Source organism: Saccopteryx leptura, chromosome 2, assembly GCF_036850995.1.
Source record: "Saccopteryx leptura isolate mSacLep1 chromosome 2, mSacLep1_pri_phased_curated, whole genome shotgun sequence".
Taxonomy (NCBI): Eukaryota; Metazoa; Chordata; class Mammalia; order Chiroptera; family Emballonuridae; genus Saccopteryx; species Saccopteryx leptura.
In genome coordinates, this window is record NC_089504.1 from 22,196,793 (window position 1) to 22,440,585 (window position 243,793).

A 243,793-nucleotide genomic window follows, 5' to 3' on the forward strand; every position below is an offset into this window, starting at 1 on the left:
CTCACTGGTTTTATTTCCTAAGTCAAATCCTTGACTTAATTTACTGAAGAGTATGAGGCTGTTGTTTAGGGATATTAACTATAACATGTAACTGATATTTAACAGACAGCATTAATAGCAATACAGTTAACTAAAGAAACAAATATTATTGATTAATTTTCTATAAATTATACAAACCTTTTGCAACTTATATAAAATTAATTGGACCTTATAATAATTTACTTTTGGTTAGAATTCTTAATTTTAAAACTTTTAACCTTTATTGGCAATTAAGTTGACTATATTTTTACCTAGCTTCCCTTTTCCCAAAGTCTGATTAAAAAGAGTTGTGAGTTTCATCATACATTCACCATACATAGTCCAACCAGCTTCTGGTTAGTGGTTGGAGTAAGGCACATCGTTGTTCTCCCTTAGCAGCAGTGGGAGTGGTCAGGATCACAGTGTGTGGACCTGTCCACATAAGAGTCAGTCCTTGGGTGATGTAGTTGATCTGGTAATGCTAGAAGCTACTCTTGGATAGTCTTGAACAGTTTGCTGAGTAACCTGCAAATACTGCAATTAGTTAGGGAAAGGGTGGTTATGTTTATTTTACTATTTGATTTATGTAATTTGCTTGCCCTAAACCTTTTGTTGCCTATGGGCACAATGTAACTTCAAATTAGCTTCTAATTAATATTTGGTGTCTTTCCTACCAGCTTTGAGACTGTGGACACAAATTTAGATCCAACACTAGAATGGGCAAGCTAAACCTGGAAAGAATTCTATAAAGCAATTTCCTAACACTTGTCAATCATTTTATTAAAGTCTATTTCTAAATGTTTACTTAGGAAAATTTGTTTTCTCCCTGTTTCTTTCTGTAATTTCCTTGTTTCACCTAGTATTCACTTGGACACAAACTAAGTATTCAGATATTAGGCCTTTTGTAATAGATTCTAAGTTTGGCTTTTCTAATTATCCCTTTCCTGTTGGCAAAATCTTTTTCTAATTGCTTTCTAATAAACCTTTGGCAACAAGGGTGCCACTGGTTCTGGGTGGCATTTACTTATTTGAATTACTATGTTCTGAATTTGAGGCAGACTGGAAAAATATAAAGTTAACAATAAAATTCAAATAGCTAATGTTAACAAATATTATAAAAAGTGTCCTAATAAAATAAAATGAATAAATCCAGACCTGGGCGGTTGGCTCAGTGGTAGAGCGTCGGCCTGGCGTGCACAAGTCCCGGGTTCGATTCCCAGCCAGGGCACACAGGAGAAGTGCCCATCTGCTTCTCCACCCCTCCCCCTCTCCTTCCTCTCTGTCTCTCTCTTCCCCTCCCACAGCGAGGCTCCAATGGAGCAAATATGGCCCGGGCGCTGGGGATGGCTCCTTGGCCTCTGCCCCAGGCGCTAGAGTGCCTCTGGTCGCAAAAGAGCGACGCCCAGTAGGGGCAGAGCATCACTTCCTGATGGGCAGAGTGTCCCCCCATGGTGGACGTGCCGGGTGGATCCCGGTCGGGAGCATGCAGGAGTCTGTCTGACTGTTTCTCCCCATTTCCAGCTTCAGAAAAATACAAAAAAAAAAAAATGAATAAATCCTACTAGATCATTAAACAAAAACAAAATTCTAACCAATATAACAGGATTCAAAATAAAATTCTTACAGTCACAAATGTTCTTAACATGTTAATGTAACTTTACTAAGTCTATGTTGACACTATTGCTGCTTTATATTATTTACAAATGTAACCCAATCTTTACTTCAGTCTGAGAAATGTCCCAAAGAGCAGGAGTTACACATATTCAGGAAATGTCCACAAGGCATTGGAGTTGTGGTCACATTCTATACTTTACAGCTAGAGTCCAAGTCCTAATGACCACTGCTTCTAGTTGAAATTAAAAGCAGGTCCCAGCCTAAAATAGACATGGGGCATTGAGACAAGAGGAATAAAAGAGACACAATACATTAAATAAAGCAACAGAAAATAAGATTATCAATACCCACAACAGAGATATTTGAGTAATAAATAAAACTCAAATATTAAGTCAAGGAATAGTAAATAACCCTTGTGTATACAAGAAATGAGATCAGTTTACCTGCTACTTGGAAGAAATTCCCTAAGCTCCTCCATGGTGATGTGAGATGAGGCCAATGCCTTGGGCCCTGTTTAGCCTTCAGTGGCAAGTCACAGCATGCTGGGCAAGGTCTGGTCACAGGAAGCTGAAAAGGGCTGGAAGAGACTGAATCCTCCCTCTGTGGAGCAAGGGGGCAGCTTACTTTCTCATGTCCCTTTTTTCCACAGCAAAAGCATGTCTCCCAGTGGGGCCAAGAAGCCTGGGAGGCTTCAGCTCAATAACCTTTCTTTACACTCTTGAAGCAAGGCCCTATTGGAATCCTATGAAACCCCTTTGGGACATTGGAGCCTTTAAGGGTATATGCCAAAGGCTGCTATTTTTTCTGATCTCTTTTGGGCTCTATTTGCCTTTTTTGTCTCCTTCTTTGGTCAATATAGACCTTAAAAGCCATGCTCAGAAGATCTTGCTGAGAGGTTTGAGGGTCTCTATTTGTTTATACAAACTCTTGGAAAAAGACAAAAGCAGCATTATTAGTTGTATTAAATCAAGAAAAATGCCGGGGTCCAGCCCCGGGGGGGATCCAGGGGTCCCACAGGAGGAGACGGCGTCGGCGAAATCGAGTGAGAGAGCCTAATTCTTTTCTTTCTCTTTATTCTCTAGTTAGCATTTACTGCCAGGCATCTCTCTCAAATGCTAGTACAGCTCCTTTTTTATACACACACACCAAGTTACAATTACATGGTATTAATCATTGCTTCTGTTTCACTATGTTTACATGTTTCTAGATAACAGTTAATTTATCTATAAACTACAAATCAGGTGGCAAATCATTCAAAGTACAATTAAAAAATAACTTGAATAGCGATAACAACATTGGTAAAAGCTTTTAAAGGATTAGTACTAACTAATAATTCAACTTTACTGTTGTTGTGAGTCAAGGGGCGGAGAGAGATTAACAGACGAAATCATTAAGGACTAGCAAAGGAGCACCGCTTGCTCAGGCAAATGGCCTTGAGTTTCTGCAGTGTCCTAACTTTTCTCACAAGACTTCAAAAGGCTTGCTTATTAAGAAATTGTCATAACATCAAGAGTAACTTTTGCTTAAAGATATATAGAGTGCACCTGCAAGATAGCTAGTAGCAACATAATATCAGAAGGCATTAATTGCTATTGCTTCTATGGATTCTTCCATATTCCTCTTTATTATCTGAACAAAAAACCTTGGGAAAGTATATAAATCTCATGAGAATGTCTCACTGAGAAAGCCCAGCAACTGCCTTCAGTCATAAAACAATTCTCTTAGCAAAACATTCTTTTCTTGCTGACTGCATTCCCATCCCAAGCCATGCAACGGGCCATTCCATTACACTTTACCTAAGATTCTAATGTCTAGTTAAACTTTATTTATTTACTATATTCACACACTAGTAAATTCTAACTATATTCTTCTTAGAGTGTTCCACTATTTGCAGATCAAATAAGTAAGAAGAAAGGAAAGTTTCTCTACTCTATCACATGAAAAGGCTAGGGAGGAAAAATGATGAATTAAGTGAAGGCCGAAAGGTGGTTTGCGCACAGCCACTGCCTTCTACCCATTCACAAGTCACAATCTTTTCTTTCTAACATGATTAAGAAGAAATTCTCCTACAAACTTAACCCTTTACGAGGGATATCATAGCCAGCCTCTTATGTTTACGAGCCCAGATCAAGGGGCTTACAGGCTTTTCTGTGGAACTTACACCTTCTGTCTCATTTCCAAAGAAATTACTACAAATCCACAGGGAAAGCACGGTACTATTATTCCTGTGCCATAAATAATAGCACACACCCAGAAAAAGGGGGAATATAAGGCCAGATTAATTCAAAAGATTAAAGGGGGAAGTATCGTTGTGCCTTTCCTTGCGGTGACTTTGTCAACCCGCAGCTGTTGGTCTTTACTGCGGTGATTCTATCTTCTTTTGCTGTGACTTTGTCAACCAGCAGTTGTGGATCTTCTCCTGCTGTGACCTAGTTAGCCAACATTAGTGGATCGGCTCCCGACAGAAAAACAGGTTTTTGGTGCCTCCTTTAGGATTCCAGATTCTCTTCACTGCTGAATAATTCAGTCCATTAGCATTTAGAAGAAATTTTTAACAAAAGCATGATACAAATTGATTTGCAGGATTCCAGGATATGGCATTACTTAGCTTTGAAAAATATTGTTTCAAAATTATAATAAACTAAACATTACATAAAAAGACATTATTAACAACTACTAATATTTAAACTAAGATTCTAATATTATAGGACTATAAAACAGTTAATAAAAGAATTAACAAAAGGTTTTTGAAATAACATACATTTTAACATGGAAAATACTTTTTACACAATAAAGGATTCTTGGTACAAACTACCCAGCTCACAAAGATGTATTAACTTTCTTTTGACCCACAGTAATTTGCACTATTACATCAACATGAGGGGCAGGATGGATGCCTGAGGGGAAAGCAGACTCCAAGAACTGGAACCCTGCCTCTTTTACTAGTTTGTTGGGTTTTTTCTGCAGTTTGTCCTCTAGCCAAGTTCCTTAGCAAGATAATGGAACTTCTCCCAAACAAGACTTGAATCAATTTGCCACCTATAAACTAACTGCCTTGCTTTGAGCAGCTAAATACAATTTTCACATAATTACTTTCCCAATAGTGACTTGCTTTAGCCTATATGAGGATTCCAATTTTTCCTACAATTCCCTGAACATTCTTTTTACAATATTTACCATTATGGCTAATGCAGCTGGTCTCCCTTATGAACTCTATGCCTTCTACGTAACTGAGAAGTTTATAAAGGACCCAATACCCTCTCAGCCCGCGGGAGATTGTTAGAACCTTTTCCCTCATTTTTACACCAAGGAAGGCAACAAGCCACTATCCCCAACCCACAGAGGGCTTATTTTTTTATTCTATTCCCTATAATCATATTACTCATGCTTTTATTACTCCTTCTGGAGCTCATTGAATTTAAGAAACTGCCAATTAACTAGCAAGGTCTACCCTATGGTTTATTAATTTCTAAATCCTTTTTTTTTTTCTCTCCTTTAAAATTTTTCTAAAGCAAAGTTCTAAATTTAATACTATTCCTACCCTGTATTTTCCAGAAGGGCAAAACCATTTTGGTCAGTAGGCGGACATTTGAAACTAGTTTCCATTCTATAATTTTTTAGTTACTTCACCCTTACTTTATTGCCTTTCCCAGTCAACCTGCACACAGCAAGCAGGCTGAATCCTAGCCTAACCATGCACCTGGAGCTGGCGGGGCTTGTCTTTTGGTACTCGGTTTGCTGTTTACTGTATGCCTTCCCCTCAGGTGCAAAACCACCTTAGAGACCAGAGAATGACGGGGAGGGGTGGGGGCATGCCTATATTTCCCTCTCCTCGGCCACGCCCCCACCCACTCGCTCCTCCCTCGGTTTTTCTTTTACTCAAACTGCTTATTTGAGTCATTCAGCTCTAGAGTCTAAAGAAACACGTTCAATTTGTGGGCTCTGCTTTTCTTTCATTTAAATTGCTTGCTTGCCAGCCCTTTCTGTATTGAGCAAGCTTGCAGCCAGTTACTATATTACAGACTGCTTTTACTATCTGGAGTTTAAAAGTTCTAGCCGATGTTACCTATTACAAAACTAAGACTTGTTCCAGGAAAAATCTAAGAATTAGTGCACTAATGAAGCAAAAAAGATTAGACAGGTAATTAGCACCCGGAATAAGAGGGTGTTTCACTATAGAGATATTGATTATTATACAAGACAAGTTGAATAAGCCAACATAAGACAATAATTTCCTCAGGGGAGAAACCTAACAGGGCGCCCCAAAGCTAGTATTTGAGAACAAAGAGAATAATAGTTTGCCACTTAAGATGGATTTTTAGTCAGAAGCTTCCAATCTTGACACAAAAGACTCAAACAAACACATTTAGACACTAAACAAAGACGTATATATACAAATCAAGAAGTTTAAATGAGCATGCTTTACTTATCCTAATTTTTCTGGCAAACAAAGACAAGGTTCAATAGACAAGGGAGGAGTTCCCCTCACTGCAGAGCAAACCCTCCAGATGCTGTAAAGTGCTGTGCCTCACTGACGAAGAAAGGGCTCCCCCTCGTGGCCTCTCAGGTGCATACAGGCAGCACTAGAGCTTCCTTTATACCAGGGTTTTCTAAACAGACACTTTAAAAACAAAGGCTGCGATCTCAACAGTACAAAGAAGTTTCCGGAAGTTCGAGGTGAGATTAATCAATCCAAGTTAGTTCGGCTTCCATGATTCAGTGTGATGTGAGACTGCCTAATCCTGGACCGATCCAATCCCCATTAATGTCCTCCCAAATAAAAAACAACTGTCCACACTAAATGGCATTCTACCAAGAGCCTCATCTAGATACCTCCTAAAGTCCTGGGCAGGATGAAGTCTACACTAGTACCTCTCATAGAGAAACAGATATCCCTGAGACCCTCAAGCAGGACTCAATCCCACCAGTCGTCCTTCCAGAGAATAACCAGAAATCCCTCTCCTAGCAAAATCCAGGCAGGACCCAAGAAACTCCTCACTGATGTCTTGGTCTTGGAGAGCCTGCGCGAATATACAACCACTTCGGATCTGTTTTGCGGCAGTCCCAAAACAAAAAGACTATAGACTAGTTACAAACAGCAAAGCAGTTTTGAAAGCCCTACCTACTCCACAGAGGTTCCACATCCCTAAAGTCACAATTCAGCAAAGTCCCCATAACCACTCTACCTACATTCTAGTCCAACACAGAAAAGCGAAAGCAAGAGTTCATAGGAAAGCTAGTGTAAAGCCAGTGACCAAGGTCAGGGCCGCTATCACAGCAGCCTCCTGGCCCATGCAGGTTCGCATTGGATTCAGACAGTCAGTAAAGAAACAATGGAGCCAAAAACTGATAGGCCATTTTCTTTAATTCTAGCTTGCACCCGGCGGGCAAGTAAAAACACACACTGGGCTCCAAAACCCACTCACATTCAGTGCTCACAAAGCTACTGACGTATCCGACTTTCCTAGAATCAAAGGTATCTAGCTCACCAGCCTTATTCACCTCTGTTCCCCATCTCCTTCCTTCTCCCTGTACAAACTCTGCACCAACTCTCTTCTCACTCAGCACTCTGCCATCTTGGCTGTTTCTCCTGGCCTATTCCACATGGCCTTCTTCTGCTGTCTGCTCTGCTCTATCCTCTAATGATAATTTCAGGAACCAAGAGCGCAAGCTCCCGCTCCATCCCCATTTTATAGTGTAGAAATCCAAACCCTTAATCTAATATACAAAATAGGGAAGTCTCTAATACAAAGTCACTTCTCTTACGCATGATTGGATTGTACCGCCCCACATCAAAAAGGGTGGGAAAGGCTTAGTCCTAAAACTAAACCCCAGGCTACAACAATCCCCAACACACATTAATATCACCTGGGCAACGGCCTCCACGTGGGCAGCGTTATCTTTTACAAAGTGAGCATAATATATTTTATCTGCCCAACAGCCAGAAAATTCGGTAAAGCAAAAAGAGTTGCTTTACCTACCTCCTTGAGTTCTCTGTCGAATTATCCAAATTGTCGAATTTGGGAACTGAGAGGCGTCTAACCGAAGAACTGTCCAGACACCACAGAAAGACTGGGAGCCCTGAAAAGTCTCAGGTGGCGCGCCTCTCTTTGCGATTCAAGGGAGGCCAAGCAGCCTTCCGGAGAGACCAGCTGATTTGGGGTGTCTCTATCCGGTGATGCGAAACACTGTATCGAAGATGAGCCCCCATATGTTATAAAGTACTGCACCCCAGATTCTGAAAGGCACTGTACCTCACTATATTGAGTTCACATAGAGACACACAGTCCAGATAAATTTTGAAGAGTTTTATTAAAGGAGGAGATTTATTAAATATGCTGGCTACATATAACTTACACAGGGGCAGTCACAAATCCAGTACAAGCCCCAAAAATAGTTCAGGGGCTGCTTATACACCCTTGATTAAACACAAGCGGAGGAGAGCATGACATCCCTGCATGAGCAGACATTTGTTTAGGGGATACACAGAAACATTAAGACTTTTAAGGTTACACAATCAAAGATGTTTACAAATATTTCAGGGTTCATCTTCCCTCACTAGCCTAGAGGTATTTTACTCTGAAGATTCCAGGAAGGGAGAGGAACTACAGTCAATGCAAGGTGCTTGTAAATTCTGCCTCCTATTGAAAGAGAAGAAGTTTCGTGGTTAATCTTTATTTTAGATTTAAAACTAAATGACCCATTGTTCTTGCTAGACAGAAACATCTACATTCTTCTCTCTCCCCTCCCTAAGGAAGGATGAGACAGGAAAGCCTAATAGGAATGCCTGAACTTTTCTCCCAGAATGTCAATATTAATTTTCAGCTTTTTGGTACCTTACAACAGAAACATGATCTTATGGCTACTGTCCTCTCTTGCCCTGGTTCTGATAGGATATCCCTTGTGCATTATCCCCCATAAACACACACCCTCAGCTTGTGCAGGTTGAGAGAAATCACTCTGAAGATTCATGAATCACATGCTTTTGCTATAGACCAGACCTAAATTTCTCTGGCAGTGCAAATCCCTCAGAAACTTAGACTGCCAATGTATTTGCCTCTCTAAGACATGTGTTCACTTTAGAGAGAAGAGAGAGCCAGAGAGAAGGGGGGAGGAGCAGAAAGCATCAACTCCCATATGTGCCTTGACCAGGTCTGCCCATGGTTTCAAACCAGCAACTTCAGAATTTAATTTGACACTTTATCCACTGTGCCACCACAGACCAGGCTGTATTTGCCTCTTAACTTCTGAGTGCATGTAATCTGTTGTTGTGAGTCGGGGGCGAAGAGCGAGAGATCATCAGACAAAATCATCAAGGACTAGCAAAGGACCACCACTCACTCAGACAAATGGCCCCAAGTTCACACTGTGTCCTATTTTTATTCACAAGACTTCAAAAAGCTTGTTTATTGAGAAATTGGCATAACATCAAGCGTAACTTTTACTTAAAGATAAATGGAGTACACCTGCATGATAGCTTAATAACAACATAATATCAAAAGGCATTAATTGCTATTGCTTCTATGGTTTTTACAACATTCCTCTCTTTATCTCAAGGGAGAACCTTAGAAGGTACAGAAATCTTATGAGAATGTTTTACTGAGAAAAAGCCCAGCAACTGCCTTCAGTCACATAGACTTGTTTCAGTGACCCGCCTTCAAGTCACAAAACAATTTTCTTGGCAAAACATTCTTTTCTTGTTGGCTGTGATCCCAACCAATGCCATGCAATGGGTTATTCCACTACAGTAATCAGACAACAAAATTTAAACTAGACATAAAGTTGGGGCAGAAACTGGTATTTTCTAAATAGACCATTATGTGTGTTGGGCAAATAAGTTTCTCAAGTGTGTTTTTTAGGTTTGTTTGCTTATATTTTCCATTGGCCTGGGCAGCACCATGTGAAGACACTGTGTGAAAGGCTGTGGGACTTGCCCTCGGAGCAGCAGATTGCAAATTGCGGATTACCTTCCTGCTTGGGAGGGACCATTGTATTGCTAATGTTTGCTGGAAAAGGGATATTTTCCCCAGCCTGAGTTTTGCAGGTAAAGAAGAAGGAGTGCAGATGTGGAACCTGAGCTGAGGGGATTTGGGAGCTCTGCTGAGGCTGGTGGGGACCTTCGATTCCAGAAGGAACCAGAGAAGATTTTCTGGGTTGTGGAAATGGAGAACGCATCAAGGCTTTGGAAGCTCTGAAAGAGAGGGAAGCAATCTTCCATGCCTTTTTGATCTTTATTGAGAAGAAGACTTAAATAAATGGAATATGCCACCATTTTTTGGCTTCACTTTTTTTTACCGTCTGCTCGAATCCAGTGAAAACCTGCATGGCCATGACGGCTGTGGCCATAGGCCACACAATGCCTACCTACCCCATCTCCTTTTCTTAACTTCATTGGGGCCATAGAAAACAATAGTTAGGGTGGATGGGCACTTAATCCCTTCTTCACCAGCATCATGCTACCTTTAATGGCAGCACCGTTATCTCCTAGAAAACTAAACTTCACTTCAGAGCCACTACTTACAGCCGCTTCACTGTAGAGTAAAGGAATTGTGACCCTCACTTAACTTGGAGCTGGGCTGCAGCAGAGGGGCGTCCCTTAGCAAAGGCATGCTACCTTCTCTCTCTACTTGCAGCCTGACTGGCTGTACCTGAGTACCACCCTCTCATAAGTTTGCTGAAAGCTGCAAGCAGTCCTGGACACAATACCAATATTCCAACACCCAGAACCTTTATTCTGCTTCTCCTAGCTCTACAGCCTGTGTCTGAACATGGTCTTTCTGCAGGCACAGCAGACAACCATTTGACCAAATGTTTTCCCAGCATGCACTGAGACTTACCAGTTTTCCAGACTGAATCCTCGATGCCCAACACCACCTTCATCCAGTACATCAGCCACGTCTTTCAGGTTCCCTCAGTCACCTCAGCTAGTAAGTCCCCACCATATCCCTTACTCATTTAAACAGGCTTGGAAAAGAAACACCATGTTATAATCCAGATCATAAAGATCTAGAGCCATTAATGGGCTTCTCAAATGTAATTCAAGCTTTAAGAAGATCAAAGCCTGGAGATATTTGCTGCTACCTTTTCTAAATGTATTAAGACTATAAAGCTCAATGCAAGTTGGGGCTGAATGATTCTTCATATTCTGTAAAGATGCCCTGTTAATGTAATATTGTCTTTCTGGTCCAGTTGGCTTTGAGTGTGCTCAATGACATTGACACATCAGGACTTTTAAAATATTTTTTTTCCCTAGGTATGTAACATTTGCCCTTACAGCCATAAACAGTAATTGCTTTTACTTGGAAAGAACACCCTTCCCAGTGCCTGATTACCCCAAAATAAATGAATACATTTTCTACAAAGTGGAGAACATGAGGACTCTCTGGCCATCTCCATGTTACCTGATCGCACTATGTCAATGTCCCTGATACACTGAGTTCCTAACAGAGTTCATTATCAGTATCACAAAGGTGAATTCTTTCCAAGAAGTTAAAGGAAATGTGCTAGATCTATATTAGCAAGGTAAGAGCTCAAAAACGAATTGTTGAAGGATAGATATGTGTAGTGTGATGCCACATATATGAATTATGTACCCAGAACAATGTGATGTGTTATCTACGGATCCCTGTCTGTGTGATGGCGCCATGCTTCTCCAGAGAAGCACACACTCACCTGTGGGTCTGGGGGACCTGCGGGCTCTGATTCAGCAGGTCTGGGTGGGACTTGCGATGCTCCTCTCTACCAAGCTCCCGGTAATGCCAGGCTGTGCTACCTTGGAAGAGAGTGACACAGGGAATGGGACACTGTTTTTTTTACTTTCTTCAGTGCATCAATGTCTGGGATTATTTTACTTCACTTGCGTGCTGGAACCTGTCACATGTGCATCTGGACTCTCATAAAGCAGTTCTCACCAATGAGTGTTTGCTAAAATAGGTGTTGCTATGGGCACATGCTGGTTGTTATCTCCTATTCCACCAACTTGCTCATACCAACTCAGACCAGTGATCATTTCTTCTAAAAGACACAGGGAGAAAAACACTAAATTTTTCAGTCTATATTTTAATTTCATAGAATATCTAATAAAATTAGATATGAAATGAAAGATATGGTGGAGTCAGCCCAAGCTACTGCTTCTAGGTCTCTTTGCTCAGGGACTGGAGGTCAAGCTCACAGCCATGCCCCATTGGCTTTTCCCAACATGGCTTATAAATGTTAGGGGTTTCTATCACCGTATTCTCACCTCCCTGTCCATCAACACATTTTGAGGACCTGGAAAATAATTCAGATGGTTGAATAAAGGGAAATAAGCCTTTTGCAAAAAGCACCACAGGAGAATATCCGCAATGCAGCTAGTATGACCGGATCACTCACTAGAGCACACACGCCACACTTCCTTCCAAGAGAGAACTCTGCCGTGTATCAGAAATGCAGTGAGGAAGCTCCGTTCCTGGCATCCAGCTGGACAGGAGAAATGGGTCCTGTGTTAGTTTCCAGTTCGTGCTGGAACAAACAAGCAACTTGGTGGGTTAAACAGCACAGGTTCATTACACTACAGTTTAGAGGTCAGAAGTCTGACAGGTGGATCAATGGACCAAAATAAAATGAGCTCATGTCTGTCAATTTTTTAAGAAAATCCTTCATGTCTTTTCTTAGGGTTTAAAAATGGTCTCCTTGGTAGTCTTATTCTGTGGTTTTGGTTGTTAATTCTTATATACTTTCACCAGTTTGTTTGTTTGCCGTACAGGGTAAAATTTTAATATTTAGAATTATCACCTGGACTCAGGTTAGATGATCCCAGCTTTGTCAGCAACATCCAAAACATCACGGTGGAAGCCTTTCAAACATACCCTCTCTTTGCTCCATCAGACCTTGTCAGGACCTTGGCCATGTGAACGTCACTTAGCTTCTTCACACCTCGTTTGATCTAGTGGCTTTGACATCCACACTGAACACAAGCCTACTGTCTCTGTCTTCTTCGTGGCTCACTTGGTGGTAGTCAGGGAGAACTTGATGATGGCACAGAGCTCTAGCTTGGTTCCCCTGGGGGTGCTCTTCCCAGAATATTTAGGCCTCCTTCAGATTGCGGTATCATTCACCATAGAAGATGGGTAACATGCAAATAACTTTTATAAGTGGCTGAGGACCCCTTTCAGTATTGCTTTCTTTGTTTTCAAACCATTGCTTTGGCTTCGGCTTTGGGAGGGGTAGGGACTCCTTCTTCAGTTTAGGCGCCATTTTTCTGTAAAGCGTGGTCCCCAACCCCCGAGCTGCAGACCAATACCGGTCCATGGGCATTTGGTACCACTCTGCAGAGAAACAGTAAATAACACATTATTTCCGTTTTATTTATATTTAAGTCTGAATAATGTTTTATTTTTTAAAAATGACCAGATTCTCTCTATTACATCGTCTAAGACTAACTCTTGACGTTTGTCTCGCTCACATGATACATTTATCCACCGCACCCTAAAGGCCGGTCCATGAAAATATTTTCTGACATTAAACCAGTCCGTGGCCCAAAAAAGGTTGGGGACCATTGCTGTAACGGATGCTTTTGTGTATATTGTTATTATTGTTTAATTGATTTCAGAGAAAGAAGAAAGGAGAAAGAAACAGAGAGAAAGAGAGAGAGATACACTGACTTGTGTTCAACTCTCTTATGCATTCATTTTATGAGCCCTGACAAGGGAGCAAATCTGCAAACTTGGACCACTGAGATGACACTGAAACCAACTGAGACACTGGCCAGGGTGTATTTGTTTTCTAACCATTACTTATTATCATGAGACTTTGCTGACATAGAGAAATGTTACTTATTTTTGTAAGTTGATGTCTCTAGCAACCTCGAGAACATTTCTTTTTTTTAATTAATATGAAACTAAAATATGTTTGTAAAATTTGTGTTATTTGATTTTGCTCACTTTTATTGTTTAAAATGGCACTGCCCATGTGAATGATATTGCCAGGTGATACTGATAATTACCTTCCTGCTTGGGAAGGGGCTTTGTTATGCTAATGTGTACTTGAGGAGGAGTTTTTGCTCCGAAAAGTTTTAAGAAGAAAAAAGAAGGAGGCGACTGGAGGTCATATTGTATTTGCCAAACATATGTCAAAGGATCTCTTCTTTCTATCTCTCTCTTTGTTCCCCTCTCCTTGTAACTTTATCCAGAATCTCCTGGGATACTTAAATATTGAAGCCACATTCTCTATACCGGAAGTTGGTATGGATCTATGGCCCATAATCCATCCAGACCCTCCTGCTTTTGTATTGCCCATTAGTAAAGACATGTGCAAACTTAGGATCACTATTTTTAATACCAATGAAAGCAATTACCAAAAATTTTATTGTAAAAAAAAGCCTGTTTCTCTTACTATTGGGTTTGCATTTTTTTAAATTACGCTAAATTTTTAATTTACAACTTCTTTAAATATGTGGAAATGGGTTTTCTCTATTATTATATTAGACCCTGTGTAGTATCTTCAATTTGCATCCTGGCCTGGAAGACCTAAAGTATTTTCCATCTGGCCCTTTGGAGACGAGGTTTGCCGGCCCCACCTCTGTGTACAGCCTTACCCCTGACTGCTGTCTACTATCGTCATTTGTGCTGCATTTCCCCCAAAGACACAAGTTTGTCCGATTGAACCCTTCAGAGTGCCTTCAATAAAATGGACATTAAATTACCTAATTGTGGGATGAAGGAGGAATGTTTAAGTCAGGGGTCCCCAAACTACGGCCCGCGGGCCACATGCGGTCCCCTGAGTCCATTTATCCGGCCCCATTGCACTTCCGTAAGGGGTACCTCTTTCATTGATGGTCAGTGAGAGGAACATAGTTCCCATTGAAATACTGTTTAGTTTGTTCATTTAAATTTACTTGTTCTTTATTCTAAATATTGTATTTGCTCCCATTTTGTTTTTTTACTTTAAAATAAGATTTGTGCAGTGTGCACAGGGATTTGTTCATAGTTTTTTTTATAGTCTGGCCCTCCAATAGTCTGAGGGACAGTGAACTGGCCCCCTGTGTAAAAAGTTTGGAGACCCCTGGTTTAAGTTGTCCTCTCATTGATCCCCTTGGTGACTCAAAGCCAAATGGTGGGAATGTAGGTAAATGTCAAGTAAACTTCCAGAGTAAATGTCAAACCAGGTCACTCTGAGGTCATCTGGGGTTTCAAGAACAATAAGGAAGACTCCAAATCTCCCTTCCTGGCTCAGGGGACTCTGTCCACTGAGTATCTGGCCCCAGGACAGACTTTAGTTGAGACTGTCTGTTCCTGGAAGCAGACCCATCAAAATAGCAGTGGTTGTTCTTCACTGTTAGCTTTTCAGATTCAATGTTCTGTCGCTGAAAGAACCTTTATGGCGGCTGTTTGGTTACTAGATCAGTAAATAGACCATAGCTGGCTGACCCCTTGGTGAAGAATGACAGAGGACTAAGGCCAACTTGTTGAGGAGAGTCCGGCCCAGAAGAAAGAACTGGTCAGCAGCACTGACAGCGATGACCCAGCCCCACCAGTCCCACACCCGCCCTCACTTCCCTTATTCCTGTTACACTGAATCTTTATGTGCACGGCTTCCATCAGACACCCTGAGCACTCCTATGTCTGGACCCTTTGTGTGAAATACTCAACCCCAGATACCTGCATGGCCCAGCCTCTCACATTCTGGTCCCCATGTGTCACCTCACACAGAGGACTCCTCTGAGCCCCAAGCATTAAGTAGAGCTCTTCCCCACATCCCTGACTGTCCTCCCATATTATTACTTTACTGCCTGCACCCACTTGCCAGAAGGTAAGTGCTGTGAAGTCACGGAGACGATTTGGTCACTGCCGAGGCCAAGACCTGAAACAGGGCTCCTCCCCCATGGACTCTTCACCTTGTTGGCTTAACCAGTGGGCTCCCTGGACTGGCTCAGGAAAGCCTTGTGACTTGCTTTGACCAGTAACAAGTTATTAGTAGGTCCCCCTGTGGCATGCACCAGGATTTTTCAAAGCTCCCCAGCTGATTCCAAAGTGCAGCCAAAGTAGAGAAACAATAATGTAAGGGTGGGGGGGGAGGTGGTGGTTTTGCCTCAATCTGTAAAGTCGAATGAAACTATGGGAGCCTCGGAGAAGGGCTGTCCATAGCTGCCTCAGACAAGGCTCTGCAGATGTGGCAGAGAGGTGATGATCACAGATGGTTCTGGGTACTCAGAGGGGTTGTGGAGAAAGCTTAGGACCCCTCACAGGTGACCTGTCCACCACCCCTGGTTCAGGCTTGTCTCCCCAGCAGTTGGGTCACAACTGGAGCCTGGAACTGTGCTCTTCGGGCATCCCTGGGAGGCCTGACACCTCCGGTGACCGAACTTGCACATAGTAACCGCTTCCTCCTGGGTGCTGTAAGAAACAACCAGGTGTCCTGAGACCTGGACTAATGTGGGCACTAAGAGACCAAGGCTCCTACTGGGAGGCCTTGTTCAGAGAGCCTGGGACTCATGCTGCTTCCCCAGATTCTCTCTCTGTCGCCAGAGACTTAGGTCAGCAAGGGGCATGAAGGAAATGGCAGCCTAAGGAGGTTATTAAAACACGGAAGTGTGAGGCTACCAGCGGCCTCTATAAGGGATGCTTTTGAACCTGGTGTCCCAGGACATCCACTGGAGTTGCAGAGCTTAGAGTTAGGGCCACAGGTCCCTGTGTTGGCAGAACCTGCAGCCACAATCTGGCTTTTTTGAGGGAGCTCCCCAATGTGTTCAGGAATCACAATCCTTTGCTCATCAGAGCTCAGGGCCCATCCAGATCCATCCTGAATCTGCACCTCACAGCCAGGACCTGGTGGTCAGCCAGTTCCAGCTGGTTGTGAGTGGATTCCTTTGGAGTCTTCACTCATACCCCCTCCCCTGACTCCATCGCCTTTAGGAACTCAGGAAGCAGCATGTAACATAATAGTTCCGACCTCGTTCAACCTCCTCTCCAGGCCTGTGGGTCAGTGCAGGGGTGGGGAGGTCATTAGTTCTGTCTTCCAAATATAGACATTTCCCTGATTAACATCAGAAATGAAGAATCATGCTCATAAAGATCATTGGGTGCTTGTGCAAATACTTACCACAAAGTTGTTGCCTATTGTTAATAACAGCTTCATTGAGGTATAACTGACAATCCACTGCACATACTCAAAGTATAAAACAGGGGTAGTCAACCTTTTTATACCTACTGCCCACTTTTGTATCTCTGTTAGTGGTAAAATTTTCTAACCGCCCAGCCGTTCCACAGTAATGGTGATTTATAAAGTAAGGAAGTAACTTTACTTTATAAAATTTATATAGCAAAGTTACAGCAATTTAAAGCATATAATAATAATTACTTGCCAAGTACTTTATGTCGGATTTTCTCTAAGTTTGGCAGAATATATCTTTATAAAACACTTACTATAGTTAAATCTATCTTTTTATTTCTACTTTGGTTGCTCCGCTATTTGCTCATCATGAAAGCTGGAACGCCCCCTAGTGGGCGGTAGGGACCAGGTTGACTACCACTGGTATAAAACATGATCACTTTTTGCAAGAATATACTGTGAAACCATCAGCACAGTCACCATAGTGAGTTTCCCCGTCGTCCTCTGTAGTTTCCTCTGTGCCTTTAGGGTCCTCCCCTTCCACTGGGCCACCCAAAGCCACAGGAAAACACTGATCCACTTTTTGTGTCTACAGGTTGTATTTTCAAGGGATTTATGTAATTGTAATCATCAGCTTGCACCTTGTTGGGTTGTTGTTCTCTGCAGAGGCCATGAGTAGGAACATAGAACAGTGACAGAGTTCAGTGCTCTGAGGCAAAGCCACCATGACTTTACTGACAAAAGTACTGAAGTCAGTACTATGCTAAACATAGCACAATAGAGATCGAATTATCAATACTGATTAATCAATAGGTGGGACATCTCCCTAGCCCTTTTTATTTGCTCTAAAAAAGTTCCTTTTCCTGACTTCTTCATTCTCTTCTCTGCTTCCTGACTTCCTCATTCTTGTCCCTGTTTCTATTTATGTGCATCAGTCAATTCCCATACGGACCTGGGGTCGGGACTGTCTCGTTAAACCTGTATAGGAGATTGTGAGGTGGTCTCCCCTAGGTTCTATGGAACACTCCCTGTGGTCTCTGAGTAGTCATTGTCTTCAAGACAAGTGGTGCCCCGTGTTAGGAATGGGAACTGTAAAGCCAGTATCCAAGGCCACCTTCACAGCAGCCTGGCCCATGCAGGTTCGCTTTGGATTCGGACAGTCGGTAAAAAAACAACGGAGCCAAAAACTGGTGGGCCTTCATCTTTAATCCTAGCTTGCACCCAGCAGGCAAGTAAAAACACACACTGGGCTCCAAAACCCACTCACATTCAGTGCTCACAAAGCTACTGACGTATCCGAGTTTCCTAGAATCAAAGGTTTCTAGCTCACCACAATTATTCACCTCTGTTCCCCATCTCCTTCCTTCTCCCTGCACAAACTCTGCACAAACTGGCTTTTCACTCAACACTCGGCCATCTTGGCTGCTTCTCCTGGCCTCCTCCACGTGGCCTTTCTCTGCTCTCCTCTCTGCTCTCTCCTCTAATGATAATCTCAGGAACCAAGAGTGCAAGCTCCCATTCTGCCCCCATTTTAAAGTGTAGAAATCAAAACCTTTAATATAGTATATAAAATAAGGAAGTCTCTAATACAAAGTCACTTATCTGAAACATGATGGGATTGTACCACCCCACATCAAAAAGGGTGGGAAAGGCTTAGTCCTAAAACCAAGCCCCAGGCTACAAGGATCCTGCCTGCCCACAGACCACCCCCAACACACATTAATATCACCTGGGCAACAGGCTTCCAAGCGGACGACGCCATCTTTAACAAAGTGAGCATAATATATTTTATCTGCCCAACAGGAACCAAATGACAGTTCATCTATTTTCACTCAGCCTAATTTAGTTGGTATGCGTTCATGTTATGTTTGTGAATTGTGTGCTCTTTTTTAATGTTGAATGATGTTCTCTTGTATGGACATACCGGCAATTATTTACCCATTTTTTTTAATTTGTTGTGTTTAAATAAATTCTAGTATCCCCCTGAATACATCCTCCCCTCCCCTGTGTTCCCCAGTACAACCCTTTTGTCACCTGCCCTGTAGTGCCCTCCTCCTTCCCTCCAGGATTTGCTTTTCTGCTCTCATCCCATCCTATCATCACATCATCCCCTTTCCCACTGTCTGCTTTCCCTCGATCCTTTGATCCTGCCTCTTCTCTATTTCATTCCTCAGTTCATATTGTTTGTCGGATTCCTCAAATGAGTGAGGTCATATGATATTTTTCTGTTTCTGCCTGGCTTATTTCACTTAACATAATAATATCCAGGTCCATCCATGTTCTCACAAAAGGTAAGATTTCCTTCTTTTTCATGGCCCCATAGTATTCCATTGTATATATGTATCACAGCTTTTTAATCCATTCATCCAATAACAGACACTTGGGCTGTTTCCAGGTCTTTGCTATTGTGAACAATGCTGCCATAAACATGGGGGTGCATTTCTTCTTTTGAATCATTGATATGATGTTCTTGGGATATATTCCTTAAAGTGGGATAGCTGGGTCAAAAGGCAGTTCCATTTTTAATATTTTGAGGAATCTCCATACTGTTTTCCACAGTGGCTGCACCAGTCTGCATTCCCACCAGCAGTGCAGGAGGGTTCCCTTTTTCTCCACATCCTCGCCAGCACTTATTCTGTGTTGTTTTGTTGATGAGCGCCATTCTGACTGGTGTTAGGTGGTATCTCATTGTGGTTTTAATTTGCATTTCTCTAATGATTAGTGATGTTGAGCATTTTTTCATCTACCTAATGGCCATCTGTATGTCCTCTTTGGAGAAGTGTCTATTCATTTTTTTCCCCCATTTTTTGATTGGATTGTTTATCTTCCTTGTGTTGAGTTTTACAAGTTCTTTATAAATTTTGGTTATTAACCCCTTATCAGATGTATTGTCAAATATGTTCTCCCATTGTGTGGTTTGCCTTTTCATTTTGTTCATATTGTTTTTAGCTGTGAAAAAGCCTTTTAGTTTGATATAGTCCGATCTGTTTATCCTGTTCTTTATTTTCCTTGCTGGTGGAGATAAATCAGCAAATATATTGCTGCAAGAGATGTCGGAGAGCTTATTCCCTATGTTTTCCTGTAGGATGCTTATGGTTTCACAACATACATTTAAGTCTTTTATCCATTTTGAGTTTATTTTTGTGAGTGGTGTAAGTTGGTGGTCTAGTTTTATTTTTTAGCAGGTAGCTGTTCAATTTTCCCAACACCATTTGTTAAAGAGACAGTCTTTACTCCACTGTATGTTATTACCACCCTTGTCAAATATCAATTGTCCATAAAGGCAGAGATCCCCAACCCTGTGCCATGGACTGGTACTGGTCCATGGGCCATTTGGTACCAGTCTACAGAGAAAGAAAGAATACATAATTTACATTATTTTTGTTTTATTTATATTTAAGTCTGAACAATGTTTTATTTTTTAAAAAAGACCAGATTTCCTCTGTTAAATCTGTCTAAGACTCACTCTTGATGCTTGTCTCGTATGTTCGACAATTATATTTTAAAATACCACAGTTTTTACGCCAGTCACATAATTTTATTTTGTGCATTTATTCGTCCCACCCTAAAGGCCGGTCTGTGAAAATATTTTCCCACATTAAACTGGTCCATGGCCCAAAAAAGGTTGGGGAACCACTGCATAAAGGTACAGGTTTATTTCTCGGTTCTCTGTTCTGTTCCATTGATCTGTATGCCTGTTCTTATGCCAGTACCAAGCTGTTTTGAGTACAATGGCCTTGTAGTATAACTTCACATCAGGAAGTGTAACACCACCCACTTTATTCTTATTTTTCAAGATTACTGAAGCTATTCATGTTCTTTTTTGGTTCCATATGAATTTTTCTATTATTTGTTCTATATCTTTGAAGTATGTCATTGGAATTTTAATAGGAATTGCATTGAATTTATAAATTGCTTTGGGTAATATGGACATTTTAATAATGTTTATTCTTCCAAACCATGAACACAATATATGCTTCCACTTGTTTGTATCTTCCTTCATTTCTTTTTTTTCCACAGAGACACAGAGAGTCAGAGAGAGGGATAGATAGGGACAGATAGACGGGAATGGAGAGAGATGAGAGGCATCAATCATCAGTTTTTCATTGTGACACCTTAGTTGTTCATTCATTGCTCTCTCATATGTGCCTTGACTACAGGCCTTCAGCAGACTGAGTAACCCCTTGCTCAAGCCAGTGACCTTGGTGAGCTTTTGCTCAAACCAGATAAGCCCACGCTCAAGCTGGCAACATCAGGATCTCAAACCTGGGTCTTTTGATTCCCAGTCCAACGCTCTATCCACTGCACCACCGCCAGGTCAGGCCTCCTTGATTTCCTTTCTCAATGTTATAATGTTCTTGTTTTTTAATAACTTTTTATTAATTTTAATGGGGTAACATCAATAAATCAGGGTACATATGTTCAAAGAAAACATGTCCAGGTTATCTTGTCATTCAATTATGTTGCATACCCATCACCCAAAGTCAGATTGTCCTCTGTCATCTTCTATCTAGTTTTCTTTGTGCCCCTCCCACTCCCCCTTCCCCTCTCCTTCCCTCTACCCCTCCCCCACCCAGTAACCACCACACTCTTGTCCATGTCTCTTAGACTTATTTTTATGTCCCACCTATGTATGGAATCATGCAGTTCTTGTTTTTTTCAGATTTACTTATTTCACTCCGTATAATGTTATCATGATACAAACATTTTGTTGTAAATGATCCGATGTCATCATTTCTTATGGCTGAGTAGTATTCCATAGTGTATATGTGCCACATCTTCTTTATCCAGTCTTCTATTGAAGGGCTTTTTGGTTGTTTCCATGTCTTGGCCACTGTGAACAATGTTGCAATGAACATGGGGCTACATGTGTCTTTACGTATCAATCTTTCTGAGTTTTGGGGGTATATACCCAGTTAGAGGGATTGCTGGGTCATAAGGTAGTTCTATTTTCAATTTTTTAAGGAACCACCATACTTTCTTCCATAATGATTGTAATACTTTACATTCCCACTAACAGTGAATGAGGTTCCTTTTTCTCCACAGTCTCTCCAATATTTGCTATTACCTGTCTTGTTGATGATAGCTAATCTAACAGATGTGAGGTGGTATTTCATTGTAGTTTTGATTTGCATTTCTCTAATAACTAAAGAAGATGAGCATCTTTTCATTTATCTGTTTGCCATTTGTATTTCTTCCTGGGAGAAGTGTCTGTTCATGACACAAAAAAAATTGTTTGTTTGTTTGTTGTTGAGTTTTATGAGTTCTTTTTATATTTTGGATATTAGGCCCTTATCTGAGCTGTTATTTGAAAATATCATTTCCCATTTAGTTGGCTGTTTATTTTGTTGTCAGTTTCTCTTGCTGGGCAAAAACTTCTTAGTCTGATGTAGTCCCATTCATTAATCTTTGCCTTCACTTCTCTTGCCTTTGGAGTCAAATTCATAAAATGCTCTTCAAAACCAAGATCCATGAGTTTAGTACCAATGTCTTTTTCTATATACTTTATTGTTTCAGGTCTTATATTTAGGTCTTTGATCCATTTTGAATTAATTTTAGTACAAGGGGACAAACTGTAGCCAAGTTTCATTTTTTTGCATGTAGCTTTCCAGTTTTCCCAGCACCATTTGTTGAAGAGGCTTTCTTTACTCCATTGTGTGTTGTTGGCCCCTTTATCAAAAATTATTTGACCATATCTATGTGGTTTTATTTCTGGACTTTCTATTCTGTTCCAGTGGTCTGAGTGTCTATTATTCTGCCAATACCATGCTGTTTTTTTTGTTTTTGTTTTTCATTTTTCTGAAGCTGGAAACAGGGAGAGACAATCAGACAGACTCCCGCATGAGCCTGACCGGGATCCACCCGGCACGCCCACCAGGGGCAACGCTCTGCCCACCAGGGGGCGATGCTCTGCCCATCCTGGGCATCGCCATGTTGCGACCAGAGCCACTCTAGCACCTGAGGCAGAGGCCACAGAGCCATCCCCAGCGCCCGGGCCATCTTTGCTCGAATGGAGCCTTGGCTGCGGGAGGGGAAGAGAGAGACAGAGAGGAAAGCGCGGCGGAGGGGTGGAGAAGCAAATGGGCGCTTCTCCTGTGTGCCCTGGCCGGGAATCGAACCCGGGTCCTCCGCACGCTAGGCCAACGCTCTACCGCTGAGCCAACCGGCCAGGGCCTAATACCATGCTGTTTTGATTGTCGTGGCTCTATAATAAAGTGTGTCTGTAAAGTCATGGTGCACTTTTGACTGATCACAGGAAAGCAACAAAAGACAATAGAAATGTGAAATCTGCACCAAATAAAAAAAAACTCTCCAAGTTTCATACCTATTCAGTGCAGTTCGATGTGGGCTCATGCACAGATTTTTTTAGGGCTCCATAGGCAGTTATTCCGTATAGCCTCTCCAGACTCATCATTGACTGATAGCCTACCAGAACAGGGTTTCTCCACCAAACTGCTGGTTTCCTTCAACTGCTTATGCCACCGAGTCAAGTTATTCCTATGTGGTGGCGCTTCGTTTAAACGTGCCAATATTCACATTGCACTTTGGTCAAGGATTCGAATTTAGTGAGACACAGAAACAGATAACACTGAACTTTCCTCTGTACCGTCCATATCTCGACTGGCATGGCCGTGGGCTGCTCTACTGTATACACAGTGTTATATCATCATCTGCACATGCGCAAATGCTGCCACATCATCCTACAGAAACTGGAAGGGTTTTCCTTTTATTTGGTGCAAATTTCACATTTCTATTGTCTTTTGTTGCTTTCCTATGACCGGGCAAAAGTGCACCATGACTTTACAGACACACTGTATAGTTTGAAGTCAGGTATTGTAATGCCCCAGCTTCATTCTTTCTCCATAGGACTGCTTTGGCTATTTGGAATTTTTTATAGTTCCATATAAATCTGATGATTTTTTGTTCCATTTCTTTAAAACATGTCATTGGAATTTTGATAGAAATTGCATTAAATTTGTATATTGCTTTGGGTAAAATGGCCATTTTGATTATATTTATTCTTCCTTTCCAAGAACAAGAAATATTTTTCCATCTCAGTGTTCTGTTTGCTTCTTGAATTTGAGACTTTAGTTCTTTCCACAGGCTTGGGAAGTTCTCGTCTATTATTTGTTTGAATATGTTCTCCATTCCATTTTCTCTCTCTTCTCCCTCTGATATACCTATGATTCTTATGTTAGTCTTTTTGATGGAGTCAGACAATTCTGTAGGGCTTTCTCATTTTTTTAACTTTTGAGTCTCTCTCTTCTTCTCTCTGTTGTGCCTCCAGTTGCTTGTCTTCCATGTCACTAATCCTACCTTCTATCTGGCCTGTTCTATTAGCTAAGCTTGTTACCTCGTTTTTCAGTTCATGAATTGAGATTTTCATCTCAGTTTGATTTGTTTTTATAGTTTCAATTTCCTTGGTAATATAATTTTTGTGTTCGTTGAATTGTTTTCTGAGCTCCCTAAATTGCCTTTCTGTGTCTTCTTGTATATCTCTGAGTATTTTTAGGATTTTAATTTTAAATTCTCTGTCATTTAGCTCCAAGGTTTTCAATATATTAAATTTTTTCTCCATAGATTTTTTCTCATCTATCTGTGCTACATCTCTGTCTTTTGTATCCATGATATTCATTTTCCTTTTCCTTAATGGCATCTGAAGGTGGTTTTGTTGATAGCATTAATGAGAATTAATAAAGAATAAAAAGTAAAAAAAAAAGAAAAATATGGGAAAAAAAGAAAATTTATTATTTCCCTTTTTTCTTCTTCTTCTCCTCTCCCCTCCCCCTTAAGAAAATATCCTGATAAACTGTGAATTATATTGTGCTAAATGGAACAAAAACTACCTATAAGAGAATGCCTGAGTTGTGGAGAAGTGATAAAGGGGCAAAAAAGGAGGTAGGGACCCACAAAATGAAAAAAAGGAAAGAATTTGTGTCAAGAATAAAATGATTTGCTTGTAAGTGATGGTCAACTAAGAGATAAAATGAGAGGGATAAACGGGAAACAGAAAAAAGGGAAAAAATTACTATTGTATTAAGTGGAGCAAAAACTAGATAGAATGGAGAGCTGGGGTTGGGGGGATGCTAATGAGTTAAAAAGTGAATTAAAAGCACCCAAATTGCCACAAAGAAAAAATTTGAGTCCCAAATAAAATAATTTGTTCGTGATTGAGGATTAAATGAGAGAAAAAGTAAAGGAGAAAAGAAGAAACTAATAAAGAGGGAGAAAAAAAAGAAAAAGCAGAAAAATGAAGAAAAAAAAGAGAGAGAGTTAAGGGTTTGGGAGTGTAAAAAGAAGAAGAAAAGAAAGAAAATTGGAAATGTAACAACTATGGGTAGTGTAGTTCAAGAACAGGAATGAATAAGATGAGCAGAGAATAAAAAAACCGAAGTGGAAGAAAAAATAATAATAAAAAAACAAAAAGATGAAAGAAACAAAAAAATGGAAAAAGTTGTAAAGTCTGTGGATTTTTTTTTATTTTGAGAGATTATCTTCTTCCTTTTTCTGTCCTCTCCCTCTTCCAGGTCAGTGACTCTGTACCCCAGGTCTCTGCCTCTGTTGCATGCTTAGGTAGAGATTTGCAGTTGATAAGTCTCTATGGCGATGTCATATATTAGGCTTCAGTCTCATTAGTAGACGAGGCTTGTTAGCATTTGCAGGCTCCGACAATGAGAGGGTCTGTTTTCTCGGAGCCTCTCTCCTTGTCTTTATCATGTTGAGATATATTCCCTGTACTCCCACTTTGCTGAGAGTTTTGATCATAAATGGGTTCTGGATTTTATCGAATACTTTTTCTAGGTGACGTCACGGAAATGGCGCTGTGAGCAGCGCGTCTGACAGATCTCCCCAAAATCTCAACAAATTTATCAACTAGAAACAGAAAAATTTATCCTCGGAGCATCCCGGAGTTCCACACACACACTGAAAGCGAAAGGACTGTGGCCGAGGAGGGAATACGCCTGGGGTGAGTCAACCCACACGTGCAGCTGCCCGCGCCGCATCCCGGGGAGTGCCGGCAACCACCGGCGTGCTCTGAGAAGCCGCGCGCCCGAGCCCCTTGCCAGCGTGCTCTGTGCTCTGAGAAGCCGCGCGCGCGCGCCCCAATCCACGTCCCAGGGACTGCCGGCAACCACCGGCGTGCTCTGAGAAGCTGCGCGCCCGCACCCCGAGCCATGTCCCGGGGAGTGCCGGCAACCACCGGCGTGCTCTGAGAAGCTGCGCACGTGCCCGGGGCCGCGTCCCGGGGAGTGCTGGCAACCACCGGCGTGCTCTGTGCTCTGAGAAGTCGCGCGCGCGCCCCAATCCACGTCCCATGGACTGCCAGCAACCACCGGCGTGCTCTGAGAAGCCGCGCGCCCGCGCCCCGAGCCACGTCCCGGGGAGTGCCGGCAACCACGGGCGTGCTCTGAGAAGCCGCGCACGTGCCCCGAGCCGCGTCCCGGGGAGTGCCGACCACCACTGGCGTGCTCTGAGAGGCCACGCGCCCGCGCCCCGAGCCGCGTCCCGGGGAGTGCCGGCAACCACCGGCTTGCTCTGAGAAGCCGCGCGCCCGCGCCCCAAGCCGCGTCCCGGGGAGTGCCGGCCACCACTGGCGTGCTCTGAGAAGCCGTGCGCGCGCGCGCCCCGTGACGCAGTCCGGGAGGGGCGCCAAACCTGTCTTTACTAGTCAGGAGAGTCTCTCCGTGGACGGGGCACCTCACCCAGCCATTCGAGCTAACAATCAAGCGTTGGGGGAGGGGCGGCGCAGGCAGCCTGAAATACTCTGGAGCACAGCTGCAGATCCAATCACTGAAATTAGCTTAACCCACAAAATCTACGCACCCATGGGGCTCTAATTGATAAGATCTCTCCCAGTTCAGCGATCCAAGACAAGAGGCATAATATTTTTCAGTGCCTTTCGCTAAAGGGGCGGGGGCAACTTCTGATTGACAGAGCCTCCATATTCAGGGATATACCTAACAAGAGAGACTTGGAAGATATTAAGATCTATATAGCAAGCAGCGAATAGTGCATCTTCTTTCCAGCCAAAACAGGCTACAAAGTGTGGAAAGCCTGGGTTGAGTGGTCCAACTGAATGGTAGGCGCTGAACAGTCACCTTGACAACAATTGACTCCCAGCCCCACCTGATTACGCTGGAGGCTCTGACTGCCAGAGCCTTACCCAGAGCCTTGCCCTGAGTGAGGATAGAGTGGGGATTTCCCAGCTCTTTGAGCCTCTTACTCCCAAGACAGAAGCAGTGGCAGCCTCATAGCTGGATCACCAGGCTGCTAATTCAGGAAGGGGAGACTAGGGGAGAGACTCCAGGAAAGCAAACTCTCTCTCATTGTTGGACTCTACAAACGCCAACAAGCCTTGACTACCAGTGAGACTAAAGCCAATTATATGACATTGCCATAGAATCCCATCAACTGCAAATCCCTACCTAAGCGTGACACAGGGGCAGAACCTGGGGTACAGAGTCACCGACCAGGAAGAGGGAGAGAAAAGAAAAAGGAAGAAGTTAACCTCTCAAAATCAAGAAAAATCCACAGACTTTATAACTTGTTCCACTAATTCTTTGTTGTTGTTGTTTCTCTCTTCTTTCTTATTGCCTTTATTTGTATTTCCTCCACCTTGGTCCTTTTATTCTCTGCCCATCTTATGCTACCCTTTTCTTGAACTACACTACCCATGAGTGTTACATTTTATTTCTTTTCTTCATCCTTACTCTCCCTTAGGGTTACACTCCAAAACCCTTAACTCTCACTCTCTTCCCTTTTGTTTTCTTTTTGTTTTTTTTCCCTTTCCTTTTTTTCTTCCTTTGTTTCTCTCTTTTTCTTATTTTTTCCTTTCTATTCGTTCCTTCTTTTCTCCTTTTACTTTTCCTCTCATTTAATCCTCAATTACAAACAAATTGTTTAATTTGGGACTCAAGTTTTTTTTGTTTTTGTTGTTTGTTCTTTTTTTTTTTTTTCTTTTCTGCTTTTGTTCTTGGTTTTCCTTTATTTGTTTGTTTTTGTGGCATTTTGGGTACTTTTTACATTGCTTTTTAACTCACTAGCATTCCTCCCAACCCAAAGTCTCCATTGTATTTAGTCTTCACTCCACTTAATACAACAGATTTTTACTTATTATTTTTATTTTTTCTTCTTTAAATATTATTTTTTCTCTCCTTTTTTCTGTATCCCTCTTATCCCTCTCATTATATCTCTTAGTCGACCATCACTTACAAGCAAATCATTTTATGCTTGTCTAAGATATCCTCTTTTTTTTTTTTTTTTTTTTTTTTTGCATTTAGTAGGTCCCTACTCCCTTTTTTGCCCCTTGAACTCTTCACCCCAAATCAGGCCCTCTGTTATAGGCAGTTTTTGTTCCATTTAGCATAATATAATTCACAGGTCATCACGATATTTACCTAAAGAGGTGAGAGGAGGGAAGGAGAAGAAAGAAAAAAGGGGGAAATAATAAATCATTACTTTTTTTGAGTGTGGAGTGTTTTTTTTCTTTGTTTTTTCTTCTTTTTCTTTTTTTTTCCCCCTTTTTATTCTTTATTAATTTTAATTAAGAATATCAACAAGACCACCTTCAGATGCCAATAAGAAAAAGGAAATTGAACATTATGGATACAAAAGATAGAGAGGTAACACAAATAGATGTGGAAAAATCTATGGAGAAAAGATTTAGCATACTGGAAGCCTTGGAGCCAAATGACAGAGAATTTAAAATAGAAATCTTAAAAATACTCAAAGATATACAAGAAAACACAGAAAGGCAATTTAGGGAAATCAGAAAACAACTCAACGATCACAAAGAATATATTACCAAGGAAATTGAAACTATAAAAACAAATCAAACAGAAATGAAAAACTCAATTCATGAACTGAAAAACGAGATAACAAGCTTAGCTAATAGAACAGCCCAGATAGAAGATAGGATTAGTGAAATAGAAGACAAGCAACTTGAGGCACAACAGAGAGAAGAAGAAAGAGACTCAAAAATAATAAAAAACGAGAAAGCCCTACAGGAATTGTCTGACTCCATCAGAAAGAATAACATAAGAATAATAGGTATATCAGAGGGAGAAGAGAAAGAAAATGGAATGGAGAATATACTCAAACAAATAATAGATGAGAACTTCCCAAGCCTGTGGAAAGAACTAAAGCCTCAAATTCAAGAAGCAAACAGAACACCGAGTTTTCTTAACCCCAACAAACCCACTCCAAGGCACATCATAATGAAGATGACACAAACCAATGACAAAGAAAAAATTCTCAAGGCAGCCAGGGAAAAGAAGAATACAACATATAAAGGAAGACCTATTAGATTATCATCAGACTTCTCAGCAGAAACTCTACAAGCTAGAAGAGAGTGGACCCCAATATTCAAAGCCCTGAAAGAGAGAAACTTTCAGCCAAGAATACTATACCCATCAAAGCTATCCTTCAAGTACGAAGGAGATATAAAAACATTCACAAATACAGAAAAGATGAGAGAATTTATCATCAGAAAGCCCCCACTCCAGGAAATACTAAAGGGGGTTTTCCAACCAGATTCAAAGAACAAAAGAAAACATAACCCCAAGTAACAGCTCCACCAAGAAAACAATAAAACCAAACTTAAACTGTGACAACAAAAGAAAAAAAAGGGGAGAAAGGATGAAGATTAACAGTAGCAAAGGACGATGAAGCGCAGAAATACTCATAAGAAAGGGTACTACAATGAATATGGTAGGTACCCTTTTCATTACGTAATGGTAACCACCCTAGAAAAAACCACCACAAAAACACTTGACTTAAAAAAGGTAGCAACAGAGGAAAGAAGTATGGAATACAAACAAACAAAAACAAACAATAGAAAAACAAAAGAGAAGAATCAAACAAGATACAAAACTAACAGAAAGCAATTTATAAAATGGCAATAGGGAACCCACAAGTGTCAATAATTACACTAAATGTAAATGGATTAAACTTACCAATAAAAAGACACAGAGTAGCAGAATGGATTAAAAAAGAAAATCCAACTGTATGCTGCCTGCAAGAAACTCATCTAAGCAACAAGGATAAAAACAAATTCAAAGTGAAAGGCTGGAAAACAATACTCCAAGCAAACAACACCCAAAAAAAAGCAGGTGTAGCAATACTCATATCTGATAATGCTGACTACAAGACAGAAAAAGTACTCAGAGACAAAAATGGTCATTTCATAATGATTAAGGGGAAGTTGAATCAAGAAGACATAACAATCCTTAATATATATGCACCTAACCAAGGAGCACCAAAATATATAAGACAGCTACTTATTGACCTTAAAACAAAAACTGACAAAAATACAATCATACTTGGAGACCTCAATACACCGCTGACGGCTCTAGATCAGTCCTCCAAACAGAGAATCAATAAAGATATAGTGGCCTTAAACGAAATACTACAACACCTGGATATGATAGACATCTACAGGACACTTCATCCCAAAGCGACAGAATATACATTTTTCTCTAGTGTACATGGAACATTCTCAAGAATTGACCATATGTTGGGCCACAAAGACAATATCAGCAAATTTAGAAAAATTGAAATTGTACCAAGCATATTCTCTGATCATAAAGCCTTGAAACTAGAATTCAACTGTAAAAAAGAGGGGGGAAAACCCACAAAATTATGGAAACTAAACAACATACTTCTAAAAAATGAATGGGTCAAAGAAGAAATAAGCGCAGAGATCAAAAGATATATACAGACAAATGAAAATGAAAATACGACATATCAGAATCTCTGGGATGCAGCAAAAGCAGTAATAAGAGGAAAGTTCATATCACTTCAGGCCTATATGAACAAACAAGAGAGAGCCGAAGTAAACCACTTAACTTCACACCTTAAGGAGCTAGAAAAAGAAGAACAAAGACAACCCAAAACCAGCCGAAGAAAGGAGATAATAAAAATCAGAGCAGAAATAAACGAAATAGAGAACAGAAAAACTATAGAAAAAATCAATAAAACAAGGAGCTGGTTCTTTGAAAAGATCAACAAAATTGACAAACCCTTGGCAAGACTCACCAAGGAAAAAAGACACAGGACTCAAATAAATAAAATCCAAAATGAAAGAGGAGAAATCACCACAGACATCATAGATATACAAAGAATTATTGTAGAATACTATGAAAAACTATATGCCACCAAATACAACAATCTAGAAGAAATGGATAAATTCCTAGAACAATACAACCTTCCTAAACTGAGTCATGAAGAAGCAGAAAACCTAAACAGACCAATCAGCAGGGAGGAAATTGAAAAAACTATTAAAAACCTCCCCAAAAATAAAAGTCCAGGCCCAGACGGTTATACTAGTGAATTCTATCAAACATTCAAAGAAGACTTGGTTCCTATTCTACTCAAAGTCTTCCAAAAAATTGAAGAAGAAGCAATACTTCCAAACACATTTTATGAGGCCAACATAACCCTCATACCAAAACCAGGCAAGGATGGCACAAAGAAAGAAAACTACAGACCAATATCTCTAATGAATACAGATGCTAAAATACTAAACAAAATACTGGCAAATCGAATACAACAACATATTAAAAAAATAATACATCATGATCAAGTGGGATTCATCCCAGAATCTCAAGGATGGTTCAACATACGTAAAACGGTTAACGTAATACACCATATCAACAAAACAAAGAACAAAAACCACATGATCTTATCAATAGACGCAGAAAAGGCTTTTAATAAAATACAACACAATTTTATGTTTAAGACTCTCAACAAAATGGGTATAGAAGGAAAATATCTCAACATGATAAAGGCCATATATGATAAACCATCAGCCAACATCATATTAAATGGCATAAAACTGAGGACTTTCCACCTTAAATCAGGAACAAGACAGGGTTGTCCACTCTCTCCACTCTTATTTAACGTGGTGCTAGAAGTTCTGGCCAGAGCAATCAGACAAGACAAAGAAATAAAAGGCATCCACATCGGAAAAGAAGAAGTAAAGGTATCACTTTTTGCTGATGATATGATCCTATACATCGAAAACCCAAAGGACTCCACAAAAAGATTACTCGAAACAATAAACCAATACAGTAAAGTCGCAGGATACAAAATCAACATACAAAAGTCCATAGCCTTTCTATATGCCAACAATGAAATATTAGAAAACGAACTCAAAAAAATAATCCCCTTCACGATTGCAAAAAATAAAATAAAATACCTAGGAATAAACATAACAAAGAATGTAAAGGACCTATATAACGAAAACTACAAGGCATTGCTAAGAGAAGTAGAAAAAGACACAATGAGATGGAAAAATATTCCTTGTTCTTGGATAGGAAGAATAAATATAATTAAAATGGCCATATTACCCAAAGTAATATATAAATTTAATGCAATTCCCATCAAAATTCCTATGACATTTTTTAAAGAAATGGAACAAAAAATCATAAGATTTATATGGAACTATAAAAAACCCCGAATAGCTAAAGCAATCCTAAGGAAAAAGAATGAAGCTGGGGGCATTACAATACCTGACTTTAAACTATATTATAGGGCCACAATAATCAAAACTGTATGGTATTGGCAGAAAAATAGACACTCAGACCAATGGAACAGAATAGAAAGCCCAGAAATAAAACCACATATATATGGTCAAATAATCTTTGATAAGGGGGCCAACAACACAAAATGGAGAAAAGAAAGCCTCTTCAACAAATGGTGTTGGGAAAACTGGAAAGCCACATGCAAAAGAATGAAACTCGACTACAGCCTGTCCCCGTGTACTAAAATTAATTCAAAATGGATCAAAGACCTAAATATAAGATCTGAAACAATAAAGTACATAGAAGAAGACATAGGTACTAAACTCATGGACCTGGGTTTTAAAGAACATTTTATGAACTTGACTCCAATGGCAAGAGAAGTGAAGGCAAAGATAAATGAATGGGACTACATCAGAATAAAAAGTTTTTGCTCAGCAAGAGAAACTGATATCAAAATAAACAGACAGCCAACTAAATGGGAACTGATATTTTCAAACAATAGCTCAGATAAGGGCCTAATATCCAAAATTTACAAAGAACTCATAAAACTCAACAACAAACAAACAAAAAATCCAATAAAAAAATGGGAAGAGGACATGAACAGACACTTCTCCCAGGAAGAAATACAAATGGCCAACAGATATATGAAAAGATGCTCATCTTCATTAGTTATTAGAGAAATGCAAATCAAAACTACAATGAGATACCACCTCACCCCTGTTAGATTAGCTATTATCAACAAGACAGGCAATAGCAAATGTTGGAGAGGCTGTGGAGAAAAAGGAACCCTCATACACTGTTGGTGGGAATGTAAAGTAGTACAACCACTATGGAGGAAAGTATGGTGGTTCCTCAAAAAACTGCAAATAGAACTACCTTATGACCCAGCAATCCCTCTACTGGGTATATACCCCAAAACCTCAGAATCATTGATACGTAAAGACACATGTAGCCCCATGTTCATTGCAGCACTGTTCACAGTGGCCAAGACATGGAAACAACCAAAAAGCCCTTCAATAGAAGACTGGATAAAGAAGATGTGGCACATATACACTATGGAATACTACTCAGCCATAAGAAATGATGACATCAGATCATTTACAGCAAAATGGTGGGATCTTGATAACATTATACGGAGTGAAATAAGTAAATCAGAAAAAAACAAGAACTACATGATTCCATACATTGGTGGAACATAAAAACGAGACTAAGAGACATGGACAAGAGAGTGGTGGTTACCAGGGGTGGGGGGAGGGAGGATGCAGGAGGGAGGGAGGGAGAGAGTTAGGGGGAGGGGGAGGGGCACAGAGAAAACTAGACAGAGGATGACGGAGGACAATCTGACTCTGGGTGAGGGGTATGCAACATAATTTAATGACAAAATAACCTAGACATGTTTTCTTTGAATATATGTACCCTGAATTATTAATGTCATCCCATTAACATCAATAAAAATTTATTAAAAAAAAAAAAAGAATACTTTTTCTGCATCTATTGATATTATCATGTCGTTTTTCTACTTCCTTTTTTTATGTGATGAATCACATTGATTGATTGGCAAATATTGTACCAGCCTTGCCTCCTCAGAATAAATCCCACTTAATCATGATGTATAATTTTTTCATGTATTGCTGGATCCAGTTTGCTAATATTTTTTTGAGAATGTTAGCTTCTAAATTCATCAGGGATATTGCCCTATAATATTCTTCTATATGTTGTCTTTGCCTGGTTTTGGAATCAGAATTATGCTCACCTCATAAAAGTAGCTTGGAAGTTTTCCCTCCTCTTTAATTTTTTTTTTAATTATAATTTTATTTTTTTAATGGGGCGACATCAATAAATCAGGTTACATATATTCAAAGATCAACAAGTCCAGGTTATCTTGTCGTTCAATTATGTTGCATACCCATCACCCAAAGTCAGATTGTCCTCTGTCACCTTCTATCTAGTTTTCTTTGTGCCCCTCCCCCTCCCCCTTTCCCTCTCCCTTTCCTCCCTCCCCCCGTAACCACCACACTCTTATCAATGTTTCTTAGTTTCACTTTTATGACCCACCTACGTATGGAATAATGCAGTTCCTGGTTTTTTCTGATTTACTTATTTCACTTCGTATAATTTTATCAAGATCCCACCATTTTGCTGTAAATGATCCTATGTCATCATTTTTTATGCCTGAGTAGTATTCCATAGTGTATATGTGCCACTTCTTCTTTATCCAGTCGTCTATTGATGGGCTTTTTGGTTGTTTCCATGTCCTGGCCACTGTGAACAATGCTGCAATGAACATGGGGCTGCATGTGTCTTTACGTATCAATGTTTCTGAGTTTTGGGGGTATATACCCAGTAGAGGGATTGCTGGGTCATAAGGTAGTTCTATTTTCAGTTTTTTGAGGAACCACCATACTTTCTTCCATAATGGTTGTACTACTTTACATTCCCACCAACAGTGTATGAGGGTTCCTTTTTCTCCACAGCCTCTCCAACATTTGCTATTACCTGTCTTGTTAATAATAGCTAATCTAACAGGTGTGAGGTGATATCTCATAACAAAATAAACAGAAAGCCAACTAAATGGGAAATGATATTTTCAAACAACAGCTCAGATAAGGGCCTAATATCCAAAATATACAAAGAACTCATAAAACTCAACAACAAACAAACAAACAATCCAATAAAAAAATGGGAAGAGGACATGAACAGACACTTCTCCCAGGAGGAAGTACAAATGGCCAACAGATATATGAAAAGATGCTCATCTTCTTTAGTTATTAGAGAAATGCAAATCTTTAATTTCTTGAAATAGCTTGAGAAGGATAGGAGTTACTTCTTCCTTGAATGTTTGGTAGAATTGGCCTGTGAAGCCATCTGGCCCAGGGCTTTTGTTTTGTTGGGAGTTTTTTAATAACTGTTTTGATCTCATTTGTTGTAATCAATCTATTTAGTTTTTCTGATTCTTCCAGATTGATTTTTGAAAGATTATCTATTTCAAAGAATTTGTCCATTTCACCTAGGTTGTCTAATGTTTTGGCATACAGTTCTTCATTGTATTTTCTTACAATCCTTTGTATTTCTGCTGTTTGTTGTTACTTTTCCACCCTCATTTCTAATTTTATTTATTTGAGTCCTTTCTCTTTCTTTCTTGGTGTGTCTGGCTAAGGGTTCATCGATCTTGTTTACCTTTCCAAACAACCAGCTCTTGGATTTATTGATCCTCTGTATTGTTTCTTTAGTCTCTATGTCATTTATTTCCACTCAGATTTTTATTATTTCCTTCCTTCTACTTCCTCTGGGCTTTCTTTTTCTAGTTCTGTTACTTGCAGGGTTAAGTTATTTATTTGAGCTTTTTTTACCTTCTTGAGGTATGCTTGTAATGCTATAAACTTCCCTCTCAGGACTGCTTTCACTGTGTCCCATAAATTTTGAGTTGTTGTATGCTCATTTTTATTTGTTTCAAGGAATTTTTTTATTTTTTTCCTTGATCTCATTGTTAACTCATTTGTTATTTAATAACATGCTATTTAGTTTCCAAATGTTTGAGTGTTTTTCAGTTTTTCTATTGTAGTTTATTTCTAGTTTCATGCCATTGTGGTCAGAGATATTTGATATAATTTCAATTCTCTTAAATTTGTTAAGGCTCATTTTATGCCATATTATCTGGTCTATTCTAGATAATGTATGGTGATCACTTGAAAAGAATGTATATTCTGCTGCTTTAGGGTGAAAGGTTCTGAAGATGTCTATTAAATCCAGTTGATGTACTGTGTCCTTTAAGTCTGCTGTTTCTTTGTTAATATTCTTTCTTGAGGATGTATCCAGTGATGTTGGTGGGGTATTGAAATCCCATACTATTATAGTATTGCTGTTGATCTCGCCCTTTATGTCCATCAAAGTTTGCTTTTTATATTTAGGTGCTCCTATATTAGGTGCATAGATATTTATAATGGTTATATCTTCTGGTTCGATTGCTCCATTTATCATTATGTAGTGACCTTCTTTATCCCTTACTGTAGTCTTTGTTTTAAAGTCTATTTTGTCTGATATAAATATTGCTACCCCAGATTTTTTTTTCATTTCCATTTGCATGAAATTTTTTTTTCATCTTTTTACTTTCAGTCTATGTGTATCTTTTGTTGTGATGTGGATCTCCTCTAGACAGCATATGTATGGGTCTTGTTTTCTTATCCATTCAGCTACCCTATGTCTTTTAATTGGAGCATTTAATTCATTTATATTGAATATTTAAGGTTACTATTGATATGTAGTTGTTTATTGCCATTTTTTTTTAATCTACTTTCCTCTTTTACTAGATTTTTCTTTCCCACTCTGTCTACAGTAGGCCCCTTAAAATTTCTTGCAGCATTGGATTGGTTGTGATGAATTCATTGAGGGTTTTTTTTTGTTTGGTTGGTTGGTTGATTTTTTGTTTGTTTGTTTGTTTGTTTTTGTCTGGGAAGCTTTTATTTCTCCTTCAATTTAAACAATAGTCTTGCTGGATAAAGCAGTCTTGGTTGTAGGTTCTTGTTCTGCATTACTTTGAATATTTCTTGTCATTCCCTTCCGGCATCAAGTGTTTCTGTTGAAAAGTCAGATGTTATCCTTATGTGGGCTCCTATGTAGGTGATTGACTGTTTTTCTATTACAGGTTTTAGTATTCTTTCTTTACCTCTTAGCTTTGGTATTTCGATTATGATTTGTCTTGGTGTGGGCCTTTTGGGGTTTTTTTTAATGGGGTTCTCTCTGCTTCTTGAACCTGTGCTACTCTTTCCTGCATCAATTTAGGGAAATTTTCAGCTATAATTTCTTCAAACAGGTTCTCTATTCCTGTTCTTTCTTTTCTCCTTCAGGAACCCTTATGATGCGGATATTGTTTCTCTTCACATTGTCACAGTGCTCTCTTAGAGTTTCCTCAGACTTTTCTATCCTCTTTTCTTTTTCCTCTTCTGCTTCCATGCTTTTGCATATTTTGTCCTCTAAGTCGCTGATTCAATCCTCATCTTCGTCAAGCCTGCTTTTAATTCCTTCTAGTGTAATCTTCATTTCTGATATTGTGTTTGTCATTTCTGTCTGGTTCTTCTTTATGAATTCAGTGTCTTTTTTGATGCTTACAATTTCTTTATTGAAGTGTTCATTAAGTCCACCCATTGTAGCTTTGAGATCCTTAAGTATCCTAACAATCATTATTTTATACTCTACATCTGGTAATTTTTTACTTCCATTTCATCCAGTTCTTTTTCTGGGAATTTGTCTTGTTGGGTCATATGACTTATATTTCTCTGTATTCCTCTTGTTTCTGTGTGTGGCTTCAATGCTTGTTCCAGTTGTGGTCTCCTTACCTAGAAGAGCTGCTTTGAAGTCTTGATTTTTTTGTTTTCAGTTTACTTAACTAAGTGGTAGGCTTGTTTACTGATCTCTGCATGGGGGCTTATTTGAAACTGTATCCAGGAATGCTGTGTGTGTGACTTCTGAGAATCTAACGGCGGGTTCTGCCAGCTGCTCTCTGGGGAAGAACAATATCTCAGCTTCTGTAGGGGGAGCTGTATTTCAGATTCCCCTGGAGACCTCAGTTACTGTCCTTCCATCCCACTTTCTGCTTTCAGCTGTGTCTTTCATGCTGATTAGAGCTAGAGAGCTTTCTGGACATGGGCCACCCAGAACCACTTTAGGCTTGAGCTTTGTGGAAGGATCAACCCCTCCACAAGCTATGGCCGCTTCCACACTGAATGAGTCAGCTTCTCAGGTCATCCCAGGCATTCCTCTGCCTGTTACTGTCTGTCACACTCTCCCCACTTTCCTTGTGTAAGACAAGCCAGTCCTCTCAACCCTCCTTGCCTTCTGGGCCCAAGGCAAGTAGCTGTAAGCGATATTTTTTTATCTGAACCTTTAAGGCACCTCCACTGGTTCCCACACACAGAACTTTGCTCTTCTCCCCTCTCAAAGCTTTCCATCTGTCTCCTCCAGTCCCTGGATTTCTAGGCTGGGTCTCCAGTTCTGAGATATAGGGCCCCTGTCTCCCAAGGTCTATCTCCTTGTAATGAGAGCCCTTCTGGGCTCTCAGCCTCAGCTTCCCCTCGCTCATGGAAGCAGGGGAGACTCCCACACCCTCTGCACTCCCTACCAGGATTGGTGTGGATTCTTCTTTGCTCCTGAGTTTTTGAGACCTGTTCTTTTAGTCCAAAGTTGGTTTTTCATGATGATTGTTCCTAAATTAATTTGTAATCCAGTTTGCTGGTGTAGCTGGAAGTCTGTGCATCTACCTACTCTGCTGCCATCTTCTCTCTCACTCTATTTACCCATTTCTATTCATGGGCATTTTGCCTGATCTAACTTCTTGGCTATAAAAAATAAAGTTCTTGGCCCTGGCCCATTGGCTCAGCAGTCGAGAGTCAGCCTGCATGTGGATATCCTAGTTTTGATTCTGAGTCATGCACACAGAAGTGACCACCTACCTCTCCACCACTCCCACCCTCTCTTCTCTATCTCTAACTCTCTCTATTACCCTCCTGCAGCCATGGCTATTTTGTTAGAAGTTGGCCAGAACACTGAGGGTGGCTCCCTGACCTCATATCAGGCACTGAAATAGCTCAGTTGCTGAGCAACCACTAAACAGACCCAGATGGGCAGATCATTGCCCCATAGGGGGTTTTCAGGTTGGATCCTTGTCAAGGCAAGTGCAGGAGTCTGTCTCTTTGCATTCCCTCTTCTTATGAACTTCATGTACAAGTCTCTGTACAGACATCTGTACACATTTCTTCTCCGTTGTACCTAGGAGTGGATTTTCTGGGTCATACAGTCAGTCTATGTTTAATTTTTAAAGAAACTGACAATCTTTTCAAGAATTAACTAGCATTGTACACTTCCACCAGCAGTGTATGAGAGTTCCAGTTACCACATTCCTCACTGATGCTTGGCAGCTAGAGCATAAAAATTATAATGTGGTATACAAAACCCAACAACCTTCCCAAAAGTTTTTGAAAATCCAAGTATGAAATATTAAGTGCCCATATGTAAAGAGTAAATTGAAATGTTTGGGCATCAAAAGCTTCATACATCTCTTCTTCAGCACCAGAATCAAACATGGTTGCTTTGTGGACAATTAGCCTGTGATGTTTTTCTTACAACTTGAGAGACGCACAGCACATTCACTGATGATTATAAATTTCTACCATTTTTAGTTGGAATGTAATGACAGTTTTTCACACAGGCTGTAAAAATAAAAAGGTATATTCTATTCATTCAATGTGAACATCAGTTTTCCCCAAAGAACTGCAAAAATACCTAATAAGAGATACAAATACTCTATGAAGGTTTGCGTATTGAAAACTGTAGACTGGGGAAATATTCTGTGGCTTATGCCTTCATTTCTGGTTTTCTCTTGGTGCTCACAGCAGAAGAGCCCAGGAGCAGAGAGTTACAATGTGGTGATGTGATTTGGGTGCACAGTTAGGAGCCTGGTGGGATGAGAACAACGCAGTGTGGCAGCTGCTGTAGTTGACTCTCTGCTCAATATCACAGGCCAGTTCATTTTGCAAACCTGGTTGCTCAGAGGCTGCCATCTGCTCTGGGGGCATCAACTGGACCAAATGAAGTACACGGCCTTAGCTACCATTTGTCAGACTCAGTCCTTCCATGTCAGGGTCAGGACAACCCAGAGCCTGGCCAGAATGCCTAAAGTGATACAGGTCTCAAAATACCAGTGAGTGGTATCAGTTGAACATGAATTAGGAATGATCACACAAGAGACTGGGATGGCTTGTGAAAACAGGCCACAGACAGAATTCCCAAAGTCCTAGGTTCACTGCCTTGTGCCAGCTCCTCCCATGATTCTGGCCTCTTTGTTTATTGAGAGGAGCAAAGGGAAACATTTGCATGAACCAGAAATAAGCTACAGCTTGTCGCAAGCCCCAGCTTGGCTCACAGTATTTTAAACCACAATGTTTCTCTCCACAAGAATCCCCTTCCCACATGACCTGCACATCTCCACAAACTGCCCAACATTCAAGACCTCCTCCTGACATACCTTCCCAGGAATGGTTTGCTCATCTCATTTGCCCAATTGTTCCTGACATTAGTCTGAGGTTCTACACACACCGTTCCATTGAATCGCTATGGCAATCCACAGACAGGTACAATTATCTTCATTGCGAGGACACTAAGGGTCCAAGAGATTAATTTTATCATCATAGGCTCAAAATGAAAGATAGTTTTGCAGGAACCAAAGAAGAACAAAAATGCCGAGACAACTTGATGAAGGAAGTAGGATTATAATTAGCCGGCAGAAAAATGTGACCTTCTAAAGAGGCATGTCAAACACATGCCCCACGAAGGTAGATTTCTTACATCTTATATATACCCTTTACAGAACACGAGTAAACATGCCAGGGGCTCGTGATCCCTTTGTCTAGAGGTATACGTCAATCACACGACTCCAGGATGGGAAGAGGTTTAGGTGAGGTAAGAGAAAAAGTGTTAGACAGCCCATAAAGGCCTTAAAAACATTTAAGAAGAGAGAAAGGGGTTTTCAGATAATCTCTGTGAGCTCCCTTCTCCCTGCGTCCCTCATTGCTTCTCTTCCTCCTTAGTGAATAAGGGGAGGGAGTCTGATTTCTCCTTCCTTCTTTCTTTCAAACTTTCTAGTATGAAAACCTCTCCATTAGCAAAATAATAACCCTTCCCAAGCAGAAATACAATCTGTAACTTCACTGACCATTTTTAGATGGTGTTGCCTAGCCCTCATTGTAAATCACACACAAATATAAAAATCATATTTTACAAACTTATTTGGCCAACATTCTACCCCTATTGCTTGCTTTGCTATCTATACCACCGGCATTCCAGTGCAGGGAATGAAGGACATTACAGTAACAGTACAAGTCATACAATTTCAAAAATTATAAAGGTGTCCCTTACAAAATCTCAGAACGCTTGGCCTAAAACATAAAATGTTCTTGAAGCTTCTTGGTTCAGGGGCTGGAGGATATCTTTCCTTAACAGGAATGAAGCCAATGTCTACCTGACCCTAAAGCCTGTGTCCCTAAGCCCTTCCTACAAGATGTCACCTCATAAGCATCACCCCATTTTCTGACCCACAATGGTCTGGAATTGTTTCCACCAAGTGGGATTACTCCATGTGCTTGTAGAATGAAGATTTTATTGAGTATATACAGCATTTCCCCACCTGCATTAAAAGTCACTTAAAGAAATGAATGACATTCTCTTAGGAGGTCTAGTAGCAAGGCATATGTATATAGCGATTAAACATTTGTTCATTCATTGCTGTTGAATTCAGACAACAAGGAAAAGAAGTTAAAATGTACTCATTACCAGACACTATACTTTCAAGACATTATTTTATGCAATCCTATTCTAATCTACTCTATTTGAGTGTTTGTGATAGGGACTATCATCTTTGGTAGAGACAGTTTCTTTCTTTCTGAGGGTAATTAAAATGGAGTAATTCACCATTGGTAGAGTGGAAGGAGAAAAAGGATGCCCTGTGAACTAAAGACTAGACCCATACTGAACATAAAGACAGAGGTGCAGGAGAGCTGAGCCACCATCAGGAAACAACTCACTCGAGTGACAGTAGATTGTTGGTCTGTTAAACACAAATGTTCACATGAAACAACATCTGACAACGTGACTTCGAGATCATTAAAACCATATTACTGTGCAAAATTTAATAAAAAAAAGATTTTTAAAAAATTAAAAGTAAAAAAAATTTTAAAACACAAACAACCACATTGTTGTGCAATCCAAACACATGTTTTTTTGTTGGCTGAAATGAGTGGCTGCTGCTTCTCTATCAAGTGCGGCTTTATATTCATGCTTATCTCCACTCCCTACAAGAAAGTTTTACGGATAATAGACATCCCTTTATCTCTGACAGCACCCACTTTAGAGCTTCTTTAGTTTATCCCCAAATCCTGAAATAATGCTTCCTAACATGCTCTGACTGAGACACCATGTTTCCCATGGTGACCGTACTTTTTAGCTGCAATAATTAGCTAAGTATTCTCAACAACAGGAATGGATCTGGTGGGCTTTGTTTGAAGAGAATTAAGATTATTAGGACTAGACCGCAGTCTGCTCCATACTTGTGTCTCCCTAAATTCTGGGATGCAACAAGCTTAATCACAAATTCAAGGTCTGTTTCAATGTTTGCATCCGGTAGGAACAAGGACACAGGGTGCCTTCCAGGATTTGGGGCTGAGCATTGGGGAGGACAGAAATGCCTTTATTCTAGTTAAAGGGAGCAACTGGCTTATTGGAGAAAGATAAATTTCTCTTATGAGACATTTCATTTGTTTCTTTAGCTAGAAAATAAAATTCTAATAACATGAGAGAGAGAAACAGAGAGAGAGAGAGAGAGAGAGAGAGAGAGAGTCCCAACCAAAGCCTAGTACATATGCTTGTACAATAGAATGAAGTTTGTATTGAGTATGTACACCATTTGTCCATTTGCATTGAAAGTTGCTTGAAGAAAGTTACTTCTCCATGTCATTTAGGGCAGTGGTCCCCAACCTTTTTTGGGGCCACAGACAGGTTTAATGTCCAAAAATATTTTCATGGACTGGCCTTGAGGGTGGGACGGATAAATGTATTACGTAACCGAGACAAGCGTCAAGAGTGAGTCTTAGGAGGAGAGACAAGATGGCGCTGGAGTAGGCGGACATACCAATATCTACCTCCCAGAACCAAAGTGGATTACAAACTAAGTTTATGAACTATCATCTGGAAAAACCAACTGGACTAAACTAAGAGGACTCTTCAACCAAGGAACACTGAAGAAGCCATACAGAGACTGATAGGAAAAGCAGAAACGGGGAAATGTGGAGAGGGCTGCCCAGCTCCCCGGAGCGAACGGCAGCAGGGAGAGACTCGCGTGGCGGGAAGTGAGTTTAGCAGAGGGGGAAGGGTCCTGAGCCCCAGGAACAAAGCCCCAGCCTGTAGCCCCAGAGCCCAGAAGAGGCGTAAGGACAGTATTTAGCTGGAACAAGTCAGGATACTGTTTTTGAGAAAGAGTCTGATTTCTCAGACCCAGGATCCTTCTGAAAGGGACCACGCAGAACATCTCTCTCATAACCACCCACCCGGAGCTCCTGGGGACGGGGGAAGAGAGGAGAGGACCAGAGTAACAGGAAGAGAGTGTAATCTAGGAGGCACAGGGAGAAGCATTTTGGGAGATAGCCACCCTAACCCCTGGGACGAGTCACCCCCCAAAGCTGAAGTGAATATTTCCCCTGGAAACAGCAATACCAGCAAAAGGAAGCAGGAGAGCAGCCAAACAAGCTCCCCCGCAGCATGCAGAGCAGAGTCGCATAGAAGGAGGGAGCTTTTGGGTCTACAGTAGTGAGTCTTAGGGCCTGAGCTGCAACGCCCCCACCCACATGGCTGAGGGCACGCCGGAGGGCGGGCGGCAGCGGGAGACAAAAGCGCAGTTCTGCTGGCAGGGGCAGAAGCCAGCTGGCCACCACTGGGCTCAGGTGTGAGCTCAATCTTGCCTGGCTGTGGAGAAGGGGGCGTGCAAAAGCAGTCAAGCTCAGCTGCTGGCAGCCTGTAATCCAGCCTGCAGGGGAAAAGGCCAGGAACCCCGGAAAGGGTGGAGACCAGCCCCTGAGCAAGGGCAGAGGAGCACAGCCTTGCCCCGCTCGTGCAACCCAGCCTTGTGGTCTGACTTGGTAGCCGGCTCCTCCTGTGGGGGTGGAGCCAAAAGCCCAGTAGAGGCGGAGTTCTGCTACTGAGCTGAGCTTGGGAACGCAGTACTGCCCAGCGGTAGAGCCAAGGCTAGCAGCCGTTCCTCCAGTGGGCTCCTCCTGCAAGGGGAGGGCGAAAGCCCGGAAACAGGTGGAGACCCGCAGCTGAGCAAAGGTGCTCTTCAGTGCCCTCAGGACCGAGCATAACGTCACACACAGGGGCGGGGCAAAGGCCAAGGCCACCAACGCTTGTGCACCCGAGCACGTGATCACAGCCACTCCTGTGAAGAGAAAATGTGAAGGCAGAGAAATACAACACAAATAAACCAAGAGAAATCCCCAGAAAAGGACCTAAGTGAATCAGATATAACCAAATTACCAGATGCAGAGTTTAAAATAACGATTATTAGGATGCTCAAAGATATCAGAACAACCATAGATGGCCATTATGAAAACCTAAATAAAGAGATAACAAATATAAAAAAGGACATTGAAATAATAAAAAAGAATCAGTCAGAAATGACAAATACAATATCTGAAATAAAAAATACAGGCCCTGGCCGGTTGGCTCAGCGGTAGAGCATTGGCCTGGCGTGCAGGGGACCTGGGTTCAATTCCCGGCCAGGGCACATAGGAGAGGCGCCCATTTGCTTCTCCACCCCACCCCCCTCCTTCCTCTCTGTCTCTCTCTTCCCCTCCTGCAGCCAAGGCTCCATTGGAGCAAAGATGGCTCGGGCGCTGGGGATGGCTCCTTGGCCTCTGCCCCAGGCACTAGAGTGGCTCTGGTTGTGGCAGAGCGACACCCCAGAGGGGCAGAGCATGGCCCCCTGGTGGGCAGAGCATTGGCCCTGGTGGGCGTGCCGGGTGGATCCCGGTCGGGCGCATGCGGGAGTCTGTCTGACTGTCTCTCCCTGTTTCCAGCTTCAGAAAAAAAAAATACAATGGAAGGAATTAAAAGCAGGATGGATGAAGCAGAGAATCGAATCAGTGAGTTAGAGGACACAATAAATAAAGGCACGGAAGCATAGCAGAAAAAAGAAAAGAGACTCAAAAAGTCTGAGGAAACTCTAAGAGAGCTCTGTGACAACATGAAGAGAAATAACATTCGCATCATAGGGGTTCCTGAAGAAGAAGAGAAAGAACAAGGGATAGAGACTTTGTTCAAACATATTATAGTGGAAAACTTCCCCCAATTAAGGCAGAAAAACATTACACATGTTCAGGAAGCACAGAGAACTCCATTAAGGAGAAACTCAAAGAAACCAACACCAAGACACGTCATAATTAAAATACCAAAGCTAAATGATAAAGAGAAAATATTAAAAGCTGCTAGAGAAAAAAAGACTATCACTTACAAAGGAGCCCCCATAAGGATGACTTCTGACTTCTCAACAGAAACACTTGAGGCCAGAAGGGAATGGTAAGAAATTTTCAAAGTAATGCAGAACAAGAACCTACAACCAAGACTACTTTATCCAGCAAGGCTATCATTTAAAATTGAAGGAGAAATAAAAAGCTTTACAGACAAAAAAAACTCAAGGAATTCACTGCAACCAAACTAAGGCTGCAAGAAATGCTAAGGGACCTGTTGTAAACAGATCAAAGGAAAAAAAGAATATAGCAAAAGAGGACTACAGTTTCAAAGAAAAAAAATGACAATAAACAATTACATATCAGTAATAACCTTAAATGTTAATGGATTAAATGATCCGATCAAGAGACATAGGGTAGCTGCATGGATAAGAAAACAGGACCCATACATATGCTGTCTACAAGAGACACACCTTAAATCAAAAGATGCACACAGACTGAAGATAAAAGGATGGAAAAAAATATTTCACGTGAATGGAAATGAAAAAAAAGCTGGGGTAGCAATACTTATATCAGACAAAATGGACTTTAAAACAAAGACCACAGTTAGAGATAAACAAGGTCACTACATAATGATAAAGGGAGCAATCCAAAAGGAAGATATAACCATTATAAATATCTACGCACCTAATATAGGAGCACCTAAATATATAAAGCAGACTTTGATGGACTTAAAGGGCGAGATCAACAGCAATACTATAATAGTAGGGGATTTCAATACCCCATTAACATCATTAGATAGATCCTCAAGAAAGAAAATCAACAAAGAAACAGCAGACTTAAAGGACATATTAGATCAACTCAATTTAATAGATATCTTCAGAACCTTTCACCCTAAAACAGCAGAATATACATTCTTTTCAAGTGCTCATGGTAAATTCTCTAGAATAGACCACATGTTAGGGCACAAAAGCAGTCTCAACAAATTTAAGAAGATTGAAATCATATCGAGCACTTTCTCTGATCACAATGGCATTAAACTAGAAATCAACCACAATAGAAAAATTGAAAAACATTCAAACACTTGAAAACTAAATAGCACGTTATTAAATAACGAATGGGTTAACATTGAGATCAAAGAAGAAATTAAAAAATTCCTAGAAACAAACGATAATGAGCATACCTCAACTCAAAATTTATGGGACACAGCAAAAGCAGTCCTGAGAGGGAAGTTTATAGCATTACAGGCATACCTCAAGAAGCTAGAAAAAGCTCAAATAAGCAACTTAACCCTGCATCTAAAAGAACTAGAAAAAGAACAGCAAGTAAAGCCCAGAGCTAGTAGAAGGAAGGAAATAATAAAGATCAGAGCAGAAATAAATGACACAAGCCCTGGCTGGTTGGCTCAGTGGTATAGCGTCAGCCTGGTGTGCGGGGGACTCGGGTTCAATTCCCGGCCAGGGCACACGGGAGAAGCGCCCATTTGCTTCTCCGCCCTCCCCTCCTTCCTCTCTGTCTCTCTCTTCCCCTCCCACAGCCAAGGCTCCATTGGAGCGGGGATGGCCTGGGCACTGGGGATGGCTCCTTGGCCTCTGCCCCAGGCGCTAGAGTGGCTCTGGTCATGGCAGAGTGAAGCCCCGGAGGGGCAGAGCATTGCCCCCTGGTGGGCAGAGCGTCGCCCCTGGTGGGCGTGCCGGGTGGATCCCGGTCGGGCGCATGCGGGAGTCTGTCTGACTGTCTCTCCCCATTTCCAGTTTCAGAAATAAATAAAAAATAAATAAAAAAAGAAATAAATGACACAGAGGCTAAAGAAACAATACAGAGGATCAATGAAACCAGGAGCTGGTTCTTTGAAAAGGTAAACAAGATTGACGAACCTTTAACGAGACTCACCAAGAAAAAAAGAGAGAGGACTCAAATAAATAAAATTAGAAATGAGAGTGGAGAAATAACAACTGACACAACAGAAATACAAAATATTGTAAGAAAATACTATGAAGAACTGTACGCCAAAAAACTAGACAACCTAGATGAAATAGACAAATTCCTTGAATCATATAATCTTCCAAAAATCAATCTGGAAGAATCAGAAAACCTAAACAGACCAATTACAACAAATGAGATTCAAACAGCTATCAAAAAACTCCCAACAAAGAAAAGTCCTGAGCCTGATGGCTTCACAAGTGAATTCTACCAAATATTCAAAGAAGAACTAACTCCTATCCTTCTCAAGCTATTTCAAAAAATTCAAGAGGAAGGAAGACTTCCAAACTCCTTTTATGAGGTGAGCATAATTCTGATTCCAAAACCAGGAAAAGACAACACAAAAAAAGAAAATTATAGGCCAATATCCCTGATGAACTTAGATGCAAAAATCCTCAACAAAATATTAGCAAACCGGATCCAGCAATATATGAAAAAAATCATACACCATGATCAAGTGGGATTTATTCTGGGGAGGTAAGGCTGGTACAATATTCGCAAATCAATCAATGTGATTCATCACATAAACAAAAGAAAGGAGAAAAACCACATGATAATTTCAATAGATGGAGAAAAAGCATTTGATAAAACCCAGCACCCATTCATGATCAAAACTCTCAGCAAAGTGGGAATACAGGGAACATACCTTAACATGATAAAGGCCATCTAAGACAAACCCACAGCCGACATCATACTCAGTGGGCAAAATTAAAAGCAACCCCCTTAAGATCAGGAACAAGGCAGGGGTGCCCCCTTTCACCACTCTTATTCAACATAGTTCTGGAAGTCCTAGCCACAGCAATCAGACAAGAAAAAGAAATAAAAGGCATCCAAATTGGAAAAGAAGAAGTAAAACTATCATTATTTGCAGATGATATGATATTGTATATAGAAAACCCTAAAGTCTCAGTCAAAAAACTACTAGACCTGATAAATGAATTCGGCAAGGTAGCAGGATATAAAATCAATTCTCAGAAATCAGAGGCATTTTTATACACTAATAATGAACTGTCAGAAAGAGAAATCAAGGAATCAATCCCCTTTACCATTGCAACCAAAAAAATAAAGTACCTAGGAATAAATCTAACCAAGGAGATTAAAGACTTGTACTCGGAAAATTATAAAACATTGATAAAAGAAATCAGGGAAGATACGAATAAGTGGAGGCATATACCGTGCTCATGGTTAGGAAGAATAAACATCATTAAAATGTCTATATTACCCAAAGCAATTTATAAATTCAATGCAATACCGATTAAAATACCAATGACTTACTTCAAAGATTTAGAACACATATTTCAAAAATTTATATGGAACCAAAAGAGAACACGAATAGCCTCAGCAATCTTGAAAAGGAAGAGTAAAGCGGGAGGTATCACACTTCCGGATATCAAGTTATATTATAAGGTCATTGTACTCAAAACAGCATGGTGCTGGCATAAGAATAGGCACATAGATCAATGGAACAGAACAGAGAACCCAGAAATAAACCCACAGCTCTATGGACAACTGATATTTGACAAAGGAGGTAAGAGCATACAATGGAGTAAAGACAGCCTCTTCAACAAATTGTGTTGGGAAAACTGGACAGCTACCTGCAAAAAAATGAAACTAGACCACCAACTTACACCACTCACAAAAGTAAACTCAAAATAGATAAAAGACTTGAATGTAAGCCGTGAAACCATAAGCATCTTAGAAGAAAACATAGGCAGTAAGCTCTCTGACATCTCTCGCAGCAATATATTTGCTGATTTGTCTCCACAGGCAAGTGAAATAAAAGACAGGATAAACAAATGGGACTTTATCAAACTAAAAAGTTTCTGCACAGCTAAAGACAATAAGAACAGAATAAAAAGACAAACTACACAATGGGAGAATATATTTGACATTGCGTCTGATAAGGGGTTAATAACCAAAATTTATGAAGAACTTGTAAAACTTAATACCAGGAAGACAAACAATCCAATCAAAAAATGGGCAAAAGAAATGAATAGACACTTCTCAAAAGAGGACACACAGATGGCCAATAGGCATATGAAAAAATGTTCAACATCACTAGTGATTAGAGAAATGCAAATTAAAACCACAATGAGATATCACCTCACACCAGTCAGAATGGCGCTCATCAATAAAACAACACAGAATAAGTGCTGGCGAGGATGTGGAGAAAAGGGAACCCTCCTGCACTGCTGGTGGGAATGCAGACTGGTGCAGCCACTGTGGAAAACAGTATGGAGATTCCTCAAGAAATTAAAAATTGAACTGCCTTTTGATCCAGCTATACCACTGTTAGGAATATACCCCAAGAACACCATAGCACTGTTTGAAAAGAAGAAATGCACCCCCATGTTTATGGCAACATTGTTCACAATAGCAAAGATCTGGAAACAGCCCAAGTGTCCATCAGAGGACGAGTGGATTAAAAAGCTTTGGTATATATATACTGTGGAATACTACTCAGCCATAAGAAATGATGACATAGGATCTTTTACAACAACATGGATGGGCCTTGATAACATTATACTGAGCGAAAGAAGTAAATCAGAAAAAACTAAGAACTATATGATTCCATACATAGGTGGGACATAAAGATGAGATTCAGAAACATGGACAACAGTGTTGTGGTTACAGGGTGGGGGGAGGAGAGGGAGGGGGTTGGGGGAGGGGAGGGGCACAAAGAGCATGGCTTTTCAGCATTTGCCATATTCCCCCTTTAATCTATAGACAGACAGCAAATATTTACTTATGGTGTTTCCACTATAAAGACTGCTGTCTTAGGGACAAATGCTGATGAACTATTTCAGCAGTTCCTCCTTCTTCAAAGACTTATATGTCAACATAGAGCTCCATGTTTCATAGGACATACTCAAGCTCACTCCATGCTCCCTGGAGCTTTAACACAAGGAAATGCCCTTTTTTTTTTTTTTCTTTTTTCCTATTTTCTTTCTTTTTTTTTTTTTTTTTCTTTTTTTTTTTTTTTTGGTTGTATTTTTTCTTTTATTTATTTATTTTTTGTATTTTTCTGAGGATGGAAATGGGGAGGCAGTCAGGCAGACTCCCACGTGCCTACCAGGGGGGGATGCTATGCCCATCTGGGGTGTAGCTCTGTTACAACCAGAGCCATTCTAGCGACTGGGGCAGAGGCTATGGGGCCATCCTTAGTGCCCGGGGTGGCTTTGCTCCAATGGAGCCTTGGCTGCGGGAGGGGAAGTGAGAGACGGAGAGGAGGGAGGGGAGGGAGAGGAGGAGGGGTGGAGAGGTAGATGGGTGCTTCTCCTGTGTGCTCTGGCCAGGAATCGAATCCGGGAATCCTGCACACCAGGCCAATGACTCCTACGGGTCTACCATATCATGCTTTTTACTTAAAAAAAATTTTTTTTTACATTTCTTTTGAAGGCTGATGAACAGGAGACACCAAACCTTTTTCGCCTGCAAACTACTACCTTCTTTATTAGATCCAGCTAATTACACTGTTTTGTCTTTTTCCAAATAGCTCCAGATATATGGAAAAGATTTATATAGGTGGATGGGGATCCTCAAACCCCGCAGCGAGATCTTCTGAGCATGGCTTTTAAGATACCTAGAGGCAGAAAAAGCCCAATAGAGATCAGGGGAACTACCAGCTTTTAGGATACACCCTTAAAGGCTCCAACGCCCCAAAGGGGTCTCATAGGATGCCATCTGGGTCCTGCTTCAATAGTGGAAAGGAAGGTCATTGAGCTAAAGCCTGCCAGGCTTACATGCCTCTGCTGTGAGGAAAAAGGGACACTGGAAGGTAGGCTTTCCCCTCGCTCCTCTAAGGGAGGGTTCAGTCTCTTCCAGCCCTGCTCCAGCCACCTATGACCTAACCTTGCCCAGAAAGCTGGGGTTTGCCACTGAAGGCTGAAGGTGCCCAGGGCCGTCGGCCCCATCTATGACACTGTGGACGAGCCTAGGGTATTTCTTCCAAAAAGCAGGTAAACTGATCTCATTTGCACAAGGGCCACTTAACTATGTTTTGCCTGAATAGTCAGGTTTTTTATTCTTCCCTCAAAGATCTCTGTTGTGGGTTTTGATAGTCCTATTTTCTGCTGCTTTGTTTAGTAAATAGTGTTTCCTTTATCCCTCCTACCTCAATGCCCCACTCATATTTCAGGCTGGGACCTACTCCTAATGTAGAGCTCTCCTTCCCCCTTTTGCCAACTTGTATTATGAATTTACCTTTGCCACCCAGCTTAGTGTATCCCAAGGTTCTCTTTACCATGCCACAGTCACAGAGCTCCAGGGAAAAGCAACCTGGTCTCAACTCTCCAGGCAGAGGAGAACAGAAGCTCCATATCCATGCATGCTGCAAATGGCTTTTCCAGTCTACCTGAATCATTACCAGCTAGAAGCAGCTGTCATTGGGACTTGGACAGGAGCTGCAAAGTCCAGCACCATGCGGACTTTTCCTGTGTGGACTTTTCCTGTGTGGACTTTTTCTGGACTCCTGCTCCCTGTGACAGCTCCTAACAGACTGAACTGTGGTTGGGTTGCATTTCTCAGGGATTTGGCATGGTGATGGGGCCAACTTGGACTTGGTGAACATGTTAAGGACACTACTCTTTTATGGATTCTTGCTGTATTGGCCAAGAGTTTGCTTAAAGGCTTTTAATCACTTTAAAAAAAATAGAAGACTGGATAAAGAAGATGGGGCACATATACACCATGGTATACTATTCAGCTAGAAGAAATGATAACATCGGATCACTTACAGCAGAATGGTGGAATCTTGATAACATTATGCGGAGTGAAATAAGCGAATCAGAAAAAAACAAGAACTGCATGATTCCATACATTGGTGGGACATAAAAGCGAGACTAAGAGACATGAACAGGAGTGTGGTGGTTACGGGGGGTGGGGGAAGGAAAGGAGGGAGAGGGGGAAGGGGAGGGGGAGGGGTACAAAAAAAAACTGGATAGAGGGTGACGGAGGACGATCTCTCTTTTGGTGATGGGTATGCAGCAGAACTGAATGACAAGATAACCTGGAAATGTTTTCTTTGAATATATGTACCCTGATTTATTGATGTCACCCCATTAAAATAAAAATTTATTTATAAAAAAAAAGAATGAATCTTAGACGAATTTAACAGTGAGTCTTAGACGAATTTAACAGACGATGTTTTAAAAATAAAACATCGTTCAGACTTACATATAAATAAAATGGAAATAATGTAAGTTATTTATTCTTTCTCTGCAGACTGGTACCAAATGGCCCACAGACCGGTATCAGTCCGTGGCCCGGAAGTTGGGGACCACTGTGTTAGGGGGTCTATGGCATTTAGCAAATTATATGTACGTAGTAATTAAACATTTGTTCATTCATTGTGGTGGACCTCAGAACAGAAGGAATAGAATTAAAAGTACTCATTAATAGACATCATACTTGCAAGACATTATTTTATGCGACCCTATTCTAATGTACTCTATTTGAATGTTTGTAATAAGTACTGTCATCTTCAGTAGAGACTGTTTCTCTGTTTCTGAGGGTGATTAAAAGGGAGTGACTCACCTATTTCTACACGCCATGTGAGTGTGGTCCATGGAGGGTCCACATGACATTTCCCAGATCTCCATTCCTGCTCTTATCACTCGTTTCAGGATTCACACTTATATAGGTTCCAAACAACAGCCTTTCATTGCATGTTCCATTTTTATTTATTTTGGTGTGTGTGTTTTGAGTAATGTGAGGTCACCAAGTAGATCTAAATGAGATGATATTGACAGGAACAATTCTGTCCTCACATCAATGCATATAGACATTCATGGAGTGGGAGGAGAAAAGGGTGCCCTGTGGACTACAGACGGGACCCAGACTGAATATAAAGACAGAGGCGCTGGGGAGCGGAGCCACCATCAGGGAGACTCACCCCAGTGACTGCAGCCGAGTTGGTGTTGTCCCTCCCAAGATGAAGCTGCTGCTGCTGTGTCTGGGGCTGACCCTGGTCTGCGCCCAGGAGGGAGGACACCATGAAGTTGTGACAAGCAACTTCGATATGTCAAAGGTAGAGTCGGGGGAGCATAGGGAGTCTGACTTTGGGGGTGGCTGTGGGGACACTGAAGCAAGGCGGCCCTGCTGGACAGGAAGAGGTTTTGACATGTTAGAAAAAGGAGTGGGTTTTGAGATGGAATAAGAGCAATAGTTCTATGTAGAAAGACGACAGCACTTGGGGACCTTCATTTTCACTTGAAGGACAATGGAAAGAGCCTTACATATGGTGTCAATTGACCTGAGTTCTCATGCCGTCTTCACATCAGCACTCAGAGTCTGGCCCATCGGGCAGGGTTCACGGAGACGAGTGTCCATGAGTTGCTCCGTCTTCTCTTCTCTCCCAGCCATTTTACTGATTTATTGCAGTTCTCAGTAGAGTGGTATACTGTCATGCTGGCCTCAGATGTGAAGAAAAAGATAGAAGAAAATGGTAACCTGAGGATCTAAGTGGAATCCATGCAAAAACTGGCCAACTCTTCCCTATTTTTAAAATATCATACAGAGTAAGTAGCCTTTTATATTTGAGAAAAAAGAACAAAAGATTGCATATGCTCTTGTAGCTTACACATACACATGCGCGCACACACACATGCACACACACCATAACATATGCACACACTACAGGCACAAACACATACATACATGTGTGCACTTACATGGGGACCTGTATCCAAATCTCAGTCACTCATCCAGCACTCTTCCATGGCTCCACGACCTGAATCTTTTCTAGACTCAGAGAGAAGAACTGGTGAGAGGAATAAATTTAACTGGGACTACAGGAGGTGAGGGTGAGTTAACTGGAACCAGACACTCGGGTTACAGGTGGAATGGGAGGAAGCCAGCTCCATCATATCTCTTGGGCTTCAGATTATTCTGTTTTACAGGAAAATGGAGAATGTATTGAATTCACTATCACTGGTCACCCAATGAAAAGGAACATTGTATATAGTACTATCCGTAAGTATACATAAAAATAAGTCTTTGTAAATTTTACTTTAAATGGCAAGTAATTTACTAAATCCCAATAGGTTCTTGATCTATTTTTTTTTAAAGTTAAAAGAGGGGAGACTATGAGACAGACTGCCTAGTGCCCTGACCGGAACCCACCCAACAATTCTCGTTTAGGACCCACGCTTGAACCAAGCAAGCTATTCTTAGTGTCTGAGGCTGATGTGCTTGGACCAACTGAACTATCCTAAGTTTCCAGGGCCAACACTCAAATCAGTCAAGCCACTGGTTGCAAGGGAGGAAGAGAGTGAGTAGGGGGAGAGGAAGAGGAACTGATAATCACTTTATAGGTGTGCCTTGACCAGAAATCAAACACAGGATGTCTGCACGCTGGGCTGACACTCTTAACAACTGAGCCAGCTGGCGAGGCCCTTGAGCTATTTAAGATCAATGCTATTTAAGTAGTATACATCAGGTTATGTAATAGTCAATATCCTCAAGCTGGAAGAACCTTGTGTGCTAAAGCCAATACCTGGCACATAAAGTCATTAAAATAAGGTGGCTGTTTGGTCATATGTAACACCTGCAACAAAAGTAAAAGGGCACACAAAAAAAGTATGTTTTCCAAATAGCTTCTGAATCCCTGCTCACTCTCTGAAGGATTCTGGTGGCAACTGCCACACTGCATTGCATGGATTAGGGCTGATGTATAATGTCAGTGGGGACAATGGAGAGCGCAGAGACACACGGATGGCAGAGATGGCTGAGGGCAGCAGGTGAGCCTCACAGAGAAAAATAGAAGGTAAATTGCAGCTGTGGCTGGATCTTCAACCACCAGTCATCAATGTGCTACTAGTTGTAAATTATCCCTTTGCAGGCACCTGATGAAGCTTAGGGAGATGTAAAGGGGAATATTAGATATCACTGGATTCTGCTCTGTGAAACAGAATGAGTAAAAAGTTTAACTTACTTCCCAGGAACCAAAGAATTCTTAGCTGTGTCCTATTTCCTCCACTGATGATGGATACAATCTATTTCACATAGTTGAAGCAGTCTATAGTGAATATATTATTTTATTAAGACTAGAATTTTGGCCCTGGCCGGTTGGCTCAGCGGTGGAGCGTCGGCCTGGCGTGCGGGGGACCCGGGTTCGGTTCCCGGCCAGGGCACATAGGAGAGGCGCCTATTTGCTTCTCCATCTCCCCCCCCTCCTTCCTCTCTGTCTCTCTCTTCCCCTCCCGCAGCCAAGGCTCCATTGGAGCAAAGATTGCCCGGGCGCTGGGGATGGCTCCTTGGCCTCTGCTCCAGGCGCTAGAGTGGCTCTGGTCGTGGCAGAGCGACACCCCGGAGGGGCAGAGCATCGCCCCCTGGTGGGCAGAGCGTCGCCCCTGGTGGGCGTGCCGGGTGGATCCCAGTCGGGCGCATGCAGGAGTCTGTCTGACTGTCTCTCCCCGTTTCCAGCTTCAGAAAGGTACGGGAAAAAAAAATAAAAAATAAAAGACTCGAATTTTAAGAATGATAATGTAACCCAATTCATAAAGCTGTTCACTAGAGTATCTTCTTGCTGGCACTCACCTTGGAGGGGACTGAAAACAAAATGCTCCTCCCTTTCTTACCCTGGGACATCTGTCCTCCTCTGAAGAGAGGTGCTCACCTTGGGGAATCCCATGGTCTCAGTGATGGGAAGACAATCTCTCTTCATGCCCCAGTATCCTAAAAATGTCAAATTTAAAACCAGGTATACTTCATCTCTAACTTCTCGTTAAGCACCAATCACTGACATCCATTTCCCATCCACTTGTCCCCATGCCACCAAGAGCCTCAACGACCAACACACAAGTCTCTGCAGTTACTATCACTATTTCTGCAGGACAAAACCTAGATTTGAGTCCAAGTATCAAACAAAGATTTGAGCAAGTTCGCCTACAACAGAGAATTTTTCAGGAAAACATACTGGACATGACCAATGGTGGTAAGTTTAGATCTCTCTAATTTTCACTCCCCAAATTTCTGTGATACTGAATGGAGGAGCCATTTATGAGAAGAAACACCTCCAATCAGTCCCGTCTGCCCTAAGCTGGAAAATCCTTTGGTTTCTTGCTGGGAAGTAAATGGGTGGGAGAGTGACTGTGCTCTGTTCTGCCTCTGCAGATCGCTGCTTCCACCTCCGAGGGAGTGATGATGCCCAGGGCTCCGGGTGGGTGATGTCTGGTGGAGAGGGGGTGGCCCAGGGATCACTGCTTTCCAAAACCAATAAAGGGTTTTGTCCAGAGAGAGCAATAAAAAGAATTTAATAAGAACGATTGCAGGGTGAGTTTGAAATTTGGAGTAGTGTTTCCTGGGTTCAGAATAAACACGTTCTGTGAATTTTACAGCAATTGACCGAAGAAATTAAAAGGAAAACAGTGATGTATACCATACATAGTCACTGAATGGATATCCTCCTGGTGAAATGGTCTCAGCTACTGATAATGTCCTCAATATTTTTAAGACAGAAAATATGATATAGGAAAAGAGTACTAGGGTATGAGTATGAAACTCAAAGACATGTCCGTGTTTACCCATTGTCCAAGTCCCAAAGCTGTGGTCTAACCCTCCAGTTTGTGGCAATAATGTCTTCCTTTGATCTCTGCACATCCTTGACTTCTGACCTAGAAATAGACTCGCCCACCTTCCAGTTGTCCTCATCTGCTTCTTACCTCAGATTTACTGTGGGGCTCTATTCGGATGAAATATGGGGAAGTCTTAGCAAATATGGCTTTATACAATCAGCATTTAATAAAAGATAGGCTATGGTTATTGATATTCTTTCTCAATTTATCAAAAATTTATCAAAACTTTTAATGTGGACAATGGCAGACAGCAGCCTAAGTCTTTCATTGATTCCTCTCTGTTATCATAGACTGAGTTTAGGGAGGGTATAATAGATCAGTCAGAGAAAAAAGAAATCATTGACTCAATGCACTCCTTCCCCATATTTCATCTAATAACAAGTTCGAGTGCAGGCTGATGTTTATTTCTTCATGTTTTCTATGTGTAATAGAAATTCCCTTTGTCTCAATGGAACCAGGAAGTACTTGATGAGTGTCTTTGTTCCTCTGTCATCTGCTTATTTAGTGCTGTGTGAATCCTTCCTCACCTGGGAGCCAGGATCTTCATTCTATGGTCTCATGTCATCTTGTGACAAGGTGTGTGAGCCAGTTTCCATCACTATCGTCCATGAAAGCTTTATCCCTGCATCTTCAGGATGTTCCCTAATCATCTAGAAAGACTCATCAACTCGCTAAGAATCAAAGGTTTTCTTTAAATGTCCAACTCTCTTTACCAGACCTCGGAGAACACTGGCATGAGTAAGACGTTCCTCTATCTGTCAATAAATGATTAGTCTTGCACTCATGTGATCATCTCTATGTATCTGAGTGACAAGGGGCTGACACAGTGAATGCGGGGCTTCCATGTCCCTGTTCCCAAAGGTCCCCTTTTTCCTCAGAGTCTTCCCTGAGTTTCAGATTCTCCCTCCCTTGCAGTAATTCTCTGTCCCAGTGAGTGCTGCTTGCCCTTTAAACTGCCTATTTCTTAGTGACCATATAATGCAAACTTTGAGACTTTCCCCACACTTTGTACTCTCCATGGATTCTCTCTCTCAATGCGGAGTGTGAGTCAGATGCTGCTGAGGCTCAGACCAGTCACCATGTGTCAGGACCTGTCTCCACAGCCCAGCTTCTCTCCATCACCCATCTCTGACAGTTGGCAACCCTCAGGCTTTCAGAATACCTCCTTCAACCATCGGGTTATCTGCTGTGAGCACATTCAGTGAGAGCCCACGAAATGGGAGCACTAGTAATTTTAGTGATCTGTACTTGGTGTTTTCAGGAGACAACAAAAAGGCTGAAGACTGTTTACCTCTTATTTTAAGATCCTGCGGGTGATCCTTACCAGTTGGCTCAGTGGTAGAGAGTCGGCCCAGTGTGTGGACGTCCCAGGTTCCGTTCCTGGTCTGGGCACACAGGAGAAGCATCCATCTGTTTCTCCCCCCTCACCCCACTTCTGGTCCCACAGCCATGGATTGAGTGGTTCCAGCACAGTTGGCCCTGGATGATTAGGATGGCTCCTTGGCCACACCTCAGGCTCTAAATTATTGGCTTGGTTGCCAAGCAACAGAGCAGCTGCCTAGATTGGCAGAGCATTACCTCGTTGGGGACTTGCCGGGTGGATCTTGGTTGGGGTGCATGCTAGATTCTGTGTCTGCCTCCCCACCTCTCACTTAAAAAAAAGGGGGGTGGCCCTGGCTGGTTCGCTCAGCGGTAGAGCGTCGGCCTGGCGTGCGGGGACCGGGATACGATTCCCAGCCAGGGCACATAGAAGAAGCGCCCATTGCTTCTCCACCCCTCCCCCTCTCCTTCCTCTCTGTCTCTCTCTTCCCCTCCCGCAGCCGAGGCTCCATTGGAGCAAAGATGGCCCCGGCGCTGGGGATGGCTCCTTGGCCTCTGCCCCAGGCGCTAGAGTGGCTCTGGTCGCAGCAGAGCGACGCACCGGAGGGGCAGATCATCGCCCCCTGGTGGGCAGAGCGTCGCCCCTGGTGGGCGTGCCGGGTGGATCCTGGTCGGGCGCATGCGGGAGTCTGTCTGACTGTCTCTCCCCGTTTCCAGCTTCAGAAAAATACAAAAAAAAAAGGGGGGGTGGACTTATGGGCTTTGGAGAAAAGGAAGCTAGAAATCTTCCTCCAATTATGACCCTTTCTTTAATCAGATGATTAAAAAGTTATAATGTCAGTGTCCTGGCCTATGGTTCAGTGATTAAGCATCACCCTGGCACACCAAGGTCACCGGTTGAATCCCTGGTCAGGGCAGTAGGAGAAGCGTTGAATAAGTACACAAGTAATTGGAGCAACTAAGTCAAACAAAGAGTTGATTCTCTCTCTCTCTCTCTTTCTCTCTCAAGGTCTCTCTGTCTTTCAACATCAATTAAAAAAAACAGTGTCAAAGTCATATTTGTGTTGGAACAGAACTCTATGGGGAAGGATTTGTCATGTACAAGGAATGACTCACTCATCATGAGCATAAGGCTAATGACAGAAGGCTTTCTGGGGATCTGATGCTCTCCATGTTACTCGGCCTCTATTTCAGCAGAATAAATGAGGTTCAGGCTTATTTCTCCTGACTAATGCACTTGGCCTGGCTTGCTGACAAGTCTCAAAAGGCTATGTAAAAATGAAAACCAGTCACCCCTGGACCTGTCATTTTAAATGTTGTCATTTAAGGGACAGAATAGCTAATGCCCACAGGACACGGCCTAGCAGGTCCTTGGGAATGTTAAGAACATAACAAACAATAACAATCATTGCAAGGAAGATCACTCCGATGATGGGAGATGAGTGGGTGTCACATGTCAGGAAACTGCAGCCCCCGGGAGGCACTGATAGCCCCTTGGCTACTGCCCGGTCAGGATGGCAGCTTAAGCTTTCTTGAAACCTAACCCTCAATTCCAAAAATTTCAGCAAATGAGGCAAGAAATGGTAGGTACATTCAAAAGCAAAGGATGAAGACATCAGTCGATCAGAAACTGAACAAAGTTGTCATTTTCAAAAGAAAAGGAAAAAGGAAAGCAGTCCTGTCCGCTGGGTTCTGAGGACAGATCTGGGTCACCCATGCAGGGTGGGTCACAGCGCTCAGGCGGGGAAGCCGACTGAAGATGCAAAGCTCTGAGAAGCAGGGGCTGAGCCAGAGTGACTTGGTGACAGATCCTCTCCTTCTGCTGGGGTCACAGAGAGAAGCTGACTGCCTGTGGCTACAAGGAGGCACCACTACCCATTTGAGAATGAAATACATGCAGTCCCTGCCCTCCTGGAACGGCCTGAGCCCCATGGCTAGGCTTCAGTGTTATCTCCAGCCGGCCAGACGGGCCAGGTGGCCAGTTCTTTTGTTGGACACAAACGTTCACATGAAACAACATCAGACAACATCTCTTCGAGATTGTTATTACCATATTATTATTAAAACTTAATAAAAGAAAAAAAAACTTAATAAAAGAAATTTTTTTTTTAAATTAAAAGTTAAAAATGAAATTTCAAAAAACTGTATTATTGTGCAATCCAAATAGATATCTCTTTCTTGGCTAAAATGAGTGACTGCTGCTTCTTTATCAGTACAGCTTTACAGCCATGCTTATCTCCACTCCCTGTAGGTAAGATACGGATCCATTCAAGATTGACATCCCCTGATCTCTGATAGCACTCACTTACGGCTTCCTTCGTTTGTCCCCAAGTCCTAAAAGTCAGTAAGTTCTTCATAACACACTATGACTGGGACACCATGTTCCCCATGGTGAGCATACTCCCTAGCTGAAAAAATTACCCAGTCTTTCAACCACCAAATGGACCTGGTAGTCTTTCTTTGAAGAGTGTTAACATTTTTAGGACTAGACACCAGCCTGCTCCATGTATGTGCCCCCTTGAAATTCTGGGATGCAGCCAGCTTAATCACAAATACAGGGCCTGTTTTAATGTTTGTATCTGGTAGGGACAAGGACACAGGATGCCTCAAGCATTAGGGATGATAGAATTGCCTTACTCCAGTTAGGTGGAGGAACTGGCTCTTTGGGGAACAATAACTATCATCAGGTGGACATTTCTGTAGTTTTTCTAGCTAGAAAAAGAAATTATAACAAGGAGAGAGAGTCCCAACCAGAGCCCAGTACATTTGCTTATAGAATGAAGTTTTTATTGAGTACATACAGCATTTCTCCACCTACATTGAAAGTTGCTTGAAGAAATGGATGACATCTCCTACTTCTCCATTTCTATTAGGTGATCTATGGTATGTAGCAAATTATATGTACATAGTGATTAAACATTTGTTCATTCATTGTGGTTGAATTCAGAATACAAGAAATAGAAAATAATAAGTACTTATTACCAGACACCATACTTTCCAGACATTATTTTATGCAATCTTATTCTAATCCACTCTATTTGAATGTTTGTGATAGGTACTGTAGCTATAGTAGAGATGGTTTCTTTGTTTCTGAGGGAAATTAAAATGGAGAGATTCAACTATTTCGACACGCCATGTGAGTGGTGGTTCATGGAGGGTCCACACATGCCATTTCCCAGATCTGTTCCATTCCTGCTGCTCATCACTGGTTTCAGATTTCACAGTTCAATCTGGTTCCAAAAGACAGTCATCCATTGCATGCACTGTTATTTTGTTGTTGTTTTTTAGAGTGTGTGTTTTGAGTAATGTCAAGTCACTGAGATCTAAAAGAGATGAGATTGGCAGGAACAATTCTGACCTCACACCAGTAAATACAGACATTCATGGAGTGGGAGGAGAAAAGGGTGCCCTGGGGACTAAAGACGGGACCCAGACTGAATATAAAGACAGAGGCGCTGGGGAGCGGAGCCACCATCAGAGAGACTCACCCCAGTGACTACAGCTGGGTCGGTGTTGTCCCTCCCAAGATGAAGCTGCTGCTGCTGTGTCTGGGGTTGACCCTGGTCTGTGCCCAGGAGGGAGGACACCATGAAGTTGTGACAAGCAATTTTGATATGTCAAAGGTAGAGTCGGGGGAGAATAGGGAGTCTGACTTAGGGAATGGCTGTGGGGATACTGAAGCAAGGTGGCCTCATGGCACAGGAAGAGGTTTTGACATGTTAGAGAAAGTGGTGATTTTTTACATTGGACTAAGAGCAATTGTCCTCTGTGGAAAGAAGACAGCATTTGGGGACCTCTATTTTCAGTGGAAGGACAGTGAAAAGAACCTCACACGTGGTGTCGATTGACCTGACTTCTCATGCTGTCTTCGCATCAGCACTCAGAGTCCGGCCCATCGGGCAGAGTTCAGGGAGACGAGTGTCCATGAGTTGCTCCGTCTTCTCTTCTCCCCCAGCCATTTTACTGATTTATTGCAGGTCTTAGGGGAGTGGTATACTGTCATGCTGGCCTCAGATGATAAGGAAAGGATAGACGAAAATGGTAAGGAGAGGATATATGTGGAGAACATTCAAGAACTTTCCAACTCTTCTTTGCGTTTTACTTTTCATATCAAGTAAGTACAGCCTTTTCTTTTGGGGGAGAAAAAATTAAACACTGCATATGCTCTTGTAGCTCTACACACACACACACACACCACAACATAAACACACACCACACCACAGGCACAAATACACACAAGCATGTGTGCACTTACATTGTAGGCCCGTTTCCAAAATCTGTTACTCATCCGGCACTCTCCCATGGCTCAATGACCTGAATCTCTTCTAGACTCAGAGAGAAGAACTGGTGAGAGGATTGAATTTAAATGGGACTACAGGAGGTGAGGGCGAGTTAACTGGAACCAGACTGTAGGGATAGAGGTGGAATGTGAGGGCCCCAGCTCCATTATGATCTCTTGGACATCTACTCATTCTGCTTTACAGGGAAAATGGAGACTGTACTGAATTTGCTATGATCCTTCACCCAACAGAAAATAAAGATGTATATACTGCTATCGGTAAGTATACACAAAAATAAATCTTTGTAAATTCTACCTCACAAGGCAAGAAATTTGCTAAATTCTTGTAGGATCTTAATTCATTTTTATTAAGTTAAGAGAGGGCATACTGTGAGATAGAGTCCCACTAGTGACCTGATCAGAATCTAGTCGGAACACTATTTGGGACCGAAGCTTGAATTAACCCAGCTATCCTCAGTACATAACGCTGACATGCTCAGAACAATAGAAGTATCCTCAGCTTCCGGGGCTAACGCTCAGACCAATCAAGGCACTGGTTGCAAGAGGGGAAGAGTGAGAGTAGGGGGAGAGGGAGAGGAAAAGCAGGTAATGGTCGATTCATATGTGTGCCTTGACTAGAGATCAAGCCCAAGATGTCCACATGCGAGGCTGATGCTTTATCCATTGAGTCAGCTGGTGTGGGCCTTGATATATTTATGATCAATGCTATTTAAGTAATATACATTAGGTCGTGTAACAGTCAATATCCTCAAGCTAGAAGAACCTTGTGTGTAAATGCCAATACCTGGCACATAAAGTCATTAGAATAAGATGGCTGTTTGGTCATATATAACAGGTGTAACAAAAGTAAAAAGGCACAAAAAAAAAGTACATTTTACAGTTAGCTTCTGATTCCCTGGTAACTCTCTGATGCTTTTTTGTGGCCACTGCCACACTGCATTGCATAGATTAGTGCTGGGTGTATAATATCAGTGGGGCTTATGGACAGGACAGAGACACACAGATGGCAGAGATGGCCACGGGTGGTAGGTGAGCCTTATGAAGGATAATAGAAGGTAAGTTGCAGCTGTGGCTGAATTTTCTATCACTAGTCATCAATGTGCCACTGGTTGTCAATTCTACACTTTGCAGGCACCTGATGAAGCCTAAAAAGATGCAAATGAGGACATTAGATATCCCTAGAGTCTGTTCCGTGAAAGAGATGGATAAAGACTTTCACTTGCTTCCTGTGACCAGATAGTTCTGAGCTGTGCCCTGTTTCCTCCACAGATAATGGATACAATCTATTTAATATAGTTGAAGCAGTTTATAGTGAATACCTTATCACTTACATCTCGAATTTCAAGAATGATAAAGAAACCCAATTCATAGAGCTGTACGGTAGAGTATCTTCATGCTGACATCCACCTTGCAGTGGGTTGGATACAAAATGCTCCTCCCATTCTTACCTTGGGACATCTGTCCTCCCCTGAAGAGAGGTGCTTACCTGGGGGCATCATTCAGGCTTGGTGATGGGAAGGTCTCTCTTCATGCCCCAATGATATCCTAAACTGTCAAAATCAAGACCAGATATAACTTATTCCTAACTTCTGCCTAAGTACCAATCACTGCCATCCATTGGCCATCTCCCGGTTCCCATGCCACCAAGAGCATCAATGACCAACACACAAGACACAGAAGTTACTGTCACTCTTTTATACAGCACGAGAACCAGATCTGAGTCCAAATCTCAAGAAACGGTTTGAGGAACTTTGCCTACAACAGGGAATCCCTAAGGAAAACATACTGGATGTGACCAATGTCGGTAAGTTTAGCTCTCTGGTTTTCTCTCCCCAAATTTCCATAAAATTGAATGGAGACATTTAAGAGAAGAAACTCCTCCAATCAGTCCCCTCTTCCCTAACCTGAAAAATCCATTGGTTTCTTGCTGGGGAGTAAATGGGTTGGAGAGTGACTGTGCTCTGTTCTGCCTCTGCAGATCGCTGTCTCTACAACCGAGGGAGCAATGGTGCCCCGGCCTCCAGGTGGGTGATGTCTGATGGAGAGGGGGTGTCCCAGGGACCACTGCTTTACAAAACCAATAGAGAGTGATGTCCAGAGATTGTAATAGAAATAATTTGGTCAGGATGCTTACAGGGTGAATGTAAAATTTGGAGTAGGCGTTTCTGTGTTCAGGACACACATGTTCTATGAATTTCAGAGCAAGTGAGCTAAACAATTGAAAAGGAAATAATGTTGTGTATGGTACGAAGTCACTGTGTGGATATCCTCTTAGTGAAAAGGCCTCAGTAATTAATAATGTCCTCAAAATTGTTAAGATTGAAAATGTAAAATAGGAAATGAGTACTAGGTTGAGAGTATGAAACTCAAATACATAGCAGTGTTTTATCCATAATCCAAGCCTCAAGGCTGTGGTCTCACCCTCCAATTTGTGGCAATAATGTCTTCCTTTGATCTCTGCACATCCTGCACTTCTGATCTGGAAATAGACTGACTCACCTTCCAGTTGTCCTCCACCAGGAGAATCGGTTCTGAATTTCCTCATCTGCTTCCCACCTCAGACTTACTGTGGGGCTCTATTCAGATGATATATGGGGAAGTCTTAGCAACTATGGCTTTGTACAGTCAGCATTTAATAAAAGGTACTTATGGTTATTGCCATTCTTCCTCAATTTATTAAAAATTCCTCAAAACTTTTAATGTGGATGATGGCAGATACTAGTATCGGGTCCTTCATTGATTTCTCTTTTCATAGACTGAGTTTAGGGAAAAGTATGATGACATTAGTCATAGAAAAGAGAAATTATTGAATCAATGTCCTCCTTCCCAGTATTCTGTCTAGTAACAAGTTAGAGTGCAGGTTGATGTTTATTTCTTCACATTTTCTATGTGTAATAGAAATTCTCTTTGTCTCAGTGGAACCCAAGAAGTACTTAATGAGTGTCTTTGTTCTCTCTGTCATCTACTTATTTAGAGTTGTGTGAATCCTTCCTCACCTGGGAGCCAGGATCTTCATTCTATGGTCTCATGTCATTTTGTGACAAGGTGTGTGAGCCAGTTTTCATCACTATCATCCATGAAGGCTTTATCCCTGCATCTTAAGGATTTTATGAAACTGTCAAGAAAGACTCATCAACTTGCCAAGAATAAAAAGTTTTCTACCAATTTCTGACCCTCTTTGCTGGATCCAGGAGAACTCTGCCATGAATAAAATGTTCCTCTATCTGTCAATAAATGATTATTAGTCTTGTATTCATTCGATTGTCTCTGTGTATGTGCGTGACAAGGGGCTGACACTAGCTACTGCCGGTCCTTCTTGGCCCTGTACACAAATGGTGCTCTTGCTTCTCAGAGTCTTCCCTGAGCTTCAGATTCTCCCTCCCCTACAGTAATTCTCTGTCCCTGTGAGTGCTTCTATTTCACTAAGAAATAGAATCACTATTTCTTAGTGATTCTATTCTGCAAAGTATGACACTTGCCCTACAGTTTGTCCCTCCAGGGATTCTCTTTCACATTGGGCAGTGACACTCATGGGTACTTCACAAAGACACTCATTAAGGATAGATGTTGCTGAGGCTGAGTCCAGCCCGCCATGTGTCAGGACCTGTCTTCACACCCCAGCTTCTCTCCATCACCCATCTCTGCCAGTCGGCATCTCATGCTTTCAGAATACCTCCTTCAGCCACTGTGGTTATCTGCTGTGCACCATTTCCCTGAGAGGCCATGAAATGTGAGCACTAGCGGTCCTTAGCGGTCTGTACTGGGTGCCATCAAGAAGCATCAGGGATGTTGAAAGTTCTTACCTCTTATTTTGGGAGCCTGTGGGCTTTGGAGAAAGTAAAGTTAGGGGTCAACCTCCAACCCTAATCCTTTCCTCATATCAGATGATTAAGAACAATGTCAGTGCCCTGGCCGGTGGTTCAGTAGTGGTTAATCTTCATCCTAGTCCACTGAGGTCAAATGTTTGATTTCCGGTCAGGGCAGATAGGAGAAGCAACTAATATATACACAAGTAAATGGAACAACTAAATCAAACAATGAGTTGATGCTTCTTTCTCTCTCTCTCAAGCTCTCTCTTCTCAAAATCACTCAAAATAAACAAACAAACACAAAGAATATCAGTGTCAAAATCACACTTCGGTGTTGGAACAGAACTACATGGGGTGGGGTTTGTCATGTACAAAAAACAGCACAGTCATCATGAGCATAAAGTTAATGACAGAAGTCTTTCTACGTATCTGATGCTCCCATCTTACTCTGCCTCCAAGTCAGAAGAATAAGTTAGCTTCAGGCTTATTTCTCCTGACTTATACACTTGGCCTGGTTTGTGGACAAGTGGCAAAAGGCCATGTAGAAAGCAAACCAGTCATGCTGGAATTGTCATTTTATATACTGCCATTAAAGAAACAGACAAAATATTCTAAATGCAATACATACTAGCAAAATTGAATACAACAACACATTAAAAAAATAATACCTCACAATCAAGCGGGATTTGTTCCAGGAGGAGCACAAGGATAGTTCAACATATGTAAATAGATCAACGTAATATACCACATCAACAAAACAAGGAACAAAAATTATATGATCTTGTCAATAGAGTCTGAAAAGGTATTCAATAAGATACAATACCCTTTTATGTTTAAAACACTCAATAAAATCTGAATAGAAGGAAAATACCTCTACATAATAAAGGCCATATATGACAAACCATCAGCTAATATCATAAAGTGGTGAAAAAAATGAAGAATTTTCCTTAAAACCAGGAGAAAGACATGGCTACCCATCTCTCTATTCTAATTCAACATAATTCTGGAATTTCAGCAAGAGCAAACAGATAAGAGAAAGAAATAAAGGCAGCCACATCAGGAAAGACATAAAGGTATCACTTTTTTTCAGATGACATGATCCTGTATATAGAAAATGCAAAAGACTCCAACAAAAAACTACTAGAAACAATAAACCAACACAGTGAAGTTGCAGGATACAAAATCAATATACAAAAGTCTATTGCTTTCCTATATGCCAACAATGAAACTTCAGAAAATTACCTAAAAAAAATTCCTTTTACATTTGTAATAAAAAAATAAAATACCTAGGAGTAAAGTTAAGAAAGGACATGAAGGACCTATATACTAAAAATTACAAAATATTATTGAAGGAAATTGAAAAAGACACAATGAAATGAAAAAATATTTCATGTTTATGAATTGGAAGAATCAACATAGTTAAAAAGAACATATTATCCAAAGCAATAAACAAATTTAATGCAATCTTCATCAAAATCCCATTGCCATTCTTTAAAGAAATAGAACAAAAAAAATCATCAGGTTTGTATGAAACAATAAAAAATCCCCAAATAGCCAAAGCAATCCTGAGAAAAAGAATGAAGCTGAAGATATCACCCTACCTGACTTCAAATTATACTAGAGAGCCACAATAATGAAAACAGCATGGTATTGGCAGAAACACAGACATATAAACCAAATGAACAGAATCAAGATCCCAGAAAAAAAAACACATATACATGGAAAATCATCCTTGAGAAAGGAGCCAAAAATACACAGTGAAGAAAAGAAAGCTTCTTTAATAAATGGGACTGCGAAAAGGGAAAGCCACATGCAAAAGAATGAAACTTGGCTACAATTTGTTCCCATGCACAAAAATTAATTCAAAATGGATGAAAGACCTAAATATAAGATCTGAACCAATAAATTACATAGAAGAAAACATAGGCATTATACTCACGGACCATGGCTGTGGAGAACAATTTATGAATTTGACCCCAAAGGCAAGGGAAGAAAAGGCAAAAATAAATGAGTGGGACTATATCAAAGTAAAAAGCTTCTGTACAGCAAAAGAAACTGACAACAAAACAAATAGGTGGCCAACTAAATGGGAGATGATATTTGGAAACAACAGCTCGGAGAAGGGGTTAATATACAAAATACATAAAGAACTCACTAAGCTCAACAACAAAAAAGCAAACAATCCAATTAAAAAATGGGGAGAGGACCCGAACAGACACTTCCTCCAAGACAACATACAAATAGCCAACAGATATAGGAAAAGATACTCATCTTCACTTCCTATTTGAGAAATTCCAGTCAAAACTTCAGTGAGATACCACCTCATACCTCTTAGATTGGCTATTATCAACAAGACAGGTAATAACAAGTGTTGGAGAGGCTGTGGAGAAAAAGGAACCTCATTCACTGCTGGTAAGAATGCAAATTAGTACAACAATTATGGAAGAAAGTATGGTGGTTACTCAAAAACTAAGAATAAAAATGCCATATGACCCAGCAATCCCTTAAGTAGGTATCAACCCCCAAACACTTGAAAATATAGGTACATAAAGACAAATGCACCCCCATGTTCATCGCAGCATTATTCACAGTGGCCAGGACATGAAAACAATGACAGTGTCTTTCGATAGAAGACTGAATAAAGACAATATGGTACATATATACAATGAAGCACTACCCAGCCAAAAGAAACCATGACATAGTAGCATTTATGACAACATGGATGGGCCTTGAAAACATTATACTGGGTGAAATAAGTAAATCAGAAAAAGCTAAGAACTTTACGATTTCAGACAGAGGTGGGATATAAAACTGAGACTCACATACATAGACAAAAGTGATGTGGTTATCTGAGGGACGGGGGACACACGAGACAGGGTGGGAGAAACTGTAAACAGTGACAAATATATGGTGACTGAAAATGATTTGACTTTGGGTCATAGGTATACAACATAATCAACAATTCAAATCCTATACAAATATTCACCTAAAATCAATGTGCCTTTATTAATAAATGTCACCCTGTTAATATTAATTTTCTAAAAAAAACCCGATAAGCTAATAGCCACAGGGCTTGGCCTCCAGGGTTTCCCAGGGAATGTTTAGAGCAGTGGTTCTCAACCTTTCTAATGCCATGACCCCGCAATACAGTTCCCCAAACCAAAAAATAATTTTGGTGGCTACTTCATAACTGTAATTTTGCAACAGTTATGATTCAGAATGTAAATACCTGATAGGCATTATGTATTCTCATTGCTACAAATCAAACGTAATTTAAACATAGTGATTAAGCACAAAAACAATATATTTAATTATATATTGAGAAATATTTATTACTAATGGACCTCCTTACCTAGTGTATTGGGGCTTCCATTCCGTAAATAGCTGCTTAACTAATGGATCTGTTTTTTCCAGATTAGTGGCAAGTTTTCTATATAGAACAGTGTGAACTACGTCATAGGATACACTGCAGTTTCTGCACAGCATGGTATCTTTCAGGGCTCTTTCACTCTATAAAGCAGCGGTTTCTGCGGTGGAATCCACATCTCATTTACTTCAATGAGAGACCCGTGGATTCCGCAGAAGAGAGATCCCCTGTACGGCAGAAATGCAGTTCCGACACATTTCTTCCTCTCCTTTTCAAGTCAATGGGAGGCTGCAGCAGATTCCGCTCAAATATAGAGCATGTTGCTTAATTTTTTCTACGCTAGAACTTTTCCTAGAGCAGAAAAATTCCAAAGGTGGAATCCGCCACCCCCAATAGACTTCTATAGGAGGCAGATCTTTTACACTGCAGAATCCGCACAGCAGATTCCTCAGTGTGAGGCCTCTTTCAGTCTTTGGGGGGGGGGGGGGGGGAATTCCACCTTTGGAATTTTTCTGCTCTAGGAAAAGTTCTATTTTTGTTGTTGTTGTTGTTGTTCTAGAAAAAGTTCTAGCATGGAAAAAATTAAGCAACATGCTCTATATTTGAGCGGAATCTGCTGCGGCCTCCCATTGACTTGAATAGGAGAGGAAGAAATGTGTCGGAAACTGTCATTTCTCCGCCTCTTATTGAAATCAAAGGGAGGCTGCGGCAGATTGTGTGGTGACCCTGGAGCTCTCTTCCACAAAATCCGCTGCACTCCCAATGAAATCAATAGGAGGCGGATTCAATGCCAGAAACCGCTGATTTCAGCAGTTTCCTCATTCAGAATATGGGAAAATAGTGGGAGATATGGAAGATAATTATACATTGGGGAACAGTGTGAACTACATCTTATAGTGGTCTCTTATAGTATAAGACCAATGTAGTTCACACTGTAAATGTACAGTGCTTTGTGTAAGTGTAAGCTGCTTTGTATACTGTGTCATGATTACACACAAAGCACCTTACAGTTACACAGTATTGTGTGTATGGTGTGTGTACTATTTTTACATTATTAACCTTTTTCACACCAGCAGGCTGTTTCGCAGGCTCTCTTGGCTCTCCGCCTCTTGCCTCTCTGCCTCCTAGGCTTCTGTCCTCTGGCGCTTGCTGCACCCGCCCACTGATGATGTCAGCAAGCGCCGGACACACGTAATGCGCTGCTATGGACGAGCAGCTGCGCTGCTATGGACTGTGGAGCGTGTGTCCCCCCCACGCTTCCCCCGCCCCTTAGGCCCCGGACAGATGATGCAATCACGTCTGTGAATGACCGCAGGCATTCAGTTTGGAAGGCACATCCATAACAGCGTGCGTTCAAGCTGAATAGCGCTGCTGCAGATGGTAGAGCGGCTTCTCAGCTGGGGTCACGACCCACAGGTTGAGAACCGCTGGTTTAGAGCATTACAAACAACAATCAATGCACAGGGAGCCACTTGGGTGACAGGCGATGGCTGAGGTGCCACAGCCCTGGGCTTAGGAAACTACAGCCCAGGGGAGGCACAGGCAGACTCTCTGCTGCTCCTGGGTCAGGATGGCAGCTCGAACTCCCTGTGAAACATATCACTCAATTCCAAACATTTCCAGCAAACAGGCATAAAATGCTAAGAACACTCAAAAGCAATGAGTAAAGACATCAGTTAGTTGTTCAGAAACAGAGCAAAGCAGTCATTTAAAAAAAAAAAAGGAAAAAGAAAAGCAGTCCTGTCTGCTGGGTTCTGAGGACAGATCTGGGTCACCCATGCAGGGTGGGTCACAGCGTTCAGGCAGGGAGTCCGACTGAAGATGCAAAGCTCTGAGAAGCAGGGTCTGAACCAGAAAGATATGAGACTGCTCTTGTACCTCCCCTGGGGTCACAGAAAGAAGTTGTGTGTGGCCTGAAAGGAGGCACCACTACCCATTTGAGAACAAAACACATGCAGTCCCTGCCCTCCTGGCACGACCTGACCCCCATGGCTAGGCTTCAGTGTTATCTCCAGCCGGGCTGAGGGCACAGGTAAGCAGTTGTTCTGTGAGACACAGACAATCTCATTAAATATCAGAGAAGGTCACTCTGAGATCATTAAACCAGATTTAGTACAATCCAAAAACATGTCTCTTTCTCAGCTAAAATGAGTGACTGCTGCTTCTTTATCAAGTACAGCTTTACAGTCAAGCTTATCTCCACTCTGTATATGGAAGATTTATGGATGAGGTCAATGATAGACTTCCCTGATCACTAAGAGCATGCAACCTAGACCTTTTTTAGATTGTCCACAAGGCCAATCTAAACCAGTAGGTTCTTCCTAACATGCTCTGACTGAGACACCATGGTTCCCCATGGTGAGCATACTTCCTACCCAGGCTTTTTAACCACAGGAATGGACACGGTGGTCTTTGTTTGAAGATTTCACATTTTTAGGATTAGGCTCCAGCTTACTCCATGCATGTGTCCCCTGAAGTTCTGAGAAGCAGCAAGCTTAATCACATATGCAGGGTCTCTTTCAATATTTGCATCCGGTAGGGGCAAGGACACAGGATGCCTCCAAGGATTTTGGCCTAAGCAGTAGAAAGGGTAGAACTGCCTTTATTCTAGTCAGGTGGAGGAACTGGCTCATTGGGGAAAGATAAATATCTTCAGTTGGATATTTCATTTGTTTCTCTAGGTAGAAAAAGAAATTATAATAATACGAGACAGAGGGAGGGAGAGAGAGAGAGAGAGAGAGAGAGAGAGAGAGAGAGAGGGAGGGAGGGAGAGAGACCTAACCATACTCTAGTGTGGTTTAGTCAAGATTGAATTAATTTTACTCTCGTATGAAAATTCTAAAGAGAGTGCTCCAGGTTGGCTGGCAACTCTATTCCACAGAGTCATTCAGGAACCCAGTTCTTTCTCTCTGGTTTCTCCTCCCATCCTACAGCTTTATCCTCATATGTGTGGCCGAAGATGGATTTCAAGACATAAAGGATCAGAGAATGTTGTGCAAAAAGATCTTATGGTCACTGTCCTTCTGGCCCTGGTTCTGGTAGGATATCCCTTGTCTTTTATCTCCCATAAACACACACCCTCAGCTTGTGCAGGTTCAGAGAAATCACATTGAAGATTCAAGAGTTACATGCTTTTGCTATAGACCAGACCTAAATATCTCTGGCAGTGCAAATCCCTCAGAAACTTAGACTGCTGATGTGTTTGCATCTTAATTTCTCTGAGTGCAGGTAACCAGGCAATAAAATTCAGACTAGACATAGAGTTAAGGTCAGAAACAGGTATTTTCTAAATTGACTTTTATGCCCTACCTACCCCATCTCCTTTTCTTAACTTAATTGGGGCCATAGGAAACAGTAGTTAGGGTGGATTGGCACTTAATCCCTTCTTCACCAGCATCATGCTACCTTTCATGGCAGCACTGTTATCTCCTAGGAGACTAGACTCCATTTCACAGCCACTACTTACAGCCACTTCACTGTAGGTTAAAGGAATTGTGACCCTCACTCAACTTGGAGTTGGGCTGCAGCAGAGGAGCATCCCTTAGCAAAGGTGTGCTACCTTCTCTCTCTACTTGCAGCCTGACTGGCTGTACCCGAGTACCACCCTCTCATAAGCTTGCTGAAAGCTGCAAGCAGTCTGGACACAATACCAATATTCCAACACCCTGAACCTTTATTCTGCTTCTCCTAGCTCTACAGCCTGTGTCTGAACATGGTCTTTCTCCAGGCACAGCAGACAACCATTTGACCAAATGTTTTCCCAGCACGCACTGAGACTTACCAGCTTTCCAGGCTGTGACAGCTGAATCCTCCATGCCCAACACCACCTTCCTCCAGTACACTGGCCACGTATTTCAAGTTCCCTCAGTTACCTCAGTTAGTAAGTCCCCACGGTATCCCTTACTCTTTTAAACATGTCTTGGAAAAGAAACACTATGTTATAGCCAGACATTGCACTTGTACATGAAGATCTAAATCCATTAACGAGCCTCTGAAATGTGGAGTAATTCAAGCCTTAAAAAGATCACAGCCTGGAGATGTTTGCGGCTAGTTTTTCTAAATATATTAAGACTATAAAGCTCAATGCAAGTTGGCGCTGAATGACCCTTTATATCAAGGGTCCCCAAACTTTTTACACAGGGGGCCAGTTCACTGTCCCTCAGACCGTTAGAGGGCCGGACTATAAAAAAAACTATGAACAAATCCCTATGCACACTGCATATATCTTATTTTAAAGTAAAAAAGACAAAATGGGAACAGATACAATATTTAAAATAAAGAACAAGTAAATTTAAATCAACAAACTGACCAGTATTTCAATGGGAACTATGGGCCTGCTTTTGGCTAATGAGATGGTCAACGTGCTCCTCTCACTGACCACCAATGAAAGAGGTGCCCCTTCAGGAAGTGCGACGGGGGCCAGATAAATGGCCTCAGGGGGCCGCATGCGGCCCGCGGGCCATAGTTTGGGGACCCCTGCTTTATATTCTGTACAGATGCCCTGTTAATGTAAAACTGTCCTTCTGGTCTAATTTGCTTTGAATGTGCTCAATGACACTGACACATCAGGACTTTAAAAATACTGTTTCTCCTTGGTACCTAACATTAGTCTTAAAGCCATAAACAGTAATTGCTTTTCTTTGGGAAGAACAACTTTCCCAGTGACCTTAGTGCCCCCAAGAAATATATAAATGGGTGCATTTTCTAAAAGGTGGAGAGCGTGAGGACTCTCTGGCCATCCCCATGTACCTGATTGCGCTATGTCAATGTCACTGATAGACTGAGTTCCTAAGAGTTCACTTTCTCCAGTGAGTTAAAGGAAATGTCCTAGATCTATATAGTAGCAAGGTTACAGCTCAAAAACCAATTGTTGAAGGATAGATATGTGTAGTCTGGTGCCACTCATATGAATTGTGTGTGACACCCAGAACAATGCGATATGTTATCTCCGGACCCCTGTCTGTGTGATGGCGCCATGCTTCTCCGGAGGAGCACACACTCACCTGCGGGTCTGGGGGGCCTGCGGGCTCTGATGCAGCAGGTCTGGGTGGGACCTGAGATTCTCCTCTCTAATAAGCTCCTGGCTATGCCAAGGCTGTGCTACTTTGGGACAGGGTGACACAGGGAAAGGGACACTGTCCTTCTTACCTTCTTCAGTGCATCAATGTCTTGAATTTTGCTTCACCTGCATGCTGGAAACTGTCGGTTGTACCTCTTGACTCCCATTAAGGGGTTCTCACTCATGAGTAGTTGCTAAAATAGGTGTTTCATTGGGGACGTGCTGGTTGTTACCTCCTCTTCCACCGCCTTGCTTAGTGATCATTTCATCTAAAAGACACACAGTGAGAAAGACACTGAATTTTCAAATCTATATTTTAATTTTTTAGAATGCCCATTAAAATTGGAAATAAATGAAAGTTATGGTGGAATCAGCCCAAGCTATTGCTTCTAGATCTTTTTGCTCAGAGACTGGAGGGTCAAGCTCACAGCCATGTTCTATTGGGGATTTCCCACCATGGCATTTAAAAGTTACGTTGTCTTTTTATTGGTTCCATATCACCTTCCTATCACCTCACTGTCCATCAACATATTCTTGGGGTGGTAACACAAACTGAGTTGGTAAAGAAAGGGAAATAAGCCTGTTTCAAAGCACAACCACAGAGTAATATCCCCAATGTAACTAGTGTGAATTAGGATTACTCACAAGTTCACATATGTCACACTTCCTCCCAAGAGAGAGCTCTGCCGTGTATCAGAAACGCAGTGAGGATGTTCTGTTCCTGGCATCCAGCCAGATAGGAGAAATGGGTCCTGTGTTAGTTTCCCATTCATGCTGGAACAAACAAGCAATTTGGTGGGTTAAACAGTACAGTTTTATTACACTACAATTTGAAGGCCCAAAGTATTTCTTTTTAGAATTTTAACATTCTCTTCTTGATAGTCCTCTTGTGTACTCTAGTCTTGGTTGTTAATTCCCATATACTTTCACCAGTTATTTTGTTTGTTTGTTTGTTCATTTTACAGTGTAAAATTTTAATATTTAGAGTTATACTGATGGACTCAATTTAGAATCTCAGTAGACCACAATTTTGTTGGCAACATCCAAAGCATCATAGTCAGGAGCCAGTCAAACATATGCCTTCTTCTCTCCAACAGTTTTGATCAAGGTGTTGACCTTGACCATGTCAATGACACAGACTTTCTTCACAGCCTGTTTGATCTGGTGCTTGTTGGCCTTGACATTGCAATGAACACAGTGCATCTCTGTCTCTGTTTTCTTCATGGCTCACTCGGTGGTCATCAGGATGGCATAGGAGTCAAGCTTGTTTCCCTTGGGGCGCTCTTCCTAGGATATTTAGGCTGCCTTTGGAGCTGCAGAGTCTTTGGCCATAGATTTTGTGTGATGTGTGGATCTTGTGTGTGTGTGTGTGTGGTTGAGGACACCTTTCAGCACTGCTTTCTTTGTAGGGGCTTCCTTCATTTGGGTGCCATCTTCATGAAAAGGCTGGGTTTTGTTTGTTTGTTCGGTTGGTTGGTTGCTTGGTTGGTTGGTTAAATTTTTAAAAATTTATTTAAGCAAGAGAAGAAGAGAGAGAGAAAAGTGATTGTTGTCCATTATGAAAGCATTTATTGCTTGATTATTCTATGTGCCCTGACTGAGAATCAAACCTTGGCTTATCAGATCAATGCTCTAACCAACTGAGCTAACTGGCTGGGCATGTTAGTTTTCTTAACCATTATTTATTATCATAAGTTTTGCCTGGTATGGAGAAATGTTATTGATTTTTGTAAGTTGATGTTTCTAGCAAGCTTAAGGAAATTTTTTTATATTATAGTTATAATGGAATTAGTTCCATTGTTCTGCGGATTTGTTGGTTTTAGAGGTATACGGTCATATTATTGCAAGTAATGTCGAAGTATTTCTTTTAATACTTATGTTTCTCTCTCTCTCTCTCTCTCTCTCTCTCTCTCTCTCTCTCTTTCTCCTCTCCTTGTAATTTTAGCCAAAATCTCCTGGGATGCTTAAATATTGAAGCCATGTTCTCTATACCAGAAGTTGGTATAGATCTATGGCCCATAGGCCAAATCCATCCAGCCCCCTGCCAGTTTTTGTATTGCCCATGAGCCAAGACATATGCAATCAATGCAATCTTAGGATCACCATTTTCAATCCCAATGAAGCAAATTTCCAAATATTTTATTATAAGAAAGAATCTTTTTTCTCTTATTTATTGAACTGTATTTTAAAAATATATATTATACTAAATATTCAGTTTTTAATTTCTTTACAAAATATGGAAATGGGTTTTCTCTATTATTATATTAGACCCTATGTATTATCTTCAATGTTGCGTCCTGGCCTGGAAGACCTAAACTATTTCCCATCTGGCCCTTTGGAGAAGAGGTTTGCCGGCCCCGCCTCTGTACACAGCCTTCCCCCTGACTGCTGTTTACAGTCGTCATTTGTGCTGCATTTCCCCCAAAGACACAAGTTTGTCCGATTGGACCCTTCAGAGTGCCCTCAATAAAATGGACATGAAATTACCTAATTGTGGGATTAAGGAGGAATGTTTACATTGTCCTCTCATTGTTCCCCTTGGTGACTCAAAGTCGAATGGTGGGAATGTAGGTAAATGTCAAGTAAACTTCCAAGGTAAATGTCAAACCAGGTCACTCTGAGGTCATCTGGGGTTTCAAGAACAATAATGAAGACTCTAAATCTCCCTTCCTGGCTCAGGGGACTCTGTCCACTGAGTCTCTGGCCCCAGGACAGACTTTAGTTGAGACTGTCTGTTCCTGGAAGCAGACCCATCAAAATAGCAGTGGTTGTTCTTCAGAGTTAGCTTTTCAGATTCAATGTTCTGTCGCTGAAAGAACCTTTATAGCGGCTGTTTGGTTACTAGATTAGTAAATAGACCATAGTTGGCTGACCCCTTGGTGAGGAACGACAGAGGACTGGGTGCCAGCTTGTTGAGGAGAGCCCGGCCCGGAAGGGAGAGCTGGTCAGCAGCACTGACAGCGATGACCCAGCCTCACCAGTCCCACACCCGCCCTCACTTTCCTTGTTCCTGTTACACTGAATCTTTTTTTTTTTTTTTTTTTTTTTTTTTTTTTCATTTTTCTGAAGCTGGAAACAGGGAGAGACAGTCAGACAGACTCCCACATGCGCCCGACCGGGATCCACCCGGCACGCCCACCAGGGGCGACGCTCTGCCCACCAGGGGGCGATGCTCTGCCCATCCTGGGCGTCGCCATGTTGCGACCAGAGCCACTCTAGCGCCTGGGGCAGAGGCCACAGAGCCATCCCCAGCGCCCGGGCCATCTTTGCTCCAATGGAGCCTCGGCTGCGGGAGGGGAAGAGAGAGACAGAGAGGGAAAGCGCGGCAGAGGGGTGGAGAAGCAAATGGGCGCTTCTCCTGTGTGCCCTGGCCGGGAATCGAACCCGGGTCCTCCGCATGCTAGGCCGATGCTCTACCGCTGAGCCAACCGGCCAGGGCCTGTTACACTGAATCTTTATGCGCACAGCTTCCCTCAGACACCCTGAGCACTCCTATGTCTAGACCCTTTGTGTGAAATACTCGACCCCAGATACCTGCATGGCCCAGCCTCTCACATTCTGGTCCCTGTGTGTCACCTCACACAGAGGACTCCTCTGAGCCCCAAGTGTTAAGTAGGGCTCTTCCCCACATCCCTGACTGCCCTCCCATATTATTACTTTACTGCCTGCACCCACTTGCCAGAAGGTAAGTGCTAGGAAGTCACGGAGATGATTTAGTCACTGTCGTGGCCAAGACCTGAAACAGGGTTCTCCCCACACAGGCTCTCTACCTTGTTGACTTAACCAGTGGCCTCTTTGGACCTGCACTGGAAAACCTCATGACTTTCTTTGACCAGTGACAAGTTATTAGAAAGTCCCCATGTCACGTGCATCAAGTTTTTTCAAAGTTCTTCTGGTGATTCCAAAGTGCAGCCAAAGTTGAAAGACATTAATGTAAGAAGGGAAGGAGTTGGATTTGCCACATGTCTGTAAAGTCGAGTCTCTAGCACTGGAGCCACAGATGGGGGTGCCCGGAGCTGCCCCAGACAAGGCTCTGCATGGTAGGGGGTGGCTGGGAAGGTTACCCCTCCACCTGGGTGCTCAGAGGCACTCCAGAGAATGGCTTTGGCTAAATATAGGCCACACTTTATTACTGTATTTCCCACTTAAGTAATTATATACAATTCCTGTTTGTCCTGTTAATGCTTGAACAATCTCAACCTTCTTTAAATTTTTCTTGTCTAATTGCATTGTCCCACTCATTTTGTTTTTACTTCTTTTTCATCTCTTTGCCTTTCATTAAGTCACTTTAAAGACATGCAACTGTGCTTTTTTACCTCCTTAAATTTTCTGTGTTTATTGTATTTTATCCGTTCCTTAGACTGACCAATCTCATCACATTTTCTTCCTCTTTTTCCTTCTTGTTAAATTAGAAGTTCAACAGTCTTGAGTTCTAGCTGTTATTTCCTGTTCTCAAACAAAATCTGTTTCTCCCTTCTGCACTTGCTGTCATATAACTGGGACAGTCTAAGAAGAGGTACAAGGAACTGTTTTAAAAAGATATTAACAGTTTCACCTTTACATACACTGAACTACATTAAAGTGGACTTCCAAGGAAAGCAATAATCCTCTTATTTTTTATGTAACTCCAGTATATCACATCCAGTAGAAAGTCATATTGAACACCAAGAACGTAATGTTAAAATCTATAGAATAAATGCACAGACTTAGAGAAACTTGTTGTGATCAGGAAGGACAGGGACAAATAGAACAAAGAACAAACATACTGATCGAGTTCTTTATCCAAATGATTCTCAGATATTTCCTGCATTAGAAATATTATCTCCATCTTCAAAATACTTCAACCTTCTCAGGCCACTATCTAGATATATCTAACATTAGTTTTAAGCTTAGGATTCTAACAATGTCCTTAGTGCTTCAAGGCATAGCTTACAAATACATCCGTAGCTAAAGTATAGTATTTGGAGACTGTATTAAGAAAATAGCACAATTAACTATGTGGTCTGTAAGGCATTTCTTATATGTAAGAAATGACTGCTAGAACTCCTAGTAAACATGGTCTAGTGGGCAAATGATTGCTGGTGCTCCCTCCTGAAACCCCACTAGAATGAATTTTAGAGGTTTCTGGGGGAAAAAAGAGGGAGGTAGCAGCAGAATCCATTGAAAACAAAAAAAAAGAATGAAAGAAGCCTTGGCCAGGTAGCTCAGTTAGCACGTCACCCTGATATGCCAAGGTTGTGAGTTTGATCTCCAGTCAGGACACATACAAGAGTCAACTATGAATGTATAAATAAGTAGAACAACAAGTTTCTCTCTCCCTCCCTCCCTCCCTCCCTCTCTCTCTAAAATCAAGGAAGGGAAGGGAGGGAGGGAGGATGAAAGAGGAAGTAATAGCTTAAGAGGACAAACACACATTTGGGAGGTGGCAGGCAGCTCTACAAGGGCTGAGTTAGCAAACCAGAGAAAGCTGGAGGAGCAGCACCTGCTGCAGGAGGGAAAGGCGAGCAGAGCTCAGACCCTCAGTGCAGCGCGTGTGCGTGGGGACGGCGCCAGCCCAGGAGAGAGGGAGGCAAAAGGAACAGCTGGAATGATGGGACAGAAGGGCTCTTTCACATATCTCTGCAGAAAGCCTAGAGACAGTCCAAATTGGTCCCAGGGTGGGAAAGGTAGAGGTAGTGAAAAGTAGTAAATTTCAAGATATATTTTGAGAGAGAGCCAACATGATTTCTTTTATTTTCTTTTTTTTTTTTTCTACTTTTCTGAAGCTGGAAACAGGGAGGCAGTCAGACAGACTCCCGCATGCGCCCAACTGGGATCCACCCGGCATGCCCACCAGAGGGCGATGCCTTGCCCATCTGGGGAGTTGCTCTGTTGCGACCAGAGCCATTCTAGTGCCTGAGGCAGAGGCCATAGAGCCATCCTCAGCGCCTAGGCCATCTTTGCTCCAATGGAGCCTTGGCTGCCGGAAGGGAAGAGAAAGATAGAGAGGAAGGAGAGGGGGAGGGGTGGAGAAGCAGATGGGCGCTTCTCCTGTGTGCCCTGGCCAGGAATCGAACCCGGGACTCCTGCACGCCAGGCCGATGCTCTACTACTGAGCCAACCGGCCAGGGCCCAACATGATTTCTTTTTTTTTTTTTTTTTTTTCCATTTTTCTGAAGCTGGAAACAGGGAGAGACAGTCAGACTCCCGCATGCACCCGACCGGGATCCACCCGGCACGCCCACCAGGGGCGAAGCTCTGCCCACCAGGGGGCGATGCTCTGCCCATCCTGGGCGTCGCCATGTTGCGACCAGAGCCACTCTAGCGCCTGAGGCAGAGGCCACAGAGCCATCCCCAGCGCCCAGGCCATCTTTGCTCCAATGGAGCCTTGGCTGCGGGAGGGGAAGAGAGAGACAGAGAGGAAAGTGCGGTGGAGGGGTGGAGAAGCAAATGGGCGCTTCTCCTGTGTGCCCTGGCCGGGAATCGAACCCGGGTCCTCCGCACGCTAGGCTGACGCTCTACCGCTGAGCCAACCAACATGATTTCTTGATGGAAGGAATATGTAGTATGAGAAAGAAGAGGCAAAGAAGGACATCTTAGGGTTCTGACCCAATTGCTTCTTGGCCTTTTGGTTAAGATCAAGTAAGGTTTCTGAGCCAAGCAACAAGAAAAGCAGAGTTGGCATTAGTTGAAAGGAAAACTACAGGACTTACAGGTTTAGGGGTAAAGAGCAGGAGCTCAGACTCGGACATATTAAGTCTGAGAAGCCTGTTAGACATCCAAGTGGCAAGGGTGAGCCATTATCTCTGACACCCTGGTCAAGAAAAAAATAGGCCCTCTACCCTAGAGAGGGACATTATCTCTATGCCTCCATGCTGCTTGCCAAGCAAACATTTGTAAAGATATAGTCCAGGACATAAGCTGCCACAAGATGTGGAGAAATGCTGTCAAAGACTGCCTCCCACAAGACAATACTCATCCTTCAGTTCTAGATATTCTTTGTTTCTAAAAACATTTCCTATGAATATGCCATTTAGTCAGCCACTATGATTGACATTGCTAAGAGCTAAGACCAGATCTACTTACTCAATTTGTACTCTAAGAAGCAGAGTTGGACCACCCTGCAGTATTGACCTTAGCTCTGTCCTCCTCCCCAGAGTTCCAGCTGAACAAATCCTATAAATCTTAAGTATCTACACCTTAAAAAGCCAAGTGGATTTCTCCTTAAATTTCCATATTAACTCAAAGCATTAATCCAAGTGGAGCAGGATATATTTGCAATTGCACAGCCTTAAATTGGCCCATCAGGGTAAGCCAAGGGTGATTCTTTCACTCATAACTGAAGACAAAGATGGTGTTTCTGTAAGCACTTCTAGGTCTCTTATGACTACCTTTTAAGGCGTAAGCCGTGTTGTAGGCAAGAGGTAAGCCAAGGTGTAGCTTCCCCATAAGCACTACAAACTCAAAGGAGAACAATGTTCTTGAAAGAGGGTACAATTTCAGGAGACCCCCGAAGCGGGATCTACATCACTCAGAAAGCACGGGTTGACAGTGGCTTCAGCATGGCCTCCCAGCTGCTGGTAAGCCTTTGAGTTCCCAGTCTGTCCATTTGGAGGGTCTGCCTGAGGACAGTCAGTCTGGTTTGTCCCCAACGCTAGCTGGGTCACAGCTATCTGTCTCACAGAATGGATGTTTAAGGATGTCTGAATCAACAGTCAGTTTAACACTTTGCAGGAGTTTGGGAGAGATGTACTGTGAATTGTTCCCCTGCAGGAAGGCTCCGGGATGGTTCTGACTGACAGACGGGTTGTGAGTGTCCCTCCTCCCTGACACCCACTTGCTGCTGCGTTGCTCTTCCTTCACTTCCACAAAATCTCATGTCCATTTCAGTAGAACTTTTATTTTTATCTGATCATCCCTACTCACAGACAGACCTTTCATCCAGAAGAACCAGGTGAAAGAGAGACAAAGGCATTTTTAGAAAACTTAAGAATTAGGTTGGGATCCCCTCTTTCAGGGTCGTCGGCATAAGCCAATCGGTAAGCTGAGGACAGTGAGGAGCTCTGACAGCCTCAGAGGGGGTCAAACAGCTGACAGAGTCCATCTGCTAGGGACGGGAAGTGGAACCGCTTGCGATGCGGCATCTGTCACTGTGGGATGGAAGGGTCAACTTTTGGGAGGCATCATAAGTCTGGCCTGTAACTGCAGCGCTACATTAAAAATATTCGGTTCAGTCAGCAACTTGCTTTCAGTTGGTCTGGGAGCCAGCCTCCGCCATGGGCATCTAATTGAATGAGACAGGCAGTTCAATCGGCAAACCGGTTGGTTTCAAAAGCCTGAGTGCCATCTCTGATCTGGTCGTCTGTGTCTCCCAAGTAGAGGAACGGTGAGGCCGTTGGAGACAGCCCACGAGTGTGAGTTCTGCCTTATAGAGTAGGACTACCGCAACCATTTCCAGCTCTGCAGAGCTGACTTTGAGCCTAAACAGTTACATCAGCCCAGCAGGCACTGCCAGGTCTCAAGTTACCGTGCCAAGCCTGGGCAGGCTCTGTAGAGGGTACTGTTGAATCAGTGGCTTTGCTTCAGGTTTTTTGGGGTGATGTGGGATAAATAAAGTTTCCATGGAGGAATCACAGCTACTTTTCTCACAAAAGCCAAGATGCCAGTGAGGTCAGGACAGCTGTGTTCTTGAATGGATGATGTTAGTCTTGAAGTCCAAGTTGACCTACCCCAAAATGGGAATTTGAAAAGCAGAAAATCCAGATATATAACCAAGTGGGAAATTTCACATAAAATAAGGTAGCATATGCAGTCAGTGGAGAAAGGATAGACTTGTAATAAGTTGTGTTATCATAAGTAATTAGAAAAAATAGAGGAACTGGAAGAAGACCTGAGCAAATTCCTTTCCATTTTGGCAGTGAGGAAAACTTCCTTAATTATTTTAGAATACACCAATAAAAAACATTGGTAAAACTGGCTACACAAAACCCAGAAAACTTTGGCATGGCAAAAAATACTATGCAAAATAAATCAAGGGACAAGTGGTCAAGCAAGAAAAAATTTTAGTAACATATTACAAAGTTTTGGTGTCGCTAATATTATAGAGCTTTAAAAATTTGAGAAGAAAATAATCAATGACATAATAGGAAATATATAAACAGATCACAAAAGAATACACGCAAATGGCCCTTAACTATGAAGAGGTGAGGTAATTACCTCACTCAGAAGAGGAATGCAAATTAAAATTATACTGAGATACAAATTCTTACCCATCCCATGCGCAAAACTTCCAAGTCTAACAAGCTGCTCTGTTGGTGATGCTATAAGTAAACAGTCTCAAAAGCTGCTGGTGGTCTTCAGCACCGCCTATTACAAACCTCAATTGAAACACTTTATATAAGGCTCCGGGAACTGATAGAAAGGATTTGAGAATTTTCCTTTCCCATCTTCTTTAAATCACTGAAGGTGCTATGTCCAATAAGCCTTTTCAATTGTTTTTCTTGAATTTTAGTTTTCTAAAACTGTAATCACTTTTCTCTAATTAAAACCATTGCCTGGTTTATGATGTTTTCCACTGTGACCTGCCTCAGTCCGTCAAGATAGTCACACACTATACTGGATTTTATTTGTAATAACAAATGATGTGAAAACAATAAAAGGTTGCTGAGGAACACAAAAAGGAGTGGATTGAGCATATAAACATGACCGTCCATGTGTTAGGGGTCTAATATAATACTGTGCCTTTGACTTTCTACATGTTTGGGTTTGTTAAAGATGAAGTACAGAATATGACAAAGACATCCCCCAATCCATAAAATATGGGGTGCTTAAAACCCTAAACCAGAATATTTGTCTTCTTTTTTTTTTTTTTGTATTTTTCTGAAGTTGGAAACGGGGAGGCAGTCAGACAGACTCCCGCATGCACCCGACCGGGATCCACCTGGCATGCCCACCAGGGGGTGATGCTCTGCCCATCTGAGGCATCGCTCTGTTGCAACCAGAGCCATTCTAGTGCCTGAGGCAGAGGCCACAGAGCCATCCCCAGCACCTGGGCCAACTTTGCTCCAATGGAGCCTTGGCTGCTGGAGGGGAAGAGAGAGACAGAGAGGAAGGAGAGGGGGAGGGGTGGAGAAGCAGATGGGCGCTTCTCCTGTGTGCCCTGGCCAGGAATCGAACCCGGGACTCCTGCACACCAGGCCGATGCTCTACCACTGAGCCAACTGGCCAGGGCCCAGAATATTTGTCAATGAGAGTATTTCTCAAGCAGCTCCACAGGTCACTTTATAATTGCAGAATGGCTTTTTAACCACTCATCCACTGATGGACACTTGGGTGTTTCCAGATCTTCGCTATTATGACAATGCTGCCATAAACATGGGGGTGCATTTCTTTTTTTGAATCAGTGTTGGGCAGATAAAATGTATTATGCTCACTTTGTTAAAGATTACGCTGCCCACGAGGAGGCCGTCGCCCAGGTGATATTAATGTGTGTTGGGGTGGGCTAAAGGCAGGCAGAATCCTTGTAGCCTGGGGCTTGGTTTTGGGATTAAGCCTTTCCTACCCTTTTTTGATGTGGGGTGGTACAATCCAATCATGCCTCAGAAAGTGACTTTGTATTAGAGACTTCCCTATTTTGTATATTGGATTAAGGGTTTGGATTTCTACACTATAAAATGGGGATGGAGCGGGAGCTTGCGCTCTTAGTTCCTGAGATTATCATTAGAGGAGAGAGCAGAGCAGAGAGCAGAAAGAGGCCATGTGGCCAGGAGAAGCAGCCAAGATGGCGGAGTGCTGAGATGCCAGTTAGTGCAGTTTGTATCTGGGATAAGGAAGGAGATGGGGAACTGAGGAGAACAAGGCTGGTGAGCTAGAAACCTTTGATTCTAGGAAACTCGGATAAGTCAGTGGCTTTGTGAGCACTGAATGTGAGTGGGTTTTGGAGCCCAGTGTGTATTTTTACTTGCCCGCCTGGTGCAAGTTAGAATTAGAGACTATGGCCCACCAGTTTTTGGCTCCGTTGTTTCTTTACCGACTGTCCGAATCCAATGCGAACCTGCATGAGCCGGGCTGCTGTGATAGTGGCGGTGGCCACTGGCTTTACAATCAGCGATATGGTGTTCTTGGGATATATTCGTAAAAGTGGGATGGCTGGATCAAAAGGCAGTTCCATTTTTAATTTTTTGAGGAATCTCCATACTGTTTTATGAGACCATGAAAAAGAAGAAAATATTACCTTTTGCAACAACATGGATGGACCTGAAAACTATTATGTTAAGTGAAATAAGCCAGGCAGAGAAAGAAAAATATCATATGACCTCACTCATTTGAGGAATCCAAGGAACTGAGGAACAAAATTAGACCTGAAAGGAAGAGGGGAGGGCACTATGGGGAGGGGGAGCAAGGGATGTATGTTGAGGGGAATATGGGGGGGGGTGCATTCAGGGAGACACTAGAATCTATTTAAACACAATAAATTAAACTTAAAAAAATAATTGCAGAATGGAAAATATACTTTACAATAGCGACATCTGGTGGTCACTCTGGTAATCACATAAATAAATTAAGCCTCACCAATAGTGGGGACCGTCTGAGATTCTGTGACTCCTTGGGCCATGCAAAAAAACACGGTACATTGCATTATCTACAACAAATTCTTGCCAAAAATGTTTAACTTGAAAGTAATCAAGACTTTGGCCCTATCTCCAGTTGACAGAAAATTCAAGGGATGTAGAACAGGTTAAATAGCACCAGGAGAACAAAAATGAAACATTAAAATAATACTTAAAAACTGGCCTAGTCTCGTCAAAAAGTCAATGTCATTGTATGTCAATTGTAATTGAGAAAATTTTTAAGTCAATATCATGGGGCGGGGGCAGCGGGGGAGGGACATGGAATCAATGATTTAACAAAAAAGTGGGAGGATTGTTCCCAAGGTACTCTGCTGATAACTAATCTGTAACTTGAAGTTTCTCATCAAGGTTCACTATGGCTAATAGGGTTGAATTTTTTTGGTAGACAAGGTGGAAAATTTCATTTGACAAAATCCCAGAAAGTTATGAGCCATTGCCAACAAGTTGTGAAGTGAAAAAGAAAAGAAACTTTTCTAAACTAGCCATTAAAAAATTATTGTCACATCAGAAGGTAGTCAGAGTTTACAAAGAACCTGAAGAGAGAAAATGTATTCCAGAGATGTGCTAGGAAGTTAATTAATAGAAATACTTTATGTCTCTAAATTTTGTGATGTTTGAGGTATATTTTAGCTTTGTGGAATTTGTAATTTGCTGACTTACTTGCTCATTTTTAGTAAGTACTCGCTTTGGTGTCTGATTTCGTTGGGGTCATTTTGAATTTTGTTAAGAAGGTCCGCAAAATTCTATAAGTGTCAGGCCCCACAAAACTGTGATCTAAGTTAGGTTAGACAAGTTGCTCTCTCTGAGCCTAGAGAGTGTGGGGGGGGGGGGAGTGGCCCTAGCAAAGGCGGGAAGAGGAACAGAGGCTAAACTGCGAAAGGTCTTGATACTCAGGGACTTGGGGGCTTTTCTGCTTTAGAAAACAGGAAGCCAAGAAGAGTTTAGGCCAGGATGTAATGGGATCAGAACTTCTATGAGCGCTGCAGGGAGGATCTGGAGTCAGGGAGATGACTGGTGGCAACTTACGGCAACAGTCCAGGTGACGAAGGATGAGGTCCGATTCTCAATAACTGAGGGACCAGCGGTGAGCTCACCCAAACTTTAGGAGAGACTGTGGCAGGAAGAGTTGCTTAAAACCCGCCGATCAGAATGTTCCTCTCTAAAATATTTAGGTTCATATTGGATTTTCCATCCCTTTTAGAAATCTCTGCAGAAACTATTTATTACATGATGCTACAACTTAATCAGATTGCTAACATTGTTTTCCAATCGGGCGTTTACGCACAGGGATTTACTTCATTTCACTTATAAGCGATATAATAAAGGTGTCATGACTCAAGCATCAGACCATCCTTTGGCATAACATCTAGCAAAAACATTTTTTTAATCACAGTATAGCTTGTAATTTCAATAAATCACAATATGCAAATTTCACACAATGGGCTAACTCCGTGTTTTATAAAATAAAAAATTATTTAGCATTGTGGATTTGAAATGCTATCTGTTTTGAGATTTCCCCAAATTGCTACTATTTGTGAAAGAAAGATGAGACATATAGTGTTTTTCTCAGAGAGAAGCTGCCCTCTTTTCCCTCCTGTTTATCAAATAGCCATGCACTGGCAGAAACAGTCCAGGTAGTGCAAATTATATAATAAAATGACTGCTTCAAGAGGACTATCCATTGTACTACAGTGTTGTGCCTTCATTAACATGTCTCTGCCCTTTATTTACCAAATGGCAGAAGCCTTAAGGTCTTGGTTTGGTATGACCAAACAAGAAAGACAAGGAACGCTTGCATAGAAACATTGAATTTGAGCAGCTTTGCAGTTGATACTCAGATCATGTTTTTTAATTTAAAAAAAAACACCTTTATATTATACTAATTAACCTGTCAAAGTATAAATAGAGAAATTGTTCTTTTCAAATATTTGATCAAAAAATAAATACTTATATGTAATGGAATTCATGGTATATAATACAACACATTGCGAGATGTTAAATTGTATGCCATTTTAACTACGTAGACATCTCAACCAATTGAAATGCAGAGAAAATTTTATATGGTCTTGTAGCAGGGGGGGGGTGCTCAAAGGTTAATAGACACGTATATTTCTACTTTAAGTATAATATAAACTCCTCATAAATAAAGGGGATTCTCATGGGACATTGTCCAAGCTGAAAACAGGCAAGGCTTGTGTGACACTCCTAGGTGATCAGGTTGAGCCCTCCGGTCCTGGATCTCAACTGCATGTGAGGGACAGGGGTGGCCACAGGCCAAGAAGATTAAGATCAAAACTTCATGCAAGGAAGATGAGAACCAGAACTAAATCTCTCTCCCTCTCCTATCTGTACAGAGCATCTTCACTGACAGTGAACCATTTTATTTATAAAACACACCTCTCTATGCCAGGAGTTACTTTAAATCACAAACATGGTCTTCGTAAAAATGTCCACTTTCATCAACATTCTGATGTTCATTGTGAAGACAGGTCTTGTCTCTTCCCCTAGGGTTAAGGCCACTGCAGACATCAGGGAAGTTTCTTTTTCTCTTTCCCCCACTTCTTCACTCTTAGGTTCCTAAGGGAAGCTTCTGGCCTATTAGCAATTGGAGTACGGAGAGGGAGAAGAAACAGAGAGTAAGATCTGGCTGATTCTCTCTCATTAGGCGGCCTGGTGCTCTCTAGACTTGGCAGATGTTTAAAGCTGACCCTTTCTTGTGTGTGTTCCCCTGAGAGGTGACTGGCTTCTTCTGATCTGCAGCCCCACTCCCACCCAGCATCTCCCTGTAATGTGTCCCAGAATCTCCTCTGAGAGGCCATCCTCTTGGGGAAAATTCTTGTTAATCCTGGTCAACATTTTTGGCAAACATTTCTGAGAACTCTGGCTGTTGTTCACAGTTATGGGGAGGTATCTCTAGGCTTTTAAAATACCCTACCTGGCCCTGACCAGTTGGCTCAGTGTTAAAGTGTCAGCCCGGAGTGTGGATGTCCCAGGTTTGATTCCTAGTTAGGGCACACAGGAGAAGCACTTATCTGCTCCTCCACCCCTCCACCTCTTGCTTCTCTCTCTCTTCCCCTCCTGCAGCCATGGCTCGATTGAAGCAAGTTTGCCCTGGGTGCTGAGGATGGCTCTATGGCCTCTGCCTCAGGCACTAGGAAGAGCTTGGTTGCTGAGCAATGGAGCAATGCCCCAGATGGGAAGAACATCACCTGCTAGTGGGCTTGCTGGTGGATTCTAGTGGGGGCATATGCAGGAGTCTGTCTCTCTGACTCCCCTCCTCTCACATAAAAAATATACCTACCTGATAAGAGTACCTTTGTTTACCTGGGATCTTGGTTCATACCAGATAGTATAACAATGTGAGTTACGACATAAGTTTTGGGCCATGCAGTATCAGCTCAGCCTTAGAGGGGCTGGAGACTAAAAGTCAGCCACAGGGGTTGTCAACCATGTAACATTAATGTCTATGTGATGGAGCTCCAATAAAAACTCAATGACAAGGCTCAAGTGAACTTCTCTGGTCGGCAATTCTCCATGCCTATGGTCACACATTCTAGCCAGGAGAGGAGCACAATCCATGAGGCCACTAGGAGAGCACAACTGTGGGTTTCATTTCTGGAACTTTCCTGGACTCTGCCCTATGCCTCTCTTCCCTTGGCTGATTTTAATCTGTATCTTTTTGCTGTAAAAAGCATCACTGAGAGTTGAACAGTTTTCTGTGTGAGTGCTTTGCGTGAATTTTCAAACCTGAGGGTCGTATTGGGAACCCCCCTAACTTGCCACCGGTGTCAACAGAGAGAGTGGTCTTGTAGACAGTCTCCCTAACATGCAAGTGCCTTACACAAGTAGGTGTCCCATAAACGTCACTGAATTAAGGATGAAGGAATTTGTATGTACCAACAGAAGAAGCATGTCAGTTACCTAAGGGTAGTGTTTTCTCAAATGCAGTATGATCAAAATTTGTGTTCCCATGTTTTGCATGACAAAATTAGACCTTTTAATCCTGTGGGTTTTCTTTCCAAATATACTTGGACTTTTTCTGGTCACAACTTAAACATATTTCAATTACCACACTACTTCAAAGACTAAACACCCAGCAGGTGTCTGCCTGAAGATTGGAAATAATAGCAATGTCACAAAGCTCTTTACTGAGTCTAGGCAGGGATTGAGGCTGGTGTGACCATTGCCCATGCTACCTTTCTGCAGACGTACTCTAACGTGGACACCAAGAGGGCAGCTGGCCACAGGAGACACACCCTCCAAACACCGTTGGCAAAAGCTTCCCAGTTAGAAGTGATTGACTCTCAGGGACACAGCGTACACCCTAAACTGCTATCCATGGACAACATGAGGTCTCCCCTCAGATGAGCTTATTTATTTATACCCCAGAGAAGGACCAAGCCTATGGAGATAACACTGAGGGCTCTCTTCCTGCTCTCCCTCCTTTGGAGACCCAGGAAGCGTTTTCTCTGTCTTCTTTGGAAACTTTGAGCTCAGGGACAGAAACATCCCATTAACAGGTTACTTTCCCTGATCATTTCAGAGCTGCTATTTCCTCCCACACTGCTTTCAAGAGTGAATAGCTTGAGATAGCTGCCATAGAATCATTATCAGAGAACAGAAGGTTTGTTCTGATAGTACGATCATGAGGGCCAGCAGAGTATGGGAACTTCACAGTCCTAATTCCTATCAACTTCTGGATGGTCTGTTATCTTGCTTGTCTTGCAGGAGGCAAATCTGACCTCAGAAATAAACCAAAGAAATATTGGCTACATTATCCAGACCAGGGGTCCCCAAACTTTTTTCACAGGGGGCCAGTTCACTGTCCTTCAGACCATTGGAGGGCCGGACTATAAAAAAACTATGAACAAATCCCTATGCACACTGCACATATCTTATTGTATTTTAAAGAAAAAAAACAAAACGGGAACAAATACAATATTTAAAATAAAGAACAAGTAAATTTAAATCAACAAACTGACTAGTATTTCAATGGGAACTATGCTCCTCTCACTGACCACCAATGAAAGAGGTGCCCCTTCCGGAAGTGCGGCGGGGGCCAGATAAATGGCTTCAGGGGGCCGCATGCGGCCTGCGGGCCGTAGTTTGGGGACCCCTGATCCAGACCCTTTTAACTTGTAGACCCCCAACAGAGTGGTATAGTTTTCATTAGATATCCTCGGGTGATGCAAAATTTTGCTTCAGATAGCCACAGTCTCTTTGCCAAAATTCCTACTTCCATCCCAGAAATTTAAAGTCAACTTCCATTTGTACACTTCCTGGTGGGTCAACTCCGCATTAGTGGAATCTGGTATTAGGTGCTGTCACCTAGCCTTCACTGGCTTGAGCCTCTTTTCTGAAGTCTGTAGAAGTCCAAAGTTTTTTCAGCACTTACCGCACAGTGCCATGGGGTCTATTCTCACGTTCACTCAGTTTCCATGCCCTAGCCTCCTTGTGTGCTGTCTTTCTTTGAGATGTCACAATTCTTAAGAAATATCCTTTAACTACCCACTACATAAAACACCCCATCTAAACCTACCATCTCTTTCCATCCCTTCTTCTCCAGTATCTCCAGATAAATGACTTTACTGCAACAGAGTTCTTACTCTTGAATCCCATTCTCCACTATTCTATCAAGATATTTTCTTTGTCTAAATAATTAAAGTATTTTTCTTCATTTCATAAAGAGCTATTTGGGCATGATTGGGTTCAATCCACTAAGGATCATCCCAGCCAGACAACTCATTCTTGGGAGTCGACAGTTTTATATTGGGCTCCCTGGAGACAGGCCCTAAAATAGAGACTTGCGTGTGGAAGGCTTATCAGGGAGTGTTTTGGGAAGCCCCACTACAAGAACATCAGAAAAGCATGACAGGGCAGTAGGAGCCGCTGACCCACAATGGGACTATAATTGTCACTTTCGGTCTGGAGCTGTGGTGCTCTGGACAGCTCTGAGAGGCAGCTCTGCAGATGTCCCAAATTGAAGGAAGGAACTGGATATTTACACCCTTTTGTTGGCAAGCTGTTAGCTGGGAGATGCTCCTGGGAAATGGCATAGAAACAAGCAAGGCGGTTCTGTGCCAAGTACAATGGCCAGCAAAGGGCACAGCTGTGAGCCAGCAGTGCCTGACATTCCCAGGAGCTGAGGAGTAGATACACTGGCCACGAAGAAGGGATCTGAGCAAATACTACAATATCCACTGCGGCCCACCTCTCACATCTCTCTGATTCGTCTGGGAATGACTTTCCCATAATTCTGGTTGACCTGGCTTACTGTGAAACTTACAAGAGAAGGGTGAATGGGACAAACCCCACTACCACAGCTAAATTGAGGCCATAAATGATACTCATTGTCCCCTCCTCCAACTTTCATTATACATAAGCACACCTCGTTTTGTTGTGGTTTGCTTTATTGTACTTCATAGATGTGCTTTTTACAAATACAAGGGAAGGCTTCCCACCAGCAAAGAGACTATGAGTCACTTTATTGTGATCCCCGCTCTACTGAGGTGGTCTGGAACTGAATCCGCAATTCTCCCAAGATGTGCCTGCTTCCCCCTCTCCACCTCTCCTGGTATAAGTGGCTTCCCTGGTGAGGTGACCCAGACCCTCACTCTTAAGGTGTCAATTCTAAATCGTCCATGTCTTTTTCAGGCTTGTCTGTTTACCATTAAAACTGGGCGTGGGAACACCAAAGAAGCACTCCATGGATCTTCTGAGCACCAGGAGCATTCTTCCCTGCCCCACTGAGTAGCAGCAGCCCTACTTATCCCGGTGTTTCCTTTTTTCCTGCTGTTCTCTTGACACATGGGGCCAGGAGGGCCTGAGCAACAGCCACAGTTTAGAGTTCACCGGAATTCTTACTGTGGTCCCTGATGGAAGTGGCCCCTTCCAGACCTGCACAGCTCAAGCTGCAGGGATGGGGAGCTCTAATCGCCCAGAGAGTCAGTGGAAATGAGCTTCATGTATTGTACCTACTGGGGCCAGGGAATAATGGTTACTAATTTAGGGTGTCCTGGATGATGGTATCCCAACCCTACAATGTATTAACTCTAAATGGAGATCTTGGTTGGTCTTATAAAAGCTGTTCTACTGCTCTACCAGGCTCGTGGCTCCTGGGGGATGAAGTATGTAATAGAACTTGTGGATTCCATTTACATGTGTCAATCATCACAGCTCCATTGCTGTAAAGGAAGACACTTAGCTTTGATCCCTTGCTGATATCAAACACTCTATAAGGTCTCAGACAGTGGTGCTGGCCCCATATTAGAAAAGATAAACCTGTGTAGAAAACAGGTATTTGTCCTGGTCGAGATGATAACTGCCCCTTCTAGTGTGCAAGGGAACCAATGCAATCAAGTTGCAGCCAAGTGACTGGTTAGTTTCTTTAGGGGATGATGCTGTATCAGAGGTTCAGTGTTGGTCTCTTCGGCTGACAAATTAGACTTTAAACAAAAGCAAGATCAACTTTTGGATCAATGTATACCAGTGTTTCCCAACCTTTTTTGTGCCATGCCCCACCTTAACCTTTCTAAAATTTTTATGTCCCCCCCTATGTAACATACATAAGTTTTGGGGGTTTTTTGTATTTTTCTGAAGCTGGAAACGGGGAGAGACAGTCAGACAGACTCCCGCATGCGCCCGACCGGGATCCACCCAGCACGCCCACCAGGGGCCACGCTCTGCCCACCAGGGGGAGATGCTCTGCCCCTCCGGGGCGTCGCTCTGCCGCGACCAGAGCCACTCTAGCGCCTGGGGCAGAGGCCAAGGAGCCATCCCCAGCGCCCAGGCCATCTTTGCTTCAATGGAGCCTTGGCTGCAGGAGGGGAAGAGAGAGACAGAGAGGAAGGAGGGGGGGTGGAGAAGCAAATGGGCGCTTCCCCTATGTGCCCTGGCCAGGAATCGAACCCGGGTCCCCTGCACACCAGGCCGACGCTCTACCGCTGAGCCAACTGGCCAGGGCCACATACATAATTTTTAACATTAAAAAATTGATTTGTTCACTTAATAAACATAAGTGATAGGTTCTAGGAAGAAATCACTATGAAATTGTTAACAAAACACAGTAAGTAAAATTTCAAAACATATAATGAAAAACAGAAATTTAAATTCCAAATAATTTTAATACAGATTTTTCTATATTAATTTATTATTTTAATTTAGTGTGATCCTTGCGCTTGATGCTTGCTGCACAGAGATTTTGTATTAGGTTCCAATTTGGTTAGCTTTAGTCTCAAGTCTCCACGTTGTGTTATATCCAGCCGATTTCTTTTTTTTACCAGTAAATCATTTACAGCACTAAATCCACATTCAGCTAAAAATGAAGATGGAAACAGTAGCAATAGTTTTCTTGCACATTTGGTTGAATTTGGGTATTCGATTTCTATTTCCTCACAAAGCCATGCCATCGCTCCTTTGATATTAAATAAAGCTTTAACTGACTCATCATTTTGCAATTCTGCAAGTTCTTCTTGATACTGCATATTTGATATATCAGACAAATCCACTAACATTGGCTGCATCATCCATGTTGGGAAATCAATTTGTTTTAAATCAGAAAATCTTTCTTTTAAATCAGCTGATAGAATATTCAAATGATTGACAATAATAAGTAAAGCGGTAAAAGTTACTTCACATTTTTGGAGCCAATGAAACTGTTTAAAGTTTTTGTTGTTAATATGTTTCTGACATAACTCAATATTGGTAATGAAACCAAATATCTTTGCTTTTGCATCGACAAGAGTTTTATTTGTTCCTTGAAGTTGCTTATTTAATATATTTAGTTTTTCAAAGATATCGGCTAAATAACTCACAAATGCTTTACCATCTATTGTTAACAGATACTTCATTTCAGGTTTGTCGCTTAAAAAATCACTAAGAGTATCAAACAGTTCCATAAATCTTTTCAAACAGTTTTCTTTAGATAGCCATCTGACTTCAGTATGAAGTAAAAGTCTCACATGGTCTTCATTTTGTTCTTCACAAAATAGCTTGAAAAGACGCTCACATTTGGCACTAGCTTTAATAGCATTAACACACTTTATTACTGTATGTAATACTTCATTCAGAACAGGCGAGATGTTTTTAGCTACCAAGTTTTCCCTATGAATAACACAATGCACAAGAATCATTTCTGGATTCACATCTTTCATCAGTTTTAAGCAGCCATTTTTCTTGCCCATCATATTGGGAGCACCATCAGCAGCACAAGATGTTATATTTTTCATTGGTATATCATTGACATCTAAGTAGTTTTTTAGCTTATTGCATATATCTTTGGAGGTAGTGGTGCTTTCTAATCTTTTACAGAACAACATTTCTTCAGCAAAATGTCCTTTATCAATATATCTTACGTAAGTTATCAATACTGCCTCACTGTCTCTCAAAGTTGATTCATCCATTTGCAAGGAGAATTTTCTTGTTTTCAGCTTTTCAATAAGTTGTTTTTCAATATCCTCACTCATTTCGTCTATTCTTCTGCTAACAGAATTGTCACTGAGTGGCATAGCTTTTACATCTTTGTCATCTTTTTCAAGAACCATTTTAAGAAATGCTGATATTGACGGTTTTATTAAATTCTCTCCTATAGTGTGATTTTCTCCAGTTTTAGCGATGAATAAAGAAATTTGATAACTAGCCTCAAGAACACGATTATTAGTTGAAGTATGAGCAGTAAATAGAGACTTTAATGTTGTTCTTTATTCAAAATTTTTCTTTAAAGTTTTAAAGTAACTCAAATCTGAATTAATATCAGCACTATGTTTCGCCTTAAAATGTGCCTCAAGACGACCTCGTTTCATTGATTCGTTGGTCAAGCACTGCTGGCATAAAAGACAAAAAGGAATCCGCTCGTCGTGAACAGCGGGTATCAACCCAAATTTTAAATATTCCTCCGAATATTGACGAGTTTTTTTCTTGCTTGCACCACTCATTTTACTATGGGCTATAATAAAAATAAGATTAATTAAAAACTAATATTAAAATATGTGTTAAAATATATTCAATGTGACATAGAGTAAACGTATACTAAAAATTCATATTTATTTAAATATATATAACACATTTACTACACTACCACCGCAAATCAAAAGGTATCTATATTTTTTCCACTTGACAAAATTTTCTGGAAAGTTATGCTTCTAAAATTAAAATTGTCACACATGCACTATTATAGCCCCAATAATATTTATAAAATATTATTGCTTTCTAGCCCCGATGCAAGAAGTACTTAATAAAGAGTTTAATATTGATAAAAATAAAATCAAATACTTACCAATTATATCTATACAATATATATATGTATATTTATTAAATCAACGAGCTTTTACAACAGTTTTGACTGACACTTATTTCAAATTAACACCAACTGAATGATGTGAAACACTACAGAAGTTGCGATGGGCCAATTAGGTGAGAATAACTGCGTTGTTTAGTGAGTTTTTAAAACGTCCGGGGTTCCCCGCGGCAGATGGCACGCTCCGTGGTGAACCCAGGACGAAGTTTACTTGACGACGCCAATCACCCTGTTGATATTTTGGTCTCGTCAAACGAAATTATACTTAATAATTATTTACCGCAATTATTTAAGAATTGCATTTTTTGTTAAATTTGGCACCGATATCTAGCATTGCATTTAAATGGCCCGGGGCGAAAGAGTTAAAGTCGTGTCAAGTCCATTTTCAAATTGCCCTCCTTAACTATCGAATTGCCCCCCTGTGGGGCGTGGGCCCCACGTTGGGAAACACCAATGTATACCTTCCATCCCTGGTTATTCTACTAATGCACTTACTGTATCAACACTCAGGTACCTGATGACAGAGGCCTTAGCCTGCAGGACTCTTAAACCCTTGACAATGACTTGTACTCCCCTTCTAAACCCAGATTTAACATTTCTGTCACCACTACACACACACACACACACACACACACACACACACACCATTATTATTCTCTCCCTAGCCTCAAGAAGGATAAGCAGGTGCCTTATCTGGCCCACAGTCCTGATCCTCATAGAAATGATTGTGCCTCTCTCTTATCCTTGACAATGGGACTCTCCCTCTCTTTCCCCCTCTTTCTCTTCTGAGCCAAGACTTCATGCTTGATATGAAAGAATTGTTGACCCTAATTGGGGTCACTAGCAAAATCCTGAACTGGGGGCTCTCTAACATCTGATCCCTTCTTTCAACACAGAAATGGTGCTCCAATGTCTCAGACCTCAGAGGTGTCAGATGGTGAGAGATTGAGCCCTACCCTTTTATTCCTAAAGAAAAACCGAGGCCTCAGATAAGTAAGGTTGAGGTCCAAAGATACCAAGGTGGTGTTAAGGGTGGGGTTCTGGAAAAAGAGAGACTGTGAACTAATAGGGGATTGAGAGGTAATTCCCACATGGAGGGAAATGAATCACTCGAAACAAACTTCTTCCATGTTGGAAGAGAATGAGTGATTATTTGTCCTCTGGGCTCAAATCCACAAAAATTCTAGGCATGGGCATGCTGGTCTCTTACAGGACAGAGGGAGGGAGTCAAGAATCTCTAATTTCAGAAATCAGAACAGTTATCATTTTCTTGGTGAAAAGTGGTAAGTTTGAGAAAACGTATGTCATATAATATTTTCCCTAGACATGTTTAATGAAAAAGTACTTATCTTTGAGTAATTTAAAAGCTTAAAATTGCTATAAAACAAGATGTTCTCCCCGAGGATGCCTTCGGGACCATCTTACCTTTTTCCCTGTGACCTTCTCCAGTCCGAAGAGAAGCCAGCTCCTCTTCTTTTACTATAGGATCTGAATCCATCAGAGCCCTCTCAACGCCAATTCTTCAACCAGTTTTCTTCCAAAGGCTCTTTTCCTTGCTGTCTAAAATCCTTCCCAATCACCACACTTGAAGGCCAAGGATGCCATGTAGCACAATGACACAAAGCATCCTTGAATCATAGTCTGTGTGAATGGTGCCCCCTGGAGTTAAACAGTGCACTCAAAAGGATGAATGAACAATGATGAATGGGGAAAAGGGGCATTTCCTCTGCTCACTAGGTGGCGCTCAGGCAGTTTTCAACTGTGTGATGTGGTAAGGGCTCAGACTGACTACAGCAATGTGGGCAACTCACTACTATTTTCTTAGCTAGGTAAACCTTTATTATAAGGGTCCTGAATTATAGATTCAAAAAGCCTTGGGTTTGCATATCCTCAACTTAAAACATCTCCAGTGGAAGGAGTATAGTTCCCACCTAAAGGGCTTGGTTATCTGTTCATGCAGTCATTCAAGAAGCATCTATTGAGCACCTACTACGTATCAGGTACTATGCTCCATGTTGAGGATTCCGGTGAGGATACAAGATTAAGGGGAAAAAATTACAGTCTCTACATTCATAAGCCTTTCAGGCATTGATTTAAAATTCACGCAAACACCATTAAATTGTAACAGTGGAAAGAACTGCAAACAAGAGGTACATGCTGCTATGCGAACATCTAGTAGACCAAGACAGGAAGTTCGGGGAAGGCTTACTTCCCTGAGAACGGGATGGTTGAGTTAACATGTGAAGAAAGAATAGGTGCTGATTAGTGCCGGGGTCCAGCCCCGGGGGGGATCCAGGGGTCCCACAGGAGGAGACGGCGTCGGCGAAATCGAGTGAGAGAGCCGAATTCTTTTCTTTCTCTTTATTCACTAGTTAGCATTTACTGCCAGGCATCTCTCTCAAATGCTAGTACAGCTCCTTTTTTATACACACACACCAAGTTACAGTTACATGGTATTAATCATTGCTTCTGTTTCACTATGTTTACATGTTTCCAGATAACAGTTAATTTATATCTATAAACTACAAATCAGGTGGCAAATCATTCAAAGTACAATTAAAAAATAACTTGAATAGCGATAACATCAGTAAAAGCTTTTAAAGGATTAGTACTAACTAATAACTCAACATTACTGTTGTTGGGAGTCAAGGGGCAGAGAGAGATTAACAGACAAAATCATTAAGGATTAGCAAAGGACCACCGCTTGCTCAGGCAAATGGCCTTGAGTTTATGCAGTGTCCTAATTTTTCTCACAAGACTTCAAAAGGCTTGCTTATTAAGAAATTGTCATAACATCAAGAGTAACTTTTGCTTAAAGATATATAGAGTGCACCTGCAAGATAGCTTAGTAGCAACATAATATCAGAAGGCATTAATTGCTATTGCTTCTATGGATCCCCCCATATTTCTCTTTATTATCTGAACGAAAAACCCTGGAAAGTATATAAATCTCATGAGAATGTCTCACTGAGAAAGCCCAGCAACTGCCTTTAGTCATAAAACAAGTCTCTTAGCAAAACATTCTTTTCTTGCCGACTGCATTCCCATCCCAGGCCACGCAATGGGCCATTCCATAACACCTTACCTAAGATTCTATTGTCTAGTCAAATTTTATTTATTTACTATATTCACACACTAGTTAAGTTCTAACTATATTCTTCTTAGAGTGTACCACTATCTGCAGATCAAATAAGCAAGAAGAAAGGAAAGTTTCTCTACTCTATCACCTGAAAAGGCTAGGGAGGAAAAATGATGAATTAAGTGAAGGCCGAAAGGTGCTCTGCACAGCCACTGCCTTCTACCCATTCACAAGTCACAATCTATTCTTTCTAACATGATTAGTAAGAAGAAATTCTCCTACAAATTTAACCCTTTACAAGGGATATCATAGCCAGCCTCTTATATCTATGAGCCCAGTTCAAGGGGCTTACAGGCTTTTCTGTGGAACTTACACCTTCTGTCTCATTTCCAAAGAAATTACTACAAATCTACAGGGAAAGCACGGTACTATTATCCCTGTGCCACAAATAATAGCACACACCCAGAAAAAGGGGGGATATAAGGCCAGATTAATTCAAAAAGTCAAAGGGGGAAGTATCGTTGTGCCTTTCCTTTGCGGTGACTTTGTCAACCCGCAGCCATTGGTCTTCACTGCGGTGACTTTGTCAACCAGCAGCCGTTGGTCTTCTCTGCTGTGACTTTGTCAATCAGCAGTTTTTGATCTTCTTCTGCTGTGACCTTGTCAGCCAGCAATTGTGGGTCTTCTCCTGCTGTGACCTTGTCAGCCAGCAGTCGTTGATCGGCTCCCAACAGATTAGAGAAAATGGAAATGGAATGTCATAAGGACAGATAAAAGCATGTTCTGAGGCTTTGTGGGGCATTGGAGGAGGTGAAAGAGGAAGACCAGTGTGGCTGGACCAGTGTGGAGCAAGGGGGGATATCAGATGAGGTTAGAGAGGTAGGAAGGGCTAGACCTGGTAAGCCTTACAGGCTGTAATGGGAATGTTGGTCTTTATTCCAAGAATAACTGAAAGTCATTGAAGGGTTATAAGCAGAGAAATGACATGAATATATCTGTGCTGTAAAAGAGCCACTTTGGCTGCAATGTGGCTAATGTATTGGAGGGACCTTAAAGATGTAGGAAACAAGTTAGGAGATTATTGTAGTAGAGCAGGAGAGAGAGGCTGGCGGCTTGTGCTGAGGTGGGTTTGGGAAGCTCTGGCTATTAGAAATTCCTTCCTTATATCAAAGCAAAACTGGTCCCAGCTCTTTCTTCTGGTACCACAAAGAACAAGTCAACTTCACATCAGCGTGGCAGTCCTCAAAGCAGATTAAGGAATACGTTGTGCCACAACCTCTTCCGCTCTACCCCTTCTTGCCTTCATCACTCAATCTTCCTTAATTCTTGTTTAAAAAACACAATTGTTGGACCCTGGCCAGCTTGTTCAGGGGATAGAACATCTGCCCGGCATGCCAAGGTCACCAGTTTGATCCCTGGTCAGGGCACACAGGAAAGCAACCAGTGAGTGCACAACTAAACGGAATATTTTAAGACACTGAAAGAACAGTCAGATAAAAACCAAAAATATCTGTTGGTAATCTTTAAGAAATATTGGACTATGACCAGATGTGCACAACACGTTAAAATGACAAATTTCAAAAATCAGAGAAATTGTCAATTTTAGGAAAGTGATGTACTTCATATTTCTCTCTATCTTACCTCACTTGTGTATTAGTATTTTTTAACATTGACTAGGAAGTGCCAAATGGCTTTGGAAAACGCTTTGAAATTCTGGCTCTTTTAACTAATCATTCACTTGTGTATTCACAAATACTTCTTGAATATCTGCTACAGGCCACATAGACTGTTAAGTGCTTAAGAATCAAAATAGGCCCTGGCCGGTTGGCTCAGCGGTAGAGCATCGGCCTGGCGTGTGGGGGACCCAGGTTCGATTCCCGGCCAGGGCACATAGGAGAAGTGCCCATTTGCTTCTCCATCCCCTCCCCCCCTCCTTCCTCTCTGTCTCTCTCTTCCCCTCCCGCAGCCAAGGCTCCATTGGCTCTGCCCCAGGCGCTAGAACAGCTCTGGTCGCGGCAGAGCGACGCCCCGGAGGGGCAGAGCATCGCCCCCTGGTGGGCAGAGCGTCGCCCCTGGTGGGCGTGCCGGGTGGATCCCAGTCAGGCGCATGCGGGAGTCTGTCTGACTGTCTCTCCCCGTTTCCAGCTTCAGAAAAAATACAAAAAAAAAAAAAGAATCAAAATAGCCAGGCTTCCTACCTTCAAGGAAGTTTCTAGTGAGGGATATCATTAGTGATATAATAATTTCACAAATGTGGCCATAATTATAAGCTGAATCACATGCTATAATTATTTAGGGGATTTCTTCCAGAGCAGGTTCTAATATTTTAGTGACAGGCAAAAATGTAAATGATTCTTCTAATACATATTTTAATGAAATTTAGAAAATTAAAAAAAACTCTTCTTGGCCCTGGACGGTTGGCTCAGCGGTAGAGCGTCGGCCTGGCGTGCGGGAAAACCTGGTTCGAATCCCGGCCAGGGCACATAGGAGAAGCGCCCATTTGCTTCTCCACCCCCACCCCCTCCTTCCTCTCTGTCTCTCTCTTCCCCTCCCGCAGCCAAGGCTCCATTGGAGCAAAGATGGCCCGGGCACTGGGGATGGCTCCTTGGCCTCTGCCCCAGGCGCTAGAGTGGCTCTGGTCGCGGCAGAGCGACGCTCCGGAGGGGCAGAGCATCACCCCCTGGTGGGCAAAGCGTTGCCCCTGGTGGGCATGCCGGGTGGATCCCAGTCGGGCGCATGCGGGAGTCTGTCTGACTGTCTCTCCCCGTTTCCAGCTTCAGAAAAATACCAAAAAAAAAACAAAAAAAAACCTTAAAATCTTTCAGTGACTTAAAAGTTTGCTAATAGTCTTATAGTAAAATTATGCCTTTAATAAGAACACAGAGTTTGTAAAATTATATTACATAAATCATTAAAACATCATAAAAAACCTTTAGTAAAAGTGGAGTTGAAGAATCTGCTTTGGCCAGACCTGTGGGGGCGCAGTGGATAAAGTGTCAACTTGGAACGCTGAGGTTGCCGGTTCAAGACCCCTGGCTTGACCGGTCAAGGCACATACGAGAGGCAACTGTGAATTGGTGCTTCCCATTCTTCCTTCTCCCTGCCTTTCTCTTCCTCTCTGTCTCTTCTCTCTAAATCAATAAAATAAAATCTAAAAAAAGAAAAGAATCTGCTTTCAGTCCATTTTTAAAGTCTATTGAAATATAAATCATATTCCATAAAACTCATCCTTGTAAAGTGTACAGTTCAGTGGGTTTTAGCATATGCCAAGGCTGTGCAACCATCATCACAGTCTAATTCAGAACATCTTCATCACCCAAAAAGAAACCCCATATCCTCCAGCAGTCATTCCTCATCGCCCCCTCCCTCAAGTCCCTGGCAACAAATCTATCGATGTGCCTAATCTAGACATTGTGTATAAATGGAATCAGAGACTATAGCGCCTTTTGTATCTGACTTCTTTCTTTCACTTGGAATGTGCCCAAGGTTCACCCATGTTGTAGCAAAGATCAACACTTCATTCCTTTTTGTTGTGGAATAATTTTCCATTGTATGGATAGACCACATTTTGTTCATCCACTCACCAGTTGACGGACATTTGGGTTGTTTCCAATTTTTGGCATGATGAATAACATTGCTATGAACATTAATGTTCAAGTTTTTGTGTGGACATTTATTTTCAGTTGCAGGGGGGTGGGGGGGTGTACATACCTAGGGGTAGAATTGCTGGATCATATAGTGACTTTGTATTCAAACTTTTGAGGAACTGCCAGAATGTCTACCAAGGTGGCAGCATCATTCTACAGTCCACCAGCTGTGCACAAGCCATCGCTTGTTTCAGTTTTCTTTTCTTTTTTTTCTTTTTTTTTTTTTTTTTTTTTGTATTTTTCTGAAGCTGGAAATGGGGAGAGACAGTCAGACAGACTCTCGCATGTGCCCGACCGGGATCCACCCGGCACGCCCACCAGGGGGCGATGCTGTGCCCACCAGGGGGCGATGCTCTGCCCCTCCGGGGCGTCGCTCTGTTGCGACCAGAGCCACTCTAGCGCCTGGGGCAGAGGCCAAGGAGCCATCCCCAGCGCCCGGACCATCTTTGCTCCAATGGAGCCTCGGCTGCGGGAGGGGAAGAGAGAGACAGAGAGGAAGGAGAGGGGGAGGGGTGGAGAAGCAGATGGGCGCTTCTCCTGTGTGCCCTGGCCGGGAATCGAACCCGGGACTTCGGCACGCCAGGCCGACGCTCTACCACTGAGCCAACCGGCCAGGGCCTCATCTTTCTTTTTGATGACAGCCATCCTCATGGGTGTGAAGTGGTATCTTATTGTGGTTTTAACTTGCATCCCCTGAATTTGTTGATCATCTTTTCATGCGCTGATTGGTCGTTTGTGTTATGTTCTCTGGACAAATGCCTATATATACCCTTTGCCCAGTTTTAAACTGGGTCAATGATTGTTTCGTTATTGAGTAAGAGTTCTTTATCTAGTCTACATACACGTCCCTTAATAGATATACAATAGATATTCATTCTGTGGGCTTTCTTTTCATTTTATTGATGGTGTCCTTTGCAGCCCAAAAGTTTCTAATGTGGAGTAAGTCCAACTGGCCAATAAATTTTGAGCAGAAGTTGTGAATGTTACTTTCCGGGCCAAGCATTTACTCGTTAGTATGACAGTCTTTGAGCTTCCTTCCTTTTCTCTCTCTCTCTCTCTCTCTCTCTCTCTCTCTTTCTCTCTCTCTCTCTCTTCCTTCTCTTCTTTTCTTTCTTTCGAATTAAAATGCTTATTAGCCACAGAAAAAAAACTGATTCCTTAAAATCAATTCTCATTAAGTTCCCTGTAAAACAATAAGCTTACAGAAAATTTCTTTTTCTTGAACAGAAAATCACTACGCTTTTGGTCCAGGATATAGTGTTGCTTTTTACTCCTTCTACAGATGACAGATGGATGTGCCCACATCTGTGAACGAGTGTGCTTGCCCAGCCATGCAACATAAACTCTGAAGCAGTGAGGAGAAAACTCGAACCAATACTGGAACAGGGACAGCTTTGAGGTGCTGCAAACCTTCCCTGTAGAACCACCCCCTTCCCCCAGTGGCTGCGGAGGGAGATTATTCCTCTACAGGACCCGGACCAGATGGTGGAGCCCGCCGCCAGGTGGCCACTGCTACACTGGGAAAGCGTCCTGATAGAGCTACTGCAGGGGGTCGGGAGTCTGACCAGCATGGTGGAAACTGCAGGGGACCAAAGCAGATGGCTGGGAAGAGGGCGGGGAAGGCGGCTGGAGAAACTGGTCCGGGCTTCAACCCCAGAACCACTGGCAGGATCTTCTCCAACGAGAGCTCTCTGTGAAAGGTGACCAGAAATATTTGAGTTGGTGACGGGCCCCTGAGCGGTTGCTGGGAGCAGAGCCCCTCTGCCAACCCACGAAAGATAATGTAGCCTGAGAGATTTGAGGGTTATTTATTACCACAGTATAACCAAGCCTATCATGACTGATAACACGTCTTTGATAACTTCAACAGTCGTCAGCATATTAGCAATAAGAACTAAAACACGATAAAATATATATCAGTTTAAACTAAATGAGTTTACATCTCAGCTCTATAAGTACTTTATATTTTACCCCATATTCAGTCAAGAACTTAAAATATTGATTTCATGATATAGGAAGATACCCTTGCAACAGTAAATTTTTTAAAAGTTAAATTGCAGGACGAAGTGCTAGAATGTTAACAGTGGTTATGTCTCCCTGTTGGGATCTATTTTTATTTTTTCTTCAGAACGTATCTGTAGTTTTACAATTTTATGCTCAGAAAATAATATTATTTTTATTTAAAACATTTCTACATAAGAAACAACACGTGCATTTGTTTATTGTTAGAGAAAAGTCTAGCATGTAAGATACTTGCCATTCTATACACTTTTATGTAGCCATCTAACAATGTTTATAGAAAATCATTACAAGAATTGTCGCCCCATAATCAACAGAATATATCTTGTACACACTTCTTAAATTATTTTATTTCATTTTTCAATTACAGTTGATATTCAGTATTATTGTATATTAGTTTCAGGTGTACAGCACAGTGGTTGGACAATTATATAATTTATGAAGTGATCGCCCTGATGATTCTAGTACCCACCTGGCACCACCCACAGTTATGACAGTGTTACTGACTGTATTTCCTGGGCTGTACTTTATATCCCCATGACTATAACTACTAATTTACTGTACCGTATTTTCTAAGTGACTAGCCAAAAGAGCACAATTTTACATGCCCTAAGTATTAGTGCAATAGACCACATTAATTTCATGTTTTAAAATTTAATTTCTAGATTCAGGTGGTAGGTATTATAATCACAAACACAGGTTTATTCAAATGAGCCACAAACTGTCATTCTACAAGAGCCTGGGCACTTCAAGATATAATATGTTTTTTCTCTTACGATGGTGGGAGGATATATGCATCACTTTCTCTCAAAATATTACCGAATGCAGAAGGAATATGAATAAGTATACCTAAGAATAACTCTATTGAACTAAAGGCAAACAGGACAGATGCCACTAGTGAAGCAGAATCATCAAGAGTCATCTGGAAAATGCTAGGCAGGTTGAAGTCGCAGTCCATGGAACAGAGGAGTCTCAAAGCCAAGTAGAAGAGGAGATGGCACTGCTCAGCTTCCTTAAAGGGAAGTGACGTGAAATAAACTCTAACCCAGATATATGATGATTCAATCTAAGTCTTCAAAACATTAACTTGAGCCTAACTGGGCAGTGGCACAGTGGATAGAGCATTGGACTGGGACGTGGAGGACCTAGGTCTAAAACTCCAAGGTTGCTGACTTGAGCGTAGGCTCATCTGGCTTGAGTACGGGCTCACCAGCTTGAGTGAGGGCTCATCAGCTTGAGTGTGGGCTCACCAGCTTGAGTGTGGGCTCACCAGCTTGAGCGTGGGGTCACTGGCTTGAGTGTGGAATCATAGACATGACCCCAAGGTTGCTGGCTTGAGCAAGAAGTCACTCGCTCTGCTGTAGGCCCCACCCCATCCCCACCCCCATCAAGGCACATATGAGAAAGCAATCGATAAACAACTAAGGTACCACAACGAAGAATTGATACTTCTCATCTCTCTCCCTTCCTGTCTGTTCCTGTCTGTCCCTCTCTGTCTCTCTGATTCTGACACACACACACACACACACACACACACACACACACACACACACACACACAAAACAAAACATTAACTTGATTTCCGGAAGGGAAAGCAGATGTATCTTTTCCCTCGGCCCTCGGTGGTTTTGCAGATTTGGTAATATCTACATGTGGGAAGTGGCCTTGACTTTCTTTTCTCCCTCTGGACTAGGTTTAGCCTTTTCCACAGGGTCTTTGTTTTCCTAACGCTTTCATTCCCTGCAATGAGAAAGTGATTACGTGTCTAACTTGATTTAGCTCATTGCAGAGGTGTTTCCTGGCCTGTATCAGCCACATCTCTCTGAGATCTAGTTTTTCTGTTTCATAAAGCAAAACTTGACTGAGTGAAATGACGGTGCAGGTAAGTACACACTGACTCAGGGTGGTCGCAAGAATATCACCCTTTCCCCCCAGCCTTTCTGAATCACACAGTGTGGTTTTTAAGTACAGTACTTAGGAACAGAAACTTTTTTTTGAGGAACAGAAACTTTATTTGCATTTCTCAGTTTTTACAAAATATTGTGGAGACTTTCACTTTGAGGCAGCCGATCATATGTTGGGTAAGGGGGTAGCTCAGATCCTCACTCCCTAAATGAAGGAACAGGTCTCCACCAGCCCCTGAAAAGTGGGGTCTCTCCACCTGGAGAATCCCTGAGGTGGAGCTCCTGAATAGAGGCAGCGCTGGAATTTGTTTTTGAGGACAGAGGGAGAAGCACGGATTTGCACGTGTAAAGAGTTGCTGTATTCTGGCGAAGGAGAGCTGAGGAGGGCTGGCTAGGTGGGATTAATGTCGCCCCAATGGCTCCTTTGCCAAAAATGTTTCCTGGTATATTAGGAGCTGCCAGAAGACGATGAGACCAGAAATATGGAAATGCGAGCAGTAGGTCCTAGCTCTCGATCCAGCCTCAGTGGCTGCAAAGCTTTCAATAAATCAGGGTTTGGAGGAATAGCGGGATTCTGTGTTCACCTTTGTAGATTTGATTTTGTAGATTAGATTTGCTGACAGTTTGTCCAAAGAGCAGTGCTGGTGAGACTAAGAGACTCGTCCTTGTAGGGTCCAATGCTGGACATGGCCCTTCCCCCTCTCCAGCAGCATGGTCCTATCATCATGGATCCTGACCACTGGTCATGAGCACTGTAACGGAGGTTTTACTAAGAACAATGGAATTGAGTCATCAGATATGAATCAAGGAGGGACAACACAGAATGGCATGTACCCTTCTCCCAACCCCCTGCTCACCTGCTTGCCTGCACACAATTAAAGGGTTTCACTTGAGTAACTACAAAGAACTTAGCTACTTAAACCGCAACACCCCCCCCCCCAGTGGGGCATGGGGCTTTCACTGACTAGCTATCACTGGTGCTGCCCCTGTATATAAGTAATAAAGGCTATATTCACTCCACCTGGTTCTTCTTGTGGTTTCTTTGGGGTCTTGCAGCACCAGATCCATTTTCTGGGTCTGGGTCTCCTGCGTTACAATCCCAAAGATAATTGCGAGTTAAACCTAAACCCACAGTCACGTGCTACTCTGCTGAAAACCCATGCTAAGATGTCGGCGGGTTTGGTTTTGTGTTACCAGTCACCACGGCTGCATGGGAGGAAAAGTGGTTTGATGGAAGGTCAGAGTCATAGAATTAGAAGATGTGCTTTTACTAACTGTGGATTTGGGGGCTCCGGCTCTTTAGGAAGCTGGTCTGAATAATGACTGACATTTAACTTTTCTATCTCTGCAAGGATAAACCCATGGGTTTCCCCAAAAATTGTAATGTAATATGATATTTATTCACTATTTAACAAATGTTGATTGCCCTCCTTCTAAGTGCCAGACAATGTGTTGGGCTCTGGGGCTCTGATGTCAACCAAAATATGGTCCCAGCCCTCATTGCCTTTACAGTCTAAAATTGCCAAAAGACACAAATCAAGTTTATCACCAAAACAAATGTGAAAATTGCAACTGTGAGAAGAAGAGGAGTTATGAGGTGCTAAGGAACCCTATAATGGGGATGAGGTGGGATCATTGACTTGGTCAAAAAAGTCAGGGGATATTTTCCTAAGGAAGTGGCACATAAACTGAGACTCAAAGGATAAGTACATGTCAACTAGGCTAAAACAGAGCGTTAGCAGGTTGTAGATAGAAGGAATAGCATGTGCAAAAGCCTGTGGTAGGAGAAGCAAAGAACGTTTGAGAAATAGAAAGCCAATGTGGTTGGAGTTGAAACAACTAGGGAGGACATGATACAAGGTGAAGGGGGAAAGGTAGGCAATTACCAGACCGTGCAAGGCTGGCAGACCATGGTAAGAGGGTAAGCTAAAGCTGGTTTCAGTATCAGAGAGGAATGAAAAATGGATACAGATAAAATATTGGTAACTGATTGTGTGGGCCAAGCAAGAAATAAAGGATACTTTGAACTAGGGTGTTGCTATGAAAATGGAATGAAAAGTAATGAATGTCAGAGATATTTAAGAGGTTAAATAAACATGATTTGGTAAGGAATTGTATAAAGAAGGCAAGAAAGAGAGTTATCAAGGATACCTTCCCAGCTTCTACATCTGGATGTATGTAGTGTTATTCACAATGACAGAGAGCACGACATTGTAATGGGTAAGGGAAAGGGAGACGATGAGTTTGGTCTTGCATATGTTAAAAAGACATCAGGTAGGTAGTTGATATGTGGGTCTGGTGCTCAGAGAAAGATCTGGAATGGAGATACAACTTAATGAGTCAACTATCTATAAATGATGGTTGAAACTACATGTGTGGCTGACGTTGTTTACATATGAGACTGAGAAGAAAGCTTATGATTGAGTCATAGGGACTCTAACTTTAAAAACTGGTTAGAGTTTGACGAGCCTCCAAAGATAAGAGGAGTGTTCAGAGAGAAAGGAGACAAGCCAGTAGGTGTGGTGCTACCAAAGCAAGAAAATAAACTTGGGATGGTTTAGGAAAGAGATCAAGACTCTCAAAGTTTTCTCAGTCAAGTAGGATGAGGACTGAGAAGGTCCATTGAATTTAATGACATGAAATTACTGATAACCTCAGAAAAATCCATTCTAGTGACATGATAGAGTTAGAGATAGAATAGAAAATAGTAGGAGAGTTTGAAAGTTTGAAGGGAATGGCAAAGTTCTAAACTTGTAATTTTGGAGAATTGGTGAGTGTTGGCTGGAGAAACATCATAGAACTGCTGGGTAGTTTCGAGGGCTCATTTGAAATTGGAGCTTCTAAATTAATAGTTAAAATCTGTCCTATTGCAAGACTTCCCCCAACAGTCCTCAGCTATTTGAATGCCAGCCGATAATTGGGTTCTTCCAAGGTTGACATGCATTGAAAAGATAGAAGAACCATAGTGTTTGATCTTTTGAAAAGGATGTTGTTAAAATGATGTAGCATAAATTCAAATTTAGATAATAGAGGGAGAGAAGAAAGGAAAAGCTACTGGTTTGGAAAATCATATATTAGTATAAGAGTACATGGGTCCTGATAAGATCAAAGAGTCATCGAAGTGGAAGTACTTAAACAAGAAACGTGAAAGGAGAGGAGGCTGTGGGCAGTGGGTGAGGTATTTGAATTAATGACTGTGGAAGTGGCACTGTATAGTTGATCAGATACGGGATCCAAGGGCGTCTGTGACTGAACAAAGGTGGAAGTCACTAAAGCTGAATGGCCTTGGGTTTAATGCCATCATTTGCAATTGGTAGACAACCCAAATCCCCAAATCAACTTTAAAAGAGAATGCAGAAGCTTCTGTTACTGAAAGGTAGAGGGACAGATTAGGTTCAGGCACGGCTCTTGTGATGTCATCAGGACCTGGGCTCTCCCCATCTTTCAGCTCTGCTGTTTTCTGTATGGGTTCTGATCTCAGGTAAGATCCTCTCTAGTGGTAGCAAAACAGCTGCCAGCAACCCCAGGCTTTCATTCTCACCAGTCCAAGACAAATAAGAAAAGAGTAAGCCTAACACAGCCTAAGTCCTGGGCCTTATTCTGATTGATTCAAATTTGGGTCACATTCTCATCTTGGAACCAGTCACTGTGATCACAGGCATACATTGTTGGGATTGGCCAGACCTGAGACTCATATCCACTTGGAGGATGGTTCATAAAAAAAAATGAGGTGTTGTTCCCAGAAGAATCCATGTATGCTGGCCAGCAAGAACAATAGATGTTCTTCTTCTATTGCAGTGTCGAGCAGGTTGTTCATGAGGTTACTCAAGCTGGTAACAGAGCTTGGGGTGGAAAGGAATCCCACAAAGCCAGTCTTCGATGCAAGAGGAGGTGTGGCCTGAAGTCAGTGACTTCCTATAAAACAGAACTTGGAAAGTGCCTTTTTTTTCAGAGAAGAAAGAATGTGCATGAGAGAGAGACAGGAAGGGAGAGAGAGGGTGAGAAGCACCAACTCATAGTTGCTTTCAGTTTAGTTGTACACTGATTGCTTCTCATATGTACCTTGACAGGGGCAAGCCAGTGTCCCCTTGCTCAAGCCAGTGACCTTGGGCTTTTCATGCCAGTGACCTTTCAGCTCAAGCTGGCGAAGCTTTGGGATCATGTGGATGATTCCCCCCACTCCAGCCAGTGACCTCGTGCTGATGAGCATGCACTCAGAGCCAGGGACCAACCACAACCTCAGGGCTTTGAACCAGCACCCTCAAGGTTCCGGGTCAATGCTTTATCCACCACGCCACCATCAGTCAGACCTTTTGGTAACTCTTCAGACTAAAAGATCTTTGAAAGCAAAGGAGTTTGTATCCCTGGTACCTCCTGGTAGTCCTGATAGTCAAAATATTCCTGTGGATGGATGGGTGGGTGGATGGACAGATGGATGTATAAATGGGTAGCAGATGATAGATGATGGAAGAATGAATGAATGAAGCAAGTATATTTGAATATATCTTAGGAACAGGCTCACAGTATTTGATGGAAAATATTCACAAACATATGCCTTTTTAAAAACGTATCTCTTCTGTTCAGTTACATAAAAAATGTAGCATTGTGAAAACAGCATACTCTCGGAAGTCACACAAACCTAGATTTGAATCTTGGCTCTGTGTAAATGTGAACCTTGTGCAAATTATTTAGCTACCCTAAGTCTCAGTTTCCTCATCTATAAAATTGGGCAATGTTAGAGTGCGACCTCAAGGAGGAAGGCCCAATGAAACACTCACCCAAGAGTATCTATATGTAACGTTCATTATTTTGATAAATGTATTATAAATAGGGCCTAGTTCTCAGCCTGATAGAATAAAAATAAAACCTTCATTTCATCAGCACAGAGGCTCACATTTAACCAAACCAGACAGGCAAATAGATAAATCAGAATGCCAGCTTAATAATTTACCATGATAAATTATTTGGAGTGTCTAAGTAACTGTCACATTCTCTCCCTGCATGCAACTATATTTGGGAAGTAAAATTGTAACTTGAAAATTGTTCAGGCAATGTTACTTGGGCTGCTTCCTGAGTTTAGTGATGGGCCAGCCATTGGAAACCCTCAGAGGAACAGGTCACTGACAAGGTTTGTCTCTGTCTGCTAGGATAAATCTGTACATATTTGCTTTCTTCCAGAATATATTTATATTTCACAAGGCATCTTATCCTTCTCACTTGCAATGTCTTGAGGAAAGGTTCACCCCAACCCCTAAAATATTAACAATAAAAAGAACAATATCTTCATCAGTGCCACCTGCATGTCAGTGGCGGGGGTCCCTCTGGCCTGAAAGATCTGAGTCAGATGGCTTAACCACCCCAGTCCATAGCCTGTGAAAGTCCTAAACCCATCTAAGATTTCAGCAAATCCTTGTGTTCTTCTGGTCTCCGCTTCCATCTGTTTCCTTTCAATCCAGACCTCACTGGTTTCCACCAAAATGAAAAACAAAAAATCCCACTCACACTAACCTTTATGGGCAGACTTTTCTAAAGAACTGAGGAGGCAGAGAGAGGTCTCAGGAAGGACTCACACACACCACACACACACACACACACACACACACACACACCATTGCAAGCTGTTTAAAACCTGTGCAAGACATCCCTGTTCTTCCAAGGTCTCCTGACCACACTGACACCAGGGTTTCCTCCCTAGCCCTGCCCACCACAGTCCTCCTCCCACGCCTCTTTCCCTGTCTCCCTTCCTTCTCCCTCCTCTGCTCTCTCTCCCGCCCCTGCCTCTCCAGCAATCAGGCAATTTCCTCTCTTTGACACAGAACAGAGGTTCCACCCGCCTCTCTGGAGCCTTCTCCACAGCTGAGATCCAGGCCAGGGAATTTCACCTTCTAATTGATCAAAGGTATTTTCCAAACAAAGACTGCTCCTTTCTCAATGGACTTTTGGGGCCAACTGCTTAAAAAAAATAAAAGTATTTCCTAACTGATTGTGAAGTGCCTGGGATGTACATTCAATAAACCAACTTCCATCCACTCCTGTTGTTCCTCTCCATTTATGCAACACATTGTTGAACAATAATAATTTCCAAATGACTGAGGTGTTTCTGCTCCTCTCCACATTCCTGTGCTGGCTGAGAAGACACCCTCGAATAAAATTCCCCATAGCTATAGGCTTTTAAGGACTGGTACCAAATACTGGCTCCCTAACTGACTAGCTATGTGATCTTGTGCAAATTACTTAACCTCACTGGCCTCAGTTTCTCTACCCATAAAATGGGAGGATGGACTCCCCTAAAGAATTCTCAGGAGGATTAAATTAATTTACTCCTGTAAAGTGCTTAGTACATACTAAAGGCTCAGTAAATGTTAGCTGGGTTTTTTTGTTTGTTTGTTTTTGTATTTTTCTGAAGCTGGAAACAGGGAGAGATAGACAGACTCCCGCATGCGCCCGACCAGGATCCACCCGGCACGCCCACCAGGGGGCGATGCTCTGCCCACCAGGGGGCGATGCTCTGCCCCTCCAGGGCGTCATTCTGTTGCAACCAGAGCCACTCTAGCATCTGGGGCAGAGGCCAAGGAGCCATCCCCAGCACCCGGGCCATCTTTGCTCCAATGGAGCCTCGCTGCGGGAGGGGAAGAGAGAGACAGAGAGGAAGGAGAGGGGGAGGGGTGGAGAAGCAGATAGGTGCCTCTCCTGTGTGCCCTGGCCAGGAATCGAACCCGGGACTTCTGCACGCCAGGCCGACACTCTACCACTGAGCCAACCGGCCAGGGCCTGTTAGCTGTTTCTTTTAAAATTTTTTGTTTCTTTCTCCTTAAATATATGACTTTATCAATGAAAAAGATAAAAAGAGTTTAACATTTGCATTTTAATAAAGCCAGCCTTGAGCTAGAGACTAAAGCAGCAGGGTCAGGTTCAACTTGGCTGGCAGGCTATATACCCTGCCAGTACCCGAAGGCACAAAGGATGACCAGGTACTAACTAACTCAGTTGTGGCCCGCATTCAGAGATGGAGGGGGTGGTAGGGACAGTATGAAAATACAATCCAAACCAGGGTAGCTTAAACTGGAAGAGATACCCACTGCCCTGGGTCTAATTCATTTCTGGGTCAGAGGATTCAGGTCCCAAGCCTGCAGGGCCCCGGGGCTGGCTAGCATCATGATAACTTATCATATATCTCATGTGAATCTCTCAAAGTCCTCTCAAATTTCCCTGGTGTCACAAGAGAATGGGAAGAACTGAGATACCATAATCCCCCTCAAAAAAGATCAACGCTGCCTTTCTAGTGTCTGCAGCCCAGTCTCCTTAGGTAAATGGCCAGCACGGGCTGCCTGGTTCACACTGCTGCTCTCATCCATACCTGACTGCAGAGTACAGTCTTCCCCCGGCACCGGCACCGGCACCGACCCAGCCCCTGGAGCCTCTGCCCCTCGCAGCAACAGGCTGGTTGGGCTGCTTTGCTGCAGCCTCTGGAACAACACGGTTAGGAATGGAGTGGGAGAGCCAGGCACGGGCTGAGTGAAACCAGTTCCTCCCAAGGTGAGCCCAGGTGAGAGGAAGAGGAAGAGGGAAGGAAGGACACTGGAAGGGACTGCCAGCCCAGCTCCACAGGGCACATCCTGAAGCAGGGGAGTAAGCGGGTCTTTCTCTTGGCAGAAGGCAGAGTTGTCGGAGCCTGGGCACAGCGGGGCTCAGCAGTGACAAGGAGGGGAAGAGAAGATTATAGTTTTTCTACCTAAAAACTACTTAAAGGACACATTTCTACAGAAAATCGTTCCGAGTTTAGTCTCTACAGCCAGAAGTACATTATCCTTCGGGCTTTATAAACTCTCCCTGCAGACTTGAGTTTCCCTTGCGTGACTTTGGGCTCCTGCTCATTTCTGCCGCCCTGGCTGTGTTGGGGCTGAGCCGACAGGGAGAGAAGCTGTGTGTTTGGAAGCTCCATCCCTGGGCATGACCAAATTTGCCCCTGCACCACCAGTCACCGTGGTTCTCTTTGCAGAAGTGTGTACTTAAAGGAAGAAGCAAGGCGGCTTGGGGATTCTCGGCCCCTGCAGTGACAAGCCCCAGGGGAAGATGCCCGGCGTGCTGCGGTAAGTCCGGGCACGCCCGCCCCGGCCGTGGGGAAGTCGGTAGGTGGTCAGGCGGCCGCGCTCACTGGAGCAGCGTGACGCGGCCGCCACAGGTGCGGACGCTGGGGGGCAAGACTCGCTGTGCTCTCCCCTGTGCCTGGCTGCGCTGGGAGGCCGCCAGCCCGCTCCTCCAGCGGGGCGGGGGCGAGGGCGGAGCGCCGCCTTTTCTGGCTGGGGAGGAGTGGCCGCGGCCAGGAGGTCACTTGGCCACCGGGCTGGCGGCAGTCACACACGCGCCCCGCGCCCGCCCAGCTAGGCTCTTTCTTCCCTCTCCTGCGCTCACCAAGCGGCTCGGCTAACTCTCGTGCTCTGCAGCAGGGGCCTCCCAGCGAGCCCCTCCATCCACCATCAGAGAGCCCACATGGGCCCCGAGGCCACCTGCTGCCCTTGCAGGGGCCTCCAGGTGAGGACCTGGATTGAGCCCGTGGTGGCCTCCACCCAGATCGCCGGCTCCCTCTATGATGCGGGGCTGCTCCTGGTGCTGAAGGAATCCTTCGGGGCCAGAGCCTCCTCCAACCACAGCACCACCCCGTCGCCCCGCGGGGCTCTAGAGGATGAACAGCAGAAGGCCATCTCCAATTTCTACATCATCTACAACGTGGTGACGGGCCTGACGCCCCTGCTGCCTGCCTACGGGCTGGGCTGGCTCAGTGACCGCTACCACCGCAAGATCGCCATTTGTGTGGCCCTGCTAGGCATCCTGTTCTGCCGCCTCGGGCTGCTGTTCAAGGTGCTGTGGGACTGGCCCGTGGAGGTGATGTACTGGGCCGTGGGGCTGAACGGGCTCTGCGGAGGCCTCTCGTTGTACTGGTCCGGAGTCGTTTCCCTGGGATCCCTGGGCTCCTCCGAGGGCCGCCGCTCGGTGCGCCTCATCGTTATTGACCTGATCCTGGGCTTGGCGGGATTCTGTGGGAGCATGGTCTCCGGGCATCTCTTCCAGCAGATGTCTGCGCAGTCCTGGCAGGGCCTGGTGCTGACGGCCTGCAGCGTCAGCTGTGCCTCTTTTGCCCTTCTCTACAGCCTCTTGGTCCTGAAGGTCCCTGAGCCGGTGGCCAAGCCCAGAAAGGCACTCCCCACCGTGGACACGGTGTCTGGCACGGTGGGCACATATCGCGCACTGGATCCTGATCAGCCAGACAGGCAGAGTGTGGTGGGGCACCCTCTGTCTCCTAGGAAAGCAAAGCCTCAAAAAACCATGATCGCCCTTCTCTTTATGGGTGCCATCCTCTATGACCTGGCAGTGGTGGGCACAGTGGACGTGATGCCCCTTTTTGTGCTGAGGGCACCTCTCAGTTGGAACCAAGTGCAGGTGGGCTATGGTATGGCCGCAGGGTACACCATCTTCATCACCAGCTTCCTGGGCGTCCTGGTCTTCTCCCGCTGCTTCCGGGACACCACCATGATCATGATTGGGATGGTCTCCTTTGGCTCGGGAGCCCTCCTAATGACTTTTGTGAAACAGACGTACATGTTCTACATTGGTGAGTCTGACATTCTTGGGGAAGCAGGACAAAGACCCCGCTGGCCACCTGAGTCATGGGGCTGACACTAGGAGGGCTATGGTCTCGGTGTCCCCACTCAGCACCAGGGATTATACCTGCCACTTAGGGGGCTCAAGGGAGATAGGGTTACGTGCACTTGAGTTTATCTGTGTTGCGTGTGCATTGTGTTATCTGTATTGCCCACTGAAATGTTACTGGAGTGGAGTGGTGTCCACAGCTCTAGAAGGTCATGGGAGGTATAGTCAGTGGTGCCTGGAGTTGATAGAAGAGGCTTCAGGATGGCATTAGATGGAAGAGACAAGGTTGAGTTTCTTCTCCCCAATTTTAAAGGGATAAAACATTAACTAATTCAACTGAGAAGATAAAAATCATTTCGAGCCAAGCAGGGGCTTTCTAAAAATGAATTTAAAAATTTCTCCATAAATGCTTTCTACAATCAGTGTAATAAATTCTCTCAGGGAAGCAGGATGAAGTTTCCATGTGAGGACACAGTTCAGACAACCACACGCAGAAATTTCCGGACCAATGCTCCAATAGGCTGTCTAATGATAAAAATGGTCTGTATCTGTTTTGTCCAGTGTGGTAGCTGCAAGCCACATGTGGCTATTGAGCACTTGAAATGTGGCTGGTGCAAGTAAAAAACTGAATTTAAAATTTTATTTCATTTAAATTAATTTAAATAGCCACACATGCCAGTGGCTAATATATTAGGAAGAACAACTTCCAGAGCAAGCCACATAGGAGTTATAGAGAGAGAGGGAATTCTAAGTGAGGCTCTTGCTTTCTTCTAATTTACTCCTTGGCCAAGGCTGGGCTATAGTGAGGAGTGCCCTTGTGTGATTTCTTTCCAGCTCGAGCCATCATGATGTTCGCTCTCATCCCCGTCACAACCATTCGATCAGCAATGTCCAAACTCATAAAGGATTCTTCATATGGTGAGTAAAACGAATCTGAGATTCTCTGCCTGGACTGCTTCCGGTGCTTGAGGCAGTGGGGTTGGCCTTGCAAAAGGCACGCAGAGTTCCAGCAGCAATATCCTCTAGTCTAGGAACACACTGGGGTCCACCCAGGGCAGAGGGAGTGAAAACGGAAGGGTGGGACAGACTCGGAAAGTCAGTCACGGATAAGCTACAGTCAAAGAAAGACACCACCATCCCCAGGCCACAGGTAGCTCCACTGGACAGAGGCAGGCGTCCTGGTAGAATGAGCCAGGAAGACTGAGAGGGAGTCCTGGGAAGGGGGAGGGGTCTCCTAAGAGCTCCCCACAGACTCAGCTACCTGGGAACAGGGAGAGAGAGCAGATCTTCTTGGTAACCTCTGTTCCTTCCACAGGAAAGGTGTTTGTCACTCTGCAGCTGTCCCTGACGCTGACGTGGGTGGTGACGTCCACGCTGTATAATGAGCTCTATCAGCTCACCATGGAAAAGTTTGTCGGCACCTGCTTTGCTCTCTCCTCCTTTCTCTCCTTCCTGGCCATCGTCCCGATTGGGTAAGACAGGAGCAGTGTTTGCCGTGTCGGCTGGGGCCCTGGGGCTTAGGTCAAGGGCTGTTGGACCGTCTGCTCCAGCCCATCATCATAAAGCATTATGTATTTTCAATGGACCCTTCTCGGTAGGTTCTCTCGCAAAGAAAAAGTCTGGCTATTTCCCCAAATTATTTGGGAATTCCCCAAAGTCATAACTAATGAACAGAAGGCCCCAACCAGCTGGCTCCCCTCCTGACAGCTTTGTAATACAATTTATTTAGAGGAGCCTCAGATACTTCCCAGGAATCAGAAGCTGGGGTTAGAAAACCTCTTGAACCCCTGAGACCTCTTTGGTTTATCTCCCTTTAGGGGAGCGTCATTCCTCCCCGTTTTTGTTTTTTTTTTCTTTTGTTTGTTTTTTTTTCCTGTATTTTTCTGAAGCCGGAAACGGGGAGAGACAGACAGACAGACTCCCGCATGCGCCCGACCGGGATCCACCTGGCATGCCCACCAGGGGGTGACGCTCTGCCCACCAGGGGGCGATGCTCTGCCCCTCCGGGGCGTCGCTCTGTTGCGACCAGAGCCACTCTAGCACCTGGGGCAGAGGCCGAGGAGCCATCCCCAGCGCCCAGGCCATCTTTGCTCCAGTGGAGCCTCAGCTGCGAGAGGGGAAGAGAGAGACAGAGAGGAAGGAGGGGGAGGGGTGGAGAAGCAAATGGGCGCTTCTCCTATGTGCCCTGGCCGGGAATCGAACCCGGGTCCCCCGCACACCAGGCCGACGCTCTACTGCTGAGCCAACCGACCAGAGCCCCTCCCCGTTTTTGAGTACTTATTCTCCACCGTGCCCTCCGAGGACTTGCCATCAGGCAGCCTTTGTGCTCAGTGTCTCCAAAATCTCACAGCCACTGAACTGTGTGAGGTCCCCGGAAGATTTGGCCAACTCCCTTGACATCTTTTGGGGAACTGTCTCATTCGTGAAACAAGAGTGCTCAAGTCTGGGAGCTAAGAGGCAGGAGAAAGCTGTAGAGCAAAGAAGGAGTACTGCATGCCCTTGGCCATGGTGCCAGCCGGAGTCACCCCCAGGCCGGACTCTGCAGAACAGTCTGGTCTCTGACCAAGCCGTGTCTATGATTTTAAACTTTCTGGTAGTCACACTTAAAAATGAGAAAAGTAACAAGTGATATTTATTTTAATATCATATTTGATTGAACTCATTACATCCAAAGTATCATTTTCACATGCCATCAACTTACAAAATTAATCAATGAGATTTTCTTTTTTCTGAGTCTTTGAAATCTGGCCTGGGTTTCATGCTGACAGCACCTCTCAATTTAGACTAGTCACATTTCAAGTGTCCGCTAGCCAGTGTGACTTGTGGCTATATAGTAGGCATCATTGCTTAGATTGGTTAGGTCCTTTCCCCCCTCCCCCTAAAGTAAGGTTCTCTCAGGCTTGTATCAATCCCACCAGAGGAGAAGGGAATGCAATATGGTCACAATCGGGCTCAAGGGGTTTGATACAGAGTTGCGTTTTAAAGGGACCTGTCTACGAGCGCATGTCTGCCATGTCTGTATCATGTCTGTCGTGGCAGTAGCATGGGCAGCAGAACAGAGAATGGCTGAAGGCAGATGGAAAAGGTAGGAAGTGGATGGTGGTAAGGCCCGTTATTGACTTCTCACGTCACGTCACAATAGACGTCCCTGCCTGCACAGAAAGTTGGGCTTTCGGAGACAGGGGCCATTGATCATTCAGGCTTTCTACTTTATTTCGTAGTTGAACATCATAAGATAGGAAGCTCCAACAGCTCAGAGAATTTGTACAAAGAGCAAGCACTAGTGTCCTCTTGGCCCAGTCCTCACTTTCTCAAGGGGTAGGACCTGTCCTCAAATTGCCCAGCCCTTAGGTATTTCCACATGCTCCTGTTTTCACATGAGCCTTGGGGAATATGTTGGACTTAGCCAGACCTAGCATGCACTTTGAACTTCTCGGGAGCCCCAGCTCTTTGTCCAAGTGAGTAATAGATTGGTAACTATGCCACTTGGAAGTTATACAGTGCTATTTGATTGACAGTTGGTTGAAATATTCTCTTTAACCTAAACAAATAAACACAAAACAAAACAAGTCTGACTAATGGGTGTCATAGCTAAAGCCAGAAACAGACAAATGAAAGCAATAAGAAAATACAATAATTGGTTCCTTTCTAGTTTCATTGCTTCGTGTGTATGCTAAGGCGGACGCTTTGCCTTCATAAAGAGACTTTAGGGTGCACAAAGCAGGTCTGCTGCCCTGGACATTTCACCTCAATGCACCTGTAACATGCACTTGGACACAGTCATGCATTCTGTTCACAGAATCTGGATTAGGCCATGCACGATCTTTACAATCTTACCTCATAGAAGCAAGTCTTGAACCAATCAAGTATGTGATCAAGTGCTTATGTGAATAAGGTGCCTCAGTGTTAACTAATTTTCCCCTCTTTTATAGACATTTAGCAGTAGAAGAGACCCCTGTGTGAACAAAACCTCCCTTACTTGCTGTACAATGGAATCACCCGGAGAGAGTGGAAATTGACTTGTGTCTGGATCCCAGCCTCAGACACTCTGACTCAGTTGATCTGGAGTTTAGCCTGGACACAGGAATTTTTAAAAGCTCTCCGGGTTATTCAAATGTGCAACCAAGATTCAGAACCTCTAGTATGAATGGGGGGTTTTCATTACCTTTCTTTCCCACAAAGGGAAACCTTCTTAATAGCTAAAAGGGGCTCATTAAGTGAGATCAACAGGAAAGACCAGGAGAACTCTCTGACTACAGAAAGAAAAGCTACATTCCAAGGACATCTGAACCCAGGAAGACACGTCAGAGCAGGGGAGCAGAGGAACCCGTGGAGGCCAGGAGGCTGGGAGGAGAGGTCCCTGGGCTATAGCTGCCAACAGCCTGTTTGCAAGAAGGGACTTTGGCCCTGGCTGTTCCTGGTACCAAAGTGAGCCAGTTTCCCATTACTGCAGGACCTGCCCTCTCCTGCCTGCTCTTCTTTGTATGCAATAGGGAGATGCTGAGGAAATGAATGCCTGGTCCTGCCCATTTGCATCCCACTCCCCAACCCACACACATGCGCTCCCTACTGCCCCTGCTTCACAGAGAAAACAGAAGCCACCAGGGGAGAACGCCCCATCCTCCCCAAAGTAAATCTACAAACCTACATTCATGTGCGCCCATCCGAGTCCTCTCCTCCTCTACCCTCTTAAATGATAATAATAGCAAACACTTAAGTGCCCTTAATATGGCCAGGCACTACTTTAAATAATTTATATTTTTTAATTAATTCAATCTTATCAAACAGTCCTCTTATGCAATTACATTACCCCCATTTTGCAGATGAGGAAACCAACTCTAAGGCACTGTGTAACTTGCCAGAGGTTACTCAACTAGTAAGTGGCAGAGACAGGATTTGAACTCAGGGAAGTCTCTCTTATCTGCTAGGTGACGTTGCTTTTTTGGAAAAGTCACCAGGTGTCTGGGTGCTCTCCTATCTCCTCAGAGAGCTCACTGTGCTAGTCAGGTGCTCGCTCTCTCCTGAATTCCTTTTACCAGGACTGACACAGAATCCACCCCTCCCTCCTCGCTCCTTCCCCTCCCTCTTTTCCCTGTCCCCTCGTCCTCCTTCCCCTCCACCTCCTCCTCACGGTCAAGTTCTCCCAAGGCTGGTCTGTGCATGCTGTCTCGTGTCCTCCCTTCCCATTCACTTTGCAACCCTCTACAGACGGATGTCCCCAGCTCAACTCCCTGGAGTTGCTCTAAGACTAAGACGTGACTTCTTTCTTTCATTGTGTAGTCTACGTAATCGCCGTCATTCTATTTTACTTTATGTTTTAATTTATTGGGGTACAGGTTTCGGGTCTGCACACTGCACTGTGAGCCCATCACCCCAAGCAACATCTCTTTCCTCTCCATTCATTCCTCTGTCCACCTCCACCCCCCACCCCCTTTCTCTCCGGCTGTCACCACACTGTTGTCTCTGTCTGTGTGTAATATATGTTATATATATATATTTTTTTTTTTGCTTAATTCCTTCACCTTCTATCATCCAGTCCCCAAAACCCCCTTCCTTCTGACAGCTCAGTCTGTCCCCTGTGTCCATGCCTCTGTTTCTATTTTGTTCACCAGTCTAATTTGTTCATTAGATTCCACAACAGAAATGACTTCTTCAAAGCTGAATCCAGTGGACCCACTGCAATCCTCACCCCACATGGTTTCTCAGTGGCCCCCAACACTGTCGATCACTCTTTCCTCAGGTGGCACTTGTCACTGTCACTCGCCTTTCTCAACCCCTCACTCTGGTTGTTGTTCCACTCTATGATTGCTTCTCTACAAACCTCCAAATGGAAGAATTTGGGGGGCTCTGTTCTGGGTTGTCCTCACTTCATAATCTCTAAATCATCTAAGGAATGTTCAAATTTTCTAATTATCATTTAGATGTCTCAAATTGGGTTCTTGGCACCCTCCTGAATCTGTCCTCCCTCCAGTTTTTCCCATCTCATTACAGGCACCGCCAGCCACCCAGGGTAGAAATCAGGGTCACTGACATCATCCCTCTTCTTCCTCCTCCACCTGCAATCCTTCGGGCCTCATTGATTCTTCCTCCAAAACATGCCTCCAATTCATCCTTTTCTTTTTATGTTCCTGCGGCTGCTCATAGGCTAAGGCAGGGGTCCCCAAACTATGGCCCGCGGGCCACATGCAACCCCCTGAGGCCATTTATCCGGCCCCCACTGCACTTCCAGAAGGGGCACCTCTTTCATTGGTGGTGAGAGGAGCATAGTTCCCATTGAAATACTGGTCAGTCTGTTGATTTAAATTTACTTGTTCTTTATTTTAAATATTGTATTTGTTCCCGTTTTGTTTTTTTACTTTAAAATAAGGTATGTACAGTGTGCATAGGGATTTGTTCATAGTTATTTTTATAGTCCGGCCCTCCAACGGTCTGAGAGACAGTGAACTGGCCCCCTGTGTAAAAAGTTTGGGAACCCCTAGGCTAAGGCATTTGGATGACTGAGTGGGGCCCTGTGCCATTCTCCCCACATCCACTCTGGTGGGGAGCTGTTCCAAGCTCCCATCTCTCCTCCACCAGGCGGCCAGAGCTGTTTCCTGGAAGCGTAAATCAGAGAATGCCATCTCTTGCTCAAAGCTCTGCAATGCTCTTAAAACCCAATCGTCTCGCCATGGGCCACAAGCTCCTGCATGATCTGGCCTTGCCAACCTCTCGAGGCTCCTATTCCTGCCACTAACTACCCTCCCAACCCTACGCTTCAGCCCTGATAGCTCCCCCCACCCCCGCTCTTTCCCCTTCCTCACCCACACATTTCTTACCCCAACTAGTTGTGGCCTTACACACCATTTTCTCAAAGAGGATTTGAAAAAAATCCCCTTCTCAATCTGAAGTAGATCCCGAAGCCTCCTCCGCTTCTTCCTAGCATGACAGTTGGTGATTATCTAGTGGCTGTTTCACATGCTTGCTCACTGGACTGCAGGCTCCCTGTGGGGACCATGACTGGCTCACCATGTAGCCTCTGCGTCCAGTAGTGAGTCTGGCATACAAGAAGTCCTCAAGCACATTTGTTTAGTGAATGAATGATCTGTCAAAGGGTGTGGCACCTCCTACCAGCACCGCTGACCATCAGCATCCCGGTGCTACCTGTGAGCTGGCCTGGAAGCCAGGGCTGAAGCCAGGGGCTGGCCATCACTGTGTGGCTGTGCTACAGTGTTCCACGAGGGGGTCAGCTGCAGTCACGGCAGCATCCTGGAGTTCACGTGCTCCTGGGCAGGCTGCCTCCAAGTCCGGGCTCTCCTCTTGCCAGTTTCATAATACAGTAAGTTTAAAGTCCCTCCTTGTAGAGCCCTGTGGTTCGTGGAAGGTAGGAAATCATAGTGATCGGAAGTTTCCACGAAGCCTTCTTCCCTTAGAGGTTTGGATTTAAGCTCATACATAACCCCATCCAGCAGTTCCAAGCATTCAATCTGTGTCATTCAGGAAGAGCTTAGAACCCAAGGGACCTAGAACTCAACCAGATCAGAAAATCGAGGACCCTAGAGGCTGAAGGACACACCAAAAGTCACACAGATCCAAGATCGCAACTTAGAGCTATCCATTCCTACTCATTCGTTTATCTACAAATATTTTTAATCAATGTAATAATATATGGACAAGGTAAAGGGGCAGAAGATGAGGCAGCTAATTCTACTTGGGCTGAGTGACCCCCTGATCTTGAGATACATGTGGCCATTCATCCTCTGGCAGCAGCAAGATGGGAAGAGCTTCCGGGAAAAGGAAAATAAAGATGCAAAGGGCTTCAGGTGTTACAGGATTGGAACAGCCTGGAGTGAGAGAAGTTCCCGCGGGCCGTCTCTCTCCACCTGGTACAGCACGCTGCTGCTCTCACAGATGCAGCCTCGCAGTCTGTCAGGGACGAAGAGGTGGCTAGGGCCCACCTTGCCATCCGTGGGAAGGAAAAAGTGTATCTTTACCCCAGTCCGGCTGTTCTCTTGTAATTCTCTCTTGTGAATTCTTACAGCATCGTGGCCTATAAACAAGCCTCACTGAAACAGGCAGACGTCACAGAGAAATGAAGGTCTGACCTGCAGGAGCTGAACGCACCAGCAACGGCAGGGCCCCTCTGCAGACAAAGGAAGGGACCAGGAACCGGTGACCAAAGCAACCCACTGCCGAGAAACCCGAGTTCCAGCCAGAGTCAGCCTAGGGATGACCTGCTCTGACTCAGGGGTTCCTGGCGGGTGGGAAAAGCAATTTCCTGGTGATGGAAGAACTTTCTCAGCTTTCGGCCGCTCCCGAGAGGCAGAGGTTAGGATCTGCGGGCAGCAGAGTGCGAACTTTAATGGTTATATGCAAACTGCACGCATAGCCATATCAGATGCTACAAGGAGCTTCAGACAGCAGCCCCTTTTCTTCCAGAAATTGTCTTCTGGGCTCCAAGGTATGGCCATCTAGTCACCTGGGTGATGCCAGGAGCCCCGGGTGAGAACTCAAACCAAGGCACGTATTTTCAACGGTCCGGGGGGAATATGGAACCGATGTTTTGTAAGAACTACTAACAGTGAACATCAGTCGATACTTCAAAAATTAAAACGAAACCTCGGATAAAAGTTAGCTTTCTTCCTCAGGCCTTGTTAGCCATGAACACTCAGGAGAGATTTAGAGCCCAGGCTCTTGGCTTCCAGGGAGGTGTTGTGTTTTTTTTTTGTTTTTTGTTTTCGCTGTTATTGTTTTTAAGAAGCAAATATCAAGACTTTTTCTTTGATGGAATATTAAATTGAATACTTTCAGTCAACAATACTTTGCAAAGTGAGTGGTGTGAAGGGAAAGGGGGAGAGAATATACTCACAGAGCTATTTTATTTCGAGGTACTTTTTATTGCCTATTTTACTTACACATATAAAAGCAGACTCGCCTCCTCGTAAAATCAACATTCACAGCATACGTATGTGATTCACCACTGCCCAAGTCAGACTCCCTCTAGAACACAGACATAGTGTTCTTATGCTGGGCTAACACAAAGCTGGAGAATACATTTGAAGCTTAGAGCGTTTGGGCTCAGAGGCTTTGGTACCTCTGATCCCTTGCAGGGAAGGAACAAACCTCCTGGCACATCTACTGAGGTCCCGGTGCCACGGGAGGTGCTGAGATACAGTGGGAATAGGACTGCTCCTGCCCTCCCAGCGTGCACTGTCTCGTGAGTGGAGCAGACCACAAGCAGACAGGGAGGGGTCCTATAATCAATGCTAACATCAGGGCGCATCCGAGCCAGATTTAGGAGAGCAGGGAGGGCCTCTCAGAAGTTGCATATGATACGACTGGAAGGAGTTACCAAGGCCAGAAATTGGGAGATAGTCCAGGCAGACAGAACAACATTCTGCAAGGTCTGAAGGAGAAAATATTGCAAGATAAAGAGACTCAATATGAGTGGAGCAAAGAGAGGGGGAGGAAGAGGTAGCAAGGAGGATCGACTTGAGAGATGAGACTGGGGTGGTAACGAGGAATGACATAAAACCGAGCCTTTAAAAAAAGTTTCTCGCCTGACCTGTGGTGGCGCAGTGGATAAAGCGTCAACCTGGAAATACTGAGGTTGCCGGTTCAAAACCCTGGGCTTGCCTGGTCAAGGCACATATGGGAGTTGATGCTTCCTGCTCCTCCCCCCCCCCTTCTCTATAATAAATAAAATCTTAAAAAAAAAAAGTTTCTCTCTAGAGCAGGGGTCTCAAACTCAACTCAGCATGTGGGCCGCAGAGCAAGATCACAGCCGTTCAGCGGGCCGCACTAGGTCTACAAAAGGCAACTGTTACGCAACACTTTTCTTACTGCAGTTGAAAACAAAAAAAAATCAGTACAACAAGCACAATCGTACATGCAGTTTACTCAGTGTCACAAAACGACCAGAAACTGTAGTTCGCATCACAACTGCTGTTAACTAAGCTAATATCTAGCTAGGATGCTAGAGAAATGAAAAATACAAGTAGGCCCCTAGGCTTACTTAATTTTATCCAAAATATTTTGAACTTCGTGGATTAGTCTGCGGGCCGCACAAAATAGTCGGCGGGCCGCGAGTTTGAGACCCCTGCTAGAGGAATGGGGAGAGCTTTCGAAAGTTTCAAGTAGGAACACGGAATGCTTCCCTTGTGTCTTAGAAAGAGCACTCTGGCATCCCTGAGGATGAGCTGGTGGAGGCGGGAGCGAGCGGGATTTGCAGAGAGGGGACAGGCAGGGAGACCCTTGCAGAAACCCAGGCGACGGAGGAGGGTGGACTGACATCGGGTAAGAAGCTAGGAGGGTGGAGAGGAGTAGATGGACTTGGAGAGAGACTTGGAAGCTAGAGGTCAGCAGGGGGCGGTGAGGGATGGACTGTGGAGGGTGAGGTCAATGGAGGCTAGAATGACTCAGATTTGGGGTTCAGACAACTAGGAAGAAGGCAGAGCCCTCACTGAGACAGGCGACATAAACCCGGAGGGGAGATGGGAAGGTGTGTTCAGGGGCACGCTCCTATCTAAACTCTCACCAATAGGCTCGTTCCTCTTGCCTCCCTGCCTCCCACCCCAGCCCCTGAATGAGTCCCCCAACCAGAATGAATCTAATCATTTGCCTCTTCATTCCTGCTCCTGAAAAGCTTGCTCTGAACATCAAGAAAAATTTCCCCATTGCCCACATTGATCCTGCCATACATTGTGGGTTTTAACCTGCGTTGAGTTCTCAAAGCCCCAGCAGTGGCCCCTCTCCAGCCCCACCTACCACTAAGGTAGCAGTTTCAAACCTTCTCTCCTCTCCCCAGGGCACCATGTCTTCTAACAGATGTTCTAACCCAGGCATGGGTTCTCACAGTGTGTTTCCTGGGCCAGCAGCATCTGCAATTCCTGGGAACCTGTTAGGAATGCACATTCTTGGGCCCCCAAATCAAACTCTATGCGTGGGGCCCAACAACTGGTGTTTTCCCAAGTCCTCATGCTTAGGAACTACTGCTCTAATCTGCGGACCTGACGTTTTCTCCTTAAAATCTTTCCCTGAGCCTGACCAGGTGGTGGCGCAGTGGATAGGGCGTTGGACTGGGATGCGGAGGACGCAGGTTCAAGACCTCGAGATCGCCAGCTTGAGCGCAGGCTCATCTGGTTTGAGCAAAGCTCACCAGCTTGAACCCAGGGTTGCTGGCTTGTGCACGGGGTTACTCGGTCTGCTGAAGGCCCGCGGTCAAGGTACATATGAGAAAGCAATCAATGAACAACTAAGATGTCGCAATGTGCAACGGAAAAACTAATGATTGATGCTTCTCATCTTTCCGTTCCTGTCTGTTCCTGTCTATCCCTCTCTCTGACTCTCAATCTGTCTCTGGGGAAAAAAAAAAAAAAACTTTCCCTGAGTCTCCCCACTCCTCTTCCTGCACCCTGAATTCTGGAGGCCCCAAATGCTGTGACCTTGGTTCTCTTCCCAAATATGTAATCTAGTTTAATCCTGACTCCAGAACTCTCCAACAATCCAGTCAATCCCTCCCCACAACATAAATCCAAACCAAATTCTTCTCTCACCCTATCACCTAAACTTGCTCCATCTTTTATCTATTTCTCCTGATTGATTCCATAGTTCACCTCCGAGTCATCTCTGAACCTTCCCTTTCCCACAGAGATCTCTTCCATTCAGCCGCCTTTCTATCGCTTCCTGCTGCTTCCGCAATCTGCCATCTGTTCCCATCAAACACTCCAGCATGCTACCTCCATCGTCTTTACAAGAAACCAGTTCAAAATGGTAATTCCCGCTTCTTAATTCTCAATGGCAAAGCACCCAGGAAGGAGGGGAATATCCTTCATATTTAAGTTGGACATAGTTAAACAAGTAATAGGAAGAGGCCCTGGCCGGTTGGCTCAGTGGTAGAGCGTCGGCCTGGCGTACAAGGGGTCCCGGGTTCGATTCCCGGCCAGGGCACACAGGAGAAGCACCCATCTGCTTCTCCACCCCTCCCCCTCTCCTTCCTCTCTGTCTCTCTCTTCCCCTCCCGCAGCGAGGCTCCATTGGAGCAAAGATGGCCCGGGCGCTGGGGATGGCTCCTTGGTCTCTGCCCCAGGCGCTAGAATGGCTCTGGTCGGGACAGAGCGACACCCCGGAGGGGCAGAGCATCGCCCCCTGGTGGGCAGAGCGTCACCCCCTGGTGGGCGTACCAGGTGGATCCCGGTCAGGCGCATGCGGGAGTCTGTCTGTCTATCCCCGTTTCCAGCTTCAGAAAAATAAAAAAAAATAAAAAAAAGTAATAGGAAGAGTATCTCCATAAGGGCTATTATATAATGGGTGCCCAGCAGAGACTTAGGTGCTTTGTATACCTGATGGCTCGTTCAACCAGCAACCCATCAGGAAGGCATGTCTTCATTCAAAAACCACAACCTTAAGTTCAGAGAGAGGTGACTTGCCTAAATCCACATAGTAAGTGGGAAAGCCAAAAGTGATCCCAAATCTGTCTCATATCCCACCTTGTGGCCTCCTTTTGTATGGCTACCATTATATTAACGAAGTCTTCCATCTCATATTAAGATGTCGACCATCAGTAAGCCAAGTTTACACCAGTTTAAGTCCATTTCCAGTACACTGTCATCATTAAGTAAGCTCAATCGAGCATTTTGGTCTCTAATTTGCAACACGGTAACACTCTGATGAACCACAGGCATTTCTTCTTTCCTTACAGATTTGTAAGTAACATCTAGGTCAGGAGTCGGGAACCTATGGCTCACGAGCCAGTTGTGGCTCTTTTGATGGCTGCATCTGGCTCGCACACAAATCTTTAATTAAAAAAATTATGTTAAAAATATAAAACATTCTCATGTATTACAATCCATTCATTTCCTACCGCTTATGTTCATGGTTGCAGTTGGCTGGAGCCAATCACAGCTGTCCTCCGGGACAACACCAAATTTTTATTGGATAATGCGTAAGGTACACGAGTCGTTGTATGGCTCTCACAGAATTACATTTTAAAATATGTGGCGTTCAGGCCCTGGCCGGTTGGCTCAGCGGTAGAGCGTCGGCCTGGCATGCGGGGGACCCAGGTTCGATTCCCGCCAGGGCACATAGGAGAAGCGCCCATTTGCTTCTCCACCCCCCCCTTCCTCTCTGTCTCTCTCTTCCTCTCCCACAGTCAAGGCTCCATTGGAGCAAAAGATGGCCCTGGTGCTGGGGATGGCTCCTTGGCCTCTGCCCCAGGCGCTAGAGTGGCTCTGGTCGCGGCAGAGCGACGCCTGGGAGGGGCAGAGCGTCACCCCTGGTGGGCGTGCCGGGTGGATCCCGGTCGGGCGCATGCGGGAGTCTGTCTGACTGTCTCTCCCCGTTTCCAGCTTCAGAAAAATACAAAAAATAATAAATAAATAAATAAATAATAAAATATGTGGCGTTCATGGCTCTCTCAGCCAAAAAGGTTCCCAACTCCTGATCTAGGTAGTCAAAAAGATCAGGAAATGACTGGATCTGTCCCAGAATATGATGTGGTGCTTTGCTATGGGAAGGAGTAGGAAGTAATCCTTTATGTGATGCCCAGAACTGGATGCCAGCCTGCACCCCCATCATGGTTGTGCATATGGTTAACTACCGACTCTAGTCATTTCTTCATCTCCCAAAACTGGCATCAACGTGCAGGTGTAGGAGACGGTAAATTGAAGGTCAGTCTATAAAGAAGCAAAAAAGAATCAAAACTGTTGAGTGATGCTTTCTTTCTGTCAGTCTGTATGTCCGAATTCTTGCAGGCAAACTTCAGAGAAGAATAAAAAGAAAGAGGCATGCATGTTTTTGCTCTTAAAGAGAGGTACAAATGAGAACACGACTTAAGGTAAAGAAAGCATCTTTTATAAGTTTATTGGTCCATTACTTTAAGTTAACTGAGGTAAAGAAACCTTGAAAATTTACAAGCTAACAGTTTATCGAGCAATACAAATTTTTATTTACCTCAAAATGTAATCCTAATCTCATAGTAAACAATGGACAGAACTTTTTATACACAGATAAATGAAAAGAAAGTGGACAAAAACCTCGTGCCAGCATAAAAAATGCAACAAATGCTCTATTTTTTTCTTTTCTTTTTACAATCTCTGGGTTCCATAACAAGGAAAACACGGTGACATTCTTTTTTAAATTTGGTAGCTTCAGGAAACAAAGACCTTGATCTGTAGATAAAGCACTTTCTCATCTACACACATTCTTGAACACATTTTTTTTCACAGCTTCTGATTTGGCTTAACGGCAGCATGGCGAGGAGAGGACACATTTACACGAAGAATGTTACCAACACCTCAGGAAGGTGTTCTCTTTATCCTTTAAAAATTTTCAATGTAAAGAATAGTTTCTAAAGATAAGAAATACAGTCCATAATTTGGACATGACCTACACAGAAGTTTTTTTTGGTTTTGTTTTTTTAAATCTTTTTTTTAACAGTTAAAATACAAGTTAGAAAGTCTGCTGGCAGTTAATTTCATGGGACTATCATCAGATGCACATCATTTCTCAATGGCGCCCCCAGCTCACAGACATTAGGGAGCAGGCACACAGAGGGCAGAGGACAGGACACCCGGTGGCCAGGACCCGGGCCTCAGAGGTGGCCAGGAGAATGGTGCGGACTGCTCAGAGCTGCTGGTTTGTTGTTTGAGGAAGGCCCATCTGACACAGGCATCGTTTTAATGCACTGGGTCACATTTTGGTTTGCATCTACTTTTACCCCTCCATTTCCACGCCGAGGAAAAAGCCAGCCCCCTTTCTTCTTCCCAGCAAGTGACGGGAGGGCTGGTCTGAGACTGTGAACCAGCCTCTCCAACGGGGGCGCTGACAGGTGTTGCCTGCTCTCCCCTGGCCTCCAGGGAGCCAGGACCACGTGGTGAGAGGGTAGCACGTGCAATACGCAAGCACTGGTCTTAACAGAAAAGGCTCTGCTAAAAATGGACTTAATTATGTGAGTCAACACAATATGTTTTATGTTTTTGGCATTCCGACCTGTGGAGAATTTCTTTCTGCAACATGCTGCTCTGAGCCACAGTATCTCTTAATAAGCTGTTGTGCAGAATCAGGGTAACCCTTTAACTATTGTCCTAATCTATAGAGTTCTTTGTATCTATGTGATGTGTCGATGCTGAGACCATATATCCTCTACAATCACAAGTGTACCAAAAAGTACAAAATTATAATCTTTCACACTTTAAAACAAAAAAGGTTTTTGCGGTCCTGTGTTACCTTACATTATCAAAAATATCATTTGGCAATAGCCATTTTGCTTTTTCCTCCTAAAAGGCAGCCCGAACTATGAACCTCACATTCTTGCCTATTTCTTTAAGAGAGCTGAGGACTGGCTACGTTAGACCTCTAGTATTTAAGCTGATTACATTTCTAGAAAACTCTTTTTACCCAGAGTCTAAAAAACACTAGTTGCAGAATAAGGCATTTTAATAGGTGTTGACAAATTCTCAAAAAGTAGAGTTAGGCTTTTAATAGTCTGTGGCATTTTTAAAAGTCTGGATTTGTTGATTTTTAAGTGCCAAGTACACAGAATGTTTATGGATGAGACAAACAGCTTACTGGTTTGTTAAAAGTTATTTTCTCAATGCACTTATTTACAGGCTATCTACTGCAGTAAAAACCACCTGGATGACATGTTTCTGCCACACAGATGGGGATAGACAGCCATACCCAGAAAGCATTTCAAACACATATGCTTAAGAAAGAACAGTTAAATCCCCTGTAACCAAGTCCCTCCCCACATGTTCTACCACAGTCAGCCCTGCCCCTACTCTGCCCCGTGCACCCATCGGGAGCCCAGGCAGCCTTCAGACAAAGCGCTAACCACCTACTGGGTTAGTTGATAAAAACCTGGGTTCCCGGTTTATTCACAGAATTAAAAAAAAAAACAACCCTGGCCGGTTGGTTCAGCGGTAGAGCGTCGGCCTAGCGTGCGGAGGACCCGGGTTCGATTCCCGGCCAGGGCACACAGGAGAAGCGCCCATTTGCTTCTCCACCCCTCCGCCGCGCTTTCCTCTCTGTCTCTCTCTTCCCCTCCCGCAGCCAAGGCTCCATTGGAGCAAAGATGGCCCGGGCGCTGGGGATGGCTCTGTGGCCTCTGCCTCAGGCGCTAGAGTGGCTCTGGTCGCAACATGGCGACGCCCAGGATGGGCAGATTATCGCCCCCTGGTGGGCAGAGCGTAGCCCCTGGTGGGCGTGCCGGGTGGATCCCGGTCGGGCGCATGCGGGAGTCTGTCTGACTGTCTCTCCCCGTTTCCAGCTTCAGAAAAATGAAAAAAAAACAAACAAAAAAAACAAAACAACAACAACACAAGGATGAGGACAACTCCAACACACCCAGCTCAATTTGTCTGGCCCAGGGGATGACATTGTCCTCAAATTTACTGATAACTTCCATTGGCCATCTGAACAGAGTACATAAGCAGGGACAGGGCATGTCCAATCTGCTGCCATCCTGAGGACTCTTGAAAGTAAGAGGCAAACCCACATTCCCACATAATTTTGTAAATGGGGATGACCTAAGCAGTGTTATCCCGACATTATAATTAGATTACCCAGTTTCCATAAGCCTTTAAGGTGGGCGGGGTCCGGGACTGTGTGCCCTGCCCTGACCACAAGCAGCCTCATTTTCTGAATGGAAGCACCCTTTCGGGCAGTCAGAGTGGAGCCCAGCTCTGACATCCCAAGACCCAAACAGATGAGGTCAACACGGACCTTGCTGTCCCTCCCTCTCACCAGTCAGGATGGAGTATGGAGAATGACTATGCTGACGTCCCGTGAACGGTGTCAGAACAGAGCCAGGTGCCCGTGATTTCAATGCTGTCCCTGGTGGGGCCGAGTTGCACGCACTGGGTGTTTTGGGGACGGACACCATCCGGAGAGAAACTCCACTTGCGGACTGCCACTGCGCCATTGTGCCCCCCTCTGTGTCCATCACAGAGGGCAGCCTCACAGGACACGAGTAGCAGTGTGCACTTGGTTTCCTCACGGGGGCAGCGACTGAGAAAACATTCCATTTGACCACATGCACAATACACTCAGGTGTGGTGGACATTTGGCAGGAAAGCAAACGTGTTACACTGCTCACGATCCCCAGCGTGGTGCTGGGCTGTGTTATTTCAGCTAAAGAAAGGTGTCTGATGAGGTCAAGGAGCAGCACAGTGAAATATGAGCCAATCACCTCCATAACCTGAGCATGTATCTGAGCTCACCAGGAATCATTATTAAGTCTTATCAAAGGAGAAATCCCGACCCTACACCGGGCTGCTGGGCTGTCCCTTCCCCGCTGGGAGCAGTGGGTCCTTGCAGAGTAGCCTGGAGTCTTCTCGTAGACCCACCACCTGGTAACAGCAGCTGTCCACATCGGCCACCAGTCACAACTGCTCCCTTCAACATCACTTGCTCTCTTAAAATCTGCTCGGCTCCTAGGAAATCTCTCTTTGGATTTAGCCTGGATTTTTAACTTGGGTGAATGAGCCCTTTCACTTCCCAGGCCCAGGGACAGTTGACAGGGATGACTTTCCCTTCCACTGCCACGCGCTCAAGCCTCCAAACCTGTCCGCGTCTGCCTGCCCAGGGGAAGGCACGTCTCCAAGCCAAAGTCTCCCAGAAAATAAACACAAGACAGGAGTCGGTGACCTCAGCACCATGACTTTGTGGGGCCAGGAAGGAGGGGGTGACGAAGCCTCTGTGAGGCAGTCTTTGGCACAGAAATCTCCGGGTTATGCGTCTCCTGGGGAATCAATCGCCTTTGTGCTGATGGAGACGAAGAGGCTAATGCTTGGGGCTGCTGCCTCTCCGGGGCCGGGGGAGCTGTGGGAAGGCCTGGAGAACCTCCTGCACTGCCTGTTGTGCCTCTCCTTCCGGCCCAGCCTCCTTACCTTCGCAGATGCCAGCTTAGACCATTTCTCCAAGGACATCTGTAACAAACACTGGTTTCCCAGCTCTGCTATCAATGGTGAGCCGGGGGGCCATCTGCCCTGTTCCAGCCCTCTCTGGTGTCTCAGAGCGCCGGACCACCACATGGGGCCCAAACAGGGAAGGGCACAAAAATCCCCAAATGCCTAAATCCTTTCAAAGTTAGTATTCCACCTGCAGTAATATACAGGGATGATGACTACGGCCCCCACTCCTCCAAATGTCCCAGCGATGAACCTAATGACTTTCCTAAGGGAGGGCTGCCTCCTTTCTTATCTAACCCTTTGCATGGGAATGTCCCGGGCTTCGGCAACTAGCAGCAGACTGGAGTCCAGTCTTCTTGTAACTCCTGCCATAGTTCTTTCCAAGTATTCTTTACCCTAGGCGACATTTTTAAAGCACACATTCCACAGGCAAGGTTCCACACATTGCCAAACATGAGGGTTTGCTGCTGGGTCAGTCTAGTGTCTCCTACCAAATACCAACAGAGGGCCATGAACCCACTCTGACTCTACCGGCAGGTGGTCAGGGAGAACTCAGGCACCCATCACCACCCAAGGTGGTGGTTTAGAGGTAGAATGAAACACTGGGTCACCCCTCGGGATAGATGGACTATTTGTATTCATCTACTTCAGGGGTCTCAAACTCGCAGCCCGCGGGCCGCAGACTAATCCACGAAGTTCAAAATATTTTGGATAAAATTAAGTAAGCCTAGGGGCCTACTTGTATTTTTCATTTCTCTAGCATCCTAGCTAGATATTAGCTTAGTTAACAGCAGTTGTGATGCGAACTACAGTTTCTGGTCGTTTTGTGACACTGAAGTGTTGTGTAACAGTTGCCTTTTGTAGACCTAGTGTGGCCCGCCGAACGGCTGTGATCTTGCTCTGCGGCCCACATGCTGAGTTGAGTTTGAGACCCCTGATCTACTTCAATAACTCACTTCTAATAGTACCAAACTGAAAATTCACATCAAAGGATTTTAGAATAGCACAAATGGGGTCTAGCAGTGCAGTCAAGTACTCATTGATGTAAAAACCATCATTTAAACTGCAACCTTTTCAAACATGATGAAAGAGAACCAAAGTGTCCCGTGTCGTCCAACTGCTGCCGCAAGGGCATCGCTGCTGTGGCTGACGCGAGGTCAATGGCCACTGGGGGTGGAATGAAGTGATGTCAGCACGCTGCACGCTGGCCGGCATGTGCAGGTAAACTCCCACCTGCAGCACTGTCTCAGCACAGCGTTTCATTAAAAAAAAAAAATACTGCTGCTTATTTAAGGCTCAGATTTCTAATTTTCCAGGGGTGAGCCACAGACGAAAGAACACAAACGGGACAACTGTAGCCTCACTTCAGGAGAAGAAAACGATGTATTGGAAAATAGATCTTTTCTTTTCTTTTTTTTTTTGGTCTGCTTAGTTTACATTGATTTGAAAAGTAAACCTGGTAATAGTTTGAAATAAAGACTTTAGATGCAGCCAGCAGTCCCTAGGAAGTTGGCTGTAAATTGCCCATCCAGAGACTGATTTTCCTTCCTGATCAGGAAATATTAAGGGTTAAAGCACTTCATGTCACACTGAGTTTATGAAATCTCGATTGTGTCACAACAACATACCAACCTCTCACCAAAACACTGCCCAAACATTCATCCAGCGGACATAATGGGAAACGTGAAACTAGGACTTTTCGGTGAGGTAAAGGTAATTGCGCAAAGCAGACGTGGGAGGCGGGGCTTGGTATCTGCCCAATGATCTCAACACGGGGTGCTCCTCTGACTTCAAGACAATAGATACTCCCAAACAGGCCTAATTTCTACTCTGATGACATTTAACAAGCAAAAGAAAAACATGGAAGAACATCACAAAAAAATGCACCTTTTTTTCATTCTATACAAAAACAGTTTCCAATCTACTGCATTCTAGTGTCAGAAACAAGTTCAGAGAACACAGAACACTGTCCCCTCAGCTTCCCGAGGCATCGCATAAGGACAGGGACACTGGCCTGATCATTCTAGCACGGATGCATTTAGAGACTGATTTAAATGGTCCTATATGGACCAGAAACCGTAAGACAGCTGTCACTCATCACAAGCAGGCAGCAGGCCACACTCACGGCTACAGGCCACTGTCCATTAAGGACCTCCCACAGAGGTGCCAACCCTCCTCTTAGGCTGAGAATGTCAGTGCCCACAGGGATGGGTTCCAGGGCTGCCACATAGCCATGGAAAGCAAGAGTGGCCTTCTATTCGTGCCTTCCTCGTGTCCTTGAAAAGCAGGACCTGGGTTCTCTTCCACAACAGGCAACTCCGCAGTCCCAAAATGGGGACGGCAATGAGATGTCAGCACGTCAGCTGAGGATGTCTTGTCCCTCACTTTCAAATCTTTGTAGTGTTCCTTTTCATAGGTTCCTTCACGGCATGGAGGTATGCTTCTTTTGCTGAGAGATGATTATACCCTTGAGGACTCCAACAGGGAATAAATACTAATTGAAAACAACTGTCAGACAAAGGAAGGTGGGGAGGGAGGGAAATACACAAGGAGAGATGTTTCTGTGGTTTTCCCAGGGCCGCCCCCCTGGCACAGCAGGGACATTCCACGTGGGCTCCCAGCCCTGTGTAGGTAGAAGAGTCTCTGTTCCCAGAAGGAACTTACTTGGCCTCTTGTTTCTCCTGCAGTAGTGGAATAATTGACTCCCACGCCATGAGGCACTGAAAACAACACACAGTATCAGCATCAAGTTTCAGATTTCACGTCAGCTTCTTAATTCTGCTCTATTCCTGTCCATCCTGCTGGGTCACCTTTGTCTAATGATGCCCCATATGCACTATCCATGACAAGAAACAGGGGAGGAACAGGTGTTTGTGTTGAATACAGTCACCCCCATTTCTACAAAAGACCACGGTGTCTGTACAAGGTCAAAATGCACTATTGATACTAAATGCTCACATCTGAAGCAACAATGGATTCACTAAAGAAATTCTCTCCTTTCCAAAAGCAGACGAGAGACCAGGCTGCAAACCCGGGATGGGGCCCCCGGTTCCCAGCCGTGATGGGGCAGCGCCCCAGGTATGGACGGTGCTGGCACAAAGCTGTACGTCCCATCGGGATGAGGCAGCCACCTGACTCCGAGTGGCGGGAACCCGCTCTTCCTCACCAACCTCACCTTTGCTGTAGAGGCTACTCCTGGGTCCCCCAAAAGGGAAAATGGCAGGAGGGATCTCTATATTTAAGTGTTTCATTATGGCCAAACCCTGTTATGTACTTGACACTCACTCTCAGTAGTCCTCACATCACAACTCTGTGAAGTAGTTATTTATTACAAACACACACATGTGCACATTTTATAGATGGGGAAAATGAGACCCAGAGAGGTTAAGTAAACTTGCCCAAGACACACAGCTAGTAAGTGGCAGAGCTCATGATTCCAAAACCAATGTTCTCTTCACGCTGCCACGCCCTTGCACCCCAGGTCCTCGGGAAGGGCTGAGGGCCTGGACCACTCTGACCCGCTCCTGTAAGAGTGCACTGCTTAGTAGAACGACTCTCCCTTTGAGAAGAGGGAAGGGCGGGGGAATTACACAGGCCTTTCTTAGAAGCAGCTGGGGTGGGGGTGGGGGGCAAGCAGGGCTTTGCGCCGTGTCATCTGAGGATGTTCTGAGGAGGTGGGAGGGGAGAGGCATCCTCAGGTCTAGCCGGAACAGGAGTTGAGAAATTGCTCCCTGCGTCTCTTTCTTGGTGTCTCTGAGGTTGGGGAAGAAGCTAGACTCGGCCCTGCCCTACATAAGGAAGCCTGGGGAGATCCAAGGAGCTTGTTTCAGCCAGAGGCCCAGGGCAGGGGCCAAGGCACCCTGGGTCCTGCCCTCTCTAGGCCACCGCCTCGGACCTGGAAGGGTCCTTCTACCTCAGTAATGGGGAACCAAGACCACACCAGCCTTCCTTCTGACCCTCAAACGCTCAAGTTTTTCCCTATATCAGGACCCTTGTGTGTGTCACTCCCTTGGCCTGGAATACTTACTCCCCAAGTCTTTGTCTCTGACAATCAGATCACACGGCATTTCCTCAGTCTGGCCTTTCCTGCCTGCTCCATGTGCCCTCCCAGCCCTAATGTGCAATATGCCCCCTAGTCCTTTCCCCCAGTTTCCTGTTCTTTGCCAGTATTAGAAAGTCTATTTAAAAACAACAGTGTTTTGATAAGAGGTCTCTACAGGCTTCACCAGATGACCCAAGCGGTCCATGGCACCATGAAAATGAAGAACCCCTACAGAAAGAACTACAACAGGTGGTTACTTTAAGCTGTAACCCCAAAGCCTCCATTAATGTAACCCCAAAACCACATGAACGGAGCCCCCAAACCTCCATTCACTGAGGCATCCCTATGCCGAAGGCCTGATTGATTCTGGGAAGCAGCTAGCCACCAGGAGCAAAGGGCACGGGGGATAAGACTTCTGCTTCTATCAGCAGTGACTGCAACTGAAACCCTGTGGGCACCATGGGGGGTGTGGAGTGGGGGTCCTGCTCCCAAAAACAGCATCGCATCTAGCACAGCAGGGCAAAGACAGGCAGGGGTTTCTAAGAACAAACATAAGATAAGGGGAGGAGCTGGAACTGGCAGGGTCCTTGCCCTGGACTTCTGACAGGCTCTCCTGCGAGGCTCTGGCTATTGGACATGCTTTTTCAAGGAAAGGGCTGTGGTCCTGCCAGTGTGCGCCTCACCTTCTCGTAATACTGGATGTTCTTGTCTGCCATTCCCACAAGCAGCTGCCGGAAGTCCTGCCTCTTGTTGTTCTGCCACCTCTCCATGTCGGCTTTCAGGTCGGCATTGAAACACTCCATCCGATCCTGACATTTCTCAACGTCCGCCGGCACCTGGCAGGGGGGACGCAGGAGTGGGTGCTCTGCACGTGTAACTGGTTTCTCATGCCACAGACTACTCCGCTCGCACGTTCTGTGAGGGGCCAAATTACTACATTACAATGCCAGAAACGGGTCTAAGGAATTCAAAAAGGAACCATTCTGACCCAAATTTTCAAACCCATCCAAACACAACAGAAACTCATAGGGGAAACCCCCCTCCCACCTCCTTTCTTACAAACAGGAAGAAAAAACATTGCATCCACAGTCGTATCCTTGGTTCCTTTTTAAATGTAAAACTGTGTGCAGATTTTGCAAATATTCAGCAGTATTTGGTACTGCCCTGCTAGTCTCCTGGGTCCAATAATTAAGCTAGAAAAGGTTTTCCATATCACATGAACTATTCCATTACTCCTGATGTTTGATAATATCTGTCCTCATCAATCAGAGAATTGCAATAATAAGACTACTGGCCAGCTCCCTCCTCTGAACCCCACATTACAGACAATCCACTTGTCCACGCTCCCCGACACAGCAGGTTGTCAGAAATGAAAAGTTAGTTAGGCATTCCTGGGAAAATAAGAGAAAAATTCTTTATGCGTCTCAAAAGAACCTGAAATGCAAAGAAGAAAAACAGAGCAGGCTATTTCAAGTTTTTCTTAAAGTTTTTCAGAATGGAACTATGTCCCCTGAATTTCACAACTTTCATTTTGCTTTGGTGAGTCTCGCCCATCCTACACCTCTAGAGAGAGAACATCCAATACCGTGAGAAGGTGAGAGGAAAGTGTGACCCTCGCTGCCCAAGCACAAGGCTGGCTTCCTCCCCTAATTCAAGACCTCCGCTGGGCCCTGATGGTGGCCAGGGGTCAACATGCCCAAAGCCGGATCAATGCCCACCTGCCAAATGCTTCCCAACAACAAACGGGGTGTTGTGCATTTTGTGTGCTGGGTCCTGTGAACCCCAGTGTCTCCAAGCTGTGGGTCACCTTCAGGGTCAATCTCTATCAACCAGGGAAGTTTAACATCCAGAACTTCTGAGCAAGGAGCCACCCCAGAAACACCAGTCCTGGTGAGGACAAGCCTGAGGGAGCTGGACACCTTCAGGGCTTCTCCAGGTGCCGCGGGCACTGGCCACCTGCCACCCAGACCGTCTGCAGACCCAGAAGCAGGAGAGGGAAGCAGCGGGGTGAGGGGCTCACGTGACGGACTGGAGAGAAAGGGGTGGTGAGGCACCCTAGGCAACCTGGAAGGAAAGAACTTTCCTTTTCGAAGGAGGAAAAAGACCCTTCTTCAAAGCACTTATGCTCTGGAATAAAAAACACTACCACCTGACTTTTCCTTCTGACGCGGTGAGGGCAGTCACTCCTGCCTTTCCCTACTGATTGACCCATCACTGCTGGCCACCTCGGGGGAACCGGAATAAAACAAGAGTGCCCGGCTTTGCTGCTCCAAGCCGTTCCCCCACGGACGTTGGTGGACGGCACCCTGGAGCCAGGGCCTCTGGCAGGCCTCGCCTCCCCGCAGGCACAGGCCAGCCCCCACTGCTCTCCTGGGCACCGCCAGTTTCAGGAGCATCTGGGTGACAATGCCTGGGAGCAGCTCACCGTGTGCTTAACTAACAAAGCTGCTTGGGCAAAGAGGAAGAGCGAGGCTCTGAAAAGCACCTGGGGCACAGGGAGCAGGGGAGGCGAGGCTCTGGGACTAAGGTGTTCTTAGGGAGGAAGGGGAGCTTGTCATGGGGACAGGAGCTCTGGCTGACCCGCGAAAATAAAGAGTCCCAACTGCAGCTCGGACGTTACTACCGCCTGAGCCTGGCGCTGGGAAGTGCTTCTAGCTCATCGTTTTCACAACACTCCACACTAGGCTCTGGGAAACATGAAAGGGCTTAGGGCTCTATGCGCAGACTGGTCTCAGTCGCCTCCAGTCTCCTTGGGAAGGAAAGGATGTGCCTGGACAGAGAGGTGAGAGCTGTCGCCTCCCTCTGAGCCCTGCGGTGGGCACCCTCCACGGCGGAATGGAGAGCGAGTCCAACCGGATGAGGCATCAGGGGTCCTTGAAGAAAGACCACTGGGGCGGCTCTGCAAAGATGACAGGGCACGTGTGATGATGGTGGACGGGCACTCTACAGTGACAGAGGTGAGAAGCGCCTGATCCGCCTCAGGAAGAGCTCACAGGCCACAGTGCCCGCGAAGGCATAGAGAGAGACAACTCCAGCTGGCAAGACTGAGGAAGTGGGGCTAAAGATGAGAAGCCAGGGCTCTTCCGGAAGGCCAGGTGTTCCGAGGCCCATTCACCACGTGCTCCTCTTAGGAAAAGGGAAAAGCCTCGTGCTTCCTCCGACAATAGAGACACTTGTGGAGGCAGATTTCCAGAGTCTGAAAACACACCTACCACTTACTAGACCTGACTTCAGGCCTCTATGCCTCGGCCACCTCGCCAGGCTGTTGTGAGGTTAAATGAGATAGTGTGCAGAAAACACTTGATGCCTGGCATGCCTTAAACACTCAACAAACATTTGCTAGTCTCGGTCAGTAGCAATATTATAAATCGAGGTTCATAAAAGAACGTGTCATTTGCGTAGTTCCTCAGGTCAGAATATTTTATTGAGCTTTATTCCACATCTTCTAAAAGAGGTTACGTTTTGCTTTCCAAATATAAACTATTATAACAGAAGCAAATATATTCTTTCCAACCTTATGCCACTCTTCACCCTTGCTGCCCCACCCAAGGTTTCACCAGAGAGTAAAGATGAGTCAACATCAAACTACACCGTCTCGAGACTGCCCACGGCACCCTGGAAACAGGGCAGTGGCTGCAACACCAGGAGGGAGGGGACAATGAAACCAACCTGGCGGACACAGAACTGACAGATTTGGCAACCAATCACACGTGAGCTGTAAGCTATAGAAAGTCTGAGAAGAGCCCGAAGTGCCTAGTCTAGGTGACTAGGGTAGCAATAGTCCCACTGCAGGGCTCAGGACACAGGACAGGTCTACAGACCCGATAAAGACAAAGGAGGTAGCTGCAGCCATGAGAAGGGTGAGATCTTCCCTCCACAAGAAGGGCTACAACAACTCAACAACAATAAAACAATACAATTTTAAAGTGAGAAGAGGATTTGAATAGACATTTCTCCAAAAAATATACAAATGGCTAATAAGCACATGAAAAAATGCTCCACATCACTAATCATCATGAACATGCAAACCAAAACCACTATGAGATACCACCTCACACCCATTAGGATGGGCATTATTTTTTGGAAAAAAACAAACAGAAAATAAGAAGTATTAGCAAGGATGTAGAGCTATTGGGACCCTTGTGCACCGTTATTGGGAATGTAAAATGATCCAACCATTGTGGATAAAAGTATAATAGTTCCTCAAAAAATAAAAATGTAATTACAGTATGATCCAACAGTTTCACTTATGGGAATATACCCAAAAGAACTGAAAACAAGGTCTCAAAGATATATGGGTACACTCATGCTCATAGCAGCACTCTTCACAGTAGCCAAAAGGTAGAAGCAACTCAAGCGTCCTTCCACAGATGAATGGATAAGCAAAAGTGGTAATACACACAATGAATATTATTCAGCCTCTGGAAGGATGGACATTTTGACACATGCCACAACATGGATGAACCTTAAGGACATTATATTAAGTGAAGTAAGCCAGTCACAGAGAGAGAGCTACGGTAAGATCCTACTTATATGAGGTACCTAGAGCCGTCAAACTCATTGACACACAAAGCAGAATGGTGGCTGCCAGGGGCGGAGGAGGAGGAAATGCAGAGCTGTTGTTACTGGGTTAAGAGCTTCAGTTCTGCCACAGAGAGTTCTAGAGGTCCTTCTGCATGACAACGTGAACATACGACAGTGTGAACATGACTGAACTGGACACTGAAACATGGCTAAGACAATAAGTCTTATGTGTATTTTGCCACGATTAAGTTTTATACTATATGAGGGACTAAAAGCGGAGGCTGAGGAAGGGAGGGTCAATGGGTAAAACCCATGGAGAGGCCTATATTTATGGGTTCAATAAAGGAAGCAGCCAGGGCCACTGAGAAAGATGGGCACAGAAGGAGGAAGAGCGTCGGGGGGCGGAGCCATAGAAACAGGGAGGGAGGGGCTGGAAGAGGGAAGAGGGGGAGGTGTAAAAAGAAGAGCGTAAGAGGAATCAGGTGAGCTGTCTGCAATGACCAGCTGCTAAAGCTGCCCGACTTGTGAAGAGCAGGGCTGGTGTATCAGATGCCCTAGATCATGTTGTTCTTGCTCTCTTTATTTTTCTTCCCCCTCTCTTTCTCTTTTTAAAGATTTTAGTTATTGATTTTATAGAGGGGAGGGAACGAGAAGTTTCAACTCATAGTTGCTTCACTTTAGTTGCTCAGTGATTGCTTGTCATATGTGCCTTGACTGGGTAAGCCTGGAGCTTCGAAGTGGTGACCTCAACACTCTATCCACTGCACCATACAGGCCAGGCTCGCTCTTGTTTCTTTTTGGAGGACATCTTTGTGATAATCAGTTCACTGACTAGAAACATCCAGCATTCCTCTTTACAGCAACGTTTCAATGTTTTGAACGAGGCATTGTTAAGAGTCATGCCATCTTGTGTCTGCAGGATGTTCAGATGGCAACATCCAATGCTAAAGGTTGGGAGTTGCTTATCACAAGCCACCAAGAAAAAAAAAATCCCCAGATTAGACCTCAAGAGACAAAAAAACTCCTAAATAGAGAACAAGACTGCATTTTTCTCATCAGTTCCCCTCTCTCTCATGAGAACATCTGCTACAGGATACGGGTTGTTGAAGAGATGGGAGAAGGGTCATATGAGATTAAACTAAGCATTGTTGTGTGTGTTGAGAAGCAGGGTGGTAATGTAAATTCACTCAACATTCATTTAAAAATGTATTATTGAGCTCTTTCCACGTACCAGACGTTTCTAGGCCCTAATATAAATTGCTAACCAAGTCTTCTCCTTGGAGCTAGGGTGAAGATGTAATATCTGCTCCCATGATGACAGTAGGTTAAAAAAGTCCCCAAAGATTATACAAGGCAGACATGATCCCAAACATGGGCAGAGGGCAGACATGATCCCAAACATGGGCAGAGGGGTTCACGGCAGCTGTGGGCCGGGTGCCAAGGCCAGTGACGGAAGCAATTCCGGGCACTCGTCTTCTCGGCCATGTGCAGCTGGGTGGGAAGTGGCGCAGAGCTTCCTCACGGGGGCTGTGTGAGTGACAGCGGGGCCGTCCCCTGGCCCTCTGGGAAGCCAGAGACCCAGGCGGCTCAGCCTCAGCCTCGGGCCACTGGTCTGTTTACCCCAGTGTGTCCTACAGACATTGTCATTTTCTGTGTAGCTGTGAGATGCCCAAAAGTTGAGAAAATGCTGAGATAGGGTAGTATTGAGAAAACGCTATAGAATTTGGCAAAGAAGAAGTCATTGGTGCCCTGTAAAAAATGCTTTTTTTTTTTAAGATAGGAAAAGAGACAAACTGCAGAGAATGGTGGGTGAGGAGAGAGAGGAAGGGGCCCAGGTGAGACAAACGTAGGTCCACCGAGGACAGGGGAGCCAGGACCTCACCTGCGTGGCGGCTGGAAGGCGCTAGCAGAGACTGAAGGCTTGTGAGAGGCCCGGACTGCCCCCAGTCTCCCCTGCGGTCACCTGCACCTGCGTCCACCAGCCCGAGAGCTCCTCCTCAGGGAGCAAAGGCTGCTGGGAGTCCGAGGAGCAGGAATAAAGGGCTCTAATTGGGAAGCTGAGGGCCGATCCCAGCCCCACCATGTGTTAGCTGTGGCACATAAGGCATATATCTGGTCCCCTGAGTCCTGGCTCTTCACCCATGAGATGAGAACCACCACCCTGAGAAGGGCTGATGTAGGAACGGAATAAGATAAGGGCGGTGAGAGTCCTGCCTTCTTCGGCTGCTGTGATCTCTGCCTCATCAGCCTGGCTTTCGAACCCAGGCTGAGGTCAGGGCTGCTGTGCAGAGAGCGGGGGGACCTCAGGCATTCTCCCCTCACTGGGCAGAAGTGCCTGGAAACAATGGACATCCGAACGACAGAATTAACCTGAGAAAGCTGAGTACGCAACCCAAGGCCCAGGCTCCATGTGCCTGAGAATAACCCACCTCAGAGCCTGCCAGTTTCCTCAACTTGAAAACAAAGCAACCTTTACGGTCTGTGAGAACGTTTTCCCCCAGCTCTGGAGCCACAGGGCTCACGCCTTTGCCTACGACATCCACTCCAGTGTGACACGCGCAGAGAAGGTCATGGACACTCACAAGGCCATTTCCTTCCTTCTGGGTTATGGAGAAGTGATCAGATTTTGCTATTACTCTGTGGCTTCACAAAAATCAACTTTCCCTCATTCTTCAGAGCAACTTTTCAAGATTTCACCTCAAAATGAGGTAAGCCCCCATCCCTCCTCAGGTCTCCTGTTGACGTGCCCAGACCCAGGCCCTCCCTGTGGAAACGCCCTGGCCTCCCCTCCTTCCCTCGGCCTCATGATGGACCTGGAGACAACCTGCTCCCGCTACAAGCTACTAGCAGGAGAACTCACTGAGCCCTTGGGTTAAACCAGCCCTGACCCACCGGTTCCTTGGCTTTATCTCAACAACTCTGTCTAAAACGGACAAAAATTTTTTTTTTAAATCATAACTGACAACTCACTCAAACTCAGAAAACACATTTAGCATTCATACTGGTGACAACCGGAACTAGAATGGGAAGCAGAGGCTCCACCCATGGAGCATGCTGACTGCGTCCAACACTATGCTGATCTTTACATCCTCATGACAATCATGTGCCTGAAGCCCACAAAGAATAATGAGCAAACCGGTCCGAGCTGGGGGGCAGGGCTGGGATTTGAAGCCAGGGCCCTCTGATTCTAAATCCTGTGCTCCTTCTACCAAACCACAGTCGACTTGGACAGGCTGTCAACAGAGCCCTGCTCTGCTCACCCAAGGAGCTGCTACCCCAGATCCCAAACTGGTGGTTCAATTTCTGCTGCCCCCATGGTTCCAACCTCCATCGTGCCAGCCCCTGCTCTATGGTTAAATATCATGATTGCTAAACAGGTAGCAAAATTAACTCCGGCAAGGCTCAGGGTCACCAGAAAGAAGGAAGATGAAGACTGCCTGTCCACGGTGTGCTAAGAGAATGTAGCTGTGTTTGGAACCTACTAGACAGAAACCTTCTTTTCCTCTTATAAGAGCTCCCATGGCCAAGAGAATAAGTCATACGGGTCAGTGATGTTCCAGGGAAGGGAGAACAGCAGCAGCAGGGAGATTTCAACACCCACAGGGAGGAGAAGTCACCCAGGCCAGCAAGAAGGGGAGAGCACGAGGCCAGAGCCCCCGAGCTCGGTTAGCCGGAACTCGGTAGCCAGAAACAGCTGTGCCCTCTGTTCCATCTGCCCCACGGCGGGTGTGAACCTCAGGCAGCCAGCAAGCCAGGGCAGTCACAATTTAATTTGTCCTATTATTCATACCCTTCAGATCCTGTCTTTAGAAAAAAACTGTCCCATGTAGGGCTGAACATATATTAAAGACAAAATCAGCCTCTGAGAAAACTTGTATTCAGGGCTGAGCATGTACAAATACTGACCGAACTATTTAAGTGACAGCTTTTAAATGCAGGGTCCTCAGCTCCCGAACAAGGTCAGGGGCAGAACTCGCCATCTCATTCCCTCCCTAGCCAGGAAACACTTTTTTCCGTATTGATATTTGAAAGCTACATGTGAGAATGAAAATTTAAAAATATATAAACACAGTATTCTACGTCATCCCTTGAAAAGAGTTTGAGACAGCACCACGCTCCAGAACATCCCAGGGACAACCAGCCAGTCCGTGGGACAGGCAGCTGAGAGACAGAAGGCAGCCATGCACAGAGCGGGGTGGCTATCATCCCCTCCCTCGAGACACACGGTATGACAGCCTGTGGACAAAAAGAGGGGCGCCTAGCCCTCTGGCCAAGTTCCAGCTGCACACACTGGGCCAGTGACGAGGGTCCCCACCTTTATCATCTGACTCTGTAAAACGTATGCGCCTTCACTGTCTTGTGTGGACACTGAGTGGCACAGGACACAATGCGACAAGTGTATTGTACGCTGCTGTGGTGAGCACACTGGAGACAGACCTTCAGCATCAACAAAACCAGGCCGCTCACGGGCTGCTTGGTGCCTTGTTGTCTCACCCACAAAGTGGGGAAAGAATGGTGCTTTCCCTCTGGGCCTCAGACAGCCGCTCGGAGGCCGGTGGAGCAATGAACACAGAACGGCACTACACAGAGGCAAGGTGTGCCCTTGCTGAGGTTTGGCCAGTTCCCTCTAGGTATATTTCAACACGGCAGCAGTGATGAGAACACAGGCAGAGGAGGGGACCCAAACACACAGTTCTGGTGTCCAACTATCTCCCTGGGATTTGGGCCCCTGCTATTATATTATATTAACCTTCCTAATAACATTCCCACCCCACCCCTTTTTGAAAACAAATACACCTTCCAATTACACACAAAATGGAGTGCAGTAACATCACGGTAGCTGGCACGGTTCTAAAGCCAGACTGCAGACTGTAATCTGGGCTCTGGCACCTGCTACCTGGGCGACCCTGGGCCTCGGTTTGCTCATCTCCCAGGGGGAATAAAGATGGTACCTGGCGGGCACGATCGCTGTGTGGAATAAATGTGATAACCTAAATATAAAGCACTAAGCACACTGTGAGCACCTGCATCTTGGCTGTTATTACTCTTGTTTTTAATCCTGGCTGGCTGGAGGAAGAGAGAGGCAACAAACACGAGTGACTGATACACAGACGCATTTTTACAGTTGTGATTCTCTCGCAAGACCCAGAGCTCTGGGGCTGGAAGGCATCATAAGCTGGACCAGTGCTTCTCAAGCTGTGTGGGAAAGGACCGTGTTCTGCTGGCTTTCTTTCCCCCCAACCCAACCAAGCTGCCAGCCTACTGGGCACAGCTGGCACGCAGCTTTCTCCACACAGGTGACACACTCGTCCTTGGCGTGCGTAGGTGCCTCCTCTCAGCTTCTCGGCTTTTCCTGTCATGGATCGGGAACAGTGTGGACCAGTCCACAAACCACACTTGAGACCCCCGATCTAGACCGTTCTTCCCCTTTCTTCTCAATCCCATTTCACAGAGAGGAACTGCCTGTGAGAGCTGGAAGCAGAGCTGGAAGTCTTGAAAAAAGGGAAGGAGGGAGGAAAAAAGAGAAGAGAAAAAGAAAAAAGCAATCCCAGGAAACTCAACCCCCAGTGCACCTCAGAAACTCCCAGAAATAAGATGTACATCAGAAACTCCCAGAAATAAGATGTAAAGGGAGCAAAAGGAGGGAACAGCATCGATGCAGCCCAGCCAGCACGGAGCACCTTTGTCCTCTGTGTCCAGGGACGAGGTGCCCAGGGCTCCGCAGGGTGCTGACAGGTAACAGCCTGCGGCCGGAGCAGCCCGCCCGCCCCAGGGGCTTGCCTGACCTTGGGGCGGTCTTCCTTTCTCAGAGCCACAGCTTCCAGTTTGGCTTCGTACTCGGCCTGCACCTGGTCCCGCTTCTTCAGGACGCTCTGTGGGGGACAGAGAAGGGGCACAGGACACCGAGTTCACAAGGGGCCTCCGAGCCCCAGGCACTTGTTCCTCTGCCCTGTTCCTCCCCAAATCATGGCACCCACGCCCAGCCATGTGCTCCTAGGATGGTCTGGCTTGGTGTGACATGTGATGGGCTCTGGAGGAGGCACCTTTTTGTTGTTGTTGTGGGAAAGAATACACTTGTTTATTAATTCATACAAACATTTTCCAACTCGAGAAGAGAAGGCAAAGCCAGTACAAAAGGCCTTCTAAGGCAGTGGTAGTCAACCTGGTCCCTACTGCCCACTAGGGGGCATTCCAGCTTTCATGGTGGGCAGTAGGGGAGCAACCAAAGTATAAATAAAAAGATTTAACTATAGTAAGTTGTTTTATAAAGATTTATTCTGGGAAACTTAGCGAAAATCCGACATCAAGTACTTGGTAAGTAATTATTATTATATGCTTTAACTTGCTGTAACTCTGCTTTATAAATTTTATAAAGTAAAGTTACTTCCCTACTTTATAAATCACCATTACTGTGGAACCGGTGGGCGGTTAGAAAATTTTACTACTAACAGAGATACAAAAGTGGGAGGTAGGTATAAAAAGGTTGACTACCCCTGTTCTAAGACATGAGCTCGGGTGAAAACGGTATTTAAGACTTACCCCCCAAACCAATTCTAGGAGGAAACAATAACAATTTATGGAAACATTTCTATCATATTTGAACAAAATACAGTTTTATCTGTAATTTTCAAACTGATTTTCCACTTGAAGGAGAACCACTCTCAGAAACATCTTTCTAGTGTGGTAATCTAGCTAACTCTGAGGATGACAATTCCAGGGAAGGGCAAAGTGGGGTGAGCAGCGCCCATCTGTTGCCATGGTGATGAGAGGACTCTGGGCTTTCCCCTAGCAGAGAGAACACCGCTGTGCGGAACTGTGGGACTTGGCAGGTGACAGTGAAGGGCGGTCTCTGAACTGTGAAGGGAAAAGTCCAAGTCAAGTGAGCTGATCTCTGATGGACTGATCTGCTCATTAATCCATTAGCCACTTATCTGTTCTCCACTCTAGGTCAGGTATACAACAAGCAAAGAGACATAGTACCTACCTGGGGGGGTTGGCCAGGGGAGAGGCACAGACACAGCATGAGGCTGCAGGCGCTGTGCTGTGTGCAAGTCCAGACTCCCTGCCACCAGGCAGCGAGCCTGCCTGAGCGAGCAGTACATGGGCCCTAGACAGCCAGCTCGAACAGAGGCTGCAGGCGCTGAACTGTGAGCAAGTCCGGACTCCCTGCAACCAGGCAGCGAGCCTGCCTGAGCGAGCAGTACACGGGCCCTAGACTGCCAGCTCGAACAGAGGCTGCAGGCGCTGAGCTGTGAGCAAGTCCGGACTCCCTGCCACCAGGCAGCGAGCCTGCCTGAGCGAGCAGTACACGGGCCCTAGACAGCCAGCTCGAACAGGTACTGTGACCGACCAGGCGTCCAGGATGCAAAACGTAGGGAGACACTCATCCCTGGGCTTGGGCAAGTACAAGAGCGGCACCTGAGCGTGTGTGTCTCCCTAAGTCACCCAGTCCTGGCTTTGCTGCTAAGACGCCACCAGGTAGAATGGAAAAGCATGTGGTTGGCATTCTAGAAAAGCATCTGTTTCATCCAAGGCTTTCTTTTTTCTTCTTTGTGTGCAATTACATATGGCAAACCAACAGTGGTAAGAATTTTGTTTCCCGCCTGACCAGGCGGTGGTGCAGTGGATAGAGTGTCGAACTGGGATGCGGAGGACCCAGGTTCGAGACCCCGAGGTCACCAGCTTGAGCACAGGATCATCTGGTTTGAGCCAAGCTCACCAGCTTGGTCTCAAGGTTGCTGGCTCGAGCAAGGGGTTACTTGGTCTGCTGAAGGCCCGCGGTCAAGGCACATATGAGAAAGCAATCAATGACCTAAGGTGTCGCAACAAAAAACTAATGATTGATGCTTCTCATCTCTCTCTGTTCCTGTCTGTCCCTCTCTCTGACTCTCTCTCTGTCTCTGTAAAAAAAAAAAAAAATTATTTCCCCCTAAGTCAGAAGTCACACATTGCTATAGCAGTGACTAATCCTGCACTTTCCCCACAGGGACCTTCTGGCAGAGCGTGAAGACAGGTGGGAAGGAGCTATTTCCTGGCTGACCAGTGGGCATCTTGTGTCCCTGACAACGTGCTGAAAGGTGATAAGTGACTGAATAGCTGAGAGTGCTCTGGGGACAACCTTCTAATGGAATGTGTCAACACTTGGGACAGGAAGTCTTCCCCTGAGGTAAATAAATTACCATGAGAAGAGCATGAGGTAAAACCGGCAATCGCTTATTTTTCCTTGTTTTTCACTCATCCATCTCCTTCGTGCTGGGAAGTTCCCTCCCCAGTCATCAGCCGTGGAGTAGGCTGGCCTCCGGGGCTGGTCAGTGGGACTTTCTGCGGTGATGCAAGCACGCTACAATCTATTATGAGCAGCCCCGGGAGCAGCCCCACATGCTGACTGAGCTCTTAAAATACGGCTTGGGGGCTTGAGAAACTAGATATAAATTTTTACTTAATTTTATCGAATTTGAATTTAAACTTAAATAGTCACCTATAGCTAGCAGCTGCTGTATTGGACAGCACAAATCTAGAGAGCAAAACAAATGAACACAGAAAAAATCAGGGGTCCTTTCTGGACTTCGTGGAGCCCAGAAAATATTCTAAACCTACTAGCCTGGTACCAGCAGTAATATAAATTCATAATTGTAGTGCAGAGAAATAAACACACAATGCCATCCTTGCAGACGCCCTGTGGCGCCCCAAGGGGCAACGAGACAGCAGGTCGGGGCCACTGGGACGCTTCTCAATGCCTCAATGCCATGTGCTGCCTTCGGAGCGCGCCTCACGCCTTATGGGAAAGCACACGTACCCACACAAGGGCGGGAACAGGGATGAGTGTCTCTCAGTGTGGCAAGAACCACTGAGGCTCCCAAGGTCCCGGTGCATCTCCTCTCTCACCCCACAGCAGGCGAGGGGCCCAAGATCCAGCCATACTCCGTCCCCCAATTAGTGTGGGCCTCTCCTGCCCCGTCTCCTCACCACTCTTACGTCCACCCCTCCTGCCCCGTCTCCTCACCACTCTTACGTCCACCCCTCCTGCCCCGTCTCCTCACCGCTCTTACGTTCACCTCTCCTGCCCCGTCTCCTCACCGCTCTTACGTTCACCCCTCCTGCCCCGTCTCCTCACCGCTCTTACGTCCACCCCTCCTGCCCCGTCTCCTCACCACTCTTACGTCCACCCCTCCTGCCCCGTCTCCTCACCACTCTTACGTCCACCCCTCCTGCCCCGTCTCCTCACCGCTCTTACGTCCACCCCTCCTGCCCCGTCTCCTCACCACTCTTACGTCCACCCCTCCTGCCCCGTCTCCTCACCGCTCTTACGTTCACCTCTCCTGCCCCGTCTCCTCACCGCTCTTACGTTCACCCCTCCTGCCCCGTCTCCTCACCGCTCTTACGTCCACCCCTCCTGCCCCGTCTCCTCACCACTCTTACGTCCACCCCTCCTGCCCCGTCTCCTCACCGCTCTTACGTTCACCCCTCCTGCCCCGTCTCCTCACCGCTCTTATGTTCACCCCTCCTGCCCCGTCTCCTCACCGCTCTTACGTTCACCCCTCCTGCCCCGTCTCCTCACCCCTCCTGCCCCGTCTCCTCACCGCTCTTACGTTCACCTCTCCTGCCCCGTCTCCTCACCACTCTTACGTTCACCTCTCCTGCCCCGTCTCCTCACCACTCTTACGTCCACCCCTCCTGCCCCGTCTCCTCACCACTCTTACGTCCACCCCTCCTGCCCCGTCTCCTCACCACTCTTATGTTCACCCCTCCTGCCCCGTCTCCTCACCACTCTTACGTTCACCCCTCCTGCCCCGTCTCCTCACCCCTCCTGCCCCGTCTCCTCACCCCTCCTGCCCCGTCTCCTCACCGCTCTTACGTTCACCCCTCCTGCCCCGTCTCCTCACCCCTCCTGCCCCGTCTCCTCACCCCTCCTGCCCCGTCTCCTCACCACTCTTACGTTCACCCCGTCTGCCCCGTCTCCTCACCACTCTTACGTCTACCCCTCCTGCCCCGTCTCCTCACCACTCTTACGTTCACCCCTCCTGCCCCGTCTCCTCACCGCTCTTACGTTCACCTCTCCTGCCCCGTCTCCTCATCACTCTTACGTTCACCCCTCCTGCTCCGTCTCCTCACCGCTCTTACGTTCACCTCTCCTGCAGGGACAATTCTGCCATCTCACACTGGCAGCCAGGAGGCGGAGTCCTGCTAACATCCCCGCATCCCTGGACAGCAGGAGAAACTCAAAACAACCCCATAGAAGTGAAAGGTATTACTGTCCAGGGGAAAGACCTGGATGAGGCCACGCCGCTGGCTAATACCGGTGGTGACTCATCCAGCTTTCCCAGCGCGGCCTGTGGTTTCCCAGTCTGACTGCAATCCAACCACAAGAAAGGCTGAGAAACAAGTTTTGAATCAAGATATCTATTTGAGGCCCTGGCTATTTGGCTCAGTGGATCGAGTGTCAGCCCAGTGTGCAGATGTCCCTGGTTCAATCCCCAGTCAGGGTACACATGAGAAGCAACTGTCTGCTACTCTCCCCCCTTCCACTTCCCCTTCTCTCTTCTCCTCCCGCAGCCAGTGGCTTGATTGGGTCAAGCATCGGCCCTGGGTGCTGAGGATAGCTGAGTTGGTCCCAGCATCAGTCTTAGATGGGGTTGCCAGGCAGATGCTGGCCGGGGCACATGCGGGAGTCTATCTCCCCTTCTCTCACTTAAGAAGATATCTGTTTGAGACTACCATCCTTGCTAGAGTACCTCTGCACATTGTCATGAGAGCTTGAAAGGACAGGCCTGCCCCCGCCCCAAATAACACAGGCTCTATTGATAAAATTGGTCAACCAGCCTGTGGCTGATGGGACCTCAACCTACAATGTGGTGAAAGGACCAACAGACCAGAGTGGCATCGACAGAGGACCCCATCACTGAGTGACAGCAAAAGGTATTCAGCACCTGAGCTTCTCAGGAACGTCACAGGGATCTCTGATCCCAGTGAATACCAGAAATCGGAAAGGTGGAGTGCGTGGAGGGACTTTCCTGTTAAACTCGGGTGTCCGTTTCTCTCTCACCCCAATGTCTCCTCATTCACCTGCCCAGGTGCTGGGGATGCAGCAGAGAACAAAACCCTTGCCTTCACAGAACTGACATTCTAGTGGAGGGCAGGCAATACGCAAGCCGTATATGTTAATACGGAGAACGTGAGGAAGTGCCAGGTGTGGGGTGGGAGCAAAACAGGAAAGGGGGACAGATAGTGCCGAGGGTGTGCAAGACGGCAGAACTGTTCATAGGGTGAGGGGGGGGGGTGTCAGCGACAAGGTGACTTTTAATTCGGGACATAGAATAAATCTCTCTTGAATCCTGTATTTGTTTAACATGGAGCATTTTGTCATGATTTCAAAGTGGTCCTAGTAATTACAAAACTTCACTGCCTTCTTTTCAAATATATACAGGGAAATGACTCAGTTTCTTTAACAAGTAAATAGCAAGGAAAAATAAATAGGGAGGGATTTTTAAAATATTTTTAAGAAGCATATCAACCAACGTATTAATTTTATTTTTATTCCAATTTTGAAAAATGTATTAAAAACAGCATCTGAGATAGTTGAGGAAATCGAACACTAGCTGGGTATTTGAGAATAAGAAAAAGTAGTTCTTTAGATGTGATGATAATACGGTTCTCTTTATTAGAAGAATGCTTGTATTTTAGAGATATTTACTAAATGTGTTTGTATGAAACAACATGGTATCTGGGGTTTGCTTTAAAACAACCCATGGGGTGGGGTTTGGGAGTAGGTGGGAACAGAGCTAGGACAAGATGGACCACGAGGGGCAACTGGTGGAGCTAGCTGACAGTACACAGGAGATCGTTAGTCACACTTACACCCTACTTTTGAACATGTTTGAATTTTTCTATAATAAAAGTTAAACAATAGAAATATAATACCTGTTATCGAAAATGTCTATATCACAAACTAATAACAGCCATTAAACTACAAATGACAGGGCCTGACCAGGCGGTGGCGCAGTGGACAGAGCGTCGGACTGGGATGTGGAAGGACCCAGGTTCGAGACCCCGAGGTCACCAGCTTGAGCATGCGCTTATCTGGCTTGAGCAAAAAGCTCACCAGCTTGGACAAAAGGTCACTGGCTTGAGCAAGGTTGCTCGGTCTGCTGAAGGCCCACGGTCAAGGCATATATGAGAAAGCAATCAATGAACAACTAAGGTGTAGCAATGAAAAACTGATGATTGATGCTTCTCATCTCTCTCCGTTCTTGTCTGTCTGTCCCTATCTATCCCTCTCTCTGACTCTCTGTCCCTGTAAAAAAACAAACAGACAGAAAAACTACAATGACAGAGTGTCTGGGAGCTGGATCACAGACACCTGCTGTAGTCTGGCTTTCAACATCTGCGCTGGACTCTTCCCAGGAAAGTGCCACAGTGGTTATAGTATCAACAAGAAAGCCCGAAGTTTCCCTCTCCACCCGCAGAGCTCACGCTCACGTCTTCCTCTGGTGAAGCTGGGGGCTCACAAACTTGGAGGGGGAGGAAAATGCTGTCCAAAAGCAGCCCCAATGCAAAAGGTCAGCGGCTACCAAAAAGCCTGCTCAGGTCCAGAAGGTTTTCAAGTTTCAAATCTTTTTATAAGAGGGACATTCGGATGCAGGGTTGAGAAAGTTTTATGAGAGCAGCAGGAACAACTTGGCCATACATAGAGAACTGAGAACAGAATGGTTCATTCTCCAGTCAGGGGCTGACAGCTGAAAAGACCCAAGAGGTGTTCGTGCAGAATTAGTGCGTAGTAATAAAGAAAAAGAGGCTCAAATGCAAATAGAAACCAAATATCAAACACACAGAGACCCGCGGCCTGTGCCTGGGCAGCCCACTAGGAGAGCATTTTCCCACAGGCAGGAAAACGAGTCTGCCTTAGACTTGGTGACATAATTTCTGATTAAGTGGTTACATTCAGGTTGCACCTTTGAACACACTCCTTTTATACTTTCATTCTATTGAAAAGAGGATCACCTGTAAGTTAAAGGTTCTAGGGCCTGACCTGTGGTGGCGCAGTGGATAAAGCATCGACCTGGAAATGCTGAGGTCACCGGTTCGAAACCCTGGGCTTGCCTGGTCAAGGCACATATGGGAGTTGATGCTTCCAGCTCCTCCCCCCTTCTCTCTCTCTGTCTCTCTCTCCTCTCTCTCCCTCTCTGTCTCTCTCTCCTCTCTAAAAATGAATAAATAAAATTTAAAAAAAAAAAGGTTCTAGGGAAGTACTGGTAATACTGAAACCACACATTTCCCCCTAATTTTAAAAGATATTTGTTATAAAAAATTTAGAAAATAAAGAAAAATGCAAAATAGGGGAAAAGGCATCCGACATCTCATCTCATCTCGCAGGGACCACATCAGTCTTCACTTCAGGCTCCTCTTTTGAATGACTTCTTTGATGTGCCCCAATTGTTTTCTCTTCCTGGCGCTTGTCATTCAGATGCTGAATATTATGGTCTAGTCCTTTCATTTTCATATTTTTTCTCTCCAATCCTCCATCTGTCTTTTCATTTCCCTTTATATGTGGTTTCCTTAAAATTTTCTTCTAACTCTTCTATCGATTTCTTTTATTCATTTCTATCATGGTCTTCATTTCCATGAACTCTTTGTTCTCTGGCTTAAAAAAAAAAATCTTGTTTTATGGCTATGTTATAGCTTCCCTTTTTGAAGATATTATTTTGTTCCTGGAAATTTTCTTCTTTGTCAATGATGTTTCACTTGACATATTTCCCTTCTTTTTTTAAAATTCTATTTATTGATTTAGAGAGAAAGACAGAAAGAGAAACATAGATTTGTTGTTCGATTTATTTATGCATTCATTTCTTTTTTTTTTTTTTTTTAATTTTTATTTATTTATTTTCTACAGAGACAGAGAGTGAGCCAGAGAGAGGGATAGACAGGAAGAGACAGACAGGAATGAAGAGAGATGAGAAGCATCAATCATTAGTTTTTCATTGCGTGTTGCAACACCTTAGTTGTTCATTGATTGCTCTCTCACATGTGCCTCGACTGCGGGCCTTCAGCAGACCGAGCAACCCCTTGCTGGAGCCAGCGACCTTGGGTTCAAGCTGATGGGCTTTTCCTCAAACCAGATGAGCCCGCACTCAAGCTGGCGACCTCGAGGTCTTGAACCCGGGTTTTTTGCATCCCAGTCCGACGCTTCATCCACTGCGCCACCGCCTGGTCAGGCCATGCATTCATTTCTTGTACGTGCCCTGACCAAGGACTGAACCTCTAGCTTTGGCACATTGGGATGATGCTCCTCTAACCAATTGAGCTACCCTACCAGGCCAGGGCTTGCTTTTTCATCTTTGTTTTTATTTGATATGCATATTAGAATCTTCTCTTAAATAATTGGTGACTCTTGTCTGTCCACTAATCAGAGGGAAACACTGAGAAACCGACTGAAACTCTGCACACCGAGGGCTGTTGACAATGCTCTACAGGGCCTCTGCTGAGTCATGTTGTTGAGGGTCCCCCTCCCCTCCAGTGTCAGCATCTCCTAGTCTGTCCTCCTGGTCTATTCAGAGTTTCCAAAAAAGGCTCTTCTAACTCTTGTAGGGAAGATATAAGGCCAAGAACCAAAGAGAGGAAGATGACTGAGTCTCAACATTTAGTCACCTTTCACTTCACGTCCCAATTTTAGGATTTTTGCCTCCACCCTCAACTGTGCCTGGTGCCAAGAGTACACCTTAGTTCTGACAGTGCAGAGACGGGACTGCAGCTTCTGTGTGAGAAGCAAGAAAAAAATCAGAAGCTCTTACTGCTCCTTGGGCTCCTACTATCGTATTTCCCCATGTATGAGACGTGCCTTAATTTTGGGGCCTGAAATTTGAAGGAAAAAAAAAGTATTACATAAAGTTATTTGACTCAAGTTTTATTCATCATAAAATTCATACAACTCCTCATCACTGTCAAAACTCCTATCCATTAGCTTGTCCTCATCTGTATCTGATGACAAATCACTGTCTTCAACAAGCATGAAAAAGCAAGTAAAAAATCTACAACCACTGTAAAAGACACTCCAGTTTATAGACCCCAAATTTTTTGGAAAAGAATGTGTCTTATACATGAGGAAATACGGTAATTCTTCTCTCCAGCCCCGCCCCTCCCTTCATCCCAGAGGTCCTTGATGCTCCCCAGCCTTGACCTTCCTGAAAAGTTGCACAGTGAAACCAGGTGGCTTTTACCCAGAGGGAGCTCCTAAGACGGCTTTTTTGTGGGTCACCTCAGTCCCTTATCACCTCTACATCTGCTTTCTGGTTCCCAACTGCAGTGCAATTGCTTCCCCTTCTATCACTCTGTCCTTACAGGTTTATGTCTTTTAAAAAATCATTCCAGTGTCTTTCGGGTTCAATTTCATGAAGAAAAGGAAGTATAAAAATGTGTTCAATCTGCCATCACTGGCAGAGTTTTAATTTTCACACTTTCTAAATTTGAAAAACATTCTGAGGATGATCATGTACACTCCTACATCCCACTTCATATTTTCAAGAAATTAGGGCTTCAACCTGTCATCGCTTTAGGAAGGAGGATTTTTCTTCCCCGACTTAATTGTAGGAAATCTCCTTTTTAGTTTCTGAAAGGCACCACAACTGGCAAACCTAATGCAGCAATTTTAACCTTTTTCATTTCATGGCACACATAAATCACTAAAATTCTACAGCACACCAAAAGAGTATTTCTTGCCTGACAAAAAGTAATTAGGTATAATTTTGATTCATTCACCCTGGATGGCTATTACTGTATTAGCTGTTGTCACTTTTTTATTTGGCAATCAATGGAAAAGAGATCAGTGTCCCTGACTAAATACTCAAGTATTGCATGTTTTTTGTTTGTTAAGATTTTATTTATTGATTTTTAGAGTAAGAGAGAGAGAGAGAGAAACAGACACAGAAGAGAAGCAGGAAGCATCAACTCATAGCAGCTGCTTCCTGTATGTGCCATGACCGGGCAATCGCAGGGTTTTGAACAGGTAACCCAAGTATTACGCTTTATCCACTGCACCACGTTTTAAATTTTCTTGGGGCACACCAGTTGAAAATATCTGACCTAAAACATAAACTAGTTACTTAACTCACTAGCTCCACCATGTGGCCCTTTAGAGGAATAGTGGACAGGCTGAAGAAACCATCTCACATTGTATTCTGGCATTTGAGTATTTCTAATGCAGACAAATTTATGCATCGACATATGAGACCTCTAATCACAAACACCAATGAATTTCATATTATTAAATCCAATGGTTGCTATTTTTCATGTTCCTTCTCCTAAATACACTTCTCTTGGCTTCACTGAGGTAATCCTCTCCTACTACACTGACCATTCCTTCCCAGCCTCCTCTTCTATTTGTTCCCCCTCCTATTAGGTGTTAGACCACTAAATATTGTCATGCGTCAGGGCAGGGCGCAGGCCTAGACTGTCAATCTCATCACAAGACGATCTCCCCAATCTCACAGATTGAAATACCACCTATACGCAAAGGACTCCCACTCGGACCTAAACTCATGCGCAGCTGTCACGGCATCGTTACTTTAATGGCTATTAGGTGTTTTTTAACTCAACATGGTCAAAACAACTCACTTCCCAACTGCCCGGTCTATTTCTCCCAGCCTTCGCCATCCCCCGGAACAGCAGCACAGACCACCCAGCTGCTGAAGCCTAACCCAGGAGTCGTTCTCAACCCTGCCTTCCTTACTTCACATTAACACAGCAGCGTGGCCCCTCATCCAAAACACACCCCCGATCCTCCCACTCCTCCATCACCATTTAGTCCAAGCCCCAACACGTTGGCCTCTGCCATCTGGCTACCTGTGACAGTGTCCTCACTGGTCTCCCCACCTCCGCTCTCCCTTTCTACAACCCAGTCTCCATCCTGCAGCACCAGCTGTCTTTTTAAAGTAAGAACTGTAGCCTGACCAGGTGGTGGCGCAGTGGATAGAGCATCGGACTGGGATGCAGAAAACCCAGGTTCGAGACCCCAAGGTCGCCAGCTTGAGTGCGGGCTCATCTGTCTTGAGCAAAAAAGCTCACCAGCTTGGACCCAAGGTCGCTGGCTCAAGCAAGGGGTTACTCGGTCTGCTGAAGGCCCGCGGTCAAGGCACATGTGAGAAAGCAATCAATGAACAACTAAAGTGTTGCAATGAAAAACTGATGATTGATGCTTCTCATCTCTCTCCGTTCCTGCCTGTCTGTCCCTGTCTATCCCTCTCTCTGACTCTCTCTCTGTCCCTGTAAATAAATAAATAAATAAAATAAATAAATAGAATTAAAGTAAGAACTGTATCCTGTCATTCCCCTGCAGAAAACCAGGGAGCTTCCCTTTTATTCCCAAGGATAAATCCTGACTCTTCTCAACCATGGCCTTTAAGCTACCACTGGACGGCCTGGCCCCTACCTGCCTCTTTGACCTCTCCTCCTCCCACTTCCTCCCTCGCTCACTGGGCTCCACTCACACTGGCCTTTCTGACCTGCAAACACCAAGCTCAGTTCTAATTCAGGACCTTTGCAATGGCTGTTCCTTCTGCTTAAGTGCTCAATCCTGTGTGGCATTCAAGTCTCCAACTGAAGCCACTTCCCCTGTGTGGCTTTGCCCTGCCATCCACTCTTTTCTTATCTCACCCTAGTCCAGGGGTCGGGAACCTTTTTGGCTGAGAGAGCCATGAACGCCACATATTTTAAAATGTAATTCCATGAGAGCCATACAACAACCCGTGTACCTTACGCATTATCCAATAAAAATTTGGTGTTGTCCCGGAGGACAGCTGTGATTGGCTCCAGCCATCCGCAACCATGAACATGAGTGGTAGGAAATGAATGGATTGTAATACATGAGAATGTTTTATATTTTTAACATTATTATTATTTTTTTATTAAAGATTTGTCTGCGAGCCAGATGCAGCCATCAAAAAAGATCCACATCTGGCTCGCAAGCCATAATTTCCCAACCCCTGCCCTAGTCGGTCACCAACACCTCTGAGATAAGCCTGCTCTTTGATTTGTTTATAAACCTGTCTCTTAAAAATAACAAGACACATGACATGCTAGTTATACCGACTGGGGCAAAAGTAGGTTTACAGTTGTTTGTATGGAAAATAATACAATAATTAATAAATAATAATACAAAAATAAACTGTTTTGTGCTCTCATAACTGTAAACCTACTTTTACCCCACCCTGTATGTCTATAAATATTTCAAATTCACCACACTGTCAAATTCAACTAAGTATCTGCTGACCACCTCCTAGGAATGAGACAGTGTGGGAAATAAGACGGCCTTGCCCTAACCTTCATAAGGAAAACGTCTCCAGTTCTTGGCCTGGTCAGAATGACACCAGTACTTAATAGGCATTGCCAGAAATTTGGTAAAACTCCACGATACTCTCCCAGACCATCACTAACCTCATTACTTTTTACACACCATGTATAGAATGCAAAATTCCGTATTGGCTCACCTGCACATGTCTACAGGGTATTTAACTTGAGCCCTGGGTGTGAGGGTAACTTTGGTACCCCTCCTTCTCGGGCACTGTTCACCCTTGTTTCACACTGTCCTTGGAACACACATCCTCAACCATCTGTCTAGTTCAAGATGTCCTCAGCGTCCGCTGAACACTGCGCACCTGTTCCACAGGGCTGACAACAGCCCTCCTTTCCCTGTGCACTCTCTCTGCCTCCAGAGGGAACAGAAGGTGCCCACCCGTAACTGCCCCTCAAGACAGACAACAGAGACTCAGCCTTGAAAAGCTGGAACTGACCTGGTCTCCTCCTCAGTCCACGTAAAGACAGATTCAACTAACTGCTGGTTAGAACTGTGGCCACGGGACAGGGACAAGGTTTACCCAGGGGCTCTGTTTCTTCACCTATAAAATAAGTTAGTGGAGACGATCCCAAAGGCCTTTTCAACCCCAGAGAAGACCCTGCCATCAGTCCAGTTAGGAGAGGGCGTCAATGGTCTCCAGCAAGTTTTCTCCAGGGGGGCTCCACCGGCACTCAACTGCTCCAGATTCCTAAGGCACAGGCCCAACTTCCATTCATGGGGACAGACACTCACTCTGGGTCCCTCCAGGCCATCACAAAAGGGACAGTCTAAGGAAACACCACCACAGCAATCCCTCTCTACCAAACAAAGCCAGGGCCCCCTCAGTTCTGGAGACCATTCGAGTCGGTGAGAACAGCTTTCACAACCAGGACTCCACCAGCCCTCCGCTCGAACCTTAGTCCTCATGCTGAGTGACAAAGCCTGTCCCGTTCACACCTGAAAAGTCAGACGTTATTTAGGAAGTAAAATTATATGACTCTCTTAGAAGGATAAAACAGATTAAGAATTCTTAAAAAGCAGCAATGTTAAAAGGCAGGGGAGCCACTTAAGTCACCGACCACCCTGCAGTGTCCTCAGTCCTGGCCACACGGACCCTGACAACCCCACACGCGGTCCTGGCTTTGTCATCGCGGCCTCCTGTCTCGCCCAGACCTCTCTGCAGGTGTTTTCCTGTTGAAAAGCTGGGGAGCAGGAGGCCTCGTTTCCTTCTGACTGGACTTAGCTCAGCTCACCACGGGGCAGAGCTAGGGCTCCACGGCCTGGCAGCCAGCACTTCCTCCACCATGCCCGCCTCCGGACAACACCGACCAGCAACTTTCAGCCTTTTCAGCTCATGGCACATAAACAAATTACTAAAATTCTGTGGCACACCAAAAAATATATTTTCTGCTGGTTTGATAAAAAAAAATAGGTGTAATTTTGATTCATTCACACCACACCAGACAGCTATTGTTGTGTTGGCTGTTGTCATTTTTTAAACTTGACAATCTAAGGGAAAAGACATCAGTGCCGCTGACTAACCAGCCAGGTATTGCATGTTTAAAAATCCTGGCGGCACACCGGTGGAAAATCGCTGCTATGTACAGTCCCATTCTCCCAGCGTTAGTAAGCTAATGTTCTTCATGCTCAGTGAACAAGAAACTTACATGTGCCTGAACACTAGGTAAGAAAGAGGGCAGACAAACAAGTGTTTCTTTGATGTATAACTCCAATTATTCACACAAGCTCATGTCTCACTGTGTAACAGTATTTTAATAAAGATACTAGATAAATCCTTGCTAAATGATCATTTAAAATCCTGCTTCAGCCCTGGCCGGTTGGCTCAGTGGTAGAGCGTCGGCCTGGTGTGCGGGAGTCCTGGGTTCGATTCCCGGCCAGGGCACACAGGAGAAGCGCCCATCTGCTTCTCCACCCCTCCCCCTCTCCTTCCTCTCTGTCTCTCTCTTCCCCTCCTGCAGCCGAGGCTCCATTGGAGCAGCGTTTGCCCGGGCGCTGAGGATGGCTCTGTGGCCTCTGCCTCAGGCGCTAGAATGGCTTTGATTGCAGCAGAGTGATGCCCCAAGATGGGCAGAGCATTGCCCCCTGGTGGGCCTGCCAGGTGGATCACGGTCGGGCACATGAAGGAGTCTGTCTGACTGCCTCCCCGTTTCCAACTTCAGAGAAATACAAAAAAAAAAAAATCTTTTTAAATATCCTGCTTCAAGCACAAATATATATTAAGCACTAACATACTTGCCACCTGTAAGAACAAAGCAATGTGCACGGTAATATCCCAGGACCACGTATGCCTCAGATGCTCAGTCCGGCAAGGTAAAGGCAGCATTTTGTGTGTGTGTGTATTTGTCTGAAGTGAGAAGCAGGGAGGCAGAGACAGATCCTCACACACGCCCGAGAGCCACCCGGCATGCCCACCAGGGAGCGATGCTCTGCTCATCTGGGCCATCACTCCACTGCAACAGGAGCCATTCTAGAGCCTGAGGCGGAGGCCATGGAGCCATCCTCAGTGCCCGGGCCAACTTTGCTCCAGTGGAGCCTTGGCTGCAGGAAGGGAAGAGAGAGAGACAGAGAGAAGGGAGCGGGGGAAGTGTGGAGAAGCAGATGGGCGCTTCTCCTGTGTGCCCTGGCCGGGAATCAAACCCACGACTTCCACAAGCTGGGCCGATGCTCTACTGCTGAGCAGTCTCCTCTATTACATTGTATTTGCGTATTTAATCCTGTGTCTGAAACAAGTATAGAGAGGCATCCCGGGGTGGGGGGAGGGGCTGGGCAAAATGGGTGAGGAGGGCCCAAAAGGAGAGACCAGTTTTGATGCAGGGTGTGTCTATATAAGAGACAAGTTCAAGGATACCCCAGGAATTGTAAAAATTTATTTTTGTTTACAAAAACAGATACTATTAACTTTATAAGTAAAGCAAAATATTCTGGCTCATTTTAAACAAGTCAGGATGACTTTTTATTGAGTTAGAAGTCACAATGTTACACTTGTTTGAGGTATACATGATGATTTGATGATTTGTATACATTGTGCAACGATCCCCACAGTAAGAGTAGTTAGCAGCCATCCCATGACTTACTTGTCTTGTAATTGGAAGTTTGTGCTTTTGGACCCTCCTCACCCATTTTGCCCAGCCCCTACCCCCACCCGGGGATGCCTCTCTATACTTGTTTCAGACACAGGGTTAAATACGCAATGTGTGGTTCTCAATTTTAAAAAATACAATGTAAGAGAGGAGACCGCAATACAAAGTTGGAGTCAGAAGTCTCGATTTTCAGCTTCAGTTCCAATCATTACCAACAAAGCTGTCTCAGCTTAATGATCTCATGTGTGAGTTTTATCCTTATTATCACCATCATTACCGTTATCTCCACCTTACAGATGAGGAAATGTATACCATCTTCTCTGACCAGCGTGAGAGCCAGACCTGATCCTGTCTCTGAAAGTGTTTTCTTAGCAGCTTTATACCTGAGACAGTGATTCATTCTACCAGGAGTGGGCCCATTTTCCACTGTTCACACTTCACTATGTGTCAAGAGCCTTAACACTTCATACCCGATGGAATAAGAGTGATGAGTGTACAAGAGCCCATCATGTGATTCTCTTTGCTTTTGTATATGCCTGTAATTAGCCATAATAAAGTTTTTATAACTAGTTGATTCATTGTGGGTTTCTTTTTTTACTCCCCTTTCACAGAGCCATGGTTTGTCTCGTTTTCCATTTTTACGATCCAAGCTGAGTGACAGGTTTCTCTCCAGAGATGCGTCAATCCCTACCAACACAAGTCGCCTTCGGAAAGGAGAGGGGGCTATACGAAGGCAGGGGTGGTCAACACTGAGCCATGTATCTTCTTCTGTTGGCCAGGAAGACAGACCCTTTTCTCTACCTGGTGTCACCATCATAAAAGTCCCCTGTGGCTACGCTCTCCAACCAGTCTAAGCACAAGCTGGGGCGGTTTCTCGTGTGGGCATCAAAGCATTCGATCCTGTGTTTGATCCTTATCACTTGTTCTAAAATATTGCAGTGATATGCTTTGGGGCTGGTTCTCTGCTCATTCCTTTTCCTGGGCAATTAAAATGTCCTTTTAATCTGAAGACTCAGGCACCCTTCAGCTTTGGGAGATTTTCTTGTATTATTTCTTTCATAGTTTCCCTCCTGCAGTTTTCGCTGTTATCTCGACCAGAAGCCCTCATTGGTCAGATATGCTGAACTTCTGAGACTAGTCCTCTATACGTCTCTTACCATTCTTCCACATTCTCAGTATTTTTGCATTTTTGTTCTACTTTCTAACTTATGTTTATTTTACTTTCCACGGTTTCGTCATCCTCCTTTTCCAACTCTACCTTCAATTTCTTTTCAGCAATCACAGTTTAACTTCCAAGAGTTCCAATTATCCGATTTTTCTTTATCCACAGCATCCTGTTCTTGTTTAGTAGACTTCATGCCCCCTTGAACTCTCAGTGAGCGCTAATAAGAACTTCTTCCAAACTATTTGTTTTCACTTAATTCAGATACGTGTTTCACTATGCGTTCTATCTATAAATATGCCCATGACGTCAGTCCACATGCCCGATCCTGCCCAGCCAGGATAAAGGACACCTGCAGCACGTGCAAATATGGAAGAATCCCATTGCTTTTTTGACAACAACTACAACACAAAGCACCTGAGCGCACAGGAAGTGAGCCCGCTTACCTTCATGGAGTCGGAGTATAAGATATATTCCCTGAGCACGGGCAGGAAGTCTTCCGTCATGTCATCGGTCAGCTCTTCCAAGGCTGTGGAGCAGTTGCCGATGCAAGCTGACACGCCCTCCAGGGGCTCGGCCAGCTCCCCCTCCAACGCGCTCCACGTGGAGTACACAGGCCCATATTCCCTCAGCTCCACGAGGTACTCTGGAGGGCGAAGGGAAAGCAGTGAGCTCGGCTGGGCAGCAAACAGCGGGACTGCGGCTCCATGGCCACGGCAGCCAAGAGCTCGCCACATGCAGATGCGTGTCCTCGGCCACGCACTCAGCTGCGCAGGTTCTCCCACTCTGAACACTGTTTTTCTGCTTATAACAACTTTTAAAAATATCTCTAAAAGGCAATGTTACAGTTAACATCATAACATCAATCAACCACTCTACCCCATAGTGAGAAGGCCACGTCTCTGGATAGTGGGGACCATGTGCTTTCTGGGGAAAGTTACAGGACCTTCGGAAATAACCACTCTCCCGCCTGCACAGTGAAGCAGACAATGGCACCACAGTGGGATTTTAGGGAACGTTTGACACAGGAGATATGGTCTCACCCGGGCAGACTCGTGCTCTCCCACAGGTCACCTGACACCCGGTCCTGTGTGTGACAGTGTCTAAAGCTATCTCCAAAAGCTGCAGCCCCGCGTGACGCCATCGTGAGCAAAGGAGAATCAAAGTACAGGAAACAAGAACTATTTCCCCTCACAGAGAAAACCTGGCTCATCGCTGTCACCATGATTATTGCCATGACAGTAAAACGTTGTAGCCATTTTTCCCAGTAACCAATGGGTGGCAACTACTAGAGAACCCTTTTCAACGTGTCTCACGTCACATGCCAGCAGTCGTTACCGTGGTCCAGGTCTGTCTGGCTCGTGTGTGTGAGAAGGCAAGGGCCCCAACATTCTGGCACACAGAAAGCGAGTGTTCATGAGAGGGCGGGGAGGAAGGGGCAGCAACCTCCGAGCAGAGGAAAGAAAGGCCACCTGACTCCCAGGCCAGGAAGAGGGGAGTGATGAGATACAGCCGGGGAGGGGCAGGGGATCCGTCCCAAGTCTGAAGGCTCATTAGGATCATAACTTTGGCAAATGCAGGTCACCATGACGTCCTTTTGAACCATCCTTCTGCCAGAAAGGATACCTAAGCTTGTTTAAATTATCATTCCTCTAAATGAAGGGAAGTTGAGTCGGTGTCGCCACTTTTAAAGCCAAAATTAAGAGAGGGAAAAGGGGAAGCGTAGGTGCTCAGACACGGTGTTTGCCCTGGAGCAAGCAGACACAAGGCTGAAAGGCAGGGCCAGGAGCGAGCATGAGATTACACTCCGGTCCCAATTACCTCCTCCCCTCTCGCATTTATCAGTTTTATAAGCAAACTGTGTCCTAGTTCTGTCGCTCCAGCACTGATTCTACTTAGCACACATGAATGCCATTTCTGCAAATTGTGGCCCCTGGGCATGTTCAAATTCTCAACAAAGAGCTCACCTATTTCTTCTTTGATGATCCGCTGGGCTATCCGATCTATGGTTCCCAGTTTGAGAGCAAACGTGTCTAAGTATTCACCTATGGCTGCAAACTCAAGAGGCCGACTCCTCAGCTTGTAGCCTCCGGTGACATGCTTGACCGACTCACCCACTCTGGTTAGCAACGCCATTCCTTGCTTCTTGTAGGCATTCAGGTCCTAAAGATGACACGTGAACAACAACAACAAAAATCCTCAAAAGGCTCACTCACATGGCCAGGACTCAGTACCAATCCCTTCAGGCAGCTGCTCTTTGGAAACGGAGGGCTCAGGACTAAGGAGCTGAGTCGGAGGACCTGACCGCACACACAAAGGGTCCTCTCCTGCTATCCCCACCCCTGAGCTCGCAGCCCACCTTTCTATTCGGTTCACTCACCTGGGCATGCTTGCCTTTAAACAATGCTGTCTTTCCAACATAATTTTTAAAAACTTTTTACCAAAAGCACAAAGTCACTTTCTCTCCTGCAAAATATCCTAAGTTGTCTTTAGAACCAAAATTCAAGAGCTGAAATTCATTCCATTCATTTATTTATACCTCAACCAAAGCCAAGTACGAAAAGTAGAGAGGAAAGGGTGGGAAGCCAGAAGCAGGGGCAGACACGCCCGCGCTAGAAAACTCAGGGCCAGGGTAGATGCCGTCAACAACGAAACATTTTACCCTGGACTTCCTGGTCAAGGCACAAATGCAAAACACATTTAGCTTCATAATCCACTGTATCTAAGTCATGTATCTAAGGCATGTTAGCCTGCCAGGTAAAACGAGCTTCTTCCTATAGTAAACTCCAGGAGGAACTGATAATATCTTCAGGTTGTTCTATGTCCCTGACTTTAACAATGCCTTTACAAATGGTGTCACGGAAGATGTAATTATCTGTTCCTTATATCCTCCCTCAATACAAACAGAATGTCAACTCCTAGTCCTAGAAGGGCATGTCTACAGGGAGATAAAGGGACATGACACAGGCCATTGCTTTCTGGTGACCCAGTCCGATGCAGCGATAGGGCAGAGAACAGGGAATCACGGTTAACACATCCAACCCCGCATCGGACACAGTCATAGGCCCAGATGTCCATACGTGCCTGAAGAGCAGCCTCCTCCTGCTCCTTCTTCCTGCGGTCGGGCCTTCGGGTCTGCTCTGATTCCACCCTTCCCCTCCACCGCACCCCACTCAAGGCCACCCTGCCCTACCAACCCTCCCCTGCCTGTCTGTATCTTCAGCACCTAAACTGTACCCAAGGCTCGCCCACCTTAGAAACAGAGGGAGTCCCTCCACCCCCTCCTCTACCTCTCTCCTTTTCAAAGTCAGGCTGCCTGAGAGAATGGCTGGAAGACTCCATCTCCCCTTATACCTTCGTATGTTCTATGAAAATACCTTCATAGGCACCAGGCTTTCACAAGACTGTAAGTGAAGCCTTGGAATTCTCAGAATTGTTTCCATAGACAATACTTTTTGGAGCTGGGCTAGATCCAAAAGGGCTCGCTGGACTGCACGAGCTCCACTTCGAGTGGAGCTTTGAAAGGGTACGCCCAGCTATCCAAGTTCATTCATGTGTTGCCCGCAGTTACTTCAGAGGACCTATCTGACTGCTGCACCCATTTGGCCAAAGATAAAAACACCGATTTGAACACAGTTGATACTGAGTGTCCCTGACTCTCCCAGCATTTCCGGCTGCGTCTTCAAGACATTGCTGGTTTGTGTAAGATCATATCAGCTCAGGGAGAAGAGTGCTTCTGTATTCACTGTGGCAGAACATGTAAGTGAATAAGAACAAGACCAAGTTATTTGTGGTGTGTGAAAAGATGGAGGGCTGGGGGGAGGAGGGGATGGGGAGAAAGATGGGGAGATTGGGAGGAAGAGGTGGGGAGGAAGAGATGGGGAGGAAGAGGTGGGGAGATTGGGAGGAAGAGAAGGGGAGGAAGAGATGGGGAGGAAGAGGTGGGGAGGAAGAGATGGGGAGACTAGGAGGAAGAGGTGGGAGGAAGAGATGAGGAGAAAGAGATGGGGAGATTGGGAAGAAGAGGTGGGGAGATTGGGAGGAAGAGGTGGGGTGGAAGAGGGGGGGAGATTGGGAGGAAGAGATGGGAAGATTGGGAGGAAGAGGTGGGGAGGAAAAGGAGGGGAGATTGGGAGGAAGAGATGGGGAGATTGGGAGGAAGAGGTGGGGAGATTGGGAGGAAGAGATGGGGAGATTGGGAGGAAGAGATGGGGAGATTGGGAGGAAGAGATGGGGAGATTGGGAGGAAGAGGTGGGGAGGAAGAGGTGGGGAGATTGGGAGGAAGAGATTGGGAGGAAGAGGTGGGGAGATTAGGAGAAAGAGATGGGGAGATTGGGAGGAAGAGGTGGGGAGATTAGGAGAAAGAGATGGGGAGATTGGGAGGAAGAGGTGGGGAGATTAGGAGAAAGAGATGGGGAGATTGGGAGGAAGAGGTGGGGAGGAAGAGATGGGGAGATTGGGAGGAAGAGGTGGGGAGATTGGGAGGAAGAGGTGGGGAGGAAGAGATGGGGAGTTCTTTAATGGGGATAGTGTCTCAGTTTTGCAAGATGCAGAAGTTCTGGTGATTAATTGTACAAAAATGTGAATACACTTAACAGTAATGAACTATATACTTTCAAGTGGCTAAGACTGTATATTTTATGTTATGTATATTTTACCATAATGAAAAAGAAAAAAAAGGAGAAAAGATGGGTCATTTAGTGCATTTGGATCAGCAAGTAACACTGAATTAAGGCTAGACTTTGTTCTGTTTAAACAAGCCAACTCCCCTTACTCAAACAAATTTGGGTTTTAAGATATTGAAGGACTATCTGTAATCATTCTATACTGTTTGGCCCACAAATAAATTACCCACAGACACCCCTTCCTATTTAGTCTTCACACAGATTCCAAATCATCAGAGGTCCAAGTTTTCCCCCCTTTTTGTCTCTCTGTATAATTAAAATGACTAAGTCCTGGCCGGTTGGCTCAGTGGTAGAACATCAGCCCAAAGTGTGCATGTCCTAGGTTTGATTCCCAGTCAGGGCACACACAGGAAAAGCGATCATCTGCTTCTCTACCTCTCCCTCTCTCCTTTTTCTGTCTCTCTCTCCTGCTCCCACAGCCATGGCTTGATTGGTTCAAGCAAGTTGGCCCCAAGTGCTGAGAATGGCTCTGTGAAACCTCCACCTCAGGCACTAAAAGTAGATCAGTGGCCAAAGCAACAGCCCAAGATGGGCAGAGCATCTCCCTTAAGGGGCTTGCAGGGTAGATCATGGTCAAAGGGCATATGCAAAAGTCTGTCTCTCTGTCTCCCCTCCTCTCACGTGAGAAGTTAAAACAACTAAGCTTGAGGGCTGCCTGGCCAGTGCACCTATAATTTGGGTAAATGAGTGAGTTGCACTTTTGGAGAACAGGATGAATCTTACTTTGTATATAAGCTTAAAAAACTATACCTGAGGATCAGTTCACCAGGAAATACTTCAAAAATAACACAAGTTCAACCAGTGGGGGAAAGGGCCTCCGGGAAAAAGCTGAATGGGAATGTCATCAATGAAACTCAATGCCAACTGAGGTTTAAAAAAATAAAAAGAAACTGCAAACACTAAAGGACTTTGCCATGTGATTTCCACTATCTGGAGAATGGCACCCTCTCTAAAGACGCTAATGTCAACTGATGTTATCTGCAAATATTTCTCAATTTTGCCATTTTGAAAAGAAAAACTGGAAAAGTACCTGGGCCTCGGTACTCTCGCCAACATGAAAAAATTACCTGTGTCCTCAGTATGGGAAGGTGATATGTGAAACTAAGCAGGACGGAAGCTGGCAGGAGGTGGCATTGCTGCAGACAATTAGAGGGGAGTGCGGCAGGTTCTGGCCAGTTCTGCCGACACGGAAGTGCAGAGGGACGCTGGTGAATCATCCAGGTGAGTTTGAACACACAGAACCTGGCAACTGGGTAGATCCCAGTACTGCTCTGGAAAGGGTTTGGAAAATGCCCACCTAGAAACGCTTGGTCAAGCAGGCTGTTACAGAGAAAAGGCATGGCCTCAGGGGCCACAAAGACCCAATTTCAAATCCTAGTGATGCTGCTTGCACATGTACAAACTTCCTGAACTTCAGTTGCCTCACCTGTACAATGGGACTATGAGTAAACACGTACAGGGTTCTTGTGAAGAATGTCCTTACCACACACTCAATAAACTTCTCCCCTTGGCATGCCCCTGTTGGTCGGAATGGCCTCACCCAGTAATATGCCGGGAGCTTTTAAAGAAACACTTATCTCTGCTTTGGGCAAGTGAAAATATTCTAACTCCCTCTGCTGCAGCAAGGGGGTGTTCTCCTAATTCCAACACAGTAACCATGCTAATGCAGGCGAGCCCTGAAAAACCACAGCCGTTGCGTGACACCCACTATAGGGGTCCACTCACGACGGTGGCTTGAGAGACGCAAACTGCTTTTAAGGAAGAGCCCAGAGAACACTGATGTGGGAGGAAGAATGTGAGAAGTTCTGCCCTTACCTTAGCAGTAAGGAAAACGTTCAAGTGCTCATTGAAAGAGAGCACAGGGTGATCTGTGATCCTTTTCAGGAATTTATCCAAAGCTTTTCTTCTGGTCTCCACAAACTCTTCCGAAAAACGATCCACAACGCCTTTCACCACAAACTTCTCAGGAAGCGGCTATGAAGATGGGAAGAAAAAGATTCAGGGCAATTGATAAAATGGTGCAATGAAATGAAGAACCACCAGGCTAGCAAACCATTCTATGACCCATGAGCCCAAGAACAATTTCTCCATCAGTCTCATCTTTACACAGCTGGACATGAATATAAACAGTTCTGAAAAAGAGAGACAGAATAAATCAAAGCTACCCTGTCAATTTTATAATGCAAGATCTAAAACACCAGTGCATAGTTCCTGCAATACAGAGAACAGCTGGTTGGGGTTCACCCAGTAAATCCAAGTTAGTTATCTCTACGTAAGGGGTACACAGATCACGTAATGGGGAAGTTAGGACAGGATAAAATAGTCTAAGAAGAAAAGGCAGACAACATCAACCACATAAAAATGTATTTAGGCCCTGGCCAGTGACTCAGTGGTAGAGCGTTGGCCTGGCGTGCAGAAGTCCCAGGTTCGATTCCCTGCCAGGGCACACAGGAGAAGCGCCCATCTGCTTCTCCACCCCTCCCCCTCTCCTTCCTCTCTGTCTCTCTCTTCCCCTCCCGCAGCGAGGCTCCATTGGAGCAAAGATGGCCTGGGCGCTGGGGATGGCTCCTTGGCCTCTGCCCCAGGCGCTAGAGTGGCTCTGGTTGCGACAGAGCGATGCCCCGGAGGGGCAGAGCATCGCCCCCTGGTGGGCAGAGCATTGCCCCTGGTGGGCGTGCCGGGTGGATCCCGGTCGGGCGCATGCGGGAGTCTGTCTGACTGTCTCTTCCCATTTCCAGCTCCAGAAAAATACAAAAAAAAAAAATGTATTTAAATATAATAAGATTCTACTCCCAGTTCAAGGGGTAAAAGAACTGGGTGGGTGGAGAAATAAGTACATTGGGCAAACCCATGTTACCTTAAAAAATACCTTTCCTCCACCTTTTTGGTTTGTTTAGGTTTATATTCAAAAGTTCTTATAAATGTAACTTCCTTTACTTCCCTTACACAAACAAATTTCTCTATCGTATTTACTTTGAGCTGGTATTGTGGGCAATTCCAAACCACCTGGCTACTTAAGACCTCTGAGCTTTAACCTATTTCTGCAGTAGCTTGATTGAATGCTTGATTAAAAGGCCTTCTTCATTACTGCCACCACAGGGAAAGAGAATATTTGCTAATGCACAGATCTGAAATGTACTAGTTATGAAATATTAAAAGAGCATTTACATTAAAATGTAGGCAAATGATCTGATCAATGTATCTCCAAACAAGATGTACAAATGGCCCAGTAAGCACATGAAAAGATGCTCAGCATCATTAGTCATTAGGGAAATGCAAATCAAAACCACAATAAGATAGCTCTTCACACCCACTAGGATGGCCATAATTCTGAAAAGAAAGAAGGAAAGAAAAAAACAAGTGTTTTCAAGGGTGCAAAAAATATTACAACAAGCATTTAAGGCCACAACCTCTTCAAACTCCATAATATGGCCATAAAGATATTTTTTCTTTTAAGTTATAAAGCCTTGAGAACAAAAAAAAAAATCTACAAGCAACAACAATAGAAATAAGATACAGGCCCTGGCCAATTGTCTCAGTGGTAAAGCGCTGGCCTGGCATGTGGATATCCTGGGTTCAATTCCCAGTCAGGGCAAACAGGAGAAGTGCCCATCTGCTTCTCCACCCCGCCCCCTCTCGCTTCAAGCTCTCTCTTTCTCTTTCTTCCCCTCCTGCAGCCATTGCTTGATTGGAGCAAGTTGGCCCCGGGAGCTGAGGATGGCTCCATGGCCTCTGCTTCACGAACTAAGAAGAGCTCGGTTTCTGAGCAATGGAGCAGCACCCCAGATGGGCAGAGCATCGCCCCCTAGTGGGCTTGCCAGGTGGATCCTTCTCCAAGTGCCTGTGGGAGTCTGTCTCTGCCTCCTCTCCTCTCACTGAATTTAAAAAAAAAAAAAAAAGAAGTAAGATACAGCAACAAGGACTTGGCCAACCCAGAAAAGTGGAACACTAAGTCACTTGGAGTGGGAAAGCCAAGAAGCAACCAGATTGATAACCTGAAACCTTTGAAAGATGTAAGAATGGGCAACACCAGCACCCCTGGAAATGAAGCACCTGGCGTGTGTGAATATCTGACAGCCTCAACTTGAAACAGCTTTGGAAAGTCAGAATGCTTTAGTTCTCGAGAGTAAAGGGCTGGTGGCTCACCTCCCGGGATCATTTTTCACCTCTGCCTAACTTTTTGACTTTGGCCAAGTTCTATAATCTCTTGGTAGCTCAAGTTTTTTCATCTGTAAAAAATAGAGAGCAACAGTATCAACCTCGCAAGGAGTAAATTAGATAGGAGGTTGATGGCACTACAAACGGTTCTTGCCACGGAGTAGACACTGGCTAGAAGTATGCGTGTGTTTGGTTGTATGGGTGGCAGCAACTTCAGGGACCTGCTAATCTTCAGGGACAGCCACTGTTCAGCTGCATCTTGAGATGGTGGGAGTGCTCAGGGAAGAGGCGAAGAATTAAAGGATTTTTTTTTAACAGAGACGGAATTCTGGAGGACACAGTGGAAAGGTTTGGTGATAAAGGAAGAGAGTGGAGTAGTCAGGAATGAAATGACAGTGCCCCATGGGGATAACGAGTCCACGGCAGACGCCCAGTAGCGCCTGCAATGGGGCAGAGCATCAGAAATGCCTGAATGGGTCAGAGGCAGGGACCATTGTCCTTCAAGATCATTCCTTTCTTCTGATCTAGTCTTCTCTCATTCCCTTAGACAGCCATCCTGCTGAACCCTGCTCTCGCCTGCCAACCCTTCCTGCTAAGCCGGTGACCATCTCTCTGCAGGAGGAACCCGGTGTGCGGGCAGCACCTGGAAACTCCCTAACCATTTTGCTGCTTCTGCAGAAACCCATCTCCTGGGCACGCCCTCACCTCCACTCCTCAGGTCCCTGTGCACAACATACCCTCCCCAAAGCTAACTATTCCCTGTGTCTGAGGCAATTGTCATCATCAACTAATTACACTTCTCTTCAGTATCTTCGACATTCCGCCTCATCTCGCTCTACTCCACGCCTAGAAAAACAAGGCTAGTTCTCTTTCTTCCTGAAAAAAATAAATAAATCCAACAATCCCTTAACCTTACCTTCTCTCTCCTCCCCTTCTTGTCTCATTCAACCTTTCTGAAAAATCTTTATCCTTACTTCCACTCTTTCCCAGCCTTCTCCACCCAAACAAAGCCACGTTTGGTACTGCCTCCACTGCTGCACTTCTTTGCTGTGCCCCCACCCAGAGTGGGCACTGTTCTTTAAAGATGAGCAGTGGCTTTCAAATTACCACCTCCAGTAGATATTTTTTTGTCCTCGCCTTCTGAGTCCTGTTGAGTACACTCTCATTTGCTTATGCTGAACAGGACTTGGGAGGAAGGCCTCATAAGCAAGTAAGTGGTGAGGTATGCCTCATTTAACATAACAGATAACCTCCTGAAATAGCTATCCATTCTTCAGGCTTAGTACACGGACCTTTATGTGTAATGAATTAGGGAAGCTTGCTATATAAAGGAACCCTGGGGTGAATTCCCTTCTTGTAATAAGCATTATTATTCCCCGATGTATATGATTGATTTCTTCCTATTTCAGGCTTCTTTAGAGGGGCACACCTACTCTCAGCCTCACCTCTATAATTACCTTCCTGGTTGTTTACGCATAGGAATCTGGGTTACTGGTGAAATCAAGGGCATCTATACTCCGTAACTGAGACAATTAATGTAAGTGAAGAGCTCAACATCGCTCCCAGCACATGGTGGATGTCGAGTGAATGCTAGCTATTTATTTGTAATCACTGAGAACAGAAAGAAAAAGGAAAAAAGAAAGAAACAAGGAGAGTGAATAAAAGGGTGGAACTTCCCTATATCTTTTAAGCCAAAATGTTTTTAAAAAGTGTCTGGGATGCCGCTTCACACCACTAGGATGGTTATAAAAGAAAAAGAAAAGGAGAATAACCAGTGTTGGCAAGTCTGGGGAGAAACTGGAATCCTTGGACATTACTGGTGAGAATGTTAAATGGTGCAGCCACTGTGAAAAAGTTTGGTGGGTCTTCAAAAAAAATTAAACAAGAATTACCATATGATCCAGCAATTCCATTCCTTGAAATATCGCCAAGATAACTGAAAGCCAGTGTTCAAACAAAAACTTGTACAATACATGTTCAAGCAGCATTATTTATAATAGTTGGGCTGGAGGAAAGGAGGAATAGCGATTGCTTAATGGGTATGGGGTTTTTAGGGAGTGATGAAAATGTTCTGAAATCATATAGTAGTGCCGATTACAATACACTGTGGAGACGACCCAGGTGGCGTCCCTTCCCTCCCCTCCCTCTGCCTCCCCACCCCAATGCTGGAACAAAACAAAACATGTAAATGTATTCACAGCCACTGACTTACACTTTTAAATGGTGACTTTTACCTCAGTATTTTTTTAAAAGATATGATGAAGGAAGATGTCAGAGAGGAGAAAAGATGCTATGCTGCTGGCTTTGAAGTTGGAAGCAGGGGCCATAAGCCAAGAAATGTAGGCGGCCTGTGGGAACTGATAAAGCCAAGGAACAAATTCTCCCCTAGAGCCTCCAGAAGAAGTGCAGCCCTACCTGCACCTTGACGTGAACCCACTGAGACTGATTTGAACTTTAGATTCCAGAACTATAAGATAATAAATTTCTGTTGCTTAAGTCACTTTTTTCCATGTTGCTTTTTAAATAAAAGTCATTTGGCCATCTGCTTTTTCCATCCCTCCCCCTTCTCTATCTATCTCTCTTCCCTTCCCACAGCCATGGCTTGGTTGGAACAAGTTGGCCCCAGGCACTGAGGATGGCTCCATGGCCTTGCTTCAGGCACTAAAATAGCTCAGTTGCCAAGCAACAGAGCAACGGCCCCAGATGGGCAGAGCATCGCCTTGTAGGGGGCTTGCTGGGTGGATCCTGGTTGGGGCGCATGTGGGAGAGTCTGTCTCTCTTCCTCCCAGCTTCTCACTTAAGAAAAATTTTAAAAAATAAGGTACTTGGCGTGAGGGAGTGGGTAGGACACAGATGAAACAACACTGGCCATTAACTGATAAATGTTGAGAGTGGGTGATGAATCCATGAGGGTTCACAGCACTGAATCTCTCTACTTTGGTATTAACTAACATTTTCCATAATGAAAAAGTGTTTCTTTTAACTATATATTTATGTGTTGGGACCTACAAATACCCTGTTTGCAAAGCATTACAATAACCCATTAAATATTTCAAGGCTTAATCTTAAAATATTTACATTTTTATAGCACTTGATCCTTTGGTAATGCACTTTCACATGTATTTCACACTTGTTTATAAGAAAGTACTTTACAATCTGTGAAACAGAAGCAAAGGTCCTGAAGATTGTCACTGAAAAACTCCCACTTCTGGGTGGGAAATCTGGATCAAGACTTTTTTCCCTGACCTGTGGTGGGATAGTGGATGAAGCATTAACCTGGAACGCTGAGGTCACTGGTTCAAAACCTTGGGTTTGCCTGGTCAAGGCACACATGAGAAGCAACTATGAGTTGATGCTTCCTGCTCCCTCCACTTACAAAATTTCTTTCTTTTTTAGAAATTAAATTTAATGGGGCAACATGGATCACAGGTTTCAGGTGAACATCTCCATAGCATCTGAGCTGTTGACTGCATTGTGTACCCATTACCCAAAGTCAAATCATTTTCCATCACCGTATATCTATCTCTCTTCACTCCCCTCCCTCTGGTAACCACTTCACTTTATCTATGTCCATGAGTCTCGGTTTTATGTCACACCTATGTAGGATATATATTTGTCCCTCCTTATCCCCCACTCCCCATAACCACTTCACTATTATCTGGACAAAAATTTCAACTGCTCAACCTTGAAACGTTCAACTTCCTTTTGTTAGCATTTAAATCAGTTCTATGAAATTCAACTGATATTTAGTGTACTCCTCTACACGACAGAAAACTATTTTTTCTATTCTTATCAAACTAAAAGAATATTGATCCCAAGCAAAAATAACAAATAAATAAAGATGAAAAGCCTTGTTCCCATAAAGAACAATCACCAAGCCTGGTTTAATTCAAAGTACTCAAAGTTCAACCAAAGTTCAGCCAATGTCTCACAACTTATTAACTTATCTACAGAGTAAGCTAAAGGCATGTCTATTTAACAGTACAGAAAAGGGGAGCCAACCAGAAAATGAAGTTAGAGATTTTCCTGGTCATTTCATAGTGAGAAAAACAGTTGTTGCATTACAAATTTCTTCTAATTCACTCCTGAGTTTCCACTGCCCCAAACAAAACTGGGTGCATAATATATACACATACACCCTTCCAGCAAAGCTTCCTTTGTAAGAACTGAAGCAAGCATTAAACTTCCAACTGAAATTAGACACAACAGAGTTTAGTAAATGTATGTGCTTCATCTCCAAAATCTCTGTGCCCACAGAACGATCACATCTACCTGATGGGTAACTGTGGTGCCCCAGCAAATGAAGCCGTGTAAAATCAACTTCCAAGCCAAAAACTAAAATAAAATAAATTAAAAAAAAAAAGACACGTCACAATGAAGACTCTCTGGTGGCCCCTACTATTGGATAATAAAGACACACAAAGTGAGCTGCAATGACGAACACACACAGCCAGCATTTTAAGGTGGCGTTTAAGAACATACGATCATTTCGTTCTGCTTTTAAAATTGCAGGGGAATGTTGCAATATAAAAAGAGAAACATCTGTTGCAGCACCAAAATATATACTGGGAACAAGACAGAGTTTGTTAAAGAGACAAAGCAGAAAAGATTGAGTTGAGGGAAAGTCAATCGGTATCAACCATCTTGTGATCCTACTCAGGCAAAGGAAAGGTAGGGTTAAGAAGGAACGGGTTGGGTTTCTCCGGTCGAGTCCCAGAAGCTGCCCAGTTCAGAGCCATGGAGGCCAGAAACAAGGGCAGGCCTCAGGACAGCCAACAGGGAAAGGAAAAGGGAAGAGCCTCGGTGCCTCCCAGACAGTCCGCCTGCTGTTCTCCGACACCTTCACATGACTCCACGGGAGCCCAGGCCAGTGGGAACCTCATCTCCCTGCTACCGACATAAGCAACAGGATCCGAAAGCTCGGGAATTCTCACACATTTTTTATCATAATTGACAAGTTAGAAAAACAAAAACCAGAAACTCACCACCATTCCCTCTAATTTTCCAACTGATTCAAAAGGTTCTAAAGTTCACCTTGAAAAAATAAAATGTGCAAAGAGCTAGAAAAACTCTGAAAACAAGGTATAGTGGATGATGGGGGACCCGTAAACCAGATGTTGAAATGTTCTGTAAAATCACAGTAATTCAGATAGTGTAGGCGGGGTACCAGACTAGAGAGATCAATGAACCTAAAGGCTCAGAAACAGCCCAAGAATACACAAGTCTAATGAATGATAGTGAAGCACAAAGTATGACAAAGTATGACAAAGGTGACTGGGTATGTAACTCACCATGTGAGAAAAGTAAGGTCCTCCCATCTCAAATCAAAATAAATTCTACATTTACATATTAAAATAAACACAAAAGTAATAGAAGAAAATACGGAAATATATTTTTAAACATCCTAGGTTACAAAAAGGTTTCACAGACAGAAACTGTAAAGATTAACTTGGCTGAGAGGGAAGGGATGTTATTTTTTAAGGAGTCAAGCCTAAGGCAGATGGCCTGACCAGGCGGTGGTGCAGTGGATAGAGCGTCGGACTGGGACACGGAGGACCCAGGTTCGAGACCCCGAGGTCGCCAGCTTGAGGGCGGGCTCATCTGGTTTGAGCAAAGCTCACCAGCTTGGACCCAAGGTCGCTGGCTCCAGCAGGGGTTACTCGGTCTGCTGAAGGCCCACGGTCAAGGCACATATGAGAAATCAATCAATGAACAACTAAGGTGTCACAATGAAAAACTGATTTTTCTCTGTTCCTGTCTGTCTGTCCCTATCTATCCCTCTCTCTGACTCTCTCTCTGTCTCTGTTATAAAAATTAAAAAAAGTCTGAGAAGTCTAAGGCAGATGACAACTGAAGAAAAAATAGATATTCCAGCTGGGTTCATTTCCTTTGTAGATATGGAGTTTCCACAACCAATAAGGAAAAAATAGAAAAATAAAGAGGCATTCATAAAAAAAAAAAAAACGCCAGTGTCAAAAAACTCATAGATATTTGGCCTCACTAGTTAAATAAATAAAAAGTTACTGCACAAAAATAAACTCAAAATGTGTAAGACCTGGCCATGGCCTATTGCTCAGTAGATAGAGCGTCAGCCTGGTACATGGACATCCCAGGTTCGATTACCGGTCAGGGCACACAGGAGAAGCGACCATCTGCTTCTCTCCCCATACCGTTTCTCCTCTTCTCTCTCTTCCCCTCCCATCGCCAGTGGCTTGATTGGTTTGAGCGTGGCCTTGGGTGCTGAGGATAACTCAACTGGTCCAAGTGCATCTGCCTTAGGTGCTAAAAATAGCCGGTACTGGAGCATCGGCTTCAGACGAGGTTGCCGGGTGGATTCTGGTTGGGGCACATGTGGGAGTCTGTCTCATTATCTCCTCTCCGCTCACTTAAAAAAAAATGTATGAGACCTAAATGTAAGAGCTAGAACTATAAAAATCTTAGACAGCATAGTATAAATCTTTGTGGGCTTGGACTAGTTAATGGTGTCTAAGATGGGACACCAAAAGCATAAGCAGCCAAAGGATAAAACAGATAAACTGAACTTCATTGAAATTTAAACCTTTTGTACCTCAAAGGACACTATCAGAAAAGTAAGGAGACAACCCAATGAATGGGAGAAAATATTTTGCAAATCATATTATCTGACTAGGGACTTGTGTTTAGATTTAAAGAACTACTACAAACTCAATAATAAAAGAACCCAATTTTAAAATGAGCAAAGGATCTGAAAATTTTTCCAAGGAAGACAACAAATGTGCAAAAAGCACATAAAAAATGTTCATTAATTGTCAGGGAAATGCAAAATCCCAACCACAATGAGGTCCCACTCCCCACCCACTAGGACGGCTACAACCAGAGCCAGGTAATAACGAATGCTGACGAAGACGTGGAGAAACCGGAACCCTCACACGCTGCTGGCTGGCGGGAATGCAAATGATGCAGCCGCTTTCCAAATAGTCTGGCAGTTTCTCCCAAGGTTAAATGTAGAGTTACATAAGCTTTAGCAATTATACCCCGAGGTGTACACCCAAGAAAACAAAAGGCTGCACACAAGTGTTCATAGCAGCATTACTCATTAAAGCAAAAAAGTGGAAACAACTCAAATGTCCATCAAAGGGGAGTGGTTAGGCAAAATGTGATATATCCACACAATGAAATAATATTCAACAAAAAGAAATGTGCAGTTCTGATACATGCTGCTGCATGGATGAAGCTTGAAAACATTATGCTAAGTGAAAAAAACCCAGTCACAAAAGACTACATAGTGTATGATTTCGCTTACATGAAATGTGCAGAATGAGCAATTCTATCGAGGTAGAAAGCAGACTAGTGGCTGCCAGGAACTAAGGAAGACAGAGGCAAGAGAAAGGCAAGAGGTGGGAGGTTTCTTCTGGGAGTAATAAAAGGGTTCCAAAATTGATCTGCACTGATGGCCGCACAACTTATGAATACTCTAAAAGCCCCTGACTTGTACATTTTAAATGGGTGAAATGTATGGTATAGGAATTACATCTCAATAAAACTACTTAAAAATAAATGAAAATTTAAATAACCATATTGCCTTTTTAGTCAGATCTCCATCTGACAATAAACTCTCCAGGGGTAGGAGTCCCTTGCTTGTCTTATAACCCTTCACCTTCCCAAGGGTACATACACATATGTACCCTTAAGAGGCATTCATAAAAAAAACGCCAGTGTCAAAAAACTCATAGAAAGATATTCGGCCTCACTAGTTAAATAAATAAAAACTTGCACAAAAATAAACTCAAAATGTGTAAGACCTGGCCCTGGCCTATTGCTCAGTGGATAGAGCGTCGGCCTGGTATATGGACATCCCAGGTTCAATTACCGGTCAGGGCACTCAGGAGAAGCGACCATCAGCTTTTATTTGATGTCATATCTTATCTGGCCTTCTAAAAAGACTAATAACACAAAGGTGAGTCTTAATAATTGGCAGACACCTCCAGGCAAAGTTGCTGTCAAATGAATTTCAATGGGAAAAAAATGTTTTTGCTTCTAGTTTACTTCCCGGTTTAAGTCAGAGATGCTCTCCTGTATTAAATCTCTTTCTGGCCCAGAAAGGCACTGAGAATTTATGAAGAAATTTAAGTCTCCATCCACTTGCTTCTCAAATACCTTCCTAATTCACTGCTTCTACCCAGACCATAGGAAACAACACCTACAGATACTCTGGATCATTCCCGGGCATTCTGGAGACTACCCTTTTCTTTCAGCTCTGGCTTCAGAGCCTGCCCATGAGCGTTACTGCTTTCCACCAGCAGGTGCTGCTAGCCGACCTTTGATAGCTAAGCACCAAGCTGAAATACACCATCTGCCAGCAGTGGGAGCACAACACCCCAGCACAGAGGGTGGGCTACGTCTCAAGAGGGACTTGGTTCCAAAGAGTACAGTGTGGGAAGGGGGGAGAAAAGAAGTGGATAAACCTGGCAACCACAACCTCAAGTCAAGTGATCAAGGTAACATCAGTCATCACAAATATTGTTGGTAGAATGGACCCCTGACAAGAGGCAATGAAAATGGCAGTTTACCTCTGTGCTTTTCCTCCCCAAAATGCTTTACCCCACTCAAATCATGAGGAAAACATCAGATAAATTTCAGCCAAGGGACATTTTGCAAAATTCCTGATCAGCACACCTCAGAACTCTCACAGTCATCAAAAACAAGGAAAGCCTGAGACACTGTCACAGCCATGAAGGGTCTTAAGGAGACGGATGACTAAATGTAATGCAGTAAGTACCCTGGAAGGGGTCCTGGAACACAGAAAGGGCCTTAGATAAAAACGGAGGAAACGGGGATAAAGGACTGGGAGGCAGTAACAACGTACCATTACTAGTTCACTCGCTGTGCCCCACGTGCCACACTACAGTGTGAATAAGCTACACTGAGTGTGAGGTGGAGAACTCACTGCCACCATTGCAATCATTCTGGAATTCTAAAACTGTTCTAAAATAACAAGTCTAGTGTAAAAAATTCACTAGCTGCCAATTTTGCCAAATTAAGATTTATATTTTTTTAAAGATTCTATTTTAAGGAATAGTTGCAATGATTTCAAAGCTACAATTTCTTCTTCGGACACATTTTCAAGTGATTAGAAGACAGAAAAGCTAGACTTGATGCTTGAAGAACAGAGGGATGCATGATGGAGGTAGGGGGAGAGGAGAGGGCCCGGGGAAAGAACAGAGTCCCAGCCAAGTTCCATCATTCCCATGACAGCACCAGCAACATGGCCGCTTTCACCTTGAAAACCAAGATAACCACCAGAGTGGCCCCAGTTCAGCACCTTCCACCCACGTGTAAACAAGAAGCGTTAGAAGATGCAGGGGCAACAGGAACACTGGTAGTGCTAAGAAGTTGTTCAGCCAAGGTTATAACTGAAAGATAAAGCCCGCTGAAGAGGTGTATGACCCAAATTGCCCGAAAGCCACCAAAGCCCCAAGAAACATCTGGCATATAAATAGTTATTGTTTCTACTAAAAAGGGAGAGGGGGGGGGGCCCTGGCCAGTTGGCTCAGTGGTAGAGCGTTGGCCTGGCGTGCAGGAGTTCCGGGTTCGATTCCCAGCCAGAGAACACAGGAGAAGCGCCCATCTGCTTCTCCACCCCTCCCCCTCTCCTTCCTCTCTGTCTCTCTCTTCCCCTCCTGCAGCCAAGGCTCCATTGGAGCAAAGATGGCCCGGGCGCTGGGGATGGCTCTATGGTCTCTGCCTCAGGCGCTAGAATGGCCCTGGTTGCAACAGAGCAACGGCCCAGATGGGCAGAGCATTGCCCCCTGGTGGACATGCCGGGTGGATCCCGGTCGGGCGCATGCGGGAGTCTGTCTGACTGCCTCCCCGTTTCCAGCTTCAGAAAAATACAAAAAAAGGGGGAGGATAGGGAGGGATAGTCAGAAAAGTAGTCAATGTGTATGTTGATTTTAGGTAGTCTTTTCCATTTTATTTGCTCTGGTTCTGTTTAGAAATGGGTAGATATAATAGATAAATATTATGCGGCTTAAATAAATAGAGGTAAGGTGGCTTTTGGGTTTGTTTTTTAAGTGAAAAACTGGTTGAGTGGATTGTGTGCTAGATTCCTGCTCCCTGAATTACCCACATCTAAAGGAAGCCCTGCCAACTGTAATCTGAGGCTTCACCCTTACCTGGTGGCAGCTGTCCAAACCTTAATAACAAAATGTAGGAAGGGGAAACAGTGTTTAAAGAGGCAGAAAATGAGAATTGGAACTCTCCATACTTCAAAAAATTATCATAATGGAAGTGAAAACCTACCCCACCCACTCAAGAAACCATAAGCAAATCAGAAACCAGAAACCAAAAAGCAAAACACATTATGCATGATCCATAAACATCTGACGGGTGAATCTGGTCTACAAAGTAAGGCCTGCAATTTCAGGGGCGAGAGCTGAGTGAACAGCCTCAGGAAAGAGGCCGCAGGGAAAGGGTGTAACAAGCTATAATGAAGTAGTACCTACGGGAATGAGATGAGTGGGCTGAGATTCTTCCAGTTTGTTCCTCAGCCAGTCAAAATCCTGGTATCTTCGACGGACAGAATATTCTGGCAGGTCAAACTCCACCCGAGTACTCTGCAAAGAAGAAAAATGGAACAAAATAAGCATAAGGAATAGCAGTCTATCTTGGCCAAAGGGGAGGAAAAAAGCTCTGTGAATAACTAGACTGGGCAAGAATACACTTTCCTTCCACCAAACACACTGGCCAAAGGGCTGGGTTTACCAACACAGAATGACGGGGCTGGGCCACAGGCCCAGTGAAAAATTCAAAGATCTAGAATGAAAATGCCAACTTTTAAAAATATATATATATTTCTACCCTCAGGAAATCGAACTCAACTATCCCTCAGAATTGTGTTCGCAGATAGGGGTCCCCAAACTTTTTACACAGGGGGCCAGTTCATTGTCCCTCAGACCATTGGAGAGCCACCACATACAGTGCTCCTTTCACTGACCACCAATGAAAGAGGTGCCCCTTCCGGAAGTGCAGCAGGGCCGGATAAATGGCCTCAGGGGGCCGCATGCGGCGGCGGACAGGCCGCAGTTTGGGGACGCCTGCACTAGATTCATCTCCTCCAAGCTTAACTTTGAAAATTTCTTTTAGCAGAATGATCATGCTACTGCGGTTATTGCTACTGAATCCGAAACTGGGATTCTGTTCAAAGGAGTTTTGTCTCCTCCACCTGCTGAATAAGCTGACCAGTTCTACCAAAGGCAGGGGAAAAACAAACAAAAAGTAGAAACAACAGACCACCTGCTCATTTAGGAGCCAGATTAGATGATAATAGACAAGGTTTTGCCTCATCTGCCATACACTGGCCAGAACCATCACCTTGAAATTGTATTGTATTGTGGATGATAAAAAAAAAAATCTATAAAGAGAAAATACCAAAATATCATTGTGTCGTCCCCCTTCCTGAATTTGCTTTCTGAATTATAATTGCAGCACTTTGATAATGAAAATCAATGTTAGGCCCTGGCCGGTTGGCTCAGTGGTAGAGCGTTGGACTGGCGTGCAGGAGTCCTGGGTTCGATTCCCAGCCAGGGCACACAGGAGAAGCGCCCATCTGCTTCTCCACCCCTCCCCCCTCCTTCCTCTCTGTCTCTCTCTTCCCCTCCCACAGCTGAGGCTCCATTGGAGCAAGATTGGTCCGGGCGCTGAGGATGGCTCTGTGGCCTCTGCCTCAGGCGCTAGAGTGGCTCTGGTCACAACAAAGTGACGCCCCGGATGGGCAGAGCATCGCCCCCTGGTGGGCGTGCTGGGTGGATCCCGGTCGGGCACATGCGGGAGTCTGTCTGACTGCCTCCCCGTTTCTGGCTTTGGAAAAATACAAAACAAATAAATAAATAAATAAATAAGAAAACCAATGTTAGAGAAAATTAAATAAATTAACAGAATAACAAGATGTTTACACATTAATTTGCCCAAACTAAATCTGTATCTCAGATAAATCATTTTTCCCTATGGAGGTACCAACTTGATGACAGCCACATTTCTCAGAAATTAAAGTATGAAATTAAAACGGTTCAGCTATATTTTGTAAATTTACATTTTAAAGCTAAAAAGTCAGCTTTAACTCACAACACCAAGAATATCTTTAAAGCCTGACCGGGCGGTAGCACAGTGGATAGAGTGTCAGACTGGGATGCGGAGGACCCAGGTCCGAGACCCCAAGGTCGCCAGCTTGAGCGCGGGCTCATCTGGTTTGAGCAAAAGCTCACCAGCTTGGACACAAGGTCGCTGGCTTGAGCAAGGGGTCACTCGGTCTGCTGTAGCCCCCCCCCCCCATCAAGGCACATATGAGAAAGCAATCAATGAACAACTAAAGTGCCACAATGAAAAACTGATGATTGATGCTTCTCATCTCTCTTCATTCCTGTCTGTCCCTATCTATCCCTCTCTCTGACTCTTAATCTGTCTCTGGAAAAAAAAATAAAAATAAAAAAGCTTTTAAAAAAAAAGATATCTTTAAAACACACGAACAAGAGTCATCCATCAAAGAAAAAGCTGTTCAAGGCTTTGGCATTGAAAATTATGATTTCATCCTCCTCAAAAGCTGTGCTCATACAGTCTGGGCAAAGTCATACGGTTAAAGGACTCAGTCTTGACTGACCCCCAGCTAACTCTTTCTGCATCTTTTCCCCTAAGGAGTCCCATGCACTATGCCCATGAAACACAAGCTTCCCCCGTGATGGGGGGTGGGAGTGGGAAGATGTGGGGAAATTCTCTCAACGTAGGTTTTTGTGATCTGAACTGGAAGACTATTGGAAGCCTATTGGAAGACTCCCCAAAGGAACTGGCACTGTAGAATTGGAGGAGGAAAAAGAACACTAAAATCCAAAGAACAAATCACTGCTGATGAATTTTCAGGCATAAGGATCATGGAAATATTGACAGCAGGTAGCCTGAAGCACCCTGTGCCTGAATAGTCCTAGCCCCTAACTGGATCCTGAGACACCAATAAGGCTCCTGCAGCCTTAGTTTCCTCAACGGTGAGAACAGTGTTGAAAAGGATCTTCTTTGAGACCCCACAGAGCCGCCCTCAGGCTCCATCTGAGGCTTGCCAATGATTAAGGACCCATGAAAGGCAGATTTTGAAACGCAACAAATATATGCAACTCACTGTCATTGTAAACAGACCTGATGGAGGCCCTGCTTTTCGCCTTCCTAATGTTACATGGTATGAACTGATCACTTCTCTTCATTATGCTTTTGCAAATCCACTTCATAAATTATAGTTTATGTAACATTTCTACTCTAACTTTTTTTTTTTTTACAGAGACAGAGAGTCAGAGAGAGGAATAGACAGGGACAGACACACAGGAACGGAGAGATGAGAAGCATCAATCATTAGTTTTTCGTTGCACATTGCGACACCTTAGTTGTTCACTGATTGCTTTTTCATAAGTGCCTTGACTGTGGGCCTTCAGCAGACCAAGTAACCCCTTGCTCAAGCCAGCGACCTTGGGTCCAAGCTGGTGAGCTTTTGCTCAAACCAGATGAGCCCGCGCTCAAGCTGGCGACCTCAGGGTCTCAAACCTGGGTCCTCGGAATCCCAGTCCAACACTCTATCCACTGCGCCACCTCCTGGTCAGGCTCTACTCTAACTTTGAAGTCAATATTTGGTAACTACAAAAAGCAGTATGATGAAAGACATTTTATTTCTGCTGTAACCAATTTTACTTTTGGGGAACTGCTCTCCCCCTCCTACTCAGGTTGAACATACTTATTTTAAAACATCAGAAAAAATAAAGAAATAATAAAAAAAAAAGATTGGCCATACTCCCTCTATTTTATTTATTTAATTTTTTTTTGATATTTTTCTGAAGCCGGAAACAGGGAGAGACAGTCAGACAGACTCCCGCATGCGCCCAACCGGGATCCACCCGGCACGCCCACCAGGGGGCGATGCTCTGCCCCTCCGGGACGTCGCTCTGCTGCAACCAGAGCCACTCTAGCGCCTGGGGCAGAGGCCAAGGAGCCATCCCCAGCGCCCGGGCCATCTTTGCTCCAATGGAGCCTCGCTGCGGGAGGGGAAGAGAGAGACGGAGAGGAAGGAGAGCGGGAGGGGTGGAGAAGCAGATGGGTGCTTCTCCTGTGTGCCCTGGCCTGGAATCGAACCCGGGACTCCCACACGCCAGGCCGACGCTCTACCACTGAGCCAACCGGCCAGGGCCCATACTCCCTCTAAATCAAGAAAAATATAATTAGTATTACAGTGTATACTTTTTCTACAATATTCATTCATTCACTCATTTTCTATATCTCTTTAACACATCTTGGACATCTTTTTATGTCAATTCTGATCTATATAATAATTTTTAATACCTATACAGCATGCCACCAAATAGATATATTATAATTAAACCAAATCCCCATGAAAGTTGTTTCGAGTGTTTCATTCAATAAACAATACTACAGTATATGTCACTAGGCATCTGTTTAATAATTCTCTTAAATTCTTTAAGACAGAATTGCTGGATAAAAGAGTATATATATTTTTAATTGACAAATTCCTTCCAGAAAAATACCAATTTATATTCTTACCACATATTCTCAACACTTTGATGGATTTATAACTAAAAAATATGTTATCTCTGTTATACTTCTGTTTCTTTAATGGCTATTAGGATTGAACATCCTTTCAAATATTTGTTGGCTATAGTTTTTCTTCTTTTATGAGAGGTATTTTTAAAAATTGTAAGTCAAGTCTTTTTCACTTGTAAAAGCTCTTTATAGCCATTTTTATCACAATTTTTTCTATTTAGAAAATTAAATTTAACAGAGTGACACTGATCAACAAGAGTACATAGATACTGGGTAAACATCTCCACATCATTTGGGCAGTCGATTGTGTTGTATACCCATCACCCAAAGTCAAACCATCCTCCATCACCCTATATTTGTCCCTCTTTATACCCTTCCCGCAACCCTCTCCCCCATCACAATTTTTGAATGGTGTTTCTGATACAGAATTTTTAAATCCATCCATTATTTGCCCTTATGGTGGCTACCTTTTTTTTTTTTTTTTTTAGCAGAGAGGGAGAGGGATAGACAGGGACAGACAGGAAAGGAGACAAGAAGCATCAGTTCTTCACTGAGGCACCTTAGTTATTCATTGATTGTTTCTCATATGTACCTTGACTTGTGGGGCTATAGCAGAGCGAGTGACCCCTTGCTCATGCCAGTGACTTTGGGCTCAAGCCTGTGATCTTGGGCTTCAAGCCAGCAACCTCTGGGCTCAAGCCAGCAACCATGGGGTCATGTCTATGATCCCACGCTCAAGCCAGCAACCCCTGCGCTCAAGCTGATCCCGTGCTCAAGCCAGATGAGTCTGCACTCCACTCAAGCCAGTGACCTGGGGTTTCAAACCTGGGTCCTCAGCATCCCAGGCCCGCCCTCTATCCACTGCACCCCTGCCTGGTCAGGCTATGGTGGTTACTTTTAGTGTCATCCAGAGGCGGTCCCCATTGCAAACTATTAAAAATATTCACCTGTATTTTCTCCTTTATTTATGGCTTTTATATTTATGTCTTTAATTACTGCTATTCTACTTCTAGGAAACAATCATTAGAAAACTTTTCAACAGAAATATATGTATAATGGCAGAGATATACATATAATGATGTTTGCTACAGATTATTTAAAATAAAATAGGAAAAAAAAATCAAAGCATCCTAAATGTCCAAAATAAAGGTCAAGGAAATTATAGCATATTTATTTCATGGTTACCCATAATCATTCTGTAACACATTTTTAATGACAGAAATGCTTCAGTATATAGTTTTGAGAAAACAGCAGGATACAAACTTAATTGTATATAAATTATGATTTCATTGGTGTTAAAATTTGGATATAAATAGAAGAAAAATCTAGAACTGATAAAGACAACTCTCCTCTTTATAGTCATCCTTATTTCCAAGTTTTTTACTACCCTCATACAACACTTTTATAATCACACACACACAATTGCTCATCTTTTACCAGCTCCTTTGAAGACAACGGGGATTTAACATGCAGTGGAACTTGTTTGATGCTTTGGAAAGCAATAAGGTAAAAAATAATCACCCTAATACAGAAGGATGTTCACACTCTCTGACCCAATATTTATTTTACTTATTTTTACCACAATTTGTTCTAGAAAAGATACAGTGATATGTAAAATACGATCAAATGACATAAATTAGAAGTAGGAGGAAGATACAGAGAAAGCCGGCACAGAGAAATGTGGAGCCAGGAACGAGGCTAGCAAACACTCACCTCGCAATTCTGTGCACTGGCTGAAACTGGCCACAGACATTACCGCGTTTCTGGATGGAAACCCAGTCTGGTATAAGACAGTACTCATAAAACATGCAAGCCAATAAAACTCCAGCTGGGAGTTCAGAGTAAAGTTTTCCTCTGTGAGATTCAGGGTCTGACTAATAAAGGAAAATAAGGTCATGTTTATCTCTATTTCTAATATCTGTGGTAAACAAAGCATAAAAAAGAAAGAAAAGCATACAACCATAACTCCTAATCAAAGACAGCCACTACACGGTTCTGTTTTATTTCCATACTGTGCTCCACAATCTAAAAGGCCCCACAAAGATCACAAGGCCACAGGTTCACATCTAAAGTCAGAAGAATCATGTGTAACCGCACACAAGTGTGCAATGAGAAATGCTAATTTTCACCTTTGTTCCGTGTGAACATCTTCTGGGTGATCGCTAAGCATCTCTGCCAGTTTTTTTTTTCAAGTTCAACACTTTTTTTTTTTTTACAGAGACAGAGGGAGAGTCAGAGAGAGGGATAGATAGGGATAGACAGGAACGGAGAGAGATGAGAAGCATCAATCATCAGTTTTTCATTGCGACACCTTATTTGTTCATTGATTGCTTTCTCATATGTGCCTTGACAGCGGGCCTTCAGCAGACCGAGTAACTCTTGCTCGAGCCAGCGACCTTGGGTCCAAGCTGGTGAGCTTTGCTCAAACCAGATGAGCCCACACTCAAGCTGGCGATCTCAGTGTCTCAAACCTGGGTCCTCCATGTCCCAGTCTGACGCTCTATCCACTGTGCCACCGGCTCTATCCACTGTGCCACCGCCTGGTCAGGCTCAAGTTCAACACTTTTTAAGACCAGCACAGAACCAGAGCAGGAAACACCGTGAAAGAAAAGAAACTTGAACCCTAAAGAAGGGAATTAAGAAGGGAAGTTTGTCGATGTGCATACAGAGAAGTAATCAATCACCCAGGAGGGTGCCCTGTCCTCTGAGCCTCACGCTACCATGAAAGGACTCTTCTTCCCCGGAGTTCATGTGTCCAATGCTATGGTTTGGAGCCGTTCCAAAGAATTTCCATTCAATCCAAAATATACAAACAACACAGGGCGATTTGGTCTTTGTCAGAAATGCCATCTTGCCCTGGCCGATAGGTCTGTGGGTTAGAGCATCATCCTGCAACACAGAAGTTGCCAGTTCGATCCCCGGTCAGGTACATACAGGAACAGATTGAAACTCCTGTCTCTCTCTCGCTCTCTCACTTCCTCTCTCTAAAATCAATAAAACAAACATTAAAAAAAGATGAAGAAGAGAAATACCATTTCTCCTGGCCATGGCTGAATCTTAAGAAGGCAGAGTGACTGTCCTCTCCAAAATGGACCGCTCCTTTCATCAAATACCGTATTAGCCAGCTGACCACATTCTGCTTCAAAACCCCACAGCCCTACGAACAGGACGACTGAACAGGCTTCTGGCCTCCCCCCCCACACTCCTCTGTCTTCTTGTCTCCTGACCGGAGCTGTTGCTTATTTCCTTCTCCCCAGATATTTCCACCGAGCTCTCCGGAATAACCATTTCATAATTAGAAATGTGAAATAAGTAAATCAGAAAAAACTAAGAACTATATGAATCCATACATAGATGGGACAAAAAATGAGACTCAGAGACATGGACAAGAATGTGATGGTAACGGGGGTGGGGGGTGGGGGGAGGGGCGAGGAAGGAGAGAGGGGGTTGGGGAAGGGGAGGGGCTCAAAGAAAACCAGATAGAAGGTGACGGAAGACAATCTGACTTTGGGTGATGAGTATGCAACATAATCAAGTGTCAAAATAATCTGGAGATGTTTTCTCTGAACATATGTACCCTGATTTATCAATGTCACTGCATTAAATTTAATAAAAATAAGATTTAAAAAAAGGAAACGAAGTCCTTCAGCTCCTCAACCTATTCAGATTCTGAGGGCTGGCTCTCCCCCAAGAACAGCGCCGCCTGCTGTTCCATCAAGTGGGAAGCAGCTCGTTTTATCTGGTTTTGCAAACCTCACTTCCCAGACTGGGAGTTGCTGCTGACAGCCGGCCCCCTCACCCCACGCTGCCCCATACCACCCCCTCCCCGGCCCTGTGCAAACCCTCTGAGGCCCATGTCATCAGGATACATCCATCTCCCTCCCTCCTCATGCCGCCATCTGCTGACAGCGCTGTCGTTCCTCCGGATCCCTGAGAGCACCTGACACTCGGGCTTCCTTTCCAAAGCCCTTCCATGATTAGGGTCCACTCAAGAGCCAGGAGGTTCGCACACACAGCACCCATCACTAAGCCCAAAATGTCTCCTGCCCATGGCCTCTCCACGGACTGTCATCACACAGAAATGGACACAGCCCTCTCTAACCAGCACCACCTCTATTTCAGATGGCCATTTCCCAACATCCCCTTTTCCAGACTCTTGGGACCTACAGATCCTTGATATTCTGTCCATTTCTGTTTTTACTTCCTTCCTTAACCAGCCTCAATTCCATGAGCCATCACTTCAACCTCTGACTTGACAATATGGCCCCTCCTCACTGTTCATCACGCAACCCCAGCAAAAATGACAGCGCGTCCACACCGCCAAGCACTACTGTCTTAGATGACAGCATGAAAGCATGCTCACTGGCATTTACTAGCATGGAGAGATATTCGTAACATGCTAAGTGAGTTGACAGCATGCAAAGTGCTAATTTTTGTAAGTGAATAGAGATAAATCATTCGTAAAGTTTTAAGTGATTATTTCTGGCTAGAGCTTATAGATCTTTTATTTCAATGTTTTAGCTTACTTGTGTTTTTCAATTTCTCTACAGTAAGCACATATTACTTATGTAAATTTAAAGGTTTTCTATTGCAAACAAGTATAGCACATGCTAAGTGCTCAATAAGTAGTTATTATGATGATGCTACTTTACAGAAGCCTGCAGCGAAAACTGCCAGTTCAACCTGCCCTTTCAAAAAGGCCTCTCCACCACCGGAGAAGAAATGACTTAGATTTGCTTCACCTTCTTTGGCTGTGTGCTGTAGGCACATTTCAGCTCAGGCAAAAGCAGCTCCGTACTTTGTCCAGCTTTGGTCATCAAGAACCTGAATTAGGACTGGGAGTCAAAGCTCAAAGTATCAGAAAAGGATATGTACGATCTTGTCCTCTGACCATTAACTTTGCTTGAGAACCGCAGCAGAAAGTGGGGGTCCCGGGACAAGATCAGGTGTTTGGGCCCTGGCCAGTTGGCTCAGTGGTGGAGCGTTGGTCTGGTGTGCAGGAATCCTGGGTTTGATTCCCGGCCAGGGCACACAGGAGAAGCAGCCATCTGCTTCTCCACCCCTCCCCCTCTCCTTCCTCTCTGTCTCTCTCTTCCCCTCCCGCAGCCAAGGCTCCACTGGAGCAAAGTTGGCCTGGGCACTGAGGATGGCTCTGTGGCCTCTGCCTCAGGCGTTAGAGTGGCTCTGGTCGCAACAGAGCAACGCCCTGGATGGGCAGAGCATCACCCCCTGGTGGGCGTGCCGGGTGGATCCCGGTCGGGCACATGCGGGAGTCTGTCTGACTGCCTCCCCATTTCTGGCTTCGGAAAAATACAAAAAAAAAAAAAAGATCAGGTGTTTGGGACCCTGTGTTCCTGTGTGTCCTCTGTCTCTCTCACCCCTACACTTCTCTTCATACCCTTGAACACAACATTCAGAAGGAAGGCTCCAAATGCATCAATAATAGGTAAAACTTAATTTTGTAACAAGTTCAGCTGGAGGTGTTAATATCACACACAGCCAAGTGTTAATGTGGGATTGAAACATGGAAAAGGTTATCCTAAAACAAGATCTGAGATACAGGAAATCAAACAGCCCCAATAAAAATAACAGAAATAAATAAGAACACAAAGGGGAAGGGGAAGGGGAAGGGGAAGGGAAAAGGGGAAGGGGAAGGGGAAGGAGGAAGGGGAAGGGGAAAGGGGAAGGGGAAGGGGAAGGGGAAGGGGACGGGGGAAGGAGGAAGGGGAAGGGGAAAGGGGAAGGGGAAGGGGAAGGAGGAAGGGGAAAGGGGAAGGGGAAGGGGAAGGAGGAAGGGGAAGGGGAAGGGGAAGGGGGAGGAGGAAGGGGAAGGGGAAGGAGAAGGGGAAGGGGAAGAGTAAAGGGAAAGGGGAAGGGGAAGAAGGAAGGGAAAGAAGGAAGGAGAAGGGGGAAGGGGAAAGGGGAAGGGGAAGGATGATGGGGAAGGGGAAGGGGAAGGAGGAGGGGAAGGGGGAGGGGAAGGGGGAGGGGGAGGATGAAGGGGAAGGGGAAGGGGAGGGGAAGGGGAAGGGGAAGGGGAAGGGGGAGGGGGAGGGGAAGGGGAAGGAGGAGGGGAAGGGGGAGGGGAAGGGGGAGGGGGAGGGGGAGGGGAAGGGTGAAGGGGAAGGGGAAGGAGGAAGGGGAAGGGGAAGGATGAAGGGGAAGGGGAAGGGGAAGGGGAAGGGGAAGGAGGAAGGGGAAGGGGAAGGAGGAAGGGGAAGGGGAAGGAGGAAGGGGAAGGGGAAGGGGAAGGAGGAAGGGGAAGGGGGAAGGGGAAGGGGGAAGGGGAAGGGGAAGGATGAAGGGGAAGGGGAAGGGGAAGGAGGAAGGGGAAGGGGAAGGAGGAAGGGGAAGGAGGAAGGGGAAGGAGGAAGGGGAAGGGGAAGGAGGAAGGGGAAGGGGAAGGAGGAAGGGGAAGGGGAAGGAGGAAGGGGAAGGGGAAGGAGGAAGGGGAAGGGGAAGGAGGAAGGGAAAGGGGGAGGAAGGGGAAGGGGAAGGGGAAGGAGGAAGGGGAAGGGGAAGGAGGAAGGGGAAGGGGAAGGAGGAAGGGGAAGGGGAAGGAGGAAGGGGAAGGGGAAGGAGGAAGGGAGGGAGGGAAGGAGGGAGGGAGGGAAAGAGGGAAGGAGGGAGGGGAAGGGGAAGGAGGAAGGGGAAGGGGAAGGGGAAGGAGGAAGGGGAAGGAGGAAGGGGAAGGGGAAGGAGGAAGGGGAAGGGGAAGGAGGAAGGGGAAGGAGGAAGGGGAAGGGGGAGGAGGAAGGGAGGGAGGGAAGGAGGGAGGGAGGGAAAGAGGGAAGGAGGGAGGGAAGGAGGGAGGGAGGGAGGGAGGGAGGGAGGGAGGGAGGGAAGGAGGGAGGGAGGGAGGGAGGGAGGGAGGGAGGGAGGGAGGGAGGGAGGGAGGGAAAGAGAAGAAGCATGGGAAAGAGTGATGAGTTGTAGCATGTGCCTCAGCCTGTGAATCAGGGGACAGAGTCCTGAAACATAAGCATTTTTGGAGGTAAACGGCAGGGCAGAGTAGAGTAGGGAAACATCAAGGGAGGCAGCACGCTGTGCCAGCAAGGTAGTCACCTTGTCAGTGAGCTATTTAGAGCACAAATTCAAGAAAAACAGGTTTTACATTTCACGGACTGCAGGGTAAAAACTAAGTTGACCCTAGGGGGAAAAATCAGTAACTGGAAATAATTCATAGAAATACTGTATTTCCCCATGTATAAGACTCATCATTTTTCAAAAAATTTGGGGTCTGAAAACTGAGTGCATCTTATACAGTGATTGTAGATTTTTTACTTGCATTTCCCGCTTTTTCACGCTTGCTTCTGTGTTCAGCTGAACACAGTGACTCATCATCAGACACAGATGAGGACAAGCTAATGGATGGGAGTTTTGACAGTGATGAGGAGTTGTATCAATTTTATGATGAATAAAACTTGAGTTCAATAACTTTATGTAATACATTTTTTTCCCAAATTTCAGGCCTCAAAATTAAGGTGCGTCTTATAAATGGGGAATACGGTATACGTATCACCCTAAGACCTCTGAGGAGATAGTCCATATCTAAGCGCCTCGCCCAATGCCTGGGAAAGAGCAGGGACTCGGCAGCAATGCGGCGGGAAGACTGTGTGCGTGCACGTGCGGATGACAAATCGTCCTCTGTGAACCGGGTGGAAAGGACAAGGCAATGACATCTTAGTGGCACAGAGCAGAAAGCCAATACATATCAGTGTCCATCCTTCTGTCATTCCTTCTCCCCCCACCATCAAGTCTCCTTATGCCATATTATAGAATCACAGTCTCATCACAGAGATTTAGGTTAATACAATAATTCATAAATTTCAAGTGTAATGTGGTATTAATATGTTCAACAGTATCATGACAGAAAATAAGTGACAGCACAGTTGACCCCGGAACATCACAGGGGTTAGGGAAGCTGACCCCCTACACATGTAACTCGTGACCCCCAAACACTTAACTACTAATAGCCTACTGTTGACCAATAACATGAACAGTCAATTAGAACATATTTTATATGTTATGTATATTATGTACTGTATTCTTACAATAAAGTAAGCTAAAAAATGTTATTACAAAAATTATAAGAGAAAATTCATATGCTATGCAGTGTTAATGGAAAAATCCACATGTAGGTGGACCCATGCAGTTCAAACCCATGTTCAAGAGTCAATTACTTACATATAATCCTTTATAATTTGAACGCATTCACTCTCTCAAAAGCTACACTCACAAGTGTTAATAAAGGGTGTTGGGAAAATAAGTTTGTAAAATGTGATTTTTATGCTCATTTTGTTAAAAATGGCACTGCTCATGTGAATGGTGCTGCCAGGTGATACTGCTAATTACCTTCCTGCTTGGGAAAGGGCTTTGTTATGCTAATGTCTGCCGGAGGAGGGGTTTTTGCACCAAAAAGTTTGTGAAGAAGGAGGAGCAGGCCAGAGGCCATGTTTTAGCAGAGGGAGAGCAGAGAAGCAGCCAAGATGGCAGGGTGCTGAAGGAGAAGCCAGTCTGTGCATAGTCTGTGCAGAAAGAAGGAGACGGGGAACTAGGGGTGACTGAGCTAGTGGGGACCTTTGATTCTAGGAAAACCCAGATGTGTCAGTAGCTTTGAGAGCACTGAATGAGTGGGTTTTAGAGCCCTCTGTGTGTTTGTGTTTACTCGCTGGCTGGGTGCAAAGCTAGAATAAAAAGTATGGCCCACCAGTTTTTGACTCTGCTGTTTCTCTACCATCTGTCCGAATCTAAGGGGAACCTGCATGTGCATGGCCATGATGGTGGCCGCGGCCCCTGGCCGTACAAAGGGGAACAGAGTTGTACAAAAGGAGAGAGAGAGAGAAAAGGCAAAGACCCTGGGGGTAGGACCCCTCTCCAAGACCATTCAACACGGGCATAATATAATAAAGGGACCTACTTTGGTGGTGATCCTATACGTGATATATGTCTCCATTGTACAGACATGCTTCTTGGGATCATCAACCGTGACAAAGAGATCTCTGGTCTCACCATCAATGTCATCGTCAAGCTGAAGTCTGTTGAGCAGGGAAGAGGAAGAAGCTGGACTTGAGGTGCCTGCTGGAGTACCACCATTGGGCAAAATGAGATCCTGAAAGAAAAAAAGAATCATTTAAATTAAATGAAAACATATACCTAGAGAATATTAGCAAAAGTAGCTAGTTTAGTCCAGTGGTTGGCAAACTCACTAGTCAACAGAGCCAAATATCAACAGTACGATTGAAATTTCTTTTGAGAGCCAAATTTTTAAACTTAAACTATATAGGTAGGTACATTCCTTATCAAGGTAGCGCCGCCACGTGGTATTTTGTGGAAGAGCCACACTCAAGGGGCCAAAGAGCACCATGTGGCTCGCAGACCGCAGTTTGCCGAACACTGGTTTAGTCAAACCAAGAAACACTTCTAAATACAAAAACAACTTTCAAAGAATCTGAGCCTATTCTCACATAAGGTTTCTTAGCGAAACAAGACCTTTTAATTTTTTTTCTCGTAACTGCCCTGACTGGGGATCTGACCAGTGACCTCTGGGTCAAGCCAGCAACCTTGGGCTCAAGCTGGAGACCTTGGGATCATGTCAAAGACCCCTTATTCAAGGAGAGATCCCACACTCAAGCCAGCGACCTTGGGTTTCGAACCTGAGACCTCAGTGTTCCATGCCGACACTCTATCCACTGCACCATCATGAGCCTGGCAATGAATAGGTCCTTTATGACCAAGAGAAAGAAACCATGGCAGGGCTGTACACCAAATTTACACCGATTCATCTCCCAGCAAGGACTGGAGGAAGCAACAGAAGCAAGTAAATCAAGGGCAGAGAACATAACAGCCGCCAATCATCAGACCCTCAGCAGAGAAAGAACTCGGTGAGCAAGCCACATACGCCTTCCAACCACCTCAAGACCGCCATCTGGGCCCAGGTAAACACTAAGAGACCTGAACTCTCTAAGGGATTTAACACATTTAAAAAGCCAATCAACACAAAGAGAAAATTAAACATTATGTGCCTCCCGAAAAAAAGTTCATTCATAAAACTACCGGTGAAGTATGCTTGCCAAAAAACTGAATCTGAGTCCTGAATAAATCTCTACACAACACCAATTTACAGGCAGTAAAGAGGAGTGAGGCAGACAGCGAACAATACTATGAGGAATAGTCAGCAAAATCTACACTAAATGAATCTAAAGATCCAGTGTCTTCAGTAAGTAAACTGCAAGTGAAAAAAAGAGATAGAGATGGGAGCACCTAGAGATGTCAAGCACCGTGAGAGACCCAGGAACAACTGCAATGCGACCTGATTCAAATAAAATGTTAAAGGACTTTGAGACATTCAGGAAAACTTAACTATTGATCAGTTTGTTGCTGATATTAAGAGATTAGGTGTGACAACTTCTGTTAGCATAGTCTTCATCTTTTAGAAATATATACTAAAATATTCATGGGTGAAATGATAAGCTGTCTGATGGTATTTGCTCCATAATTAAGGATGGTTAGGTGGGGAGACAGATAATAGAAGAGGCCCCAAAGCTGATCATTGTTGAAGCTGGTAACTGCGGGTTCATTTACACAATTCTCTCCTTTTTAGTGTATGTTTATAATTTTCCACAGAAAAAAACAAACAACTGGGGGTGTGATGGGGGTTGTGGGAGGGCGATGAGCAAATTCCAGGGAAAACGGAAGGAAAGATTCTTTGAAATTATGGACTCCTTTCTCTTTAGGCCTAAGTAGGAAACCATTTGAATAAATTACATCCCTCATATCAAAAAAGGTGTAATCTCAACGTTACCGTCTTGGGGTTTTAAGGCTTGCTAACAGAACTAAGCCTGTGTAGAAGTGAAAACCTCTGAATGTCACTTTGGAATGCAGACAACAGCCTGACCGGCAGGTCAGCGGCTCCCAGGATGGGGGTAAAGGGCTCCTTCGCCTGGACGCTCTGTTCCTGTGTGCAGGCTGGATCGAACTGAGCCCCCACACTACAGCACATACAGGAAATCAGAGGTCAACCTGGCGCTCATATCCGTGAGCTCCGGCTAACCACAGGACATCTGGGAAGAGGGCTGGGACAGGGAGAGGGAAGCAAGGCCTGGGGTCAACAGCAATGTCACCAACTCAGATCATTTAATCACACTCTTAATTATGCAACATCGAAAATATTTTTGTTGCTAGGGTCCCATTTTCACAGAAGGTACTTACGAGAATGGACCCCACCTCCACTCCTTCTCAGCAGAGAAGGTGAACCCCTGAGCAGCTGCTTGTTGTGTGGACCTGACCGTGACCCTGGCCGCAGCAGGGACCAGCTGACTCTGACTGCCTCCTCAGCATCTGACACCGCAGAGCGGGCAGCGTCCTCACCCTATCATCTGGGACCTGAGAGCAACATCTTCTCTGAAGCTCTGGGATAACCATCATATCAGTAAATATTTAAACAGGCACCATGCATGGCACTGCAAGGGTGTTTGTGTGACGCTTACAGTCATCGACACTAGCATACCGGGCCCCAGAATGGCCTATCCATAGCTAAACACCGCACAGAAAACGAGAATGAATTCAAAATCCTTAGATAAGCCAAGAGCAGCTTCCAGACCAGCTTCCCACCACCTGGCCCGGGCCCATCTGAGGAGCCTCGCTTCTCATGGCACCAGTTCCTGGAGACCTCCATGCTGTTCGCACCCTGACCTTTGCTTGCAAAGCCCCCTCCTCTTTGTTACGTACAGGTGTCCAAGTCTCTCTCAGGAACCTGCTTAAATGTCCCTTCCTCTTGGCATCCTTCCTTGATCCACTCTTTGGCAGAATTAGTCACTCCCTTCTCAACACTTTGAAGACACTTCCACTGAAAGCAACTGTCACAGTTTTAATCGTTAATTTATACATATAGCATCCTTAAGTACTGTGAGTCCCCAACAACTCTAGCTGTGTCTAGTTTACCTGTGTGTGTGTGACTGTTTGCAGATCTCCTGTGACTGCCGGCCAACCTCCCTAACCCCTGCTATGGGGACATCAGCCAATAGCCTTCTAGGAACAGCCCACACAAACTCTGAAACGTCTTGGCCAGGCAGTGGGACATCAGCTATTCCTCAAATCAGTTACTGGGGTGACAGAGGGGAGAGTCAGTCAACTGAATCTTGTCACATACTGCATGCATGCTCTTTCCTCTTAGCACTTAAGTGACCAGGGAAAGCACTCACGCTCTTGCTACTGGTGTGTCACAGAAAATGATTTAAGCATACACAAACAGCCAACGAGCTACAGCGATCTGTAGTTTCCTAAAAAGCGATGCTACCAGCTCCGATGTCCACGGCACCTGTGAACACAGTGCTTCCCATGTTCGTATTTCATTGTGCCTCATATCAGCCTCGGAGGTCAGCAGGACAGAGATGGGCTCCACTGATGAGGAAGTAGATTCCCAAAGGCTGAGGAACATGCTCAAATGTATCGGCACTAGTCATTGCTATGCTGAGAGCTGAGCCAGGTTTCCAGTTCCTAGTTCAAGGTTATTTTCACACTGAATCCCCTTTGTGTGGCTTTTTCCAACCCAACACTATCCCTCCTCTCTACTTTCTGGCTATACAGTAAATCCTTTTGGGTAAACATGAAGCTTCTGCTTTAAAAGCTTCTAGTCAGGGAAAGCTTACATTTTCCTTCAGGTCATAAGGGTCTTAATACAAGTTATTCCCTAAATGACTTCCCTCAAGATATGGACCTCGCCTGACCAGGCGGTGGAACAGTGGATAGAGCATAGGACTGGGATGCAGAGGATCCAGGTTCGAGACCCCAAGGTCGTCAGCTTGAGTGCGAGCTCATCTGGTTTAAGCAAGGCTCACCAGCTTGAGCCCAGGGTCGCTTGTTCGAGCAAGGGGTCACTTGGTCTGCTGTAGCCCCCGGGTCAAGGCACATATGAGAAAGCAATCAATGAACAACTAAGGAACCGCAACAAAGAATTGATGTTTCTCATCTCTCTCCCTTCCTGTCTGTCTGTCCCTATCTGTCCCTCTCTCTGTATCTCTGTCTCTCCCACAAGAAAAAAAAAAGATATGGACCTCACGTGGAGAGAAAATATGAGAATCTTAGAAGGAAAGGGCCGAGGGTTAGGTGGACGGAATGACCCAGGCGCCCCTGCCCTCGGAGTCCTCCCGATGAGACCGTGTCTGGAGCAGGTATTGTAGGATATAGCAGCACCTCGATGACCCACGTGAAGTCCAGAATGTGAGAAGTGAGAGGTCCCTGTGGCTCAACACAAAAGCCTCCTGTTTTATTTTTGCTACCTTATAGTTAGTCCTCCAACTATAGCAGAAGGCTCTTTGAAAAAGATTAATCATTAAATGTAGTTAATAATACTGCATTGCATATTTGAAAGCTGTTAAGAGAGTAGATATTAAAAGTTCCCATCTCAAGGAATAAAATTCAGAAGAGCTTGACAAAGCTCTGAAGGCATCCTCACAGTTGAGGGGAGAATGAGGGCTCCCTGGGTGTGCAGACCTACCTGACTTGGCTTTCTCCCCACCCCCGCCTCCCACCCACCACTGTACCTGACTTGGCTTTCTCCCCCACCCCTACCCCCCCACCCACCACTGTACCTGACTTGGCTTTCTCCCCACCCCCGCCTCCCACCCACCACTGTACCTGACTTGGCTTTCTCCCCCACCCCTACCTCCCCACCCATCACTGTACCTGACTGGGCTTTCTCCCCACCCCCGCCTCCCACCCACCACTGTACCTGACTTGGCTTTCTCCCCACCCCCGCCTCCCACCCACCACTGTACCTGACTTGGCTTTCTCCCCCACCCCTACCCCCCCACCCATCACTGTACCTGACTTGGCTTTCTCCCCCACCCCTACCCCCCCCACCCATCACTGTACCTGACTTGGCTTTCTCCTCCACCCCCACCCCCGCCTCCCACCCACCACTGTACCTGACTTGGCTTTCTCCTCACCCCCGCCTCCCACCCACCACTGTACCTGACTTGGCTTTCTCCCCCACCCCTACCCCCCCACCCATCACTGTACCTGACTTGGCTTTCTCCCCCACCCCTATCCCCCCACCCACCACTGTACCTGACTTGGCTTTCTCCCCCACCCCTACCTCCCCACCCACCACTGTACCTGACTTGGCTTTCTCCCCCACCCCTACCCCCCCCACCCATCACTGTACCTGACTTGGCTTTCTCCCCACCCCCGCCTCCCACCCACCACTGTACCTGACTTGGCTTTCTCCCCCACCCCTACCTCCCCACCCACCACTGTACCTGACTTGGCTTTCTCCCCCACCCCTACCCCCCCACCCATCACTGTACCTGACTTGGCTTTCTCCCCACCCCCGCCTCCCACCCACCACTGTACCTGACTTGGCTTTCTCCCCCACCCCTACCCCCCCCACCCATCACTGTACCTGACTTGGCTTTCTCCCCCACCCCCGCCTCCCACCCACCACTGTACCTGACTTGTTGGCTTTCTCCTCACCCCCGCCTCCCACCCACCACTGTACCTGACTTGGCTTTCTCCCCCACCCCTACCCCCCCACCCATCACTGTACCTGACTTGGCTTTCTCCTCCACCCCCACCCCCGCCTCCCACCCACCACTGTACCTGACTTGGCTTTCTCCTCACCCCCACCTCCCACCCACCACTGTACCTGACTTGGCTTTCTCCCCACCCCCGCCTCCCACCCACCACTGTACCTGACTTGGCTTTCTCCCCCACCCCCGCCTCCCACCCACCACTGTACCTGACTTGGCTTTCTCCCCACCCCCACCTCCCACCCACCACTGTACCTGACTTGTTGGCTTTCTCCTCACCCCCGCCTCCCACCCACCACTGTACCTGACTTGGCTTTCTCCCCCACCCCCGCCTCCCACCCACCACTGTACCTGACTTGGCTTTCTCCCCCCACACACACACCCCACACCCTGTCCTGCCACCAGCACACGGGAGATGCTTGAAGAATGAATGTGTCCCATACAAACTGAACAGAACATTCTTGATTGCTGACTTTGTCATGAAGTTATATTTAAGCCCACTTTGGAGAATAAATTCAAAGGAAAAATCCCAAAAATGTTCTGTTCAAAGATGTTCCTAACAGCAAAGAACACAGCATGAACTCCTGAAAAACCCCAAGGCTCAACAACCAGGAAATGATTGTGTTACCAATAAGAATGTTACACACTCATTTTAAATTACAAATCTAGACTGCTAGATATACTCAGTGAACTCAGCACAAGCCTTTGCTTTCTCCCCTTTCCATCCTCTGGGCCCTAACTTAACAACCTAGAGAATGGGAGGGAAAGACCAGTGGGGAAAAAAAGAAAAAAATCAACTGTGCCTGGAATTGTGCCAGATTACACACTAGGACAGGGTGGCACCCACCACTCTCATAGGTTTTCTACTGGCTATAATTGGGACACAACTGAGAAAAGAAGACGTATCTTTAACCCATACAACTGAGGTTACTCATGTTACCAAGGTTACCTAAGAAGTAGAAAATATCCTGCACTCCTCCCATCCACTCTAATTAGAAAGTGCAATTGTCTAGGGAGAGCAGTGCAGAGTGGAAGGGCGGACTACAGGGCACAGCAAGACCACCAGGGTGTCTCGCTGTGTCAACAAGGGGCTGTCAAGCACAGGTGGTGACACCATGTGAGGGCCACCAGCAGAGGGCACCCTACCCACATGGCTTCATCTCACCAGGATGCATATAGAGATGCAACAGAAAGACCCCAACAACGTGAAGGCAACTGGGTGGGCTGACCTGGGCAGGTCCACCATGCACCAAGTAGGCGAGACTGCAAATTATGAAGTCGGGGACTCTGTCCAGATGGGTGAGCAACTAAAACAAGGAAGCCAGGCTCCACCAGATTCAGACAAGAGGGGAACCAGTCAAGTCTCCCTGACCCACGGTGCAGGGCCCTGGCTTGCTTTCTCCTGACTCCTTCCCCCATCAACAGATCACTCTACTGATCTGTCAACTGATCACTCAACTCAACCTAAGGTCCCAGAAGACAATTCTAACATCAGGTACAACAGAGGGGATCCAATAATTCACTTGTTCTGATGGGAGGCAAATAGCAGGCCTACATTAGTACCTCATCAGATACAAGTAACCCGGAAAATGTAACCAGCTGCATTAGCTCATCATCTAGACACCCAGAAATCAAAATATGAAGAAAGAAGCACAGTCCTCAAGAGCAAATATATTCATCTGAGACATATTTATCCCATGAAACAGAATACTCTGGGCCAGTGGTTTTCAACCACCAGTCCACAGACCGGGACCAGTCTGCCCGAAATTTCTTGCCAGTCCACAAAAGAGTTAACCACCCTGATGTTGTATGACGGTTATAGACCCAGTGATTACAGACCAGAGAGCCAGTGGTTGAAAAACACTGCTCTAGGCTACATCTCTGTTGTGCTTTCATTTAAAATAAATGGAAGAGAATTTAAAAATTAAAGTGAGAGAATAAAAAAGACATTAAAGCACAAATTAAAAACAGAGGGAAAAAAAAAAGCAGATAGAGGGCCCTGGTCAGTTAGCTCAGTCGGTTGGAGTGTCAACCCAAACCACCAAGGTTGTCAGTCCAATCCCTGGTCGGGGCCCATACGGGAAGCAACCAATGAATGCACAACTAAGTGAAACAACAAATGAATGCTTCCCTCTCTCTCTCAAAAGAAAAAATCAATTAATTAAAAAAATAGAACAGAAAAGAGTAAAAGCTATAAACAAAAACAAAATGTTCTTCTTCTAAAAGATGAATTAGAGCGGCCCTGGCCAGTTGGCTCAGTGGTAGAGTGTCGGCCTGGCATGCAGAAGTCCCGGGTTCGATTCCCGGCCAGGGCACACAGGAGAGGCACCCATCTGCTTCTCCACCCCTCCCCCTCTCCTTCCTCTCTGTCTCTCTCTTCCCCTCCCGCAGCCAAGGCTCCATTGGAGCAAAATATGGCCCGCTGGGGATGGCTCCTTGGCCTCTGCCCCAGGCGCTAGAGTGGCTCTGGTCGTGACAGAGCAATGCCCCAGAGGGGCAGAGCATCGCCCCCTGGTGGGCATGCCGGGTGGATCCCAGTTGGGCGCATGCAGGACTCTGTCTGACTGCCTCCCCGTTTCCAGCTTCAGAAAAAAAAAAAAGATGAATTAGAGAAACAAAAACTTAGGAAGTCTAATCAATATGGAAAGTGAGTAGGGGCGGGCAAGCAGTAACTTAAGTCTTATATCTATGTATACTGATAAATTATAAAAATGTGCTATGAATAACTATGCCAATAAAGTAGGAAGTCTGTACGAGTAGATGTCTTTATAGGGAAATATATGGCCAAAGTGGAATTAAGTTGAGATAAGAAACCTAAACAAGTAAATAACCAAGTAAATAGCTGTTGTCAGAGAACTTTTACTGACAGGTAAGCTAAGCCCCAAACGTTTTACAATTCAGCTCGAACGAACCTCAGAGAGCAAGTTCTGTTGTCTTCAAACACTCTTAAAGCACATTCTTTTTAAATGGAGAAATATTTCAAATCATTTTATAAGGATTACCTATATTTGATATCAAAATATTAGGACAGAAAAGGAAATTAGACATAAGTGTAAACATCATCAATAAAGTAACAGCAAATTGTATGCAAAGCACTGGAGACGTGTCTATTAAATCCAGAAACAAGACTCTGATACCGAATGTCACGCCATTATTCAAATCATTCTGGAGACTCTAGCTGATGCAAGTGATGAGATTCTACCACATCACTTCCCTGGCAAGAAGTCAGTTTTCCCCAAAATTAATCTAAAATTTCAGTACACATAATATTGAGAAAATGATTCAGAACACTTTTAAATGATAAATCTGAATGGGTATGAAATACAGTGTGTCCGTCAAGTTATGGTGTATTTTTGACCGGTCACAGGAAAGCAACAAAAGATGATAGAAATGTGAAATCTGCACCAAATGAAAGGAAAACCCTCCCAGTTTCTGTAGGATGATGTGGCAGCATGTGTGCATGCGCAGATGATGACGTAACACCGTGTATATAGCAGAGCAGCCCACGGCCATGCCAGTTGAGATGTGGACGGTACAGAGGAAAGTTCAGTGTGTTCTGTGGCTCACTAAATTTGAATCCGTGGCCAAAGTGCAACGTGAATATCGGCGCATTTATAACGGAAGCGCCACCACATAGGAATAACATTACTCAGTGGGATAAGCAGTTGAAGGAAACCGGCAGTTTGGTGGAGAAACCCCGTTCTGGTAGGCCATCAGTCAGTGACGAGTCTGTAGAGATTATACGGGATAGCTACCTAAGGAGCCCTAGAAAATCTGTGTGTGAGCCCACATCGAACTGCACTAAATAGGTATGAAACTGGGAGAGTTTTCCTTTTATTTGGTGCAGAATTTCACATTTCTATCATCTTTTGTTGTTTTCCTGTGACCGGTCAAAAGTGCACCATGACTTTACAGACACACTGTATTTCATGTAAAGGTTTAAATCATTACTATACAATTCAGTGACAGAAGGAGACGACACAGACTCAATGGTAGATTGTATCACCATGTGTAATTGTTAACTCCCTTCCTTTAGAGGATTTTACATTCTTACTGTTGCCAAGCAACTGCCCACAGGACACATCTCCACCCCACTGACTTTCAGCTCGGCCATGTGACTTTCTCCGGCCAACCACACAGAAGTGAATGTGACATACACCAGACGGGAGCAGACACTAAAAGGGCCATTGCATGGTTCCACCAGCTCTCTTACTCTCTCTCCTCTGCCTTGAAACTGGCATGGCCCAAGCAGGGGCTGCTCCCTCAGAATGACGCCTGTGGGAAAGAGCACAGCAACTGACTTGCAGCCACCGACACACGGAGCGACTTAGAAATTAATGGCTCCGCAAAGCTTTGAATTTTTGGTGTTTATTACTACGGTAAGGCTGACTGATGCATTTATTTATTAAAATGTCTGTATAATATTTTAAAATCTAGATAGAAAATAGTTAATACAAATGATACAAGATTTTAAGATGTGGAGAATTATCTTTGTTTTTGTTTTTCTTTTTTGTAGAATTATTCAAACACATCTTAACTACATACCTGTCCTAAATTCGGGGACCTGACTTGCTTATAAGTAGGAAGTTCAGTCCTCCTTCCCTCCCACCCACCCTGGGATCTCTATCTCAAATACTCTCCAAAACCTCCAAGGACCTGCACCAGCACCTCGATCTCAGTGCCCAAGGCCCACCAGCCGGTGGTTTCTAGAATCCTGCCTGAAGAGTCAGCTTTTCCTTTTTTGGATTCTGGACCTTTTCTTATGAGGTAAAGACTCTTTATCTTTAGATATGGGTTAAGAGATTACCCGTTTAAAAGTTTTGTTTGAAGGTTAATAAAGATGTTTAGAACTGAAAATGTTTTCCTAGCTTTTCTACTATTAGTAAATCTGCCATTCACGTAAAATCCAGCCATTGGCCTGCTGTAAAACAACACCTCCAGTGAGATCACACATGAGGTCAAAATGGAAGTCACATTCCTAGGCTAAGTGTCCAGTGTCTGTTCCCAGCTCTTTTAAAGAATCTCCAGACTAGCAGTCACTTCTCCAGACATTCCTGTGATTCCTGGGAGCAAAGGTTTTCCCTCACTCTCAGTTGAATTTAAATATGAGTCCTTTCCAATCCCTCAAAGGAGGATCCACTATTTCAAGCACATATCAAACACCTAACACACATCAGCGATAGTGTCGATGCAAGGCTACCAAAAGAAACAGGATATGACATCTGTGTTTATATAACTCAACCTAGCTGGGCTCATAAACATGAAAACCTCTAACTACGATGCTACACAATATGGGTTATAATAGAGCAAATGACAGGAGGCAAGCAAAGGATGCTGGGACAACTTGTGAAGGAGTAAATTTGCCAGAAGGAAAAACAAGGGTGGGAGCATGGCATGGACATTCCAGGCTGAGAAATTACTGCCATCAAAGGAGGGGACGCATTTCCAAGTTTGTCCCTAACTCAGTGGTTCTCAAACTTTTTGAAGTTGGGGCGCATTTAAAATCCTACAAATAATTGTAGGTACACTATATACAAATTTCTGAGAAATATGTTATAATAATTAAGTCAAATATTAAAGAAAATATATAAAGTCCAAGTGTGCTTTCACGGTAATTAAACAAAATAAATACTACAAAATTAAATTTATTCTGACATTAAAAAACATTTTTGTTACATTTTTTGAGTTATGCTTTTTAGAATTCATAAAAAAGGGGGGGTTAAAAAATAAACAACAAAAAAGTTATCTTTTTATATATATAAATACATTCTTAGTAAGATTTAGTAAATTCAGCAAGTCCCAGCACGAATGTGTTAAGTTTTTTCATTCTTGTGTTTATGAGAAACATGAGCCTGATGTGTTCTAGTGATTTCTTCAATGTTTGGGCATATATTTGAAAGGCAAACTCTCATTTCCTTGTCAATACACTGAAGAATTCCTCTCTTTTTTATTCTTAATTGTGTTGAGTGCAGTAAACCCCCACCATACATATCATCTTAACTTGACACCAAACAAAGGATAGAAGAAACTTGCCTCCAGTCTTTCTGGGGAACATGGGGGGTAGTGTAAACAATCCAGCACTACAACTTAGCAGGCTTTTGCAACCTAATCAGGCAAGTGAGGTGGGGGGTTGGGCAGACTATCAGCTTGCAGTCAATTCCCCACACCTCTGTTCTCCAAAAATCTAAACTCCAAAAACCCTGCTGGTTTTTTGGTCCCCAACAGGCACATATTTCTCTGGAATACCATAGGGTGCACCTGGAAATCTTCTAGGGCACACCAGTGTGCCCTGGCGCACACTTTGAGACCTACTGCCCTAACTGAATGATAACTAAGACCCACAACACGAAGTTGCCACTGCTGCTAGTTGAGTATGTACATGGCATCAGGGGGACTCAAACCCCAGAGCAGACAGCTTTCTAAAAGGATGGATTAAACCTCCCCAAAAGCACACATTTAAAAAGAATGGAACTCTTCCTAAAAACCGACTCTCTTTTCTGCCCATCTTGACATGTCGTCAGGATACTGCAACTGAAGACCCATAATTCCACCGACATTTCTGCACCAAATCCCACAAGGATTTGGGGTGTAGGGCCCTTCAGAGATCACCCGCGTTGCTGTGTCTCACACAGGAAGAGGCTGAGAAGTGGCATGCAGTAAGTCACTCCCGTGGTACGTGAGGACCCCAGGTCTTCGGTCTCTCACCTAGGGCTGCGCTACACCACAACCCATATGCTTCTCCTTGTGTCCTAAATAGGAAGAAGGTGAGTGATAGACAAGCAGATAAAGAGCTCTAAAAGGCCAATGGAGAAAAATTTTATTGTGAGTGGTAATCAACAGAGGATAAATGACGTTTCATAAAGACTGTAAGATCAGCTATCGTGGAGACTTTGTCTAAGGTTCTCATTTCTATGCTCTTCCCACCCGATCCCACTCCATCCACTCTAATACCTAATGGAAGAGGCAAGGAACGAATAACTGGGCTTAGAGTCCAAATAACTGAGCTTGAATTCTGACTTTGCTCCTTACCAGTCCTGGGGTGAGGTGCTCGATCTCTCTGAGGCCCTGTTTCCTCATCTATGACATGGAGGGTATAAGGATTAAAGAAAAAGCAATGTCCCTAGTGTAATCCCTTAATAAATGTCTGTTCTTTCCCAACTTTCATCCAATACCTATTTTTTTTATGTTTATTTATTTTGAAGTTTATTGAATTTATTGGGGTGGCACTGGTTAATAAAATAATATAGGTTCCAGGTGTACAATTCTATAATACATCATCTGCATACCGTATTGTGTGTTCACCACCCCAAGTCAAGTCTCTGATACCTCTTAACGATGCTATCTGTTCATATTCGGAAACCCAATCCTAGTTTACACGTTTTTGTGTTGCCATCTGACACAGTCTTAAATAAATGGAACGCACTCGGTGTTTGATGAAACAAGTCAGATGCCTACAAAAAAATTACAGGAAAGGGTATTTTTGGTGTTCAGAACAAAGACCAAGACAGAACAATATATGAGGCAGAGCTGAATATGTGCTAGGTGATCGAATGCCTGCTGATGAATCATCACCCCAGAGCAACCCTTTTCAAAAACAGAAACTACTCAAGTGAGGAACAGAACAGGGCAGGGTTCAGCGACCAGCAGCGACTGCCAAGTGGTTACTGTTAATTCCACACTTACAGCCCACACGGCTCAGCTGCGTCTTTTTAAAAGCCTTGCCCGTTTAGCAAGACTGAACCCCGTGTCCTTCTGTCAAAAATTACCTGAAGCGCCGCTACAACAGGGACGTTTCTCCTGGGATCCTCAGGGCCCTTGCACCAAAATTATGTGCAAATTTTGCATGTGCACATGCAAGTTTGAATCTTCCTTCAGAGAGAACCTATCACATTTTTAGAGTCCTAAAAATACCAATGGGGGAAAGTTAGGCGCTGCAGATTCTAAACCGTCTCTCCAAACAAAAAGAGGAAACAAAAGTACATTTCTATTTCCATGAGCTACCCAAATTCACACTGCCCTCTGGAAGACTCTCACAGTCAATTATTTGTGACAAACATACCCTACCTTTGGGGGAGGGGATGTCCTTAAACCTTCAACCCAAACCTAAAACTAACCTGAGGGGAGAACTTGCTAAATTAGAAGGAACTATGTGACTATGTTCTAATAGGTCACACTTTCTTGAAAAAGAAATTCACTTCATTTTCTTCTCCTCCAGGATGCCCAGGGTTCTCCCAGGCCGAGTTCTGTGGCATCAAATACAGCTGCCCGGATTCAGGACTAGGCCCCTCCCCACAGAGATGTTGTTCTGTGGAACACCTCGAAGCCTGAGGCACCTTCTCCATCTCAACCTCAGCATCCTTTTTAGAAGCCTGAAGCAAACCTGTCTCCCACTCAAAAGTGCAGTAGAGTTCCTGGCTCAAGACCAGCCTGGCCACCTGGTCACCCCAGATCTGATTCCCACATTCCTACTGACGCGACTCAGACTGGACGTGGGGCATTCCTTTTCATTTCCATGGTTAATCGCTTTATGGTGGGGCTGGAGGGAGGCACTCAACAAACAGGGGTCTGAGCGCAGTCTAAACAGTAGAGGGTACAAGAAAAGGCAGGACCAGGACATTCTAGAGCAGAACTACTCCAAAGGGTTTCACAGCTAAGTAACCAGATGAGGAAAGTAGAATGAAGGCAGGAAGGACGTGAAAGAAAAAGGCCTTGAACCTAATACTGGTCAGCCTGGCCCTCCAACACGAGCCCCATGAATAAGGGCCAGAAGAAAGATTTCAGACCAGGCACAGAGGGCAGAGGGGTAAAAACAGATGGAGGAAGGAAATCAAAGGATGAATAAAGAAAAAAAAATCTTACAAACGTATTTGCCTATAACCCATGAGGTGAAAACAAAGTCGGAATGGAGGCAGCTGTCGCATGTCGCCAGAGCGGCGGGTCTGAGTACCCATCTGCTTGGGGAGATCCCGAGGTTTGTTTGGAAGCCAACACACAAGCTGATCAGTAAACAGCAAGCATTTCTCAAGACGCTTTGTTTTTTTAACTGAAGAGAGGCAGGGATGGGGGATGTGAGGAGAGATGAAAATCATCAACTTGTAGTTGTATCACTTTAGTTGTTCATTGATTGCTTCTCATACGTGCCTTAATGGAGTGTGGAGGGTTCCAGCCAAGCCAGTGACCCATTGCTCAAGCCAGCAACCTTGGACTCAAGCCACTGACCATGGGATCGTGTCGATGATCCACACTCGAGCTGGCAACCCTGCGCTCAAGCTAATGAACCTGCGCTCAAGCCGGTGACCTAAGCATTTCAAACCTGGGTCCTCAGCGTCCCGGGTCGATGCCCTTATCCACTGCCCCACCACTGGTCAGGCTCAAGACGCTTTTATTTATACTTCACATAGGAGAAAAAAATGTCAACCATCCAATGTGAAGAATACTATTACTTTTCAGTTAAGGTTGTTGTGGTGGGAGGAGGTGTTAATAAATTAACAGAGTGCTAACTTTCCTCAAAGCCACTCCTAGGCAGAGTTATTGCTTAACAAAATTCAGCTAAAAGGATTAATATGTATATTATTAAAATATATAGGGATATTCTAGATGCATCCCTATAATATATATAATTAAACATTTTAGGCACCTTTCTCAAAGTAATGAGAACCTTGAGTATGTCTCTGAGATGGCAGAGGGAATGGGGTAGAATAATGATCACTTTCTGTTTATTCTATAGACCAAAAGCGAGATGTTTTCTAACACATGGGAGAGTTAAGTCACCTTATTTCCAGGATGCTGCACTCCCCCAAACCACAAATTGGAGGGTATGGGGAAAAAATCTATTCGCTCATGTGTTCATCCAAACAAACACTTACTAAGTTCCCCCTGAGGGCCAGGTACTATTCTAGACGCAGGGGAACACAAGCTGACAAGGACTTTACGTGAGGGCTCAAGTATTAGGGGTGTGGTACACACGCAGGACAAAAGCAATGTGATATAAAGTGACAGATACACGCGTAGGGAGAAACCTGTGCGCTAGAGTGTAGAGAAAGTGCACTTCCACCCTTGGTGGAAGGCTGCAGAGGGGGCAGTTTGCTGGCTTCACAGCATACCAGAGGCCTGGGTTTAAACCCCAGTCTCCTACTAGCAATACAGCTGTAAGAAAACCATCTGAACCCACTAATGTTCCCTGACAAATGGCAAGAGCATGGGCGCAAGTGGCCAGGGAGGCTGTGTGGAGACTCTGGAGTGTGTCTGAGAAAGCCCACGACGACAGTGACGAGCGCCCCACGGAAAAGAAAGGCATCCCTGGCGTGCAACACCGCATCAGCCACACTGTCGCAGGGTCAAGTGCGACAGCCACAGCTGGAGAATGTCATCATGGACAGACGTGAGCCACCCAGGGGAAGCTGCAGGAAGTAAGGCGATTAGTTCCAGACTCTAGTCTAAGGGATCGTAAGAACTTGAGGTCCACCCCATAGGCAATGGCTAAGCTTTTAAGGAGGAAAGTGGCAATTATAAATAAATTCGATTAAAAGAGTTTAGAAAAGGCACACAGAACAAATAAAAAGGGTAAGAAACAGGAGACAAGAGAGGGATCGGTTAGGCAGCTATTGTAACAGTCCAGGTACTGTTTGAATCTCTCGCCCCGGGGGACCTAACTGCATGGGAGATGCCATGAAGAGGAAAGGACAGAGAAGTGTCATCAGTATTAAAGTCAAACGGCCTGAGAGACTGAGGAATGTTTTCTAAGCAGAAAAATAACAGTCTGGCCATACCAGGGAGTCATGTTTCAGACATAGGTAAACTACAGAGGATAGAAATGCTGCACTAACAAAATGAAGCAAACCCAGTTCAACAGCCCTATGTGCTTGTCCTTAAATCCACAGAGCCCACCCACAGGACAAGAGGGAAGTCCTGTCAAAATGACCCTGTTTAGCAAAGGCTTTAAGCAAGGTCACTGCGTGCCTGACTCTCACCCAGCTGGGAGCTACCACCCAGGGTGGATTCCTCCCATTCACCTTTAGACAGCTGCTTCAGTGATACCTGATTCAAGTCACTTTCCACTGTCACAAGCCAGCAACCCTCGCTGTGGGCACTCACATGGGGAGTTTTGTACCAGAATCCATTTGAGACCAGATGACCAAACAGACCACATGCTGTCATCGTGGCCTGACTCCAACATGGCCAGAGGGTTCTCCTTGGATCATCTGAGCCAATGACCCAAAGAGCAAAAAGCAAAAGGTGGACAGTGAGGGCCCCGGGAGCCTGGACTATGATTTAACTTAAAAATCCAGTACAATCCCAAACAGAAAGCAAACTCTCGGGGCAAGAAATACCAAAGGATTTAGTAACAAAAATTCATACTTTTCACAGCAATCTACACATATATTATACCTGGAAGTCAAGGTAAATTTAAAAAATCCAATGCTTTAAGTTCACACGCTCTGCCAGGGACTGTCTGTATAAGCATTACACGTGATGTCTCATTTAACCCTTAAAATAGCTCGAGAGTGGGGAGGGAGAGGGAAGTGACCTCTATTATTCCTGCTTTCCTACAGAGAACAGGCCCAGGGAGGTTAGAGGGTGGGCCCAAGGCCACTCAGCCAGTAACAAGCAGAGGCTAGTGGCCCTCCAGCACCTGTCCCCTGGTCACAGGAGCTCTCATTAAATGGGCACCTAGCAGACAGGAGACGCCCCCCACCACCGCCACATTCGTCTTTAACCTGCACCAGCACCTGGTCCTGAGCAATCTTTCATGAGTCTCCTCAAACAAACCTGATGCACCAGTGTCAGCGAAATAAATCAACCACGGCTCTCCTGGGATTTCAAGAGCCAGCCAGCTGGGAAGACCTAGCCTAAAGGACCAGAAACCACGAACAAACAGCTCCAGTTGGCTGTCAGCAATTCCCCCTGGGTGCCGCCACAGCGTCTGCACGCAGAAATAAACCTGAGTGGTGAGATGCCATTGTGCATGGGCACATGTGGGTTGAACGGTCAGCGATGATGCAGGGGATAAGGACCTCTCGGCCCCAGCGAACTTGTGGGTAACATATATCATTCCCAAATAGTTTGATGATCCACCCTGTCGTTCCTTAATCAGATGAAACAGATCTGAGTTTTTAATACATGATAACTATGGAACTTCAACTAATAAGGAAAAAAGGTTCAATAGATGCTGATGGAGAATTTGTTTAACCATCTAGAAAACAATTAAGTTATATCCTTCTCTAACTCCAAATGCAAAAATAAGTAGCAGGTCCTGTAAAGAATTAAATGCAAGATTTTAAAAGAGAATATTAGATGATGGTTTAAATCAGGGGAGCAAACATTTTTTGTAAAGGACCAGATAGCAAATGTTTTCATCTCTGCAGGCCCCACATCTCTGCCCAACATCCAGGCGTGCCGTACCAGCGCAGAAGCAGCCGCAGGCAATAGGTGGACACTGAGTGTGGCTGTGTGCCAGCAAAACCTCACTGATGCACACCAAAATCTGAGTTATACCAATGTTCCCATATCACAAAATATAAATCTTTTTGCCCTGGCTGCGTAGCTCAGTTAGAGTGTTGTCCCCATACGCCAAGGGTGTGGGTTCCATCCCCGGTCACGGCACATACAAGAATCAGCCAATGAGAGCATAAATAAGTGCAGCAACAAATTGCTATTTCTCTCTCTCTTCCTTCTTCTCTCTCTAAAATCAATCAGTAATATATATATATATATATATATATATATATATATATATAAATCTTTTTTTACCCATTTAAAAACAGAGCATCACTCTTTAGACTGATGGTGTCAGGGGTTAGGGATAAAGTGAGTGTGACCATAAAGGGATGTGGGGGAACCTTGTAGTGATGGGCAGTCTGCACTCTGTGGCGGTGCTGGTTACAGAAACCTACATGTGTGACAGAACTGCATGGAGCTAAATACACACATGCACCCAAACACAAATGAGTGCATGTAAAACTGGTGAAATCTGAATGAATTCTGCAGATTGCACCAAAGTCAATTTCCTGGGATTGTTATACAAGATTTACCATTGGTGGAAACTGGCTAAAGGACACATGGGACCATCTTATTACCACATTTTGGTAACTTCCTATAAATCTACAATTATTCCAAACTGAAAATTCTAAAAATTGTTAACTCATGGGCTATGCAAAATAGGCAGCTGGCTAGATTTGTCCTCTTGGCCTTCATTTGTTGATTCCTAATTTAAACAAATAATATATAAAATCCTGTGTTTGGGACGGGCTTTCTAAACACAAAACCAAACACAGAATCCATATAAGACAATACTACAGGTTTAACAATTCTTTTCTCTACGTCAAAAAGACACTATTAGTAAAAATAAGAAGATAATGGCAAACTGGGAAAAGGATTTGAACATATATGACTGTAGGTTGTTTAATATAGTAAAGGTTTTGAAAATCATTATAAAAAGCCTGATACATGAATGGACAAATGATGTAAATATCACCAATGAACCACTGTTCAACATCAATAGTAAACAACAAAATGAAGATGAAAACAAGATATCATTTCTCCCATCAAACTGGCTAAGATTGCAAGGATTGCCTCTGGTTCTAAAGTCACGCTGTTTTTCCTATACCATAACTAAAAATATTTAGGAAAACAAAAAAATAAAATGGCTTCTTCAAAGCTCTGTTCAGAACCAAAAGAACAAGGCAGGACTCTGTAAACAAGAGAGAGAAGACGGCTGGTGACAGCACTGTGGTTAGGGGACTCGGACCATAACTAAAGAGAAAATGTTGATAGGAGAACCAGAGTCCCTTCTTCAATCTTTAGCCATGTCTAAGTGTCATCAACATCTATGCCAAGGACAAAAATAAAGGCGATAGTACCGTTTGTCTTCAGTGACCCAAATGCTTTTCCTCTGTCAGCCGTGATTGAGGGCAGATGGTAATATTTATACCCGATGAATTTCATCTTACTATGAAATTCCAGTCCCAGGAAAGCAGATACTCCTCAGAATTATCCAAGGAAGTGAAGGCCACTCGTGGCGGCAGCCAAATGCTGTGCTCAAACTCAGCGTGAGGAACATTTTCAATTCAATGCATAATGATGTTACCACACCAAGGGAGGGGTTCACACAGGAAAGGCAGGAAATCCATTCTTCTTGGGTTCTGGTGCGAAGATAACGGCTCCCAAAAGTGCAAGTAAAAAGCTTACGAGAACTTCCAGCTGCCTCCAGTGAACCCACACATCCAGTACTTTTAGGAACCTGAAATGATTTAGCTCCTGCCCTAAACCAAGATTATCACCTTGGACATGTGTCCTGGAGATACACATGTATCTGAAGGCACTGTGCAGGGGGGGGGGGGGGGGGGGCACAATGACAAATAACCCTGTCCATGTCTGCTCCTAGCTAGCTGAGAGAGCTTCCCTTTCCCATCTATAAAACGGGGACAATGTCCTCGTCTCTGCCTGCCTTGGAGAATATCAGATGAGGGAAAATCTGTGAGCTGCCCATCCGAGCCCCTCGCAACGGGTAGGTCCTTCAACTCACTGCCACCCGTCTTCCCTTATCTGCCCTTGTCCTTCAACAGGAAACATGATCCTTTTCAACATGCTCGCTTGCACTATAGATTGAGAAACAAAGACCAGACTAAGTAACAGAAGGGGAAACGAATGATGGACAATGGACAGGATCCAGGAAAGGATCCCCCAAAATGGGAGTTGATGAGGCTTGCTTTGCTACCATCCCTCAAAGCAGCTCAGCCATCACCCCTAAGGAGACACCTGAGCTCCCCACAAATGCACTTGATATAGAAACAACTATGTGTCTCAGGCCAGGCCAACGACTCACAAACCCGAGGGTGGACCACAGCTTTGCTACAGCTTCACCTCTCATCACATGTGCCAGCAGCACCTAATTACTTGCCAATCCTCAGTCTCCCCAACAGTTCCCCCAAAGTGCCATGAGCTCTTACACATCGTTTCTTCCTCTTCCTGGGACGCCTTCTTGTTCCTTGTCCACCTCGCTAATGCCCATTTGTACTTCAAGACTCAGCTCCAAAAATCCCCACTAAGACGCCTTCCTTCTCAGCAGACCTCTCCATCTGCAGCCTGCCAGCACTCGCCAAGTCAGGGTTAGCTAGTTAGCTATCCCCTACCACGCTCTTATCAGGCCCTGTGCCTAGTGCTTTCGTAACACTTATCATTTGCACTATCAATGCCTGTTTATCTACCTGCCTCTGCCACTGAAAACTAAGTTGTGAAGAGCTATGGACCTGGTATCGGTTATCTTTCCATGTCCGGCATGGGGTCTGTGTCAGCTTGTAATTTTTCAAGGATGGCCATACCAATATCTCTTATTGAACACGCCATCAATGTGACCTGGCTGCTGGCCCACCAAGAGATGGAGTTTATCAATCCCCCCTGGTGAATGTGGGCAGGTCCCATGAATGCTTAGGCCAAAAGAATAAGGCAGAAGTGATGTTGTGCCCATTCTGGGCATAGCCCCTCAACTTTTTTTTTTTTTGAAACTGTGGTAAAATACACATAACACAAAAGTGGCCCCTCATAGGCCCTGGCCGGCTGGCTCAGTGGTAGAGCGTCGGCCTGGCATGCGGGAGTCCCGGGTTCGATTCCCAGCCAGTGCACACAGGAGAGGCGCCCATCTGCTTCTCCACCCCTCCCCCTCTCCTTCCTCTCTGTCTCTTTCTTCCCCTCCCGCAGCCAAGGCTCCATTGGAGCAAAGTTTGCCCGGGCGCTGAGGATGGCTCTGTGGCCCCTGCCTCAGGCGCTAGAATGGCTCTGATTGCGGTAGAGCGACGCCCCAGATGGGCAGAGCATTGCCCCCAGGTGGGCATGCCAGGTGGATCCCGGTCGGGCGCATGCAGGAATCTGTCTGACTGCCTCCCCGTTTCCAACTTCAGAAAAATACAAAAAAAAAAAAGCCCCTCATAGCTTGCACTTCCTGTCTCTTGGAACACTCATTCTTGGGACACATCCTCTAGGAACCCGTCCACCATGCTTTGAGCAGCCCAAGCCTCATGGAGATGCCACGTAAGTGAACTACCACCCACAAGTGAGCCATCTTAGGCATCCAGGCCAGTTGAGCCCTCTTATGACCTCATGAAGGCTCCAAACAAGAACCACATAGCCGAGGCAACCCATAGAACCACAAGAGATACGGATAAATTAGTTGTTTGGGAGTGGTTTGCTAAGCAGCAGCGCATCAACAGAACAATGTCTGCCCGGTACACGGCCGGTACAAAATGAAAGGGCAACTCAGTTGGCTCTGACATGATATACGGCACAGAGCAAACACACAATTTAATAGCTGCTGCAGTTACTGAAATTAGGTGGAAAGGGAATGAATGAGGAGGGAGACTGGTTAAACAGGCTGGTACAGCCCTGCCAGCGAAAAGCATGAGGGATTCTAAGTCCACACGGTGATGACCTACCTGAGCCCTGTGTTTGACTCTGGTCACTCCAAATTCCAAGGAGATGATTAAAGAAATATCAAGACAAGAATAAACCCAGAAAAAAAGCCAGAAAACAGAAATGGGTGTTATCATTCAATTAAAACATTTTTGAGGCATTTCTAGTAGAGATGTGCAGACAGGATCAAATTTACAGAAGAAATCAAATTTAGTCTGAGTTGAGGAACCAAAACCGAAATGGGCCACGTGGGAACAGCTGAATACAGGAGGGGTCTGGGAAAATCCCGAATTCGGGAGTGACAGCGACTGACAACAGAAGCAAACACTGAGTCCTGACTGCAACTGGAGTAAAGAAAAGAGGAAGGGCATTTTTCGAGCAGCTGTCAAATTCTCCATCTGCAAAGTGACTCTTCTCCCACTTCCTCCATTAAGAATAGTCCATTCAGACAGCTGTCAGAGGGAAAGGGGAAGGGGGACTGGATCAAAGCTCAAGGGATTAGCCAAAAACATATATCCATAACACATATGTACAGACAACCGGGTAGTAATAGCCAGAAGAGGGGAGGAGGGGAGGGGAGGAGGGAAGGGGGGAACAGAGGCTTTGCATGGGGCATGAGGGGAACCATGCGGTGTGTAGAGGGCGTTATATTGAGTGGGACACTTGAAACCATGCCAACACAATAAATTAAAAATAAAAATTTTAAAAATGGACAAAAATGGCCCTGGCCAGTTGGCTCAGCGGTAGAGCGTCGGCCTGGCGTGCGGGCGACCAGGGTTCGATTCCCGGCCAGGGCACATAGGAGAAGCGCCCATTTGCTTCTCCACCCCCCCCCCTCCTTCCTCTCTGTCTCTCTCTTCCCCTCCCACAGCCAAGGCTCCATTGGAGCAAAGATGGCCCGGGCGCTGGAGATGGCTCCTTGGCCTCTGCCCCAGGCGCTAGAGTGGCTCTGGTCACGGCAGAGCGACGCCCTGGAGGGGCAGAACATCGCCCTCTGGTGGGCAGAGCATCGCCCCTGGTGGGCATGCCGGGTGGATCCCGGTCGGGCGCATGCGGGGGTCTGTCTGACTGTCTCTCCCCATTTCCAGCTTCAGAAAAATACAAAAAAAAAAAAAAAATGGACAAAAATGAGTCCGTCTAGCCTACTGCACTGTCATCAGCAACATGCCTTGAAAGGAAGCCTGCCCAAGAGCAAGTCCAAGGACCTGGCCTCCATTTCCTCCTTCCCTCATGCCATCCCTCCCCAAGAGGCTTAGAGACCTCACTTGGAGCTGCTATCAGTGAACTTACACATGGAGTTTTTTCAGGACTCTAGAATGACTTCCTTAGGCTGCACCAAGCAGGGTTTACAACTTTCTTTTTTTTTTTTGAAACTGTGGTAAAATACACATAACACAAAATTTACCATCTTAACCAGTTTAACGTGCACAATTCAGTAGTATTAATTAAGTTCATTCACACTGTGTGAAACCCACCTCCAGAACAACCTTCCATTTTTAACCAAATTGGTTTGGGGCTATGGTTGGGCTTGCCCTCCGACCCTGACTCAGCCCAGACTGCAGTCAGGACAAAGGCCAATAACTGACAGCAGTCACTGAGCACACATACACACACACAGACATGTATACATGGCCACACAAACAGGTGCCCGCTAGAAATTCAGTGCTCGCCAGTCCAGGTGGTCGCCAGGGCAGGCAGTCAACTCCCACCCTAAGTCAAGATCGTCACCTTGAACATCACATTCTGAGAGCAGGTCCGAAAACGTAATAGCTAAAACAATCAGAAGTGAGGTTAAATTTCAATTAAATAGAAAAGTAGAAAGACTGGAACAGAATGAAATGAAAAATAAATCCACCATTCAGAAAGATCAAATCCAAGAATTCTGCTAATATACAGAGTGAAAATATAATGCAATAAAGTGAACCAAGAAAAAAAATGAAGCCAAAGAAAGGAGAGACTAACACCCAAATATCCACAAGTCCTTTCTCCAGAGAAGCAAATGAAGAATGAAAAGGATGTAGACATACCAGTAAAGCTGAAAGCGGTTCAAGGGGAAATACCTAAGAGAAACAGACATCTAACAACCAGTAGGCTGGTGAGATCTCTAAATTTAAGAAGTAAAATCAAGGGATATGTGGAAGGGTACCTGAAAAAGAAAAAAAACATTATCACAGACTTCTCATCTGGGACTGTAAGCACTGAACCAACTGAAACAGTGGAATACTAGGCAATCGCTAAAAAGGGAGAGAGGAAGCAGAGGGGCAGGGAGGGGGAGGAAGGTCTTTCGGGACCAATATACAACCGCCTCTAAGATCTACGGCTGTGTAAAGCGAGGTACAAAACACTGTGTCGGGGACAGTTCAGATTTGTAAAAGATTACATTTATGCAAGTTCACACTTCTGCATTCCATGGATCTCTGGACAGCTTCTCCAGAAACCGGTAGCCTTGGCTGTCTCTGGGGAGGGGCACCTGCTAACTGGTACCTTGGCTGTCTCTGGGGAGGAGCACCTGCTGCTCCAAGAAGGGCGATGATGGCCCCAGGGCACAGAGGAGACTCTGTGATGAGATGAGATTTTGTACCTTCTGATTTGTGCCATGTGAATGCACTGCTTACACACACACACACACACTAAACAGCATCAACATCTCTGCTCCCTCTCTCTCTCACTTCCTCACACACAAATTTAACGTAAAAACTGTAAGACAGGATGGGAGAAAATACATCTGACAAGGCGTTATATCCAGCTCTATCAAGAATTCTTAAAAAAAAATATGTATATGGGTGGTTTCCACCCCTGATCCTCACCCATCAGTGGCAGCAGGGGGCAGTCCCTACTCCTCTAACCCCCCAAACCGGCTCAATAGCCCCTGTGCCCCCTGCTGGCCTCCCACTGGGGAAGCAACGCCTTCTGCCTCGGCCTCCAGGACCTGCAGCAGCCAGGGGGCTCCAGCACAGTTTCCCTGGCCAGAGGCTCAGATGGGTTGGGGGACCCAGATGTCACGACCACCAACCAGGACACATGCAGGCAGACCAGACAGATTGTAAGAAAGATGACAAGAGGAGAAACTATGGACGGGTACATGATGGTGTGTCATCGGAACCTATCAATACTGTATCCAATCAAACAAAGATTGTACAAAAAAAATTAGGTGAAAAGAGTATGACTCAATCAATAATCAAGAAATTGCTCATCAAAGGTTTGGAAGGAATTTCGCTCCATGGTCACTGTAATGTGTACAGACATTTCCAATGAAATTCTAAACAGCTGTCTGCACACTCCCCCTCTCCCCGCCAATTCCTAAGTCTATAGTTAAAACCACAGACACATGTGGAATGTGTGGTACTGGAAAGAAACTGGTTACACAGCACACTCGGCTCTGGTGCTTTCCAGGGTCCTCCTCCAGGAGACAGCTCACAAACTGTCACTGCCCAGATGGCTGCTGTGCTCTGACATTTTCAGCCTGGCCAGTCAACATAGTTCATAAAAATCATGTCTTTTCACTGATACCTTTTGATAGTTTTGATATAATGAAATCCTCATTCTATTTATAAATTAAGATAATAGGGCACTATGATGGATTACCTAGAGTAATATTTGCCTATCACTATTTTTACTTCACATTAATTTTTAAGCTGTTAAATTGATTCTTACTGTTATCTCCCTTTTTCTATTTTGTTTTCAGCTTCATTTGAATGTCAGAGAATTTCCTTTATTAGCAACAACATATTACATTGCAATATTTTAAAATAAACCACTGAAATTTGCACGCCATATGCACATTTTGACTAACGGCCTATTTATTCCCTTTAGTCAAAGGGTTATGTAACTACAAATACTTCTAGCCAGTGAGTCCCCTCATTCTGCCTCTGAGTGACCATGGCATCCCATCAAGTAAATCCTATTTGAGTTTTAAGGACTCGTGACTGAAGAGTAGTGGAATATTTGGAAAGTCCTTAAATTTGAAAATGATGGTATAGATCCACGTAATACTCAACTTACCAATGTATTTTAAAATTAAAATATTTTTATCCTTTTTTTAAAAATAAAGTATACGTGGTATGCACATACAATATTATTCAGCTTTAAGGAGGGAAATCCCATCATTTGCAACAATGTGAATTAACCTGGAAGACTTCATGCTAAGTGAAGTAAGCCAGTCACAGACAAATACGACATGGTACCATTTATATAAGGAATCTGAAATAATCCATCTCAAGGAAGCAGAGAGTGGAATGGTGGTCACCAGGGGCTGGGGAGGGGCAAACGGGGGGGTATTAGTGAAAGGGTACAGTGATTCAGTTATGCAAGACAAGTAAGTCTTAGAGATCTAAGGTAAAACCTAATACCTATAACAATACTGTATTGAGCACTTAAAATTTTTCTTAGAGGGTAGATCTTATATTAAGTGTTCTTATCAATAATAACAATATAAATAAGAGGTAGGGGAGAAACTTTTACTGATGATAGATATATCTACAGCATAAATCATGGTGATGGCTTCACATGTGTATATTTAGCTCCAAACACATCAAGGCATACAAATTAAATATGTACAGCTTTTTGTATGTCAGCCATACCTCAATAAAGTGACTTGCAAAGCATACATAATATGTAAATAACTCAATGTATATAGAGAAAGAATTCAATTTAGAAAAACAGCACAATAAACATTTTATTTTTTATTTTTATTATTTATTACAGAGTCAGAGAGAAAGTCAGAGAAAGGGATAGATAGGGACAGACAGGAACAGAGAGAGATGAGAAGTATCAATCATTAGTTTTTCATTGCGACACCTTAGTTGTTAATTGATTGCCTTCTCATATGTGCCTTGACGGGGGCTATAGCAGACCGGGTAACTCCTTGCTCAAGCCAGCGACCTTGGGTCTAAGCTGGTGCGCTTTGCTCAAACCAGATGAGCCCGCGCTCAAACTGGCAACCTCGGGGTCTCGAACCTGGGCCCTCAGCAGCATCCCAGTCCGACACTCCATCCACTGCGCCACCACCCGGTAAGGCAAAATAAACATTTTATAAACTACAAAATATTTGACCTGGAACACTGAGGTCACCGGTTCAAAACCCTGGGCTTGCCTGGTCAAGGCATATATGGGAGTTGATGCTTCCTGCTCCTCTCCCCCCCCTCTCTTTCTCTCTCTCATTCTGACTCTCTCTCCTCTCTAAAATGAATAAATAAATAATTTAAAAAAAAAAACTACAAAATATAATACAAATATTAAATATCAGGTTTACTATCACAAAAATAAAACAGGCAAAATATCTTAAGATACTTCACAAAAGATACACAAATGGCCAGTAAGCATGTGAAAAGCAGTTCAATGGCATTCGTTATCAGGTAGAAGCAAATTAAAACCATAAAGAGATTCTAATACATGTCCGCTAGAATGGATCCAATCAAAGGGCTACAACACCAAATCGCAGCAAAGCTGTGGTGCTGCGGGCACTCTCATTAACTGCAACTCTACTGTCAGGTATTTACCCAAGAGAAATTAAAAGATGTCAGCCAAAGACTCGTACATGAATGCTCACAGCAGCTTTATTTGTGTCTAAGAATTTCTTCATTCCATCTACTTATAGAATTTATTGGCACAGAATTGTTCACAGTATTCCTTTATAGTCCTTTTTATCTCTGTAAAGTCAGTAGTAATTTCTGATTTTGGTCAGTCCAGCTATACCTGTCAAATTTTGTTGATTTTTTTCCCCCACAGAACCAAATTTTGGCTCCACTGATTTTCTCTATTGTTTTTCTATTCTCGGTCCATTCATTTCCCCTCTAATCTTTATGTCCTTACTCCTGCGTGCTTTAGGTTTAGTTTGCTCTTCTTTTTTCAATGTAGCAGCTAAACTCAGTGCCACACTGGAAAGAACTTACATGTCCATTAATGAGTGACTGGATCAATTGTGGCATATTCATTCAATGGAATACATTCAGTAATAAAAAAGAACAAACTAGAGATATAGCAATAACATGGGTAAAGATCATTATGTTGAGTGAAAGACATCAGACACAAAAGAGTAGATTATGATTCCAAATACACAAAATTCTAGAAAATACAAATACAGTGACACAAAGCAGATCAGCGGTTGCCTAAGGCCAAGGTGGAGGAAGCTAGTAACTACAGAGACACATGAGAAAACTCTTGTAGGCTATGTTCCGTACCTTGATTGTGATAGTGGTTTCACAGGTGTGTATACACCTGCCAAAATGCACAATCAGTTATTTGAAAGTTATTTTATATGTTACACCCCAGTTGATTTTCAAATATGCTTCAACCTTCTTTAATGTTTTCAAAGTATAAAAGAAGACAAGGAAGCAATCTCTTCACATATCTTAAGGGGAAAACTCTGCCAAATTACTATTCAGAAAATAAGAGTAAAGCATACCGCTCAATGTTGTTATATGATTGTATACCATCCCGGATTTTTATTTCCCTTATGTTACTCACAACCATAACGCAGTACATTAAAAACTAAATCAGAACAAACCTTCATTCAAGAAGACAGTTTAATGGGGAGCTGATCTTACTGTGAAGTTTGATGCAACTGTGAAAAGAATTCAGGCCCTTGCTGGGTGGTTCAGTGGATTAAATGTCGTCTCAGGCCTGACCTGTGGTGGCGCAGTGGATAAAGCGTCAACCTGGAAATGCTGAGGTCGCCGGTTCGAAACCCTGGGCTTGCCTGGTCAAGGCACATATGGGAGTTGATGCTTCCAGCTCCTCCCCTCTTCTCTCTCTCTGTCTCTCTCTCCCTCTCTCTCTCCTCTCTAAAAAATGAATAAATAAAAATTTTAAAAAAATGTCGTCTCAGTTCACCAAGGTTGCAGGTTCCATCCCTGGTCAGGGTATGTAGGAGAAGCAATCAATGAGAATACAACCAAATGGAACAACTAAGTGGAGCAATGAGTTGATGCTTCTCTCTCTCTCTCTCTCTCTCTCTCTCTCTCTCTGTCCTTCTCCTCTCTCCTTTTCTCTATTTCTCCCTTCCACCCTCCTCAAATCAATGGGGAAAAAAAGAATTCAGAAGGTGCATTAATTTTTTTTAAAGATTGATCACAATCAGGAGCTCAAATTCTGGATGATTTCAAAGGAAAGGAAGTAAAGGCAAGCCCAAGGTCTCTTCTTACTCTGTAGAAAGTTAAATCAGGCCTATGTAGAAAATTATAATCATAAACATTAGTCAAATCGAAACAGGAAACAGAACTTGAAGAAAATTGAACAAAGCACACTTGTCCAATCCACCCAAAGTCGGGAAATGGAGAAAAGGGAGGAAAAAAGATAGTACAGTAAACAGAAAATAAAGAATAGATCTAAAATGTCATATAAACATTAGCAAAGTGAATACAAGACCAAGTAGGACTCATCCTACATATATAAATGTAAGTGTGGTTCAATATTAAGAAACCAATTAATTATATTAAAAGATTAATGCAGAAAAATTAACCGATCATAGCCATAGATGCTAAGAAGGCATTTTGAGGCCTCTGCAGCAATGAGGACCTGGAATTCTCCAGCAGAAAGACAGCCCTGGTGGGTCTCTGTGAGCAGAAAGACAGCCCAGGTGGGTCTCTGTGAGCAGAAAGACAGCCCTGGTGGATCTCTGTGAGCAGAAAGACAGCCCCGGTGGGTCTCTGTGAGCAGAAAGACAGCCCTGGTGGATCTCTGTGAGCAGAAAGACAGCCCCGGTGGGTCTCTGTGAGCAGAAAGACAGCCCCGGTGGATCTCTGTGAGCAGAAAGACAGCCCCGGTGGATCTCTGTGAGCAGAAAGACAGCCCCGGTGGGTCTCTGTGAGCAGAAAGACAGCCCCGGTGGGTCTCTGTGAGCAGAAAGACAGCCCCGGTGGATCTCTGTGAGCAGAAAGACAGCCCAGGTGGATCTCTGTGAGCAGAAAGACAGCCCCGGTGGGTCTCTGTGAGCAGAAAGACAGCCCCGGTGGGTCTCTGTGAGCAGAAAGACAGCCCCGGTGGGTCTCTGTGAGCAGAAAGACAGCCCAGGTGGATCTCTGTGAGCAGAAAGACAGCCCCGATGGGTCTCTGTGAGCAGAAAGACAGCCCCGGTGGATCTCTGTGAGCAGAAAGACAGCCCTGGTGGATCTCTGTGAGCAGCAAGTGGTCGGGGCAGGACCGGGACCAGGGGGCCCGCCTGATGCTGAGGCAAGAGGCAGCAGATGGCGAGGCAGATGGAAGCAGTGCACAAAGACCTCTCATCCGAGCAGCCTGGCAGTGATGGGAAGTGAGAGGGCAGGAGGCAGGGAGCCTTAGGAAACTTCTCTGACAAGGGAGGCTGGTACAATGTGGAAGAAGAGGCTGAAAAGGCTAGAAACTGAAAGAAGGGAAGAAACACGGGGGTTAAGACACAGTAGAAGCTGGTTTCAGCGCTGCAGGCCTTAAAGGCTGTCCCGTGGGCCTTGAAGACTGTACTTTGTTAAGACACGTAATATACAGTGCCTAATGCATTTAAATGCTCAAAAAAGGAGGAAGAAGTTTGGGAATGGGTGACAGTCCGTAGCAGCAGTGGTTCAGAGAGTGGGCTCTGAAGTTGGAAAGACCCAAAGTCAAATCCCAGACTCACTCTCTTCTAGCTCTGAGAACAAGTAACTGAAGGGAATGAGGTAGCAACTACATCACAGGGGAGTACACAGTAAAGCTCCCTCCTCAGGAAGCATGTGCTGAGCACCCCTGATGAGGAAGAGACCAGAATAAAGGAAAAGAGAAAAAGCAACAATGAGAAAAATGAAAAGCAGGCCCTGGTCTGGCAGTCCAGTTGGTTATACACCAAGGTTGCGGGTTTGATCCCCGGTCAGGGCACATACATAAGAATCAACCAATGAGTGCATAAATAAGTGGAACAACAAATCAATGTCTTTCTCTCCCTCCCCCCCCCTTTCTCTCTCTCTCTCCCTCTCTCTCCCTCTCTCTCTCTCTCACACACACACACACACACACATACAAGTCAATAAGTAAAAATATTTCTAAAAAGTGAAAAGCAGTTCCAAGCATATGTTCAACACAAAAACCTGGGCATACAGGACACCACAGTGAATTTTTCTAGAAACAGAGAATAAGTATTCCAGACAAGCTCCACAGTAATCCACACTGGAGAAGTCTGCCCTGTGTCCCCAACTCATTGCAAGCATAACCAGACGACAGTCCTGAACTAGAACACTGAGACAGGTAAGGAGTGATTTTAATGGGACCTGAACACCAGTACCTCCAAAGGATACTCTCAAGGCCAGCTTCACAGATGTGCAATTTGTGTGATCACTCGACTACTGTAGCTATCCTGAAATTCTTTTTATTTTTGTTTTTGTTTTATATTTTTATTTTTTATTTTTTTAAGTGAGAGGAAGGGAGACAGTGCGACAGACTCCCACATGTGCCCGACTAGGATCCACCCAGCAACCCCTTCTGGGTCTAATTCTCCCATCCAGGTACTAACCAGGCCTGACCCTGCTTAGCTTCCGAGATCAGACGAGATCGGGCGTGTTCAGAGTAGTATGGCCGTAGACTGGGGCTGATTCTCAAATCAACTGAGCTATCCTCAGTTCCCTGGGGCCGATGCTCAAACCAATCAAGCCACTGGCTGTGGGGCAGGGAGAGGGAGAGAAGCAGATGGCCACTTCTCCAGTGTGTCCTGACTGGGAATCAAACCTGGGACATCCACCTGCCAGGCCAACGCTGAGGAACTGGCCAGGGCACTATCCTGAAATTATTAATAATTTTTTAGCAAGGGAACAAGCATTTTAACTTTGCAATGGGTCCCACAAATGTTGTCACCAATTCTGGATACAATGGTAAAGGACATTCATTAGATTAACATACACATAATAAAATCTAAGGGCTGAATAGAAAAGAATTTCCCATTACTGTTATCCAGAAAACAACTATTCAAATTCTCATTGAAAGTCCAACAATGGCCATTAATTTAAAAGACAAAATGTAGTTATTATTTATAATAGAGAACCCAATGTCTCCTTCATATACACTTTACTCTAAAAATTTTGTGTGTGTGTGTGATAGAGACAGAGAGAGGGACAGATAGGGACAGACAGACAGGAAGGGGGAGAGATGAGAAGCATCAATTCTTCGTTGCAGCTTCTTAGTTGTTCACTGATGGCTTTCTCATATGTGCCTTGATGGGGGGGGGCTACAGCAGAGCAAGTGACTCCTTGCTCAAGGCAGTGAACTTGGGCTCAAGCCAGTGACCTTGGGTTCAAGCTGGTGAGCCCATGCTCAAGCTGAATGAGCCCGCGCTCAAGCCAGCGACCTTGGGGTTTCGAACCTGCGTCCTCTGCGTCCCAGCCTGATACTCTATCCACTGTGCCACCACCTGGTCAGCTAGAATTTCTTTAATGCAAAGAAATCACTTGATTACCATCATGGCATTCTATGTAATCCACACCTACCATCATATTAAACTGCAGTTATACACCTGTCCCTCCTCTGTCTGCCTTCCTGAACCTCAGGTGCCCAGAAGCCAAGGTCATCTTGTTCACCTACGGATCCTTCAGGCATGGTACACGACAGGCCCACATGAATATGTGAGGAATAAACAAAAAGTCCGAGTGTCCTTCACAACTGCTGATGTAAGTGAGGAACTCAACAAGATCTTCTCAAGCAGACAGGGCAGAGGGAGGCAGCAACACTGCTTCTGCAGCACAGATGCTGACTCCAGCAGGATGGCAGGCCCCGGCCCTGAGAACACACCCTGCCCTAATTCCACAGGCCTAAAGAAGCTCTAGGCTTCCATTTTTGCAATAAAATGATTCCATAACCACGTTCATTCTAATTTTAATAAAATATCTTTTATCTGAATGTCTGAGACCTGACCCGTCCTGGGCTAATGTCAATTCCAGAATTTAGATATCTTAACTTCCAAGGAACATAATATGCCTTACACAGTGCAAAGAACAGAGAAATTCTTCATACACTTACAGAATAAATTTCCCTTAGCACTTCAAGTATTAACCCAATGTGGTTTATTAATATTAGCAAGAAATGAACTTGAAAAGTATATATACCCTCAAAAGGAGAAAGGACAGTCTTTTCAGCAAGTGGAAGTGGGAAAACATGCAAAAAGAATGTCCACATGCAAAAGAATGAATTTGGACCCTCATCTTACACCACATACAAAAATTAACTCAAAATGTATTAAAGGCCTAAACCTGTAAGACCCAAAACTATAAAACTCCTAGAACAGAAAAAAAAAGCTTCATGACATTGGACTTGGCAATGATTTCTTAGATACGACAACACACAGGCAACTAAAGCAGAAACAGACAAACAGGACTACATCAAACTTGAAAGATTTTGTGCAAAGGACACAGCAGAATTAAAAGGCAACCTACAGAATGGAAGAAAATATTTTCAAGTCATATATCTGATAAGAGGTTAATATCCAGAATAAAAAGAACTCCTACAATTCAACAACAAAAACCAAATAACCTGATATTAAAATGAGAAAGGAACTTGTACAGACATTTCTTCAAAGATGAGATATAAATGGCCAACAGGTATAAGAAAAGTCGCTCAACATCACTAATCATCAGAGAAATGCAAATCAGAACCACAATGAGATGTAACTTCACATCCATTAAAGCACCACTATTGAAACAATAGAAAAGAACAAGTGTTGGTGAGGATGTAGAGAAATGGGAATCCTTGTGCCCTGTTGGGGGGGTTGCAAAATGGTGAAGCCATAATGAAAGACAGTACAGAAGTTCCTCAAAAAATTCAAAATAGAATTACTATATGATCCAGCAATCCCACTTCTGAGTATATATCCAAAGAACCGAAAACAGGATCTCAAAGAGGTATTTACACACCCATGTTCATTGGAGCATTATTCACAATTGCCAATCAATCAACAAATGAATGAATAAAGAGTGTACACACACACACACATACACACATACACAATAGAATATTATTCAATCTGTAAAATGAAGAAAATTTTGTCACATGCCACAACATGGGTGAACCTTGAGGACATCGTAGCGCCATCTGAATTTCTATCATTTGTAAACCAAACTCCTGACCACTATGTCCCCGGAATCCAGTAAGTCAAAGCCCTAGTGAAACTGCCTCCCCCAATTTCCTGCCACACTGCCTTCTCCCCATTCCCTGCCTGTTGGCTCCACCCACCCAATCCCACCTAGCGCCTCAGTCACAGTGGCCTGTCTAACCACAAATATGGCACGGCAACTCCCCTGCTTAAAACACAATTGGCCTCCCAATCACTCAGAATAAAAGCCCTTACTACTTGCCATTACAGACTGCAATCTGCCCACTACCTACCTTTCCAGCAGCATGGCTCACCATCCCCCTCACACACATTCGTGCAACTTGACACTGCTGAGCTTTGGCATAAGCTGGTTTTTCTGCTCAAGTTACTCTTCCCGCCTCGGTCCATTTGTAAAACATCTACTGCTTCGCTCTTCAGCTTACACATCATCTCCTTGGGAAAACCCAGCATCTTCCTACTTGGTCACTCCTTAGTCTTCCCCTGTGTCTTATTTTCACAACTGTAGAGGACGATGTCAGATGTATCCCCACCTGTGTGCCCCCAGCCCTGCCACTTCAGTGCCCCTGTCCTGGTTTCCAGCTGCCAGCACCCGCATTTCTTGGCCTGACAGTCTCACCTGGCTGCAGAACCCGCTTTGCTCGCCCGTGGGGCAGGCTGAGAAGTGCTCAGGGAAGCATGCCCAAACACCCCCACCCAAGCGAGCGCAACCAATGGCTGGCAGGGTTGCTGTTTGAAGACCCCAGCTCCCTGTCCTGGGGTGGGGATAACCGAGGTAGCATGTTCTACCCAGGCTCCCAGGGTTCCCCAGGATAGTCAAGCTCCAGCTATGTGCAGAGCTAACCAGCTATGTGCAGGGCTAACCAGCTCTGTGCGGGGCTATGTGCAGGGCTAACCAGCTATGTGCGGGGCTATGTGCAGGGCTAACCAGCTCTGTGCGGGGCTATGTGCAGGGCTAAACAGCTATGTGCGGGGCTATGTGCAGGGCTAACCAGCTCTGTGCGGGGCTATGTGCAGGGCTAACCAGCTATGTGCGGGGCTATGTGCAGGGCTAACCAGCTCTGTGCGAGGCTATGTGCAGGGCTAACCAGCTATGTGCGGGGCTATGTGCAGGGCTAACCAGCTCTGTGCGGGGCTATGTGCAGGGCTAACCAGCTACGTGCGGGGCTATGTGCAGGGCTAACCAGCTCTGTGCGGGGCTATGTGCAGGGCTAACCAGCTCTGTAACGTGCCTTTTACTGGTGGCCTTCCCTTCCCTGTCTCTCTCTCATCCCTCAAACTACTGGCAGTTCAACTCTCTCAGGGACTGCTGCTAAGCTACTAGCATCACCTACCGTTTCCACTGTATTTACTGTGTGCCAGACACTGTTCTAAACACTCATTTAATCTTCAGAACACCCCTGTAAATTAATCCGAAATTTAGACAGGGGGACAACAGGGCATTCTAGTTGTCCCCCTTTAACTACAGGGAATAAATTGCAAGATCCCCAGTGGATGCCTGAAACCCCAACTAGTAGCAAACCCTGTACATACTATGTTGCTTCCTATGTGTATACCTACCTATGATAAAGTTTAATTTATAAATTAGGCACAGTAAGAGATTAACAATAACTAACAAAATAGAAAAATTACCCTATACTGTAATAAAGGTTATAAGAATATGGTCTTTCTCTCTCAATATACCTTATTGTACTGCACTAACCCTTCTTGTGAGATGAGATAAAACGTCTACATCATGAGATTAAGGGAGGTGGGTGACGCAGGCAAGGGGAGGTGGCGTTAGGCTACTACTGACCTTCTGACCAAACGTCAGGCGGAGGATCAGCTGCTTTGGGTGGCCTGCATCATGGATAAGGGGGGAGGACTACTGTACAAGGTGAAGAAACTCGCTCAAGGCCACAGAGCTGGCAAATACATTTAGCATCTTGCACATTCTGTTGCAGCCATCTGTGCATGTGTTTTTCTTCTTCATTGGACCATGACTCTCTCCAGGGAGGGACCTTTTTTTTTTTTTTTAATCTTTCTCAACATCCCCAGCATCCAGCCCAGAGCCAGGCATGTAGCAGATGCTCAAGGGATACAGGTCCTGAAAAGTGCCTGCACTCTGCTTCCCGGACATGCTGTGTGCTTTTCCTTCCTCTGTGCCTCTTCTCAAATAGGAGCCCTGAAGCACTTTGTATGTCCCTCTTGTCCTTGTCTGTTCACCCTTCCCCTCCCCCATATACAGGACAAGAATTCCTGATCCCTGCTGTGGCAGCCAAAATGAGGAACTGTCACATTTGGGGCAAGGCAGATACGAGACAGCATGTGACCCCTCTAATATCACGTATACAAACCCAATTGCTCACATATGAATTAGTGCACTTTGCCAAGCTGTTATTTATATACTTATTTTCATTTGAGAGACTCTCATTTATCATGGAACATGTCTTCTTCCCCAAAACCTCCACTAATGCTCAATGCTCCCTTACCCTGAAGACCTTCCTCGACCCTGTTTTTACCCCTAAGCCACCACCCCTCTTATACTAAATTGCTATGACCTCCTCCCTTCCATGTGACTGTCAACAGGTCCTTGGTCTAAATGCTGACCTCAATCTCTGCATCTTCCACTCCTATGGCTAGTTAAATCTACAGGAGTTATGCATCTATATAATAAAGGAGAGCTTCCCAGAGGCACCATCTGTGCTAAGCCTTGAAGTTTGAGTGGGCTTTCAACAACAGGGCTCAGACCACATCTGTCCTGAACTCCTTATTTCAAACTGCATTCTAGTCATCTTCATACCTGTGGTGCACACCTGCTTCCCAATCTGTGTGCCCCTCTCCCCCTGGATCTTACCCAAACTAGTCATCTTTCCACTTGCTGATCTTTCTTCTTCCGGCAACAACTCCAACCTGAACCAGTCTAACATCTGCCTAACCTACAGCTTTCACTGCCAGGTGCTCCCACCCCAAGCACTGATCACGCATTCCCCTGCTCAGAACCCACCCCCCGCCCACCAGGGCTGGATATTGATATAATAAAGCAACCACCAGACCACAGCACTCAAAGCGGTCTTCAGCTCCCTCCTGACCTGACTCCCACCTCCCCTCTCACGAAGCAGCACCTCTCCATCCTCAAACCCCACACATGGCCCAGCTCAGCCCAACTCCAGTGGGCACAGCTCTTCTCCGCCTGCGACGTTCCGCTCCAGCGTCTCCCTCAGCCTCCCTCAGCCCAGGATGCTGTCCCCACCCCACACCTGAAACGTCAAGGACCCGGTGAAAACACACCCCTGCCGTCTTAGCTGGTTTGCAGACGGTGGGGTTGACCAATAGGAACTAAGCACCCCCTTCAGAATACTCCCAATGTAAAATTCAATTTTCACTTCACCTGTAAGGTCAGAGTATTGGTGTTTGGTTTTTTTTTTTTAAGTTTCAGGTGACAAATCAAGTTGAAAACAGTGTACATGACCTTCTGTAACCAGGATGCTGGGGGGGGGGGGCTAGCTCGGTGCAGGCGGAGCTGGCACGGGTCGGTCTGGGGTCAGTGATCTTCAGGCTGCCCCCCCACCCCCCCACCCCCACCCCCGTTCCTTCCAGCTCTGCCTTGCTCCTTGCTCTCTGGCTTCAGTCTGAAGCAGGAACTCTCCCCATCGTGGAAACAAAGGTTCACAATCTCACAGAGAAATGCTTTCCCCCAGCATTCATTTGAGTAAATCTCAGGAAGCACTGTTTGGCTCTGCTAGGGTCACATGTCCACCAAGGACGATATCTGGCCAATGGACTATACTAACAAAAGAGCAGAAGGCAGGATGAGGAGAGAAGACGGCGTCTTTCTGGTTCGGCCTGTATCCCTGGCAGCTGTTGCTCCCTGTCCAGGGCGCCCTTCCTCTGAGGTCCCAGCTCTTGTCACGCAGGCCCACCATGGTTCTAACCCCCACAGGGGCTCCTGGATTCTGAGAACATCCCCTCCGCCCACTGACCCTCCAACCCTGAGGCTGGCAGCAGGGTCCTGCCACTGCTACCCCCGGGTTACCGCTCTGCCCTCTTGCCCGATTCCTCATGTTTTCCGTCACCTCTGTAACCAATTCCCTGTCTCTGTTTGAGAGACTCTGTTTGAATAAACAGTGGCGTTTATTCCTTGACTGGACCACAACTAATGCAAAAATTGGCAAAGACTAGGAAAAAAAGAAAAAAAAAAGACTAGGAATAAAAACCACCACCACCAACCACCTCACATTTATGAAAGGCTCCCTATATACCTGACATTCCTCAAAGTAGTATGTCTCAGTGTTTTAGAAATGAACTGACAGGATTTTCATAATAACCCTGTGATGTAGATATGTTCTCTGTTACCCTCTTTTTGAGATGACGAAACTGAGGCTCAGAGAGCTAAAATAATTTGCTGTTACAAAGACTGTAAATAGTGGAGCTGGGATTCAAACCCAGACAGCCTGACTTCCAGGTGCACACTCCAAACCACAAAGGCGAGCGAAGAGTGTTTCAAGCAGTGGGGGGGGGGGGGTACTCAACAGGATCGACTGCTACCAAGAGGTCAGGTACGATAAGGACTGCGAGGCATCTACTGGACTTAGCAATGAGGAAGTCACGAGGAACCTTAGCAGGAAAGTCAGAAGCCAGACAGCATGAGGCTGGCCAGTAAGCCAGAGGTTAGGAAGTGGAGACAAGAGAAGCAAACCTCTTTCAAAAAGTCTGGCTGTGAAGAGGGGTCACAAAATCAGCCGGAGATGGAGAAGGCGGCCTCACAGAGGAGCTTTCTTTACTCTTGCTGTGTTTCAGAACTGAGCGCAACTTGAGCCTGTTTAAATATTGATTAGAAAGAGCCGTCAGGAGGAAGCCTGAGGACACAGGAGTGAGGCAGGAGGACAGCGGAGCAGGGTCTGGTCCCCGCGATGCCAGAGGGGTGCAGCGGACAGGCCAGGGTCTCCTCAGAATCCCTTGTACTGCCACAACGGGTAAGAAAGTTAAGGACGGCGGAAGACCCAGACCATTCTGTAGTTCAGTACGAACTACAGTCACAGAAGTGCTTTTACCGGGACTTCTATCCTCTCTGAGCTAGAAAACGAGTCCATCAGCAGACGGGAGGGAGGAGAAAAAGGGGGGAGGCGTGAGGAGCACAGAAAAGCTTCAGATCGGCCCCAGTGCAGAGGGGGGGTCTCCTGCGGAAAGAAAAGAGTGCCCAGTAGCCCCCAGGCCCCGGCTGTGGGTGGAATCTGTGGTTCCACACTGGCAGGAATTTTCCAGGTGCCTTCACACCCCACGCGTAGGCAAAAGACATGAACAAATGGAACGATCCAGATTGGGTATAAAAATAGGAGAGAAAAGAAACTGAGTAAAAGGCAGTGGCAGGAGCAAATGACTACATGAAGCATGAAATCTAAAGAAGGCAGGTGAATGCAGGCAGCTGGAGGGCAGGTGTGGTCTGTTATTACTGATGAGAAGAGGCCAAGGCATTATCTCTGATGGCACCATTTCTGAGCAGGGGCAGTTAGTTTGGGTGTTATAATACAAGGGCGTGGCCATGGGAGAAGGCAGCAGAATTCAAAAAAAAAAAAAAAAAAGAGGTGAAGGTGACTAGAAATAAGGTAAAAAAAAACTGAGAGTTTGGCAGATTTGAACCTAGTCCATGAGATGAGGGCATGATTTGAGAAGACTGAATTTTGGGGTAAAGATTTTAATGAATAGGAGGGAGAAGCGGGGAAGTTGGAAAATGAAGGGAAGAAAAAGGTAATGGAAGGTCTGTAATGGACATTTGTTGATTCTGCTTGTCCAGCATTCATTGGTTCCTACTTCTAATAATAGCATTTTGATTTTGCTTTGGAAGCAACCTCTTTCCTCCCCAGGAATGGAGGAGGAAATATTACTAATATTCTATAGTTCAATCTGGGAGATAGGAACAGGAGTGTTCAAGCTATTATTCTTTAAACCATATAGATACATTTTATTCTTTAGGCTATACAGATACATTTTATACACTTTGGATATATATTTCACAGTTGAAACAAACAAACATACAAAAATTTCCCTTTTCCAAGCTTTCAAGATAAGGACCTGTGTTACAAAGATTGGTTTCCGCGCCTGACCCAATTTGGGCCCACAAGACACCAGCCTAAGCTTTTGCTGGAACTACCAGGAAAGAGGTGCTCTCTTTCTGCTAGAATTGTGAAGCTTGTTTGTATAACCTATCCCTTCACTAGCTTGAGAATCAAGCTAATACAAAAGAAAGCAGAGCCAAGAGGAAAGGGACAGATTCCCGACATCATTTGAATACCTAGTTCCAGCCATCCCTGAAGCCAAATACATGGAACTTTTCAACGATGTGAGACACTTTGCCTTCGGTTTACATCCTCTTAACGAAAAAGAAACCTAATTCAGTAGAATAGTCAAATAAAGGATTCTCAATCCAATGGATTGTGAGATCTTTTTCACGCAGAAGACAAACTATGCCCTTCTCCTGCTAAAGACCCTGCAATGGCCCTCAAAGTAAAGGCTAAAGCTCCCAGGGTGGCCTACCAGGCCATACAGCCTGCCTCCACCATGCCACATCCCCACCCTGTGACTTCCCGTTGCTCACCTTGTCCTAGCCACTCTGGCCTTTGCGCTGTTCCCTGACACACTGCAGATGTGCCTCCAGGCCTCTGCTTTGGCTGTCCCTCCACCATGCCACATCCCCACCCTGTGACTTCCCGTTGCTCACCTCGTCCTAGCCACTCTGGCCTTTGCGCTGTTCCCTGACACACTGCAAATGTGCCTCCAGGCCATACAGTCTGCCTCCACCATGCCACATCCCCACCCTGTGACTTCCCGTTGCTCACCTCATCCTAGCCACTCTGGCCTTCGCGCTGTTCCCTGACACACTGCAAATGTGCCTCCAGGCCTCTGCTTTGGCTGTCCCTCCACCTGACACTCCTCCGACATCCACTCACAAATGGCTTCACCTCCTTCACATCTCTGCTCTGATCTCAAGTTCTTACTGAGGCCTGCCCAGATCCCCAGCCCCATGGCTAGTGAGCATGAACACTGCCCTCCCTTGCCTGTTTCTCCCTTCCATAGCATTTATTAAGTAATAGCGTATGTACTCACTAAACGTACCTACTCAATGAAGGCAGTGATTGTCAACTGGTTGATTTATCCCAAATTCCTAGAACAGTGCCTGACTCTTAGCAGGCCCTCAGATATCTGCTGAGTGAACAAACAAAATGACATGAGCCTCAAAGGAGCAGATCTTGGTTCACTGAGGCAGTGGAGAGAGAGGACACTAACCTCTACCTCCTGAACCTGATGTAAGTGGAGTACAGGAGAAAAAGACCTCCATTTCAAAGGCTTTAGGGGAAGCAGTGACCTGAAGGGGCAGGAAGTAGGTGGAAGAGATCAGTAAAAAGGCTGAGGATGTGGCTAGGGGTGTTAACCACAGCTGGAGCTCGAGAGGGCTTGATGTGAAGTTTCGGGAGGCACACAGGAGTTGGAAGCTGAGTCAGGGGAGAAGCAGCCCAGAGTGGTTTGCAGATACAAGTAAAAAAGAGAGAGGAGCCAGTGGTTCACTTCTATTTTAGGTAGAAAATATGAAGGATGTAGTGATAGAAGGCCTGGTGAGTTTAGCTGGCATCAAAAGAATTAGTCTGAGCATCTTGGTGGATAGAAAGGGTTCCTCCTATCACTCCACGGTTTGAATGATTTTAGATTTTTGTGGGTAGAGAAGCCATCATATATGATCTTTCCCTCCTTGCCAGTACAGCACAGGCCATTCAGAAGTGTCTGCTGAACCAAGACACAAGCCTTCTCTGTTCATGGCACCATCCTATGACCACAGAAAACAATCCCCCTCACATAATCTAACAGCCCTGCACTATAAACAGCCTGTCAAATCCTCCTTCTCCAAGCCCAGACTGAATCCGAAGCAGGCATCGAGGATCACAGCCCTAAAAACCCCGTTTGCCATCCAAAAAGGCAAAAAAACGAGCTTCTTTTTAAAGACACACCAGAGCACTCAACTTTCCCACCTGCCCTCCATGCTGCCAAGACAAGAAAGAGCAGGGCCACGGAAGCCTTCCTCCCAGCGGGCCTGATTCACCTCTGTTGCTTGCTAGCTTCTCTCTAAAAAAATTTCTCCAGAGTTATGAAAACATATGTGCATGCCAAGATTCAAGGAAAATATTACTCCCAGTCAGAGAAAGAAATTATATTGCTTAGCTTTTAAGGATAAGTGGCTTACTATAAAGCAGGCCCTTATGAGTGATGTCATTTTGATGGTCCTTACAGCTGTTAAGGAGACTTATTAAATATTCAATAATTAATAACAAGGTCTTCAAGACTGCTGCTCCCACAGAACTGTCTCTGTAAAGGCCGCCTCTAGTAATTAGACTTGGGCCTGACTTCCTGCTCATCAACCAGATCTTGGTGGCATAGGGCACTTGTCCTTCCAGTACTTTAGTAAACAGGTCATACTTCTAAGTCAGGTGTCCTCCAATAATGGGTCATTAAGCAAATATTTAAAATAGTCATCTGTAGTAGTCAGCCTCCAAGATGACCCCAGTGACCCCTAACTTACTGTTGTTGGTCAATTCTGCCACTTTAAGTGAAACTACATATAAGGAAAACACAGGCCAATTATATGAACAAGAGTTAAGTGCCTACAGCATCTCATTCATGTTATAACAAAATGACGTTATTTGAGGACCCATACTTATACCCTCTTCCCACACTATACTGGCATTGGTCTATGAGACCAACAAAATATGGCAGAGGAATGTCACGCCCAAGGTTAGATTACACAAGATTGTGGCTTGAGTCTTGGTATGTCTCGCTTTCTGGGATCACTTGCTCTGAGGGAACCAGTTACCATGTCAGGCAGCCTAATGGTGAGGAACTAAGTAAGGTCTGCCAACAGCCAAGTGAGTAAGGTTGGAAGCTCACCTCCCCCAGTCCAACCTTCAGATGGCCACAACCCTAGTGAACAGCTGGATGGCAACCTCATGAAAGACCTGCAGCAGAACCAAGCTAAACTCCCCCCATTTTTTTGATCCACAGGTACTATTTTCAGACACTAAATATCAGTGTTAACACAGCAATAGATAATTCACTATCCTGCACAGACCTCAGATGGAAATCAAAAGCTTTAATCTCAGTCCCTAACCAACATACATATAGAACAATTTCTCTTTTGATAAGAAAGCAACAAATGATTCATCCAGTCATTTCAACAATTACTTATTGAGAGTCAAATACAGGGAAGGTATTTCCAAGCACTATAAGCCTTTGTATAGCTTATAATCTATAAAATAAAAACAATTACAAAGAGCCCCTCACACACACACTTCAAGCTGTTCAATCACCGGTTTCATTAGCTTTTACATCTTCTTGCTCCTAAAGCTTTACACTCCATTCCCCACTCTTCGCTTTTACAAACCCTCTCGAGAAGGTACATCAAGCGCCCCTCCCTAGCTGTTCTGAGCGCTCAGTGCAGGTATACTTACATTAACTGTACCACATGCCCTCCCATCTAAGGGGGGAAGAAATTCAGGTTCCCTAACTTCATTTAGTATTAGAACAAGACGGAATTCCTTCCATATTTTACTAGGAAGAAGAAATCCTGATTACAGTGTTGAGAACAATTCTAATTTTTGCAATTAGTGACAAGCGTCAACAGCAGCGCTAATACAATCACAGCTCAAGTCCTGGCCACAGCTGAAATGGCAATGGGGGCGGGGGATGCGGCCCCTCGCCACTCGCCCCTCACCCCTCACCCCTCGCGGGACCCTGCTGTCTCTCAAAGCAGCAGGAGGGTTATGCTGCTCTAAGAAAAATCAGGAGCCTCTCTCTGCACAAAGAAGGTCAAAGGGCAAGCTTGCTTTCCATCAACCACAAAACCAGCGTCTGCCAAACCTAAGCAGTGTGGGAGGCCGTTAGAGGTGAATGAAGCCCCAGACAGAAAACCACAGCTGAGTCTCCTCCCGCCGCCGGCTGGGGTCTGAGTCAGGTGACTTCTCAGGGCACACAACAACCTAAACAAAGATTCCTCCCCACATGACGGGGGGGGGGGGGGGTGTGTGTGTGTGTGTGTGTGTGTGTGTGTGAATGACTGGCAGTAAGACCGAGGCTGCCAGTTCTACTACAAAAAACCATTAACTCTTACTTCTTGGCAGCACCAGCAGACTGGAGGAGCTACAAGTTACTCTGCAGCCCAGCCTTCAGGGATGCACCTGAAGGAACTTGGGACATCCCAGGCCACAGGCGCTGAGCACTGCACACGTGCATCCGGGCCCAACCCGCAGGCGGGACCCCTCCCCACCAGCTGTCACCAGCGCACGAAAGCAAAACTGATTAAGTCCGTCCCCTTTGGCCGCTTCCCAAAGGCTGCGACCCCGCGGGGGCAGCGGAGAGGAGAGGCCTTTGCAAAGGCTGTGGGGGCAGACGGCACGCGCGCCCCGCGGAAAGGGGCGCCAGGGTGGGCGCGGCCCGGTGCCCAAGAGAGCTCAGAATCCATCACCCGCTTCGGGAGAGACATGGACCTCCCGACCCCCAGCTAAGCGCGCCTCACCTTGTCGCCGAAGCTGCGGGCCATCACCAGGTCCGGGCTGGGCGTGCTATCGCCGCCCACGGCCTCCTCGCTGCTGGAGCCGGCCAGCGGGTGCGGCATGTCGCGCAGGGACTGGGGCCCCGTGGACGGCAGGGCCTTGGGGAGCCCGCCCGACATGGCGTGCACCGCCCGGGCCGCGCCGCCGCCGCTTCCTTCTGCTGCCCGCCGCGGCGGGGTCCCCAGCGCCCGGGCCGCGGCCCCGCTCGGCAGCGGGTCTGCCCGAGGCCCTGCACCGGCCGGGCTGGGAGGAGCGGCCGCCGGCTCGTCTCTGCCCGCGCTGGGCTGGGCTGGCTGGGCTGCTCCGCGCCGCGCGCTCCCTCTCCGCGCCCGAGCCCGAGCCCGCCACGGTCCGCTCGCACCTTGGCCGGGGCGGCCAGCCAGCACCGCCACGCCGCCCAGCCAGCTCGCGGCCCCGCCCCCGCGCGCCGCGGCCGCCCGGGCGGGGGGAGACCGGAGGGGGGAGGCGGGGAGGGGAGGCGGGGAGGGGAGGCGGGAGGCGGAGGCGGGGTGGGGTGGGGGCGCGGGGAGGGGAGGCGGGAGGCGGAGGCGGAGGCGGGGTGGGGGCGCGGGGAGGGGAGGCGGGAGGCGGAGGCGGGGTGGGGTGGGGTGCGGGGAGGGGAGGCGGGAGGCGGAGGCGGAGGCGGGGTGGGGGCGCGGGGAGGGAGGCGGGCCGCTCCGCCCCCGCCCGTTGTTCCGCAGGAAGTGCGCCGGGAGCCCTCCGCCGCTGTCTTGGAGTGTCCAGCCTCGCCTCCGAGAGACCCGCCCTGTAGAGACTGCGCGCTGTCCCCAGAGCAAATGCTTAACGGAAATCGGAGGTGGGAAGAGACGTTGGAGGATCCTGTACCGTTTCCCCCGCACGTTTACTGACTGGCCCATGGGCAGCCACGCTTGGGCTGGAGCTTTGGAACACGCACGTGGGTTGGGATCTTCTGACCTT

At 44.9% G+C, this 243,793-nt stretch overlaps 2 protein-coding genes and 1 non-coding gene across 3 annotated transcripts; 1 reads left to right on the forward strand and 2 right to left on the reverse strand.

Moving 5' to 3' along the window:
* Positions 1–103,831: 103,831 nt before the first annotated feature.
* On the reverse strand, positions 103,832–103,907 carry TRNAA-GGC (transfer RNA alanine (anticodon GGC)). The gene has a single exon. It is a non-coding gene; the product is annotated as a tRNA-Ala (tRNA).
* An 11,666-nt stretch (positions 103,908–115,573) lies between these two features.
* SLC46A2 (solute carrier family 46 member 2) lies at positions 115,574–125,639 on the forward strand. The gene is made up of 4 exons (XM_066365615.1): positions 115,574–116,822; positions 117,695–117,778; positions 118,176–118,332; positions 124,878–125,639. The coding sequence occupies exons 1-4, from the start codon at positions 115,703–115,705 to the stop codon at positions 124,930–124,932; spliced, it is 1,416 nt and encodes a 471-aa protein (XP_066221712.1). The 5' UTR covers positions 115,574–115,702; the 3' UTR covers positions 124,933–125,639.
* A 10,504-nt stretch (positions 125,640–136,143) lies between these two features.
* On the reverse strand, positions 136,144–243,270 carry SNX30 (sorting nexin family member 30). The gene is made up of 9 exons (XM_066367452.1): positions 242,818–243,270; positions 198,229–198,420; positions 185,225–185,335; positions 172,398–172,556; positions 167,864–168,059; positions 166,343–166,542; positions 149,098–149,184; positions 139,471–139,623; positions 136,144–137,465 (listed from the first exon to the last, which is right to left on the reverse strand). The coding sequence occupies exons 1-9, from the start codon at positions 242,971–242,973 to the stop codon at positions 137,406–137,408; spliced, it is 1,314 nt and encodes a 437-aa protein (XP_066223549.1). The 5' UTR covers positions 242,974–243,270; the 3' UTR covers positions 136,144–137,405.
* Positions 243,271–243,793: the final 523 nt, after the last annotated feature.

Excerpts from the sequence above, each read along its gene's own strand:
- SLC46A2 (XM_066365615.1), top strand. The coding sequence starts at position 115,703 with ATGGGCCCCGAGGCCACCTGCTGCCCTTGCAGGGGCCTCCAGGTGAGG. Across the intron at positions 116,823-117,694 it reads GACGTACATGTTCTACATTG|CTCGAGCCATCATGATGTTC; the intron begins GTGAGTCTGACA and ends ATTTCTTTCCAG. Across the intron at positions 118,333-124,877 it reads CTGGCCATCGTCCCGATTGG|CATCGTGGCCTATAAACAAG; the intron begins GTAAGACAGGAG and ends GAATTCTTACAG.
- SNX30 (XM_066367452.1), bottom strand. The coding sequence starts at position 242,973 with ATGTCGGGCGGGCTCCCCAAGGCCCTGCCGTCCACGGGGCCCCAGTCC. Across the intron at positions 172,557-185,224 it reads AGCCCACTCATCTCATTCCC|CCGCTTCCTGAGAAGTTTGT; the intron begins GTAGGTACTACT and ends CCATCTTCATAG. Across the intron at positions 166,543-167,863 it reads GATCATCAAAGAAGAAATAG|AGTACCTCGTGGAGCTGAGG; the intron begins GTGAGCTCTTTG and ends TTCGCCCTCCAG.